Source organism: Panthera leo, chromosome A3, assembly GCF_018350215.1.
Source record: "Panthera leo isolate Ple1 chromosome A3, P.leo_Ple1_pat1.1, whole genome shotgun sequence".
Classification (NCBI taxonomy): domain Eukaryota; kingdom Metazoa; phylum Chordata; class Mammalia; order Carnivora; family Felidae; genus Panthera; species Panthera leo.
Window position 1 is genome coordinate 4935548 of NC_056681.1, and position 284160 is coordinate 5219707.

A 284160-nucleotide genomic window follows, 5' to 3' on the forward strand; every position below is an offset into this window, starting at 1 on the left:
CTGCGGAGCCCTACAAGAATCATCTATTTCTAGTAGCATCAGGTGTTTTACCTTGTTGAAAATCACACCCGAACGTTAATTAGGCAGGTTGCAGAATTACAACCGAAATGGAATTCTCAGATTTGCCAAAATCTCAAGCAGTACCTTTTGGATGTCTACTTTGGCTGAGAGATGACCAGAGAGCACAGATGTACACTGAGCGGCAGCTGGGGCCAGGGACACGCACGGCGGAGCTGGATACGAGGAGAAGCAGGTGTGGAAAGCAGGGATGTGGATGGTTCTCGGGACGGGAACAGTGAGAAGATACCGGCGTCCCATGCGAGTGCCCACCTGAGGGCATCCACCAAAGCGGTGACTCTCCAGTCATCAAATGGACAAGGTGACACGTTTTGCGGATGACAGTCTCTTTTCCCCGCTGTGCCATTGGGTTTATTTACAAAATGGTCATGGCACAGATGAGGAAGCTCTGTGTGGACCCAAGAACATGAGCGTCCCTCATCAAGTTGACCTGGCCACCGCTGAGTGCCTGCAGTGACCCCCGTGAAGATGAACCCTAAAACCAATATGGCACCCTTCCCTGAGTAGGGGTGCAGGCTAAACCCGACGTTAGAAACCTGCCAAGTGACCACTTAGATATGTCAAAAAACAAAGCAGGACTTACAGACTCAAAAAGTAAGTAAATAAATAAATAAACCCTGAAATGAAAAACTCCCGAAACAGGGACGCCTGGGTGGTTCAGTCGCTTGAGCATCAGACTTCAGCTCAGGTCATGATCTCACGGTGTGTGAGTTCGAGGCCCGTGTCGGGATCTGTGCTGACAGCTCGGAGCCTGGAGCCTGCTTCCGATTCTGTGTCTCCGTCTCTCTCTCTCTCTCTCTGCCCCTCCCCTGTTCATGCTCTCTCTCTCTCTCTCTCTCTCTCTCTCTCAAAAATAAATAAACGTTTAAAAAATTTTTAAAAACTCCTGAAACAGGTTTATCAGCAGCCTAAGGGAAAATTAGTGACTGCAAGGGAGGTCTGAAGAAATATCCATGATGTGGGACATAAAAATGAGAGATTAAGCTATGATAAGCTATGATAAGTAAAGAGATATGGAGAATGATATGTTTTACAGACCTCTCTTTCTCGGCCTCTCTCTTTAGCACAGCCCACAGTAATAAATGCATTTTATTTGTGACTCGCTACATAGATATATGTATAAGTATGTTAACCAATACAACCGAAACAGAAGCTCCGTGAAAGAATACAATACACTCTTATATTTGCTATTTATTTTCTTTCTCGGCGCTGGTAACAACCTACTAAATTGATTTTATAAGTCACTCTTGGGAAACAACCTACACTTTGAATAACACTGGTTGAATAAACCACTAGCCCAACATCCAGAAGAGAACAGTGGGAGACTTGGGCCGAGGCAATATTTAAAGGAGATGTTTTCGCACCTGCTCCAATACGGATGAACCTGGAGGACATTACGCCAGGTGCCATATGCCAGGCACAAGGGGACAAACACTGTGTGATTGCACTTGGAGGAGGTCTCTGGAGTGGTCCGATTCCCAAAGACGGACAGTAGAGCCGTGGTTACTAGGAGTTGTTATGGGGAGTCGTTGTTTACTGGGTGTGCAGGTCCAGTTTTGCAGGAGGAAGAATTCTGGAGATGGATGGTGGTGCGGCCTCACAACAATGTGAACGTATTCCATATCACCGAACGGCACACCTAAAATGGCCAAGCTGGTCAATTCTATGTTACGTGTCTCTTACAACAACGGAATGGGGGCTCCTGGGGGGCTCAGTCGGTTAAGCGTCCGACTTCGGCTCAGGTCACGATCTCGCGGTCTGTGAGTTCGAGCACCGCATCTGGCTCTGTGCTGACAGCTCGGAGCCTGGAGCCTGCTTCGGATTCTGTGTCTCCCTCTCTCTGCCCCTCCCCCATTCACGCTCTGTCTCTCTATCAAAAAAAATGAATAAACGTTAAAGAAATTTTTAAAAATTCCTCGTGTCTTTTTTATTTTGTTTGTTTAGTTTGTATTTTTTTGTTTTTAAAAAATGTTTTTAAATAAAGTTTTTTGTGCAGTAATTTTATTTTTTAAAGTTTATTTATTTTGAGAGAGAGAGAGAGGGAGCGAGAGAGAGTGCACATATGTGGGAGGGAGAGGGGCAGAGAGAGCGGGAGACAGAGAATCCCAGGCAGGCTCTACACTGTCCACGCAAAGCCCGACAGGAGGCTCAAACTCACGAACCGTGAGATCATGACCTGAGCCGAGATGGAGAGTCGGACGCTTAACTGACTGAGCCACCCAGGCCTCCCCCAGCGTTGTCATTTTCACATCATTTTTACCGTTCATGGTAGCAATATTGGACCATTATTATTAACTAAACTCCAGACTATTTTTGGATGTCACCGGTTTTTCCACTTGTGTCCTTCCCCCGCCCCAAAGTTCCCACGTTGTGTTCGGCAAGTCTGTTTTTCACAGACGTCCTCCAGAAGCCAACTGGAGGATGGACTGATATGAAAAAAACAAGGACAGCTGCTGTTGACCAAGTGCCCCGAGCAGGAAACTGTGCCAAGAGCTTCCTGTGCCTCACACATTCTCACAACAATGACGTCGTAACATTATCTTCTCTGGTTTACAGGTGAGGACACCAAGGCACGGAGGTTTAGAAACTTACCCAGGAGGAGAGAGACGCTGGAGATGGAGGGGAAGACTTAGATGAAGGAGACCACCGGGGCGAGCGAGGGGCACACTCGTCAGAACCAGGGGCCCTGGTGCGGGAGCGGGGTCAAGCCCAGGAGTTCCACTGGCCCTGCCACAGGCCCTTTGCACGTGCTGTCCTCGCCTGCACTGGCCTTCCCGAGGCTGTCTCTACACCATCACTGTCATTACACAGCTTCTCGAATACCTGCCGCGTGTTGGGCATCTTGCCAGGTGCCGGGGACGTGTGGAGCCTGTTTTCAGGGCACAGGAGACACACGCACGCAAGTGAAAACGAGCCACGGGAAGGGAGTCCTCCGAAGAAAACACACAGCGGGGCCGGGGATGGAGTGTGAAAAGGCGACTGTGCGTGGGTGTGAGCTGTCCTGGTTTCTCCAATGGCCGGTCCTAGAATGCCGTTCTGGAAAGCTTCCTTGAGTCTGCTCTCCCTCCCTTCCCAGCTCTTCCATTGTCTGTCTCCCACTGGGAAGCCAGCTCGGTCAGGGCCCCATCCCCGATTTGACGCCCTACCCCCCAACCCTTGGCGGAGGCGGGAAGCCCAGCGATCAACTGAGGAACCAGTGAAGAAAGGAAGGATGGAATGAATGAATGACGAGCCGGGATCACCAGGCATCGACGGTTCAGGACCAGCTGGTGCACAGGATGCGTTGAAACCCACGCGCACTGGGCAGCTCGGCACCGGCCTGGGTGGGGGCTGGGGAGGTCCCAGAGTCAGAGCCACACCCACGGGTCTGCAAACGGGTGCAGTCACGTGGCCTAACCCTTGCCCAAACGGGGGGCCCCTCCAGCCTCTGGCGGGAGAGCTCGGGAGCAGCTGCCCGCTCGGTTGAGGGTCTCAGTGAACAAGGTGGACGCTGGGAGGTTTGGGGGGCAGGGGGAGGCCGTTGCTTTTACCGTTCTCACCCCCAGAGACCAGCGCTCCCAGCGCCCACGACTCCCTTGGTTCTTCGTTCCCGACTGTGAACGAATCCCCCACCAGGGACGGATTCTTGGTCCCCATCTCTGTGCCTGGCACGTAAAAGGTGCTCAATAAATGTTTGATGAATGAACGAAATAATGTAATTAAGAATTTGGGGAGGGGGGAGTTGGGGGGAGAGTCTTTTCAATCCTTAGGACTTGTCCCCGAGCACCCAGAAGGCCACATTTGCATACAAATAATTGATATTCTAATTACAAATCATTTGTATTGATTTATTAAGCAGATCCCCAAAGGATCTCTAGAAGATAATTAGATTCCTTGCTCCTCAGGGGTAAGGAAGGTATATTTACCTCATTGTTCCCCAAGGCAGCATGAGGCAGAGCTACATGATAAATGTTTGATGAGGCAGGGAGCGAGCATGGTCTTATTGTGGGGAGACTTTGCAGGGTCCCCACAGATTATTTCCAGCGTGTTAGGGGTTGAGGGAATAGGAAACGCATCCGTGTGTGTGTGTGTGTGTGTGTGTGTGTGTGTACAATTTGCATAGCTCTCTTTTTCCCTAAGCCCTAGTGATCGCCCACTGTGTGGCCTTCATTCTTGGAGGGGCGCATCGGTTGGGTGCTGGGGACCCCTCTTGCTCTCTCCAGCCAGGAGTCAAAGCAAAGCAAGACAGTTTCCAGTGGCCCCTCCAGAGAGTGACTGGGGGCTGGGAGTGTTACACTCCTCCCCCTGATCTCTGTCTGCCTCTCCCCGGCCACCCCGAATAAATGATAATAGCATGTAAAAAAAAATCTGTAGGTCTAGGTCTAGACGGATATCGTTACCCACATCCACCGTCCTGCTGACCCAGCGGCCGCCCCCATGGCCCTCGGGGAACAGAACCTGTGCGGCAGCCTGGCTGGCAGTGTCACAGGGGAAGGAAGGTGGCCCGGCCTGCCTTGACCCCAGCAGGTGGCGGGGTGGGAGCGCTGGGGGCTGAGGTCAGGAGGAAGAGGGGTGGAGAGAGAAGAAGGAAAGAGAGTGGGAAGGAGTGAGGGATAGAGTGAGAGGGAGGAGAATGGAGGGGGGAACGGAGAGGGAAGGGGGAGAGAGAAAGGGCTCCACTCCCAGGGATGCTTGGGACCACAGATTCCCCGGTGACCCTTCCGACTTTGCGTTTCTATCCGGAGGACACACGAAGCCAGGGGACCCCTGTGTGTCAAACAATGGAAGCATCCCCCGGAATCCGAATCGAATCCAGTCGGATGTTGCTGAAGCCCCAGCATCTCCCGCCCCGTCGTGGGTGCCAGAGCCCTGCAGCCTGGTGCCCACCCAGTCCCAGCAGCTTGGGGGGGGGTTGGTTAAAGGAAGTGGGGTTTGGCCCTGGGTCGGGTGCTCCAAGGGGTAGGTCTATGGCCGGGTGGGTACATGGGAATGGCGGACTAGAGCCTACAGCCAACCGGCAAAGCCACAGCCACGATGATCATCGCTCAGATTAGCCAGGAGAGGGGAGGTCTGGCCAGTTCGGGGGTTTTGATCTTGCTTTCTCTGGCCCGGAATGATTACGGAGCGGTCTCGGTTTTGCCTTGACCCACGGTGGTCACGGGAGCGGGGGCGGGGGGGGGGGGTGCGGGGCGGGCCTGGTGCGGGGGTCCGGGCCGCGCCTGTCTCCCGTGCGGAGGGTGCAGGGTGACGGTTCCCGCCTCCTAGATCTGGGGACGGTTCAGTGAACGAGCGCAAGAGAGGTTCTCAGTGCCGCGTGGCCGGCATGGGGGCAAAAGCCCGGATGAAGTATTCGCTATTATCATCGGGGTGCATTTCGAAGAGTCCCCCAGGCCTCGGGCGTGACATCTGGGAGGCTGGTGGATGGGGGAGCTGTCATGCTCCTGGGGATTATCGGAATCCCGGGGAAGGTTTGCAGGGCTTTGGATACTTTGTGAGGAAATGAGCTCAGCACGTAGGACAACCACCCCCCCACATCCAGGAAACAAGGCATTAACAACTCGTTCTTCGGTCCCCGGCTGGCTCAGTGGGTACAGCCAGCCACTCTTGGACTCTTGCTCTCAGGGCTGTGGGTTTGAGCACCACGTTGGGGGTGAAGGTGACCTAAAGACAAGAACAAAGACAAAACTGGTGCGTTGTCACCAATGTGTAACTCTGTGAAGATATCCCCTCTCCCGCGGTCTTTAAATAAACGTTAATTTTTTAAATGTTTATTTATTTTTGAGAGACGCAGAGCGTGAGCGGGGATGGGCAGAGAGAGAGGGAGACACAGAATCCGAAGCGGGCTCTGAGCTGTCAGCACAGAGCCCGACGCGGGGCTCGAACTCACGGACCATGAGATCGTGACCCGAGCCGAAGCTGGACGCTTAACTGACTGGGCCGCCCAGCTGCCCCCTAAATAAACGTCACTAAACAAAAGTAAACACTTCCTAACTTGAGCGATGACAAAAGGGGCCGCGTGGTAGAGACCTTCCGTTATGTCCCCCCCATCACAAAAGCACACGCTCAGCAGATAAATGGCCTCCTGGGGTCCTCATGTGTTTGTGCCGTGATAACACACGGGGTGCGACAGGAGTCATAAAACCCTGTCCCGATTTTTCATTTATTTATTCTTCTGCGCTGAGACGTGGGGGCTTCTAGTGGCCTGAGTTTTAACGTTCGACAATTTGAATAATAAATGATGATGTGCCAGCCTCTGAAAGCTGGCATCTGGGAGGGGAGGGGGTGACAAGTGTCCCTTGTCGTTGCCAAGGCACTGTTTACAGATGCTTGTCCCTTCAGCTGCACTTGTCCCTCTCCACCTTCTCTCTGCTGCCTGGGCTTCCTCCGAGCTTCTTCGAGCTGTGTTGTTCTCATGCAGCTGGAGCTCTAAGCAATCTTTTGTTTTTTGCTCACTTTACTTTGCAATTTAAATCATTTGTATTTTCTCCATTTCGTGTTTGTGTGTGTACTCGTGGGTATGTGTGGGCGTGTGTATTTCTTTAAATCACAGCATTATGAAAAGTCAAGGCAATTTTTTTTTTTTTTTATATTTTCTTAGGCTGTATTATAGAAACAATAAAGAAGTCCCTGATGGATTCATGGTGAAAAAAAAAAAAAAAAAACAAAAACAAAACAAAAAAACAACAAGCAAGCAGGCACTAAATGCGTTGTGGTTTTGTAACAGACGGAGGCCAGGGCTGGTAATGGAATTTATAGGTTTATCATTGGTGCGATTAATACTATTGATTTACATGGCTTGACTGCTTGCCATCATTAGCTCTTCAGTCACCCCATAAAGTTGCATCATTATCATTTTGCAAATAAAATCACACTCGGACTCACAGAGGAAGCAGCCAAAGTCTCAGCACAGTGACTGAGTCAGCAAAAAAAGCGTCTTCTTGCTGGCCTCGGAGCCCTCTTTGAAACAGGAGCCCCGGGCCATTCATCTCAGAGGCGATTTCCCAAGTAAACGCAATTTTATTTTCCTTCTTGAAATGTTCTCTTCAAGATTTCCGGATCACTTAAACCTGCACATCATTTTAAACTAGCTCATGCCAAAGGGCCTTTCCAGCTTGGTGAGATTCTTCTTCTGGTCAAGGGGGCTGTGTATCTAGGGAGGGGAGGGAGGGGGGAGGGCCAGGGGGTAATTGGATATACTCAACAATCATCTCCATATACGGACTATAAGAGGCTTTGAAACTTCAGGACCCACAAGGTTGTTGACGGGCCGTTTACAAAAACTGCCTCTTGGCCACCCATGTTCCCATCTCTTATTACATTCAGAAGATTTGTTTTGAGAGAAGTAATTTAAGAACAGGGTGAGAAAACCCACAGGGATCCTACTTCTTTAACATGAAGCTATCACACTGGAGATAGGAAATAGAAGAATAAATTCAAGCAAAACGTTCTTGGTGGGATATTTCACGATCTGGAGGCCCAGACGGGAATGACTGACTGAGCCGGACTACAGATCACCTGTTGATACAGAACCCCCGTGTCATTGCCGTAGTATCGGCTCACTTTATTAGTTTTCTTAATTAAAAAACCCAAAACTGTGATGTGTTCTCCTTTATATGCAAAGAAGACATGACTTCACCCCACTGCTGGGGCAGCGGATTGAAATTTGAACGTCGATGATAGTATACCACGGGCCCGGCTCCTGTGCCCTAAGATCGTGTGTTACCTCTGCTCTCCATTCACGACCCTGCAGTTGTCTTCTTAAAATGGTCTCGAATGGAATGGAGACTTCATAGCTTTCTCATTATGTTTTCCGTCTCTTTTGTTTTAGCAGAGGCCTGGAGGTAACACTCTAGGCCGAGCATTAACGGAGAGGATTCTGGTCCTCCTTCCTTCTTCCCGCTGCTTTAACAGCAAGAGCTGTGGTTGTATCAACCTTAAAAAGGTGATCCCCGCATTCTTACATTGTTTCCTGGAAGGTGCTGAAAGGTTGTGCTGAAGGTAAAAAATGCAAGTGACCAGAGGTCAGGTTAAAAATCATAATTAACGAACCGATTCATTCTGACAAGGTGTTAGAAGTCTTTTTTCCCTTCCTCTCTTTTTCTTTAATTTTTTTTTTTAACGTTTATTTATTTTTGAGACAGAGACAGAGCATGAACAGGGGAGGGGCAGAGAGAGAGGGAGACACAGAATCTGAAACAGGCTCCAGGCTCTGAGCGGTCAGCACAGAGCCCGACGTGGGGCTCGAACTCACGGACCGTGAGATCATGACCTGAGCCGAAGTCGGATGCTTAACCGGCCGAGCCACCCAGGCGCCCCTAAACATTTTTTTAAAAGAGAGGAAAGGAGGGGCGCCTGGGTGGCTTGGTCGGTTAAGCGTCTGACTTCGGCTCAGGTCATGATCTCACGGTCGGTGAGTTCGAGCCCCGCGTCGGGCTCTGTGCTCAGAGCCTGGAGCCTGTTTCGGATTCTGTGTCTCCCTCTCTCTCTGCCCCTCCCCTTTTCATGCTCTGTCTCTCTCTGTCTCAAAAATAAATGTTAAAAAAAATTAAAAAATAAATAAAAAAATGTTTATTTATTTTGAAAGAGAGAGAGCATGCACTGGGGGTGGGGTAAGAGGCAGAGAGAGAGGGAGGGAGAAGAAAGAGAGAGAGAGAGAGAGAGAGAGAGAATCCTAAGCGGGCTCCGTGCTGTCGTGAAGAGCCTGATGTGGGACTCTGTCCCACGAACCATGAAATCACGACCTGAGCCGAAACCAAGAGTCAGCCGCTCAACTGAATGAGCCACCCTGGCGCCCCTCCTTTCCTCTCTCTTATAAACTCCAGCAGTGGTCCCTTGGAAAGGGTATAGAAGTGATCCTTTGATTCTCCCGAGGGGTAAATTCGAGAGAGCGGAGATTCTTGACTTCCTAACCGACGCTGACATTTTTAGTAGAAAAATCATGTTTTTGGCTACTATTATTATAAGCCAAACAACCGGAAATTTTAAAAGGTTTTGCATTTTATTTTATAATTTACCATCGTAATGGCAATCTAGTTCTTAACTTTTGATGGAAAAAAAAAATCTGCAATAAACATTAAGGTTGCTTGGAAACCCAGGTCCGTGATTTGGTTCTTATATGCTCTAAGGCAAGCAGCCAATTGCTTGTGGAAAAATAAAGCTAATTTGTTTAGTGTATGCGTTTAAAACATCCCTGTTTGTTTCGGGTGGGTGCTAATTTGTTTCTTCCTTTTTGGCATAGAGTCATTCTCTTTTTCTTGGCATCCATACATGAGACTGGTTTCCCAACAGTACTATTTTGACAGGCTATAGATTAATATTCTTCTTCTTAACATATATTTATTTATATCCCCTCCAAGAGGATTTAGGGCAGCTTGAAGATTTACATCAAATATCACAAAGCGTGTAAAGTTCTACATACTTGCAGATGTGCCGCTAAGCTTTTCACTGACCACCTTGAAGGGGAGGGGTGTGGTTTATTCTTTAAGTTTAGTTTTTAAGTTCTTATTTAAATTCCAGTTAGTTAACACGCAGTGTAATGATAGTTTCAGGTGTACAATATAGCGATTCAGAGTTCCATATATCACCCTGTGCTCATCGTGATAAGTGTATTTCCCACCCCCATCACCTATTTCCGTCTCCCCGCCCAACTCCCCTCTGGTGACCATCAGCTAGTTAAGAGTCTGTTGGGGGACCTGGGTGGCTCCTTAGGTTGAGCATCTGACTCTTGTTTTTTTTGTTTGTTTGTTTTTTCTATATATACAGCTTTCCCCACATGGGATTCTTTTTTTTTTTTTTTTTTTTAACATTTATTCATTTTTTTTTTTGAGAGACAGAGACAGTATGAGTGGGGGAAGGACAGAGAGAGAGGCAGACACAGAATCCGAAGCAGGCTCCAGGCTCCGAGCTGTCAGCACCGAGCCTGACGCGGGGCTCGAACCCATGAATGGTGAGATCATGACCCGAGCGGAAGTCGGATGCTCAACTGACTGAGCCACCCAGGAGCCCCTGTCTCTTGGTTTTGGCTCAGGTCATGATCCCAGGATCGTGGGATCGAGCCCAGTATTGGTTCCATGCTAAGTGTGGACCCTGCTTGAGATTCTCTCGCTCTCCCTCCACCCCTCTCCCCTGCTCGTGCTTGCTCTAAAATAAGTAAATAAGTAAATAAATAAATAAGTAAATAAATAAATAAACAAACGATCTTTTTAAAAAAAAGTCTGTTTCTTGGTTTGTCGGTTTTCCCCTGTGTTCGTTTCTTAAATTCCATGTGAGGGAAATCATATATTTGTCTTTCTCTGACCGGCATTTTGCTCGGAATAATATTCTCCAGCTCCATCCATGTGGTTGCAAATGGCAAGATTTCATTCTTATTGATGGCTGAGTAATGTTCCCTTGTACATATACACCACATCTTCTTTATCCATTCATCAGTCGAAAGATACCTGGGCTGTTTCCATAATTTGGCTATTGCCAACAATGCTGCAATAAACACGGGGAGGGGGCATGTATCCCTTTGAATTAGTGCTTTTGTTATTTTTGGGGTAAATACCCAGGAGTGCAATTACTGGATCACAGGGTAGTTCTCTTTGTAACTTTTTGAGGAACCTCCACCCTGCTTTCCGGAGCGGCAGCACCTGATTGCAGTCTCACCTACTGGGCACGAGGGTTCGAAGGGGAGAGGTGTGTTTTAAAAAGGAAGCATAGGGCGCAGGTCACTTCCATCTATCTATTCAGCCCGTTTTCATTCGGGATCAGAGACAGCCATAGGGTGCAGGAATTCCTGAAGTTTTGCTTGGTTTTAATAAGAAAAAACCCACACACGCACACCCAGCAAAGAAATGTAAAAAGCACGCGAGCGTATATAAAGCACAGAGAGAATAAAAGGTGGCTTTGTCATCCAAGCCTCTTTCCTCAGAGACAGTGCCTGCTAACAGCTTGGAGGACGCATCTGTGCATTTTAAAAGCATGCACGTATCGTGAAGGCATGTGCAAGGGTGTAAGTTGTTTTATATAAACAGAGTCGGACTCCACACGCATAGCTGTTTTCACTCAACTGTGTACTGGGCAACTTCCCACTAATTCGTATGTGACAGTTTGTTTACGTTCTTCTCCAAAAGTAATAAACGAGGTTGCAGCACGACCCTCGTTGACTTAGGAATTCTTCTATGGAACCTGTCTGGGGTTTTCAAATGTGGATCATTTCCTTTTTTGAGGGGCGTTCTTTTTGCTTTATAGACACTCTTAGAAAACTAAAGATAGTAATCCATTCTTCTGTATATGTAGCCAATATTTCCTCCCATTTTTTGGTTCACTTTTTAAAAATTTTCTTCTTCTTTTTTTAAGAAGACGCCAAAGACATGTGTAAGGACGTTTGCTGTGCAACGCTCAGAACGGCAAACATCTGAAACGATCCAGCACCCGCGAGCGCAGAATGGATCGATCGGCAGTTTACTCACACGACGGAAGAGTATGCAGCTGTGAGAACAAACGTGAGCGGTACACGCCGTGTTGAATGAAAGCCAGACCGGAACCGCAGGTGTGCGCATGAAGTTCAAAACCAGGCCAAAGTGACCTGCGATGTTAGAAAACAGGATAGCGACTGGAAGGAGGCACACGCGGGGCCTTCTGGGTTATGGATGATGTGCTTTTCGATCTGAGCAGTGGTTACGAGGGTGTCTCCTTTGTGAAAATGTAACGAGGCTTCCCCAGTATTTATGGCATTTTCTGTACATGTTCTACTTCAGAACAAAACGCAAAAAAACCAACAAGCTAATGACAAATAGTTTTTTAAAGTGAATCAGATAAAGATGGCCAGGGAGACAGCTTTTAAAAACAAATTAGGGGGGCCCGGGTGGCTCAGTCGGTCGAGCGTCTGCCTTTGGCTGAGGTCGTGATCTGGTGGTTCGTGAGTTTGAGCCCCGCGTCGGGCTCTCTGCTGTCAGTGCGGAGCCTACTTCGGATCCTCTGTCCCCCTTTCTCCCTGTCCCTCCCCCACGCTCTCTTTCTTAAAAATAAACAATTTAAAAAAAAGTTGTAGGGTCAAATATATTTAAAAAAAAACACAACAGATTATACGAAGAGTGCTTACTCTCTGTTAATGCTGCGCTGAACGCCAGCCCCGTAGGTATCGTCCCCAAGTATCAGCTTCCCGTTTTACAGATGAAGGGAACGGAACTCAGAGAGGTTGAGAACTTTCTCCAGGGCCCCACAGCCTAGAAAGGGGCTGGCTGAGACTCAAACCCAGGTCTGTCCGTCTAGAGTCCTCTCTGGTGCCCGCACTGAACCCGTCAGTGCGGTCTACACAATCGTAGCGGGTGGACAAAGGTACTTCTGTGCAAGGGACGTGGAAAAGAGAACGAGCAGGTGGGGCTGCACTCGTGTAGGCAAAGAAGGGCACCGAGGGACTCCAGGGTTCCAGCCGAGGCCAGAACGGACGGCACCTTGGATGAGACCCCGCGGAGGACGGGGGATGGTGCGAAGCGCTTCCTCACTTAGCAGATGCGAGTGTGGCCCCAGCAGCCCTGCCCCGGCCTCACGTCCACCTTCAGTGAGGAAGGTCAAGGAGCAAGGGCACGGAGAGGGCGCCGCAGGGGGCCGGGAGGCAGGAGCAGTGACACAACCGCCTTGCTGCTCACCAGCTGGGGGGGGGGGGGCGGCGGCTGGCAAAGCCTGGGCACTTTTCCAAAAGAGTTTTCAAACCGTTTCAGGGTATGTGGCTAAGAAAGGCACGTGCTCAGTACTGCCACAAAGAGAGACCAAACCATTTGAAAGGCAAATACACGTATTTGTAAACACAGCATTTTATTAACAAAATGTTTACACCCTTCTTACAATGCAACAAACTTTGGAGTGATTTAGCATGTTACGCGCTATAAAAGTTGATTACAGAATACTCAAGCTAAAGCAATACAGTTCAATAAAAGTATGCCAAACCTACCACTGCTCGCAAACTACCTTCTACCAGCGTTACGAAGAGAAAGAAAAATCTTACAACAACAAGAAAAAAATCAAAAGATCTGGTTTTCTTTTGTCAGCGTCTACAAACGATACAGACATCATACGGTTCACATGTAGACTTAGGTCCAGCCCAAGGTATACACTGCAAAAATAAAGTCTTCGACGTCCGTACGAGCTTGGCCATCCCCCCGACAGTATTCCATCACGGGCAATCAAGCAATGTGTCATGCGGTGAAGCCACGGCTATAAATGCAGGCTGTTTATAGTGCTACAAAGCAGTCTAAGCTGTAAGCAACTTAATTGTGTGTGTGTGTGTGTGTGTGTGTGTGTGTTTTCATAATAGATGCTAGTATAGAAAGGCACAAATATCTTACTCCTTGCATCGGGTCTTGAAAAGGCATGACATTCTTAGGAGAAATGAGAGTTGCTGGTACGACAGCATAGCTTCTATTTGTTTATTTTTTTGTTCGTTTTTAAAAGTCGAGGCTCATCTCCACAGCTGTTTCTCTTCAAGACTTTAGACGTGTGTTTCCACACGCTTTCCCAAACGCCCTGTCACAAATTACGCAGCGTTCTGACCAACTATCTCATCACCGACTCTAAACCCCATCCTGCCACTCAGTCGTGTTGCCACCGTCCGCCGGTGCTGCCCGTCCCCTCTCTGGAAGCATGGGAGCCCCTCACCTAGAATTATCCAGCCTTCGCGATTTCCACCAGCGCTCGCTGGACGTGGCGGGCGCAGCCCACTGCCAGGCAGCCCCGGGAAGGGCGCCACATGCACTAAGGAGGCGGCCGGTGCCCTGCGTCCTTAAGGGAGAGCCCACCGTCAAGTGAGAAGAAGAGAAGTAAGGCAAGAAGTCTGTTTCGATCACAGAGAAGGCAAGACATCAATTCTTAAGAAGGTCAGAGGCATGATTGACAATTATGCGAATGACTCATCAAGCGAAATGATGGAAAGACTGAGCTGGAGGAGAGTAAAAAAAGAAAAATCTTTTCCGGGGCAATACAGCTCTGTCTACACAAGACAACAAATGGTTTAAACGTGGAGCCACCCGTCAGTTGCTCTGACTGGCCACCTGCCGATAACTCCACCGCCCGCGCCCAATCGACCAGGCACCCCGACATCACGTGCGTGGCCCGCACGAACACAAAGTTCCATCAACTGCGTAATAACCTCATATGCGAAGTCAGCAGGGGCACACAAACTTCAGCCTTGTTTTCAAAATGTTTCAGGGGCTAAAACGGACCGTTCAAGCACAAATTCGATGAGAAACGTGATCAAGCCCAAATGGTACTAGAACGAGGCCCCAGAGCGAAATGCCCGCCCAACAGTGTTCCAGAGTGGGGGTGGGTGTGCCGCCTGCCACGCGGCCAGCCTGGGGAGCCGGTGGGCTCGGACTCGCCCTGGCGAAGGAGGCGGGCTCCGCTTTTCCACAACCCGACACAGGATGCGCGAGTTTCCTGGACAATTTCGGTTCCGCGTGAAGATGATCGGCCTTGTGCACAGTATGCTGTTTGGACAGAGCTCCTTCAAACTGCTGCCTTAAACAATTCGCTTCCAGAAACAAGGACAAGTTCCTGAATCAAGAAGTGGCATGAAGACCAGCGTGTTTTGTTTCCGCTGCGTGATTAAGGGGAACACGAAGACCTGCAGTTCAAGACTGCCAGTTAAAGAGGGCTTTTTCAAAAAAATCATTACTACCTTTCCCGTTCATTAGCTGAATTCTGGGCCCTTGGGTTCCCGTGCATGGAAAGCCACCCCGAATTTTGTCTGTTTCATTTATGAAGCATGTGGATGAGGTACGGGGCACCATACACATTTGAAAACGAACTAGCAATAGACGCTGTTGCTGTTGTTAAGTGTGTTCAGACTCCATGGTTTTAATTCCAGTGTCCGCTGATGACACGTCCTCATCTCACCATCTAAAATATTCAATGCAATAAAAGGAGAAGATGGAAGGGTTAAGATTTTGCTTTTTATTAAACTTCAGAGCCCTTTCGTTTTGAAGCCAAAAATATTCTAGCATCTGTAATTGATTACACTCTAAAAGGGAAGAACACAGATATTAGTTATTTCTGATGGCGCAGACCATCAAATTAAAGTTGATCTATGCTGACTGGAAGTCCTTCTAGATTTGGAAAGTAAATCATTTTCCTATATACTCAGAGAATTCTGAAGGACAGACGGAGAAATATGGGGATTCTGTTTTATTTATTTACTTTCTTCATTACGTCTAATGAAACTTCATCGCACGAGGTCTCTCTTATCATTCTCTTAGATTGAAAAAGTAGAGGCTCCTGAAAAATGTAACACCCTTCTAATATTTTAGAGACCTTCATTTGCACACAAAACAGGACGAATGCCCCCAGAATGCCGTTCATGTTTTTTTGCAAATCAGATCATCAAATTGCCTGGATTTCTATTCCTGGAAGTCAAGACAAGTAACTCTGCTGTCCAGGAGAACTGGCAGAGGTCGTTTCTTCCACTCCTCAGCTGAATTTCCACCCCACGCCCCTTTTCTAAAACTACGCAGTATAATGCGTAGCTCTCGGATAAATCTGTTGCTTGGACTGTTTTTTATAATAGCACCACAGGGGTTAAAATAAGTCTCCTAAACATTACCTTGCGTCGCTATTGAACTTTTGGTGTACCAAGCTAACTGAAGGCAGGTACACAGTAATAGCTGGCTCCTTAAAGGTCCCTTCCATTGCTTCCTTTAAAACACACTGGAACCGTTAAGAGGTAGAGGGACTCCTGAAGTCAAAGAGCAAACACAAGTCGTGCTCCTAGTCCCCTTGAAACACATTTAAAGGAGGGAGATTTCCCACAAGCTCACACCATCTAGCTTATGGCTGCCTTTAACTTGTATCATTATGGAGGTGGGAGGAACATTTACAGACTACAGGGTTTAGAGCCGAGAGCCAGGGGCGCCTGGGTGGCTCAATCGGTTGAGCGTCCGACTTGGGCTCAGGTCATGATCTCATGGTTCGTGGGTTCGAGCCCCGCGTCGCGCGGGCTCTTTGATGACAGCTCGGAGCCTGGAACGTGCTTTGGATTCTGTGTCTCCCTCTCTTCTGCTCACGCTCTGTCTCTCTCTCTCAAAAATAAATAAACATTAAAAAAAAAAAAAAAAAAGAGGAGTGAGCCAGCCTGAGTTTGTGGGCTGTCTCTCCACCCCCCCCCCCCCCCCCCCCCACCACAACCTTCTAAAGCAGGTGCCTAGTAGATATCCGAGGGCTTTCAGTAACTTTTCCCCAGAAGGAGAGGCTTCTCTCAGTACTCATACCGGTTCTTGCAAAGACGTGAATGTGTGAGGGCCCATACCGGGCTCCTATATCTTATATGACCAAGGGGCCATGAAGCATGTTCTCAGTGTGCTCTGGAAAAAAAAGAAAAAAAAAGGAAAGAAGAAAAAAAACCAAACCCAACCAGAAACAAACGAGGGGAAAAAAACGCTTACAAGAGTTTACAGATCTTTAGCATCTCACCCGCAGAAGGTAACAGGTGCCTACGACCATGAACAAATGGCTTTCCGAGCTCTGAGGCTAACTTGCCAATTAGTGCCGTGTAACCTGAATCCGACCTGGCCGTTTGAACACAGTGCCGTGAAAGTACAGATATTTCGGTCTGACATCTCCAGGAAAGCCATGCAAGCTACCTAAAGGACATTTGCGTTACTTTATCTCCCAGAGTTTAATTTAGAAGGTCTCCTAGACCTGTTTTCCTTCTTGAGAACAGAAAAAAAGAAAATACAAGACTTAGAAGTTCTCAGATTAAATGTGGTCTTCTTTGCCTTTTTAATATATTGAAAAATAATGAGAATCGATCACCTCGAGAAGGGCACCAGCCCACGCAAAGGGGGGGCCGGGGGGAGGTCAAGCCTCTAATACAAACGGCTCGATCCTCCAGATACGGGAGGCGTCCGCTTCAAACAAAATCATAGATGGGCAACAAGGAGGTGTGTTGTTTTAAAAGAACTAAATCTTTCAGTTGCTGTGCGTGGCACTCGGGCTGCCTGCGGCTGAAAAGCAGGTGATGGAGGTTTCATTTGGAACCAGAAGGGCTTCCAATAGGTACTTCTCCCTAATCACTTCTTACAGAGAGTTTAAAATGAAGGACACTTAATCATACTCTTACTTTATGTTCTTTTAATCACCAAATGATGGCTAATTAGTTATCATAGAATCAGAAAAACACTTGTGTGAAAGGAGAGTTCTGGAGACCGATGGTTCCTGGGACTGGACACCTGCAAAAGAGCTCATTTCAATTTCTCTGAGAGGAATCGATATACACTTGCAGCTAATTAGTGCTTTTTCTCCTTCCAGTCCCCAAAGTTTTTTCAAACGGCCCTTTGTCAGAAGGGAACCAAAAAGAAGATTTTTAGAGATGGGCTGTGTCTCAATTCCTTTGAAATCTAGTTTTTTTCCTCCTAAGACAGAACAACAGAGAACGTACCAAATGTGTATCAGATCATTGCTTGGTCAGGTCGTTAATCCAAAGTGTGTTCAAAACAAAACACCGCTTCTGCCCCTAACATTCCTCTTTTGTATCACACAAGCAAACAAAACAAATGGAAACATTTCCCCCGTTTTCATGGGGTATAGACCACACGGATCTCAGATAAGAATCTGCTGCTGAGCAGGAAGGTGACAACCACGGGAGGAGCAGGGTCTCGTCCCTTCCCGAGACGGTCTGATGGAAACGAGGAGGAAGGAAGGAGGCACTGTCAGCATGAAGCCCGACGCGGGGCTCGAACCCACGAACTGTGAGATCGTGACGCGAGCCGAAATCAAGAGTCAGGAGCCTAACTGACTGAGCCACTTGGGCACCCCACATCATCCATTCTCTGGATAAAACGCGTGGCTGCAACCCGACAGAAATGCCCTCGACAACGGGGAGGCGCATGAGAAGTCATGAAGAGAAAGCAGCTGTGGGGGGCTGAGAAGCTGGCCCTCTTTGGGCCGCATGCAGCCAAGGGCACAACAGGGAGGGGCGCCTCCCAGCGCCTCGCCGGTAAGAGGCACGGGACCGCCTTCCCCTGCGCACCCAGGCACCGTGAAATCACCGACAGGTCTGGAGGAAAAAAATGTGCAGGTCACAGACTTGCAGCATCCTTTGGCGGAACAAGCCAAAAAAGGGCCACGCGTGCATCGCCTCAAAGTTAGGAGTCAAGCAACCTTTGTTTCTATTTTGTTGGCCTTCGCGGAGAGAGAGGCCCAGCAGCGGGGATGTCAGGGACATACCAGGGCGTGGGCCAGATGTCCTGCCCCATCTGGATATATGGGAAATAAAGTTCACCGTCCCCTGCCCGCCCACTTCAGGTGTTAGGAGCCCACGCTTAGAACCGTGTGTTTTTCTCTCAGAGCTAACTGCACGGTGGGAAGGCAGCAAGAGACTGGGAAGGCAGAGTCCACACGTATTTTAAACACAACGTTAGAATTTTCCCTAGCCACATTCCTTCCATATGATTTCAGGAAGAGAATAAATAATTTCAAATGCTTAAGATATTCACCAGGGAAGAGGGAATCGTTTTTTACTTAATCTGTGTTATAATTTTCCCATTAAGATCTACCCCTATCAAGTGGGGGGGAGCACAGGGAAATAACAATTATTTTTAAAAGTTTCAACTGTTCAGTTTAAGGATAGCTCTGAAAACACAATTTAGTTTGAAATTCAAGCTGTTTCATTTCCTATTTAATCTTGTAAATTTCCTTCCCTTACAATACTCAGGTTGGAAGGGTGCCAAATTAGACCAGGAGCAAATTGTCACCAACTTCACTTCAGTGCTTTATTTTTAGATTATATTAAAAACCTCATTAGGCTCCCTGAGGGAAAGAGTGTTAACCACTAACAGAGGCAGGGGAATAAAGGAAACAGAAAGATAAGCTGGATTGTTAACAAGGAAAGCTCCCTTAAAACACTTGTCTGGGGTCGCTGTAAATGCTACGAGAAACTGATCGCCCAGACCAGGTGAAATGACGGGATCGTGGAGCTTAATCTTTTACCCCCAGGCTAGGAAGGGCTAGTCAGGCTTGTCAGAGTGGCATATGTCTTTATTGTGATTTCCGGATGGGGTGTGGAAGGGAGGGGTGCGTGGAAGGTGAGGCAGAGACATCTTTAAAGGCTGAGAGCCAAGCGCTCTGTGCCCTCGCACGACACGAACGTGCTTCAGAGTCTCCTGTGGACGGGCTGAAAAGTGGGCGGGCACACGAAGACACGGGGTGCAAGATTAAATGGAGTGCTGGAGGAAACATAGAGTTTATTCATGTATTTACATAATTTATAATCTTTAAGCAACGGTCTCATAAATATAGACTACAACTTTACATATGCTGAGCAACAGAGAACTGGCTTCCCCACCGTTTACACCGCTTTGCGCTCTCTCTTCTTCCTCTTTTTAAAACCACCGCTAGTCAGTTCCAACGTACGCAGTTTGGTTCATTCCAGGCACCTTCTCCTCCGCCACCGCCACCTTGATCGCGAGAGCGTATTTAAAAAGGTGCCAGTAATGTATTTTGTGACACATACGGGACAAGGCCGGAATGCCAGCCTCGGGTGAGCCGTGCACCTGTTGGGACTGTATTGATTTGCTGGATGCGTCATGGGCTAAAGTCTTCAAGGAAAAGTGCTTTTGAGATGGGGGGGGGGGGGGGGATGGAGTCATTTCCATCGGGCCTATAAATAACCCACTCTATCTAGCTTCATATGATAATTGCCATCCCTCCGCTTACCGTCACCTACCACATCTTAAACGCTACGACTCCCCGTAGCGGCGGTAACGGGACGCCAAGGAAATTACAATCTCCACAAGGTCTTTTTTCCCTCGAGAACCACAAAAGTGCTAATTTTCCCTTTACAAATGTTACATAAAACCTTGATTACAAAACTACTCAACAGTTCGATCCTGCCATCCATACAATTACATGTTCCTTTTCCGCAAGGTCAAGTGATACAGTCCCTTCCTTTGCACAGCAGACTCTACGGGATGGAGGTCCGCAGACTGAAATGGTACTGCTGCAGTCTCCAAAGAGGAAGCGGAACTGGCCAATTTCTCTGAATCCTTTTTGCACGAAGAAGACCCTAAACCGGCGAGGCGAAACCTGCCAGCAGGGCCCCCAGCCCTCCTGTTAACTCTCTGGACCACCTACTTCATCATCACCCAGTCCGGAGGCCGAGGTTCGGTCAGCAGCAGCTTCGCTGCGGCTCGGAAGGCTGTCTCCGGAGCTTGAAGCCCTTCCCGCCAGATGGTGGGCTGGCGTCGGCGGACGGAATTCTTCGACCTAGACAGAGAGGAGAGGAGGGAAGGGAACAAGCTTTAATTTTCCAATCGGTTGGTTCCCAGACGCAACGATTGTGCACATGCAGCTTGACAGGTTTCACTAGAGTAAAAAGGATTTCACAGATTTTCAATTTTCGATTTATAGAAAAGCTGCAAAGATAATCGTAGACAGCTGTCGCACGTCCTTCACCCGGGGTGTGCTAACATCTCCCATTCCCACGGACCACTTGTGACGATGAAGAATCCCATGCTGGCACATCTAACTAACTAACTAAGGTTCAGACTTTTATCAGATGACCGCGGTTCTTCCACTCATGTCCTGTTTCTGTGCAGGGGTCCACACGAGGATATCAACGTTGCATTTAGCAAAACCGTTTTTAATCAGAAAGAAATTACATGTTGACAAACGTTTTAATAAGCAGGGAACGTACGCACCCCGGTACACAAAATTCCACCATCAGAACATGCTGTCCCTCTGCCTCGGGGCAGAGCCACCCGTCCACAGACAGGTATGCACCCACACCTCTGGCTGTCCCCCTCCTTCGGCCCCGAGAGGGGCAGCCACGTGCGCGGTCGTCCACGTTGCTGCTTCCGCTGAACGTATTCTGGGGGCTGTTCTAGCACACCACGGTTTTTCATGGCTCCAAGCTACTGCACTGCATGGAGGCACCGGAATTTATTTAACCGCTCCCCTGTCGATGGATATTTAGTTTGTTTCCAACACTGTGATGGTATTAACAACAGTGTAAAGAATATCTCTGTGAACCGACGCGGAAGATAAATTAACAGGAGGGGAAGAACCGGGTCACGCTATTCTGCCCCTGGGTATTCATCTGACACCTACACCACATTCCCAGTGTCTATCTAGCACAAATGCAAGAAGGACGTGCACTTTAAATTTGGACAGATGCCACCAAATTGCTCTCTGAAGAGGCTGTGCCACTTTATCCTCCTACCAACAACGCATGAGAATGAACAGGTTTCACTTTACTGCTCCGTGAAGCATAATGTCAATTTCAGGAGCAACGTTAAATCGCCATCCACCCACCCAGACGGGAACGCAAGAGTTGCGTCCGTGCACGGAGGCCTTCCTGAGGCCCTCCCGCTTCCCAGCTCTCTCCAACACCTCCGACCCTAAAGTCAGTCAGGAGCCAGAAGCACGTTACTTATTTGCTTACGGAACTATGTTCCTTGAATCAGACCCTACGCTGTGCGAGGTAAAAGGTCCTGTCTCTCCATCTTTGTTTCTGGGGTCTATTGAGCACACTACCGGGAACGGAGGTATTTTGAAAGCATGGAATGAATGGATACGTGCATCTTTCTGCACGAACGAGGCTGAGGTGGAACCCGCCGCTCTCAGGGCCTTGGTCGCCAAGCCTGGAGCCTCCAGCAGGCCGAGCGGCCCGCAAATTCAGGTGGATAATACATGACATGGTGTCTACGCTGGAAAGTGTCCCCCAGAGCGTCCTACAGCGACTATTCAGATGCCTGTAGACACGGCTGTGAATAAACTGCAAATTTATTTACAAGCTTTACTGAAGCTTCTTGTTACACGTTTCCAATAAACGGATCGTGGAAATGCAGCTGGTGCTGCCACCTCTGAAACAGTCTTAGAAGAAAGTGGAGGAGAACATCTTCATGACCTCGGAACAGACCACGATCTCTTAAGTAGGAGCCAGAAAGTGCTAACCGTAAAGGGAAATAAGGATAAACCGGATTATGTGAAGGTTTATAATATAATATATTATATTAGGTATAATCACATATAACAATATAAGGTATTACTAATATATTACATATTAACATATTATATTAAAAACCCCAGCTCACCAAAACATTCGCTTCACAAATGAAAGTCAAGCCACCAGTACACGTGATCAACGACAGCCTCGTATCCAAAATAAGTGATAAACATAGTTAAGAAAAAGGCAGGTAGCCCAACAGGAAAACGGGCAAAGGTTCACAAAAGAGGATATCCAGATCTGTTCACATACATGTAAATAAATATGGAGAAAGGGGCTCAACGTCATCAACTGCAGGTCGTAACTGCAGATCAAGACCCACAGAGCGGATGCGGCCACCAGCCCGAGTGTCCGCTGGTGTAACCGCTTCGGAGACCGTCTGGCAGCAAATTCCTATGGGCACCTGCACACCCCGCGACTCAGCGATCGTTCTTCTGGGTCTAAACAGACCCGACAAACAAGCGTGCACAGAGGGTGCACCCTGGACACGGAGCGGAACGCTCACACTACCACCGGCAATAGCTCTGAGCTGCAAACATCTCCTCAAACCCCCATCAACAGAACGGGTGACTACACCGTGGATGTCACCCCCTTCTCCACACGCACACGCACACATTCTACGGTAACGAGAGCGAGTCCGGCGATGATTCGGGTGGATCTGACAAATGCAACGTAGAACTCAAGAAGCCAGACGCAAAAGAGTAAATACGGTAGGTTTTAAAAAAAAAAAAAAAAGTACAAAAGTAGGCAAAACCAATCTGAAGAGCTAGCGGTCAGGACAGCGGTTCCCTGGGTGGGGACAGGAAGGACAGGAAGGGCACGCGGGAGCTCCTGGGGTGCTGGCGGGTCTTGATCTCAGTCCTGATTACAGGAGAATACTCACTCTGTGAAAATTCCTTGAGCTCCGTAATTCTAAGCGCCCTCCTGGACGCGTGTTCTGCTTCAATAAAAAGTCCGCACGCCAGGCACTGCGCTGATGCGTTTTACTACACCCGGTAAACAATAAACTCAATTTACGTCTCTCTAAATTTTTCTGATCTTTGGGAACATAGATTTTTTTATTTTTCACAGTGAAAACGAGCACGTACGTGCCAGTTTTTATTTAAGAGTTGTCACTGTTGGCATCATTCACTACCTTTGTTTTTAATACTGCTGAAGAACACGCCAAAAAAATGGCAACGATTCTGGCACGCTCACTCCAGCACACTCTTGGATGTTTCCGCTTGAACTGAAAAATTCCTGACTGGCCTCATGTTGCCTTTCAAGTGTGTATTTGGGTAACTGCTATTTACAGTCCAGGAAGGCACTACACGTCGTGACTTCAAACGCTGAAGTGAAGGGACTGGATGTGGGGCTGGAGATCGGCGGGCCAGTGGCCCTCTGTGGTGGCAGATGGCCTCGGCAATACTCACATAAAATCCAGACCCTGAACCAACTAAAACCATCGAAGAATAAAGATAAAAACCACCCCAGCAACTGGGCAACCAGGGGCCTACATGCCAGTGTGACCCCACCTGCTGGTGCGGGGCCCCACACGCCAGCTGTCGGGGTCGCGGGGGCTGTCTGCGGCTTCCGCGTCCCAGGGCTGGGGGCCCGTCCCTGCCTGGCCGTGCTGGGTGCTGCACTCCCCGCTCCCTCCTCTACACGACGGCCAAGTGCCCTTCCGGCCTCAGTGACCTCTGACCTCACACCGTCGACGGATCTGGACAAGTTCACCGTGCCCTGTCAGCCTTCTCCTGGTCACCTGCAAGTCTGACGCGTCCGGCTAACGCGAACCCCAGGTCCCTGCAGAGCTTGACCCGTCCAGTCTCACCTCCTCGGGGAGGCCCTCCCTGACCACCAGCGGACACGCCTTCCCTTCATCCCACACTACCGTTTCCCATCACTGCAGATCACCGGGAGGGATCTTACTCATATCTGTGCTCGCTGCCTGCCTGTCGAAGCAGAAAGTGCGCTTCAGGAGAGCAGGGCCACGCCTGTCTTGTTCACCGCCGTCTCCCCTGAGCCAGGAACGGTTCTCAATAAATATTTTGATGAATTTGAATGAAATGAATAAACATAGATACAATCTGTAGAGGGTCCCCAAGGTATGCGGCAGCCTCCTTCCATCTAGCAGCATCATATTAACACTTCTGGAAAGGGAAGGGGGAGGGATGGGAAGGGGAGGTCTTACTTTTTACTCTCCTGGTATTAATTTTTGAGGGTTTTCTTACAGTGGAATCACACTTGAATTTCACTTCCCTTTATTGTTTTGTTCATCGTCGATGACTCTGGATGGCTAATTGAAACACATTTAGAGAGACAGAGCGCAGGACGACAGCTTCCAGGACCTCAAGGCCCTGAGCATTATTTATTCGGCAGCAACATTCTTTTGAGAGGGGTCGCAGTCATCAGGCAGGGGCTCTCCAGCAATGAGAACACGAGCTGAAACCCAGCCGCCACTTACATTCTCCAATCTCGTGCCACTGAGAACAATGTCAGAGACCAGACTATTCTATGTACGGAGGGAATTCTCCCCAGCCATGTAATTCTGTATTAGGTTGCTCTGCACAGAGGAAACCCATAAGGCACAGAGATACTCACTAATTTCTATAAAGAGTTCATTTATGTTTATTGCGTTTTTCGCGCTGGTCTCCACAAAAATCGCGTGGATGGAGTCGGCGTAGTCCTTAGCGTCTCTCTCCATGACTTCTCTGGAAGGCAACAATTACCCGGTAATTAACCAGATTTGTGATGACAAAGGATGTCATGAGCGGCTAGCGACTGAGCCCTGAAAACATGGTCCTCCCGATTACACCACTTACATGGTTCCACAGAACAAAACAAAACAGAACCCAGCAGTACGAGCAATCCAGCTATCTGATAGAACGGTCACAGAATGGCAAGGGGGGGTTTCCCTCCCCCCACCCCCCAAAGGAAAGTCCTCGCTTTGGGAATCGCGGAAGTGGTCCAGAGAAATTGCCAATAAATGCGCCTTCCTTAAGGTATACATGTTTTCCCCTATTCAAGTACCCTATGTCATGGGAACGGGGTGGGGGCTAGACTAACCTCAGACAACGTCAAGTATGATGTCACCAGTGCTTAAATAAAGCACACACCCGTCTCTCTCTCTGTAATCTAATCACCCCCAAATGTCTGAACTCTTAATTTTTGTTGGAAACTTCAGGACTTCAACTGAACCAAAAGGAATTTTTCAATGTCAGAGATAAAATAAAAGCAAGATTCTTATATTGGATATTGCTCAGGAAGAAAAGGAACACATAATCAGCACCGTAATCTCCCGTTCTAATAACTTACCTGACGTCGATAAGATCACACTTATTTCCTGCTATGGCAACCACAATATTGGGCGGGCCATGCTGCCGGAGCTCCCTCACCCAGTTCTTTAATGTTGAAAATGTCTCCTGGAACACAAGAAAGGAAAGCGGCTGGAGGGCTAAGCAGCCAAAACAGGGGTTTCGGAACAGTCTAAGGAAAATGGAAAGTCTTACTTCTTTTGTGATATCATAAACAATTATAGCTGCAGCCGACCCTCGGTAGTACATGGGTGCTAAGGCACGAAACTGCGGAGAAGGGGGGGAAGAAACAACAAAATTGGGAAAGCGGGTTAAAGATGTTTTTTATTTGACTTTTAGGCCCATTATCCCTGCACAAAAGGTAATCTTTCTCTCAAGCCAAAGAAGATGACGTGATGCGTTAGAGCAGATGAACCGGTAATTACCAAAGGCAAAAAACCTTTAACGTAACGCTGAATGTCTCTCAGAAGATGGTTTAGAATACAGTTTTATAGGAATTAAATATGGTGCTATAAACAACTGTTTCAGCTAAAAAGGCTTCTTAATTGAACTCCGTGTTATAATCCCCGAATTCATTTGTTCAATAGTCCTTTACACTTTGGCTTGCAAAACTATCACGGAGATAAAAATAATGCCGTGAATCGTTCTCCAGAGAAGGGGCTGCGTTTGGGTGTCGTAAAGATAACCCTGTAATCTAAATGCTGATCGTACTACAGAAACGCGTCCGCGTTTGCATTCGCTACTCGGGGGACTCTGTAGCTTGCTTGTCTGATCTCTCTGCGCACGTGGCAGTTCCCAAACGCGGGCGCAAATCTCATTCCGTTTACGTGGATCTCACTGTCCCGCGCGGCCCCTCCCCACCCCTCGCACCCCCGGCCCCCGGCCCGGACAACCGCAGGGCCCCCTCAGCAGCCACCTCTCCCGAGGAGCGCGAGAGACGGAAAGTGGAACACGGGACGCTGCTTGCTGGGCATCTTGCTCAGCGGACGTGACGTTTACCTACAGCCGATCTTCGCTGTAGACCCCGACTTTGAAAGCTGAGCCCACCTACGGCTGACGCGATACCACTGTTCTCTGTTCTGGTGGCTCACCCCCAAATACAGGTGGGAGCCGTCGTCACAGCTGAGTATCTGGCACACGGTACAACTCACGTGCAGAATTACAGATTTTGCAACTTCTTTTCCAATGAGCTTAACCCTTGGCTTCTAAACTTTTTTTTCAACGTTTTTTTTTTTTTTTTTTTTTTATTTATTTTTGGGACAGAGAGAGACAGAGCATGAACGGGGGAGGGTCAGAGAGAGAGGGAGACACAGAATCGGAAACAGGCTCCAGGCTCCGAGCCATCAACCCAGAGCCTGACGCGGGGCTCGAACTCACGGACCGCGAGATCGTGACCTGGCTGAAGTCGGACGCTTAACCGACTGCGCCACCCAGGCGCCCCCTTGGCTTCTAAACTTTTAAGTTAATTCGAGTTTCGTACGAGAAAGTGAAACTCTGACTGCAAGCTCTGTGAGGGAAGAGCATGTCTGCTCAGTGTGCCATCTCATCTCTGGAGCCTGTGCCTGGCAGGCTGTCGGTGAGCACGAATCGGGGAGCGAGTGAATCGGGAACGGTTTCAGGATGAGGTGACGCGACCAGCTGAGCGCCAGACGGCACAGCCGTACGTATGAAGTGTTACTACGCTTTGGGAGAAAGATCTCTGCCTCCGGGGTGAAACCCTGACGACTTCTAAACAAACAGGTTCCGTTTGCGCGAGAAAATAACAAAAGCTGGTAAGGAAGAAAGCACTACGGAGCAGGAAGCTACGTTACCGGACGGAAAAGACCGTGGACTGGCTTCCACGGGGTGAGGCAGCACAGCGGGTGACGTGTTAGCTTCCCTTTCCAGTCCCTTCTTCCCTTTGTGCATTCGGTCATCCGTCCGCTGCTGTCACACACAGCGGACGCACAACGTTCTGCTAGTTCCAGGTGTGCGGCAGGGGACCTGACAAGTTTATGCGTCGTGCTGTGCCCCTGGTCAGGACGGCTGCCAGTCTGTCACTGCAATTACAGCACCACTGACCGACTTTTCCTGCCGCTCCTGCCCTCCTCGTGACTTCTTCATTCCGCTCCCCTTCACCCATTTTGCCCACCTCCCCACCCTGCTTCTCTCCCGCAATCACCAGTTTGTTCTCTGTATTTATGGATCTGTTTCTGCTTTTTTTTTTTAGATTCCACATATAAGTGAAATCATATGGTATTTGTCTTTCTCTGACTTATTTCCTTAGCATCATACTCTCTAGCTCCGTCCATATTGTTGCAGACGGCAAGATCTCATTTTTTTTAATGGCTGAGAAATATTCTATTGTTATGTGTGTGTACACACACACACATCTCTGTATCTGTTTGTCTATCAACGGACACATAGGTTGCTTCCATATCTTGGCTACTGTAAATAACGCTGCCATAAACAAGGGGTACATATAGCTCTTTGAATTAATGCTTTCACTTTCTTTGGTTAAACACTCAGTAGTGGAACTACCGGATCATACGGTGGTTCTAGTTTTACTGTTTGACGAAGCCCCACCCTGTTTTCCACAGTGGCTGCACCAGTTTGCATTCCCACCAACAGGGCACGAGGGCTCCTTTTTCTCCACATCCTCACCAGCACTTGTTGTTTCTTGTGTTTTTAGAGACTAGCCATTCTGACAGCTGTGAGATGATATCTCTTCGTGGTTTTGTGTTTCCCTGGTGACTGGTGATGTCGAGCATCTTTCTGTCTGTTGAGCACCTGTGTGTCTTCTTTGGAAAAATGTCTATTCAGTTCCTCTGCCCATTTTAAAATCAGATTATCTGTTGCTGTTTTCTGGATGCTGAACTGTGTTAAGCTCTTTAAATATTTTGGGTATTAACCCCTTATCGGATATATAATTTTAGCTTTCGTTTTTAAGAGAAAAAACATTTTTTTAATGTTCATTTATTTTTGAGAGACACAGACAAAGCGAGCCAGGGAGGGGCAGAGAGACAGGAAGACACAGAGTCCGAAGCAGGCTCCAAGCTCTGAGCCATCAGCACAAGAGCCCAACTCAGGGCTCGAACCCACGAACTGTGGGATCATGACCTGAACCGAAGTTGGACGCTCAACTGACTGAGCCACCCAGGTGTCCCTTAGCTTTCACTTTTGATGTATGATACTGGCAACAACCTTTATAAAGTTGTTGGGTTTTTGGTTTTCTTTTTAAATTTGTAAGGGTAAAATTCATGTAGAGAAATGCAAAGATCTTAACTTAGATAAAAGATCTTAAGTTTTGATAAAACGACCAATGTGTATGTATACATCTATGCAAACACCAAGCAAGATATAAAATATTTCTATCAATACGGAAAGTTCTTTAACATCCCTCTTATCACACCCCTTCTTTATTCCTGATAATCGCTCTTGTCTCCAAGTCTATTTCATTGGTATTTGTTGATGGCGATGTAACCACAATAATTTCCTTTTGCTTATGATTTACACAGAATAGGCTTTTCCATTCTCTTATTTTCAAGCTATGTTTTAACAGTGAAGGTAATCTTCTTACATCAGTAAGTACATTAAAGGTAAAGGAACTGAATATTCTGTTTAAAAGGCAGACGTTATCAGATTGCATCAAAAACCAGGCTTGAACTATGTGCTGGTTAGAAGGTCTCCCATTTTGCTATTTGTTTTAGATTTATTTCATTAAAAACACAATCCTGTTTTTCCTTTCATCCCCTCTTTTTTTCACTATTTTTAGCACTCAATTTTAACATCTTAATTTGCCCACTAGCCTTTTAGCTACACCTTCTTGTATTTAAAAAAAAAAAAAAAATTTTTTTTTTTTACATTTATTTCTTTTTGAGAGACAGAGCACAAGTGGGGAGGGGCAGAGAGAGAAGGAGACAGAATCCCAAGCAGGCTCCGGGCTCCGAGCTGTCAGCACAGAGCCCGATGCAGGGCTCGAACCCACGAACTGTGGGATCGTGACCTGAGCCGAAGTCGGATGCTCGACCGACCGAGCCACCCGGGCGCCCCACACACCTTCTTGTATTTTTAAGTGGTTGCTCTTGTGACTACAATACACGCTTTTTTCTCACTGTCTATTTAAGAGTTTAAAATGCGCCACCTCGCATAAAATATCAGGACCTTGCAAGAGTCTAATTTTTTAAATCCCATTGGTCTCTGTGCTGTCAAATATTCAAAGTCTACATGTACTAGAAGCCATACGATCCAACGTTAGGATGTTTACATTCATAGCCAGTAAATAAGAAAACAAAAGACAGGCTTTCCTCTTTACCCTTTCCGGCAGCCATTCTCACGGGGACGAGTTGCCACCCGGCGGTGCGTCCGTCTGGCCAGACAGACTCTCTGGGGCTGCGGCTGAGTCTTCTCTGCTCTTGTTCGTCTACAAAGGTCATTCCTTTGACTTCATATTTGACAGAGAATTCTGGCAGACGGACATCTTTCTGCTCTCAGCCCTTTCAAGATACCTTGTCCCACTGTCTTCCAGCCGCCGCTGTCTTGGTGACAAGCCGGGGCCCCCCGCGCACTGCTGTTCCTTGCGCACAGTGTGTCTACTGTCCTGATGCTTTCGAGGTGACCCTCTTTGACTCCGGTTTTCAGCAGTCTCTGTGGTTTCTTCCTACTGACAGGTCTGCCGGAACTTCCTGGATCTGTGAGTTGATGATGTGTTTCGCCAAATCTGGGAAATTTTCTTGGGAGGATCTTCTCCTTGTTTCCCCTGTCTCTTCACCACTGCTGGGTCTCTAGTTGCACAAATCAGGTTGTCTGGATCTGTCCCAGCAGTATGGAGACAGTGTTCGGACTTCCTGCTCTTTCTCTGTTCTGACTGGCTAACCTGTTTGCCACCTGTGCAGGGGAGTTTCTATCGTAGGCACTGCAGCTTTTCAGCTTCAGCATATCTGTCGGTCTGATCCTCAGTTTCCTTTCTGTGCGAGGGTCCCCATGTGTAGTTAAGTCAGTAAGACTACTTTTCCTTGAAGTCTCTGAACATATTTAAACTATCTGGCTTCTATTAGCCCGTCTGAAGAGTGTTAAAATACCGGACACTCGCCCTGATGTTGGTTTTACACGTGGCGAGGGAGGGCCTACTTGGGCCTACTTGTGGTCTGGGACGTGGTCTCACCTGCAATGCCCGGCCCTTCCGAGGTTCCAGCGGAAGCCCAGGGTGTCGTGCTGGCACTCCTCTCCAATAAGGCAGGACTGGACTCCACCTCCGGACTCTGCTTCTCCTGTGACGAGCAGGGGCCGAATCTCTGCTCAGCCTCGTCACCACTCTAGCTGTCGTTTTTCTGTCCAGTTCCTTAGCGTCTCCCCTGTGCATTTGCAACTGGGGGTCAAATGGAGGCTTGAGGGGAATTCATGAGCGGATTTTAGAGGTCGCTTCCTTGTTGGGTCCATCTTTTCTGGGATTTGCGCCCCCTTTTCCCCAGCGTCTCTAGCAGCATCAAACTCTGTCCTCAAATACCACAAGCTAAAAACCAGGGCTTTCTGTGTGAGTCCTGGCTACCTTGTGCTGCATGGTCTGGAGAGTGGCCTCTGGGGAAAAGCTACAAAAAACATGAGCCTCACCGTGGCCATCCCTTCTGTAGTCCCTGACTACTTTCGGCAGTGCCTTCAGAATCGTTTTTTAATGTTTTGTCCAGAGTTTGTATATAGTTGTTGTCTCTGGGAGGGTTAGTCCCTTATAAGCCACTCTGCCGTTATTGACACTGAAACTCTTTCCACGACCTTTTGATGTAAAGAAAGAAAGTGGTGGTTTAAAAAGACACTCAGAGGACATCTGCACATCTCTGCTCCAAATCTGTCTCTGGATCAAGGTTGGCAAAACTTTTTCTGGAAAAGACCACGTAGTCAAGATTTTGGGCTTTGTGGGTCATTTGATCTCTGTCACAGCTACTCAACTCTACTACTACAGAAATCTACTGAAAGCAGCTATGGACTACATCAACAAAAAAGTACGGTTGTATATCAATAAAACTTTACTTCTAGAAACAGGCAGCAGGCTGCATTGGTTGACAAGCCAGTGTCAACCCCAGCTCTAGCATGATACTCAGCTACTACACGTTTTCCGGATTTTAAAACAGGACAGTAACAGACTTTGTGCCTTCTTGGCACTCTGACCTCTGGGAACGGTCATCAGGAGAATCCACATTAAGATTCCGAGTCATAAATCTAAGGACTGGACACAGCATCTATTAGATTGTGGTTCAGAAGCTTTCTTGGCAAAAGTATCTGAAATGTTTCTCCATTTCCGGGGTATTTATGGGATCTGTGGAGCTTGCGTGCGTGCTGCTGGCTCTGCCTCCATGCCACCGCTGACGTCCTTGTTAGTGAAGGATGACTGGTGGAGGGAGGTCACTTCAAATGAATTCACTTAGGATAGCAAATAGCGACACAAAGATCTGACAAAGGCACTCTCTTGAGAAAATAAATTTAAATTATGAAAACAAGTTTCACTTCATGTGATGTTAGGGAAAACATTGGGTTTATCATCGCAAGCACGAGCTAGTTTCCTGAATGAAAATCAACTGCATCGAAGTTGATTGAGGACCTGTGATTCTCCTGATGAAACAATATGCTAGCACAATACGATGTCTGTCTTTCATTTCATGCTCGACTCTCCTATCCTGTCATAAAAAGGAAATTTTCACAAAAATATCTGAGGACTCCATCAGCTTTTCCTAGGCTGCTCAACTCTTTGGTCCACAAATCATTATCTTCTGAAACACTTATATCATCATCCTTATCGGTATTTTCCTCATCATTTAACAAGATCCCTACTGTCCATGGTTTTGCATGACATTTGTGAAGTTCTCCAAAATCACTTTCGTTGATGTAATGAAATCAATTTGCAAATCAATTGCCACCGGACCATCAGAAAGACAATCCACCTGCCAAAACCATAGACAGCAACAGATGCGAGGGTCCAATGGGGAGGATGTCTGAACGGTCGGTTCATCAGAAAGGATTCTCATTTCATGACGCCTTTTGGTTCCATGATGTACGTTACTACTGTAGAGAACTGAACAACACGTATGCAAATACCAGAACTTTATAATTTGAGGCATGCAATACTCACATGGTAACAGTAGGCAGAGGATCTGTCCTTCTCATCTGTGCAGATAGGGCTGGCAGTCAAATGACATAAGTCCACTGACATCAATACTGTGTGCCAGGGGCTGAGAGCACAGACGTGACACAGTCTCTGCCCACTAGGAGCTCACAGTCTAACAGAAGACACAAGTGAGGAAATCGACAATCCCGTGGACGGGGGCAATCAAAGACCGTGTGGGACACAAGGAAATACTCTGAAGAGTTCCTTCACTGATCGGTTCAACCAACGATCATCAGTGCTTTGTCAGGCACTATGCTAGGCCACGGGAACAGGGCAGTGAACAGGACACTGGTTCCGGCTCTTGTCAATCAAGTTCAGTAGACAGGTCATCTAACTGCAACCTGTAATGAGGGTCCTCAGGAAAATGAACAGGGGCAGTGATGGAGCACGCACTGGGGTCCTGCTTCGGTACAGGGGCTTAGGGAAAACTCTAGGGTGTGTCACTGAACCTGAGCCTAACAGGCTGGGCTGGCGGGCCATGTTCTGAGCAGAGGAAGAGAGTAGAAGGAGGGATGTACCTCAGGCCTGAGAGGCAAGGGCCCTGGGGCATTTGAGGAACTGAGTGGAGGCTAGTGGGCTGGAACTCGGCGGGTGAGAGGGTGGATGAGCCAGGAGGGGCACCGGGGCTAGAAGGCAGGGCAGGCAGGGCAGGCCGTGCAGGACTTTGCAGGCCGCCATTTAGGCCTTGGCTATTGTGAGAGAAGCAGTGGGAAGCCACTGAAGGAAGAGAGTAGCGTCTGATTCCTGTTTTCAGAAGATCCCTCCAGGTCCTGTGAGGAGAAGTGACACAGGGTGGCAGGCTGGGAAGGGGGAAGCAGGGGACCAGTTAAAAGGCTACAGGGACCTTCTGTGAGTCACAGGTGGCTGAGAGCGGAGCGCTGGCAGGAGAGGTGGAGGGAGGTGACCGTATGTGACGTACACTCAGAAGACACAGCCGCCCGGCACGCGGAATGAGCAAAATGTGAGGGCAGCTGAGGAAGGACGCGTCCAAGGCGACTTCCAGACTCGGGTGTGAGCAACGGGGGCAGGCGGCAACGCGGTCACTTCTCTGAGAAGAGCAGGGATGCTAGGAAAGCCCCCCTTGAGGAGACATCAGAGGTGAGTTTGGAAGGCTGGATATGAGCTTTCTAGGCTCAAGTGGGAGGGAGGGTATTCCGAGCCGAGGGAACAACAGTGCACAGGGACGAGGGGAGGGGACCACATGGCGTGGTGGAGGACCATAAGCAGTCTGGTCCCAAAGTTAAACTGGGGGGAAGTGACGAAAATGGAGTCTGGCCGAGTGTGGCACACTCAGGTCTTATAGGCCTCGCCCAGGACAAGCTGGCAGTCAGAGCGAGCCCACGGACGGGTCTCGTAGGAGGCTCACAGCACTTCAACCGTCTGTGGTCGGCTGTCAGATGTTTTGCTTTTCTTAAACCCCGTGCGGCCTGGCTGGCTTGGATGTCACTCCTGCCCCGTAGCTGGCGTTCCTCTCCCGACGGTCTCCCCGGCACGGGGTTCCACGGGGCGGCTCTCCCCAGCCCTGCCCGTCCGCCTGCCCGCCCGCCGCCCATCCCCTAAGCCAGCCCCCAGCTTCGGGTCAGGGGGAGGTAGACGTGCATCCCGGAGCAACCACCCCCACCACAGAATCAATCACAAGTGGGGCAACAAGAGGCAGGCGAGCCAGCTAATTACAAAACTTCCAAGAACCTGCTATTATGGTAGCGGTAAGGGAGAGGCAGAAAGCGCTGTTATTCTTTTTTTATGTTCTAGAAAAAGGAGATGTTATCCATCATGGTGTATCCTAGGACAGGCTCTGATTCAAAGTATAATGGAATCTATATTCTAGCATGATTCTTTATGATGAGGGTTTTGCTGGATCATCAAATATATGGGAGGGGGTAATTGGAACTTGGGGATTCGGTGAAAGGTACATATATTATTGGTACGAAGAGCCACAGGCGTTCTCGGCTAACAGGACAGACGCCAGGGCCGTGTCTACAGATACATTCACAAAGGCTACGGGAAGCCACGCTCGTGAAGGCTGGGAGAGTGATGGTTAGCAAAGGTCTAGCTGTCCTCACTGCTCCATTCTAGATGCACAACACAAACAGAGTAGGAGTGGGGAGTGGGAGATTAGGCAGACATAGCTCAGATGAGTGATTGGCCGCAGGGCACGACATCCAGCGTTAAAAAACAAACAAGAGAACGACAGAAGAAACCAAACAGAGCCAACTCAAGACGTGAAATCTGTACAAATGTATGGTGTCTACGTCTAGGACAACAGTAATGGCTTGTTTTGTCTTCCTCCATTTGTCTGTGACGACTCTTGTCAGATCTGTTAGCACACGCGGTATCTATGGCGTCTTAGATAAGACCGTGACGACAGACTATTTCTCCTGGTTACTTCTGCTACCCTTTTAAGAGCTTACGATAGCGCCGTGCATCCATCAGATGTTCTGTTTTGATAGTACTGCTTGAAAACAAAATTAAACAGCAGCTGAATAATGGGGTGGCTGCCAGAGGCCCGACAGGGAAATCAGACACGGAGCCCAGAGGGAAAACGAGGCAGCAGGGAAGTGTCTGTCCCCTTCCCTGCCTTCCCACCCCTGTCTGCCACGGGTGGGCCTCAGGAAATCCCATTCTGCACAGGATGCCCTGGCCCGGGCCCCACCCCCGGTTCAGGCTCTTCCTTACGCGGAGAACCATCTCGGACAATTTTATCGTCAGGCGTTTATTAACTGCCTATTGCTCAGCTCCGTGTTAGCTCATCCGTTTCACTTAAACCTCAAAGTTTATATGCTGTAAAGTTCCCTCTTTAGCTTTTAAAAGGCAGCTATAAATGAGATGTGCTTAACTCTCCCTTTCTACCGCTAATTCTTTTATATCTTTGCTAGAGGACGGAGCCCCAAATTACACACGATGCTCTGAGTGGGATTTTATCAGGCCTGTTAGTCAGCATTGACTCCGAGACACTAAAAAGTATAAAAATGCCCTCAGTGCCCATTATCACTTTCTCCATCAGTGGACTTTGTGGCTCTAATTGAAAAGAAAAAGGCTGGCCCACGCAAATGGAAATAAATGCGTCTCTGGTGCGCAGGAGAGAAGTGAGTGACGTGGAACGATGGGGACAACGACACTTTGGTCGGAGCTTTACTGTGGGCCTCAGAAGAACACATAGTAAATTAAAGGGCAACTTACTCGTTCTTGTCCAGCTGTATCCCAGATTAGGAATTTGTGTAGCTCATTTTGGTACTGGACAGTCTTGGTCATAAAAGATGCCCTATAAAGAGAGACCTAAATGATCAGAATACTTTTATTTAGAAATAAAATACTTTTATTTAAAGCACGACGCCAGCCCCAGTTGGAAACATCACTTAGACTTAAGCTCACACTCCCGCTCCACCCCATCCCCTAATCGTGGTCCTCTCTGGAGTATTTATGGGAGGCTCGGGCGCTAGCTGCATATGCTGGGTCAAAAGAAAGCATTCGGCACATCTGCCCCAAAGAGTTCCTTGGTTTGGGATCGCCTAAGCTCCTTATCCAAAGAACCCAGAGACGGTCTGGTCATCTAGATATGGACCTCCCTTGCAAACTACACAGAAGCTGTTATGAACAAACATGGTATCGTGGGAAAACTTTCTAGAAAAACCCGTGTGTCCAGGAAGCGAGCGCACTAATACAAACTAACAGGCCGCTGAGGTTTGTGCTCCCCATTCCCCAACCACACGACTATACAAGTAGCTGAGTGAGAGGTAGTGCAACGCTAGAGTTAATAAAATTAAGGTGCCAAACAAGGAGCAAGAGGATGGCCGAAGAAATGATGACCCTGGGGGCCACTTCCGAGTTCCAGCTGACCGGCGGGCCACACCAGCCCTCTGGGCCTGACCCCGCCCTCGATGGGGAAGGAGGGACGGTGGGTAGGCCGCTCCCTCTGAGAGACCACTCTGCCCCAAGGCCTTGGAAGGTCCCTAGCGTTTGGGGGTCTTCCCCTCTTTGGAGATCCTGTGAGGAGCCACGGTGGCCCAGAGCGTATGCCTGGACACTCCGGGGGCTCCTGGACACAGGCTCAAAGTCCTGGGGCTGGGCTCAGCTTCAATGTTATCTTCTACCCGCGTCTCAGGCAGACAGCTCCCTCCTGGGAAGTCCTTTGTCCCCCAGGCTCCTCCACGTGGCCTATCAGGCTGCTGGCAGAACCCAGAAATGATTATGCCTTCTTTTGTACTGGATAACAAGCCTTCTGGGGCCGAGGGCCAAGTCGTACTCTTAGAATCCTACCCTAATCATCTTAATCAGGACATGAATGCGATGGCTAGGCATTTTCAAATACACAGGATGTCTGAAATACTTTTTGAGATTCAAGTTAATTGTGCAAGTTCTTTAAGAAAGTGCAAGCTGAAATCCATAGAATGACTTTCTGAAGAATCACTGAGTTTAGAGAAGTATCAGAATCCTTAGTTTTAAAAACTTAAACTCTAATACAATGAATGCCTGGCAATATTTGTATCAGTTTATGGTTTAGCAAGCAGCCTCTGGAATAGTGACTGTGATGAGGAAGCAAGATCACATTTATTGGACAGGTACTATTTACTGGATATTTATTTACTGGAAATTTACCCCTTGGTATCCTTAGTAAAGTGCTTTATGCATAGACGGTGCTCGATAAATGGTTATCGTATCAAAAACTTCTGACGACCCACCATGATTAAATCAGGATGTGCGACGTGATCTCTCACTTAGGAAAGATCTGAGCATTCAAAAAGCAGTGTTTCTTGTGAAGATTAAATGCTATGAGGCATGGGGAAGTGCTTTGTAAATTGTAAAGCACTACACCCATACAAGGTATTATCATTATTATTTAAAGGCAGCTCCAGGAAATGTTTTAGTTTAGACTCTGCAATTAGTCCTAAAAGCTTACAGCTCAACTCTCCATCAATTACGGCTGTGGTGTTACATTTAAGAGTGACAACAGGCATCCAAGAGGCCTGTGAACAGAACCAATGCACCCAACACATCCATTTTGGCCGCTCAAAGAGCAAGAGAAGAAATATGCTTCAAGGAGACAAAAAAGACGAGAAAGGTATACGCAACAATTAAAAGGGAATGTTTCATTCCAGAATCAGAATTCCCCAAAGTTCAACCCATCCGCCAACGATTTCTCCTTTAACGAATACACGGGTTCACTACTCAGACAGGTGAAAGACACGTAAAATGGCAGCTGCGATGCAACATAAGAATCTGACAGATTAAATCCAACTTCCTGTCTGACCCGAGACCACTCTCCCAGCTCCCCACGGTCGTCACTCTTGACACACCTCCTTCTTGTCTACACGGAGCTCTGGCGAGTCAACTGAGCTCTGCAAGCTCAACTTAGGTCTTCTTGCAGCCACATCTGCTGGCTTCTTGTTCTTCGTGTCTGTAGGAATCTCATCTGTCCTTCTGTCTCGACCACCCAGAAAAGTCTCCGGGCTTTTTCTTATGAGAAGCGAGCATATTGGCAAGGGCTCGACAGCGCGAATGCAGCGTCTCATTCATCGCGAACACCCACTGATGGCGCACCAGAAGGTCGAGTTTCCTCACTGGCCCCCAGCACCCCAGGCCCACCAGATGCTGGGCACTCAAGGAGCGGACATCTCAAAGCACATATGACTTCCTAGCCCACAGCAGCTCCAGAGCCTGCCCTTGAGGCCTGGATCACATCTGCAACAAACACGTTAACGCTTAGTTCATCACACCCCTTTGGTCTACTGTCTTTGTTATCACTGAACATACTTACAATCCCCAGTGTGCTGGGGGGTGCAGGCGGCGCTGAGTTACAACCCCTGCCCCTTACAGTCTGAAGACAAGAGAGAAGCAAAGAAACGAACTCTGACATAGCGACAGTGTCTGAGCAAGCACCCTTTGGGAAGACCCTCTTAGGGCATCCTTTGACGTCTGTCTTAGGAGAGACAGTGGGTGGGGGCGGGGGGGAGTTATACCAGGGGGCCAGAGGCAGGAGATGGAGGGAGGGGGCTGATGTGGATGAGATTCAAGGAACTAAAGGAGTGGATGGATGGGACGGGCCTCAGAAGTCAACCGGAAGTGGAGGGCCCCAGAGAAGAGAGGGTGGCTGGGGAGGTGACCCGGCCTTCCACTCTGAATGAGTCTCGTGTGACTATCATCTCCGGGCCCAGAGCTGCTCCCTCCCCTCCAGCCGAGGCGACCCGGGATTCCCTAACCAGTGCAAGCAAGGTCTGGGGTCTGCCTTCACAGTCCCCGGCTTTCTCACTGCTCTGGCTCTGCTGCTGTCCTTCGAACCAGCACACAGGAATGACATCGGCCTATCAGAGTTCGACTGTGGCTTCGTGTGACTTACAAATCAGGGAGTGGTTTTTCCTGTCTCCCGATCCATCTCTAGCTAGTGTGGGGCGCGCACCATTCTCGAATGGACCGGACAGACGCGCAGCTGCATCCCCGGCCACGGGCACCAAGTTGAATGTGCCAAATCCCAGAGGAGAGGGAGGGGGTGAACCGGGGCCAGAGACCCAGCCCCCTGGTCACAAAGGTAATTGCGTTTGGTTCTAATGTCCGTGAGTGCAGGCACACGTCCACAAGCACACGCGCCCGCTCACCCACACGGACGCCCACGGAGAGGTACCGAACTCCCCGCCTGGCTAGCACCAGAAAAGCTGAAGCCAGTCACCGGAAGGAGGGGCTCCCTTTCCCCGGGAGGCCAGTAAGTGCCGTGACAGTCTGGCCAGCCAAGTCAAGTCACGCTGCCCGGTGCCTTTCCAGGCCTGCGTGCTCCCAGTCAGGTCCCCTAAGGCTCCCATATGCTGACACCAATCCACGAGGAGCACTCAAATCCGCTCCCAACTTAACCTTGTATCTCCGTGGGTGAAACAAAGGTTGTGGTACAGGCGGAAGCAGGGAAGGGCCGAGGGCCCCAAGCGGCCCCCGCACCTGGTCCCCTCTGGCGGGGGGCAGGGGGTTGGGGGGGGGACTGCCTTGCTGGAGGAGAGCCTCAGAGCTGCGTGGACCAGTGTGGAGACTGTCCTTTTAGAGCTGCGCCACCTCTGTGGCCTCTCGTTCCACATGGCAATTACTCCTAATTACTCCCCATGATTTGCTGTGACTACTTTCCAGTCCCCTCCACCCCCGCTCCACCCCCTTTCGGGCAGCAGCTTGGTTCGGCCTTCTCAGAGACAACAAAGGGCATAAGCCCTCAGTCCCCCAAAGTGTTCCCCAGTCAACCCTCCCAGCTTGAGAATAAACACAATGCCATTCACACTGGCTGTGACTTCCGTCTTTCTCACCTCGGCGGCGTCAGAGAGGTCTTTTCTGTCGCCCGGTCTGGCACATCCTGTCCGGGCCGCTGCAGCCACGTGGTCTTCTGCTCCCCGTCTCAGATCCTTCCAACCGTTCCTGCTTCTGCCTTCACACTGGCGGCCCCTTTTCCTGCAGTACTCTTCCCCCAGCTGACCCATGGCTAGAGTCCTTCTTCTTCCCACCTCAGCTCAATTGCCAATGATCCCAGAAGCCCGCGCAGTGCCCCGAAACCAGGCAGCTTCCGCCCTGCAAACTGCACCCCACCCCGCTTGTCTCCAGGACGCCTACTACCTATCTGTGCTCCACGTCCGACTGGCTTGTTTGCGGGTTGTTTTTTGTTTTAATTTGCCTGTGCAATGTCTGAGTCCCCTGAGGAAAATGTAAACCCAGTTCAGGGGCCTCGTTGTAGCTCCTTCTCTGTAACGGGGGTATCTTCCTCGCCTCCCCCCTAGATTTCGGACAAAACATTTACCGCGTTGCCATAAACCACCCTGCCATCCATCACTTCACCAGGACCAGGGCATCTTGGCCCAGCACTTCGGAAGTGCGGGGAGAGCTGAAATTACAGGGGACCCCGGCCCTTCAACCGCAGCCAGGTGAGCGCCCTCGCGGACGGGGGGCATGAGGCTCGACAGCACAGGGCTGACTCTGCCCGGGAAGTCCTCCCTGCCCACTCGTGCTCAGCCACAGGCACTCAGCTCTGTGCCAGCAAACAGGCAATCCTGGGGGGGGGGGGTCGTCGCGAAGAATTACGGTGCCCTCCTCCACTGGGACCTCTGGGGTCCTGCCGAGGAGAAAGCGGTGGCTCTCTACGGGCTCTTTCTGCTGCTGCTTCATGTGTGGAGTCGGGAGCTCTCCCCCACCTCTCCTCTCTTCCCCGGAGCCCCCCAAGGGCCTCTTCATTACAACGGGCATCTCTGTTGATTTGTGACCGTATCACACCTGTGAGAGCTAGTTCTTCCTCTTCAGCCTTTGGGTTTGATGAGTCTACGCAGCGGTAACACCCGGACTTAGGGCCAGACCCGGGGTGGGGGGGGGTGTCGCCCGTGTCTCCCCCAAGTGACCCCGGCGGAGCCCCGGGCTGGCCCTGGGGCAGAAGGTCTCCTGCATGACTCACCCCAACGAACCCCTCCCCGAGATTCACATTTTTCTCTGTTGACGACAGCACTTTTGTACACGTGATCAAGCCTCGCCGAACCGTGAACGACCCAGATACTTCACCACCGTGTCACACGTACAGGGAACACAGGGCTTACTCCACACGCCGCGCAACAGCACCAAACTCGGCGTGCTCCATCGGAACGCCGTGTCTGCCTTCCACAGGACACGGACTGGTCGGCAACTGCTCTTTGTCCTTTGTTACTTGCATCCGGTTTTGCAGAACTGTCTGGTTCTTCATTTTATATTTGATCTATACTTGAACCTTAACCCCCGAGATAAATTCCCAAATTGGACCCTAATCTTGGAGCAGGACTACGACAATTTGTCCCTCCCATCGCCACTCACGCTGCAGGATCGCTCCTCTCGCCTTCAAGTGAAATGATGCGGACGGTCTGATAACTTCAGTATCTTGCTTTTTGAAAAACAGGCAATGGCTTCCTGCCATCCAAATGATACATTTTTATTTTCCAGCCTGCCATTTACTTGTCTGATAACCTTATTTTTCACTACTAAACCATCTCTCTTCACTCTGCTAGGCAGATCTTATTACCTCTTTAATCTAAAATCCCCACCAGCATTATTTCCTAAAGCTAGAATGCCTTTCATATACTTCTCCATTTTTCATGACATTCTAAAAATACGACTTCTCTGCACACCAAGTAGTCGTGATCTTTGGTCGGAGTACGTGTTCCCAATGAGAATACTTGCCACGAGGTATCTCAAAAGTGCCTTTAACTGGAGTAGACTCGGTTAGCGCTCTCGGCACACGGGCGTGCCCGCCACCACATTCCCATAGCTCTTTTGACTGCCAGCCCCTTTCTTGGAATGGCACGCGGGAGGCTCATCCCTATGATGCTATGTGGTGCCTCTGAAGGATGAGCAACTCAATGTGTCTCAGCCGACTCTAGATTTCACGCAAACAATGCTCGGATCTCCGGGTATAGTCATAGAAAGGCCACTGATGCGCCAAGATTGAGACATGAGAAACCCGAAGTACATGCAACTTAGCAGTTCCTCTAGCGGACACACCGGGGGTCTCGGAAAGAGCTGCGGAAGGCGCAAGGCACTCGATGGGTGCTCGGTGGGGATTGAGTGGATGGAAGGGCACGTGCGTCTCCTGTTAGCGTGGCTTCCAAGAGCCAGAAGTCTCTGAGTATCCTTGAGTTCAGTGACTTAAGTGGGCTCTGCGGTCAGGACTATCTCTAACCGCTCCTTCAAACGCTAGTGTCTCTTAGGCTGACGAGGTCTAAGGGTTACGACCCCCCCGCGTGGTTCTTCCTTCTTGGCAGTCACTGCACAGCGTGGATGGTTTGCTCCACAGGTCCGCCGTCACCCTAAGCAAATCCCTTAGGGCTTTCTATACTTTTGTCATTTTAACAACTTTTGAAAAAATATTTAAAACCAAGGAAAACACTACTTTATTATTTTTTTCTAAATTTCTAATGTTTTTATTTATTTTGGAGAGATGGAGAGAGAGAGAGAGACAGAGCGTGTGCTGACAGGGTAGGGGCAGAGACAGCAGGAGAGAGAGAATCCCAAGCAGGTTCCACACTATCAGCACAGAGCCCGATGGGGGGCTTGACTCCACAAACTGTGAGATCATGACCTGAGCTGAAATCGAACCGAACACTTAACCGACTGAGCCACCCAGGCACCCAGGAAAACATTACTTTAAACATAAAGCTAACTAAATTTAGTAACAATTTAGCCTCCTCTTTCCTAAGTTTGTCAAGAAGAACTTACAGTAATATAAAAGCTTCCATATCATAAACAATAAAATCAACAATAACAGTGATGAAGCTAGCTATCCTGACAGGGTTCAGTGTTCTTTACTATCAAGGATTTTCATGCCCTTTTTTTGTTTTTTTTAAAGATTACTTATTTTGAGAGAGAGAGAGAGAGACAGAGAGAGAGACAGAGAGAGAGACAGAGAGAGAGAGAGAGAGAGAGAGACAGAGAGAGAGAGAGAACGCATGCATGCACGCACGAGCAGGGGAGGGGCAGAGAGAGGGGGAGAATCCCAAGCAGATTCTGTGAGGGGCCCGATCCTGTGAACTGTGAGATCATGACCTGAGCCGAAATCAAGAGTCAGATACTCAACTGACTGAGCCACCCAGGCACTCCAGGGGATTCTCATACTTTTACACATGTGACCCATTCAGTCCTTACTGTGCGTCTCTGAGTTGGGTCTGACTCTTCCTCAGCAATTTGCAGACAAGACATGGGGGGACACAGCCAGTGAGTGGCACGGCTAGGATCCTTGGCCAGGTGGCCAGGCCCCTGACCCTGTCCTCGGAAGCACGGCCCTGCGGTGCTGTCTTGCACTGGGTCGTCTACTCCCTCAGACACGTGGCCTTCTACCGCACGGCAGGAATACTGGGCAGGCCACGTGAGTGTACCTCCGTCCCTGCCCCCAGGAGGCTCACGGCGGGAGGACCGGTCAGGTGAACAGATAATTACAAGGCAGATATTCTGGGAGATCCTGAAGGGCAGAGTTGTGGGGGTACAAAGGGAAAGCCAAATCTACCCAGGAAAGCGGTGATGCCAGGTGTGGGAGGCTGAATAATGCTTCTACCCCCGCAGAATGTCCACACCCCAATCCCAGAACCTGTGATTATGTTACCTTCCGTGGCAGAAGGGATCTTGCAGATGTGGTTAAGAATCTCGCGATGGGGCGAAGATCCTGGATGATCCTGATGGGCCCGACGAAATCACAAGGCTCCTTCTAAGGGCCAGAGGAGGCGGGGCCAGGGGAGAAGGCGATGTGAAGATGGAGGCGGAGACCAGGACAATGTGTCCTGAAGGCGGATGGGCAAACGAACCCCAAACTAAGGCAGCCACCAGAAACTGACAAAGGCAAGGGAACAGAGTCTTCCCTCAGAGGCTCTGGAAGGAACCAGTTCTGCCAACAGCCTGAGTTTCGGCCAGTGAATCAGGTGTCAGACTTCCGACTTTCAGAACCATAAAATGACAAACCTGTGTTCCCGTGAGCCAGTTAAGGTTGCCGTAACTCGTCAGAGAAGCAACAAGAAACTAATACGCTAACGAGGACTTCAGAGAAGAGGTGAAGTCTGGGCTAAACCCACAAGTTAAGGAGGGAGTCTGCCCAGCTGATAGGGACACAGGACCCAAGGGAGAAGGGGGTCACATTCTATAAAGATAAACAGCAGGAACAAAAGCACAAAGTTGTGAACGTACGGGAAGAATCCCAGGGGTTCTGCATGGTTAGACTGGGCGGGGGGGGGGGGGGTACGTGCCGATGGGGAACCACAGAAGAGGCTCTAGGTAGGCTGGGGACAGAAGCCACTGTACTCTCCATAGTGATAAGCATCTACCCCGTGGGAGGCCCCCCCGTTTCCCGTAAGCGAGCAGCTCCCCAAAGGCCAGATCTCCACCACCATCACTTCTGCCCCTTGATCCATCTGTGTTACTCACTACTCGATACGGTAAAAAAGAAAACTCACTCTCCTATTTCTTAACTTTGCCTTGTCTGTCTAAGCAGTAATGTTGGTAAAATTAAAAGCCCGCCGGTTTCACGGACTGAGAGACCGTAAGACACCTGATAGAAACTTAAAATGTTCCTCTGCACACCATCACAAGTCATTTACAGATGGAGTTTGGGAAAGACAGCTAGAGGTCAAGAGGGGGCCCCTGAAGGGGAAGGGATGTTGTTATCAGACCTGTTTTAGAGGTGAATTCTGGAAGCAGGCAACAGAGCTCTGGGGTCCCTCTGTCAGATACCAGGCCTTTAATAAGCCATGCATGAGCGAGACGGACTTCTGCTTTTAAGGAGCTCGCAGGGCAGAAGCAGGCGTGGGTATGCAGGCAAAACCTGGGGGACACCAGAGAGCGAGGGCACGGATAAGACGGAGAGAAAAAGGGCAGGAATGGCAAAGGGGCAGGGGAGTAAATAAGGAAGCAAGGAAGGAAGGGGGGGAGAGAAATGATCCAGGAGAAAGACACGGTAGGCTCGATGGAAAGGGAGGGACACGTTGAGGCTGACACACACAAGCCACAGGGCATTGACTGTCGTGAGGGAGAGGGACGGTTCTGAGGAGTCTGAGGCCGGCTTCTGTCAGCTCAGGCAAATAGGTGGTGATGAGCCATTTCAGTCATTTCCAAATTGGAATTGTATTCATTCATTTTTTTGAATAGGTAATATAGACTCATATGCTTCATTACCCAAGATGTACGGAACAGGTGCCTGCCGGAACGTCTCCCTCCCACCCCTTCTGCCCAGATCTTCAATTCCTCTCCCTGGAAGCTCATGTCACAGCTTCTTAAGTCTCCTTTCAGAAATGCTTCGGGATTCCACAAGCACAGGTATATACAGTGTCCCTTGTACTTTCATTTATTTTTAATACAGGTGGTAGCATGTAGTCCGTATCTTTGATTTGTCTCCACTCTACCCTATACCTAGGAGATCATCCAATATAAACACATAAGGTTTTCCAGGGGCGCCTGGGTGGCTCAGTCGGTTAAGCGTCCGACTTTGGCTCAGGTCATGATCTCACCATTTGTGAGTTCGAGCCCCATGTCGGGCTCTGTGCTGACAGCTCAGAGCCTGGAGCCTGCTTCGGATTCTGTGTCTCCCTCTCTCTGTCCCTCCCCTGCTCGTGCTCTCTCTCTCAAAAATAAATAAATATTAAAAACATTTTTAATTAAAAAAAATATGTAAGCTTTTCTCAAGCTGGCTCTTGCCCTCTATCATATTCTATTGAATGACTGCACTATAAATCATATAACCAGACCCCTACTGATCAGCAATTCTGCAATGACTAACCTTGCACAATTATTAACTTTGTTGTGTGGAACTAATGTGAGTTTATCTGAAGGATAAAGTCCATGACAGGGAACTGCCGGGCCAGGGTACGAGATGAGGGCGCCGGGCAAGGGTGTGGACCGTTAAGCCAGACCACCCAGCTTTTGCCACGAACTGTGTATCACTGAGCAAGTCAACAGACCTCTCTCTGCCCAATTCTCTCGTTTGAAAACTGGGAAGAACTTCAGTACCGATAACACAGGGCTTTGAAAATATACAGAAACATATATATTTTGTTGAAGTATAATTAAGTAATAATAATTAAGTAATAATAAAGTAATAAGTAAAATAAAAAGCAGGGCACAGGTTTTAGGTTCAATGAGTTTTGACAGTTCATATACCCTTATCACTATTGCCCCAAACCAGAGAACACCTCCATCACCCCAGAAAGTTCCCTCCTGCCCATTTTTAGTTCGTTCTTGTACCCATGCCACACAAACCACTGTGACTTCAACTTCACAGATTAGTTTTGATTGTTTTTGGATCTATCAGTGAAATCATAAAATACACTCTGTTCTGTCTAGTTTCTTTCATTTAACGGTGATTTTGAAATCCATCTGTATTATGTGGTAGTTAATTCTTTATTGCTGTATGGTATTCCGCTGATGGATACACCACTCTCTCCATTCTCCTGTTGAGGGATATTTGGGATATTCTCCAAATATCAAGTTTTTGGCTTCTATGAATAAGACCTCTTGCACAGGTCTTTCTGGAGGGATGTACGTCAACTTCTCTTGGGTAACTACCTAAGAGGGGATCTGTGGAGTCATGGGGTAGATGCATGTTTAACTGCTATGAAAAGAGAGTCCCTCAAAGCAGGAGCATCGCATGCACTCCCACCAGCAACGCATCAAGCTCTGGCTGGTCCACATCCATTCCAACCGTGGCCACGCTCTACGGACGAGGCGTGGATGCCCGCCCTCACCGCTACTACCCAACATCCGGCCGGAGCGTCTAGCCAACACAAAGAGAAAAAAGAAGGCCCAAAGACGGTCAAAACTGCCAAACTGTCACAGAGGTCATACTTACAAACACGACAGTGTACGCAGAAATGTAGAACGCTCTGTGGCATCTAGAAAATATATAAATGCGAGGAACAAGAAAACTGACATTTAATGCAATCATTTAGACGGCTGGCGGTATTTCCCATTTTGGCATTTGTCTCTTCGCTCCTTTTCTGCCTTCTTTTGGATAAATCACTTTTTTTTTCATTCTCGTTTTTTTCTCTTGTATGGAATTTCTAGCTTTCTTTTTGTGTGACCATTTATTCAACGGTCTCTCGAGAGATTATAATGTGACTGCAAATTTTGGCGCATTTCCACATAATCTGCTATTTGACGAACAGCTCATGATCTAGGGTGGTGTAATTCAACGAATCCCCCTCCCACCTACTGTATTCCTGCTGCCTTACACTTCTTCATATGTTATAAATAAATATAGTCATTGTTATTTTTAAAGCCAGTAGTCTTTTTAGAATTTCTTTCAGCATTTCTTCTGGCCCGGGTCTGGGCTGAAAATGTCTTTATTTCACCTTCAGTTTTGAGGAAAAGTTTTGCCGGATGTACAATTTTTGCTTGGCAGGTCCCCCTCTGGACCCCCCAACCTGAAGATGCCACACTACTGTCTTCCGTCCTCTTGTGTTTCTGTTGAGAAGTCGGTGATAACTCTTATCGCCGTTCTCCCACATAGATTGTGTTTTTTCAATACCCCCTCTGATCGCTTTTAAGATCTGCTCTTTGGTTTTGAGCAGTTTGAGCAGCCTACAGCGTATCTAGGCTACGGTTTGTTTTGTATTTATCCTGGTTAGAGTTTAGAGATATTTTTGTATTTACATATTGGTCACTTTCATCAATCTTGGAAAGTTCTTGCCCTTTATCTTTTGAATTACTTCTTTTGTTCCATTCTTTTCCCCCTTTCTGGGATGCCAATGAGGCGCAGGCGAATGAGGTATAATGAGAAACATACATCTGGTCTTTGTCATCAGGTTCTGATACAAATACCCTAAATCTCTTGGAATTTCTGAAGTGACAGGAGTGTCTTTAGTTCTCAGGAGGTGACTCCTGGCGGCTCCGACGCTGTCCCGGGACCGGGGAGGGAGGCGCCGGCTGCCACGAAGACCAAATACTGACTAGAGTGCTGGAACTTTCAGTCTCATCCCGCAACCTTGGGGAGCTGTGAGGGGCTGCAGGTGGAGCTAATCACCGGTGCCCAGCGAGTCAATGAATCACATCTAGTAATCAGACCCCTGTAAAAACGCCTTAACGACTGGGTTCGAAGAGCCGCTGGGTTAGTGGCGTATCCCAACGTTATGGGACAAGAAGCTCCTATGCTTGAGGCCCTTCCAGCCCTATGCACCTCTTCATCTGGCCGTTCGTTTGTGTCCTTTATACTAAACCAGTAGACGTAAGTAAAGCGTGTTCCTGAGTTCTGTGAACAGTCCTGGCAAATTATCCAACCTGAAGCGGGGGCGGTCGTGGGAACTCTCGAGGTGATGGCCACGTCGGGCAGAAGTGTGGGCGCTCACAACTTGCAGCTGGCGTGGGAAGTGCCCGCGGCCTGGTGGGACTGAGCCCTTACGCCCGCGGCGCCCGACAGAATCCGGACACTGAGGCTGAGAAACGAAACGGAAGACTACCCCAAGAGGTGGGGAGGAGGAGAATCAGAGCTGTGTCCTGGGACGCCAGAGGCTTTGCAGGAAAAAGAAAAGGGTATCAAGACAATGCCAGATACTTCTAGAGAGAACGAATACAATAAAAAGCAACCTGTAGCTCCTATCTGGCTACTCACAAGCTGACGTTCAACTCTCCAACAGGGGTTCCAGTGGAACAATGGGGCAGAAGCCAGTAAGAGTACACAATTACAGAAATCCTGTAATTAAAGAACAACTTTCTACTCAGCAAGTACTATGGGCTAGGCACTGGAGATACATTTGTGATCTTTTCAGATGAGGTTTCTCCTCTCACAGAACTTCTACTGGTGTGGTAGGAGCTGACAATAAATAGGTAGATAAATAGATGAACGATTAAAGATTTTTACTTACTATGAAGATATCAAACCATCGTGTGGTGATAGTGATTGAAGTGGTAATTTGGGATCGGACGGTAGGAAAAACCTCTCGGATAAACCCTAACACGTGAGAAGATCTAGCCATGTGAAAATTGGGAAAGAAGAAAACATTTCAAAAAGGGGAAAACAGGAAGTGCAAGGGCCCTGAGGCGGGAGAGAACAGGTGTTTGGAAAGGGCCGTGGCCACAGTGCAGTGACAGAGGAAAAAGTGATAAAAATCACAGTGAAGTTTCTAGTTATTATTCTCAGGGTAATAGGAAGCCACTAAAGATTTTTAAAGAAAAATAAGACCATCCAATTGATACTATCAAATTAAGACGATATGAAGGGCAGTGTAAAGATATGAATGTATTTTAAGACCAAGAACAAACAAGACTTACAGATGGATTGAATATAAAGTGTAAAAATGAAGGAGGACTCAAGGATGTCTCCTGGATTTGAGGTCTGACGGGACGGACAGTGAGAGGGAAGAAGACAGGCGCCATTTCCTAAAAGGCTAACAAATGAACACAGATCCAACGACAGAATGCTTTTCAGTTGGAAGTCGTGTGTCTGGGGTGAATAGGAGTGGATGAAGACCGTGGAGACAGAGGAAAAGAAGGGCTCAATTCAGAGAGCCAGGTGCCCCTCTAAAGAGGAAGCAATGAGCCTCGGAGTGCAAGACGAGAGGAGCAGGACACCTTTCCTGTCATGCCCTCAAAAACACACCCAGAGGGCCAATCCGCGTTAGGCCCGAGAAATAAAGCCTTCGAGGACTCAGGCTAGGGCAAGGCGCAGGTAAACCGTCGTAAAATCTGGCAGAACGGAGGACAGAGCACTGCAGCCAGTGGCAAGTTGGCAAAACAGAGACCAAGTGACCGTGTTCAGGGAGAGCTCCCACAACGAGAAAACAGTGTGACTGACACGTTACGAGATAAGCGGAACATGTACAGGCGTGTTCTACAGTACGTGTGCTCAGGGAGCTGGAATCATACGCGCAAAGATAAGACGAGGTGACACTGCAGGGAGGCTGTGAAACTGTAAGCCGTCACCCAGGTCCAGAGTCCTAGGTTTGGGGTGAAGGCAGCAGAAGGCGGAAGCAGGGACTGGATTTGTGAGTCTGGCGGAAAACACGTAGCGCAGGAGCCGGTGAACTTCTTCTGTCAAAGGCCGATGTTTGCGGTTCTGCTGGTCACGGTCTCGTCACCTTTCCCGCTGTAGCGCAGGAGCGGCCATGAACAGTATGTACACGAACTGGTGTGACTGGATTTGGCTCCTGGGTCGTAAGTTTGCTGACCCTGAACTAGAGCCTCTAATTATTTATAAAACTGTAATAAACAATGTCTGGAATGCAATTTAAAAAATGCTGTGCATAAGAGGGGATAAGTCACTGTGATCGACAATCAAGACAATGAAGAGAAGGTCATCTGGAGAATGGATTGGTTATCAGACATGCTTATTTTTAACTTTTATTATGAAAAGTCTCACTCACAAAAGTAGAATCCATTACCCAACTCCAATAATCCATAACACTTTGCACTGCGTTATGTTATTAAAAATGGACTTGAAAATAACCATGTCTAGCCCATTTAAGAAAACAAAAACCCAGGGGCCCCTGGCTGGCTCTGCCGGGAGGGCACGCAACTCCTGACGTCGGGGTCGTGAGTTGGAGCCTCATGCCGGGTGTGGAGATTAAAGGAAATAAGTAAAATTTAAAAACCAAAAACCCAAACCCAGACTAACAATCTCAGCAGAGAAAAGGGAAACTAAAACAAACCTTAAGGGATATACTAGAACTTTAACTGAAGTCAAGAACTTCATGGTTCTTTAAGCAGGCTTCAAATCAGATTAGTTAGATGAAAAAGTGATTAACGAACTAGATGAAAGGCTAGGAAAAATACGTAGACGGAAGCATGAGGAAAAGAATGATGGAAAATGCAGAGAAGTACGGGACACCGACATGGAAACTTCTAGACTACAGTAACAGCCGCGTGACAGTGAGAGACGAGGAGAGAAAATGGAACAAAAGCAGTATTGAAGAGGTAACGGCTGACAACCGTCCAACTTGAAAGGCATCACACCACAGGTGCCCAAAGTGCCACGAACCCGGGCAGGATAAATACAAGGAGAGCCTCTCCTGGAACACCAAAGGGGGGCAGCGGAAGGCCAGAGGAGAAAGGGAAACGTGGGAGGCACCCGGAGGAAGAACACGAAGTCAAGAGAGAAGCAAGCCTGACTCCTGACCTCAGGGGAGGCGGAGGGAGCTGGGAGCGAACGGGGCACGTGTTTCCGGAGGCATCCAAGAGACAGTAAGGAAAAACCGGGAATTCTACGCTCAGCGAAAGCGAACCTCCGAAGCGATCCTGACCTACGATTCAAAGCAGGTGTCGGGAGGCCGAGCGGCCTGCGGGGCGCTCGCACACTGCCGGCGGGGAGGGGGGGAGCGTGGGGGCCCACGCAGGAAAACACCATTTTCTTCAAAAGTTACACACGCCTTTCAACCCGCCGCGGCAGCCAGCATCCAGGCGGCCCTCGGGGTCCTCACTCCTGGCGCCGATGTCCTTGCACGGGCCGCTCCCACGGGGCACGGGGCTCCGTGCGGCCAAGAGGACGTCACGGAAATGACAGGTGGTCATAAAGACACGGCAGCTTCCATCCCGGGCTCTCACGGACTCCTCATCCTGAGGATGACGGCTCTTGTGCGGTGAGGACGCTCAAGCGGTCGGAGGCAGGGGTCTACACGGCCAAGAGCCAGGATCACCCTGCTAAGCTGCTCCCGAATTCCTGACCCACAACAACTGTGAGAGATGCTGCATGTTCGTGTTTTCTTTTTCTTTTTTAAGCTGCTAAGTGTAAGGGTAATTAACGTGTTACACGAAGACAGGTAACGAACATGCCTATGTTCTTCAGAAATTTGACCCTCAGGTATGTGCCCAAGAGTCACACACGGAGATGCCCACAAAAAGAACTGTATGCAGATATTCACAGCCGCTTTATTCATAGTAGCTCAAAACTGGACTCTATTTAAATGTCCGTCACTAGGAGACTGGATAAACAAATTGTGGGACGTTCACACAATAGGATAGTAGCCAGCAATAAAAAGGAACATGGATAAACCTCAATAACAGCGTATTGAGCACAAGAAGGCAGCATGAATGAGTATAAGTAATAGGACTCCGTTTACATGAAGTTCACAAAACACCCGCGTACTCTACGGTGACAGAAGGCAGAACGTGGTTATGCCGGTGAGGCGGGGTAGGTATACGAGGAAGGCCGCTGTCTGAGGGAACGGAAATATTCTGTATCTCGATGGTACGTGAACAGACACAAGGTAAAAATTCACAGAACTACACATTTTATTGCATGTAAATAAAAGCTCAGTTAAAAAAAAAAGATAAATTAAAATTAAGACATTTTCAGGTAGACAACCCTGTACCAGAAGGGATACTAAAGCAAATACAAAACAGTGTTCTTCACAATGAAGTAAATGATCCCAGATGGAAGGTCAGAAATGCAGCAGGAACGCAGAGCAATGGAGGGAGTAGACATATGGAAGAAATCAACAGGAATGTGCACTGTATAACAATAACAAATGTCCTGTGAGATCTAGAATTAAAATACACTATAGGAGCATGCAAGGCAGGAAGCAGAGAAATTAGATTTGAGACCCCTGTATTGTCGGGAAATGTGGTGAAAGTAATTTATGTTAAGACTCAAATAAGTCCAGGATGCATAAAGTAATTTCTAGAGTAAACACTTAAAGAATAATAAAGGAATGTATAATTACCAAGATAACAGAAGGGAGAAACATAGCACTAAAAACAAAACAAAACAAAATTCAATCCGAAAGAATAGAGGGCAGGGTAAATAAAAAGCAAAGTGTAAAACCATAAGTTTAAACAGAAAGACATCGGTAACTATACGAAAGGTAAAATATACACTGAAATTAAAAGTCTAGTTGGGGAGTCCCGAGTCCAGCAGTGGTGCCGGTAACTTGCACCGGAATAACCGCCATCAACTGGTCAAGTGGAAAACCAGTGCTCCTGGCTAGAGGACCTCATTGGAGGCCACTGCCGTGGCTGGAAATAGAGTGGGAATGTCCTAGAAAGGAAGGAGCTGCAGAGGGGAGAGCCTTGAATCTATAGATACACTCATCTCAAATCCACGGCTGACTCCAAACCGCGCACACACACGGGGGAGATTCCAAGGACAGCAACTCTCGGAAGGCTGGGAAAAAGCCGGGAGTCTGAATCCTGCCAACTCACAGGCGCCCAGAGAACACCCTGAATGAAAACCCACAAACAGTACCTGAGAGGTAAAGACGATATCCTGGGAAGAAGGGTTTGCCATGAGGCTAACGGCGACACTCCGAGACGACCATCGTAACCAAGTGGAAGAGCTCCCTAACTTCACTGTCTGCTCCAGCAGAACTTAGCACTCCTCAACAGAAGATAAGAGAATCTAAGATCTCTGCAACCTATCTTCTGCAGTATCCAGGATATAATAAAAAAACACTAGCTATGCAAAGCAGCGTGACCCAAGGTCAAGAGAAAAGAGTAAACAGCAATAGATCCTGAGCTGATCCAGATGTTGGCATTAGCAGACAGGCGCTCTAAAAGAGGCTATTATAAATATAGTCAGGACTTAAAGAAAAAGAATCAGATTGAGTGAACAGATGGGGAATCGAAGCATATAAAATATAAAAAAGAATCCTATGAAACTCTAGAATTAAGGATAGTATTTGAGTAAAAATATACACTAGATGTACTTCAGAGACAGAAGAAAGGATCACTTGAACTTAAAGACAGATCAGATATAACAGGATCCTAAGAACACAAAGGAAAAGATGGAAAAAAACCAAAACAAACTCAGAAGCCCCAGGGCTCAGTCATCTGTTAGAGCGTATCTAACAGGTTAATATACTTATAACTGGAATCCCATAGGCAGAGCAAAAGAATGGGGTAGACAAAACATTTAAAGAAATAATGGCTGGGGGCGGGGGGGCCTGGGTGGCTCAGTCGGTTAAGCATTCAGTTCTTGATTTCAGTACAGGGCACGATCTCACGGTTGGTGGGTTTGAGCCCTGCATAGGGCTCTACACTGACAGCACAGAACCTGCTTGGGATTCTGTCCCCCCACCCCCCCAACCCTGCCCCTTCACTTGCTCTCTCTCTCTCAAATAAAATAAAATAAAAATAATGGCTGAAAATGTCCCAAATAATCAAATTTCTATTCTAAGAAACTCTGATCCAATGAATCCAGAGTATTTTATGCACCCAGCATATTATAGTGAACTGCTGAAAAAAAGAGAAAAAAAAGATAGCAGATCTTAAAAGCAGCCCAAAAATAAAAAGATTCATCACATATAGAGTAACAAAGTTAAGGATGATTATAGGCCCCTCAACAGAAACCATGAGACCAGAATATAATAGAATAACATATTTAAAATCATGAAAGAAAAATCTGTACACTAAATCCCCAGGACTTACTTTCCAACGGGGAGTTTGTACCTTTTGACCACCTTCACCCATTTCGACTATGTAACGTACGGCGTGGTGCTATAGTTAATAATACCGTCTTGTGTATTTAGAGTTGCTAAGAGAGTGACTTAAAAGTTCTCATCTCAAGAAAAAAAGCTTTTGTGACTATGTGTGGCGATGGGTGTTAACTAAACTTATTGTACACAATAGGTACAAGTATCGAATCATTATGGTACACGACGGTAACAACAAAAATCGACCCGGAAATCTCTTAGCTAGCAAAAATATCCTTCAGAAGTGAGAATGCAGTACAGGCACGACGTCTTCCGATAAACAAAAACTCAGGGAACCTGTCGCCAGTTGCCCGGAATACATGAAACACTAAGAAAGTTCTTAGGCCAAAAGGAAATGACGTCGGATGAAAACTCACTTCTCCAGGAAGGAATGAGCAGCAGTGGATATGGCAGTATGTGTGTAAAATAACAAGAAATTAAAAAAAAATTTTTTTAAACATTTATTTATTTTTGAGAGACAGAGCATGAGCAGGGGAGAGGTGAAGAGAGAGGGAGACACAGAATCCGAAGCAGGTTCCAGGCTCCAAGCCGTCAGCACAGAGCCCGATGCAGGGCTCGAACTCACGAACTGCGAGACCATGACCTGAGCCGAAGTCGGATGCTCAACCGACTGAGCCCCCCAGGTGCCCCAATAACAAGAAATTTTTTTGCTCCTCTTCGTCTTCCTGCCCTGAGTGACTGCTTAATGTCACAGTTGCTAGTTAGGTGGGCCATTCAGGTGGAGGGGTGGAGTGGCCCAGAGTGAGGTATGGCGGCTGGCCAAAGTCAGGAGTCCCCATCTGGGGAGAGGAAGGGGCCCTGGGCTCTGAGGGCCTGTGGAAGGCGAAGAAGCACCGAGAGCACAATGTTAATCATGCTTTCTTTACACCAAACAGCCAGTTGTCTTTCAATGACATTAGTAAAAAAAAAAAAGCCACTTGTTTTTTAACACCTTTCTTTGCAGTAAGTTAACCATCACTAAAAAAAAAAAAAAAAAAAAAAAAAAAAAAAAATTAAAACAGTCCTCAATTTAGAGAAAACTTAGGAGCACAGAATTTATTTATCCTGAACCATGTGACAATAAGCTGCCTCATTACCTCTGAAGGTCAGCAGGCATTTCCTAACAGCACGAATATTCTCCTCCATGAGCACAACGAGCCTAAAAATCATGAAATTCACGATACACCATCACCACGCATTTCTCAGAACCCATCTGAGTTTTGCCAACTGTCCCAGTGATCGAGTTTTGGGTAAAAAACCCAGTTCAAAGTCACATGTTGTAACTAGTGGTCATGACTCTTTAGCCTCCTTCAATCTGGATCGGTTTTTCAGTCTTTCTTGACTTTTCTGGACTTTTGAAGATTACAAGCCTGTTGTTTAGTAAAATGTTTTTCTCAGTTTGAATTCTCAGATGTTGGCTCACAATCAGACCCATCAGGGATGATCACAGTTGTAAAGTTCACTTAATGTAATTGTGGCAGCTATAGAATATGTTCCCGTTTTTGTGTTTCAAACCCCCTCCCCCCCCCCCCCCACTTCAAGAGCAGAGCGCCATTCTGTGTGGTGCACACGTGGGGTGGGTAATGTGGTCACCCCTCTAAAGAACAGAAGCCATGGCAGGGGACTCCTAAATGCGTCATAAAGTATACTGCGACCCCCCCTCGCTCTCCTGTGGCTCGCCTGTCCTGGGGAAAGTCAGCGGCCTTGTTCTGAGGACACATAAGAGGCCCTATGGAGAGGCTCACGTGGCAGAGTTCTGAGCTGAGGCCTCCGGCCACCGGCTGTGTGAGGGCACCATCTTAGAAGCAGATCCTTCGGTCCCAGCCAAGCCTTCATTTGACTGTGGCCCCGACTGACTGCAACACCACGAAAGACTCTGAGCTAGAACCATCACCAGCTAAGCCTCTCAGATCCCTGATCCACAGGAAGGGTGAGAAATCAATTTGAGATAGACCAAAGAACTCAACGTAAAGCTAAAACTATGAAGGAAATATAGAAGAATATTGTGGAGACTCTGGGACAGGCAGAATTTTCTTAGAGAGGACCAAATAAGCATGAATCAAATAAGACAAAATTGAGGGGCGCGTGGGTGGCTCAGTCGGTTGAGCTGACTTCGGCTCAGGTCATGATCTCCTGGTCTGTGAGTTCGAGCCCTGCGTCGGGCTCTGTGCTGACCGCTTGGAGCCTGGAGCCTGCTTGGGATTCTGTGTCTCCCTCTCTCTCTGCCCCTCCCCCGCCCATGTTCTGTCTCTGTCAAAAATAAACATTAAAAAAATTTTTTTTAAATAAACAAACAAAAAAAAAAAGACAAAATTGATAGCGTGGACTTTATCAAAATTAAAACTCCTCTTTATCAGAAGAACTCATTAAGGAAATTAAAACAAACTCCAGGGGCGCCCGGGTGGCTCAGTTAGTTAAGTGTCTGACCTCGGCTCAGGTCATGATTTTGCAGTTTGTGGGTTTGAGCCCCACGTCAGGCTCCATGCTATGAGCTCAGAGTCTGGAGCCTGAAGCCTGCTTCAGATTCTGTGTCTCCCTCTCCTTCTCTCTCTGCCCCTCCCTCGCTCATGCTCTGTCTCTCTCTCAAAAATAAATAAACATTAAAACAAATTAAAAAATAAAAAAGAAAACAAACCCTAAATGAAAATGGGCGACAGACCTGAATATTGAATACCACTTCATAAAAGACAGGCGAGTGACAAAAAAGCACGCGCAAAGATACGTAACATTATCCGTCATCTCGGAAATGCAGATTAAGGGTGCAATGAGATACCATTTTGTATCCACTAGGACAACTAATGTGAAAAAGACAGACAAATACAGGTGAGAACGTAGAACAGCTGGAATTCTACACATTGATTGATAGTGGGAGGGTAAAATGATACAACTACGCTAGACAACTGTCTGCAAACCTCTTATGAAATTATATATCCACCTACTCTGTGAACTAGAAATTCCAAACCTGGTTATTTACCCAAGGGAAATGAAAACCTATGTGTACAAGAAGACTTGTAAAAGAAGGTTCACGGTATCTATGGTCACAAGAGCCAAAACCTGGAAACGATCTGGAGGTCCAAAACCCGAAGAGATAAATTGTGACCCATTCATATGAGAACATCACTCACCAATTAAAAAACTGGCAGTACTATAATACATGTAGCAACACAGCTGAATCTCCAAAACATTTGTTTTATGAAGAATAAACTAGACACCATTTATTTCATTTAGGTGAAATTCAAGAACAGGCAAATCCATCCATAGTGACTGAGATCACCACAGCTGCTGCTTAGGGGAATGAGACTCACAGAAGGAACTTTCTGAGGTGATGTAAATTTCTGGAGTTTAATTAGGGTGTTGGTTATATACACCCTCCCAGATACATTACCAGAATCAAATCATAAGCTGCTTACAAGAGACCCACCTTAAATATAAAGACACGGAAGGGTTAAAAAACAAAAGAATGAGAAAATATGCAGCACACAATTCCCAACCAAAAGAAATTATACTTCAAGGCAAAATGCACCCTAGAACTTAAAACAGTACATTTCAGAATGTGAGAAGGCTTGCATTACCAGGAAGATATAAAATTCTAAATTTATAGGTACTTAATGTTTTGATAAAATGAAACAGAATGAACAGGGTAAACAGATAAACACATAACCATGGTGAGAGTTTCTAATCCACTTCTCTCAGGAACTGTTGGATTTAGACAGACCAAAAAACTAGCAAGGATAACAGAAAGAATAAACAACATGATTAATGAACTTGACCTAATTCCATTCATAGAATACAGCACCTAACAGGTGCACAGTATGCAAACTTTTCAAACACATATGGAATACGTGTTCCTAAAATTGACATATGCTGTGTCACATAGTAAACTGTATCATATTTTAAAGGACTTAAATCATAAAATTACGTTGTCACCTCAGTACAATTATGTCAGTGATCATTAACAAAAAGTTAACTAGAGAACTTCCTTGTATTTGAAAATTGAGAAACACATCTAAATGACACTTAAATCAAGGATGTAATCTTTTTTTTTTTTTTAAATTTTTTTTAACGTTTATTTATTTTTGAGACAGAGAGACAGAGCATGAACGGGGGAGGGGCAGAGAGAGAGGGAGATGCAGAATCAGAAGCAGGCTCCAGGCTCTGAGCCATCAGCCCAGAGCCTGACGCGGGGCTCGAACTCACGGACCGTGAGATCGTGACCCGAGCCGAAGTCGGATGCTCAACCGACTGAGCCACCCAGGCGCCCCGGTAATCTTTTTTTAAAAAAATGTTTATTTTTGAGAGAAAGCAAGCATGTACACATAAGGAGGGGAGGGGCAGAGAGAGGGGGTGTGGACAGAGAATCCAAAGTGGGTTCCATGCTGACAGCAGAGAGCCTGATGCGGGGCTCAAACCCATCAACCGTGAGATCATGACCGGAGCCGATGTCAGAAGCTTAACCGACTGAACCACCCAGCCGCCCCAAGGATGTAATCTTTTTGTTTTTGTTTTTTTATTTTTTTACATTTATTTATTTTTGAGAGAGACAAAGTGTGAGTTGGGGAGGGACAGAGAGAAAGAGAGAGAGGAGACACAGAATCTGAAGCAGGCTCCAAGCTCTGAGCTGTCAGCATAGAGCCTGATGTGGGGCTCAATCTCAAGAACTGTGAGATCATGACCTGAGCCGAAGTCGGAAGCTCAACCGACTGAGCCTCCCAGGCGCTGCACCCAACCCCCCCACAAGGATGTAATCTTACCAGAAAGTGAAAAACATTCTGAAATGAACGATAAGGAAATTATGATATACAAAAACTTGTTGGAATCAGCAAGAGCTATGGTTAAGGTTTCAAAATGTAATCACTACAACTGGGGTGCCTGGGTGGCTCAGTCGGTTGAGTGTCCAGCTCCTGATTTTGGCTCCGGTGGTGATCTCACAGTTCGTGAGACTGAGGTCCATATCGGAATCCCTGCTGGGGATGCTCTCTCTCTGCCCCTCCCCGTCTTGCGGGCGTGAAAAAAATAGGGACTGAGAATCAATGATATAATCATCTACCTCAAGAAGTTAGAAAAGAGCAGCACATTGAATAGGACAGAAACAATCAAGATACGAGCAGAAATTAATGAATTACTAAGTGGACATAGTGTAGAGCCGATCAAGGGCAAAACTCATGTTAGAAATGTAAAAGGGGTTATCAGTTTAGAATCTTAACATCTTTATGCGAATTGGAAAAAGTTTATGGAAGAGCCAAAATCCTTAAAAAACCCACAAGACTCCAATATCAAAACCAATACAAGAAGAAATAGATAATGTGTAAATGAATAACCTTACAACTCTGAAAAGAAATTGGCTCCTTAAACTCCACTCTACAAGGATGCCTAGAAGCCCAGATGGCATCACTGATGAATTTTACTAATCACTTAAAAACTAAGAGCAATTTTATACAAACTCTTCGGTAGAAGAGTATCCCAGCTCATTTTGTAAGAGAAGCAAAACCCTGACACCAAACTTGACATGCACATTACAAAGTTATTACATGACAATCTTACTGAAACATACACAAAAAGCCCAAAAAATAGCGAACTAAAGCCAGTGATATATATAAAAAGAATAATACATCATGATCTAAGTGGATCTATTCCAAGAAAATTCAGCAGTGTAATTTACCACATTAACAGCATAAAAGAGAATAATTACATGACTGATCCAGTAGATGTACAAAAATCTTTTGATAAACCCCACACTTGTTCACGTAAAAAAAGAAAAAAAAATCCCAGCAAATGATGTAAAGAAGGACACTCTGTAATGAGATGAGGCACATGGACAAAAAAAAAAACACTCAAAAAACAAAAAACCTCCAGCAAATATATTTAATAGTATGACAGTGAAAGCTTTCCCCCTAAGATTAGAATAAGGATACCCAGGACCACATTTCTATTCAATATTGTACTGGAGATCCTACTCAATTCAATAAAAAAAGAAATAAAAAGTTTAAGATTAGAAATGAGTACATTTCAAAACAGTACCATATAGTATATTAACAGCATAAAATTGCTTTGGAACATCAAACCCTTAGGATAAATATAATGAAAAATGTGCAAGTCCACTATATAGAGAAGTAGAAAAAACACTGAGAGAAAATAAAGAAGCTTGTCTAATAAATGGAATAATCAATGTTCATACATTAGAAAATTCAATATCATAAAAAGGTCATTTCTTTCCAAACTGATCTATAAATTCCGTGGAATGCCAATCAGAAACAGTGGAGATTAACATGTTGGTATGTGTGAGAATGGACAAGACGATTTTTTAATGTTTATATGGAAATGCAAGGCAAGACATTCTTGAAGAATAACACAAGGCCACATCATTGGACATTAAGACTCATCACAAAGATACAGAAGTGAAAAAACTGTGATATTGGCACAAGGACCCGGGAAAAAAAGACCAACAGTCTCTTTAAAGGATCGCTGATCCATTCTGACTGAGGCCAAAAAAAAAAAAAAAAAAAAAAGTATATTATGAATCTTGTAAGATGCAGGAGTGAAGAGTGAAACACATCCCGGTAATAGCACAAAGCACAAGAGGGAAAACGAAAGTATATTCTTGTAAGGTTCTTCTACCATACGTGAAAATTGTGTATTATTTGAAGGTAGACCGAAAACGAAGTACGTTGTAAATCCTAGCGCAACCACCAAAGTGATAAAGCAAAGAAACAGAGCTACCAAGCAGACAGTGGAGCTGAAATGGAATCATCAACATGGGCCAAATAGGAAGGTAGATTTAAGCCAAACCATATTGATGGTTACAAGCAATAAAAATGGTCTTTTTCAAAGAAGTAAAAATGGTTTGTCTGTTTTAACATTTATTTTATTTTTGAGAGACTGCACGCGTGCAAGCGGGGGAGGGGCAGAGAGAGAAGGGAACAGAGGATCTGAAGCGGGCTCTGTGCTGGCTGAGAGCAGAGAGCCCCACGTGGGGCTCAAACCCACGAACGGTGAGATCAGGACCTGAGCCGAAGTCAGACGCCTAACTGGTTGAGCCACCCAGGTGCCCCCAAAATGGTTCAAATCAGTATTATGCAACACAGCTTCTTTTCATGAGAACTGAAAGATAGCTCGGATGACTGAGGAACTAAATTTTTAATATTAACTTAAGTTCAAATAGCCACATGGGGCTTTGGCAACCGTGCTGAACAGTAAAGGTCTAAACACTCCAATTTAAAAGTAGAGACTGTCAGATTAAGCTTAAAAGCTGGACCCATAATGCTGTCTACAAGAAACCTCCTTCAAATAGATGACATAAACGGGTTAAATGTAAATGGGTGGGAAAAGATACGCAAACACTAATCAACAGAGAGCTGAAGAGCCTGTATTAATTTCTAAAGTAAAATTCAGAATCAGGGCTATTACCAGGGAAAAAGATGTTTTATGATGGCGAGGGGGTCAAGTTATCAAGAAAAATAATGCGACACGTGGAAACACTCAATCTAAGAGCTTCAAAATACATGAACAAAAACTGATTAAATTGAACAAAAGAGAAATAGACAAATTCTCAATTCGGGTTGGATTTCAAACACTCCTGTCACTGCAAATGAGGGGGAGGGGGAAAAACAGTAAAGATAAAGACATAAACAGTGCTGTTAACCAAGCTAACATTTATAGAACACATTTTTTTCTCGTGCACATGAACATTCGCGAAGACCATATTCTAGACCATAAAACAAATGTCAGATGTAAAAGGTCTGAAATAATAGTGAATACATTTTCTGACCACAATAGATTTAAACTAGAAATCAATAATCGAAAAATTTCGGGAAAATCCCTAATAATTAGAGGTTAGGGACTACTTCTCAACAACCAACAGATCAAGCAAATCACAAGGGAAATAAATACTCTGAACTAAATGAAAATGAAAATACAGTGTATCAAAATCTGTAGGATTCGCTTAAACCAGTTCTTACAGGGAAATTTACAGTTTTTTTTTTTAAATTTTTTTAATTGTTTTTTTTTTTTAATTGTTTTTTAATTGTTATTTTATTTTTGAGACAGAGACAGAGCATGAGCCGGGGAGGGGCAGAGAGAGAGGGAGACACAGAATCCAAAGCAGTCTCCAGGCTCTGAGCTGTCAGCACAGAGCCTGATGTGGGGCTCGAACTCACGGAGTGTGAGATCATGACCCGAGCTGAAGTCGGATGCTTAACCGAGCCACCCAGGTGCCCCAATTTACAGTTTTGAATGCTCATATAATGGAAAAAAAAAAAAAAAAAGGCCCTAAAAATCAATATTGTAAACTTCCAGGTTAAAAAACTTAAAAAAAAAAGAATTAGCCAAAATAAGCAAATGAGGAAAAAAAAAGAAACCAAAAAGCAAAAATCAATGAAATAGAAAATATAGAAATATTAATGAAATAAGCTGGTTCTTTGAAAAGATCATTAAAATTAGTAAACTGGACAGATCCTAAAGATATTAAAATGATAATAAAATGTTTTAAATGAATTTTATGTCAATAAATTAAAAAATAGATACAACAGACAAATTCACTGTAAAACACAAACTACCAAAGCTTACTTGGGAAGAAATGAATACACCTGTATCTACTAAAGAAATTTAATCTGTTGTTAAAATTTTGTTTTTAATAATTAAAAAAAAATGTTTGAGAGAGAGAGAGAGAGAGGTGAGGAGGGGCAGAGAGAGAGAGGGAGGGAGGGAGAGAGAATCTTAAGCAGGCTTCGAGCTGACAGCACAGAGCCCAACGCAGGGCTCCAACTCACAAACCGTGAGATCAGGACCTGAGTGGAGATTAAGAGTTAGATGCTTAACTGAGCCAGCCAGGCGCCCCTGTAGTTAATTTCTCTGACAAAGAAAACTCCTTACTCAGATGGCTTCATCTGTGAATCACGCGAAACCTTTAAGGAAGAAATAACACCAATTCTACATAAACCCTTGCAAAAAAGTAGAAAAGGAGAAAACATTTCCTAACTTCTTTTATGAGGCCCTGATACCGAAACAAGAAAAAGACATTATAGAAAACTACAGAGAATTCTTCACCTCATAGAGGCAAAAACCCTTAGCAAAATTTTAATAAATCAAACCCAATAATGTATTTTGGAGGGGGGGGTGAGAGATGGAGAGAGAATGAGTGGGGGATGGGCAGCCAGCAGTGAGGCCCATGTGGGGCTCGAACTCATGAACCATGAGATCATGACCTGAGCTGAAGTTGGACGCCTAACCGGCGGAGCCATCCAGGTGCCCCCAAACCCAATAATGTATTAAATAACGCGCAATAACCAAGTGAAATTTTTCCTAGGAACACGTTTAATCTTTTAGTATAGATTGTTGTTATCCACTATTTTAAGACTCGAAAAGAAAATAAGAACAGTTCAAAACATGTAAAAACAAAACACAAAACAAAACCCCCTGACAGAATTCAACATAATTCCTGATGAAAGATCTCACTGATTTAGGGATAGAGGAGAACATTTTCTTTTCAACCTGACAGTGGGCACCTATAAAAAAACCTAGGGCCTAACCATCTAACTTAATGGTAAAAGATCTAATGTTTCCTACCCCAAGATCGGGAATAAGGTAAAGACATCTGCTCTTACGACTTCTCAACAAAGTACTGGAGGTCTCAGCTAATGTAATATGGCAAGCAAAAAAAAAAAAAAAAAAAAAAAAGAATAAAAGACATACCGATTGGAAAGGAAGAGGTAAAACAGTCTATTACCTAGGACATGATTTTACACCTAAGAAAATCCCAAGGCATCTACGAAAAAAGTGCCTGAACTAAGTAAATTTAGGAAGTCACAAGATACAAGGCCAACACATATAAATAAAATTTATTCTATATTTCAGCAACAAACAATTAAAAATTGAATTTAGGGGGGTGCCCGCGTGGCTCAGTCGGTTAAGCGGCTGACTTTGGCTCAAGTCATAATCTCGCGGTTCATGAGTCCAAGCCCCACAGTGGGCCCTGCAGTGACAGTGTGGAGCCTGCTTCAGATCCTCTGTCTCCCTCTCTCTCTGCCCCTCCCCCACTCATGCTCCCACCCTCCCTCTCAAAAATAAAAACATTTAAAAAAATTGAGATTACAGGAAACTACCCCAAAAACCAAGAGCACACTTTACACACTGTATGTTAGCCAGATTGACAAATTACATTAAAAATAAATTGAAATTAGGGGCAGCTGGGTGGCTCAGTTGGTTAAGCGCTGACTCTTTTTTTTTTTTTAATCTTTATTTTGAGAGACAGAGAGACAAAGTATGGGGGGGGGGGGCGGGGGAAGGGAGGAACAGAGGGAGAGGGAGACACAGAATCCAAAGCAGGCTCCAGGCTCTGAGCTGTCAGCAGAGCCCGACATGGGGCTCAAACTCACGAATCACAAGTTCATGACCTGAGGTGAGTTGGAGGCTCAACGGATTGAGCTACCCAGGCGTCCCGCGGCTGACTCTTGAGCTCAGCTCAGGTCATGATCTCAGTCATGAGATTGAGCCTCACGTTTGGCTCCATGCTGAGCATGAGTTTGCTTGGGATTCTCTCTCTTCCCCCCCCATCTCTCCTTCTCTCTCTGCCCCACCCCTGCTCGTGTGCTTGCTCTCACGTGCTCGCTCTCTCTCTCTCTCTCTCTCTCTCAAAATAAATAAATAAAAACTGAAATAAAAAAATTCCATCTGCTAATCATAAAAACACACAAACTACTTGGGAAAAATTTAACAAAATATGTGCAAAGCCTGCACACTGACAACTAAAAAACTTTGTGGACAGAAATCAGAAATAAATTAGTGCAGAAGTATGCCATGTTTACGGATAAGAGGACACAATATTGTTAAGATGTCGACTGTCTCCAAATTATTCAGTAGATTAGCTATATTCCCGATGAAAATTTCAGGGTTTTTTTGTTTTTCTTTTCTTCACAAATTGGGCATTCCGATTCTAAAGTTCAAACAGAAATATAAAGGACTGAGGGGAGTCAAACAGATTTTTAAAAGTATGAATACAATGGCCGTACACTGCCTGATTTCAACATTTGCAGATTTCAAGATGTCTACAAATCTACAGCAACCAGGGCCACATATCGTACTACCACTACGATACACAAATGGATCCATGCAACAGAAATGGACCCGCACATACAACTAATTTTTGACAGAAGTGCCAAGGTAATTTAATTAAATAAATGCAGAATTCATCATTAACAAATGTTGCTATAATGACTAGACCGACACATGGGAAAAAATGATCCTTGACTTCCTTTGCACAGTAAACTACAGCTAGTAGAATTAAGTCATAAACTAAGATTTAAAACATAAAGGCGTAAGAATTCTAAATAAAAGCATAGGAGAAAATCTTGATGATTTTGGATGGATGCGTAAGACAAAAAACATGAACTATAAAAATAATTGATACACTGGACTTGATCAAAAAACACCTTTGCTCTTTAAAAGAAACTGTAATCGAAAGTTTAAGAAGAAAGTTTTTGAAGTGTGGAAGTTAACTAGTTGTTGGCGTTGAGGGAAGTGAGCAGCAGGGGGGACGGCAGCAACATGAGGCTGGAGAACAGGGCATAGCGGGGGGTGGCCAGGTCCTGGAGTTCAGGGGAGGCTCCAACACCCCTTACCAGGTGTTGGTGTGCTGGAGGGCAACCCTTGTCTTCCCTAGTTCTCTTCCTCCGTGATCATGCTCCCTTGTTGTCTTCTCCTCTCCCGTCCCCCCAACGCCTGTTTTGCAAATGTAGGTCTTCCCCAGCTGTGTCCTGCTCCCCACGTTTCCCATGAGTGCTCTCATCCCTCCCACAACTCAACTTCACCTGTGCACTGTAGTCTCAAGTCAACTTCTCCAGGCTTCCCCTTAGGGCCAGGCCCATATTTCCAACCCGTGATTTGGACCTCGTCCCCTGTAGAACTTGGTAGCCATCCCTGTTCCTGTCCTAAGACCCTCACTCCTCCCATACTCATGGGCCTTCCCTAATGGCCAAATATGTCACACAGGGTGGGGTGAGGGGAAGCATGGGCCCTAGGAGCCATCAGGCCTGGACTTAAATTGGAGCTTTCTGTGGAAGATGGGAATTTAGACATTCTGCCCCTCCTACCTCCCTCTGCACCTATGCCCTCCGTCCATCTTTGGGAAATGGAAATTAAAACCAGAATGAGGTACTACCATGCACCCTCCAACACAGCTAAAATTAAAGACTGCATCATCCACTCATCTTCCAATTTTTAGACAGGGCTTCCAAATGCTTTACACCTCCACTGTTTCCCTCGAGAATCAGCCGTTCCTTTATGTTTGGCCAAGCCCCTGTTACCTATTATGCTCTCAGCACACTCCCATGTTTCTCTTTTGTAGCACAGATAAAGGTCCAATAAATCATTTCCTGCACGTTAGTTTTAGGATGGATCTCTTTCCTCCTTGTAGGGAAGGTCCACCAGGGCAGGAACCGATTCTAGCTACATTAGGGGTTGGCCAACTTTCTGAGAAGGGCCAAACAGCACATATATTCAACTTTCTGGGCTACAGGACCTTAGTCACAACTATTCAACTCTACCACTGTAGCCAGAGAGCAGTGGAGACAGTGTGTGCGTAAGTACGACTGTGATTCGGTAAAGTTTTATCTATAAAAACAGCAGGGAGGCCAAAGGTCCAGTCTGCTGACCCCTGGCTTAAATTACCAGCACCCAGTCCAGCATGTGGCATATAGAAAGCGCTCAATGAATAAAGAAAAAAAAAAAAAAAAGCCCTTGTTTCTTGTTTTTGTCAACTCGATGGAAACCAGTACGGAGGGAAGGTGGTTTTAGTGGGATGCTGGGGGTGGAATGGAGACAACAGTAGGTCCAAGAGTGAACAGCAGTTGAGGGAGCAGCAACCTCTCTTCCAGGAGTTCCCGCCACCGGCACGGCAGGCTTGGGAAATGGTATGGTCTTAGGACAGCAGGTGAGTCGGGGACACGTTTGCAGGCCATGACAGGGAGGCGGGGCGCGGGAAGAAGAAAGGGACAAGTGGTGATGAGGGGAGCTGGTCACAAAAGGAGGAAGATACCTGCGGAGGCCGAGAGAAAAGAAACCAAGTGGAAGGAAATGAAGGGAAACCTCATCTTCCTCTTGCCTGTGAAATGTGAGCCAAGACCCCCTGGTGAAGAGAGCGGGAGTCAAGGTGGGGGAACCCACCCAGGCTGGGGAAGTGGACGCCCAGGACGGGGCTGCTGGCCTCATCACCACCACCGGAACCGTACCCCTCCTGTTCTGTCTCCTTGTCTGAGAGAGCACTTTTCACCAAGGTGGTGTCTGCGTATTCCAGAGCCGTGTTTCCAGCTCTGACCTGGTGTGAAATGTGTCACGCACTGAGTCACCAGCACGACTTGCTATCACTTCCTGTCACTTCGCTTTCCCAGGCAGGTAGCAACAGGCAGGCCCGAAGGCGGATGAGGTCACGTTTTACACAAGTGCACATACGCGGTTCTTTCTTGAAGGATACAGAAAGGCATTTTAATTTCAGAACGATAGTGGTGGTTTCACCTCCATGCCTGCAAACGGGATTGTGTACGTTGTAAAGTGTTTCTGCAGGAGCACTGAATGTTTCTTTAAATGGAAGATACCATTTGATTGGGGGTTTGCAATAAAAATAGCATAGCAGCTATTTAATTTTATAAGCCTCGCACAGTAGTAAAACCTGTAAGACACAACTTCTCACAGCAAAAGTCTTAGTATTACAATACTTAGTTACCCTGAAAGGTTTTCTCACAAAAACCTATATAGCCAGTCAGTTTCACTTACCCAAAGAACCAGACACCAGGAAAAAGCTGCCATTTCAACATTAATGTATTAATTCATTATTCCTACTTGCGCAGGAATGTATGAGAAGGAGACAGGAGCAGTGGTGACGCGGCCAGAAGCGCTGTCCTGGGCGTCCGCTTACCCACGTGCCAGCCCTCCCAGTCTGACAGATGCCTCCCACTTTTCAGGAAAAGAACTAAAACCATCTAAGTATCTTCCAGTTGATGTCCCTGAAAGAGGATTACCAGGACCTCTTTTCTTCTGCTTTATTTCAAGACGTAATTGTCGTTCATATTTACATACTGAAGCACGCTCTACGTAAAACTTTAACTTGGATTTTTAGTGTGAAGTGTTCACCTCACAAATCAAAAGACAACTTTCCCCAAACACACCGGTCCTCATGGTACTTTCTTTTTTTTTTTTTTTTTCTTTTTTTAATTAAAAAAAAATTTTTTTTTTAACATTTATTTTTGAGACGGAGAGAGACAGAGCATGAACGGGGGAGGGTCAGAGAGAGGGAGACACAGAATCCGAAACAGGCTCCAGGCTCTGAGCTGTCAGCACAGAGCCCGACGCGGGGCTCGAACTCACGGACCTCGAGATCGTGACCTGAGCCGAAGTCGGCCGCTTAACCGACTGAGCCACCCAGGCGCCCCTCACGGTACTTTCAAGTCCTTCCAGAGATGATGGAAACTGCCACCGGTGAACGCACACCCACTCCCTCTCCCGTAACACACTTTTTAATTTGGAAGGACTTCCGCTACGCCTTTAGCTACACAGTCAACGGATTTAATCTCTTACCCTATTGTCGGGTTGATGTTCGGATCAAAACTGTCTTCCACGAACCGCCATACGATGCTCGATTTACCTACACCTGTATCCTGAAAGAGAAGGAGACACACAAATAAATCTCCTTGCTTGCAGACAGCGAAAACTACGTTGGGCCATGGGTGCAGGATTTCAGAAAAATCGCTGTACATGCTAAATTTCAGAAGTTAAGAGACACAAAGAAGGTTCTCATAAACATCCAGCGGGAGTAATTAGATTTCAAAATGCACTGCAGGAGAGGGGTTTTGCAGTTTCTAGGAGCCATTAGAACCTTCTGAAAAACCCAAAGTCGCGGCTTAGTGTGAAAAGTGACAAACTCTCTTGTTAACGTGTATAAGTAAACTATGAACTCTTGAATTCCTTCTGAGTAATCCCTGATAAATCACAGCCCCACCCTATTTGGGAAGGGGGCAGGCTAGTTATTGGAATCCCTTCCACTCTCTACAGCAGCAACTCAGGCAGGAGAGCATTCTCTGTGCAAAGCGGGATCTCAAGAGGCAACGTTGCCCTGACAAGGCAGGAAGCTGAAGCTTCCAACTAGTTCTTGGAGTTTCGTGATCTGAACTTTCCCCCAAGAAAGTAACTCTGCGAGAAGGGGGGAGGGGGGGTTACCCCACAAGTTCAAAAACTCCAAACGAACGAGAAAGGAGAGGACGCTGCTTGTAAAACCTGAAGACCTGCTATTGGTTTCACTCTGGAAGACTTGGCCAACTTCTAACTAGTACCTTAGTAGGAAACTATTTGGGAGCTGCTCTCAACCTAGACGCAACGGAGAGGCAGGGAAGGCTCCTCACCCTCTGGGGGCGGGAGGAGTCCCGGGGCTCCAGGGAGGAACAGGGGAGAGGGTCCCTCCGGCCAGTAGGACCCTCAGGGGCGGGTGGCAAGGGGGGCAAGGATGACCCGGGGGCCGGAGGGAGGGTCCCGGGGCAAGTCCCGCACGGGGGCTGGGGGAAGGGGCGGAGGGGACTCGGGCACGCTGGGGTCCTCGGCCTGCCCGGCCTCCCGCGGCCCTCCCGGCCGGCCAGCCGCCACTCACCCCCAGCAGACACACTTTGAGCTCCCTCAGCGCCATGGCCCGGGAGCCAGGGGCGCGGGCCCGCCGCCGCCCTAAGTTGAAGAGGGAGAGGCCGGGCCCAGCACGAGCATCCCCCGGCGCCGCCGCCGCACGGCTCAGCCCCGGCCGCGGGGCGCGCAGAGGCGGCGGCCGTCCGCTCGCCAGCCCTCGGCCCGTCCCGTCCGCCGCCAGCCGCGCGGGGCCCGCCTCAGCAGCCCGGACGGTGCTCCGGCCTCCCGGGCGCCGCCGCCGCCGCCATCTTGGGACGCCTTGCCGGGTCACCTGACCTCCCCGCCCACCTCGGCAGCCACCTTCGCCGGGAGGGCGGGGTCGGCCGGCGCCGCGAGGCTCGCGGGGAGGTGCCGGCCCTGGGGGGCGGGGCCCGGAGCCCTAGGCCCCGCCCCCCGCCCCCCCTCCCGCGCGGACCCCGCCTCCTGGCCCATCCCAAGATGGCGGGTGAGTGGGGTTGGCTCCCTGGGCGCAGGGGCGGCCCCCTCCCCCCCAAGCCGGACCACCCCAGGAGGGCCCGGGGACCCCCGCCCGCCCCTGAGCCCGCCTGCCGCGGTCCCCCTCCTTATGTGTAACTCCTGTGTGTTTCTTGGTTTTCAGAGATCCCTCTGTACTTTGTGGACTTGCACGATGACTTAGACGATTGTAAGTATCAGTTGGGGCGCCCCCGCCCCTCCCGGGGAACCTCTCACGGAATTCGGGGTGCACGGAACGCCGCGGGAGAGCTACAGGCCAGGCCCTCCCTGTTGGGACAGAAGAACAGGACCCCCAACTTCCTGGATGCACTGGTGGCGGTCCCTCCTCACTGGGCGGAGCCGGGCGAGGATGGGGAGCCCTCCCCTCCTGAGGGAGGATTTTGGTCGTTGTTGGGAAACTTCTGACTTCCGGTCACTTTCTTTCTCTTCCTCCTCCTCGCCCGCGGCGGCCGGGGAGGGTGCGGGGGCTTGCCCCAAGTCCTGGTGACTGGGGGCGACCCAGGGCCTCCACTTTTTCCCTGGGACTTTTCCCAGTGCCGCGGAGTTTCAGAGTTTGGTTGGTCCCGCCCTCCTTGTGGCCGGCCACAGACTTGCACGGACTTCTCACGTGGACTGGCCACAAGCCCAGCTCCATCACTTATCCCAAGGAGCCCCTTTGGCGCCTTCCTTCCTGGGGTGGGTCTCCTAAACTTGGCCCTTCCTGCGCTCTCCTTCTCTTTGGAATCGCCTTAAGGACTGAGGGCGGGGGGAGGTGTCATCCTGTAAATGCAAATCCCCATTTGTGGTAGATGAAGCATTTCCTTTCCGTTCAACAAACATTTCTTGAGCACCTACTTATTCTGGGCCAGGCCACGTGCAGCTCCCTAGACCTACAAAGAAGAGCCAGAAACAGGGGCAGCGCCCAGGGGTTCACAGTCCAGGAGGAGAGCTGACTTGTAAACAAAACGACCCAACCCTGGGATGCTTGGCTGGTAAAGGAGTCCTGAACACGCATGAAAATAGCTACTGTTAATTTCCTTCCCCGTCCACAGGTTCCTAATAGCAAGAGTTGGTGTTTGCTGGAAACTTACCACGGGTCAGGCACGGTTTTAAACGCTTTGCTTTACAGACATTTATCTCTTTTAGAAGGAAGCAACATTATTAAAGTAGGATGGCACTTGAAGGGGTAATAAAGCCAATGGTTAGGAGCACAGGTTCTGGCGTCAAATGGCCAAAGGATGAAGGAGGTCCTGTGTCATCTTTACTGGCTATGTGATCTTGGCCTCAGTGGCCTCATCTGTAAAAGGGGCGTAATAGTGTTCCATGTCAAAGGCTTTTGTGAAGTAAAGTGAGTAAAAGGTTTTGCGTCAAGCCCTGTATATAAACACTCAGTAAACAATAGCTGCTATCATTATTGTTATCAACGTGGTCATTATTCATACTTGCTTAACACTGGTGAGCCAGATGCAGTATAGACCCTGGGTTCACAGAGATGAGTGTTTTCAGCCAGGGGGCATCTGTGAATGGAAGGAATGTAGCATTTCCATTGGTGAACATCAGTGAGCTTCTGTTAAGTCCCCTTTTATTGATGGATTTGCCATTTGGCCTGGCTGGAAAGGCTGATTGCTGACGGTTTTCCTTACCTAATGAATCACCCCAAAACTTAATGACTTAAACCAACAGCATTTTATTATTGCTAACAGTTCTGTGGGTTGACTGGGTGATTCAGAAGCTTCATGTGTTCTCCGTTGAACTCTGGGAAGGTGAGAAGGTCCGAGATGGCTTCACGCGCAGGAGATCTCACAGGACTGCCAGACAGGACCTCTGTTCTCCAGGTGTCTTTTCCACTTGGTTTGGTTGGGATTCTCAAAGCATGGTGGCTGCAGGCAGTTGGACCTCTTTTCTGGCGGCTCACGTCCTTGTCTTTTTTGTATATATGTACCAAAAGGAAGTAAGACTCTAGGAAAAAATAATTGTGATTTTACTTTGGCCTTGTTTGAGCAAGTACTGGGTATTTGGACCTAATACTAGAGGAGGCCTTAAATATTCTGTAGCAGACTGCTGAAGACTTGCCCCAACAGAGAAGGAAACTACCATTATGGCTCTGAATCTGCTACAGCTCATAAATGATCGAACCAGCAGTCACGCTCTGTCCCTTTTGACCCTTGTCCTTTTTTTTCCTGCCACCCAGATCTACCTCAAATATTCTTAACCTAATGCTAGGGGCACGGCTGTCAGTTTGAGTGGTTTTGTGTCGTCTTCCTTGGGTGTTTTGTCCAAGTGATGCGGTAACTGCTTCATTTAGGCGGTCAGTCGCGGTGGGCAGGGACACAGGTCACCCTTTTTATAACCCAATGTCCTGTGTGAACTAGGCGTTTAATTAATTAATTACAGTTGTGACACTAATGGATTGCAAGGCTTGTCTGATTTACTTGGGGATTCTTGATTAAATTTGACTAACTTAAAAAAAAAAAAAGCCTTAATGAATGGATGCCTTGTTTTTTAAAAATCATTCAGAGTCTTCAGGCCATCGCAGCACAGAAAAAATTTAATTTTAGAGAGTTAGCTTGCTAAATTCCTTCTCTCGAGAGCAGAAAGTGTGTGCGGTGGCCTGGCATATTGGTCCCGGTGGAGGATTGCACTGGAAAGTGGAGCTTTGTGAGTTTGTGCCTAAGGGGCCTATGAATTTGCTTACAGCGTGTGCAGCCTGAAGAGGTATTACTCTCAGTAAGGTCTGTCGGCCAGTTAGAATGTAAGCCTGTGTCGGTGGTAGGTGGGAAAAAAAACACACCAAAAAACACCCCGAGCGCAATCCATTGTGGATGAAAAGACACCTAAGTGACCTATACTTGGGCTCTTAGTTGAACAAACCAGCTTTAACAAGACATTATTGAGACAGTTGGGGAAAATTGAACTTGGACTGGGTGGTAGCTGATGGTAAGGATTATTATGAATTCTGTCAGATGTGATAGTCACATCAGTTTCGTTCAGAGGAGAAAAGGCCTTATCTAACAGAAACAAGCAAGTTTTTATGGGCGAAATGATTTGATGCGGGAGGTCTGCTTTCAGATACCGCAGCAAACAATAAACAGGCACAAAGTTGGGAGGAAGGATAAGGGGGAGAAGAAGGGCAGAATATCGATACTTGTTGAGGCTGGTTGCCGGGGACGGAGGGTTTATTATACTGTTCTCTCTGTTTTTGCATGTGTGTGAAAATGTCCACAGTACAGGTTTTAAAAAATGGAAGTTTCATCTGTGACCAAACATCTGCGCAAAGAGTTGGAAAGCTGGATTCCCAGTTCTGAAGGCACTACAGAGTTACAGTAAGATGCATTTTTAGCTTCAAAAGACAGACTGATAGACTGTATTAGCATTTAGGGAACAGTGTGTTTGTTTTTCAGAGGTTTAGTTTTTAAGAGGTATCTATCTATGAAAGAAGTTGGAGAGGGCATGCTTCTATTGAACGGAAAACCTAGGTGTCCGCAAAGGATATCTGAACTTTTGTAGAAAATAGGATTGTTAAGTCAGAGGAATATAGACAGCCTACTTGGATCTTATTGCTGGAAGGAGCAGTGTATGTTTAAGCTTGAATAAGAGACATCCTCCAGAGCAAAAAGCATTCCATTTCACCTGCTTTGTTCCAAGTTTGTAAAAATGTTCTGTTCAAGGACCACGGGCAAACTGTGTGCCCCCAAAGTGGACACGCTATATTAATTTGAGCCCAGAACCAAACCACTGAACTCTTTCTCTGAACTATAAGATACACTTGAATCAAAGATTGTCAATTAAACAACCCCCCAAACCCTCCCTGTTAAGTGAACTAGTTTGAACAGGAACAGGAACTTGAGTATGCTGATACTTGTGAAATAGAGCACAATCCAGACACATGGCACTATTCTCTAAATCAGAGATGGGCAATTTTTGTTCTATACAGGCTCTGATAGTAAATATTTTAGGCTTTGTGGGCTGGAAGGTCTGATGCATCCAGTCAAGTCTGCTGTTGTAACCTGGAAGGACTCACAGACATGCCTAAACGAATGGGCACGGCTATTTTCTAATAAAACTTTATTTACGCATACACCCAGGGGGCTGGATTCGGTCCGCAGGCCAAATCATTCTGATCTCACTCTTTCAGAGCCTCTGAGCGTATTAGCTAAGCCAACCTTAACGGGCTGTCTTTCCCACCAGGTTCGGTTTGAAGAGCTGACCTCTGCTAGTACAGCCTCTGTTTTGTTAAGTAACCCCTGACATAATGCTCAGGGTTCACATCTCATTTTTCCTGTTGGTGTACTGGGGATAAAAACATGTACCTCTTTCCTCCCAGCAGGATGAGGTGGCAAGGAACAAAAGAGTCAGAGTGGTGGACTCAGTATCAACTTTGCTTCCCCTCTGATCATCATAACGCATTTTACTTTTGTTGCTCTGTATTTTCCATTTCCTGTGAGACAAACAGATGAACATCACAGATTCCCTGAAATTGTCTCTGTTTAAAAAGAGAGGGTTTTTTTGTTGTTGCTGTTGTTGTTGTTGTTGTTGTTGTTGTTTGTTTTGTTCTTCTTTTTAGAAAGTGTTTTTCTAATGTTGGTTTATTTTTAAGAGACAGAGAAACGGAGCGTGAGCGGGGGAGGGGCAGAGAGAGAGGGAGACACCGAATCCGAAGCAGGCTCCAGGCTCTGAGCTGTCAGCACAGAGCCCGACGCGGGGCTCGAACTCACAGACCTCTAGAGATCATGACCTGAGCCACCCAGCCGCCCTCAGGCAGAGTATTTTTAACTTTATTTTGTTACCAAGCAAAGCTCCCAAGGGGCACAAAAAGACTACGTCTCTGGCCCCAGGCTACACAGCTAGTGATTGGCAGAGGTGGGATTCAGAACAGGGAGTCTGGGCTACAGAATTTGTACAAAACTGCCATGCTTTGGCTTTAGCGCATGACTAATATTTATTAAGGACCTATTAAGTCCCAGGCACTACACTAGGCCTTATGAACGCAGGGGAGAATAGATCAAACCGCATTTCTGCTCTCACGGAGCTTTCAGTCCATCGGCAGAGATAGCCTTGAAAAAGCCAACATAAATGAGTGAGCTAAGTTCGGGAGTGGTGGTGTAGGACGTGTGACAGGTGAGTGTGATCAGAAGTGCCAGGCAGGGCTGTTGGAGCGACGGAGTTGCTGCTTTACCTCGAGCGGCCGGAGAAGGCTTGTCAGGAGCTCTGACAGGTGCTCTAGGATTTGAATAACAAGACGGAGATGTTTCCTCGTGGAGCTGGAGAAGGGGTCCGGGCATGGCAGACGGCAAGGGCGCAGGCTCGGAGGCTGGACGGGCTTGTTGTTGGCCGGGACTTGTGCATCTGGAGGACGCTGAGCACTGGACACAGGAATGGGAGGAGGGGGGACACTCCCACGTGTGCCCTTTGGCCCCTCACGGGATAAGGGGTTTGCCTTTTGCTCAAGGGGCCAGGGGGTGCCACTGGAGAGTTCTAGTCAGAGTAGTGTCCAAAGCTGAGTTACATTGTAAAGGACAGACTGTGGAGAAACAAGCCAGGCCTGGAAAAAGCGCTGTGGTCCAGGGATCCAGGCAAGGGCAATGGGGTCTCGATGGCGGGGGTGGGTGTGAGAGCAGCGAGTGGGGTCGATAGATAGTTCTGACAGGGGAGAGTCAGCTCAGAGACAGACCCTGTGCCTCCCTCCACCCAGGCTGGGCTGGGCACCTCTCCTCGTCCTCCCTGAGCCCTGTGGTGGCATCTAAGCCCAGCATGGCCAGATGTCCGTTCTTGTCCATCAGGGCCGCTCTTCCCCGTCTTGGATCCCCAGGGTCTAGCATGCTGAATGGCAGCACAACAGACCTGCAGAAGTTCACGCTGAATAAGTACACCAGGCATTATGCGAGGGTGGAGTTCGTATTTTCCACCTGACACGCTTTTGAGGCGTGGACAGGAGGTCCCGGGGACACAGTCTGGGAGGCCACCGGAAAGCCCCCTTGTAGGGTTCCGGAGCAGAGTTAGGACTGAAGAGGGTCATTACTGGTGGGTGGAAGCCTGAGCCGAGGAACGGAGCCCCGGGCAGCAGAAGCTTCCAGTAGCGGAGCCCTGGAGAACACATATCCCAGCGGTAAGAAACGAGGGGACCCTTGAAGCCAAGGGTTTGGTTTCTTTGGGTTGTTCCGTTTGGGTCGATCATCTCTGCCACTTGCCACAGAAGGGTCAGGTGAGATGGGGACTGAAGGGCAGCCACGGGCTCTGGTAGTTCGGAGGGTCTACGGTGACCTCAGTGCGAGCTTTTCCAAGGCAGCCAAGGAGCAGAAGCCAGACCAGAATCAGTTGGGAAGGCACGAGGAGTTAAGGCAATGTCATGTTTAGTTCACTAGCTGAGTGGTCACTTATTGGCTAGCCCTTGTCTTCCAGGCACTGGCTAGCAGTTGGGCACTTTTGGGAATGGTCGCCGTTCTTGTGAGCTCACAGCCCGGCAGGGGAAAACAGACCCTTTGAAGGAGAAGCAGCTGGAAGGATGGAGGTCAGTTGCTTTTCTTGGATAGAAGAGCCCAGAACACATTTGCATTGTTTATATCTACTCTGAAACCCTTTATATATATATATATATACGTAGTATATATCATATGTATATCGTATGATGTATATTATATACGTATAATTTGAATGGCCCAACAATTCTACTTTAAGATGTGAACATATTCTTCTCAAAAAGACATGGTCATAGTATCACTATTCTTTCTTTTGTCTTAAATCTTAAGCACTCATTGTGGTTTCAGAGCCTTGTTAACTTCATCCATAGATTAACACTTTAGATACATTGAATAGGTTAGGGGAAAAAAAGTCATGTAATAATTTATTGCCTATGTACTGTTACCTGACATTGTATTATTTACTCTGGATAAATTTTCTTAGTGATTCTAGAACTGATAATTTTTTCTCTCACACTGCATATATATTATATATATATAATTTATTGGTTTTATTTTTTATTTTTAAATTTTTTATGGAAGTGTAATTAACATAGTGTTATGTTAGTTGTGCACTGTAGCGATCAACAATTCTATACATTACTCACTGCTCATCATGATAAGTGTGCTCTTACTAAATTTTTTTTATGTTCATTTTTGAGAGAGAGAGAGAGAGAGAGAGCGAGCATGAGCGGGGGAGGGGCAGAGAGAGGGAGACACAGATTCCGAAGCAGGCTCTAGGCTCTGAGCTGTCAGCACAGAGCCCGACGTGGGGCTCGAACTCACAAGCCTTGAGACCATGACCTGAGCCGAAGTCAGATGCTTTATCGACTGAGCCCCCCAGGTGCCCCACAATAAGTGTGCTCTTAGTCTCCTTTATCTGTTTCACCCATCAAATAGTAGCACTATTCTCAATAGTCAGAAACGGGAACCCACCCACACATCCATCATGAATACAATCCATCATGGATTATGAATTGTGGTTCCATTCATACAAGGAAAACTATGTAGCTATAATAGTGAATGATCTAGGAGTCTACCTAATAATGTGGATGAACTTCGCAAACATAATAATGAGTGATCGAAGCCAGACACAAAAGGGTACATACTGCACGATGGCATTTATATGAACTACAGGAACAAGCAAAGCTAATGGCATCTGGGCTGCTTGAAGGCAGGAGAGTGGTCATCCTTGGGGTAGGAGAGGAAGTGGAAGGGGGCCGAGGGGCTTTTGGAGGTGCTGGTAAAATTGTTGAGCCGAGTGCTGGTCACCCCAGTGTGTTCAGTTTGTGAAAATCCTTCAAGTGGAACGCTTGCTATTTGTACACTTTTCCATATAGTGTTATGCTTGGATTTTTTAGAAGGCACTGATTTTTAGAATCAAGGTGCAAGGGAGAGTATAACCATGGACTGAGGAGAAGGAGTCCATGAAAAGGGAAAGATGACATACTGACTTTTTTTTTTTAATTTTTTTTTTTTAACGTTTTTATTTATTTTTGAGACAGAGAGAGACAGAGCATGAACGGGGGAGGGTCAGAGAGAGGGAGACACAGAATCTGAAACAGGCTCCAGGCTCTGAGCTGTCAGCACAGAGCCCGACACGGGGCTCGAACTCATGGACTGCGAGATCATGACCTGAGCCGAAGTCGGCCGCCCAACCGACTGAGCCACCCAGGCGCCCCCTGACTTTTTTTAAAACGGCTTTTTATTTATTTATTTTAAGTCATCTCTACACCCATCCTGGGGCTTGAATTCACCACCCCAAGATCAAGAGTCCCATGTTCTGCTGACTGAGCGAGCCAGGCGCTCCCTAAAGCGAAAGACGACAGAGCAGAAAGAGTGGAAGACTGTGGGGGTTGGATTGTATGAAACCAGACTAGAGCTTGGTGCACCCATAGAAGAGTGTGCTTCTTTCCTAGAAGAAGGAGGGCGGCCTTCCTGGCAGCTTGGCCAAGGTGGTCAGTAGAGAAGTGACTTCATGTTGGTCAGCATTGCTTGACGATTTCAAATATTTTGAACAGTAGGAATGCTGAGACCCACGTGCACATACACAAACCCCAAAGGTTGTTGGTTTTGTCTTACAACCTGTTTTCCTTTTCAAATCTGCCTCACATCTGACTGGAGAAGTCACTGCATATTTAAGTAATATCTTTCCATTCAGTAATATTATGTCACGCCTGGCACTCTCCCACCTCCTCTAACTCCATCCCCAACCTGGTGAGTCGGCAGGAAAATGGAGATGTGTAATGTCAGAATGGAGCACATGCTCTGCTTTGAGCTGCAGAGTTCTTTCCTATCAGGTAGCCCGAGTAAATGTTTCCCGTTAACCGTCAGTGTAAAAGTCAGAGTCATAAATAATGACAGGTTTTGGAAGCCGTGATTAAAGCCACAAATCAAAGGGGAATTTCCACGTATGCATGGTGTGGAAAGGACGGCTGCTCATGAATTAAGTTGGTCTTTTCGGCCAGCCCATTGCGTAGCGCTAGTAATAACCATCGGTAGCCCTCAAAGATTTGCAATAGAAAACATTATGCATTGGTCGGATCTGCTCATACAAGAACTAATCAATCAGCGTGGGTCTTGTTAGAGAATGGCATTTATATAGAGAAAGTTTGCTCGTGCAACTTGCTGTTGAAATTTAGTTAAGTCAACAAGGACCTGCAGTGTTTGGGGGTCAGTTTCCCCCTAAAAGCCAGTGAAGAATCAAGAGTGTTCTTTCGCTTTTAGATGGGCCAGGTTTGTCTAGTCTAGCTATTAGAAATAGTCCCAATAGAGGAATCGGCGTTGATGAATGAAACCACTTTAAATACCACATTAATGGATGGTTTACTGTGGTTCCTCCCAAAATTGTTTAAGGCCTTACAAAGACTTAGTAATTGTTCATCGAAGAGTGGCTAATGAGACGCTCTATAAAGTTATCAATTATGTAAGTTCTGCATTACTGCATTCTTCCTTTTTTTTTTAAGTACAAATTTTGCAAATAAGGCTAAAGTCCTTCTTCACCATCAACCAATATTCTAACATTCTGAGATGGACATAGACAGAGTGGGCCACATCCATCGTGTTCTCCCCACCGATGTCCCCTAGTGCTGTGTCAGAGACAGAATATTGGATTGTATGGAAAATTGGGCTGGCCCAGGGTGGCATAGCTCACATAGACTTATAGTGACAGGATGGCATGTTGAATGGGGAATCGTAAATGTTGGGAATGCCTGGAGAATGGGTTCTTAATGAAAATGCTTGCCAGGATAGACATTCTTTAATGTTCTGCCTCCGTCTCTACCTCTGTTCACGTCTGGGCCGATGAAGGGATCTTGTTGGGTATGTTTTATTGTGTTTATTTTTTCTCACCTTCCCACTTAAACCCAATTCTAGCGTGTCTGTTCAGTCAGGGCCTGGTGGCTTCCTGTGACATCTCTGGCTTCCCCAAACTGGTCAAAGGCAGCAGGCACTCAGCGTACTTTCCTCTCTTACGCTCTTCCCTTCATCTGGAATGTTCTTTTTCCCTTTCCCAGATCCTCTCTCTCTTCCCTTATGGTGAATTCCTACTTGCCCTTCAAGGCCCAGCTCGAATAGCACCCTGGCGTAGGGAAGCATCTGCCAGCTCACCTTCCGCTTCCAGGCAGAGCTGGCTTCTTTCCTGGCTTGTTTCCATTGCTATCCTATGGCTCTTGGCCACCAGAGTGGGTTATTATGGGTGCGATGCTCTTTGTTCCCTTGGGAGCTTTTCGGGCCCCGGTACCATGTCTTTCTCATCTCTGAATCACCAGTACCCAGCTGAATATTGAATTATGGTTTACCGTCGTCACCTGAAGCTAACCGCCGTGGGGGGGAAAACATGTTTGAGGTGGGTTCGCCATTAACATGCTTTCGGTTTTGGTACTAGATCATTTCATCTTCTTAGTGCAAGATGGCCAGTGACATTTCTTTTCTTTCTTTCTATTCGAGTATACGTTCTGTGCTTTGAACCTGTAAAAGCACGTTCACCTAACGTTATACTTAAAACGTTCATTTGTGCTTAGCCTTTTTCAAGACAGATCGGTGTCTTGTGAAGAACGTTGACACACAGGCGAGTGTTCAAGGATCCATTGTGTTTCCACTAGAGCGTGCTCATCTCATTTATTCCATGCCCCAGACTGTTTTAAATGATGAATATACTGGCTGTGTTCATTATTTTTGGTAGATGACCCTTGAGTTAGCATAAAAGAGGATGAATCCTTTTTTCCTCAGAGTTGTAGGTTCCAGAAATCTGTTTTTCTGGTGGAACTTTAAATCAAGGAAGAGATTTTTTTTTTTTTCTTCGATTTCGCTACCTAGCATCCGGTTAAAGGATTAGGGATGACGTTATTCTTTGCAAATTGATCGGAACCTCATCAAAGAGAAGCCCATCTCATCTTGGGTTGTGTGGGCTCAGGGCTACTGCTTCAGAACCACTCTGGTTTGGGTTGGATGGTGGAGGTGAGCTGCATATCTTTTAGCTAGTTAGCTGGGTTTTAAAACCGGGACTGTCCCTGCGGAGGACAGGTAGCAGCCACAGCCGCTGACCGGATGGCCGCTGGGATGTTGGCCATACGGTTCAGGGAAGCATGGCGGCACGTGGGTGTGCAGGGCGGGTCAGGGTGCTGAGCATTTCATACAGCCCACCCCACCGTATCAAACTGCAATCATTCCAAGCCCTTCCCCTAGTGGTCTTTGTTAGCTTTAAATTATCAGTCGTTTTTGGTAGAGGGTCAGTGATGAACTTGCGGATAGACTTGGTGCGTGGCAGAAACTCAGAGGGTGAGCAGGGGTGGGGCAGAGAGGGAGGAAGAGAGGGAATCCCAAGCAGGTTCCACACTGTCAGCATGGAGCCCTGTGGACGGCTCGAACTCACAACAGTGAGATCATGACCTGAGCCGAAACCGAGAGTAGGACACTTGACTGACTGACCGCACCCCCCCCACCCAGGTGCCCCTGTACCTCATATTTCTAACTTGAAAGCTTGAGATTCCTGGTGTTTGTGGGTGACCTAGACTTGCTGGGTCCGAGAGTCATTGACTACTCAGGATATCACCATTTAGACCTCAGCTCTTGGGTTCCTGTGAACAGTTCACCAGACAATAGGCCCTCTTAGCAGGGCTAGAGATGTAAGCTCTAGAAAATTCTTTGTGAGAGCAGGAGTCATCTTATGAGCTACGGACCTGTCAGGAGGCACAGCAAGCTGGCTTGGCAGATCTTTACCATTCATTCATTCAGCAACTTAAAAAAATTTTTTTTAATATTTATTTATTTTTGAGAGAGAGAGCGCGAGCAGGGGAGGGACAGAGAGAGGGAGACACAGAATCCGAAGCAGGCTCCAGGCTCCGAGCTGTCAGCACAGAGCCCGACGCGGGGCTCGAACTCACGAGCTGTGAGATCACGACCTGAGCCGAAGTCAGACGCTCAACTGACTGGGCCACCCAGGGAACCCTCATTCAGCAACTTTGATTGAGTGCCTACTGTGTACCAGGCATATCAGTGAATCAAAGATTTTTCAGGGGTGTGGGGAGAGGAGTGGACCAGCTGATAAACAGTAGACCTAGGATGTAAACATTTTGTGTGTTATAAGGTGATGATTTCTCTAGAAAAATAGGATGCTAGATCATGGTAAGGTGGGGAATAGGTGGGAGGCTTGCAATTTCAAAATAAAGGTCAGGGAGGACCTCACTGAGTGGATGAAAGGGCAGATTTTGAAGAGAAAAAGAAGGGGCGCCTGGGTGGCTCAGTTGGTTAAACGTCTGACTCTTGATCTTGGCTCAGGGCATGATCTCACAGTTGGTGAGTTCAAGCCCCACGTGGGCTCTGCACTGAGAAGGCGGAGCCTCCTAGGGATTCTCTCTCTCTCTCTCTCTCTCTCTCTCTCTCTCCCTCTCTCTCTGCCCCTCCCCCACTCTTGCTTGCTCTGTCTCTCAAAAATAAATAAATAAACATTAAAAAAAAGTGTTAAAAAAAAAAAAGAGGAGGTTATCAGAAAGGACATCTGAAGGTTATCGGAAAGTTCCAGGTGGAGGGAACCACCCTGCAGTGCAATGGGCCTGGAGTGTTTGGGAAGTAGCTGGGAGCCACGTGGCTGGAGGAGGGGACGGTGAAGGGGAGATGGAGGAGTGGGAGTGCCCAGAGGGGCAAAGGTGGATCTTTCCTACTGACCCCAGACCCTGCCCTTCGTGGGACCAACCTCTCACCAGGGGCTGTTCAGGTAAGGACACCTGATCCTCTCTTTCACAGTGGTTCTCAAATGGGGGCTTGTGGCAGCGACTAGAGATGTTTGTGATTGTCACAACTCGGGGAGAAGGTGCTCCTGGCATCTAGGGAGTTGAAGCCAGGAATGTTGCAGGGCATCCTGCAGTGCACGCCCCCCCCCCCCCCCTCCCCGCCACAGAGAGTGAGCGGGTCAGTAGTGCTGAGTGGAGAAATCCTAGGCTAGTGTTATATAGTTTATCAGCTGTTGATTGATTCAGTCTGTCTTGGAAAACTTAATAAAACAAAGAAACACATCAAGACACCACGGAAAGAGGTGATTAATCACAGCCCCTGGTCAGGTGCCTTCACAAGTGACATCGAAGATAATGCTGGCCATTTTCATTCGCTTTGGGGAAAGGGGATCCGAACCTTGCTTGCATGGACGTTTTGGTAAACTCCGGTGCTTTCATGAGATAGGTAAAGAAAAAATCTAATCTGTCATTTATAGGTAAATAGTAATAATCTCACTGATAATCTCATTAATTCAGACTCCAGTAGGATTTTCTAATTTTGAAAAGGGCCAAGGATGTTGATCCACAGGAGGGAAAATGTTTACCTAAAAAATGTTCTTTCGGTACTTGGAATAAAAGGCATTATTATTTGCACACGAATGTGACATTATCAATGGGAATATTTTCCTTGGATTACACTAATCCAGTATTTTTCAGAAGTCAGTCTTTTTTTTTTTTTTTAATGATTATTTGTTTTGAGAGAGAGAGAGAGTGGGAGCGAGTGGGGGAGGGGCAGAGAGAGAGGGAGAGAAGGACTCCCAAGCAGGCTCTGTACCATCAGCGCAGAGCCTGACTCGGAGGCTGCTCCCAAGAGCCAGGAGATCATGACCTGAGCCGAAATCAGAGTCAGATGCTCAACCAACTGAGCCGCCCAGGAGCCCCCAGAAGTCAGTCATTTCTGTACTGCTTTTCTTATTTTTGCTTTCTCTCTATGCCATTTGTATTTTTCTTTATGTCAAATGGCTTATTTTTAAGCAAATTTGGAAAACTTGTAGCAGTTGCTCAACATGAAACTTAACCAAAATATCACGAGATAAAAAGAAAATGGCGTTAAATTCTAGACAGTTGCCAGCGCAAGACCTGTGCTGTATTAAAAAGGAAGGCTCACCAGTTTTAGGGAAGAGTTCAAGGCGTCCGAGCACCAAAAGGAGACTTTGTTGATTTAATTAGAGGATTGAATGGGAATAACTTTCCCACTGTGTGAGTTAGCGATGCTCCGTGTACCTTCCCTGTGCCGCACTGGGGGACGCAACGTCCCAAGCTGTCCCTACTCTGTGGCCAGGTGGCCGGCTGGCTTGGGTCAGAGCAGCAGTCGGAGAGTGTGGGACCAACTCGAGGCGCACTGGAGTCCGGTTCTCTGGCTCGGACTGGCTGCCAGCAGCATATTGATGCAGGGCTCCCCAGACCAGCGACTCTCAGATCGCTGGGGTCTTTGTTCTGTAGAAGACGGAATCTGGTTCTTAAAAATCCCTGTAACTCAGATCTCTTACTATTTCAGATGTGCTTGACACATCTTGACTCCCTCTGCCCTTCCTTACATGTTTCCTGTGAATCCCCAATACCTTCCTTCTACTATATCCATTGTTAGGATGATTGGATATTTTTGATTAACTCGTGTACTTTATATTGAATGTTCGAGTGCCTTCACCTTATTTTAGCAATTGTACGGCGGTTTGTGACCTGCTTTCTCTCCTTTTGAGACTAAGATCTCTCACTTTTGCAAGCAGAAGCGAATTCATGTCCTGGTTGCTTTGTAACTCGGGTTGTGGGGGTGGCTCGCTGCCACGTCTCACATTTGTCGTTGTGGAAACTAGATTTTCTCCGCTTTCTCAGGGGCTGCTGGACTCCTGAATTGAATCCCGGTAATCAAAGTCTCGGGAGACTGACTTCTACAGAAGCCAATATTTATTAAGTGTCTGCCGTGTGCCAGGCATTATGTGACACGGTCCAGGGTTTTAAAGGGTCCCCAAGTCCCAACGGTGGAGCCAGAAACTGTCTACTTAGAGTTCATAATGCAGCACCTTTATGTAAAACGGTGAAACCTGACCACTGTCTGGTTCCATTCACTACCCTCCTACTTCACATTATAGTTTTTATTATATAGTGTATCTGCAGATGCTATAAATTCCACAAAAACAGGATTATCGTGTGTGCTTTGTATTGCTCTAGATTATCGTACATATTTTTGAAGAAATTAAGAAGAAATCTAGTTTTTAAAAAAAACTTACCAACATATTTACCATTTCCAACGTTCTGGATTCCTTTTGAAGACAAAGTTTCCAGATGATACCATGTCTCTTCAGTCTGCAGAACACTTTTACCATTTCTTATGGTCTGTGTTGGCTGGCTCTGTTTAAAAGGATGTGTTAAAAACAATTTTCCCCCCTTTTGTTGTCGTCTGACAGTGGCCCTACCTCATCATCATTCCCAAAGGGTGTGTCACCAGATATCTCGTTCTGGATTGATAGGTTTTCCTGTGAGTCCTTCACGGATGTGATCTGAACGTTCTCCTGCCCCCACTGCTTCTGGCAGGCGCTAGAGAGCATTCCAGCCCTCCTTCTTTCCGCAGACGTAGTGTTCGCTCTTCTCTGCTGTTTTCAAGGTCAGCAGCAGTCTGACTAGGATGTGTCTAGGTGTGGTTTCTGTGTATTTATCTTCTTGGGCTTTGCTGAGATCCTTGATTCTGTACAGTTACTTCTTTCACCAAATTTGGGGGATTTGCCATTATTTTATCATTCCGTTAAGTCCACTCAGTGAATTTCTCAATTTCAGACAGTACTTCAACTTGAGAATTTTTATTTAATATCTTGTAATAGTCACCACGTCTTTGCTGAGATTCAGGATCTTTGTAGTCATTACAGGTGTATTTCTATTATAGCCATAAGCACTTTATAATAGTTACTTTAAAATCCTTGTGTATTTCTAGGGATACCTGGGTGGCTCAGTCAGTTAAGCGTCCCAACTCTTGGTTTTGGCTGAAGTCACGATCTCATGGTTTGTGGGTTTGAGCCCTGCGTGAGGCTCTGTGCTACAGCACGGAGACGGCTTGGTTCTCTGCCCTTCCCCTGCTCTCTCTCTCCCCTCTCAAAATAAATAAATAAACTTAAAAAAAAAGTATTTAATAAAGTAAAATAAAATCCTTGTCTATTTCCAACATCTGGGTCCCTTCAGAGTCACTCTGTGATTTTTTTTCTCTTTTAAAAAGGCTAGCTCATGTTTTTCTGTTTCTTTGTTTATTGAGTAATTTTGGGTTGTAACCTGGATATAGTGAATATTACATGCTATACGGTCTCTGGATTCTGTTATATGCCTCCAAAGAGTGTAGATTTCTTTGTTTTGTTTCAGGAGGTACTTAACACGAATGAGATCCCACTGTTAACGGTCTCTCCTGTGGTGGGTAGTATCCCAGATCTCAGTTCAGTTCTCTTAGCTTTAGCTGTGCTGTAGAATTTGCCACAAACATGCATGGTCTAGGGGTCAAGATAGAGTTTAGGCCAAGTTTTGTTTTTGTTTTTTTTTTTTTTTAACGTTTATTTATTTTTCAGACAGAGAGAGACACAGCATGAACAGGGGAGGGGCAGAGAGAGAGGGAAACACAGAATCGGAAGCAGGCTCCAGGCTCTGAGCCATCAGCCCAGAGCCCGACGCGGGGCTCGAACCCGCGGACCGCGAGATCGTGACCTGAGCCGAAGTCGGACGCTTAACCGACTGAGCCACCCAGGCGCCCCTAGGCCAAGTTTAATACAGAGGCTTCCCCCTCTGATGTTTCCCTTTCTGAGAATTCCCCCCACTTCCTGCCGCACTTTCTAGTGGCTATGGTTGCCCTGAAGCCTGGAGATAGAAACATAAGCAATATTGGTAATATGACGTGCTCGGTGATTTAATAATAATAATAGCAGCTGATCTTTTCGAAGTGCTTATGTGTTTCAGGTTCTAACTGTATCTGACTGTCTAATGTCATTTAATCTCCACTACAGCAGTCATCTGAGGCAGGCATCCATTTTAGGGTAAGGAAACAGAATCAGAGAGGGGAGCTTTCTATCCCGAGTTACATACCTTCTAAGAGGCAGCGTGGATTTCATAACCAGGTATTTTAACTCAAGGACTCACACTCTTATTGATGATAAGTAATAAGCAATAGGCCTGTAACATCTTTTCAGTGAGAGATCTGGGGTTTAATTTTTAATCTTTTTTTTTTTTTTTTTTTGATGCTTTTCTTTGCCATGGGTGTTCTACAGTATGCATCTACATACGGATTTGTGGGTTTTTGCTTGTTTGTTTTTGAGAGAGCGAGTGAGAGATTGGGAGATTGGGAGTGAGGGGAGGGGAATAGGGAGAAGGAGAGAGAGAATCTTAAGCAGGCTCCATGCTCAGTGCTGATGTGGGGCTTGATCTCATGACGATGAGATCATGACCTGAGCCCAAATTAAGAGTTAGATGCTCAACCAACTGATCCACCCAGGTGCCCCAGTATGGATCTGTTATTAATCATTCAGTTCAGGATTTGTACTTCTTCAAATTGAATATTCATTTTTTTTTTTCCATTCTGGAAAATTGTTTGCCATTATCTCTTTGAATATTGCCTCTTCCTATTTTCATTAATCCCTCTTTCTGGAATTCTTATTGGACTTATCTTAGATGTTAGCTTTCCATTCTTCATGTGCCTTAATTGCCGTCCCAGATTTTCCAATTCCCTTTTTCTCTGTGCAGTGTTCTGGGTGATTTGTCAGATCAATCTTCCAGCTCACTAACTCTCTCTTGAGCTGTGTCTAAACTGCTATTTAAGCCAGCTATTGAATTTTTAATTAAATTGTCTCTATTTTTCATTTCTACATGGTTCTTTTTCAAATGTGCCTTTTCTCCCCACCCTTGCGCATCTTTTTTTTCCATTATGATGTGTATATTTTAAATCCTATAGTCTATTTTACATTTTTCTAATATTTCGAATCTTGGGGGTGCAAATTCCCATTTGTTGTATCTGCTAAGTCTTTGTCTTGAAGGCTTGTAGCCATATACAGTTTGAAATTTTTTCTCGCCTATTTATCTTCAGCAGGGATTGTTTTGTGAAATTGCATGCTTATTGGATTGTGAACGGCTCTTTAGAGCAGCTTCTTGTTCGCTTTTGCCGGGATGCCTAGAACTGGAGTTCTCTGGACAGCGATCCTCTCGTAGCTCAGGGCAGGGCTCCTTCCCTCTGCAGGGGTGTCAGTTGACTCTGCGCTCATAGGCCACGTAGGCCTGTGGTTTGATTTCTCACGAGTGACTACGCCTCTCTCCACTCCCACCCTAACTGTAGTCCCTTTCCTCAACTGTCTTATATGGGGGCTTGGTTTCGAATTCACTACCCATATCTTTTGTCCCCATGTGGGCTTCAGAAGTCTTAGTGCCTGGTACCCCTGGGGGTCTCAGTCGGTTGAGCCTCCGACTTCGGCTCAGGTCATGATCTCACGGTTCGTGGGTTTGAGCCCCACGTTGGGTTCTGTGCTGACAGCTCAGAGCCTGGACCCTGCTTCAGATTCTGTCTCCCTCTCTCTACCCCTCCCCCATTCATGCTCTGTCTCTCTCTGTCTCAAAAATAAACAAACATTAAAAAATAATAATAATAATAAAAAAAAAAGTCTTAGTGCCTAAGACCTGTGTCTAGGTCTTAAATGTTGATCCTGGGGCGTCAACGTAGGCTAACTGCTCTCACTTTTCTATCTTCCTTTCTAGCATTGAGGATGTCCTTTCTGCCTTCTTTCCTGCCTTCCTGCATTTTAAAATGTCTACATTTCTGTATTTTCTACTTTTTATTTTTATTTTTTTGTGGTGGGAAGGGGTTCCTTTCTCTTCAGCCCACCGTAAGTTGTCGGAAATCCCAGTAACTGGGGTTTGAATGGAGTTGTCAGAGCCTCTGCTCCTATGGTAATCTGTACTGGGTTAAGTTGGTAATAATGGGGATGGAGAAAGGGGACTGGGGTCAGAATAGAAATCAAAATGTCAGGGGGCGCTTGGGTGGCTCAGTCGGTTAAGTGTCTGACTTCAGCTGCCGTCATGGTCTCCCAGTTTGTGGGTTTGAGCCCTGTGTCGGGCTGTCTGCTGTGTGAGTAGCCCACTTCGGATCCTCTGTCTTCCTCTCTGTGCGCCTCCCCTGTGGTCTCTCTCTCTTTCTCTCAAAAATAAGTAAACATTAAAAAAAAAAAAAAAGAAATCAAAATATCAGTTTATTACTTGCTAGAAGGAGGTGAATATTTGCCCAGAAGGCTAAGGTATTGTGGTGGGTAGATCAGTACCTCCCCACTGGACAAAGTCTAGAATAGGAACCGGACAGTGCTTTTTTCTTTTTTTTTTTCCACACCATTCAGGGGCAGATGGCACCCTACTGACAAATATGAACACCCTGGCAATTTCGAGATGCGTTCCTGCATGCCTTTAATACGAATTGAAGTTTTACCTGAAGACCACACAACTCCCTGTGGTCTCATAAGTACTGTGCGTTCTCTGGATTTGAATCGGAGTTCTCAAGGAGATTAAGATCTCAAGCTCACTTCATAAATATAGAATCAGAGCAAAGGAAGTTAGATACTCTTAAGAATTCTTTTAATCACTGTGCTGCCAGCAACCTGCCAGGTAGTTTCATGCTAGCCTTCGTAAGGTGGGCTTGGGAAGAGTAGAAGAATGGCCAGTCTCTGCTCCCCTTCCCTCCCTTCCTCCCTCTCTCCTTCCCTTTCTTCCTTCCTCCCTTTTCTCTTTTGCTTTTTTCCACCTCTACTGAAGTATAATTTATATATAATAATATTCACTGAAGGTTAATTTGTTAAAATGAATCTTACCAAGTATGTACTGTTGTGTGACCACAACCACAACCAGGAAATAAAACATTTCCTGCACCTGCCGGAAGTCATGTCATAGCCATTCGCCATCACACCTTTCCCCACCCCTGACCCCAGACGACCACTGATCTGCTATATAATACTATGGTTTTGTCCTTCCTAGAATTTCACATTAGCAGAATCCTGCAAAATGAAGTTGTATGTGTCTGGCTTCTTTCAGTTGATATGATGCTCTTGAGATGCATCTATATTGTTGCATATAAGCGGCTCATTCCTTTTTGTTATTGAGGAGTATTCCTTTGTATGGGTATACTACAATTTGTTTATCCACTTTGCGGATAGATATTTTGGTTATTTCCAGTTTTTGGCTGTTTTGAATAAAGCTGCTGTGAACGCACAAATACAGGTCTTAGTATAAATATACATGTGTTTTCATTTCTGCTCTGCAGGCACTGAGGAGTGGGATTGTGGTTAAGTGTATATTTCTTTTTTGAAGCAACTGCCAAACCATTTTGCATTTTCACCAGCAATGAATGAGATCCACTTGCTGCTTGCAACACGTTTAATACAGTTTGAAAAATTTTCTTAGCCTTCCTAGTGGGTGGGTAGTATTTCACTGTGCTTTTAATTGACATTTCCATGATTACTAATGATTACTAATGATGTTGAACATCTTTTCCCGTGCTTAGCTGTCATTTGGGTATCTTCTGTGGTGACGTGTCTGTTCAGTTTTTGGTTCCCCCCCGCCCCCATTTTAAAGATTGAGCTCCAAGTGTTCTTTATGTCTTCCGGGTACAGATTCTTTATCAGATGTGTGTTTTACACGTATTTTCTTCCCAGTCTGTGGCTCAGTATTCCATTTTCTTTCCTTTTTTTTTTTTTTTTTTAATGTTTTTATTTATTTTTGAGACAGAGAGAGACAGAACATGAGCAGGGGAGGGGCAGAGAGAGAGGGAGACACAGAATCTGAAGCAGGCTCTAGGGCCTGAGCCATCAGCACAGAGCCCAATGCGGGGGCTCGAAGTCACGGACCGTGAGATCGTGACCTGAGCCGAAGTCAGATGCCCAACAGACTGAGCCACCCAGGCGCCCCTCTTTCTTTTCTTTTTTTTTTAAGGTACTATTTTTAAGTAATCTTTACACCCAGAGTGGCTCTTGAGCCCACAACCCTGAGCTCAAAAGCCACATGTTCCACCAATGAGCCAGCCGGGTGTTCCAACTGGTGTTCCATTTTGTTACCAATGTCGGTTGAAGAGCAAAAGTTCTCCATTTGATCAAGTTGAATTCATCCGTATCTCTTTTCATGGCACATGCTTTTTGCACCACTCTAGGAAATGTTTGCGTAACTAAAGAGCACAAAGGTTTTTCTGTGTCTTCTTCTAGAAGTTTTATCATTTTACGTTTTTTACGTCCGTGATCTGTTTTGAGTCAATTATTTTTTGTGGTGTAAGAACAAAGGACGTTTTCCCTCACGTGTTTATTCAGTTATTCTAGCTCTGTTTGCTGAATTAAATTACCTCGACACCTTTGTGAAAAATGCATTGGACTTAGATTTGCAGATCTATTTGTAGGTTCTCTCTTATGTTCTGTTAACCTGTATGTTACCCTGAAGCCAATATCACAGTTTCGTGATACTAAATCTTGAGGTTTGGAAATGTGAGTTAAAAATTTTTTAAAATTATTTTTGAGAGAGAGAGAGAGAGAGAGACAGCGTGAGAGGGGAAGGGACAGAGAGAGAGAGAGGGAGACACAGAATCCGAGGCAGGCTCCAGGCTCTGAGCTCTCAGCATGACCTCAGCCGAAGTTGGACGCTCAACTGACTGAGCCACTCAGGCACCCGGTGTTTTGTTTTCTTTTTCAAAATTGCTTTGACTATTCTCAGTCCTTTGCATTTCCGTATAAATTTAGAATCAGCTTATTGATTTCTGCAAATTGATTGGCATAACATGGAATTTATAGGTAAATTTGGCAAGATTGACATCTTAACCATATTGAATCCATAAAATGGATTCAGTCCAATACAGATCCATGAAAATGGTATAACTCTATTTTTAAAAAAGACGATTTTTGAGAGCTATTTTAGGGTCGCAGCAAAATTGAAGGAAGGTACAGAGATTTTCCTTACACCCCTGCCCCCATACATGCGCAGCCTCCTGCAGTCTTGCAAAACTCACCTATTAGTTCTGGTGGTTTTTTTGTAATCTCATTAGGCTCTTTTGCTTGGACAATCATGCTTGTGAACAAAGACAGTTTTACTTTTCCTTTCACTTTCCAATCTGTATGTTCTATTTGATTTTCTTGCCTTATTGCTATTTCACTTCTACATATGCTATGAACTCAGTAATACGTTGTTATTATTTTTGTTTTAAGGCGTTTTTAAGAGACTTTGTAGAATGAGAAGACAGTGGTTGTTTGTATTGACCCACACACACACCATCCTTGAGCCCCTTCTATTTGAGTAGCTTCGGATTTCCATCTTGGTATCATTTTCTCCTGTTTGAAGAACTGCCTTTCACGTTTCTCATAGCACATGTGTGCTGGTGATGAATTTGTTCCACTTTTGTTTGTTTGAAAAAGTCTGTTTCCCCTTAAAATTTGAAAAAGATTTCTTCAAGAGTTCTGACTAGTGTTTTTTCTTTCAGCCTTCTAAAGACACCTTTCATCTTCTTTTTCCTTAATGATATTTGACATGAAGTCTGTAATCTCTTTCCTTTTTAACATGTTTTTAGTTTTGAGAGAGAACAGGGGAGAGGCAGAGAGAAAGGGAAACAGAAGTGGGTTCCATGCTGACAGCAGTGAGCCCCATGCATAAACCCACGAACTGTGAGATCATGACCTGAGCCAAAATTGGATGCTCAATCGACTGAGCCACCCAGGTGCCCTTATAATCTCTTTTTTAATGTAATCTGTATTTTTTTTTTTTCTGACTGCTTTTTTAGATTTTTTTCTTGATCACTAAGTTTTAGCGATTGATTATGTTGTGTCTCAGTGTGTGATATTTCATTATGTGTAATTTTGGGGGGTTCAGTTTTTTGAATCTTTAAGCTTACAGTTTTTATCAAATTTAAAATTTTTCAGCCATTCTTCTAAAATTTTTAATGTTTTCTCCATCTCTGTCTTTTTTTTTTTTTCCCTCTCTTTTTCTGGGACTCCAGTTATACATATGTTATGGTGCTTGATAACGTCTCCTAGTAACTGATGCTTTGTGTGTTGTTGTTTTTTTTTTTTTCTATTTTTTTCTTTTTGTGCTGCAGTTTGGATAGTTTCTTTTGTTTTAATTTTTTTTTTCTGATGTTTATTTTTGAGAGAGAGAGACAGAGTGTGAGTAGGGGAGGGGCAGAGAGAGAGGGAGACACGGAATCTGGAGCAGGCTCCAGGCTCTGAGCTGTCAACACAGAGCCTGACATGGGGCTTGAACTCACGAACTGTGAGATCATGACCTGAGCTGAAGCTGGACGCTTAACCAACTGAGCCGCCCAGGCGCCCCAGTTTGGATAGTTTCTATTGCTGTATCTTCAAATTCTCTGAATTTTTTTTTTTTTTTTTTTTTTTTTTTTTTTTTTTTAGTTCTCTAATCTGTTCATTTCTTTCAGTTTATGTTTTGATTCATTTATTGTGTTTTTCATCTCTTGAATTTACACTGGGGTCTTTTTTTAATTTCTATTTTTCTCATCAACATTTTTTTCATGGAATATATGGCACATTCTTGTTTTTTTTTTAATGTTTATTTATTTTGGGAGAGAAAGAGAGAGAGAGAAAATGCGTGAGTGGGGGAGGGGCAAAGAGAGACAATCCCAAGCAGGCTCTGCACTGATAGCACAGAGCCTGATGCGGGGCTCCATTCCAGGAAGCGTGAGATCATGGCCTGAGCTGAAATCAAGAGTCGGATGCTCAATCAGCTGAACCACCCTGGAGCCCCTATGGCACATTCTTTTAATTGCTGTTTAAAGATAATTTTCTATTCTATCATCTCTGACATTTGGGGGGATTTTTTTCTTCATTATTCCTGATCGTGGTCATATTATTTGACTTCTTTTCATGTGTGGTAATATTTGACTGGATGCCAGACATTAAGAATTTGGGGTTGTTAGCTATTAGATTTCACAGTACAAATTGTATGAATCCAGTAATGCTGGATTTTGTTATGGTGTGCAGTGAACTTTCTTGGATTGTGCTTGATTCTGTTGAGGCTTGGTGTAAGATCTCTTGGGGTGGGTCTAGAGCAGGCGTTAGTCTAGAGCAATTTGGCCCTACTGCTAAGACAACGCCGTGTTACGGGTCTTTCTCCTCTGGCTGGTGGGAACAGACTGCTATTCCCTACAGGTCAGTGCCGGGAAGGACCCGCCGGCTCCTTTCTGATGTTTCCTCCCGAGTCTCGGTAGTTCTCCATCACGTGTGCATGGCTCAGTACACGGTGGAAGCTTCCAGAGGCTACTGGGCTGGCCGCTGCCACTCCCTCCTTTGCAGACTCCATCCTCTTTGGCCCCCTCACATTTCCTTCTCCACAGCTGGGACTCTGGGCGATCGGAGGCTGCTGTCTCAGGGCTTCCTTATTTGCGTCCCTTGTCTGAGGGCCCTGGTCCTGCGCTACCTGTTGTCTAGCGCCTGAAGACTGGTTTCATGGACAGTTTTCTGGCTTTCTAGACGTGTAAAACGTGAGGCCTTTTTACCGTCTTGGCTGGAAACGGAAGTCTTTGACTTTCCTTCAGTTCCCTCGGAGACCATAACCCTTCCCTCCGGCCTTGGTGTTCTTTGATTCCTTTAGCCTCACCTGAGTAGACTTTCTGCTCATCTCCTGAAAGAGCACTGGCCTGGAACACGGAACATTTAGGCTCTAGGAATCCTAGCTCTGCCGTTGGCTTTGGGGGTGCGCCTCTTTAGTGGTCTATAAAGTGAGGGAGTTTATCGAGGCATGCTGTAAGGTTCCTTCTTCTTTACGAGTCTGTATGAGACCACCCATTTGTTTCAGCGTTTGTTTTTCTTTATTTAAGTTTCTTTTGGTGGTATCATTCCTCATTTCGCTGCTTTTCATTGAGCACCTATTACTTGTCAGGTACTATACTGGCCACTGGGGTCACAGCGCCTCCACGGAGCTCGGAGACGAACTCAAGACAGTCACAAAGCCCGATGCTGCCACTTTCATGGGGAGTGTTAGGACAGGCGAGTCCCCAGCTCCGTGAGAGGCTATACGCAGAGGCAGGGCCTTCTCTCTGGCGTCCCCGGAGGGGGACCTCAGCTGGGGTGGGGCTACGGGGTAAGAAGTGACAGCGTCCCGGGCAGTGGAAACAACACGTAGAAAATCACTGAGGTGAAGGACTTTGGTGCATTTGAAGAACTAAGGGAAGGTCACTGTGTCTGAAGCCCAGAGAGGGACGTGGGAGGAATTTCTTCGAAAATTAAAATGTCGGTTTCCTCTCTGGCAGTACAGCATAGTGCTGTGTCTAGAGTCTGACTGTGTTTTGTGTGTGTGTGTGCGTGTGTGTGTTTAATTTTAGAGAGAGCACGTGAGTGTGATTGGGGGAGGGGCAGAGAGAAAGGGGGAGAATGAGAAAGAATTCCAAGCAGTGCGGAGCCTGACGGGCCTCAATCCCACGACCCTGGGATCATGACCTGAGCTGAAATCAAGAATGGGACACTGGAGGGGCAGCTGGGGGGCTCAGTCGGTTGAGCTCCCGACTTCGGCTCAGGTCACGCTCTCACAGTTGGTGGGTTTGAGCCCCGCGTCGGGCTCTGTGCTGACAGCTCAGAGCCTGGAGCCTGAGTCTCCCTCTCTCTCTGCCCCTCTCCTCCCCTGCTCATGCTCTGTCTCTCTCTGTCTCAAAAAGAAATAAACGTTAAAAAAAATTTTAAAAAATGGGACGCTGGACTCACGGAGCCCCCCAGGCGCCCCGTAGAGTCCGACTGTTTGGTTCTCATTCTGACTCTGCTCCTCCCTGGCTGTGTGGCCTTTCCAGCTGTCTCGGATCCTCTCAGCCTCAGCTCCCTTAACAGAAACGTGGGGATAGTGCAGTTGTCAGGATTTGATGAACCACCGCCATCCGCGAAGCTCTTGGCAGGGTTCCTGGCCTATAGGAAGATCAATGAAGATTAGTTATCACCCAGTAGTTTATGGTTTATGGCTTTTATTTCCACGTATATAGTTAGTATAATGTTATATAGTTCATATAATAGAATCATTAATATTCCCTGATAACAGTTATTCTTTGTGGAACTAATTGCTAAGTTCTTTAGTTCGCGGATAGAGTTTTTTTGAAGAGTGCCTCTTAACCCACCAAGTACGTAGGTGGGTCTCAGGGGATCTTTTGAAACCCTTGATTCTTTAGGAAAAGTTCTGAGTATGTACGTCTGTGGGCGTCATCCAGTTCCAAAGCTCTCTGTGACCCCAAACATTTTAGACACCTCAGCTTTATTTATTTTTTTTTTTAATGTTTATTTTTGAGAGACAGAGAGAGAGACAGAGCGCGAGCGGGGAAGGGGCAGAGAGAGGGAGAGAAAGAATCCGAAGCAGGCTCTGGGCTCTGAGGCGTCGGCACAGGGCCCGACGCGGGGCTTGAACTCACGAACTGCAAGATCGTGACCTGAGCTGAAGTCAGACGCTCAACCGACTGAGCCACCCAGGCGCCCCAAGACACCTCGGCTTTTTAAACTTCATGTTTTTAAAGTCCCCTGCAGGCTAGGTTCACGCTGCTTTGTAAATGTCTGTGGGTTGGAGGCTGTGTGTTCCTCATGGGCCCTGAAACGCACTGAAAATAGCTCCTACAAAGTGACTGTGGTCGGGGGTGAGGTGGGGGCTTGGCTGTGACTCAGTGGGGACCCACTCCTCCCTGGCAGGGGTCCTGCAAGAAATGATGTATTTGAGTGCGTCACACGTAGTTTTTCTACAGACGTATACTTCTTTATTAAAATTCTCTGGGTAACTGTTACACAATGTAAATTTTTAATAAGCTCTAATTACTAGCCTAAAAGAATTTGTGGAGGGAAAATGTGGTTAGTGTTTCAAAGTAAACACCTAGGCACAAACGTGTCATTTCTTATTTTAGACTCTTATCAGTTACTGCCTAAATCAGCTGGTTTTCCTCTCTGCCAGGTAGGAAGCCTCTGCTTTTTTGCGTGAGTAGCATTTCCTGTTCAGCTATTTCCGTGCAGGGGACAGTAGGGAAGCGTTCATGCTCCTGATGCGTGGGTGGGGAAAGGGTGGTGGCCACCATCGAGGTTGGCCAGACCGTGAGGGGCCAGATCTGCGGGGCTTGACATGCCCAGTCTCCCTTGTTTTAGCATCCTGAGAGCGCATTTTTACATCGTCCCTAACGTAAGAGCACGGAGGTGGGGACAGGTTAAATCACTTAACGTGGGCACGCAGCTAGTGAGTTGCGGTCGGGGGATTCATTTCATTTCAGGGACGTTCGGTTCCAGTGCCCGTGAGCTCGGCCGCGCTTCCCCACTGCCCTGGAGGGAGGGTTGCCTGCCGTCCGCTGGGGAGGCAGGGAAGAGCTGGCTTAGTGGGGAAGAGTCGGTGTGGCAGCGGGCTCGTGTTTGGCCAGGCTGAGTTGGAGGAAGCCGTTAGACATCCACGTGGAGGGCTCCGCTTGGGTGTCGCCACGTGCTTTGATGGGAATCAGTGTCACGGAGTGTGCGAAGCTGCGCGACAAGTACGTTAAGGGCAAGACAAGATACGGGGCGGACTTTCTTTCCGATTCTTGGTTACGAGGTCAAACTCACCTGTTTTCTTTTCTTTCTTTTTTTTTTTTTTTTTTAATATTTTTTAAAATGTTTATTTATTTTTAAGAGAGAGAGAGACACACACACACAGAGCGCAAGCAGGGGAGGGGCAGAGAGAGGGAGACACAGAATCCGAAGCAGGCTCCAGGCTCCCAGGTATCGGCCCACAGAGCCCGACGCGAGGTTCGAACTCGCAAACTGCGAGATCATGACCCGAGCCGAAGTCGGCCCCTTAACCGACTGAGCCACCCAGGTGCCCCCCCCTCCAACCCCCCCATATGTTTTTCTTTTGACAATTTGACACTTGTTTGCATAGCAGTCCACGGACATTTCTGCCAGGGCTCGGCCCGCTGCTTCATTCCCTCGCTTCTGAGTTCCCCAGTAGAGGAGAGGTTCCCATCGTGTTGATGAGAAGTGACTCCCAAGTCAGGTCGACAGCACTGAAAGAAAGACACTTAGCTTTTCTTTATGACTCTGGTCCGGTCACCCTTCTCTTGCGTTATAGCCTACTCACTTCATTTTAGAGGAGTCGGTCAAGTTCTCAAGACTCCCACGGGAAAGGGTGTGAAGGTAGAAGGTTTGCTGCGAGGACCTGCTTTTGCTCAGGTGTGACCTGATGAGTGTGGCTTTGTCCCCTCTTCCCCTTTAGATGGATTTGAAGACTACGGCCCGGATCGTGACAGCATGAGGCTAACGGCCTTTCTGGACGTTCCAGGCCAGGGTAACCTGCCTCCCCTCGCTCGCCTGGAAAAGTATGCTTTCAGTGAGAACGTCTTCAACCGGTGAGCTCGCCAGTCCTTCCCACGCTCGCAGCCCTCTGTTGGGTCTGGTTTGAGCTGACAACAGTGGCCGTTTCTCTGTGACAGCTCTGAGGACTGTCGTGGATGAGGTGGAACGCGGGCTGTTCCCAGGGTGCCGGATCCTGTCTGAGTGGCGCCATTTGATTAGATTTTTCTGTTACTCTTGTGACCGTTTTGCTGATCACCTGGTACAAGCCAGGAATAAAATGGTGACGCAGTTTAATGGTGTTTAGATAGGATTGCTGACCGGCTTTCTTTCCACCTGTGCAATTCGCAGAAAAGTAAAATGCGTCCCCATAATTGAAGAGCATCCGTTGGGAGCATGGCTCTCTTGTTTTGATTTTTGACCGGAACTTTCCTGCAGATTGTCCCAATGTGATGTCACTCCTTGGGGTGCTGGCGGGACTCTTCTCCAGCCTCAGACCGTGCCTCTTTGACAGATGACCTTGACTGTTATTTCCTAAAGAAGTAAGAAACTAAGGCACCTCTTTTCACCTTACAGTTTGCCCAAACCTGAGTCTGAGGGCATTCTTCCCTCCTGTCTTGGGGGCGAGTGGGCAGGAGGAGGCATCTCTCTTCTTGTCTCCCTTCCTACATCACATACACCTGCTGTCTTCAGCATCCTCCTTCTCGCCTGTGACACACACCCTTCCCTTCCACTCACAAGCCGTTGTGTGTTTCTCATTCCGAACAGTCCTCTGGCCTTGTCTACCTGTGGCCTTGCCTCATACCTGTCTTTAAGTACACCGTTCTGGGAAGGCTAGATGATACTCGTTGAGTCTCCCTACCTTCCGTTGCCTCTTTAAAAACATTACATTCTGTGCCTCTCTGTCTATTAAATCGTGGAAGGTTCACAGCAATTGCTGCTGAGTGAGTCCGATTATTATCCCAATTTTACAGATAGAGAAATGATGGTACTCTGAATGATGTCTTTTGATGAGCACTTCTTAATTTAAATGTAGTTCACGATTTTGAAACTTTTTCTTTTATGCTCGGGGCTTTCTTGTCACGTATAAGAAACGTTCTCCTCCCCCAAGGCCATCAAGATATTTCCTTATATTGTCTTCTTGACGTTTTATTGTTTTACCTTTCACGTTTGGAACTGCAGTCCACCTGGAATTGCTTTCTTTGTGTTTGATGTGAGGTGGGCGTCAAGGTTCATTTCCTTCCATACGGTATCCAATTGACCCAATGCCGTTTATTGAAAATACTGCCTTTTATCTGCGCTTCGCTTTGCCACCTTTGTCTTAAATCAAGTGTTCACGTCTGGACTTTCTGGTCTGCTCCCTTTGGTCTGTTTGTCTGTCATTGCGCTGGGACCGCGCTGTCTTCATTTCTGCAATTTTTATCATCACAATCTTGGTATAAAGCAAAGAAAGTCCTCCCACTTTGTTCTTCAAATGGTCTTGGCTGTTCTGGACTTTCTGCATTTCCAAATGCATTTTAGCACCAGTTCATCAATTTCTAGAAAAAAACCCGCTGGGATTTTCATTGGAATTGCGTTGCATCTATAAATCAATTTGTAAAGAATTGACACCTTTGCACTATATTTAGTTTTCTGATACTTCCATTTTTTTGAAGATTTTCTTAAATTTCTGTGTGTACATACACATAAATAACTAAAACTATGATACATGGTTTTCCGTTGTTGTAGAGATCTGTATCGTTTCCATTTAGTTTTATGTATTTGATCTTTTAGGTGAATGTAAATTGTATCATTTCTTAAAATTTTTATATTCTAATGGTTGTTGATGATATGAAAATGGAATTCATTTTTATACTTTGATTTTGTCTCCATTGATTATGCTAAGTTTACTTATTAATTTTAATAACTTCCCTGGGGGTTCTTTGGGTTTTCTACATACTACAATGATGTCTGTGAAAAATGATAGTTTTATTTCTTCCTTTCCTATCTTGTTTTATATTTTTAGTAGCTACATCTTATCAGCTTAAGAAAATGTATATTTCTGGGGCGCCTAGGTGGCTCAGTCAGTTAAGCATCTGACTTCAGCTCAGGGCACGATCTCACAGTTCGTGAGTTTGAGCCCCGCGTCGGGCTCTGTGCTGACAGCTTGGAGCCTGGAGCCTACTTTGGATGCTGTGTCTCCCTGTCTCTGCCCCTTTCCCGCTCGCACCCTGTCTCTCTCTCTCTCTCTCTCTCTCTCTCAAAAATAAATAAACATTAAAAGAAAAAAAGAAAATGTGTATTTCTTATTTGCTAAGAGATTATGTTTCAACTTTTTTCTTAAATGAAAACCAATTTTTTAAAAGTTTTATAAGAATCTCTGCACTTAACGTGGGGCTCGAACTGACAACCCTGAGATGAAGAGTCTCATGCTCTACTGACCGAGCCCATCTGGTGCTCCTGTTTTTAAACTTCTAAAAATAATTTCAGGGGCACCTTGGTGGCTCGGTTGGTTAAGCGTCCGACTTCAGCTCAGGTCATGATCTCACGGTTTGTGGGTTCAAGACCCATCTTGGGCTCTGTGCTGACAGCTCAGAGCCTGGAACCTGCTTCGGATTCTGTGTCTCCTTCTCTCTCTGCCCTTCCCCTCGTCACGTTCACTCTCTCTCTCAAGAATAAATATTAAAAAAATGTTAAAAAATATAAAAATAAAAATAATTTCAGACTTACAGAAAAGTTTTAAGAGTAATATAAAGAATTCCTGTCTGTTTTTTACTCAGATTCATCAAGTTTGTTTCAACATTCAGTCTGTCTTTATTTTCCCGGTTTTTCAAAGCCATTTGAGAGTAAATGTGCCCATCATGTTGCTTTCTCTTTAATGACTTCCGTGTGCTTTTTTTCTAACAAGGACATTCACTGTTCACGTATATAATCACAGAATAGTGATCCAACTCAGGAAATTCAATTTTGATACAATACTGTTACCTAATATCTAGATTTTAATCAAATTTTCTAGTGGTCCTAAGAGTGTCCTTTAAATCAGGGCTTTTGTCTGTTTGGTTGGTTTTCAGGTCTAGAATCCAACCCAGCATTGTGTATTGTATTTGATTGTCATGTTTCTTCAGGCTCATTCAATCTCTAACAGTTTCTCAGCCTTTCTTCGCCTCGTGATACTCTTGACAGTTTTGAAGAGTACAGGTGATTTATTATATAGAATAAACTTACTAAGAGTTTTTCAAAAAATCCTCAATGAGGTCTGCATTTTATATAATGCTTCTTTTATATCTGTTGAAGATGGCTTTTCTCCTTTAATCTTTTTCCAACTTTCTTGAAAACTTCTTTTGTTATGAAATATAGCACTTGCAGATAATTGGATAAAACGTGTATGAAAAACCCAAGAAGTGTTTATGAAGTAAATGCCCGTGTGGCCATGACTGAGGTCATCCCAGATGCGTGTCCTCCCTACCCTCCTGACCACCACTCCCTCCCTGCCATGCGGTGGCCACCTTCCGATGTTTATGTTCATTACATCCTTCATTTTGTTTCCGGTCTTAGCACCTAAGTATCTGCTTCCAAATAGAACAAGTTAATTTTGTTGTTTCTGAACTTGAAATGTGGGAAATCATATAGGATATGTCACTTTGTGGTTTTGCATGTCGTTTTGAGTTTGTTGATTTTATAACAGTGTGCTGTTTGAATATACTGTACTGATATCTTATCCATCCACTGTTAGAGTACTTCAAGTTTTCTTCCTTTTTATTTTTGAGAGAGAGACAGAGACAGAGCACAAATGGAGGAGAGGGGGGAGGGAGGGAGACAATCCAAAGCAGGCTCCAGGTTCTGAGCTGTCGGCACGGAGCCCGACGCGGGGCTCGAACCCACGAACCGCGGGATCATGACCTGAGCCGAAGTCGGACGCTCAACCGACTCAGCCACCCAGGTGCCCCAGGTTTTCTCACTCTTATGAACAATTTTGCCGTAAACAATCTAATATATGTAGACGGGTGCAAATTAGTACACATCTCTGTAAGACGTACAGCCAGGCAAGAACTCCTAAGTGATGAGACATGCTTGTCTTCTGCTTTAGGAGATAGTGCCAGTTTTCCAAAGTGGTTGCATCAGTGTGTATTTCCACCTTTGCCCCACATTTTATCTGCCAGTTGGTATTGTCAGATTTTAAGATATTAGCCAGTCTGGTAGTGTGCTGGTAGATATGACAGTATTGCTTTGTGATTTTAATTTACATCTTATTTATTTATGAGTTTGAATACCTTTTAATATGTGTGTTGGACATCTGTATTTCTTTTTTGTGAAGTGCCTGCTGAAATCTTTCTTTGGTGAGGAAGATAGATTGTCTCTCTTTTTATTACTATTATTATTATTTTTTTAAATTTTAATTTAATTTATTTTTTAAATTTACATCCAAGTTAGTTAGCACCTAGTGCAACAATGATTTCAGTAGATTCCTTAGTGCCCCTTACCCATTTAGCCCATCCCCCCCCTCCCACAACCCCTCCAGCAACCCTCAGTTTGTTCTCCATAAGTCCTCATATGAGTGAAGTGCTAGGATATTTGTCTTTCTCTGACTGACTAATTTTGCTTAGCATAATACCCTCCGGTTCCATCCACGTAGTTGCAAATGGCAAGATTTCATTCTTTCTGATTGCCGAGTAATACTCCATTGTATATATACCACATCTTCTCTATCCGTTCATCCATCAATGGACATTTGGGCTCTTTCCATACTTTGGCTATTGTTGGTAGTGCTGCTGTAAACATGGGGCTGCATGTGCCCCTTCGAAACAGCACCCCTGTATCCCTTGGATAAATACCTAGTAGTGCAATTGCTGGGTCGTAGGGTAGTTCTATTTTTAATTTTTTGAGGAACCTCCATACTGTTTTCCAGAGTGGCTGCACCTGTTTGCATTCCCAGTCTCTCTTTTTATTATTGACTTGTAGGACCCCTTTGTATATTCTGGATTTCAAACCTTGGTCAGTTATGTACGGCAAACATCTTTCCTCATCTTGTGGCTTGTGTTTTGGCTGTATTTATGGTGTTCTTTTGGTGACCAGAAGCTATTCATTTTGATGTAAACTTATCAACATTTTCCTTTAGCCTTAGTGCATTTTGAAGCTTCCTTAAAATGTCTTCCTTTACCCCAAGATCATAACATAATGTTTTATATTGCTTTAAAGATTTTTTTTTTCTTTCACATTTGGGTCTGCGATCCGCTGAAAGTAATTTTTGTTCCTTGTATGAACAAGGGGTCCAGTTTCATTTTCCTAATTATGACAATCCCACTTTGCAAAAATAGGTTTGTCCCCGTTGCGCTGGGGTGCCACCTCCGTTATAATCCAGTCTGTGATTGGGCTGTCTCTTCTTCCAGCAGTCTGTTCGTCTCCCCCTCAGCCAGTACCACACTGTCTTGATTACTGTAGATTAGTAGTGGGTCTTGATACTTGATTGAGCAAGACTTGCCACCTTGTTTTTCTTCTCTGACATGATTTGGTCCTTCGCATTTTCATATAAATTTCAAAATCAGCTCATCAGATTCTAATAAAACAAAACACTTCTTGGGATTTTGCTTGGGTTTGCATTGAATGGATGTATCAGTTTGGGGAGTATTGTCCTCTTTACAATATTTAGACTTCCAATCCATAAACATGGTATATCTTTCTCTTTATGTAGGTTTTCTTGAATGTCCCGATAAAAATCTGGTCATTTTCTCTGTGGAAGTTTTGTGCTTTTTTTTTTTGCTGGTGTATTTTTAAAGAAATTCAAGACCTTTCATTTTATCCAGTTAAAGACTTAAATCTAACTGCAGTACCATTATCGCACTCAACCCAATTAACAAGAATGCCTTCAGCCTACCAATCTATGTTAAATTTTTCCTGTCTCAGAAATGCCTTTTTATGGTTGATTTGTTTGAATCATGATCCAAATAAAGTCCACACATTTCATTAGGTAGATGTGTCTCTTAAGTCTTTTTTGGTTTGCAGTTTTTTTTTTTTTTTTCCTTTTGATCTTGAATCCCTTTTAATCTCTAATTGATTCTCCCTCTCATCTTTTCCCTACATCATCTATTTGTTGGAAGGGGTCATTAGTCTTGTAGAATTTTCCACATCCTGGGTTTGGTGGTCATTATTCTCATGGTGTAATTTAACATATTCCTTTGTTCTTTGTGTTTTCTGTGAACCAAAAATTACACTTGGAGACTTGATTAGATTTTGCTTCAATTTTTTTTTTTTTAAACAATACTTCTTGTGTTGTTTTGTACATTTCTCATTACAAAACATCCCGAAACAATGTCCGGGTGTTCCACTTTTGGAGATGTTCATGTCGAGCAGTGGGTGTAGGTGTTGGATTCTTTCATTATAAAATTCCCCACCAGCCTTTTTTCTCATGACTTTAGTGGTCACAAATAATCATTGCTTAGATCTGTTATCTCATTCTGTGTTAGAAAATGGTAATTTTCTTTTTATTGTCTGTGAAATCTGTAGTATGGCCCCATTTTCCATTCTGTTTTTTGTTATTATTGCCTTTTCTTTCTTTTCCCCCTGGATAATTCTTACCAGGGATTATCAAGTATATTAGTTATGTTGAAGAATCAAGTTTTGGCTTTGATATTCCCTATGTTGTGTTTATTTTCTAGTTCAATAATTTCTCCTCGAATTCATATTATTTTCTTTTTTGAGGGGAGTTTTGTTGCTGTTCTTTTTCTTGTGAGGTATGTTTAGCTATTTTTTTGGCCTTTTTTTTTTTTTTTGAGTTTATTTACTTATTTTGAGGTAGGGGAAGGAGCAGAGAAGGAGGGAGGGAGAGAGGATCCTAAGCAGGTTCCTCACTGTCATCACGGAGCCCAACGTGGGACTTGAACTCATGAACCTGAGATCATGACCTGAGCGGGAATCAGGAGTTGGACGCTTAACCCACTGAGCAACCCAGACACCCCCTGGCCTTTTTTAAAATAACATTGTCAGGTTGCTGTTAAGTACTGGAAATACTTAAGTGTTAGATTAGCTGCATCCTCAAATTCTGATAGTAATATTTATATTGCTTTTTGCTATCAAGTATTTTTGATGTCTACAATGATTTCTCCTTTGACCGATGAGTTATTTAGAAGTACATTGTTTAATTTCCAAGTATTTGAAGATTTTCCAGGTATCTTTCTGTTAATTGTATTCTTAGTTTAAGTCTTCTGTGGTCAGAGAACTTACTCTGTATTATTTCTCTTCCTTTAACGTTTCTGAAACTGCTTTAGGTGGTGGAAGTTCCACGGACACTTGAAGGGAATGTGCATCCCAGTATTTTGGGGTACAGTATCTTATAAACGTCAGTTAGGGCAAGTTGGCTGAAAACACTGTCCAGGTCTTCTGTGTTCTTACTTATTTTCCGTCTGCTTGTTCTGTCAGTTACTGAGAGAGGGATGTTGGAATCTGCTGCTGTGATTATGGATTTGTCTATTTTTCAATTCTAACAGCATCTTTGGTGTATTTTGAACCTCTGTGCTTGGGTGCATACACATTTAGTAGTGTTCTGTTTTCTTGAATAAATTGATCTATCTGTCTCTGTGTAATGCCTCTCTTTGTCCCTAGTAAATACTCCTTTCTCTGAACCTTACTCCCTGAATTTAACATATGCACTTTCCTTTGATTACTGATTGTATGATATATTTCTGTTCGTATGTTCGTATGTTTTTAACCTATTCATGTCTTATATTTGGAGTGTAGTTATTATAGAAGGCATAGAGTTGGGTCTTGCCTTTTTACCCAATTTAATAATCTCTGCCTTTTAATATGAATGTTTAGGTCATACACATTTGAAGTGACGATTGATATGGTTGGTTGGTTTAAGTCAACCATCGTTCTTTTCGTTTTCTTTTTTAAAAAATTTTTTTAACGTTTGTTTATTTTTTGAGAGACAGAGACGAGCATGAGCTGGGGAGGGGACGGGGCGGGGGGGGGGGGGGAGTCACAGATTCCGAAGCAGGCTCCAGGCTCCGCGAGCTGTCGGCACAGAGCCCGACGCGGGGCTCGAACCCATGAACCATGAGATCATGACCTGAGCCAAAGTCGCTTAACTGACTGAGCCACCCAGATGCCCCCTTTTCGTTTTCTATCGACTCCACTCGTCTTGCTGTTTTTCTCCTTTGCTGCTGCTTTCAGAGAGGGGGTGTGTGAACATAAACAATTTGTATTTCATATTTGAAATAGAAGAATCATTTTTTTTTGGACTTTTTTTGGTTCCATTTTTACGATTCCAGTTTATCTTTGCTATTGGCTTATTAGTTACGCTTCCTTTAATAAATTTGTATTGGTTGTTCTAGGGAGTATAGTGTACTTCGCTAACTTATTACAACATGTATTCCAATGAAATGATGCCACTCTGCATACGGTGCGAGGTCCTGCGTGAGCACGTCCTGAGAGTACAGACTACGCTCGCGGGGGCTTCCGTTTCCTCTTCCCACCTTTGGTCCTCTTGTTTTTCTGTAGTGCACGCCATCATGCCTCCCACCCACCGTACCTTGCTACTTTATCTCCTGGAGATAGCCAACTATCTTCTAAAGCAATGAAAATGAGGAACATACTTTTTTGATATTTGCCATCATTTAGGCCGTTTTCGTGCTTTTCATTTCTTTTTGTGACATGCCCATTCTCACTCGGCATCCTTTGGCCGCAAGAACCTCCTTTTCGATTCTTGTTAGTCTAAGACTGCTGTCCATGAATTCTCACAAGCTTTTATCTGAAACAGTCTTTATTTCGCTCCCATTTAGTTAATAAACTTTAATTTTGAGCGTAGTTTTGGATTTCAAGAAAAATCAAGCAGAGCATGCAGAGTTCCTGTATCCTTCACTGTCTGAGCACGTCCAGCCTTCCCAGTAGCCCTTCCGCGTGTTTTGTTTTTTTTTTTTTAATTTTTGTTTAATGTTTGCTTATTTTTGAGAGAGAAAGACAGAAAGAGACAGAGCATGAGCAGGGGAGGGGCAGAGAGGGAGACACAGAATCCGAAGCAGGCTCCATCCAGGCTCTGAGCCGTCAGCACAGAGCCCGACGTGGGGCTCAAACCCACGAACCGTGAGATCATGACCTGAGCCGAAGTCTGGCGTTTAACCGATGGAGCCCCCCCCCCCCCCCCCCCCCCCCCCGCCCCAGGCACCCCAGCCCTTCCGCATGATAATCATGCTTATTTTAAAGTCCTTGTGTGATCGGTCTGTGTCTGGGTCCCATGTCCTCCCCCTCCGTGTCCTCCTGCCTTCCTCCTGCACATCTTCACCCTGGGCTCCCTGGCTCACTCCCCTGTGTTCTCCTCCCCTCTCTTGAGGGTCTTGTCACTGTCCATCCTCGTTCATTTGCTTGCCTACATCCCGGTGGGAGCTGTGCCCCTCAGGGCAGGCCCTGGAACACGGGCATCTCTTGGCCCTGCGTCTGGGGCTGGGTAATTGGGCTAACTCACAGACTCATGACAGTGACCGCACCAGTGGGTGGGAGAAGGAAGGGACGAAGACACAAGAGGTTACTTCCATGCTAAGAGTTCCGGGGAACATTGCTGAGTAAAATTGAGTCATCCACTTTATATTTCAAAAAATTCACAAAAATAACACATTCTTGAAACATTTAGCAATTTCAGGAGTTCTCTGAAACAAGGAGTCTCGCTCCCCCACCACTACAGTCTAAGGTAATATATGCTTCCAGACTTTTCCCTAAATGAGTGTATGCATAGACAAGTAACGTGTATTGCACATACATACGTAAACATAGTTTGTATTAAGAAATGGGCTCGTACTGTATATAAAATTCTTCACGTCATCCTTTCATTTACGGTATCACAGGCGTCTTTCTAAGTCAGTGCATATCTATCGGTAACTTTGAAACTGCTTATACAGCATGCCCATGGATAGATCTAGCATAACTTCTTTAAGCTTCCCTCTTTTGCTAGACATTTTAATTGCAGTTCTTTGCTTGTATTGTGATACTGATGGCTGATGCGCTTGAGGGCTTACCACGGGCCAGGGACCATGCCCTGAGCTTCCGGTGGCTGAGCTCACCGAACTTTCTAATGCTTTCTGAATCACGCACAGTTGTTCTCTCTCCTTTCTCCTCATTAGCATAGCTGGCACTGAGAAGGACTGAGCCTGATGCTTCTGGACTGTGCTCATCCACTATGACCTCTCCAGGTCATTCCAGCCCAAAGCAGCCAAGTTTTCCAAAGTGTTGGTGCCAGAGCACTGGCGTGTGGGAGTCTTTAGCTTTCCCGTCCTGTATTCACTGCAGCGGATACACTGTCGCTCCCTGCGTCAGGGGCCCTCTCTTGCCCCTCTCCTCACTTCCCTTAAGAGGGCAGGTCCCTTGCGACCACTCGAAGCTGGATTCAGGTCTGTCTATCCATTCTATGGCCCTGGAAGCAGATTGGGGATCTTAGTTGCTTGATTTCCCAGGGGAGGCCAACCTGAATGTGGTCCAGTGAAATGTAATCAGGGACTTTATAGTGTCTGTTTTCGACTTTCCCAAACCTCCTGGCTGCCAGATCTCGACCTTTCATCCCAGGGGTGGTATAAGTCTCTCCGAGGACAGGCTTGAGTTGGATTTTTTTCCTGTCGTGTGCTGGGCCAAACGACTACCTCTTTGAATTCCACATTTCCAGTCTTTTCCTGCAAATCAAGGTGGGTTTGCAACTTCAGCTAATTCTGATGTACGGCCAGAAATGATGCGTGCTGTTCCTGGGTTGTGAGGGGCTCAGAGGAACAGGCAGAGGCGGGCAGGGGCTCCTTTCCATTGGCTCCAAGAAGCCTTTCCAGAGTGCCTGTCCCTCATCTTGGGCAGAGGCCTCCAGGCCACAGCTGATCACACTGACTTTCCCCTGTATTAATGTCTTTGTTTAAAACTGCTTTCCTGGGGCGCCTGGGTGGCTCAGCTGGTTAAGCGTCCGACTTCGACTCATATCGTGATCTCATGGTTTGTGGATTCAAGCCCCACGTCGGGCTCTGTGCTGACAGCTCAGAGCCTGCAGCCTGCTTCAGTTTCTCTCTCTCTCTCTCTCTCTCTCTCTGCCCCTACCCCACTCGTGTTCGTGCTTGTCTCTCCCTGTGTCTCAACAATAAATACACATTGAGAAACAAAACAAAACAAAACGCTGCTTTACTGAGGCATATATGTCATGCAATAAAATTTACCCACCTAAAGCACCCAGGTGGATACGTGTCAACAGTCACGCAACCCTCAACCAGAGGCACATTTGAACATTGCCATCACCGCCTTGTGTCCTTGTTCTTGCTTTTGCCCTCTGTCCCTCGCTTCCTCCCCACTGCGGACCAGGCAACCAGCGATTTGTGTCTGGAGGCGAAGATTTTGCCTTTTCTAGAATTCCTTATAAACGGAATGGTGTGTCGTGTTGTCTTTTCTCTCTGGCTTCTTTTCCTTAGTAAAATACGTTGGGAAGTTATCCCCGTTATTACCACTAGGCTGTTCCCTTTTTAGTGCTGCGTCCTAGTCCATTGTATGGACAGTTGGTGCCTTGTGTGTATATTCCCTCGGCGAGGAACCTGGAAATTCTTCCACTTTGTGGCTATTGTGAATCGCGCCAGTATGAACATTTGTGTACCAGTCTGTGTGTGGACATAAGTTTTCATTTCATCTGGCCAAATACCTAAGAATGAATTGCTGGATTGAATGATAAATGCATATTTAGCTTTTTAAGAACCTACCGTTTTCTAAATTTCTGTACTATTTTGCATTCCTACCAACAGTATCTGTGGGTTCCTGTTGCCCCATATCTGTGCCAGCAAAGGTGTTGGCTTTTAATAAAAAGCCAGCAAAGGTGTTGGCTTTTAATAAAAGTATTAATTTTAGTTATTTTTTTTAATTTTTAAATTTTATTTTAAGTAGGCTCCACGCCCATTGTGGGGCTTGAACTCACGACCCTGAGATCAAGACCTGAGCTGAGATCAAGAGTCGGATGCTTAACTGACTGTGGCCCCCAGGTGCCCCTCAGCAGTTTCAGATTTACAGAAGAGTTGCAAAGCTAGTACAGAGGGTTCCTTATACCTTTAATCTCCTAATGAGATGGTTCTCAACCAGGGCTGATTTTTGCCCCCATAGACCTGTCGCAATGTCCGGAGACATAGTTTAGTTGTCACATCATGGGGTGGGGGGCAGCCAGGGGGATTCTACAGACACCTAGTGGGTAGAGGCCATTTGAGATTGAGGTGGCCGTTGGATGCCTCTTGGGACCTTTTCCTTCTGCATTTACTGGTCACTGAATTCCCGCCTACTGTCATGGAGCCTCTCTCCCGAGTCTATCTAGGCCTGAAGAATCAATCCAAAAAGGAGAAAGTCGTTTTTCTCCAGTTCCAAGTGGACGGTTTCAACCTCCAGTGACCAGCAGACCAGAGGACACAGGTCTGGTTCCTATAGGACAGTGACCCACATGGGAATGACTATCTTTGGACGTTCCTTGACCGTCTCTCCTCCCTCTGGACAGAGGTCACTGACTGTGCTTTGTTCCTTGGTTTTACTACCTGCCCTTCACACAGTGCCTGTAATTAGCATACCGCCACTCAGTGTTGCCCAAGTAACTGTGTAGATCATTTCTCATCTCCACAGTCAGATTATTGCCAGAGGGCTGAATGACATCCTCCGGGACTTCGGTAACAACGAGGAGGACTTCTTAACGGTCATGGAGATTGTGGTCAGATTGTCAGAAGACGCAGGTGTGTACAAGGATTGTGTACGTTTATTTTTTCACTTGTGTGTTTCCAAGAAATTGCGTATAACCACCGATAGTGAATTAAAAAGAAAACCTGGGTATTGATTGAAAATTTTAAGCAATGTCTAAGCATGAATGGATATTGTCATCAACAATGGGTGTCTTATTTGGCATCAAATTATCCTTATTTTTAGAAAATTAGAATGACTAATGGCCATGAATGCCATTTGCCCTGGCAGTTAAGGCCTTTTGTATTTCATGCATTTTGCCCGACTGTTGGTTGCTAAGAAAGACCACATCAAAACAAGTCTTTTGGATTAGAACAATCCCAGTCATTAGTTTCCGTCACCTGTAATCTTTGTAGGCTGATCTTGATTTCTCTGTCTCTCTCTCTCTCTGTCTACTTCTCCATGATTGCACTCCGGGGAGGAAAGCACGCTGCTGGGTGGTAGACACTGAGATGTCCCTCCTCGCCCCTCCTCCCCCGTGCACGCAGGAGTGAGTGGTGGGGTTACCAGTACTGAGAGCTGCCCTGCGCCCCCCCCGACCCCCCATTTGTAACGATCAGTGAACAGCTTCAGAAAGTTTCTGAAATCTTACACTGCTTTAGATTTTGATCATTTTCACTGAAAATAGAAAAATAAGCATTCCATATAGCTCCTGTATTAGTTTAAAATATTCAGATGAATATGACACAATGCTTTCAAAAAGGCCCAAGTGGATGTTTTGAATCCTTAAATGGGTTCTCTTTGTAAATGAGTCACCATTTACAGTACTGAAGCAATTATATATTTGTGTTAAATTTAATGTGGTATATTGGAGCTAGAGCCGCTCTTTTGTTTAATGCTCTGCCTTAGAAATAATTGGGATGCGTGGATTGTGGGGGAGTGCATTTATGAAAGAATTATTTATAATGTATACATTCCGGCTGGAATTTAAATAAGCACAACCCATAGGTCTGGCATATGTGCCATTAGTTGTAATGGCTTTTGGACGCTGGCCCAGCGTTGCAGACTGCCTGCTCCCTCCTCGATTTATATATGGCTTGTTATAATAGAGTTGTCATTCTCCCTTCCTTTTATGTTTTTATATTGCTGGATAGCTTATTAGCTTTTTAAGCCTGTCTGTAGCATAAATACTCTAAACGGGAAATGATTTTTAAACTGCGTTTGTCTAATTTCCTCGATGAAGTATTTTAGTAAGAAAAGCTAGAAACTATCGCCATACACTCTGTAAGATGCCTGGCTTATTCTTACACGATTCTTTTCTGATTTTTTATTGCTGCAGAGCCCACGGTGCGGACCGACCTGATGGAACAGATTCCTCCCATTGCCGTCTTTTTACAAGAAAACAGATCGAATTTTCCAGGGGTGCTCACTGACTGTCTTACACCGATCGTAGTGAGGTACCTCACGGATCCGAACAACCAGGTGTGAAAAATTGTAACCTTACGATCTGTGCAGCGAGTTCTCCTTCGTCATATTTGTAGCTGATATCCATAATTCAGAAAGCAGCTTTGTGGAGTTAAGTGATTCAAGAACAAAAGATCTATTTGTGCTCGGTTCCTCCAATTGTTCAGGCACATAGCGCTCATTCTCATTATCATGAGATACCTCTTTTTTTTTTTTAACTTTTTATTATGGAAATTTTCAAACACACAGCAGTAGAGGGAATATTAAAATGAATGTCCGTGTACTCTCTGCCCAGCTTCGACTGTCATTAACATTTGACCAGTGTTTTCTCATTTATCTTAAGATAATCCAACGCGGATGAAAGCATTTCCCAGAGACCGTATCATTTCTACTGCAGATGCTTTAGTATTACTCTCTGAGAAATACAGATACTTTTTAAAACACATAATAGCAATCCCATTATCACATGGATAGAATCTATGAATAGATCTTTGCTACTTCACTAATCTCTAGTCATTGTTCAGATTTTTCACTTTTCTCAGAAATCTGGTTTGACGCGGGCAGTCTCTTTAAATCAAATCCACGTAAGGCCCATATGTTACATTTGACTGATGTACCTTTTACAGTTTCTTTTAATTTGTCATAATTCATCCTCCCTTTTATTCCTCTGCTCTAAGGAAACTAAGTCATTAGACTATAGGATTCCCCACATTTGGGATCTGGCTGATCACATCCCCATAGTGTGGTTTGAGATGTTCCTCTGTTGCCAGTACTTCCTACGAACTGCTAGTTAAGCCTACAGCCTTGGGCAGACTCAGAGTTTTGGGTTGTTGGATAAGAATCCTTTTTAGGCCCTGCTGCTGTATCAGATCAGGAAGCACAAAAGCAGTGTGGCCACTGCGTTTGGGTTTTGTCAGCCTTATCTGTTCTTTACAAAATTCCCCACCATGAGTTTGTACTGATATTTCCAAGTTAAACTGAGGATTATAGGGCTTTTACTTATTTGATTTTATGTTTGTAACTCTTGTGGTTTTTTGCTGTTTTGTTTTTGTCTTTTTACACGGTACACATCTTGCTTTTTAATGGCATTAGTGTGTGTGTGTGTGTGTGTGTGTGTGTGTGTGTCCAAAATAAAAATGCCAGTATGATTACTAACAGTTTGGTGGGATAACCGAATATAGTTTAAGGTTTCTTTGCCGTTCTCTTTGTTTTTGGACTGTCTCCCACTAGAGACGCACAGTCGCACAGTCGTATTAACATTAGTAGTAATGAGACTGTGTTTCAAAGTTACTTGTATTAACCCTTTTTGTGCCTAAGCTCTCAACTTGATCTGCCATTAGGCTCATTTACCTTCATTTATTTTTGAGTTTTAGGAATTGCTTTAGCTTTTACATTTGGATTTAATTTAGACTTATAATAATTATTTAAGATGTTTGTCCATGATTCCAAGTCAAAACTGTAAAACAAAGCACATTCAGAAACATCTGACTTCTATCCCTACCTCCTCCATCTGTTCCCTCCTCCTTCTGTAGATAGCCATTTTTTCTACGTTTTGATTTATCCTTTTTTTCTTTAAAAAAAAAAAAAAGTTTATTTTTTTATTTTGAGAGAGAGCAAAAGAGACAGAGGTGGATCATGAGCAGGGGAGGGGCAGAGAAAGAGAATCCCAAGCAGGCTCCGTGCTATCAGCACAGAGCCCGAGGCAGAGCTTGAACTCACGAACCATGAGATCGTGACCTCAGCCAAAATCGAGTGGGATGCTCAACAGACTGAGCCACCCAGGCGCCCCTTAGGTTTTAATTTATTCTTACCTTTAAAAAATACACAGAGGGGGGGCCCCTGGTTGGCTCAGTCAGTTAAGCGTCCAACTTCACCTGAGGTCATGATCTCGCAGTCCGTGAGTTCGAGCCCCGCGTCGGGGTCTCTGCCGACAGCTCAGCTCAGAGCCTGGAGCCTGCTTCGGATTCTGTGTCTCCCTCTCTCTGCTTCTCCCCTGCGTGCAGTCTGCCTCCCTCTCTCTCTGTCTCTCAAAAATAAATAAACATTAAAAAAAATTTTTTTTTTTTAGTGCACACAAGTGGGTAACTCTGAGCAGATACGTGTATGTCCTTGGGTTCCTTGTTCCTTTCTCAGATGCAAAGTGGCGGGCCATGCCTGATGCTCTGTCCCTTGCTTTCCCCACCATCCAGGGTATTCTGCAGATCACTCCTTTGCAGTCTAGGCAAAGCTCCCTCCTCCCTTTTTCCAGTAGCAAGCTCCTCCACTATGAGGATGGAGCGTAGTTTATTGATAGACATTTGGGTTCTTTCTACTTTTCTGTCACTTCAGAATTGTTGCCACAGGTAGCCTCGCAGCCTTTCTATTTGTCAGTTACTCTGGGATTTGCACAAAGGCTAAATGTATTTTTTTCTTTAAGTTTATTTATTTATTGTGAGAGAGAGAATGGGAGCAGGGGAGGGAGAAGCGAGAGGGAGAGACAGAATCCCGGGCAGGGTCCGTGCTGTCAGTGCAGAGCCCGACGCGGGCCATGACCTGAGCTGAAATCAGGAGTTGGATGCTTCATGAACTGAGCCAGCCAGGCACCCCAGAGGCTAAATGTATTTATGATTTTTAATGATCTGCCAAGTTTTCATTATTACTGTTTTCAGGAAGTTCTGCCATTTTGGCTTGCTATTTCTCCCTTGCTCTGAGTATTTTTATAAATTTTTTTTTTTTTTAACGTTTATTTATTTTTGGGACAGAGAGAGACAGAGCATGAACGGGGAGGGGCAGAGAGAGAGGGAGACACAGAATCGGAAGCAGGCTCCAGGCTCTGAGCCGTCAGCCCAGAGCCCGACGTGGGGCTCGAACTCACGGACCGCGAGATCGTGACCCGAGCTGAAGTCGGACGCTCAACCGACTGAGCCACCCAGGCACCCCCTTTTTTTTTTTTTATTTTTAAATTTTTTTTTTTTGCTCTGAGTATTTCCAATAAGGAAGAAAGTGCTTCTGTTTCCACTCTCCTGATGTCAGTGTTTTGATTACTTTTACGTGTTCTTGTCTAGGTGCTTCCATCTTCCCCCACATAGGTCTGAGCTTAACGTGATGCAGTTTTCCCCATCCATTCATTTATTCCGGCGGTTTCTGAGTGCCCGATATGAGCCAAGCGTGGTGCTTTGTGCTGGGGATAAAGACCTGAGTGGGACCGATTTCCTGCCCCAGAAAGCGAATCTGCACGTAGTGGACATTGTACATCTTCATATTCTTCCTGTTTTTACTTTGGTTGAATGCTTAGCTTTCTTCCAGCTTTTTTGATACGGTAGATGCAGTGAGCGTCTGTTCTTTTTGAAAATGAGATTGCACTGGGTCAGAGAACTTGACATTTCCTTGACCTTTGTCATAGATCACTGCCATCTGTTTGGTTCCAGAAGGGGAGAGGCTAGAACGGTGGTTTGGACCCCAGGCTCTCGGCTGTGTGTGCCGAAGAGTCATATCAGTGGCTCAGGCCCTGCGACAGCCAGACCCACTGCCCTCGCACGGTGACCACTCCTTTTGCCTTGGCGTCTCCGGAGCTCAAGTCCCCAAGAGGGCCTTCCACCCCCTCACCGCAGCCTGCCCTCCCTGCTCGGCCACCGCGCTGAGCCTTCACGGGTCCCTGAGGTCCTCCTCGGCTGTCCCCTCCCTCATGTCCCCCCTTTCTGGTCTCTCCACTGGCACCCTCCCCCGCGCCCCCCCCCCGCCCCCAGTTGTGTCCTTCTGACAGTGCCTCTGCCGCTCTGGTCCTGCCTGCCCGTCACAGCCCTCCTGCATCACGGAGGCTGAGTCTGCGGGGCGGGGGGTGCACTGATTGGTGCCATCGCACATTTATGGATTCGATCGCAGCCGACTGCAGCACTGTCCGCCTACCCTTTCACTTGTCCCTGCTCAGCTGCTCCCACGTCGCCCAAGGCAGCTCTTTCAGGCCTCTGCCACTGTCATCAAGCCTCTTCACCTTGCCCTGCCTGGCACCAAACAGGTGACCTGGCCTTTGCCTCCACAGAGGAAATAGAGACCTTCGGTCTTCATCCCCTCCCTCGATGAGTGGAAGCCGCGTCTGCTTCTTCCAGTCCCCCGGAGCCGCAGCCTGGGGCCATCGAAATCCTCCCTTCTCCCGCCTCCCTCGCCCAGCTGGACCTTGCCGTGTGTCCTTTCTGTCCACGATAAACATACAACTCTTGAGTGCGCCCCCTCTTCTCCGTTCTTATCACCTTCAAACATAGAAAGGCAGCAGAGTCCGATCTCCCCGAAGGGTTTTCCTTCAGACTCTGCAATGCCTTCGGGCACAGCCGACCCCATGGGCCGCCAGCCCCCCACCCGCCGTGGCACCTCCAATTGGTGCCTCCCCCTCACTCTGCCCAGGCTGGTAGCCTTGCTCCTTCCAGAGGCCCCTCTTCTCCTCCTCCTGTCTAGCTCTGCCTCACTGTGACTGAGGCCAGCCCTTTCAGAAATCCCCCCTCCCACCCTGTGGGAGTGCCTCACGGTCCCCAGGGGGTAGTAAGATCTGAATTAGGCCAAGATCCAGATTCTTTTGCATATGAGAAGGGGGTGTGTGTCCCTCCCCGGTCCCGGTTCGGGAGTGTCTGCAGCTCAACCCAGGCCTTGTCCGTCATCGTCATGTCATCATCATCGGGTACTCTTTCTGGCCTTTGCACTTGCAGTGGGAGGTGTGAAATCACAGAATCATGCCGGGTGTCCGTATCCTTACTGTGGTCGCTGGTACTGTGAACAGCTTCTGTTTCTTGATCTCCCACCATGTGATGCGCCATGCTCCAGGATTAGCGAGGATTATCTTGTTTACCCTTCCTAACCACCCTGCAAAGTAGGGGCTCATTAGTTCCTCTTTGTTTTAGAGGTGAGGGAGCTGAGGTGCAGAGAAACGTGGTTGTGTGTGCTGGGGCGCGGCTGAGCTGGAGAAGGACCCCGGGATGCGGGGCTTGGTTTCCTGAGGCTCATCTGGTAGGTGTTTGGGGATTGCCCGGGCTCTTCTGGATCCTGGAACTAGTATTTTCTCCGCCATTTCAGGCTCTGAGCACTGACTGTAGGAACCGCGTCTTCATGCGATACATCTCTGAGACGGAGCCCAGGGCCTGGGACCCGGTAGAGTTGGAGTGGAGGGCTGTAGAACTGAATGAGCCGACGCCATTCGCTAGTGTAGCCACATTTCTTCAGCTGTCCTGAGCTACTTGGCTTCTGTCTCCGGGGGAATGGGCGTCCCGACCCCTCTTCACATTTGATGGCTTCATTTCCCTCTTTGTTCCCGCTTCTTGTCTCCTAGCTGCCTTACTTTTCCAGTCTCCCGCACTGGCTTTTCTGTTTTGAGTATCATCATGCCTACATCTCCTTCAGCCTCCTGTTCCCTGGCCTTGACCCTGAGCGGACCACTGCCGAGCTTCTTGAAAGAGGAGCGTCCGTAGCCTCTTCCCTGCAAGGGCTCCCAGCCAGGCGGCAACCCAACCCACTGCAGCCGATGGAGACGTGTCCTGCTGGGGACTCAGCTGTCTTACTGTGAAATCCAGTGTTTCTGTTTCTTGAAAAATAGTTTTGATCTTTAAAATACCGTGGAATATTTTAATGACACGAGAGGACTGTGTAATAAATAGCCATATACCTACACACTCACTCAACGAATGTTAGCCTTTCGTAGTTTTGCCTTAGACCTATGTAATTTCTTTCTTTATAGGTTACAGATACGGTTAAAACTGTGCTGTGCCCCTTCTCATGCCATTCCTCTCCCTCTCTCCCCTTTTGTAGGAAACTACCACCCTGAGCCTGGGGTGTCCCTTCCCATCCAGAGTTTTAGACTCCCACCGGTCATGCAGGTGGCCCCGAGTAAGAGAGTGCCTTGTTTCAGGTGCTCTAGAACCTTAAATCAATGGCATCAGACCGTACTTTGCCTTCTGCCCCTTGCTTTCATTCCTCCGTTTTAAGATCTAGCCACACTGATCCAGAGAGCTCTTGGTCATTCATCTTAACTATTTGAAACTATTGCATTCATACTTTTTCCACAATTTATTTATCTTTTGAGTGACTTCTTTTTTGCCTTTACGTGATCTTTTTGTGCCCTTTGTCACCATTAACTACTTTTGGGTTTTTGAAGAACCTTTCTTGGATGTCCCCTGGCCACTTAACGTTGCTCTCCCCCATGATGGGGCACAGGGCCGACCAGGCCACGTTCTCCGTTCCTCCCGGAGCTCGTCGTCAAGCAGATGTGCACCAGGGTCACCTTACTGCCTATGTCTCTGTCTTGGTGACTAGCCATATGATTTCAGTGACAGTGAAGCGGCATTCATTTGGGGGCCACTGGGCCCCTCACACCGTTCTGAGCCCTTGGTCGTGCCCCCCGTGGCTGCCCTGGGAGGCGGGTGAGGCCATCGTGCCCTTCTGTGGACGAGCAGCCGAGGCTCCAGGAGGCTCAGCCCCTTGCCCGAGGGGGCCCAGCTACTGATTGTGGGATGCAGATGAGGCGCAGCCTTGAAACCACTGCGGTGTCTCCTATGGGCGACCCAAGTGTCCCCCCAACCCCTTGCCTTGCTGCCGGTCTGGTCCTCCCCAGGCCCTGGCCCTGGCCCTGGCCCGCCCTCCACGGTATCGTTTTCTTGGTGTCGGATTCCCTGGGTGATCCCCTCTGCCTCTGCGGGCACGTGGCTGCCTCTCACCCAGGCCTCCAGAGCCAGCGCGTCCCCACAGCGCCCTGATGGTTCTCCCGGGGCATCTGTTGCGTCGCGTCGGGCCCTCAGACTCCAGCACCCACTCTTGTTCTGTTTACCTTCGGTCTTGCCCCTCTTTCCATGTCTTCCATGGTGATCGGCGGTAGCCCGAGGCATAGCTGATTTCCAGGATCATCTGCAGTGACCAGCTGAGCTCTCTTCGGCAGCGTCTCTCAAACCTCCCCTCTCCTCTCTGTGCTCCACCCCCCGAAACCACGCCTCGCCCAAAGCCAGAGCAGCTGTGCCCCGGGACCCCTCGCCCGCCCTTGCAGCTTTCAGGGCCGCTTGAGGCTTCTCACGGGTCACCCTCCCCGAAGCCGTGTCTGGTCTTGTCACTCCTCTGCTTTCCCACGCGTGGGGCTCCCAGTGTCCGGGAGTCATCGCCAGAGGCCCCAGCCCTGCCCGACCCCAGCCGGCCCTTCAGCCTCCCTCCCCTGGGCCGCCCGTGTCCCTGTCTCGTGTCTCGGCTCATGTGCTGTGCTGTCCTGTCCCCATCCCTTGCTTGCTCTAGCAGTGCCCGGGAGCGGCCGAAACAGCGCCACAAGCCAGGGGGCTTAAAACGGCGCACGTTTATTCTGTCACAGATGCGGAGGCTGGAAGTCCCAGACCCAGGTGTCGTCAGGGTCACGCTCGCTCTCCAGGCTCCAGGGGAGAATCTGTTCGTTGCCTCTTCCGGCTCCCAGAGGTGCCGACTCCCTTGGCTGCTGGCCGCATCCCCAGCCTCTGCCTGTGTCTGCATGTGCTGCCCCCTCCTCAGTCCGTCCTCCCCCCTCGCCTCTCTCTTGTGAGGAGACTTGTGATTTCACTTAGGGTCATCCTGGCAATCTTGGATGGCCTTCCGGTCCTTACCGTGACCCCCAATCCCATCTGCGGAGACCCTGTTTTCCAAAGGAGGTCGCGTTCAAAGGCTCCAGAGATCGGATGCACACATAGCTTCGCCCACCGCCCCCGGCGTCTAACCTTGGCTTCTCACCGCCTTTGACGTTCTCCTCCGCGTCCGCCCAGGCCCTGCCCTTCCTGCCTGCTGCGCCTCAGCTGCCACCTGGGACTGGGGCCGGCCCTCCTGGTCTGCGCTGCTCTCCCGGTCTCTGCTCCAGGCATGCGCCAGAAGCTCAATAAGCGTTTGACACCTCAGTTATTGGGGGCTTTTGCTGCCTCTAGTCGGACACCAGCTCCTGTCACCTCAGCCTGGCAATATTGCCGGGGCATCATCTTTTCTCTCCCCGCCCCTCCCACGGGGACTGTGGCAGTAGCCGCCTTGCCGACCTTTCTGCCCTCGGTCTTTCATCGCCTCCAATTTACTTGGAACACCACTGCCGGAATGATCTTTCCAGAAGACTGTTTTCATCTTGTCACTTGCTGGGAGGCTTCCGCGTCAGAGTGCCTGCGTGGCGTCTTTTGTAACTGTCGTCTGCCAAGCTGCCACTCTGTCTTCACACCCTCGGCCCCGCTCCTCTTTTCCTGCCTCAGCCTCACCGTGCTGGGCTGCGTCTGCCGTTACCTGGGCTGTAAATTGGAATTTCCTGCGCTTTCATTTCCCCAAGCGTGTTCTCTGGGCAGCTTCCCGGGATCCCCCCGAGTTGCAGTGTTCGCTCGCCCCCCCCACACTCTGAAGAACAAAGAGCTCGTCGGCCTGGCTCCTCTCTGGTCTGGACTGAGGCGTCCTCTGGGTCCTGTCTTGCAGGGTCTTCTCTGGGCCCCTGCCCCCCGGCCCCCTATGTGTGCGTAGGCGAGTGTCCGTGTAGAAAGCTGGGGTACAGGTCGTGAGGGAAAAGGGGGGGCATGTCACAGACCGATGGGGGACATGCCTTGAGAGGGGTTCTGGGGAAAGGGATGTTTGGCCTGAGAGGAGAGGAACGGAGGGAACCAGCCCGGCAGGGGGAGCGGCGTATTCTGGGGAGGGCCTCCGGGAAGAAGCACGGGTGGAGGGCGGGAGGCCTTGTGTGGCCCATGCATGCGGCAGGGGACAGGGCCAGCTTGGCACCCTGCGTCGGGAGTTTGGGTCCCGAGAGCACCTCCGCTCGTTCCGTGTTTCACCTTTGGCCTTTTGTCCTCTTCTAGGTTAGAAAGTCAAGTCAGGAAGTGCTCTTGATTCTTCTGGAACAAGATCTAATTTCCCAGCACGACATTGAAAACAAAGTGTGTCCGATCCTGCTGGCACTCTCTGCCCCAGACAGCGACGACGAATATAAAGCAGAAGCCGTGAACGTGAGTCTGTCTAGGGAACGACAGCCCCACACCCTGGTGGACGGTCCCGAGCTCGGAGTGAGCCCGACTGGCAGTATGACAGGTGTTTGGTGTTGGCCAGCACTTGCCCGAACGTGGCGCCGGGCGATTCGGCCTTGGCCGGAGAAGGTCCACAGTTCGGACGCGTGCGCGTTTCGAAAGCAATCATCCTCGGGTCGACGGTTGTTTCAAGACAGCAGAGCTGTCGAAATCAAAGTTTAGGCAGAGTTGAGGCAAGATACAGACTTCTGCCGGGCGAGATGCAGAGATTTATAGGTCGGTCAGTCCTTGAACCCACTGGGATCATGGGCCTTGTTTCCCAAAGTAAGGGGCCCAGTGTAGTACGGGAGATGCTTTTGGGTAGTCCTTGGGCGATCAGGAAAGATCCAGTCGGCCTGTGTGTCTGTTGATAGGTGAGGACAGGCCGGACGTAGGTGTGTCAGTGGGTATGAGAGTCCACTCTGGAGAGTGCAGCAGTCTGAGACATGCCCCACTCAAGAATCGGTGCTCACACCAGTGAAAGGTGTATAGTGAGAGGACTAGGGCAAATACTCCATTTTCTTCTTTGAATTCTAGGGGCGCCTGGGTGGCTCAGCGGGCTAAGCGTCAGACTCTTGATTCCAGCTTGGGTCATATCCCACGGCTCGTGAGTTCGAGCCCCGTGTCGGGCTCTGGGCTGACAGTGCGGAGCCTGCTTGGGACTCTCCGTTGCCCACTCTCTCTGTTCCTTCCCCACTCACGCGCGCTTCCTCTTTCTCTCTCAAAAATAAATAAATAAACTTAAAAAAATAGTTAATTTCGTGGCATCCCTGGGTTTGTATGATTCTGTACCCATTGTGAAGTGACTGTATAGTCGTGGGCTTTCTCCTGGCTTCTGGAACCTTCACTCACGAAGTAGCTGCTAATGAGCCAGTACCAGCTTTCACGTATCGCCTTACACAGACTCCCGGGCTTAGACGAAGACTCTCGAAGACTCTCGTGCCTTCTCCTCTGTGGCCCGAGGGAAGCGTACCCGCGGCCATCTTGTTTTGTGTGGCTGCTCCCCTGTCCACTGACCCAAGCAGACGGCGCTGCACGGCACGCCCCCTCCCCCGCCCCGTGTTTCTCTTACAAGAGTAAATACCCCAGAATTATCCTAGCAGTTTAGAAAAACCACACGTAAGGATTTAAAAAATCCTGGGCCTTATTTCTGAATACAATAAGATCCAGGAGACGGCTGTTTTCTTGGCTGAAGAAGAATGAGGTGAGAGAAAAGGATTCTTTCTCGAAGTGAGGAAACAAGCAGCACGGAGCTAGAAAATTCTATTGTAGCATGAGAGCGTTTGGTAATTCTTCTTCATTTATGTAGAAGTTTTCCTCAACTGTGAGTTACAGGGCTGGCTTTTTAAACTAATTTACGTTTTTGCATATTCCATATGTTTGTAAGATGAATCAGGCTGAAGAATAATTGATTATTAAAATTCAAATTCTCCAGGGTTCTTTTATAAATTTCAAGTTTCCCTATAAGAAATTAAATTTATTTTGCAAAATGAACTCGGATAATAGCATTTAGTTGGACTATTTGGCAGTTGAGCAGTGAACTTTGCCAGCTAGATCTTTTTTGTTGGGAAGTTGGTTAGGCAAGTACCCAAGGTTACGACCGACAACCAAGTATCTTATCCCTCCAGCCTGATAATACCGTGAAAAATAATGCTGGAGGCATTTTTGCATGATTTTTATTTGGTTTTGTTTCAACCACTACATTCTTGCCAGCGATATTCTTTTTCCCCTCCTCCTCTTCCTCCTCCTCCTTTTTTCTTCTGGCGAAAATATTTGGAAAATACAACAAGCCTTCAAAAAGCTATCTCCACAAATCACTTACAGAACAAATTAGTTTACATAAATTGTGTTTTTCATTCTAAGTGAGTGACTGATATCATTACTTGAATGTGAAAGCTTCCAGACGTGGCTGCAAAGAACGTTTAGTCTTGAACCCTTTGCAGGCCAGGATGCACCCACGTTTCAGGGTATTTCTGGAGGAGCCCCCCTTCCCTTCCCATGGAGCCCTGTTGGAAGCAGGATTCAGGCTGTCTTGTCCAACCCATGCATGCTTTGGTCAGATTCAGAAGCTGTTCTGTGTCCCTTTCCTGGAGCCCGGAGGCCAAGAGGGGGTCGTTCCTGGAGAGGACCCACCCCTCGGACACGCTGTGTCAAGGTGCACAGAGGGCACCGTTCTCTTTAGCTCAGAAGTGACAGGATGGGCAGAGAGCAGATTTCCTTCCCCAAGGAGAAGCCCACACGTGTGGTTTTCAGAGCTCCCCGAGGAGGGCAGGGCTCTCAGCTGGTCCGTGAGTGACCCCCGAACACTGTGAGCACCCACTTGTGCTTGTGAGGTGACAGGTGAGGAGAGCAGTCAGTTGTGCTGCTCCGACACCCTCGTGCTTTGGACTCTCTTTCCAGCCACGCGGCCGACCACACGGAAACACACACACACACACACACACACACACACACACACACACACGTGCGCGCGAGCTCCTAGAACAGTGCGGTTCTCCGCGTCTTGCCCAGAGGAACCCGGGTGCCTCTGGAGGCAAAATGTGCATCTGCACTTTTTTCCCTTCGCTCCCATTCGAGGCGACAGTCAGCTCATGCTGGTGCCGGCGACCCTGGTGCGCACTTGATTAGGGAAATCAGAGGTAGCCAACGAGACGTGGCCTGGGCATTTGTAAATTGAGTTATGCGATGGAAATTACAGGCTGGTTTCTTCCACCCTGCTCTCTCACGGGCACACGCATCCCGGTTCGTGAAATCTCTATCTGGCAGACGGCGCCCGTGACCCCCTCCTCCGTGCAGTCAGAAGGCTGGCTTCATCATCTGTCTTCTGTCATTTGGCAACTGCGCCGTGTGTTGATTTCTCCTTCAGAAGTGTGAGCTTCTGAACACAGGTGGCTTTCTCCCATCGGCACCCAGCACAGTGCCAGGCCCAGAGTCAGTACTAAATAAATGTTAGTTGTGGAATGAATGAATCGGTAGAGACCGGCAGCGCCACATTCTGTAATTATATCTAGACAGCATAAACAGGCCACCGGAGACCAATTAGAATTCCTCTTGCTCGCAGGAAGGCCATTAGCATTCTGAGATTATAACTAATTGTCAGAAGCCTATTTTTCTCTCTCAACACGTTTTCACATTCAGGCTTCCTCGCTTTTTGTCGTCATTCCTATTCTTAAGCTCATCTTTATTTGCGCATTTCCTTAAAAAGGAGGCTGTGGTGGTGTCTTCTAAAGAACAGTTGGCTCCGAGTAACTTTGTGAAGATGGTCATTCCACGCGACTCGTTCCCGGGGCCACCAGAATATCGCTTCCTGTCGCTCGGCGCGCTGGCCGGCTTTTAATGATTCTGGAAGTGTTTTCTGCGGGTCGTACTAAGGTCACGTGGGTGTGGCGGAGGAGAGGGGTGGCTGGAGATACTGGGCACTCTTCAGTTGCCCGTTGCCCTGGATACGGGAGCCCTGCGTGCTCAGTTATTGCGGCCACCACTCTGTGCAAGTCTGCCTCGAGCCGGGTCAGAGAGCCGTGTCCTCCGAGCTCGGCGCGCAAGCCTTTTCGTGTTGTGAGGATAACTTCCCCCCCTCCGCAGCCCTCCCCCCTGCCCCCCGCCCCCGCCGCCTTCCCGCCAGTCAGTGTTCTGCCCCCTCATGTCTGCTGTGTGCAGATTCCACGTAGACTAGCGGGTGAGCTGCTGACCCAGGCGGTGTGTGCCGTGAGGAAAGCAGGTTCAGAGTCAGGAAGCCCTTCCTCCCTCCCTCCTTTTGTCTTTTCCTTCCGACCCCCCACTTTTTTCTTTTTTGGGGGGGAGTGGGAGAGTTCTTTAAAAATTTGGGGGGGGTGGATAATTTCTCATTTTGTTTTGATTTTCAACTTGTAGAAAATTCTCAGGAATGAACTCTTGAACTCTTGCATACCCTCTATCCAGCTTCTCCAGGAGAATTTATTTGAGTCTCCCTCCTTATGCGTGCGTGTACACGCACACACACACACACACACACACACACACAGATACACATGTATGTATATGTATGTATTTATCAGAGCCATTTGGGAATGAGAGACATTGTGCCCCTTCAGTCCTAAATATTTCAGTGTGTATTTCCCAAAGACAAGGAAATACTCTCTTAAACAACCATAGCACATTGATCAAAATCAGGAAATCTAGCACTGGTACAATGCTGCTATCTCCTCCACAGTTCAAGTTCAGATGTTGTCATTCGTCCAGGATCTAGTCCTGGATCACTAGGTGCATGGAATTGTCCCATCTCTTCGGTCTCCTTTTATCTGGAGCAGGTCCCGAGCCTCTGAGTTTTGTAACGTTTCCATGTGAAGACACAGGCCAGTTCTTTGGTAGGATGTCTCCCAATCTGGGTTCGTCTGATGTTTCCTCATGATTGGATTCAGGCTCTGTTTGGCAAGAAACATGAAGTAACATGTTCTCATGTGTCCTGGCGGGAGGCCCAAGACTCCAGTTTGTTCTGAAGTTGGCCTTTGTGGACTCTGGTGATTGGGGAGATAGAGGCGGTGTCTGCCCAGCTTTTAGGGACTTCTTTCCCCTCTGGACGTACGAAGGGGAGTTACTTTGAGGCTTTGTAAGTGTGCTCGTCATCAAATTTCCACCTAGTAGTATACGTCCATTGACTGTTCGAGTCCATCTACCATGAAGAGTGCTCCCTTCTCTGTTATTTGCTTACGGTTTGCTGAGGATTTTCGCATCTATATTCAAGAGGACTATTGTAGGCAATTTTCTTTTCCTGTTATATTTTTTGTCAGGTTTTAGACTCTGGGTTATTTGGGCCTCAAGAAATGAGTTGGGAAGCCTTCCTTGCTCTTTTGTTTTCTGAAAGGTCTTATTCAAAATTGGTGGTTTTTTCCCTTTAAATATTTGCTAGAATTTAAATATTTGTTAGAATTTACCAGTAAAACCTCTGGTCCAAGGGTTTTCTTTGTGAGATGGCTTTTGATAGCAGATCCAATTCAGATAGGGGGTTATAATCAGATTTGTTATTTCATTTGTGTCATTGGGTAAGTTGTGTATTTTAGGGAATTCATTAATTTCATCTAAGTTGTTAAATTTATTGGGCTAAAGTTGTTTATACTATTTCTTTATCCCTTCTTTAATGCCTGTAAGATCTGTAGTATTTTCCCCTTTCATTATGACAGTGATAGTTTGTCTTTTCTTTCTTTCTTTCTTTCTTTCTTTCTTTCTTTCTTTCTTTCTTTCTTTCTTTCTTTCTTTCTTTCCCCTTCCTTCCTTCCTTCTTTCTTTCACGTTTATTTATTTATTTTGAAAGAGAGAGACAGAGAGAGAGTGAGTGGGGGAGGGACAGAGAGACGATGAGAGAGAATCCCAAGCAGGCTCTGCACTGGCAGTGTGGAGCCTGACTTGGGGCTCAAACTCACAAAGTGTGAGATCATGACCTGAATCAGACACTTAACCCACTGAGGCATCCAGCCGCACCTCCCCCCCCCCCCCCGCCCCTTTTTTCTTTCATGATCAGTCTTGCTAGGGCTTTATCAATTTTATTGATGTTTTCAAAGAACCTACTTTTGTCTTTGTTGATTTCTTTATTGCTTGTTTTCTTTTTCATTGGTTTCTACTATTATTTCCTTCCTTCTACTTACTTCAGTTTGCTTATATTTTTCTAGCTTATTAGGGAGGAAAAACTACTTTTAAGCCCATCTTTTCCCTTTTAAGCATGTAAAGCTTTTACGTTTATATCTTTGTGCTCTTTTGACCCCTTTATTAAGGAACGATGCTGCTTCTGATCGCAATCTGCGTCTTGTGGTCTACTTCGATGTTCGTAGAACTCCTCCAGGACTCTTACACTTACGGTTTGTCACAGTGTACTCGCGTGTGTCCTTTTACTCGCCTCATTAGGTGTCTTTACATTTAAAGTATTCCCGCTTTCGTGAGCATGGAGGTGGCCTTGCTTGTATACCTAGTCTGACCGTTTCTGCTCTTTAATGGGAGCACTCAGTCTGTTTATGTTTAATGTAATTATTGATTATATTGGGATTGAATTCTGCCATTTTGTTATTTTTTTCCATTTGTCTCGTCTGTTTTTGTTGCTCTGTTCATTCTTTCCTGCCTTCTTTTGGGCCAATTGAGTATTTTTGTAGTGCTATATTTTAATTCCTCTGTGAGTATTTTCAAAACCTATAACACCTTGCAATGAAGTCATTCCACACCCTCCTTCTCCTATTTCGTGTGCTGTTGTTTTCACACACATTGGGACATATACCTTCCTTATGAACCTGATAATACAGTATTACAATTTTTGATTTAAACAATCATATATTTTGAAGAAATTAAGAAAAGAAAAAAATAGCCTCACATTTTTACCAGTTTGGGTAGTCTTCCTTTCTTTCCTGGATCTAAAGTTCCATCTGGTATCATACCTTCAGCCTAAAGAACTTCAGTATTTTTTTTAGCTTGACTGAGGATGAAATCTCTCCATTTTTTATTTAAAAATATCTTTATTTTGCCTTCATTTTTTCTTTTTTCTTAGAGAGAGAGAGAGAGAGAGGACACACATGAGTGGGGGAGAGGGGTGGAGGGAGAGAGAGAGAATTTTAAGCAGGCTGTATGCTCAGCACGGAGTCCCATGTGGGGCTCGACCCCACAACCCTGGGATCATGACCTGAGCTAAAATCAAGAGTCGGATGCTCCACCAACTGAGGCACCGAGGCGCCCCGCCTTCATTTTTGACTGATGGTTTCACTAGATACAGACTTGTGGCTTTATAGGTTTGTTTTTGTTTTTTCTGGCATTGCTTTAAAGATCTCACCCTGTAGTCTTCTGGAGAAGCGAGCTGTCATTCATACGGTCCTGTATTTATAGTAACCTTTCTTCCTCTGGCTGCTCTTAAAATTTTTCTCTTTATCTTTGCAGAGTGAATGCTTATGCTGATTTGTGTTTATTGAACTGTTTGGATTTGTGTGTTGGTGCACTGCACCTGACTCGGGAAATTTTGGCTGGTGTTCCTTCGAGTGCTTTTCTTCTGTGTATCATTCTTGTTTTCTCCTTTCGTCCTGGGACTTAGATCACACAGAGTCGGGGTGCTTCACACTGCCCCACATGTCTTTGAGGTTCTGTTTGGTTTTTTAGTCATTTTCTCTCTGATGTTCAGATTTGATCATTTTTATTGATCTGTCTTTAAGTTCAGTGACTCTTTTTGTCATCTTTAATCTGCTGTTTGGCCTACCCATTAGGTTTTTAATTTCAGTTGCTGTATTTTTCAGCTCTAGTGTTTCTGCTCTGACCTTTTTTATAGTTTCTGTAATCTCTGTGATACAGAGATTCTTTATGTGTCCTTTTTTTAAATTTTTTTTTTTTCAACGTTTTTTTTATTTATTTTTGGGACAGAGAGAGACAGAGCATGAACGGGAGAGGGGCAGAGAGAGAGGGAGACACAGAATCGGAAACAGGCTCCAGGCTCCGAGCCATCAGCCCAGAGCCTGACGCGGGGCTCGAACTCACGGACCGCGAGATCGTGACCTGGCTGAAGTCGGACGCTTAACCGACTGCGCCACCCAGGCGCCCCTATGTGTCCTTTTTTTAAAAAAACTTTTTAATGTTTATTTTTGAGAGAGAGAGAGAGAGAGAACATGAGTGGGGAGGGGCAGCGAGAGAGGGGACACAGAATCTGAAGCAGGCTCCAGGTTCTGAGCTGTCGGCACAGAGCCCGACACGAGGCTTGAACCCATGAACTGCAAGATCATGACCTGAGCTGAAGTCTGATACTTAACCGAAGGAGCCACCAAGGCACCCCAATGTGTCCTTCGTAATGCTTACATTTTCCTCTTAATCCTTGAATATATTTATAAGAGCTTTTTAAAAGTCCTTGTCTGATAGTTGTGACATGGGATCTCACCTTGGTGTCGATTTCTGTTGACCACTTTTTTTTCTTTATTATGGATCACCTTTTCCTGTCAACACATAGGTAGTTTTTTCTTTTTTAAATTTTTAATGTTTATTTATTTTTAAGAGAGAGAGAGAGAATGAGAATGAGTGGGGGAAGGGCAGAGAGAGAGGAATACAGAATCTGAAACAGGCTTCAGTCTCTGAGCTGTCAGCACAGAGCCCAACTCAGGGCTCGAACTCACCAACCGTGAGATCATGACGTGGGACGCTTAACCGACTGAGCCACCCAGGCGCCCCCATAGGTAGTTATTTTTAATTGAACACCAGACATTATAAATGATACACTGTTGAGAGTCTGGATTCTGTTTTATTTCTCTGACGTGATTTTTTTTTTTTCCTTTTTTGGTCATAAGATGGCTATTTTGTTTTATAAGGTGCTCTAAAAGTGATTTTTCATGTAGCGGGCATTTGTTTTGTCTGATCTCCACCTCCCTGCTCTCTCCTTTGTGATGTGTAGCTGCTGAAACCTCTGGTCACTACTCGTTTGCTGGGTCTCCCAGGATCTCCCCCATGCACGTATAATTTAGCAGTCCATCACAGATTTTAGCAAATTGAATCAAGCACGCACTTTGGAGCTGCCCTGCAAATCTTTCCTATTGCAGCTGGTCTTTTAACGATAACGTCCCCTCTAGTTTCCGCCTTTGGTTGCTCTCCAGTGCTCTCAAATGGTTGTTTTTAATTTTTTTTCTTCAAGATTCTGTAGTTGCCATGTGCAGGAGGGTAAGTCAGATCAAGCTGACTGTGTTATTACCAGAAGGCTTGGTTCTTTTCTATAGTTTCCATTTCTTTGATGAGATTTCCTCTCTGTTCATTCATTAGGACTCTATTTCCTTTTAGCCTTTGAGCTGCTTCAGAGGCTTTTTAATGTCTGGTAATGCTAACATCTGGCTCTTCTGTGGGTTTGTTTCTGCTGACTATTTTTCTTGACTGTGGGCCACATTTTCCTATTTCCTGTCATGTGTATGAATTTTTTTCCAGATCTGTGTTTTTGTTTTTATTTTTTTGCAACATTAAGTTTTTAATTTTAATTCCAATATAGTTAACCTCTAGTGTTATGTTACCTTCAGGGGTACATTCTAGTGATTGAGCAATTCTATACATCACCCCGTGTTCCGTGTTCCTCGTTCCTCGTGGTAAGTGTACTGTGAGCTTTTTATTGTCTGTTGTTAGCAACCGATGAAACATTGTAGACACTCTGGATTCTGTTATTTTCTTCTGAAGAGTGTTGCCTTTGTTCTAGCAAATAGTTCAGATTCTCTTCCCTCTGCGGTAGTCAGCAGCCGAGACTATTCAGTTCCTTCTGCCTTTGAGCAATTGCTTTTCCCTGTGAACCTCCCCATCTCCTCTGGGTATGCACGGTTTTGAGTTCAGCCAAGAATTAAAGGAGTATTTAATCACAGACCTGGGGGAGCGGGGCTTGCCCTTTTTGTCCTTTCTCCTTTCCTTCCTTCCTTCCTTCCTTCCTTCCTTCCTTCCTTCCTTCCTTCCTTCCTAGGATTTCTGCCCTCATTTTTCAGCTGCTCTGGCAACCTCCCTCTCTGTTCTCGGACTTTTCAAGCCAGGAATGCTGTACTTTTTGCTTGAGGTCCAGTTACACTGTGTAGCAATGCAGAACGGGGCGGGTCAGGCCTGGGCAGAAAAGCAAGGTGCATTTTTATGGAGCATGGCTCCTTCTCTCAAGGATCTGCTCTCCTGTAGTTTCTACTAGCCCTTGATCTTTTCCCAGTGGCAGCCAGTCATTTTCGGTTCACTTTAATTGCGGTACAGGTAACATACAGTGTAATGTGAGTTTCGGGTGTACAATACAGTGATCCAGCACTTGCATACATCACTCCGTGCTCATCGTGGTAAATGTCCTCTTCATCCTCATCACCGATTTCACCTATCCCCCCTCCCACCTCGCCTCTGGTGACCACCGGTGCCCTGTGCAGTTAAGAGTCTGTTTCTTGGTTTGCCTCCCTCCCTCTCTCTGTCTCTCTCTCTCTCTTTTTTTTTTTTTTTTTTGCCTTTGTTCATTTGTTTTATTTCTTAAATTCCACATAGGAGTGAAATCATATGGTAATTTTCTTTCTCCGATTGGTTTATTTCATTTACCATTATACTCTCTAGCTCCATCCATGCTGTTGCCAATGGCGAGATTTCATTCTTTTTTATGGCTGAGTAATAGTCCATTGTGTGTGTGCTGCCTTCCATAATTTGGCAGTTGTGAATAACGCTGCCATAAACATAGTGTTTATAGTGTTTGAATGAGTGTTTTTGTATTTTGGGGGTAAATACCCAGTAGTGTCAATACTGGATCGCCAACAACTGTTTTTCTACTCTGACCAGCTGTTATGTATTTCCTGCCTCAGCACTGCTGGGGTTGGGTCACATTAATTAATCTCTCCGAGTGTTAGTTTCTCTATCTGCAGAAATGACGATAAATGATGCCCAGGTCATAGGGTTTGGGGAAAGGAAAGTGAGTTAACACACACAAGTTGTTCATTTATGTTTCGGACACATGCTAGGTACCTGGCAAATGGCAATGCTTGAGCTTCAGACAGACTCTTATCTGAGGAAACCTTGAGGAATATTTGGCCTTCTACCGATCACATTACTAGACAGAACTCAAAAGAAAGTGTTCTCCACGTTTACTTCCTGGGTATCTGGGCCGTGTTTTGAATATCAGCTTCTGGAATTTACTGGGAGGTGTGTGCAGTATGTGGGCTGTGGTGTGTCAAGTGACTCTGCTTTTTCTCTTGCTTCTAGATCATCTGCAAACTGGCTTCGGTGCTGAACAAGAGCACAGTTGAACGCCTGCTGCTCCCTCGATTCTGTGAACTGTGTGGGGACGGGAAGCTCTTTCAAGTTCGGAAGGTTGGGACACGGAGTTTCGAAACTCAAAAAATTCCAACAGTTGGAGAATTCAAAATCGATTCCTTGGCAGTTTCTTGGCTGCTTTAGTAGACGCAGGCTGGAAGAAAAATGTGGCCACTGGGAACCACGTGAGGGGAGCCTGTGCACAGCGTTGCCCATGTCGGCTGCAGCTAGGGGTGTGCGCAGGGACCTGGAGACGGGGTCCTGCGTGAGGCAGCCCCCTACTCTTAGTCGCAGGAACACGGGCAACGGGACCTCACTGACTTGCAGTTAGGTGCTGTGCCCTAACGTGCACAGTCCTTCAGGAGCTGCGCCCCTTTGTTCCAGAACCCTCTTAACCTTTGCCGTACCTTCCAACTCCAACCCCTGCCCTCCCCCTTCCCTTTCGGTGGCTTGTTCACTTGGTTACCAGATTCTTCCTCTCCGAGGCCACTGCCACGCCTCCCCAGACAGCCTCCTCCTCCTCCTCCTTGCTGCGTCACTGGCCACCTTCCCTCTGGTCTCTCCTTGTGACGCATCGGCAAGAAGAGAGGTCTCATCGATCACGCAGAGAATATTCGGGGTCTCTTTTGCTTTATTGCTCACCAAATGCATTATGTATTGAGATCAGTTGGGAGCCAGAAAGTCCTAGGATTTGGTACTCTGTTTTAAGTCTTCTGTTTCCAACGCACCAGAGGCACTGGGCTGTGCCGTGTGGGCGGCCGGCTCAGTAAATGCTTGTTAGGTGCCTGACTAGAGGAGTCATTGCCCTCGAGGCTTCTGCTTGTTAGTTGTCATGATTTGGAAAGACAAAAAGAAAGCTGAGGATAACGGGTATGCCTTTTGCCTTTTTAAGGTGTGTGCTACAAATTTTGGTGATATTTGTCATGCCGTTGGACAAGAAGCCACTGAGAAATTTCTGGTATGTGAAGTTTTGCCAGTTGTAATCGCTGATGCACTTCTTAGGGCACTTTTAAAATCAAGTGTGAAGTTTTGTACTTATGAATCTGTTACTTCGGAATGACAGCTCAATTTTGCATTCATCCGTTCCAAATTTCTTGACTTCTGAAGCCTTTTCCCATAAGTGTTAGGCAGCTGGCCCATGGAACAGAGTGGAAGCAACCCCAGCCCACTTTACTGTGGCCTTTTGCTGTCACCTCCTCACTGATCACTACCTCCCCTCCCCCCCCCCAGTCTCTTCTTACTGTCTAAGCCACTCTGTCCCTTCTCCTCTGCTCTTTCTAGAATACCTAGACCCTACCCCCTCACTCCTGGGCTCCCAGACCAGTGGGAGTTTTCTAGGTCACAGGTTAAAATTCAGACCTTTCTTGGCCTTTGGGGGCCCTTCATAAGTACCTTTCCTGCCTCATCTCTTGCCACCTCCCCTAGTCTGGGTGGGTCTCACCTTTGGCCTTGTGTCCTACTCATGGGGGGCGGGGGGTGGGTAAAGCCCAGGGGTCTGCATTTCCCGTCAGTCCCCTCGAGATCCTGATGTACGGCAGGACAGAGAACCACTTCCCTAGCCAGCAGGTGGCCTTTCGGCTCCCGTGGCGCTTCCTGCCTTTCCCCCTGCCACACCTCTGCTCCTCACCGTCCCTCTCTTTCCAGTGTCTTCCCCACCTGGTGGGACCCAACTCGCGCTTCAAACCCGGCTCGAATGTGCACCCGCCTCTGCAAAGTCCTCTCCTTGTCGAGGCTCACCTACCCACTGTGCCAGAGAGAATGAATCCCTCCCTTTTCAGCACCCCCGTAACATTTTGCTCAGAGTACGTGCATGTCTCATCACACCTCATTATGGTTCCGCTGATGTGGGGTCTTCACCCTCTCCTGTTCTTCTCTGTTTCCCTGGTGCCTACGCAGAACTATGCTAAATAGGGGCTGGCCGCTTTTATTTGACAGGATGCCCAGCCTGCGTTTTTATTTGACTTTTACTGGACGGGATTTTTACCGGACAGGATGTGTCACCTGTATGGTTAGAATGCAAGCTCAAAAAGTATACTCTCTAAGTTTGATTTTTAAATTCAAGTTCAGAAGCTCGTTTTGTTTTATTTCAAGTGGGCACCAGATCACCATTCTTCTTCTGACCCCCCAAATAATTCTTCGTGGGCCGTCGCTCTGAATCGACAGTCTTCTGTATAATGAGTCTGAATGAAGGACAGCAGTGCCCGACATGCTAACCTTTCTGTCGGTGGATATTTCCACAGTCGGGTATTCACGTTTGTGGAGCATTTTGGCTGGTTATTTTACGTTGGGATGTCAAAAACAAAGCCTCGTTTTTGAAGGATACATTTTAAAAGAGGATGTGGTCATGACCCTCCTACAGATAGCAAGTGAAGAAAGAGGTCAAAGATTTTATTGAAGTCCTTTACTCGTGAGGGAACCGGTAAGGTCCAACACCTGGCTTACTGGGGAACTCGAAGGGCCACGCGTTCATGGTCAGACCAAGGGATACCGACGCGAACTTGCATGCGGATTCAGAACTGCTCAGCGCCCAGGGTGATCATCGAGCACATTCCACCGGACACGTTTGCATTTCTGTGGATAGGAATTATTTTGCATTACTGTCAGTTTTTAACAATTTACCTTCTATCACTTCCATCTCTAAAGGAAATGTTTCCTCATGTCCTTCCATAGTTTCTTTCCTTTTCAAATGATTCCTTTTAGACTAGGATGTATCTCCCTCTTCTTTGTCGTTAATTTATGGATATGGCGTAATGAAAAAAGGCACCAAAAAAGCTTTCTGCCCTTCTCAGGGTGATCAGGTTTGAGTAGCACGGTTTTGTTTGCTTTGGTAGATCCCAAAGTTTTTGGAGCTCTGCTCAGATAATGTGTGGGGGATGCGAAAAGCCTGTGCGGAGTGCTTCATGGCTGTGTCCTACAGCGCGTCCCCGGAGGTCCGCAGAGCGCAGCTGTCACCCCTCTTCATCAGACTCATCAGCGACCCCTGCCGATGGGTAAGTGCGGGCCGCTGGGCAGCGCTGGCCGCCAGCCACCGCGGGCCGACTGGCCTCGTCTCGGCCCCTGGACTTGTGTCTCTTCGGCTACTGATTGGCGTATTTAGACCTTGCGAGGGTGAGGGCGCTTAAAGTCGCAGAAGCTCTGGTGCGTGGTCAGCAGGCGGCACACACCCTGATGCCTGTCGTGAACGAGTATCAGAGAAACGAGAAACGAGAAGGAAAACACTCTGACCGAAGAGTTAACCTTTTCCGTTCCTCTCACAAACATGCCCGTTGTGGTCCATACAGTCTGGTCAGGCACTTTGTGAAGTGTGCAGTCACTCGATGTGGGATTGCAATTCTGGGAGAATAGAAACCACAGGATGGGACTGAGTTTTCCCTTATTTTCCGTTGAAAAATGGTCTGTTTGGAATTTGGAGAAAAGCCTTAGAAAACCTGCCTCGCTAGACCCGATTCGGCGGACAGTGACGAGTCTGGTGGTCAGCCAGCTGCCCGGCCTGGGGCCTGACTCGTGTGGCCGACGCCACATCTGCTGCTCTGTTCTCTCCGTTCGCAGGTGCGCCAGGCGGCCTTCCAGTCCCTGGGCCCCTTCATTTCCACCTTCGCGAACCCCCCCAGGGCTGGCCTTTATATTGGAGAAGACGGCCCCCTCAGCATCCGACCACCGGCTCGGGGCCTGGACTCTGACTTCACCCCGGGGTCGCCCGGCACAGGCAGTTGTGGAAGCACGTCCTCGGCCTGGTGAGCTCCGAGCGGGATGATTACCAGGGCCCGCGCTTCACCTCAAGCGTCCACCTAAAATTTTAGCAATTATCTTGTCTGGAGCTTTAGTAACAGTGACCTCCTGGGCAAGATGGAATATTAGAGCTTTAATTATGTAAAGAAGCAAAAAGTAATTGCAATAATGATTTTGAAGCATGACTACTGGGTTATAAATAATGAAGCTACTGTGTCTCCTAAATTTAGATAAAATATTCATTGAGAGTAGTGATTAAATAACCTGTAAAGAAAATTTTCTCTTACTTTTTGATTAATGAAGTTCTTTGGGTGACTTACGCAAGCGAAGATGTGAAATCCCTCAAATGTACGCTTATGCCGTGGGATGACGTTACGGGCGCGTAAACGTGGGATATCGCGTGCACGTAAAGGGGCCATTCCTGACCCACCGTTGGCGGACGCTGTGCTGCTTCTCTAGTCAGTTCTAGCGATCGATCTCGGAGTTTTTTCATCTTTTGTCTGAGGATCACGGGTACAACGCTAACCAGACCGCTCGAGGTCGTTTGCAAGCGTCTCTCCCTTGTCAACATCACACCAGAGCACGGGAGTAGTGATTTACACGTCACACTTGATCTTAGCCAAAAGGCCGAGAAGCGATAGTGATTTACACGTCAGATAGCACACCTCCTTTTTGAGACCGGTGCGTCCTTCCCCCCCCATCGTTGTCCCTCCACATTCACTGAGCTCCTGCCGAATGTTAGGCCCGAGTGCACACGTCCCTCAAGCCTCTCCAAGTGGTGAGCAAATAGCGCTCACCAGTGTCGCTCAGTACCTTTTGTTTTCCGGTGCCTGCCCCCCGGTGGGGTACTAATGAGCGGTAGGCACACGCAGTCTGGCTTTGGGCGTGTGGCGGCAGAAGCCAGGGTGACTCCCCACTTGCATATAATGGAGGGATTGGCTGAACTTTTGCCTGGCATTTTCACTGCACGCGATACGCCCAGTGGGGCAGAGGGGGCTGGGTAGACCTCTCATGCTCTCGTGAGGCTATGATCTGCTCGCCCCCGGGAGGCCCGGGAGGGTCGGGTGGCCAGGGAAAGAGGAGGACCGGGCCTGGGAGGATGTGGATTTCACATTTACCCATCTTACTTCCAGTCTGTTACATGGTGCTGAAAGTGCCCCCCTCAATCTTAACCTAGTTCCGCAAGGCCGGCGCGCACAGAGCCAGACCTGCCCACGGAAGGCACGTCCGCGGGAACCAGCAATTTCCCGTGCCGTAGCTCCTCTCGTGGCATGATGGGAAACTCAGTGGAAGACTCTGCCTTGGCTGGAGCTGAGCTGACCGGGCTCTCCCCAGAGGCCAGTGCCACCCTCAAGCTCCCTGAGAGGAACGACCTCCCCGTCAACAGCCACCCTGGACCCGGCTCTTGGACCTGCCCAGAGAGTCCTGAGGACGTATTCAATAATTTCCTCTATTGGCGAACTCCTCTCCCTGACATAAGCAAGGACCTAGAAGAGCTGCTTCTGAGCGAGGCTGGGCCACGCGAAAAAGGCTGCAGCAGACCCGAGGCTGTGCAAAACAGCTGCGTGGCCAGGAGCGAGATTCAGAAAGTCCTTGATAGTTTACAGGAGCATGTGATGGATGATCCAGATGTTCAAGGTAAACGTCATCCATCGTGATTAAAGAGAAAACGGGGCCTTTCTGGGCTGTGCGCCACAGCGCCTGTGTGTGCTTACCTCGACGCACACAGTGCCCACGTGGGCAGGAGAGACTCTCTCTTGGTCTCCCCACGCTGGAGCTCTGGGGATCTCTGTGCAGGTACCTGTCCGGTTTTGCCTCCTGGTTTTGCAGCTGTGCGAGGCCGAAGTCAGCTTTAATAGAAAGGCAGATAGTTTGCGGGGCCCGTCTGTAGCAGTGGAAATTTTATGAGCTCCTTGGATGCTGTTACATCATTTCCCACATTATAATGCTTTTTCTAGTTACAAACCGCTGAGAATGGTGCTCCTTTTGGAGCCTATTAACTCAGCCCTTAGCCAAACTTTAAGGTTTTTGTCTTTGTACAGCAAGGAAAAGTACAACTTCTTCTCTGGGGTATTTTTCGTTTTATGACTAGTGCTCCCACTGAGCATCTGATCTGGGAGCCGGGCCTTGCAATCCATATCCATTATCACGCCTCTCCTTGCTCTAAACAGTGCTATATTTGTATTCTTCCTTGGGTTGGGGAAATTGGAAAAAACAACACTGGCTGCTGTTGCCGGGCAAAGATTTGTGAAGCTTTCGGGAAAGGAAATGTGAAAATCCAGTTAGCCCTCTGATTATTCTGTTTCTTTAAATTTATAAAGGAAATCAAGTCAATGTTTGCTGAAGGATTGAGCACATGTAACATATCACTTCTAATAGCTACAGACAAAGGTCTGTTTTTGGAAAACACATTTCGAAAGCTGCGTTGATCTCAGTGCTGGGACCCGGGCCGGGTGTTGGGGCAGCAGTGACCGACACGGGAGGAACCTTACGGTCAGGTGGAGGGGTAAACGAGCCACGGGTACAGGGTGCGGCAGGGGCTGGGACGGGAGGAGGCATGGCGCGCCATGGAAGCACGGGGCAGGACCCCTGAGGACAGGGGAAGTGTCTGAGGGAAGGCCTTGCAGAGCGGGCAACGTTTGATGTGGCCCCCGAAAGACGACGGCTAGGAGCCCGCTGTCCAGAGGAGTTGAGAGGGATGAGTTTCAGAGGGTTCCTTCAGCTCCTGGAAATCGTCGTTTGTAAAAGCTCACGTGTATGCGTGTGCCTGATTTCTTTTTTGAGGAAGGACCCGTGGCTTTTCATCAGAGCTCATAGGGATCGGTGACCCCCAAAGTTTCAGAAATAAACGACACGCTGGCTATTTGTGAACTGGCTGCTGTTGGAAATGTGACTCAGGCCATTGGGAAGGGCCTGGTGTGCTGCGTTAAGGAGGTGGGACCTTGCCCTGGGCCCAGCGGGGAAGCCAGCTCCAAGCTGTAAACATTTCAATGAATCTTGAGGTCTGTTGAATGTAACTAGTAGAAAGCAGGATGTAGGAACTAGTGTGTGTGTGTGTGTGTGTGTGTGTGTGTGTGTGTGTGTGTATGTGGTAGAGAAGGCAGCCATCTTGCTTTATAAATGGGGAGCAGGACCCCTCACCGAGTAGGTGGACCTTACAGACACTGGCATTCAGGCACCGTGGAAGATGATGGAGGCAAACCCTGATTGTCCTAATTGAGGCGTTTCGAGTTCAGATTTGATGCTCTGTGCATGGCTGGTGTTTAGTTGGAACAGTTAAAGTTAATGGCCGTAAATATCACCACCTCCCCGAGAGCTCGTTCTGGGACCCCGGAGCACGGCTACTGCCTGGACAGATGTGCAGAAGGCGCGTGCTCACGTGGCACACCCACAGCCAGGCTGCCTTGTTGTGAACACCCCTCTGAAGTGAGTCCCTGCAAATCAAATAAAGTTATTAAAATTCTTGAAACTTCTCTTCCTGCAGCTCAGGTTCAGGTATTATCAGCTGCACTGAGAGCCGCACAGCTTGACTCTGTGAATGAGCCCGCGCACAAGCCGACAGAAGGTCTAAATGAAGTGTCCGTTTCAGATCCCAGCCCTGCCTCTGACAATCAGATGGCTCTGTCGGCTTCATCATCGCAGAAGGAGCTCTCCGTGGCCAGGATATTACAAAGCACAGTAAGCGTTTGCCCTCTCCCTCTGCCCCCGAGGATGTGACAGAAATCACAAAGCTGCATTTTCTTTTATTAATATATCTTGGCAGAGATGATAAATGCCAAATTTAATTTTGTTCTTAAGGTCATGTTTTGGATAACTAGACAACCAATCAATCAGGTGATTGATAACCCTGACTCTTCTCCACAAAAACAGGAGTGGGGGGACCAACGAGTATCTTCCCTCTTCTCCGAAGAGGACGAATCTTGGTTCTTTGGGGGAGGATTAACCATACACATGCCCCGCTTCACCGCTGTTTTACAGCTTTTGGTAATAGCACAGGGTGGGTTCAGGCGGCTCCTAGAGCTGGAGGTTGGCCCAGGCCTCAGCAGGTGGCCCACCATGTCCGGTCCTCGCCCTGTAGATGCTCTCTTGGCACATGGTCGCTCCAGTGGTGGCCCCGGCATGCTGTTTCTTGGAGGAGAGACTTTGAAAGGCCAACGGCTCAGCAGTTTTTATCCTGCAGCCTGGAACCGGCCCCCGTGAGACTGGGAGTCTGCATTCAGGGAGAGGAGGGAGCCCGCAGTCTGCTCTCACTTCGGGTCCCTTAAGCTTTCCAGCTCGCCAGTGGCGAGAGGCTCCGACGCCTTCCTAACTCCTAGTAACTTGCTCTGGGGCCACTTTGAGCTGGGGTCCTTCAGGGGGTGAGACTAGAGCTTCAAAGTCTGGGAGGAGTCCAGGACCATGAAATCATGGGCGTGTTGGCCTCTCCTCCGCCCCTGTGCCATGGTGGATCGTCTCATCAGGCCCTCGGGGGGCCGGAGCCCCAGCGGCTGCACCACCCACACCGTCCCGGATGAGATCTTAGGGACTGAGAGAACTCCGCACCTCCCTTCCCCTCTGGGCCTGTTCCAATAAAACAAAACAAAAGACCCGCTTGAAAAGCCTGAATATAAGATGTTTAGGGGTTTGTCCAGGTTGTCTTTGATCAGTAAGAAATGAGGTGATGTCCTCTGTTTTGCTGGTTTGTTTTCAAAAACAGGCAAGAAAACTCTCGTTGGTAGCGTGTTGCCTAGAGGGCGGAGATCACAGGTTAGGGAGAAAGGCATGGCCGTGTCTGCTGTGGTGGAGACGTGATCGGAATCTGGCTTCTTAGTCACGTACGGAAGTGAGAGAAAAGAAAACGAACAGATTCCTCCGAGTTGGCTCTGTGGCGTGAGGGATTGGAAAGGGCTCGTGTGAAGCAGGCCTTTGGCTTCTGGGGTGGGTGCCAGGGCTTTTGGATCTGTAGCTGGACTCTTAGGTTCCACTGGGATCAGTCAGGATGCTTCCCATTGCAAAAGAAGGCAAAGGGAACAGAAAACTCCCAGAGCTTAAGTGATCAGGACAGTGTTCTGTCCCAGAGACGACAGAAGGGCAGCCGAGGCCGGGCGGCTGGCTAGTGCAGTGCCTCGGTGTTGACCCCGCCCCTTGCGTCTACTCTGCCTTCTTCTCGCACCGTCCGTGTGGCGAGATGCCCAGTGCGGGGGGTTGCGGGGGGGGGGGGGGGGGGGGGATGGTGCCCTGGAGCTTCTCACCTGTGTCTTGACTGCCAGGTGGTTTTCTGGGGAAATGACCTCCCAGTGCCTCTTGAGGTTTGCTGTCACTGGTGGTGGTACGTTGCACCCGGGGCGAGTGCTGTGCATAACAACCGGACCAGAGACTTCGGAGTCAGATTAACTCCTGCGAGAAGACGAATGCCTTGTTGCATATTAACATATACGCATTTATTAACTTGGGGAAATTGAGGTCTTGGGTTACCATACCAAAACCTTTCTGTTTGGGGCTGGCCTCTGTTGAAACAAGCAGTACGTTTCAGTGGAAACCTGGGGGGTTGAAGATTGTGGTAGCATATGCCTCGGAGCAAACGAAGCATCTATCGGTGTATTAATCGACTTTCCTGGATCATATATTGAGCTGATTTGTCAGGATCCATTAAGCTGGCAGACAGCATGACATTTCAAGTGCACGTAGGAACCCATGTGACGGTTGGAGGAGAAGGTCAGGTTCATCTCTGCTAATGTAATCAATGATCAGAGACCAATATGTCACCGCTGAGTGTTCCTGCTCATTTTAATTGTTAACCTAATGTAAAGGTCCATCAGCAAACGTTAGAAGTGTTTGTACACGTGAAAATCGAGAACGGTTTTCCAGGTAAATACTCCTTTATCAGCTGTGTCTTTTCGCTCAGACGGAACAGGTCTTCCCCTTACTCCACTCCATCCGTCCCGGCAGGTGTCTCCAGTTCCCGAGAAATGCCGGACGAGTTGGCTCCGCGCTGCCTTCTGGGATGGCTTTTGTCTTAAACTTGTGACATTACTTGCCGGGCATTGATTAGCCACCCCGGGACCCTGGGGCTTAAAGGATGGTCAGTGCAGGTTGTCGGTTCTCCCCAACATCAGCCTGTCCTCTCTAAGGGCCTCAAGCAGTCTTGAGATGAAAATGTACGACATCTGTTTGCCTTGGCACTTAAGGTGACCGACCTCTACCATGTCGTCTGTAACCGTGCAAATGTATTTTTTCACATCTGGAGAGATACCAGTGACTGGAAGGGAAGCACCAGTATTGGTCCGTGGAGGTCATTTCCGGCACCGAAAGAGGACTCCTTGAGGGGGGAACAATAGGACAGCTTCCTGTTTGGGGTAAGTTCGTAACGTGTGCCATCAACTCTGCAGGACCCTGGCGAACCCTGCGGTGGAGTCAGGGACCCTCTGGAGACCGAGCAGAGGCATCTCCCCGCCCCACTCGAGGAGAATAAATCTAAATTACAGGTTTGTTCCTTGAAAAGAAAAGCAGTTGAAAACTTCACATTTTCTGGAAGTTAAATTTAAGAACGGCCAGGGGAACCAGAGAGTTCCCATCGATATTAATGACTTCTCTTCGTTCATCATCTGTGTTGCTGATATTTCCTCTGTAACTTACATAAAAAAAAAAACACAAGTTCTGAAGGAGTGTTTAGAGTCTTTTGAACAATCTAGAACGGTATTTTAGTAAAGCAAATCAAGTATGAGAAAAAAATGTGACACCTGTCCTTTAATAGTATCTATACAAGTCATTTCGGTTTTGGGGGTTTTTTTGGTCTGAAAAATTTTTGACAGATTCTTTGGTTGAACTATGTTTGACTTGGTTCTATCTTGTGGATTGGCTTCTTGTGTTATGTAGGGTCTCTTAAATGCTTTAAATGATTGTATTCCATTATCCTTATAGACCTAAAGGTAAGTGGGTGATGTCTGAGGAAGGCGGTGACCCATCCCATCAGTTGGGAGAAGCTAGTGAAAATCTGCGTGTATGGGCTTGAGGTGCCAGGCAGTCACAAGACAAGGTGGTTTCCGTTCTCAAGAGCGTGTGCATCGGACTAACCAGATGTTGGTGTCTAGAATGTTCTCTGGAATATCCCATGTTAGACAAATTTGGAAGAGATGGGTCTAGACATTGCTTTAGCCTCATTCGGTCCAAGTCGAAAATTCACCTCCTGCAGAGCAGTTCACCAATCCAGAGCCCTGAGCTTTGACGAAGGCCTCTGGTTCCTCTGACGTCTCTGCTTTGCTGTTTTCACCTCCAAATTCCAGACTCCTTGTTTTTCTCAGCATTTTCCTTCTCTCCTGCGAGCATGATGGTCTCCTTTCTCTGCTCTTTCCCAGGATGTAATACCTCAGCCCCTGCTAGATCAGTACGTGTCGATGACTGACCCAGCTCGAGCCCAGACTGTCGATACCGACATCGCCAAGCACTGCGCCTACAGCCTCCCGGGGGTGGCGCTTACCTTGGGCAGGCAAAACTGGCATTGCCTCAAAGATACGTACGAAACGCTGGCTTCTGACGTGCAGGTAAAACGAGCCCGTTCAGCGGCACACGCGGAACTGGGGGGGGCGGGGTGGGGGGCGCGGTGGTCGTCTGCTTGGGAGTAAAGGGAAGGGCCACAGGGCGTGCTGGCCTGTTTCTCATGTGGGTGCCAGCTGGCACGCCTACCAGGCCTTCACGAGATGAACGCTTTGGTGGCCGACCCCTGGAGGTGTCAGTTCTGCCCTAAAAATGCCATCTGTGCTCTTGGGGACAGTGACTCGCGCTTGCTTCCCGTGATCTGTGTTCTGTGCACCCGCAGTGGAAGGTGCGGCGGACCCTGGCCTTCTCTATTCACGAGCTGGCTGCGATTCTTGGGGACCAGCTAACAGCAGCTGACCTGGTGCCCATCTTCAACGGATTTTTAAAGGACCTGGATGAAGTACGAATAGGAATTCTCAAACACCTGTATGACTTTCTAAAGGTAGGAAGAAGGATTAAAAATAAAGAGCAGACCTTCCCACTTCAAAGCAATGTCTTAAAAAAAAAACAGAAACAAACCCCTGGCTGCGTGAAGGAGCAGTGAGAAACAAAAAGCAACTAGTCTGGGTTTCTTCGGTTGAAGTCTACCATCCAGAGTCTTACAGAGGGTGTTCTCGGTGATGGGTGGCTGTTGTTATTTGTTGCCTTTCAATCTTCCTGTCCCTCGGAGGCCTCATCCCACGGAGGATGCTAGACGCGTAGCCTAGCGCGCCCCGTGAGGACGAAGGAACCCCGGCCCCCCGGGTGGTGCGCACCGTGCCCGGGGTCACCCGGGGGAAGAAGCCGGCTGCGCTCCAATCTCAGTTCTGCGGGAGGGCTCTCTCTGCAAGACCTTGCTGCTTCCCTTCCGGCCTCTCCAATTTTTGTCTTAAAGGAATGATGAGTGTAAAAATAAGGCTTTAAAAATGACCTAGAGAAACTAATTACTCGCATCCACACGACCACGAGCTGCCCTTGACGGACTGGGGCTCATGACGCACCGGCTCTGCTTTGCTCTCCTGCTGACGGCAGAGAGCTGACTCCCTGGGAAACAGCAGTGGCGTTGTTTTCTGAACACGCACGTGTTGTTTTCAGGCAGGAAACCGTGAGAGGGGGAAGAGCTCGGGGGCATCCAGGAACACACAGGCACACACACCCACCGGGGCGGAGGTCGGAGGCATTCGGGGGTACACGTGAGGTCCCTTAGCAGCAGCCTTAATTTACAACCACACCGGGTGATAGACGGGGCTCGAGGCATCGGGGGAATGCACAGATCTTGCCAGGGACGATCGTACGAGTTCAAGTGTAATAAAACAATACATTCGGGGTCGTTCGGAGGGGTTCTGCCCTTTCATTTATGTATACATTTTTCAAAAATAGTTGCTTCATGAAGACAAGAGGAGAGAATATCTTTATCAGCTTCAAGAATTTGTAGTGACCGATAACAGCAGGAATTGGAGGTTTCGATATGAACTAGCAGAGTAAGTAAAACCTGTTTGGGGACATGAGAAGGCAAATTAGATGGAATAATTCTTAATTTTCCTACCTTATAATTGATTTCTAAGCTCGCAGTAATAGCGTTCTTTTGGATAAAGAGATTATGTTTTTATTAAGGGATAAAGTGAATTCCGCAGCACTAAGTTACAAATACCACGGTCTCCGGGGAGATATTCATTTTCTGATGAAGACAGGGCTCGAGTCACTTTGGAATTAGAGTGTTCTGCTGTTCTCTAAGGCAATTTATTCGAACCAAATAAAAGATGAATCACCCCCTCTTCAGTATTCTCCTATTAATCGGAAGAGTTTTTGCCAAAGCCTTCCCGAACATTCTGAGTGTAGCCCTCTCTGCAGGGCACAGCGTGCTTATGCACTTCAGCTCCTAAAGAAAATTACGCTACAGAGAGAGACACGAAAGGGGCTCAGTGAGACGAGACGATTGTTACATAAAAACGTCCCCCAAGGTGCCTCCTCTGTGCACATCATCTCGTGTGTGAAGGACTTCCTTAATCCCAGCCTGTGCCGGCACAGGGAATGTTAAAGGTGTCCCTGATTCCCAAAGAGTTAAAGCTGTTAATAGGGCTCTTTCCCGAGGCAGGTCATTGTGCATCGCACAGTATTGGGTGGACTTGGTGGCGATGGTGGGCGTGTGGGTGTTAGTTTTCACCTTGTCGGGATTTATCTCGGTAGCTTTACTTTTCATTTTTCTTGCCCTCAACTAGAAATCTTTCAAATAATTGTCTTCCCTGTAGAAATCCATCAGGCTTTTGCAGCTATTCAGGCTATGATTTGGCCGATGCCAGGGGCAAACTAAAAGATTTTCTCTTCGCTGTGATCTTTAATCATTATGCTTAATTTGAGAGATTGAGGTTTTAGTCATTATGCCATGTTCCTAGTTTATATTCTCAGAGAACCGAGAAAAACAGGCCCACGTTTTCCATGAAAGCATTGCGCCCTCTAGCGGCAGCGCGCGGGAACTCGGCCAGGTCCGTCTCCGGGCGGGCCGACCCGCTTCCCGCTTCCCCGGCGGCCGGGGGCGGTGGCTGGGGACCGGGGATGGGGGCCAGGGATGGGGCCGGGGACCCGGCACCGATGGGGTGGGGGCGGGGGGGCCGGGGCCGGGCTGACCTGCCTCCCGGGAACGGGGTTGGGACCGAGGGACCGGGGCCGGACTGACCCGCCTCCCGGGGCCCCGGGCATGGGGACCCGGCAGGGGACCGAGTGGGGGACGGAGCTGGGGCCTGGCCACGAGGAACGGCTTCCGCGGGCCCGGGCCGGCGGGGCTCGCACCGCCGACAGCGTTATCTCGGAGCCCTGGCTATCTCCCATCTCTGCCGTGGTTATTGAAGCCAGAGCCACTGATATGAATTCTGTGCTCCCCGCGCCCACGGTACTGGAATCATTTTTCTGAAAACAGTGCTTTTTGATATGAAAGTATTCCCCGGCACTCCTGGTTTCTGGTTCTAACTTCCTTCCAATCTCTTTTTCATTTCCTTTCGTTGCCAGCGTGGAAACAATGCCATTTATTTTCATACCCCTTCTCTCCATCCCCATTTAGAAGAGAGTGAGAGCTTTGGTGGTAGGTTTTCCCGTCCAGCCATCTTATGAATTTTTCCCTTGGAGTAGAGAGCCGAGGCTCCCAGTTCTCTCCAAGCGGACCTTGCTGATTGGGGAAAAAAAAAAAGGGCTCGAGCTGCCTGCCGGCCGCTTGGGGAACAAAGCCGAGGCTCCTCGGAGGTTCCCCTGATCTGTTGATCTCTGGGAACTTCAGCGTTCTGGCTATTTTTATGTTATCTGATTTTTCAGAGTTTTATGTGCTTTCCAACTGATAACCCAGAATTGAAATATTATCCCTGTTCATAAATTTCTCAGCCTCTGTTTTACAAAGTTTAATTTATTTCCTTTTTGTTGGATTTGTTTGGGTGAGATGAAGACAGACGATTTTCTTTTTCCACTTTATTTTGCGTGGTATTTCCCTCGGCTTTCTGCTTTTGGCATTTTACTGACGGAAAGCCTCGCTAGGTCCACATGTGCCCTTAATTTCCCAGCCCGGCTCTTTTTATCTATAAAATGAAATGAGAGTAAGGAGACATTAGTAAGGTATTTTTTTTGCCCTAAAAACCAATTTCCTTTTTTTTTTTCTTTCTTCAGACAGCTGATACTCATTTTGGAACTCTATAATCCCCATGATGTTTATGATTATTTAATGCATATTGCCTTGAAGTTGTGTGCAGATAAAGTTTCTGAAGTTCGATGGATCTCCTTCAAGCTTGTAAGGAATCGTGGCTTTTTTGTTTGTCTGTTTGTTTGTGATTTTTGGAAATAGGAACATTTCTGTTTCTTCCATTTTAACCCCTTTACTTTCTGGGGCTGATTTTTCAGTATACCTATGAAGCCAGCTTTTAAATTTGAAATTAGGAACTGCATTATGGTTTTATCAGCACGTAAGATAGCCTTTTTCTTAAGCTGTATGCTTCAGTGATAGAAATTGTGGATAAATCATTTTCTATATGAGACCCTGTAAATGATGGCTTAGTGTTTCCTTAAACACAGGCTGGGCTTAACCCTACGGCATGGTTTTGTAGAAAAGTAGTTAGTAAGCAAAAGCTCTGTCATGGAAAAAAAGGCTTATCCTGTTTCTTACCTGGGCTTGTAACCAGCTGAATACTGGGTGGGGGGATGGAATCTCATTTGGAAATATTGTCTTACTAAGGTACTCTGATGGTATTAAAATTTTACAAACGTGGCATGTTCCGAAAGGTAATGATTTAGTTATTATGCAAGAGGACATTTCCTAAAATTTGGAAATCTTAAGATTAAGAATGTATTTTCCTAATGCTAGTCCTTTTTTGAATTTCATTTTCTGAAGGGTTCTACATGTGCGAGTGTACGTGTATTGCACAAGTCTTTTCTCCTCTGTGTTCTAATGATGACCGTGACAAAAAGTACCCTCTCCCACGCTTATAAATTCATTTTAAGAGCCATACAAATGTCTAGTCTCCACGTAGAGTAGGATTCATAATTCAAATAGATGGCAGCATTTTAAATGTGCTCTTCTGATATTTGTTACAGGTTGTGGCCATTCTGCAGAAGTTCTATTCACACAGTGAAAGTGCGTTGGGGTTAGCTTTCGTCCATGAGCTCATCGTAAGGTTCCGGCACTGTGCTAAGTGGGTTGGAAGGCAAGCTTTCGCTTTCATTTGTCAGGTTAGCATGGCCAGGGGCGGCCGGGTGGGGCAGGGTTCTCCGCTGGGATTTTCTTACGTTGCCACGGACTGATATCAGATGCGTCAGACATAGGTCACCAGCCAGGCATCTGGAGATCGGTGCACCGAACGAACCCCTTGATCTCACGGGAGATTGCGGCCGACCCGCTCAGGCAGAATGATTTGCCCAGGCTTCCCCAGCCCGTCTGTGCATTCGTCCTGAAGGTGTTGACTGAACGCCTGCCGTGTGCCAGGCACATTCTAGACGGTGCGGAGCCAACTCGCTCCTGCTCTCCCAGCACTTCCCCTCCGGTGAGGTGAGGGTTGGGCCCGCAGCCCTGCTCCCCCCTGCCCTGTCCAGGGCAGTGGCCATCGTGGCACCTCCCCTCAGCCAACTGCCTTGGAGGGAGGCTGCGGTGAAGAATAGAGCAGTAGGGTTGGGGCTGAGACCATTTCATCTCTGCAGGGAAGTTCATGTCAGCCGGTCCGGCTCCTGGGCACCCTCCCTACTTAGTGTCCTGGAAATGGTGGGGTCGAGGTTTGCCTGGGGCTGATGGCTGCCACTTCTGGAATGCTGCTGCGTGCCAGGTACCTGCTCATCTGATCCTCAGTGGCAAGAGCTGCCGTGTGTCAGGCACCTCACACCTGTGTACTTTCAGACCAGGTTTTTTTTTTTCTTGAAGGGGAAGCAGTTGAAGCCCAGAGAGGTTAAGTGACTCAGTCAAAATCACACAGGAAACATAAAGCCGTGATTTTTTTTCTTTTCCCGCTAACGTGTTATTTAAGAAGTTTTAATGTTTCCCCATGCACATGTTCAAGCATGTACAAAGGTGGAGGGAACAGCATGACTCTCCATGAACCCCTCGCCCAGCTCTGTCAACATTACAGTCAAGCTGTAATGGGACTCTAGCTCACCCAAGCCCCAAAGCCCCCTTTCTCTCCCTCACACCCCCTTCCCCCACTGAGGGACTCACCAGGGCCCCCTGTTGGGCCGGAGGGGCATCACACGGTACTTTGGGGGTCAGCTTTGCAGAGTGCAGCGACTGACAGATTTAAGTGCCAAACTCAACAGACCGCAGGCCTGACGCCACAGATTTCTGCAAAGAAGAAGTCAGTGCCCCAGGTCATTTTGTGGAGAAAGGGCGAATGAGATACCTTCGCTTTTATTTTTTAGTTCTCCATCTGAGATTTAGAAAATCCATGATGAGATAAAAGGAAGAAACACCCAACTAATTTTGTTCAAGAAAAATCAACGTGTATATGCTTTCACGAATTAATTATTAAAGATTTAGAAAACCCACAGACAGACAGACAAAAGGAAAGGGTCGTTGATGGCAATTTCAGTGCCGCTCCAGGGACGGATCCTAACCTGGGGTTTAGTGAGGGCCCACGTGGCAGGTGGGGATGAACTGATGCATTTGACGTACCTTGCACGCTGCCTGGCACTTAATAAATGTCAGCTGTTACCCTGTAGTGGGAAGATGTATAGGACTTAAAAGCCACACGCTCAGCTTGGAATCAGGAGACCTTTGGGCGTCGCCACTTTGGACCAGAATTGCCTCACCCGTAAAACTAGGCTTGTGCCGATTCCCGTGGCTGGCTATGAGACGGGACTCTGTAAGCAGAGTGGCGGTGGGCAGGCGCTGGCCATCATCCCGGAGGCGGTGTTGGTTGGGTGTTCGCAGAGGGCCCGGCCTGGATTGGAGATGGGGGTTGGGCTGTCGATAAGACAGGTGCGGTCCCTGCCCTCAGAACCTGAGGTCTGGTGAGTAACAAAGGTGAGGGTTCTTAACCTTAACAGGTGGGCGCTTTGCTAGATTCTTTGCGGAAGCGATCTGCCCTGCCCATCACTTCCCCACTGCACAGATGAGAAAACTGAGACCCAGACAGGCGAAGCCATATACTCAAAGCTGTGAAGCTAGTGAGTGACCAAGTTAGGCTTGGAATTACAGAAGTGTACGTATTTAGAAAAAAACATGCTGATCACTCTTGAGTATCAATTTTTGGCTGTGGTTTTCTTCCATCACAGGCGGTGGTGAGCGAGGAGTGTATCCCCGCAGACCAGTTTGTCGAACACTTACTCCCCAGTCTTTTAAGCCTCGTGTCAGATCCTGTGCCCAACGTGAGAGTTTTACTAGCCAGAGCTCTGCGGCAGACGCTGTTGGAAAAGGGTATGTGGACCGCTTTTCTGAACTTACACGTTTTAAAAACTTCATCGGGCAGCAGCTAGATTTCCTCTAGGAGATTGTGGCAGATTGCATGATAGCAAACTCCAGACTTATTATATAACTTGATGTATTCACTTTTATGCAGAATCGTTCGTTGTTCAGAAAATGACTAAGGAAATGAATGTGGTCCAGTTTTCACATTTAATGAACGTAATGCTAGAATGCAAAACATCGCCGTGTTCTAGAAATGCGGGAAACTTTTGTAAACGTTGACTTAGGACATAGACATTATGAAAGGCAGCAAATGTAAGCCTTAATTACACTGAGGTTTTGATGGTATTAATTTTGTAGTCAGAAAAATGTCGAGCTCAGCCTGAACAGGACTTAACTTTAGATTGTGTCCCTCGGATGACACGATCACATCTAAGCCACGGGTGGGGCGGGGCATTCTGTCCCCGAACGTACCTCCCTTGCCCCTTCCCTCCCACACCTCCCCCTGCCAGCAAACCTGCGCCCCCCCCCCCCCCCCCCCACCGTACTCCACATGCTGTCAGTTATTTTGTAGCGGAGGGGAGAAGACATGACATTGAACATTTCTGAACTACAGTTTTAAAAATGTGCATACCTACCCATTCTTTCATCTTTGAAATTTAAGAAATACCCTTTGATGGAGGCAATCATTTTATCTTTGTGAGGCCCTGTGTGTGTGATTATTCTGGGAAGAACGATTTATTGTCCTGAGGTGTGGTTTCAGAAAAACCCAAAACTGGGGTCTGTGTTGGAGCACAGTTCATGGCACACGCGAGCCCAACTACTGTTTTCTGTCTTTAGCGTATTTGAGAAATGCCGGTAACCCTCATCTTGAAGTCATTGAAGAGACCGTCCTGGCCCTGCAGTCCGACCCGGACCCAGACGTGTCCTTTTTTGCCACTCTCCAACCCAAGCGGCGGAGTACTGCAGACAGCCGTGTGCTAGAAGAGCGGAACTAACCCCTCTGTGGTCGCGCACGCTCTGGGCACTTCGCACGCGGCACGGACTGCTCACCCCAGCTTGTCGGGGGGTCTGATTGTGTCACACCTTCCGAGGGAGGAAAGATTCCTGAAACTTTGAGGGTGGGCACTCAGATGGCCCCTTCCCCTCCCGCAGTCACAGGGACTGCACCTGGGCCGGGCGCCACGCTTCTGCGCCCCTCCCTGCCTGATCAGGAGGTCCGGGCCAAGGTGGTGGAACCAGGCGGGTGGCTGGGGGTGGGGCCTCCAGAACATCAGACTGCCCTCTCTCCCGCAGACCAAATTATTTAAGCCCCCCCCCCCCGCCCCCCCCACACATCAAGTAGTTTATTAGAAGATTTTAAGTCTTTAATAGACTTGCACATTTGGCTTCCCTTATGCTTTCCTATAAAATACAGTTTATGGTATCACATTTTATTTTTAACTGAAATAATGTACATATGTAAATAGCTCTTGACAGGAAGAGCTAATATATTAACGTAACATTAGCCTCCTATCAGTGAGCAGAACAAATACATCATTTAAATTTATGCTGCACTTTGAGTTACTGCAAATATAGCCCAATTTGTTTACTTTTGAAAAATGTGATAGTTAAGGAAATCTACTAAAGAATGATTTATGGAAGTCTTTCTAATATTGTACTTTTGTATAAACTGTACTTGGAACTTTTCCTCAGGCACTTACCCCTCCCCTTCTCGTAGGAACTGTATCCATAAAGACACGTACTGGCCTTTGACAGAGCATAAAGTAGAAAGATTTTTCGCTCTTACATGGATTCATTATCATACATTTGAGAGAGGGAAATTGATCATTGAGATGCATGGATATCGACTTTGTATCTAATGCTCTAGGATCTTAACAGAAAGTAACAGAAAAATAGGACCCCGCAGATCTGATCAGTTCATATACTTGCCAGTCGTTTGGGGGGTTAGATTATGACACCCTTCAACTTGACCTGAGTACACAGAACTTAACATTTCACGCTTTTAAAATTTAGAGTGAGAGAAAGATGCTCTGGAAACTTAAACGAGTTTTCCATTAATCATTTAAGATTCTACAGACGTTTGCGTAAATTCTGTAGAATGTGTAAGCTCGTGTTCTTTTTATTTCTATCTTTGTCTTCTCGAAAGTAGGCATCAAAGGAAGGAAGGAGAGGCCCATTTGGGGTTCAAGAGCTGCCTGCAAAGGTCATGTTGCTGTGGCCATTCTCCCCTTGGATCTTTTTCTTGTCCGTCTTTTCTTTCTCCCTTTTTTTAAAAAATAAAATCTCTGCAGCTATATATTGAATTTCCGGGAATACAGGATGTTCTCCCCTCCCCCAAATTCCACTGAGTTGATTCTTTAAAAAGAAAGGAAGGAATCTATACCGTGCCAAAGAAAATAAGGTACATGTGTGAGAATTTCAAATTGTAACCCAGGGTAGCATTTTGGCAACTTCAGCAAAGAGTGAGCCAATAAATTGGAGGCTACGTATTAGAGAGAGAGGGGGGGGAAAAAAATCAGTCCATCTTGTGTTCTTCAAGGAAATAGATGGAGCTAATTGTTTTGCTTCAGTAACAAACCATTTTTGATCCTTTTCATGTTAGAAATTGAGATTGGCCTATTGTTAAAATCTGTTGACCTAGCAGCACGTAGAATTATTCAACTGGAATCTTGGGTTGTGTGCAGAGGTTAATTTTCCACTAAGGAAAAAAAAATTCCCCTCGGTTTGTGTCCTGATGTGTAATGTGGCATCTGGGTGCCGAATCCGGTGTGCTTGTAGGGGCTCTCCCGTAAATAATCCAACCTTTAAACATTGCCGGTTATACACTGAAGATCGTCCATAACTTGATACGAATGCCTTTCCGGTGCAAAGATTTTTTTTTTTTTTCATGACTAATCTCTCTGCCAAAAAATATGTGCAAGGCTCCTATGTTCTTCTTTTGTAACAACGGAGGTTTTTTTCTAAGATGGTTCTGTGTCTCCTTCCTTTCTCTCCGGCTGCTTACGCCGTCACTTCAGCTCTTGATGAGCTTACTCGTTCATAGGTGCGGGGTGTTAAGTGTGTGTGATCCGAGCATCTCACGTAAGCTTCCTGTTTACTTGAACACTCTGCCTCCTCTTGGGCGAATTAATGGAAAAGCACAAGATGGGTTTCTCGCAGACGGCGCTCCTCTGAAAGGTCTCTTCGCGATGGAACCGTCTCCGCTTCTCGTCCAGCAGGCGTCACCCCCTTGTTAAGTGTCTTCATGAGCACCCGTCTCCCGGAATTGGGGGGCGTTCGGGGGCATCTGCGGGGCTGACGGCGCGTCTCCGCTCGCTCGGGGAGCAGGAAGGGCGCCTGTTAACGCCGTGCTGGGTTTTTCATTCGTGCCCGGCATAGGATTTTGAAGCATGACTGGAGACTGCCCTTGACAGCTCTCGGTAGTCGATGCCCGCGGTGAGGATTTGGGGCTCTATTCACCCCGCGTGGCGGGCCCCGACTTCGGCAAGGACTGTTCTTTAACCGGACGTGGACACCAGGGGCCCGCGTCCTGGCGGTGGACCCAGGAACTGACCCGAAGGGCAGGGCCTGGGGGGCGTGGCCCCCGCGGGGCGTCTCCGCGGTCGGTCTGCGCTGCGGGGCTGGGCCAGCCGGGGGCGCCGGTGACGCGGGCCGGGGGACAGGGAACCATGCGGCGGCGGCGGCGGCGGCGGCGGCGGCGGCGGCGGCGGGCAGCCGGCGGCGGTGGGGCGCCGCTGGGGGGCGCCCCGGACCCCAACCCCGCCGTGGGCCGGCCCGCCGGGCGGGGGGCGGGCTCGGCGGGCCCGGGGCCCCTCCCCGCGCCGTCCCCGGCCCTCGGGAGCCCCGCGCTGGCACTGGACCAGGCCCCGGACGTCTTCGTCCTGCGGGTGCTGCTGGAGGAGACCGGGGAGATGTTCCAGGTGGCGCACTGCCACAGCGACATGACCGTGCGCGAGCTCAAGGAGGAGCTGGAACTCGTCGTCGGCATCCCCCTCGACCTGCAGAGGCTCCAGTACCTGGACCAAGGTGGCCCCCGCCCGCCCCCTTCCCTCGCCAAGTGCCTGGCCTCCGCCCTTCCCAGCGTGGGGTCCTACGTGCTGCCCCCAGGTGTCCGGACAGACCCCCCCCCCCCCCCCCCCCCCGCCAGGAGACCCCAGATGGAAAAGCCAGCCCAGGCCCCCGCGAGGACTTCCCAGTCCCTGACAAACCAGGTTCACATTAGACCTCAAATCTCAAGGCAGACCCAGTCCACACAGCAAGACCCCAACCCACAAATCCCGCCCGCGTCAGGACTCCAATCCTGAAGCAAGCTGTCTGGTCAGACCTGTCCACGTCAGGACCCCCGAATCTCAACACAGGCGCTGCCACAGCCGGACCCCTCAGACCCTCGGGCTGCTGTGTCTCCATCAGGGGCCCAAATCCCAAAGCCAACAGCGTCCACACCAAACCAGAAGCCTGAAACACAGCCTGTCCTGAGTGGGACCCCACAATCCAGGGCAAACCTTCCCATATCGGGACCCCAAACTCACCGCAAACTTCCAAGTCCCCATGTTGGACTCGTAAATCCTCTCAGCCCTCCAGCCAGCCGTTGAGCTCAGAACAAACTCTGCCCGCTCCCGGACCCCCAAACCAAGAACAAACTTGGCCAAGACTGAACCCCAGATCCCCAGGCTAACCCTGTGACCCTCAAAACCCTGAGTCCTCTAGCAACCGTGTCCGCTGAAGGATACTAATGCCTGAGACGAACTGCCCACCTCAGGACCCCATACCTCTATGCAAACCATGCCCAAGTTTGAACCCCAAATAAAATTCCCCAAGCTACCCCTGCTTACAACAGAACCCTAAGTCCCAAAGCAGATTCTTCCCAGATCATGACCCCAAAGCTCAGAGTGGACAAGCCCAATTCTGAGCCCCCAGTCTCTAACCGCTTGTGCCTTTGAACCCCGATCCATCAGCCATCTCTGTCTGTGTGAGGATGCCAGAACCCAAAATGAGCTCTTCCCACATCTGGGAGCTAGTTCCCAAGCTCACCGTGACGACACCAGAACACCAATCCTAAGCAAAATGTCCTCCTAAGGGCTCCAAAGCATGGGGCAAACTCTGCCCACAAGAGGACCCCAAAACTCAAACATACCCATCTCTGAAACCCAAGTCTCAAGGAAACCATGTTTAAGCCAACTATATCCATGTAAGGAAGCCGAAGTTCAAAGCGAGCCTTGCCTACGTGAGGACCCCAAAACTCGAAGCAAGCTCTGTTTGTATTTGAAACCCCAAATCCCTCAGGCAACCTTACCAATACCAGAACCCCAAGTTCTAGGCCAAACCTTGACCATCTCGGGACCCCAAATCACAGAGCAGAGCCTGTCGCCTTCAAGACCCCCAAAGCCCAGGGCTGACCTGTCCGATTCCTTACCCTGCGTTGCTACAGTACGCAGGGCTCTGTTAGAACCCCAAATCCCCAAACAAGTCTTGCCCACACAAGGACTCCACATCCCAGAATAGACCCTTCCCACACCAGGACCCCCAAACAGAAAGCAAACATTGCCTTCGTCAGAATCCCCGAATCCAGAGCAAACACTGCCCTCGTCAGGACCCCAAATCTCCAAACAAACTCTAGCCACGTTTGAACCCCAAATACTGGCACTAACTCAGTTCGTACCAGAGCCCCGAATCTCAAGGTGTGTCCTTCCCTGTCCACATCAGGAGCTCAAAACTAGCCCCGTCGGAATCAGAACCCAGCACCCAAAGCTCACTGTGGCTAGATCAGGACCCCAAGGCCCCCTATCCAGACAGATCCCATGTGGGGTAAGGACTCGGAGCCCAGTCTCTCCCTCCATCGATCTCCTTCCCTCAGCCTGAGGACCTGGCTGTCCCCGTCCCGGTGTCTACAATGTTTAGGATATGAGAACAGGACAGGATCAGGGCCCCTGGGCTCCATCATCTCCCCACCCGGTTGAAATCAGTGCAAAAAGACTTCAAGGAAACGGAGATATAAAAAACTCTCTGGGCTGCTGCACAGAGAACGTGAGGAGCCCGTAATGCAGACATACGGTAGCACCCCTGCAGGGGCCAGGAGCGATGGAGACAGAGAGCTGAGCGCAGCCTGTCTCCACAGTCTCCGCTCCCCCAGACGCTGCCCTTCCGGGGCTCAGTTTCCTAATGTGTAACACAGAGCCTCTTAGCTCTCCAATCCTTAGGGCCGTATCCCGCTCTGGGCAGAGAGGACTCGGGAAACTCAAAATGCACATTGAAGGCCAAAAATACCTTCCTTCCGCTCTCTTTGAAATAGGTGAAGCATCTCCCGCGACGTATTTAATTTGCTATCGGAGTGTTTGGGAGATGCTCTGGGGGCCTGGCGGAGGCTTTATTTGGAGAGAAGTAGATCTCGAACCCAGAGTGTATTTAACACGTTAACGAGGAGGTGAGCGGCCGAGGGACAGTAAATGTCTGGCACCCGTTCTGTTAATTCATTTTCACTGATGAGCTATGCTGAGCAGTAAATCCGAGAAAGCCAAGAGGCAGTGAAAGAGACCGAGTGACTTAGCACTGATGTCACAATCCTACCAGTCAGCAAGCACTTAGCAACCATTGGAAGCTTGACCTCTCTCGCGGCTGCAGTCCTTACTGTTGATAGCAAACAAGACGGGAAGAAGGTGTCACTACGTTGACAAAAGAAATTTGGGTTTCTGCCTATAAATGATCCGCTGATGCCTCTCTACCCACCGCAAGTTTGCCAGGGAGGATTACGTGAGATCACGTGTGTGTGAAAACCTTGAGGGACACAATTCTAAAAGGGGTGAGCAAATTCATGGATGAGGGTCGACCTTACACGTCTGTTGTCAACTCTAATAATTTATTTAGCTGGTGATAATTAGTCTTTGTCTAAGCCGAAGGCAGTTGCTGCCTGTAAACAGAGAATTGCCGAGCTGTTCGGCATGTGTGAATTGCGCTCTTTCTTGGGGAAACACAGCTTGATTCAATTTTTTCAAAGTCGTTAGGAAGTCAAGTTGTCTTGCTGAAGACTGATGACTGATTATCCTCTGTGCGAGAACCACAGACAGGACCCTAATTAACAAATGTGCTAATCGCTACTCCTGTTTACATCCACCGTCTGAAGTTTCTCGTCACCAAAGCGGGGGCCAGCGGACCCTTGAGAGACGAGCTCGTGGCACTGGAGGGAAGGCAGGTCTGTTCGGAGCCCTGGCTCTACTCTTTCCTAGCCATGGGAGCCTCCGTGTGCTCACCGACACTCAGAGATGACAAACTTAGCTTGTCACGAGGGTTAAAGAACGTAGGCGCTCGGTACAAGGCGCTTAGTAATCACTCAGTCGCGAATCCCCCAAACTCATGAATTCCACTCGGAATAAATGGTAAATCCAGCCTGGCAGAGTTGAGACTTTGCGCTTGTGGGGTTGCTCGCGGAGAAAAGAAATTATGCGACCCCTAAGCAAGATTATAGGTGGCCACGTAAGGAAGTGTGTATTTAAAAAGGTAGGCTGAAGATAACGTTGCTGAAAATGTTCTAGAGTCTTCTACAGCCCTGACATTCTTTCCCAAAGAGTCTGAATTTATGAAGTGTGAGTCGATCCACTCACCCCATCCCTTTCTGTGCGTGGAGGGCTGCTCTGGGCGATAACACAAAGGAGTTGTAACGTCTCAAGGCCAAATCACGGTGAACGTCAACATTACAATTCTTCCCTTACCATACATGCTCAGCTGGGGCGAGTTGCCCCCTAGGGGTCGTTTTGGCAACACCGGGAGACGCTTTGGATGGTCACAACTAGGTGAGCAGGTTATTGGCCTCTGGTGGGTAGGGGCCAGGGATGCTGCTAACACCTGGCGATGCCTGGGGTGACCCCCCCCACAACAGAGAATGATCCAGTCTGACATGTCAGTAGCATCAAGATTGAGAAACCCTGCGGTAGAGACGCAACCAAGTTCCGTCATTGTTACATCTTTAGCCAACTGTGAACAACACCAACCAGAGTTAGTATTTTATTTTAAGGTATGACTGACGCACATACGTTGTACTGTTTACTGTCAGGTAGTTCTATTTCTAGAGTTTGCCTCATAAAATGACTCTCCCGGCTCGTGTATTTTTTTTTTTTTTTTTTCCCCAACAGAACAAGTTATAATTACAGAATTTTATAAATTGTTGCCATTTTGGGGGGTGGTTTCGCTTCTGTTTGAGCTGAGCCAAATTAATTTTCCAAAAAGCATTGACGACCACAAACAGACTCATGCGGAGTCATCAGATGAGATTGGCGCTCAAGGTTTGAAAATTATCTTTGTGACGCCCAAGGTCAGATAATCTCTTAAGTTAACCAATGTAACTGTTTATCTTTAATACCCGATTTTTTTTTTAAAGAAAAACTTATTCCCTGTAGGAGTTTTGATGGATGATACCACACTGAAGTTCCACGATGTTGTTCCTGGTGGAATTATTTCATTATGTATCTGGCATTATGATGGATGGACGGAACTGGTTTTGGCGGCTGTGGAAGGGGATCCCAGTAAGGTGTTTTCACGCTTCTCTAAATGGATATTATACTTCATGAAGCAACCGTAAACTGTGGATGTGTGTGGGGGAGGGTGGCGTGGGAATCGTGGGCTCCTAATGATCAAATCCTACACTGCGTGGTTCCAGTCACTCTCGGGTTTGCTGTCTCACGGTGTTCACCTGTAACCCACTCATGCCCCACGCTACCCCACAAACGACACAGGGCAGTGCGTTTTCTATCCGTATGTATATTTTGTAAAGTTGAAAACCTGACTGAACAGTGAGCGAAGAGCTCCCCGTAGCTGGGAACGCGTAGTCCAAAGAAAGTCCTAATGCGGGTCTGCCCCTCCCCTAAGGCAACACTACTCGATACACAGCAGGTGCCTGGTCTTTGCCAGGCCTTGTGCGTAGCTGTAGCTCTCGGCTGGGCTCTGGGTGGGCAGTGGGGAGGAGGGAGGAGGGAGGAGGGAACCCGACGGTCTGCCCCACAGTGAAGACGGGAGGCTGGGGGGACAGGGGCGGGCAAGTGTATGTTCCTTCTAGAAGGCACATTTGGATGGAAGGCCGTGAGTGTGCGGGGAAGGGGTCGAGGAAGGTGGGCTGCAGGAGGGTTGCTGGGAATTAGATCTGGGAAGGGTGGGTGGTCTCCGGGGAGGCGGGGCCAGGGCTGACTGGAACCCCCTCCCCCCACCTGTGTGCAGCAGCCTTAGACGGAGGGGCTCCCCTCCCGGGTCCTTCCCCGGTCTCCTCCTGCTCCTGGCCTTCCCCTGCCTCCCCTCTGCCACCGAGGCCTGGGCCCTGCCTGGGTTTTCTGGCTCTTGCCCTGAACCCCGGGATTCCCTCCTGTCTCCCACACTTTCGGGTTCTGCTTTCCCCCCACGGCCGCTCCCACGCCGGATGCCCCAGATCTAGGACAGAGTTCCTCTCTGTCGGGGCCCGCAGCCTTCCTCTCGTGCTCAGAGCCTTAGTTCAGCATGAGATGATTATATTATGGGGCTATTTTTCATCCGCGAGTGGAGTTCAGAGCGTTCCAAAAGTTAGCAGAGACAATGGGCCCGAAAATAGATCGGAAGGCCAGACTTCATCAAGTCTCCAGAGAAGTGCACTCCCCTCTGGGGAGGCCACTTCGTGTTGGCTGGTGTCTTCCTTAACGGCCACAGCCACCTTCCTCTGGACACCCAGAAAAGTTATTTTCTCTTCAAAACACCGACAGGAAGAATTTCCTGCCTCCCGAGCCTGCCTGATGGTAAATGCGTATTTCCTGGACATGCATAGCGTGGTCAACAATGTCCTCCCCCGGGGGGTGTCCCGGCTTCTTAGTTAGGGTTTGCCCCCCTCTGTGTCCATCACAAGCCTCAACTTGCCACTTGAGCAAACCTCCCCCTGGGGAGGGTCCCGGCCCCCACCAGGCAGGTTGTGCCCTTTTGAAGTAACTCTGACTCACTGTGCGGAACCCCGTTCTGTTGCCCAGCTGTCTTGTCTTGCTGTTGACGAGGACTCCGTCTACCAAACCGCAAATTCAAAGCATCTTGGAGGCGAGCGGAGGAAGGAATGGATATGTCAGAGGGCGTTCGTGGCCTTGTACATTACCTCCCACAGAGGTCACCCAGATGCTGTGCAGTACCTTCTAGAGCACGGTAATTCGGAGAGACAGCTGAGTGTGTCCGCGAGCTGGGGTCTTGTGCGGGTAGGGGGACCCAGTGGCTTGGCTTTCTGCCCCTTTGGCAATGGCATCCTGGATTCAAGTTGTCTCCACCACCAGTCACGGTCCCGGTGGACCACTCGCCGTCTGTCCGAGGCGTCCTAGGACCTGCCTACTAAAGGCTGTGTCCCCCCCCTCTTGGCCAGGACTCCAGAAGAGTCTTTCTGTTGCGAGAGATGCAGCTTTCAGGACACGAATTCACAGGAGCAGCCGCGAGGGCTTCCCGGCCTGTTACGTCCAAAGCGGACACACTGCCGGAGATGTCCCCAAACTGTCTGTGCTATTTCTGCCCCACCTGAACTTGGGTTTCAGCAACGGTCCGAGGCACCCAGCCCCAAGCCGGCATCGGTCTCTGGCCAGTCTCCTTTCTCCGAGGCTTTGGATTTATTTCGCTCAGAAGACACTTACCCCAAACCCTGTTTTCATTTCTGCCCCCCACCCCCACCCAGAGGGCAAGTTGCTCCTTCTCTCTCTGTCCATAGAAATAGAAACCTTCAGGGCACCTGGGGGGGCTCGGGCAGTCAAGCGTCTGACTGCGGCTCAGGTCATGATCTCGTGGCTCGTGGGTTTGAGCCCTGCGTCGGGCTCTGTGCTGGTGGTGCAGAGCCTGCTTGGGATTCTCTGTCTCCCTCTGTCTCTCGGCCCCTCTCCTGCTCATTCTCTCTCTCCCTCAAAATAAATAAAGAAACTTAAAAAAAACAAAAAACAAAGAAAGAAAGACATAGAAGCCTTTGTCTGCATTGTCTCTGGATTAAAGGCTTCTGTGTATAGTCCTACCACGGTATACTTTCTCTTCCCTGGACGTAGGATATTTTTGGGCAAAGAGGCCCACGGACCGATCGAGGTGCCGACCATCCAAGAACAATAGACAATAGTTGCAGACGGCCCAGGCCGCCGGCTTCCTGGGGAAGAGGAAGAACGTGACGTGCCGTTTGGTCAGTGGTTTGAGGCTCAGAAGGGAGCCTCATCCCAGGCTCTCCCATATCAGCCTGCCCTCAAGTCAGAACCCTTTCTTTCCTGCCCGCGGCCTTGACCCCAGCCTCTCTGCGCCCCCTGCTTCCAGCGAGCAGGGCGGGAGTATCCCCGCGGCCTGGGCAGAATGGTGCTTGCGCCTGTCTGGCGGGTGGTGGTTTTCCTGAGCGGCCTCCTCCTTGGCTGTTCGCAGCCCAGCAGTCCGTTAAGCCCATAAAAAGTCATTTTCACTCTGATGGAACTGTGATGTATTCGCAAGCACCAGTTAAAACATTACAGCCAGCTCTGCAAGGTTTTCTGGGCTTTGCAGACAGCCGCTGCAAAAAGCCATGCTGTGGCTGAGGCTGGGCGTTAGGAGAACCTATTTAAAACTTTACCTCGCCGACCGGCCATAGCTCATAAAAACTGGCTACAGAAATGTCAGCTGCATGTAATTGAATCGCCTTGTTTTCTGTGTCATGATATTTGTTACCCAGAATTTGATTCAATTCAACAAGTCCATATTGGACACCTGTCATTAGCCCATCCATCTGCGGGAGGCAGTGAGGAATTCAATCGAAGTGAAATCTGTCCCTGAGTCAGGGTGCCCATCGTCTGTCATTTCCCGAGTGCCTGTCTTCTCCAGGCATCGCGCTACGTGCTGGGGATGAAAACAGCGGTGATCAAAACAAGTGTGTTTTCTGCCTCCGTGGAGTTTGTGAAGGGAAGTCAGCAAATTATTACAAATAATTAATTCCATGGTCAATCGTGCATGGCATGTTCTGAAGATACGGTGTGTCTACTGAGCGTATGGGGGTGGGGGGGATACACGGGAAGAGGGGCTCAGGAAGGGTTTCCTGAGGAAATAAATGAAGGATAGCCAAGAGAGCCCGGGGCGGGGAGGGGGGGGGCGCGGAAAAAGGTGACGGGGTTTTTAGCAAAGGAGACAGCATATGCAAAAGGCCTGGGGCAGGATGAGGGAGCAGGGTGTGTTTAAGCGATAAAGATAGAAGCCTGGTATAATTGGAGCATGGAGGGAGTGGGCAAAGAGCATGGGTGGGTGGGGGTAATGCTGGAAGTGATAGGGGGAGGTAGAGGTGAGACAGAGCACTGACAACCTAGAAAATCACCGCAAGGGTAGCGGACGTCACAAATGGGGTTGGAGCAAGTGTGTGTTCTGGGCAGACCGGAGGCAAGACGGTGCCGGGTTCTGGGGCCAGTGAAGCAACGCCTCCCCTCTCACACTCGCTGCTGGGGTCGGGGGCAGTTTGGATTCTCCCGAGCTTTCTTTCCGTGGCCTCGCCCCTCCCGCGCTTCTCCTCTCGAACGTGACTCCGAAGGGGAGGCTCGCGGCCGGGAGGGCGACCCTCCCTCAGCCAGCTGTCTTATTTTACAGGAGCCAACTGTCTCCAAAAAACCCCCATGGGCAGGACCGCCCTGCACGCGGCTGGGGCCATGGGCCGTTTGGACTGTATAAACCTGCTGCTCAACTACGGGGCCTCGGTCACCGACAAAGATGCCAGGGGGGAGACCCCCATGTCCATCGCCCGGCGCATGAACCGCAGACACAGCGAGAGGCGGATGTTCCTTTTCTACTGGATGACAAAGTCAGGGACGACGGACCCGAAGAAACTGCTCGCGAACCAGGTTTCTCACAGGGTGAAGGGTGGGTTTGGCTCCAAGAAGGGCCAAATGTAGCTCCCACGGGCCACGTGTGCACGTCGAAGCTGACTTGGATCACTTTTCGGAGTTCAAGTCCACAGTGGCCCTCGGTGAGCAGGAAGCCAAGAAAACATGGCAGTTCCTCTGAATCAGGTACTAAATCATCTGTCCTGTTTGCGCACGGTGTTGGGGAGGGGGTAGGTGAGTTTGTGCTCTTTCTGGAATCCATTACGGACTGAGCGGCCTCTGACGCCAGCCTTTAATTTTCTGCTATTTGTACATTGCCTCCACTAACGCTGCTCGGGGTGATGGGCACCAATTACCTTCCCTCCCGTCTGGAGACCATCTAATGCGTCAGCATAAGAGAAGTGATAGCAATAATGAGAATAGCACTGTTCCATCATATAAAACCAGCGCCAGGGAATGTCGCGAAGTTGCGGGCCGTGTGGGCTGTGAATTTCGGCTTGTAAAACCCCAGGAGCTACGTGCCGCCCAAGCTAGCGAGGTTCCGGAAGTTTTCCTGGCCCGCCTCTGAGGGGTCTGCTGCTTGAGGGGTGGAGAAGTGAGGGGGGGGGGCGGCAAGAGCAGAGAGAGCTTGGTTCTCCAGACACGTCCTCCACGGTGTCTGGGTGCCTTAGTAGTCTTGCTGAAGGCGATGTGTCGCCACTGGATTTGGAGGAGACAGCGTAAAGGCTGCTGATGAGCTCGTGGAGGAGAGACTCCGAGCTGGCACCTTCTTTCCCTTTGTCCTGCCCCCGGTGGTCCGCTCTCCTTTCCCTGCTAGAACCGCGAAAGCACCACCAACCTTCCTACGCTTAGTTCCAGGCTCCGTACCTCGCAAGGGCTGTGCACCTGCAGGGGACCCAGCCTGCCACGTGTCTGAGCCCCGAGTAGGAGCAAGAGGGGAAGGTGGGGACCAGGGCGAGCGGACGTTCACACCCCTGTCTGAAGGGGGCGCCGCGACTCAGCTCCAGAGGAAACGTGAGCCAAAGGCTGCTAGATCTTTCCAGAGCGTTTTGATACGATAAGTCCCGATTTAAAAAAAAAAAAAAATTAACGTTTATTTATTTTTGAGAGACAGAGCGTGAGCTGGGGAGGGGCCGAGGGAGAGGGAGACACAAAATCCGAAGCGGGCTCCAGGCTCCGAGCTGTCAGCACAGGGCCCCACGTGGGGCCTCGAACTCACCCACTGCCAAGATCATGACCTGAGCTGGAGTGGGATGCTTAACTGACCGAGCCCCCCCAGGCGCCCCAGATAAGTCCCGATCTTGAAGGGCTGGCCTGAATTTTTTAAAAATGGTGGCGTGGTACAGAAGGATTAGCAGATTTGAGGCACGCCTATGGAACTGCCTCCCGTCGCCAAACTTCGTTTCACTGAGGAAAACGGCAGAAGCCACCAATGGCTCCTGGAACACGCAGGGCTCAGAAGCCACAGGCCGGACGGCCGTGGGTCTTGCTGGGCGATGGGTACCCTCCACTCTCCCACTGCGCGGTTATGCGTGTTTCTCTAAAGCCCTATAGTCTGACACCTCTGGGGCCTGTGTGACGCTGGCCTCCCGACCGTGGAAGTTCTGCTTGTAAAGTGATGGAAAACGGCCCCGTATCCCGGCTGCCCTTCTTTCCTCCGCACACCCCGATAACCGGATTCGGCTTTTAAATTAATTGGCTGCATTTCCCGCTGTCATAACAAGGAAGATCTGTGTTGACGATGTGGCTTTCCACTCAGGAGACGTGGCTGTACCCGGCTCAGCAATCTGTTTGACAAATAATCGTCAGGAAAAAAAAAAAAATACAGCTCAGCATCAACTATGTCAAAACTGAGATCTTGTTTCTGGCAGACGTTCTCCAAAGCCAGTAGACAGATATTAAATAACCCCATCCAACGGGTCAATTCATTTAGCTAATGAGGTGTTGGCGGGGCGACTTGGGGACCCTTTTAACGTAACAAGTGGCATTACTCAAAGTGATGTGTTTGCCAGCGGCTTTGTTTTGCTGTCTTTGTTGTTAGCAGAGCCAACTGCCCGACACTTGTCCCCAAAACTTTGGAGGCAGGCCCTGTATCTTCATATGCCCCCAATTCAATTAAACACGTGGCCAGAAAAGGGGCAAGTTCCAAACTCCGTGGTTAAAGTTCTGCTCCGTCTGTGGCAGGGGTCATCTGTGTGCTCCCACATGTCCCAGGGGCCTTCATTTTAGGCAATCTTTAAAAAAAGTTTTTTAATGTTTATTTATTTTTGAGAAAGAGAGAGAGAGAGAGAGCGAGCAGGAGAGGGGCAGAGAGAGAGGGAGACACAGAATCCGAAGCAGGCTCCAGGCTCCGAGCTGGCAACACGGAGCCCGACGTGGGGATTGAACTCACGAACTGTGAGACCATGACCCGAGCCAAAGTCGGACGGTCAACCAACTGAGCCACCCAGGCGCCCCTTAGACGTTCTTAGTGTATGGCCTCTTATATCCAAACAAGCCTGTATCACCCATTGAATAAAATATGTTCATGGCCATAGAAGAGATTGGTCACAATTGTGTTATATTTTGTAGGTATTTCATTAAGCCTTTGATTTTTTTTTTTTTTTGGTCATACTTAGTAACTAACAGAAAAAAATTGTTTTGTGGGGTAGATTTCAAGCGTTTTTGTGGGACCCTGAAATCCTCTTTGGCCCAGGGGACCGGGGGATGGTCTTCAGCGGTGAAGGAACTGTGGTCTGTGATCGCCCAGGTGGACCTCCCTTGAGTGTCGAAGGATGGGGTCCTCTTGGAAAGGAGCTCTGGTTAGTCTCGTGGGTATAATATCCAGTTATACTCCCCTTGTCATTCTGCCTCGCGTCAGCCTGGAAACCAGTCCAGGCTGGGGAGCCCTCTGGAGAAATGCACGACTCATTAGAAGTAGAAAATGCCAGCAGGGCCAGCCCTACGTTTCCAGTCTCTTCGCCTGCCAGGATGCTTAGCGGGAGCAAATACCCCTCCTCCTACCTTCTCCCCTGCCCTGAACGAGTGATAATGAATTGCCCTTTCTTGGACACACGTTTACTTGTAAATTGCCTCAAATCTTTTCTGGAAGTCAATGCAGTACAACCCAGAAAGAGATCCCACACACCATGGGGGTTCAGAGGATAACGTGAACATCCTGCCCAGGCCTGGCCGGGATGACCCAGCCTCCTAGCCATCCAGCCTCTGGTTCACCCTGCTGTGCTCCCGTTGTCTCAGAAGCAGCTGAACAGAGGTGCTGAACTTTACTCTACATCTGCTCTAATGGCCTGGTCTCCAGCATCCTCCAGAACCCGGATATGGGCGCCTTGATCGGCCACTGCCTGGGTCTCTCCCTTGCCATTGAATCTTCCGTGCATCTCAGCCCTGGATGCCTCCTCGCCTGAGGAGTATTCAGCAACTACAGCTCCCCGGAAAGGCGGAAGGACATTCCCCCTGGTGGCAACGTGGGGGACTTTCTCGATGGCCCTGACACTGCATTGAGCGACAGTGAGACACAGGCTGAAAACGTGATTCCCAGTGCAAATTACTCCGAGTCCTGATTCCAACAAGGAGAAAGTGTGTTTGGTGTTAGTGAGCTTTTGATTCCTTTCCGAGCCTTGCTAATCCCCCCTTTTTATGTTTGTTTATTTCAGAGAGAGAGAGAGAAAGAGAGAGAGAGCATGAGTAGGGGTGGGGAAACAGAGAGAGGGGGACACAGAATCCAGAGCAGGTTCCAGGTTCCGAGCTGTCAGCACAGAGCCCGACGTGGGGCTCGAACTCACTAACTGCGAGATCATGACCTGAGCTGAAGTCAGATGCTCAACTGAGTGAGCCACCCAGGTGCCCCAAATGACTTTTTAAAAAAAAATTTTCAATGTTTATTTATTTTTGAGAGAGAGAGAGAGAGAGACAGAGCATGAGCAGGGAGGGACAGGGAAAGAGAGGGAGACACAGAATCTGAAGAAGGTTCCAGGCTCCGAGCCGTCAGCACAGAGCCCCACACGGGGCTCAAACTCATGAACCACGAGATCATGACCTGAGCCGAAGTCAGGTGCTCAACCGACTGAGCCACCCAGGCGCCCCACTCATCTCCCCTTTAAAAATGCACACAAAGGGCAGGCTTCTGCAGGCAAGAAGATTTTGCTAGGATTGAAAGCCATGGGCTTGTCTTCAGGATATTTGTGAGTCGGCATTCTATTCCTCTCTCCGCTCCTAACTACTGTGTGACCTCGGTGCAAACTGTCACCTCCCAAAGGCCTCCGCTTTCTTTGTCCGTCACAGGCCCCTACTGTCTCCATCCTAACCCGGCCGTGTTTTTCAGGTGAGGGGACCGATGTGAGCCGTGCGCTCAGGGCCCGGAGCCTTGTCGGTGTGGCCGGCTGGGCTCACAGCCTGGCGGGTCCGGTCTAGAACTTTCCCCCGCCACTGGCTGCGTGTCCCGGGGCCAAGCAGTTGCCCCTCTCCGAGCCTCAGCGTCTTCGTCGGTAACATTTGGGTAATAAAATCTGCCCCTGTCACCACTGGAGGGATTAAATGCCTGGCACAGAGCAGACACTTGAAAAATAGTGGCAGTTAGTATTATTATTACCACCAGCACTTAATTTGCTTAAAATGTTTACTCACCGGGAATCAATACGCTCCCGGTTTCCAGATAGCCTCATAAATTTTCCGCAAACCTGATACAGTAAGAGTCTCCATCCAGAGCTAATAATTCCCAAAGTGGGAGATTATAATTGCCCTGAAACTTGCTGATTTTGTTATTAAGTACAGGGCTTCCTCAGCAACTTCTAGAAAGTCGTTCTGAATTGAAAACTGCGTGGCCAGTTCCGCAGGAGAGAGAGAGAGAGGCAAAAAAAAAAAAAAAAAAAAAAAAAAAAAAAGGGCTCTGAGATGAGAGGAAAATTCCAGCCGCTCAGCTCGGCCTCCGCAGGGCCGCCCTGACGACGCGAGCATCCAGCAGAGGGCACAGAAACCCATTAACATTTAGAAAAACGCCGGTGTTTGTGTTCGCTGGAAATGTCAGAGATGCTACAGATCCTGCACCGCACTGGAAACTCAAGAGCAGGGCTCGGTGACGGGGGCGCGCAGACGGGCTTTTCTGCCCCAAGCCCCGCGGCTGTCTGCGAACGTGCGTGTCCGCGCACACGCGTGCTCTGAGCGGGGGGGTGCGGGGAGTGACAGCCCCCCTCACATCCTCGAAGGATCGGTGGACCCCTGCCCGACAGGCTCCAAAACCTGGGCCACGTCACGAGGCCCACCATGCCAGCTGTCCGATCACATCCACGTCTCAGTCTGGAGTCACCCGCTACCCTGCGGTTGGGCCCGGCCACGTGCAATTGGGAAGACGAGAAATACCGACCACGTCTGGCGCCGTGATGGGCGCGGGCCTGTGCGTGCGCGCGCAGGTGGCCGGGGCGGGGGGGACCTGGGAAGTGGCTTCTCTTCCCGTGGACGGGGAGGCCGTTCGGTTCCGGTGGCCCTGCAGCATGACGATCCCACCATAGGGGCTCTCAATGCCCACGACTCAGCCCCGCTACCCCACTTTCGCACCTCCACTCTGCAGAGGCGGAGCCCCAGAACGTAATGAGACGGGTGTGCGAATGTTCGAGAGGGCCTTCACGGTGGCGAGCGCCGGAGACGCTCCAAATGCCCACCAGTGAGGGTGACAGTGACACGCTGTGCAGCAGTTAAGAAATGATTTGTGTGGACGGGCCAAGGCACGGCCGGGAGGAGTGTGATGTGTCAGTAAGTGAAAAACAGCAGGTTGCCCGGGAGACGTGCATGAGATCATTGAGTTACAATTTTAAAAAGGAGGCACCTCCAATAAATGTGCATATACGTTTACTTGAGCAAAAATAATGATGTCAAAGATCTAGCTCCTACGATTGCCTACTTCAGGGCAGTGAGGTTGCTTTTTACATCTCGAAATTGCTACAGCCAGTGTTTCTCCTTCTTCTTCTTCTTTTTTTTTTATTATGGTGAAATACACATGATGTACAATTTGTCTTTAATGACGTTTTGCACGTTTGCAGTGGGGCGCAGCCATCACCATTATCTAGTTCTAGAACGTTCCATCACCCTAAAAAGGAACACAGGACCCATTCACATGAACAGTCTTTCCCCCATCTCCCCATTCCCTCCAGCCCCGAACAATCACCAATTTATTTCCAGTCTCTCTGGATTTGCCCATTCTGGATATTTCATATAAATCGAGTCGATATGGGGCGCCCGGGTGGCACAGTCAGTAAAGCGTCCGACTTCGGCTCAGGTCATGAACTCAAGGTTTGTGAGTTCAAGCCCCGCGTCGGGCTCTGTGCTGACGGCTCAGAGCCAGGAGCCTGCTTCGGATTCCGTTACCTCTCGCTCGGTCCCTGCCCTGCTCGGGCTCCCTCTGTCTCTCTCAAAAACAAACATTAAAAAAATTTTTTTAAAAAATCTAGTCAATACATATCCGGCTTTTTAGCCTGATGCTTTTGGGGTTCATCCACATCATAGCATGTGTCAGTACTTGGTTCCTGTCTCTGGCTGAATAATACCTGATTGCTGTCCCTTCATTAGTTGATGGGCGTCTGGGTGGTTTGCGCCTTCGACTCTTGTGGATGTTGCTGCTGGTGTAAGCATGAGCGTATAAGGGTTTTTGAGGATCTGTTTTTAATTCTTTGGCGTATACACCTAAAAGGGGAACCGCTGGGTCATGAGGTAATTCTGTGTTTAACGGCACATGTTACATTTGTAATTAAAAACATATAAAAAAAAAAAAATGAAGGGAAGAGAAATCGCCATAGGAGCTCTCCGAAGTTTGAGAGACTAATCATTTATTGAGCACCTATCCCAGGCCAGACATTTTGCATGCATGATCTCATTGAGTCTTTTCAGCCATCCTGAGAGTCAGAGGTCTTCAACCTTAAGCCTGCATCAGTCACACGGCAGGCTTATAAAGGCACAGATTGATGGGTTCCACCTCCCAGAAGCCCTGCATGCAGTGGGTCGGGGGCAGAGCCCGAGATTTCTAACACGCACCCAGAGATGCTGGCTTTGAGTGGCCCTGAGCCTGGTCTAGTCCGTGCTCCTTTTGCATTGCGGAAACCGAGGCGCAGAGAAGTCAGCAACCTGCCCAGGGTCACACAGCGCGTAAACGGCAGCGTGAAGGTACCTGACCTGGGTCATGGTGGTAACAAGCACCTGACGGTGTTAACCTCTCTGATCCCAGGCCACGCTTCTTCTCCAGCGGCGAACCAGCCTGCCTGGTGGCTGTGACCTTGGTTACCCCCCCCCCCCCCCAGACCCCCTTTCCCTGTTTGTAAAACGCAGAAAATACTGGCCCTCATTTTCAAAGCATTACAGGACTGTTCACCCAGAGCCCTGCTGGGCCCCACCAGGCAGCGCAGAGCTCCGGATGGAGGAGCAGGTAATCAAACCTCGGGGCGACCTCGGGGACAGGCCCCTGGGGGTTCCCGAACCCTCCCCAGGCCTCCCAGCGTCGGCCGGGCGCTCCCGCCAGGTGGCGCTGCTGCGCGCTGCCGTCTCAGGGGGGCGGGCGCGGCGGCCAGCAGGTGTCGCAGCGAGACCGCGGATCAACTCTGGGCGCCGGCAACGTCCTTTGATCCAGACTGAGCGTCTCAGGGGCCCCACAGAAACTGTAGACCGGGTTGCATTCCTTCATTTTCTCCTCTCTCTCTCTCTCTCTCTCTCTCTCTCTCTCTCTCTCTCTCGACCATTATGCCCCAAGGGCTTTCCATTCTTGATTCTTTCATGCTGCTTTGATCTGTGTATAGTATAGAATATGTTTTAAAAACCTAACTTTACGTAATTAGTACTTTCACGGAAAGTTAACATAAGAATTCAGAAAGAAACACGGTGCTCCCGCCCAAAGATTCTTCCTCCAGGGCCTCACGGATTATGGGTGAGGGGTCAGGGATAAGAGCCAGCCAGCTTTAGAGATAAATTCCATTTTTCTTTTAACCCCCCAAAAGGAGGAAAAGTCCAGGACCCTCCCTGCAGTTCTAATGAACGTTTTAAATAATGTCTCTATCATCAAGGAGGGGCTGCAAACAAGAAAAGCAAGAAGGGGTGTTGCAAATTTAGGTAGGTTGCAACCCAGGATCCTCAATGTTATCTCTCCCCACCCCCCACCCCCCATCAAAATATATGCCCCAGCCTGCAGAGAAGGGCTGAGCCTGAAATGAACCCACATTGGCATAATTTTTACCAAATTACATCTTCAAAGAACTTTATGATTTACTTCCCCCGGTAGCAAACTGCCGTATATTTCCTACCTGTTTCACCTCACACATGGTTTAGGAATTATACTGAAATAATGAAATAAATGTATCAGATTTGCTATTGCCGGACCTACAAAGGATCTTACTTGCTTCTCTTTTTAAAAAAAAGTGGTTTTTTTACATTTATTTATTTTTGAGAGATAGAGCACAAGCAGGGGAGGGGCGGAGAGAGAGGGAGACACAGAATTGGAAGCGGGCTCCAGGCTCCGAGCTGTCAGCACAGAGCCCGATGCGGGGCTAGAACTCACGAACCGTGACATCATGACCCGAGCTGAAGTCGGACGCTCAACCCACTGAGCCACCCAGGCGCCCCATAATCTTACTTGCTTCTTGTAAGGACGCTGGGAGGTGTTAGTATCTCCACCCCAGGGAGACAGAGGCTTGGATAGACAAAGCTACTTCCTTTGAAAAGAAATGAATTGGTACCCAGCAGCTTGAGCGTTCGACTTCAGACAGCGATAGGGGAGGTGTCTGATGTGCATTCAACACATTTGGTGGTGGAACTTCAGGTGCTAGAAAGTTCCTCTAGGCTCTAGGCCCCTCTGGTTGGGGGTCATGGGCAATGGTTTCGTCGCTGCCCCACTATTGCCCTGCACACCCGCCCGCTCGACTTCCCCTGCCTGCCTGGAGCAGTCACCAGACCCTTTGTCCATTTTCTGCTTTTAGTCAACAGCCATCTTTTGCAAATCTTTAAAAGCCCAGCCTGGTGCAAATAGAGACTGCAATCAGTCCTCTCCGGAAGCCCCCTCTGCCGGCTCAGGGCTGACCCACGCTTGCCAGGGGCTCTGCTGGTGGCCGTGGGCTGTGTGCCTTCATTCTCCGTCCCCCACTCCTGCCCACTTGCCCAGCCGTTTCTGATGTCTGCGGGGTGGGCACGGGGTTGCAGGGCGAAGGCAGAAGGCGGCATGTGACTCTCCCCTGGCTGCCAAAAGTCCTCTGTTGGGGTTTCCAGGCACTGAATGGGTGTTTGGAGACCCCTCGAGCTCACAGTGGTGGTCCCCTGCTGACCTCATAAAACCCGCCCTCCTCCCTCTGACTGTCCACCGCCTGGCCTCTGTGGGTCCCACGGGCAGGCAAGACTCTTGGGTAGGGGGAGGCTTTCAAGATGGGACCTGCCCCTTTGCCTGCCTCCTATGTGTTCGCTTGGCCCCTGGGAAAACATCCTTGTCCTTTTCCTCCCAGATTCTTGAAGTATGGTACGGTCTGCTCCCATGAGCCAGGTCTCTAACCGGCCTGGTAAATATTCCCCGGGGCGGGTGAGATGTCAGTCTCCCTTGGGACGGCCCAGTCCCTGTCAAGCTGTCTCTAGATGCTTTTCACTTGGCTTTCGGTGGTGGGGAGAGTGGGGGAGATGCCTAGAGCCCCCTACAGGAGGACAACTGCCTCCAAAGAGATCCTCACTCCCCGTGCTGAGTTTCTAACCTTCTGGAAAATAGCGGCTAGCTATTTTCTTTGGAACGGGGTGTGGGTCTCTGAAGTGGCTTTGGCCGTCGCTTAGCAAGTACGGATGTTACCTGACTGATAAGTGCCTCTCTTTGGAAGATGGGGACACCTCACTTCCCGTCTGCAGCCGTGTTCCTCGGCTGAAATTCCAAGAAAGCAGGAGACATCCTATTCGACGTTCTGAGAAACCGTGGCAAAGCCAGTCCGTCCCTGCCTCAGGAACCTGCCGTTCTGGGGGCCGTGGTCCAACAAACACAGCAGAGGAGACAGGGCCAGTTGACTGGTGCCTCAGAGGCTGTCCCAGTCAGCCGTTGGCACGGCCATGCTGGGGAGCCACTTAGGACTCCGGGTGACAGAGTCCCGTTCACATGTCAGTGAGGCAGCTGGGGTCTGACCGCTCCGGGCTGGGCTTGGCTGGAGCTCTGCCCCACAGGCCTCTCACCCTCCTTGGCCGAGCAGGTTGGCTGGGCGTGGTCTTGCCACGTCACCAAGCTGGTGAAGCCCCCTGGAGGTACCAGCTCAGAGCCACCAAATGATGACCCCTGACAATAGATCATAGAACAGGCAAGTCGAGCGGTCAAGTTTAAAGTCAAGGGGCGAGAAATTAGCCCCACCCCTGATGAGGCCGTGGCAGGGGCTGGATGCTGAGAGGGGTGAAGACTTGGGGCCGATGTCTTACTCCCTCACAGACGCCCTCGTCTCGATTTTGTTCCGGGAGCAAGGGGGAGTGACTGAAGGCTCAGGAGGGGGGATGATGTGAGCTACCTGCCGGTTTTAAGAGACTAGTTTGTGGGAGGCAAGAGTGGAAGCCAATAGGTTGCTGATGTCCAGGTGAGAGAAGGCGGTGGCTGGACCGGGCTGTGATGGCAGAGTCCGGAGATAGGAGCTTGGGAATGGGGGGGACGCGAGGGTCAGAGACAGAGCACCGAGCCGTCCAGTGTGTGGTGAGGCTGTTTTCCAAGGAGGGGAAAGCCGAGGAAAGGGAAGGGCTGTCGCGACCGTCACGGGCGCTTCTGTGTCTGCCGGGGCGTTCGTTTCCGTTGGCCGCTGTGGACTCGGCGGTTCTCCCGGTTCTGGAGGCCAGAAGCCTCAAGTCAAGGCACCAGCACGGCCGACCTCCTCTGGTGGCTCCAGACATCCGCCGGCTCGTCGCTGCCCCGACTCCGGTCTCTGCGCGGCCTCATTCTGTGTGTCTGTCTGTGCCCGCTTCTCTTATAAGGACTTGTCATGGGGTTTAGGGCCACTCGACTCCACGATCTCGTTTCAAGACCCTTCGCATCTGCAAAGACCCTTTTTCCGAAGAAGGTCACACTCACAGGTTCCAGGTGGACTTATCCTCCACCCCCCCCCCCACCCCTGCGGCTCTGTGGGGGGGTATCTACCACTGGTCCACGGGGACGTCGGGCACAGATGGCTGGGGGGGGGGTGGGGGGGTCGCAGGTGGCTGTCAGCCAGCAGGTGGAGTCAAGAGGAAACTACAGAGAGAGGAGGCTTTGGATGGAACAGAGCAGCAGTTCGGACAGAGCTGAGGGGCTCCTAGAGAGTTCAGGGAAGGGGGGGGAGGCTGCAAAGAAGGAGGAGAGCGGGTGCAAGGGGAGGGGGGCGCGGAGGGGGGAGACTCTGAGGGCGGAGGGCGTGGTCTTTGGAGCCGAAAGCTGCCGAGAAGCCCAGCCAGCTGGCGGTGGAGAGAGAAGGTGGCATCATGAGTGTCCCTGACAAGGCCACCTTCAGTGGCACGCGGGGGACTGGACTCCTTGCCAGCGCGGTTGCAGAGCCGGCAGCCAACCTGGAGGAGAGGGGCCTGCGGGTGAGGACAGCTCCTTCTGGAAGTTTGGCCCCACGGTGCCCCAGGAGGTGCTGTTTTAGAGCCGGGAGCCAGGGGGCCCGGTTCACGTGTCGAAGGGAAGGGTCTGGCGGACCGTGGGGCAGGGAGGGGAGCGGGCCCCAGGGGAAGTTCTCGGGGGAGCCGGGCCCTCCGAGAGGCCCAGGGACGGAGGGGCTGCTGCTTCCTGCAGGCCCAGGGGTCCGCGGAGGCCCCTCCCCCTCCCCGCCCAGGCCCGGATCCCCGGATACGGCGGAGCCTGTCCCGCAGCCACGCTTTTAACGCCTCGTTATTGCAGAAAAGTCTAAGCGTGAAGCAAACAGGGGCGCCTGGTGGCTCACTTGGGTTGAGCGTCCGACTCCTGGTTTCGGCTCGGGTCACGAGCCCAGGGTGGTGAGTTTGAGCCCCGGGTCAGGCTCCATGCTGACCGCGTGGAGCCTGCTTGAGACTCTCTCTCTTTCTCTCTCTCTCTCTCTCTGCCCCTCTTCCCTATGCTCTCTCTCTTTCTCAAACGCAACAAATAAGCAAGCGCGAAGACAATAGAACCCGCAGATCAGACCGCAGCTGCTCACTGTGGCCGCATCCGCTTCCTCCGTAGAGCCGTCTGGCCAGGGTCACGGGCACGCTCCCGAACCGCGTGGTCTGCGTCTTCTGAGGACACGGGCAGTGCCACTGCGACGCCCTAACAGACCAACAAAGCTTCCCCGTGGCCTCTGTGGTCCCTTCCTGCGGCTGCCGTGGCCGCCGTAAGCGACCACAGTGACGCAGGGGCTTAAAACAGCACCGACTCCTTACTTTTCCACTCCGGAGTTCAGAAGCCTGAAACGGGTCCACTGGGCTGAACCTCCAGGTGTCGGCAGAGCTGGCTCCCCCGGGAAGCTCTAGCGGGGAGTCCGCCCCCTCGCCTTTTCCAGCTTCCGGAGGCGCCTGCACGCTTTGGCTCGTGGCCGCCTCGCCCGTGGCATCTCCCTGCCCGCCTCTCGTGGCCACATGTGCTCTCTCGCGGGCACACCCTCCTCCTTGTCCCCATGAGAAGCGTCACGCTTCGACGGGGTCGGGGTAACTCCCCCTCTCAGGGTTCACAGCCGCAGAGGCACGTTGCAGGTAAGAACCCGTCCCAGGTCCCAGGGCATCTCCAGGGGCCGTCTGCCAGCTGAGCAAAGTGCCTACCGGCCAGTCCGTGTGCGGATCGCCCCAGTTGCCCCCAAATGTCTGTTAGAGCCGTTCCACACTGGGCTGTCTTCATTTGGTCATTGCGTGTGCTTGCTCTGTCTGGAGTCCTTTTATTTTATTTTATTTTATTTTATTTTATTTTATTTATTCATTTTTTTAGGCAGGCTTCATGCCTGGCGTGGAGCCCAACACAGGGCTTGAACTCAAGACCCAGAGATCAAAACCTGAGCTGAAGTCAAGAGTCAGACACTTAAATAATAAAAAAAAAAAAGTCGGCTGCTTAACTGACAGAGCTACTCGGGTACTTCCCGAGTCCTTTTATTTTGTTATTTTTTAAACTTAAAAAAAAATTTTTTTTAAATGCTTATTTTTGAGAGAGAGAGAGAGAGAGAGAGCACGAGCAGGGGAGGGATAGAGAAAGGGGGAGACACAGAAGCCGAAGCAGGCGCCAGGCTCTGAGCCGTCAGCACAGAGCCCGATGCGGGGCTGGAACCCACAGACTGTGAGATCGTGAGCTGAGCCGAAGTCGGACGCTCAACCGACTGTGCCCCCAGGCACCCCTATCAGCTAACTTTAATTCCCAGGTAGAGAATGTACCAGAAGCCCCCAGTGAGGCAGCGTTTGAGCTTTGGCCGGGCTTCCAGTGCATTCCAGGACGTGGGTCTTCCCTCCACACCTTCTAGAACTCCGTTACTCCAAGTATACTCCCTGGACACGCAGCATGCCTTCACGCAGGAGTGTGTTGGGCACACAAAACTCCGTTCCTGCTGAGTCAGTGTGCGTTTCAACAAACCCCAGGACATTTGCATGTGCATTACCAGTTGAGCACCTCTCCCAGAAGTTTCCCATCCCCTTTTGCACAAACATAGCACTGCCTCAGGGAAACCTCAGCACCAGGCTTGGTGAGTGTCTGATCCAAGCCCTCCAACCGGAAGACACGGGAAAGCAACTTAAAAAAAAAAAAATTCTGTTCTGTGCCATTTGTGGCACACGTAGGCATCAGGGCTGGGCAGCTGGCCTCCATGGACATGTGTGGTCCAGCCTGACCTTCAGACTCTGCTCCATGCAGATGATCGCTAAACCCTCCCTTGGATGTTTGCGGGGTCCTGCCTGCTCCCGCTGTCTCTGGGCCACTTCCCTTCTATTCTCTGGGACAGTGGGATCATTGAGCTGCTCCCCTACCATCTGGAGCAACCTGGGGGCCCGGGAGGCCACACGACCCTAGCCAGTTACTCCCATGACATCCTGGGGCTAACCCCTCGTGGGGAGCCAGCACCCTTCTGCTGCCCCTCCTCCTTGCCACAGCAGCTCGTGTCCTCTGTGCCTTAGAAACCCTGGGCAAGCCGCATCCTTGTGAGGGCCTTGTCCTTTTCCCAGGGGCTTCTTCCTGAAAAGAGGACCCCCTCCCCCTAGCAATCCCCTCCTGGAGAAACTTCACCCACGTCAGGGATGGATGAGGTGGAGTAAGTTTTCTACGAAGCCTATTTTTCTCCCCAGAACTGCTCCCAGTTCCACAATCCCCGATAGCTCCCCGCTTCTCTGAGGATGAGACTTTTGACATCCCAAAGCCGAGAACCGATTCTGGTTTTCCTCCTCTTTGCAGATCACAGCCCAACCCCCCCCCCCCCCCCGCCCCCCGACCCCTTCTCAGAGACAATGGCACCAAATGCTTGCTCCCCACCCTAGGAGAAGGTTCACGATGGGGGGAGGAAGCAGAAGGGAAAATATTCCTCGGATGTAGATTGAAGTTTTGACTCGGGGCGGGGGGGGGCCTCATCTTTTTGGACTGCTGAGCTTAGGTCATCGATCAGCGGTTCCAGGACACTCGGTCCTCACATGGCCTGATGGCACAGGACGCGTGCACCTATTTTGGGGGCCGGGGTGTCCCCAGAGGCTTTGGCAAGGCCAAGGACCCCAGTATCTGAGCTCCTTTCTAAGGTTACCCCAGTCCTTACGACTTTCCCCTAGTCCTGCCACACAGTTTGCACAACTTGTGGGCGCCTGAAGGCATGTAGTACCAGATAACTGGTTCGAGCTTTTGATAAGTTTTCTCCCTGCCTAAAGGCATTTCCAAGTCTGCTTAAAGAGAGGGCCGGGGGGAAAAACACGGAGACAGCAAATAATATTTGAATAACTGTTGCTGCCACGACCTGCTGGTGATTTATGTTGAGAAAGGCTATAGATTGGGCAAGGCGTCCTGCCGTCCGCCGCCTCCAGGAAGTTTAGAATTAGAATCAGCGGATATGATTCTATTGAGCCTTTGCCAGAGAAAGTTCAAGAGGGAAGGCCTTGACCTCTTATATTTGGTTTCAGACCCCATGACCCTGCTTCTGGAAGGAAAAACTTTTGGAATCTTTTTCTTTTTCTTTCCTTTTTTTTTTTTTTTTTTTTTAAGCAAAAGTTTTGCTAAATCCTTGGGAACAAGAAACCCCGACATCCTGTTTTCATATGTCCGGAGACCAAAAGATAAGGATCTGGTTTAGACCCTGATCCTAGAGTAGTAAGACACAATTCATACAGGGCACCTATGTCCTTCGGCCCCCCCCCCCCCCCCCCCCTTCCCAGGGCCCGTTTCTGCTCGGGTTTACGCAGAGCCTTCGTAGTTTGTGAAAGTTTTCTTTCCCAGGGGGTCCTGAGGTCAGGGCCAGCCGGGGCGCTCCGGGAGCAAGGATGGGGGCCCCTTTGGGAAGGGAGAGCGTGCCTAGGGCGTCCAGAGGGTCCGGCACATCTCGGCTCGGCTTGGTCATTTGGATGCTGACTCTGGCTTGCCCTGCAGCGAGGCCGGCCCGGGAACTTGGGAGGTGGGGGGCACTGCCGTGCAGAAGCGGGATCTCAAATCACCCCCGGAGTGTCGGCGTTCACCAATCAGACGCCTCTTCCGGCTGAACCGCAGCCAGTATTGATTGCGTGGAGGCCTGATAATAGATCGGGTCGATAAATCAGTTGGGGAGTAAAGCGGGCACGAGGGGCGCTGGTTACAGCAAACGTTTAAGGTTCAGGCATCGACTGGGAGCGGAGCGTCATTTTACGACGGTGCCAGTTTGCTGCTGATGTGAAATAGCGAGGTGGCAGCCGCTTGGAGGAGCGGGCCAGGTGCCCTTTAAATTACCCGACAACGCGCACGGGCTGATGGGCCGCGTATGCAAGTTCATTGCCGAGCCGCCTTTCGGTAGGGAGGTTGAGGCCCGGAAGCCACCAGCTGCACTGTCCCCAGATCGTGCGGAATACTGTTCGGACGGTGCCCAGCCCAGGGCCCCGGCCGTCTCCAAGGCCTGTGGCACAGCTGTCCCAGGCCCCACCGCCAAGTCTCATCCCGCTGGGCAGTGTCTCGTGTCTCCCTGCTGCCCTCCCTTCTCCTCCCGGCCTTCAGAATAGTCTCTGAAAGCAAAATTGTGCTGATATTTGCAGACTTTCCATGACCCCTCCCCCGCCCTCGCTCTTCAAAGGAAGTCAAGACTCCCGACGAAGGCCTCAAGACTCTTCCTGCCCCACCAAGTTCGTGTGGGTCTTGCTCTGGGCCACATTCCTCTCCTCCGCGACCTCTTTTATTCGCTCCCTTCCTCAGGCCCTTTGCACATGCTGTTCCCTCTGCCTGGACGCTCTTTCTGGCTCTCCTCGTCAGGTTGACCCCACCTACTCTCCCCTTCTGCGGCCGCGTGGCTGCTCTCCCAGCAGGCCCCTCGCCGTTGGCCTGGCACGGTCCTTAGAGCACCCCTTACTTGTCACAACGAACTATGTACGCCGCCATCATTGTTCCGTTTCCATCTCAGTGCAGGGAGCTGCACGAAGGAAAGGCCAGCATGTCAGCTGTTTTGACACCGCATGGGTGTCTTTGTGGGGGGGATGGTGGCATCTAGAAGGCAAACCTCAGAAACAGGACGGGCAGTGGAAGGAGCGCGTCACAAAAGGCCACATATTGTAGGATTTCATTGGTATAAAATGTCCGGTGCAGGCAAACCCGGAGACAGAAAACACATCAGTGGTTGCTTGGGAAGGAGGCGTGGCGGAGGGGGGCGTGGCAGAGGGGGCGTGGCGGAGGGGGCTGCTGGTGACCGCTCATGGCAATGGAGCTGCCTTTTTGGGGTGACAAAAACACTCCACGATGAAATTATGGCAATGGGTGCGTGAGTCCGTAAAAATACCCCAAACCGTTGAATTGTATAAACACATTGAAATCGTAGACTTGAAATAGGTGCTCTTTGCGGTACGTGGATTATATCTCCGTGAAACCGTGTTTCCTTAAGGCAGCCGGCAGAGAGTTAACGCCTGAAAGTTTGTGGACTTAAAGACAGAGAAATTCTCTGTCGGGTGTTGGGAGAAGCAGACGGGCTGCACGACCCTCAGGCGGGAAGGAGCAAGGCCAAGGCCTTCCCCCCGCCTTCCCAGGGGCTGCTGTCTTCGTCCCCCATGGAGGAGGCGCGCTCTCCTCCGGCTGGCGGCTGGGTGGCACCCAGTGCTGATCTCCACGGGGTCTGTGCTGTCTGTTTTTGGATCCTTCCCAGCCCAACGCCTCTCTAGTCCTGTTCCTTCTGCAAACAGGACGAACGAGTCCTGCTCGTGGGCCTGACCTTTCCGTCTCTCACTGGCCAGTGGGGGGGGGGGGGGTCCGGGGGGGGGCCACTTTCATTGCCTAGTATCAGCGAGATGTGCCCTTGCCACCCGGGTCCCCAGGAAAGCCCAGACATTTCTGGGGGATTCCGGGTTGTCACATATGGCCTCCCGAACGGGTCTATCTGCTGGCCGTCACTGCCCTCTGCTGGTGTCCCTGGGCGCTGCCACGACGGCCACCGTCTCTGGGCTGCGGGGGAGGGGAGGAGGAGACCCTGAGCGCTCCTGTCATGCTGTCGGGGTCCCCAGCAGTGCTGACTGGGCCCAGCGTCTTACAGAGTTTCTAGGGAGGCTGCTACTTCCGACGTGACGGTGCAGCTCACCTGTTCTCCTTCCCTCTCTGATTCAGACTCTGGGCCAGCGGAACTTTCTTTCTCACTGTTAAAATCACGAGGGCTGTTCTGGCTGCAATGCGTACTTGCTCTGCGCCAGGCGCCGTGCTAAGACCCTGGGGTCCACACCCCCCGAGGCTGCTGCTGTCACCTCCACCCTCTACAGGAAGACCCCCCCGAGGCTCAGGCAGCTGGGGGAGGAGATGGGATTCCAATCCAGTCTGTCCCACAGAGGCGGCTGAATCCTGGGCTAGTCCAAGCTGGGGCCCCGATCCCCCGACCCACCGCAGGGAGACACGGTGACCCCAAGTGTCTGTGGCCATCCTGTCCCTTCTTCTTCCTTCTCCCTTCTGCTTCCCTCTCACACTCAGCTCCACACCCTCTGCTCCCCCCCCACCCCCGCCGTGTGTCTGTGTGTCTGTGTATTTGTGTATCTGTGTGTGCCCACGTGCATGTCTGTGATTGCACACGTGTCCGTAGGGGTGTGTGTGTGTGTGTGTGTCTGTGTCTCTATGTGCATGCATGTCTGTGTGTTGCATGGGTGTGTCTGTGTTTGTGACCCCTGGTGAGACATCAGTGTGGCCAGAACGGGGGGGGCGAGGGTGTGGCCAGGGTGGGGGACCCAGATGATGGGGCCAACTCTGCACAGCGACCCACAGGCCTTGGAGGAGGGGCTCCCCTAGAGAGGCAGTCCCCCCAGATGCAAGGTAGCCACTCTGGAGGGGGGCAGGCAGTCCGGTGCCCTTGGCCGAGAACAGGGGTGCTGGGCGGGGCCTGCCACCCTCAGAGGACGGCGTCTGTGCCCCAACACGCAGGCACTTTTTCAAGCCTAGTGACTACCGGCCGCTGGCTCCTTTGGAAGCAGAGCTTCTCTGGGGAGTTTCCTGCATGTGACCCTGAATGGCATGTGGGGACCTCGGAGCCACGGTGGGATGCTGTCCGCGTGCCTGCAGGCCAGCGGGCCCCCCGTGTCCTCCTGGGAGATGCTCAGTGGTCCGTTCCGGGGGTAGCGAGGAGATCACACATCCCCCCGGACTTTGTTTCAGGCGGCTCATTTGTCCCCAAGGGCTGTCTGTGACAGCGAGGAGTATTTATCTCTATACGGGAGGAGGCGGAGGTGTCTCTCTCGAGAGTGGGATGACAGTGTTTGTTTTACTTAAAGAAGAAAATCCCACAGGACCAAAACGGGGAGTTTGGGAGCTGTTGTCAATCATCTGGGTCAGTTCTGGGGAAGATGCCCCGAGTCCCCCGTTTGGAGGTGGCTTCCCTTGGCACATGCCCCAGAGGGCCCCGCCTGGCGACCAACTCCCTGGGCCACCTGTGTCCAACAGTTGCCGCCTCTGCTCCCCTGTCCTCCCCATGGAACAGGATTGCGTCTCTCTCGTCTGAGTGCGTGAATGAATGAATGACAGAAGTTCTCTGCCTCAATCCGACATCTTGGGTGTAACTGACAGAAAATCCACTCAAACAGGCTTTGGCCCCCATTGGACACTGTTGGCTCGCGAAACAGAGAAGTTCAGGGGTACCACCGGGTCTAGAGGCTTCAAGGAATCTAGTGGCATCACCAGATTGTTCTCTCTGTTCCTCTCACAGCTCCGTTAATCTCTGCTTTCACGTTTGCGTCCCTCTTTTCCTGAGGTTGGGTCCCTCCCTGTGTTGGGGACAATGGTGGCAGGAAGCTCCAGCTTACCTGCCCTTCACAGCTCAAGAAAGAGAAATTCTCTTAGCATAAAGTCCCAGGGAAGTCTCTGATTGGCCCACTTGAGTCACATGCCCAGCAGGATAACTCCATTATGGTTGGCCAGCCTGGTTCACGGTCCGTCCCCTACACGTGTTGGTTGGGAATGGGGTACCAGTCACACCTGGGACCTCTCCTGAAGGAGAGGGTGTGGGGTAGGAAGAATAAATTTTTCTATTCATTAAATTCTTTTACGGTTAAAAAAAAGGGGGGGGGCAACATCTCTTTTCCTAAGTTGGCCTAGTTTGGGAACCAAACTTGATGTGTGGCTTTTTATCAAAGTTTGAGACCTTTTCACAACTCTTGTGATATATGGAACTTAAAACAAAAAAAACCAAAAAAACAAAATTAAAGTAAAAAAGTAGAACTTGACAGTAATTTGCTGTCTGCGCATTTTAGCTTTTAGCTGTCCATACGCTAAGTGAGTATATATCATTAACTCAAAATGTGGCCCCCAAATGGGCTCTCTCTGCCATTATGGTCGAGAATTAGGTTCCTGGGACACATTACCCCAAATATCAGTGGGGACAGTAAATGGACAAGATCCATATCCCTATGGGCTGGGGAATGAGAAATGTATGGCTGGTCATTAAAACCCTTAGTTCAGGGATATTTTTTTTTCCATTAACACAACTGAAATTGTGTTGAAAGCCAAGTTGTTATCTCTGGGAGTTTCAGGGACGAGCCGGGGAAGATGTGTGGGTTTTTGCACCCGAACCAAGAGGTTTAGGGGAGTCTGGAGGGGCCTTGGCCTTGCTGCCTGTGGACACTTGTGATTCCAGCGGAAGGGCCCAGGGCCACCTCCACGTCCCCGCCGTCTGCGGATTCCTGCGGTCCTGGAAACTTCCTCCAGGTGTGTCTAGAGTAGTCTGAACAGGATGGTCTTCAGGCCAAATGTGGTTGCTTTGCGTCCTGGCACCCCTCCTTCCAACCTATTTGGGAAACAGACACCCATGAATTCACTGACAACAATCACCATATATGCCTGACTACATGGGGACCTGAACCAGAAGGCGACTCTCCCCATTTTCCCGCTAAGATCTGAGCACAGAGAGCATATTGGCTGAGACGTGGATGAGATGGTCAAATGCCTACTCACGACGTTTCTTCGTCTAGTGCTGCGTGCGTGTTTAAAATCACACAACACGCGAGGTGTTACTCTGGCAACAAGGAGAATCCCTTTTTTCACGTTCCATCCATCAGTTTTAGGCCAGCTCTTCACGTGGGTCTCCTCCAGTGTCCTTGTCATCGCCCGGCCTTTTGAGGGGCCCCCGTTTTCCAGAGCTCAGCATTTTCCTTCCCAGCCGGGTGGCGAGAAACACAGCACTTCCCACATCCCCTCTACGAGGCTGTCGCTCAACGTGGGATTATAAGGCACGTGTGCCTGACTTTGGGCCACGTGCCCCATTTATCCCCGACGGGTGGTGGTGATCTTCTCAGCGCGATCGCTGACTTTATTGCAGCTTCAAGCGAATCTTAATTGGCTCGTCATGTTAGTTTTCTGTTCCCGTGTAACAAACTAGCACAAAATTAGTGGCTCAGAACAACACCCACGTATCATCCCACAGCCCTTAGGTCAGAAGTCTGGCACCGCTTGGCCGGCTTCTCCTTTTGGATCTTACGAGCCTGAGATAAAGTGCTGGTCAGCCCGCGATCTCATCTGGAGACCTGACTAGGGTAGGAGCCCCCCAGCTCCGTCAGGCTGTTGGCAGAATGCAGTTCCTTGTGGTTGTAGAATTTTCTTAAGTTTCTATGAGGTCAGGAGAGGAGAGAGAGAGAGAGAGACACAGAGAGAGATTCTCACCTCTAAACCTTCTTTTAGTTTTAAAAATTAATTTTTTTAATGTTCATTTATTTTGAGAGAAAGAGAGAGAGAGAGAGAGAGTATGAGCAGGGAGGCAGAGGGGGAGACACAGAAGCTGAAGCAGGCCCCAGGCTCCGAGCTGTCAGCACAGAGCCTGACATGGGGCTCGAACCCGTGAACTGTGAGATCATGACCTGAGCTGAGATCAAGAGTCGGACGCTCAACCGACTGATCCACCCAGACGCCCCCAAACCTTCTGTTAAAGAGCTCCCTGGACTGTGTCAGGCCCACCCACAGAGGATCATCTGCCTTTTGAGTAATTCAAAGCAACTGATTAGGGATGTTAATTATGCCTGCAAAGTCCCTTCACCTTTGCCATATAACGTAATCACGGGGGTGATTTTCCCTCACCTTTGCCTTATTCTGTCAGGTAGAAGCGAGTCACAGGTCCTGCCCACTTCCCAAAGAAGGGACAACACAAGGGTGTGGACAGTGGGGGCTGGATCATGGTCATCTTAGAATTCTGCCTTTACTGCACTCATTTATGACGGGAACCAATAATGGCCCCTGCGAGGACAGTTTCCTGATAATGACCAACTCAACGGCGTCTATTTTTTTCTCCTCTCCTGTTGATGGCCTCCAGGTGAGTTTCCCTTTCCCTAAGTAAAATAGCGTTGATCGAAACCCCACTTTCTCCTTTTTAAGACAAGGTCTTTCTCAAACACAGCTATACTGTTACAAACAAAATATTAGTGAGGGCACCTGATCCTATGAGAAATGTAGCCAAGACTTCGGACGACGCCTGGTCCCTCGTTTCTGAAGGACTCGATCGCGGCAGGTTGGCAAACGAGGGAGGCTCAGGGGAAGCACGGCAACGGGGGTGGGGGGGGGGCGTCCGCGACGTGGGAGGCGGACTTCTCTCCCCGGCTGGGTGTCCCCTCGGCCCTGGTCCGTGCGGAGGGCCGAGTGCCCGGCAGAGACACGGTGGCGTGGGCAGCGTCCCCTCCACGCTCCGTGTTCCCGAGGGCAGGGGGACGGGGCCCCGGAGCCGGCTCAGGGCAAGCCCACCACGTTGGAGATTTCCCCTAGAAGGATCCCTGAAGTGTGGGGCACGGAGGTGTGTGTTGGGGACGCGGCAAGATGCCAGCAGCTGGAAGCAGGCACGGATGAGGAGCCGACCACTCGGGAGAGACCTGTCAGGTGCTCGGTTTGCTCCCTTCCCGATCCTGCCGTTTTAGGGGTTACCTTGGAAGCGGGGTTTTGCTGTTCCCACCCCCGTGCTTGCACCCACCCTACCCCTCTTCGAGTTAGAGATCAACAGTCAGCGTGTCCGATATAAACGTGGCTCGGCCACATGGGAAACGATGACAGTTTTTACTTTTCTGTCCGACTTTGTTTTTCCCGGGGTTACGAGCCGCCGTTTTCCTTGTTGGTTTACTTTTCCTGTGTGTGTGTGTGTGTGTGTGTGTGTGTGTGTGTGTGTGCGTGTTTCTTTTAAACGTACTGACTCACCCCCAGCTTTTCGCCCGTCGCCCGAAGTTCCTTTCTATCCAGATGTATCTATCCATTGTCCAATAGATTGTTTCTTCCTGAAGACCTTCTAGGGCTTTCTGAACGGGCTGCCTTCGGTGTTTGCTGCTCCCCTCACCTGCCTCCTGGGATCAGCCCTGGGCTCAGACAGAAGGACCTCCCTCAGGGGAGGGCGGGGGAGACGAGGAACGTGTCCTGCGGTCATGCCGGCTGCCCATCCTCTCCCTCCCCCATCAGATACTCTGGACCCCGCCTCCCTTTGGCTGGCACTTTTTTGCCCAGGAGGGCGACCCAGACCTTCATCCTGGAGGGGTCTGAGCTCCTGGTATCACGTCCTTAGGGGGCCAGGGCTGCTGTCCCTGGCGTCAGAGCTCCGACGGTGGCCCCCGGAGCACCAGACATATTCTTCCCGCCTTATGGACCAGCCCCCCCACCTCCTTCAAGAAGGCACAGTGGTGGTGGGTGATGTGGTCAGGACATGCGCTCACGCAGGCTCCGTGTGCCCTCTTCCTGTGTGCTGCTGTACCCCTCTGGCCTTGTGGTCTGGCCACGTGGTCCCTTCACGTCCCGTGGCCAGATGCCCAGGTCCCACCAGCAGCTGGCAGCAGGCCAGGAGCTTCCTGTGGCTTTTTCTGCCACAACCGGGATCTGGCAGCCCGAGGCCTTCACGGTGACTTTCCTGTTGGCGCTTCCCAGAGATGTCCCACGGCATCTTTCTTGGTTTCTAGTGACCACAGAATCTTCTGGGTCCCGTGGCCCAAGCAGGTGAGCTGCCTGAGCTGCAGCTTGGACCCCCACGGAGTCCTCTCCGGCTCTGGGCCCCTTCCGTGCTGCCCGATAAGTGGGTCACAGCAGCAGGTGTGGCATGTGGGGTCCCCAGGACCAGAGACACCTTTCCCTTAGAGGGAGAAAGTGGGGTGTGATGACAATGTCCACACCCACGTCGTGAGGCCTCTGAACCTTCACCTGTACGGAGGCCACTGACCCTGGCTCTGCTTCTCTGACGCCCCCTCCCCCTGCTGTAGGCTCCACCCTCCCCAGAGTGGGGGGCCAGGGCCCCCTCTTTTCTCAGCAGCCGGTGTCACCGTGTTGGGATTTGGTCTCAGTTAAGGCGGTGGTGTTGGGGGCAGATGTAAGGAAGGCGGGCATTGGCTTATGGGGCACCCGTCTCCTTTGGGGCCTCTGCCTGTCCTTTAAGCAACAGTGAGGTAGAATCTTCCAATAAGGGGGGGGGATCATCTGCAGGCCCAGGGGGGCCCAGGGGAATGTGGGGGTCATGGCTCTCAAGTGCATTGACTGACCTTGTGATGGAAAGAGAAAATAGTTGAGACGGGGCACTGGGGTGGCTCTGTGGGTTGAGCGTCCGACTTCAGCTCAGGTCATGATCTCATGGTCCTTGAGTTCGAACCCCACGTCAGGCTCTGTGCTGATCGCTAGCGCCTGGAGCCTGCTTTGGATTCTGTGTCTCCCTCTCTCTGCCCCTCCCCCACTCGTTCTCTCTCTCTCTCTCTCTCTCTCTCTCAAATATAAACATTAAAAAATTTTTAAAAAAATGAAAAAAAGAAAATAGTTGAGGGACCACAGAGACAGAGAAACAGAACAGAGGCCCGGCCAGCCCCAGGTCCCAATTCCCCGGCCATGGCACCCCCTCCGTGCAGAGAGGTGAGCCATCCGGCCCAGCCCTGCCCTGCCCAGAGCCCTGGCACAAGAAGCTTGGGTCATCATGTCACTAGATCTTAAAGTGACTTGTTATCTAGCACTAAAAATCTGGAAATCTCTCCCTTCAGGGAGTACAGGGACTTGGTGGGGGAAGGAGGGATTTGTGCTCCAAACCAAGTAACTCAGAAAAGTCCAGACTGTGGTCAGGGCAATGACAGAAACAGGGCGGTGTGACAGAGCGGCGGGTGTGGGGGCCGCAGTGGAAGCCGCTTAGCTACGGCTGGGCCGGGGGCTTCCTGGAGGAGGGGACTTTCATGCTGCCAGTGGAGGCTAACATTCACAGTGACCTTACCGCAAACCGTCCCTGACCCACCGAATCCTCAGGACAACCTGTGAAGAAGGGGTTAATGTTACCCTTCTTTAAGGAAGGGGGAACTCAGACAGCCAAGGGACCCGCCCCAGCTCACACAGCACCCGAGGGGCGGGGCTGGGATTCCTACCCGGGGGGGCCTGGGACAATCTGGTGGTGGGGACAGGATGGGCTTAGAGAGGGCAGCAGATGACAGGGCCAGGACCACGGGAGAGGTGCCATCGGCCCGCATGTGGGGTGGGTGGGACACCTGGAGAGAAAGGTTTGTTTTACCAAGAGGTGCACAGGGCCTCCCAGGGCACACGGGGAGAGAAGGAGGCGTCGATGCCTCCAGGAGGCTTGTCTAGACTCACAGATGAGCTAGACCGGCCGGACCCCCGAAGCCCAGGCCCTCAGCCCTGAGATCTCTGTCCAGTGATGGAGGGACAGATCCACCCCTGCTCACCCAGCCAGTTGACGGCTTTTCGATCAGCTCAGTCAGTAAACGTGCCTTGAACATTCCCTGACTGGGCACCAGGGGCACTATGGTGAGCACACTTGGGGAGGGGGGTGCCCACAGGGGACCCTGCAGATAACTGTATAATCACCAGCTGCAGGGAGACTGTATGGAGAGCGAGAAACAGGGCACCTGGCAGGAGAGTCAGGGAAGCCCTCGCTGAAGAGCTGTGCTCGGCTGGTGTTTGGGGGGACGGGAAGGCGCCCTGATGATTCCGAGAAAATGGGGGAGGCTGGGCCTCCCTGGGTGGTCTCAATGTGGTCCACACCCTCCCTGAGGCTCAGTTTCCCCACTGAAAGGATGGGCTAATGGGTCTTGAAGATATTGGAATATGCTGCTGGCCTTTTAGAATTAGAGTTTTAAAATGATTCTCCCAAACTCAGAGGGCCTAAGTGACTCACAGGACTTCAATGATTTCACTTAAATTGTTTGTACCAGATCTCAGCTCATGAGCCCCCAGCCTGTTTTGTGGGTCCTTGTCTCAACCAGCTGGAGGTACACAGTAGGGGAAGGAGTTGCCGTAGGCCATTGTGGAAGCTAGCCGGGCAGGTCCAGAATCCGTGGGCCAGGCCATCCGGAAGGACTCGAACTTTCTGGCACCAGCCAAAGCTGCAGCCCACAGGTGGAATTTCTTCTTCACCAGACAGCCTGAGCCCAGCTCTCAAGGCCTTTCAACTGATTGGATCAGGCCCACCCAGAGCATCGAGGACACCTGATCATGGACTGCAATCCCGTCTGCAAATCATTAGTATCTGCTTGCCTACCTGGAGACTGCAGCCTGGCTAAGTTGACCCATCAAACGGTCTGTTTTGTACGGGGCTTCCTTTGAAAATAAACTCCCAGATCCTGGGAGGTTGGAGGAGGTGGGAAAGAAATGGAAGTACATGTATCCATCTATACGTGTGTATATGTATATAAAAATATATGGAATATACGTGTATGTGTGGGGACGCATGTACGTATGATACATGAGCATAAAATCTTTCTTGAGACAGATGGGCCTGTTGACTCTCCTTCCTTTGGAAAGCAGTTCTGCACAAATGAGTGAGATATAATTTATATGCTTCCCTACATGACAAGGGGTTGCCCGTATAACTAGCAATAATGATACATAAAAATAAAACGTGGGCTTATACGTGGCCAATTACACATAGTAAGGCTATAATTCCATCTGTAGGGATCATAAACCACGGAGTGTGCGTGGGCTCCTGTCACCAGAGACCGCGTGAAATGACAGCTGACCGTATGAAAACGGGACACGTCTCATATCTGAATGATGTACCCCCTGGGGTGCAGGGGGCTGGGGGCCAGGTGTCCGAGGAGGAAAGAGGCCTGCACACCAGTTCTCCCAGCCCTTCCCCTGGGGGTGTCTCCCCCTCCGGGGTGGTGGGGCAGGGAGCTAAATGTTCAACGTTGAATGTAGAATGTTCTCAATCTCTTGATGTGGACCAGGAGACTGAGGCTTGAAGACGTGCGGTCATGTTCCCGAGGTCATGTGCACAGAGCTGGCAAGGCCTAGCACAAAGACGTGGCCTGTGCTCTCAGCCAGTGGTGTCGATTATGCTCCTAATAAAGGTCACGTTAGCTGCCATTTACTGCGTGCCGTCCCGGTGTTTTGCTCGTAGGACCTTATGAGACACAGCCAGCATTCCCACTGTTGAGAGGAGGAAGCTGCCGGGCAGAGAGCCAAAGTCACTTGTCCCAAGGGTCCTAGAGAGGGACGATGGAGCAAGGAGTGGCACTCAGGTCCGCAGGGACCCCACTCTCTTGTGCCACGTAGATGAAGATCGAGAAGGGACTGGATGTTTCGCTCCGGGCTTTGGGTTCCCCACGAGCGTTCTCAGCAATTGGAATTTTTTTTTTTTTTTTCCTCTCCTGCTAAAGGGCTGCATGTACACATCCTTCCGAACCATCACTAGGCTCTGAATTGTGTACTAGGGAAACAAATGCTGTCACTAGGCTTTTCAAAAGCAGTTGGCTTAAGGCTAATTGCTTCCCACGCATCATTAGCTCACTTAATCCGTTCAACAACCTGTGTGGTAGAAACAACTGTGTCAGAAGAAGGAAGAAACAGAGGGTCAGAGAGGCTGAGTAATTTACCCCAGGCAGCAGAGATGGTTAAGAAGCCACCCCGGGGCGACAGCAGGGCTGGCTGCCTGCAGAGCCCAAGGGGAGGCACAGCCAGAGGGGACAAGCGGTGAGGCCAGCAAGGCACTCGCCTGGGGCAGAAACGTAAGGGGATGGCAGAAACAGTAATCAAGATAAATGATATTTTAATGCAATTTTTAAAAGATCAAAATTAGAAAAAAATCCCTGAAGAACCAAACAGCAAAGCTTTAAATAAAGATGGATAACTAACAGTGCTGCTCTGAGTCATATTGGAGCCCCGGGCAAAGGGAAAAATCAGTAATACGGATCCCGTCTTCATTTAAAATTTTCATGTTTTGTTCGTCATGGCTATGCCTGCAGTGATTTTGAATTTTATTGTATTTACCTAAAAACTTTTGTTAAAGTTTATTTTAAGGGAGAGAGAGGGAGAGAGAGAGAGAGAGAGAGAGATCGAACGAACAGGGTGGGGGACAGAGGAGGGGGGAGAGAGAGAATCCCAAGCAGGCTCCACACTGTCAAGTGGGGCTTGAACTCAGGAACCACGACATCAGGACCCGAGCAGAAACCAAGAGTCCAAGGCTTAACCGACTGAGCCACCCAGAGGCCCCTGATTTTGAATTTGAAAATGTGGTTTATCTTGAACCCTGTTTTCTGCTTGTTGGCTTTTTGGTGCCTCTTTCAATCTTACTCTCCATTTCACCCCACTCCGTGTCTTGGGGGGCGCGCACCGGGGGAGTGGATATGGGCGTTTCCAGGGACCACCTGGCAGCGGGCGCCACCGCCACCGTCTCTCCGGGCCTGTCCTTGCAGGTTTGGGACGCTCGTTTGCCCCGATCCCCTCCTGAGGCGCTCCCCAGCCTGTGTCAGCTCCGGTCCCCCTTCTCTAAGGCGCGAGACGGCAAGGGAGGCGTTTCACGCCCGCGGCTGCGCCTTCAGGGGAGACCCCAGGCCCCGCGCCTCCCTCCACCCCTCCACGGGGGACCCCACCTTGGCGCCCAAGTCCCCGCGCGCCGCCCCCTCTGTTCCTGCAACTCCGCGTCTGTCCAGCAGGGGGCGGCGTGGGCACGCGCATTCCCAGCCTGCAGCCCCGGGGCCTTTTCCTCCCTAGTGCCCGAGTGCCCGTCTTCCCACGTCTTGCAGAGGGCCTGATCAAGTGACAGCTGACGAGCCTGCTCTTTAACCCCTTGCTGACAGTTCCTACTCCCGGGGGAAGGGAGGACGAGAGGGAGGAGCCTCGGAGTTCTGTGTTGGTGAGACGCACTTTTTTTCTTGCCTCGGAACGGAAAAGAGTTCACGCGTTCACACGTGCAAAATATGCACGAATATTTGCTACGTGCCAGGCTCTTTGCAGCGGTCCCCCCCCCCCCCCGCCCCCCCGACCCCGCTCAGCGGCGCACAGAGGTGCTCACTACTCTGAGCCCCGCTTGGTAGATGTGCGCCCCGTGGCTGAGGGGAGCGGGACTCCCAGGACAGGGGAGGGGGGTATCTGGGCTGGATGTGTCTCCCCCGTTGCCCTGTCTTCTGAACGGTGGCCCACGGGGACCTGCTTCTGTGCGGTCTCCACCGAACTCTGAGGGGCTCGCAGAGCCGAGAGCTGTTACCCCCAACACCTGCCGGGTTCGCTGCGCAAAATTCTGCCTTTTGCAATGACGGGGTTCCGCGGGGGGCCTGGAACTGGCGGCGCCCCTCCCCCCGCCCGCACGGATCGGCCCTTACGACCCCCGCAGCTGTCCCGGGCAGCTCTTCCCCGAGCCCCACCTTCGGGTCCGGGCCCAAGTGCCAGCGAGTTACCGTCCCCTTGGGGCAGCCCCCACCCCCCTCCCCGGGAGTGTCCAGCGGGAGTGGCAGTCAATGCCCCGCAGGTGAGATGACCAGAGGAAGTATGGTGCCTCACCCCACTTCCCACGTGGGCTTGAGCCTCAGGGGCCCAGGTGGTGTCGGCCTTGAGAACACCTCCCCTTGCCCCCCCCCCCCCCATTGCCCCCCCCCCCAGCAATAGCATTTATTGAGCGCTTATTGTATGCCAGGCACTTCGGAAAGGGCCTTGTGGTATTTACCCTATGGAATCCTTAGGGTGGCCCCATTTTACAGATGAGGAAGGGGGGGCCCAGGTCACAGGCCTGCTAGGATTCAGACCCGGGGCTGCTGGCCTTAGCTCATCAAATGAGTGACCGAGTGAAGAAATGACAGGGCCCGAGGGAGTGAATAATGGTGGGGGCCTGGGTTCCTCCCTGTACGGTCGCTGTGGGTGGCTCTAGGCACTGTGATGTCATGGATGAGGGGCCTGTGCCAGGAGGCTGGGGGCACATCACAGCTCTGAGTGGCACCTGGGGAGGGGGGAGGGGGGACCCCCTCCCCCCCCCCCCCCCCCCCCCCCCCCGCCCCCGGGGCCAGAGCTGGTGGGAGGGGTCTTCTGTTCATCTCTGTGCATTTTATATTTTACTCATTTTCTACAAAGGCAAGTGTGCCTTGCCTTTCATAATGTGAAAAGAAAACCACAAAAAATTAAGACTCTTAGATAAAAGCACATTTAGACATTAATTAACGGAGAAAATGTAGCTAAAGTGAGCTCTTAGCGGGATGCTTAGTCAAAAGTGGTCTCCCGCATGAGGGGAAGCAGGTGGCTGGGTTGCCGATGAGTGTCTGTCCACTGTCCCCTCCAGAAGGACGGGGTGTGCCGCTGCGTCCACCCCCAAGCTGTGAGAATCACTGACCTTTATGTCGTGGTGACCAAATGCTATCTCCACAGTAACCTCGTGAGGTGGGTACCACCTTTTATCATTGTTCCTGTTTCCCAGGAAAACTGGGGCCCGGAGAGGTTAAGCAAACTGCTAAAGGTCACACAGCACCGAAGAGGTGGACCGGGACTCTAGACCCCTAAAGGGTGCCGTCCCTCCTGACTCCCTGCCCCTGCCCCCCTCGGATGGGACTCCAGCATGGTCTGTGTAAAACGCAGACGTTTCTAGAGCTGGTGAAGTTTCCCTTTAGACAAGTCAGAACCTTTGGGGTCCGCAGGGAGCGTGGCGTCCCGCAAAGGGCGTGTCCAGGGCCAACAGACCTGGATGTGCGAGGCCCTGCGGCCCCACTCACTGCGTCTGCGAGCTCAGAGGGGGAAACTGAGGCACAGAGCTGCCCAGCCCCTCCGGACTGTGGGGCTGTGGACCGTGCCCGCTACTGGTCCCACAGGTGAGTGGACCGCCTACCTTTGAGATGCTCCGGGTGCAGTGAAGGATGTGCGAAGGCTGGCAGGGGTCGGGGGGCACACGGGGGGGGGGGGGGGCCGAGGCTTGCAACCTGTGGGCGTGAGCTGCTCCGTTGGCGGGAACGGCGCCTGGCGGGGAGGGGTCTGCACTTGCTGTGGGTTCACGAAGGACCTCCCTTCCCAGGGTGTGGGGCTGTCACCTGGCCACGGGGCTTTGTCTCCTCCCGGTGCAGGGAAGGACCTCAGGCGGCAGGAGAAGGTTCTGGGCCCAGGAGCCTCCTGCTCCTCCCACGGTGAGACAGGTGCGTGAGCATTCCTGCTGGGCCCTCCCCAGGCGGGAAGCAGGGGATGCCAGGAGCCGGGAGGGTGACAGTCTGGCGGGTGCCCTTGGGCCTGTGCCGGCTCCACAGGACGGCGAGAGGGAGGGGGAGGGGTGAGAAGGATGACGGATGGCCGGCGCCTGCCGCGTTTTCCGTGGGTGTCCGGCTGGTGACCTTTGGGAGGAATGGATTCAGAAGTGAGTGCTATTTGTCTAGGCCCCGGTTCAGAGACGTCCTCTGCGTTAAATGTCAGGCCCCCACTGTCACCCAGGAAGCGGGAAGTGCATCCCGGCAGGGTTCAGGCTGGCTGAGACCCGACAGGCCCGTGAGCGCCTCACAAAGCAAGCGTGGGGCCTCCTGGTTTATGAGGATATTAATTTGCGATGCGTTCTTGCTGTTTGCCTTTCTTTCTATCCATCCCAGAAGATAGCAGGACTCTGTGTTCCTGTCTTCCTTCAGGATCCTGCCATGAGTGGCAGAGAACAGAATTTGCTGAACGACAACCCCACTCTGGTGTTTTATTTTTGAAAGGGGGGTGCCTCGGGCTGGGCCATGGCTGGGGTAATGAGAGCCGGGGAGGGCTTTTCAGGGCCGGGGGACCCGAGGCCCAGCCCTTGTGGCCCCCGGGGAAGGTGGTAAAAACCTCTGTTGGCTTGAGCTGGACTCTGGTGCTGAGCCCTCGGGTCTGCAGACCCCTGGACCCCATTCTTGGCCGCTGCCCTCAAGGGACCGCTAAGGTCTGTGGGAATCAACGGCCAGAATCCAGAGCCAGATCATCAGGGTTTGAAGTAGGCTCACCCCCTTTGCTGGGGCCTGTTGGCAGCCCCTTCCCCACCTTCGTGCCTCAAGATACTCATCTTCAAACGGACCGTCCCGGCCCGTCTCTCTCCCTCACTTTCTCTTCCCTGATCACCAGCTCCCAAGTGCTCATCAAGGGCTCTGCTTTTGGGGGACCCTGCTTAAGATGGGTTCTTGGGGCACCTGCGTGGCTCGGTCGGTCAGGCGTCCGACTTTGACTCAGGTCGTGATCTCACAGCTCGTGAGGGTGAGCCCCGCGTTGGGCGTGCTGTTGTCAGCACGGAGCCCGCTTCAGATCCTCTGTCCTTCTCTCTCTCTGTCCCTCCCCTGCTCGTGCTCTCTCTCTCTAAAAAATAAACATTAAAAAAAAAAAAAAAAAGATGGGTTCTTGAAGTGCCCAGTCAGGAACAAGGTCCGTGACGCTTGGCCTGTAAGGGCATCCTTGGTCCCAGTGTTGGGACAGTTCTGAGCTCTGCCAGCCTCACTGCCAACTTGAAGGAAGGATCTCGAGCCGGCAGGTGCACTGTGTCATTGACCCACACGACAGCCGCAGGCCACGTGCCCCGTGGGGGTCCACGTTGCCCAGGTTGGTGGTGCAGGTGGGGCTTGAAGCCAGGCCAGCCCCCGCCGGTGACCAAGGGGGACAGTGCAAGTGGCAGAAGCCGGACAGCTCTGCCTGGGACAGATGCTAAATCGGGCAATCGTGTCACCGGGATCCTCCTTAGCGAGGGGGCCGCTGGTGTCGGAGGAACTCGCCCACCACCTGGTGCCGTGTGTACAGACACCCTTTGCCTCCCCCACGCTCTCCCGGGGGGAGGGCATGAGCACCTGGTCACCCAGAAGGCAGCTCATCCCTGGGGTCATGCAGCCCAGCGGGACGGAGCCAGGATTTGAACTCATGCAATCTGGTTTCAGGCTGGTTGCTCAGTGCACATCACTGGCCACCTCTAGGGAGCTGTCCCTTTCCTGGGAAAGCACAGGGGACGTTCAGAGGAAGAAAAGGAAAGAAAGAAAGAAAACAAATCAATGCCTCTCCACCCTTTCCCTCACTTTCTTCCCTCCCTCCTCTCATAGAATCCCCGGCCTGGCCTGCCGTTTGCCACAGATGTTGACAAACTGGAAACTCCTGAGCTGATGGTATCGGACCCAAAGGGCCAGGGACGCTGGGCCAGGATTGGGGGCTGGGGGCTCTGAAGGCCGTTCTGGGCATGGTCCTGGGCCTTCACAGCCTTCCTAGGTGTCTGTGAGCCCCTGGAGGGGAGGTGGGGGCCAGAAGCTTCTCCAAGGACCCAGTAACAGGCCAGAGCATTCGGATTCTTTCTAAAAAGATCAGAGAAGCGTCTGCCCTCTGCAAGCCCGTGTCTCTTTCCCCCGCTTTCAAGCCTGAGAACAGTTTGGTCTGGGTTGGTAGCATCCTGGCACCCCGGGTTCTTTCCTGAGCTCTGGATGTCCACAGGAGCACGCGTAGACCCTCTGCTCCCCGAGCTGGGTACGCCCCGTCCAGAGGGGATCCTGAGCGGGGAAAGGCTCTGTGTGCAGAGGACAGAGCTGTGATGAGCCATTGCAATCCACCTCCCCTGTGTTCGACTTCCTTCAGGGGCGTCTTAGCATCCTAGGGGATGGAGGTTTGGAGCCACAGACTCACCCATCTGGCGGCTTGCAACCTGAAGCCAAGGCCTGGGTCTGCATTTCAAAGATTTGGCAGGAAGTTAGATGTATCTGATGGATTATACGCAATTACGACTTATTTTGGAACTTCTCTAACACGGAAGTGCTCGTGACACAGGGAGGGCATACGTCCTAACTGTCTGGCTTAGTGCAGTTTCACAACTGAACACGCCCGTGTCACCGTCCTCTAGATTAAGCCACACGTTGTGATGACCACCCCTCCCCCCGGCCCCTGCTCCTCTGCCCCCCCCCCCCGCCCCGGAGCCCCCTGCTCCCACAAAGACCCCGCCACCCTGACTTCTCTCTGGCTCCCTCAGTCTTGCCAACTCTTGCACTTGATGTAAATGGAATCACAAGGCACGTTCTCTTTTGTGTCTGGCTTCCTTGGACCAGCATGCTGGGGATTTATTTTTATCTCTGATCCCACCAGAGCAGTTTTCCAAAGGCGGGGAAAGATTCCGCGAAGCAGGTCCACTGGGTGGTTGTGGCTTATAGGAGCGATGCCCAGATGGCCATCACAGATGCTCGAGATCCAGGGTGGCAGGCCGGTGGCTCAGGGGCCTGTCTCGTCCTCCATCAGGTTTAATCTGACCTATGCAGTGCTTAATGGATACTTTAATATATATACCAAAGTGGAGGAAATACAAAAGAACATTTTCACACACATTGTCCAGAATTGACAACTTAAAACACTTCTGGTCATTTGTTGTTGTTGTTATTGAGGTGAGATTCACATCACATAAAAAGAACCATTTAAAAATGCACAGTTCAGGGGCGTCTGGGTGGCTCAGTCAGTTGAGCATCCGACATCGGCTCGGGTCACGATCTCAGAGTTCGTAGGTTCGAGCCCCGCATCAGGCTCTGTGCTGACTGCTTGCTCAGAGCCTGGAGGCTGCTTCGGATTCTGTGTCTCCTTCTCTCTCTGCCCCTCCCCTGCTCGCGCTTTGTCTCACTCTGTTTCTCAAAAATAAATAAGTGTAATAAAAAAATTAAAAATGCACAGTTCAGGGGTGCCTGGGTGGCTCAGTTGGTTAAGCATCTGATTCTCAATTTCGGCTCAGGTCATGAGCTCACGGTTCGTGAGTCTGAGCCCCGCATCAGGCTCTGCACTGACAGCTGCAGAGCCTGTTTGGGATTCTCTGTCTCCCTCTCTCTCTGCCCCTCCCCTGCTCACGTGTGCTCTCTCCCTCTCTCAAAAATAAATAAAACGTTAAAAAAAAATAAAATAAAATGCAGGGGCGCCTGGGTGGCTCAGTCGGTTGAGCATCCGACTTCGGCCAGGGTCATGATCTCATGGCTCATGAGTTCGAGCTCGGGGACGGGCTCTGTGCGGACGGCTCGGAGCCTGGAGCCTGCTTCGGATTCTGTGTCTCCCTCTCTCTCTGCCCTTAACCCCCTCGCGTTCTGTCTCTGTGTCTCTCAAAAATAAAAGCAAACATTAAAAAAATAAATAAATAAAATAAAATGCACAATTCAGTCTGGCTTATTACATTCATGATGTGGTGCGGCCATCACCTCTGCTTCTAAACCATCTTCATCCTCCAAAGGGAAATGCGGTCCCCATCGGCAGTCTCTGCCGTCCCCCACCCCCTCCAGCCTCTGCTAACCACCAACCCGCTTTCTGGCTCCCTGGGTTTATCTCTCTGGGAGAGTTCACGTCCGTGGGACCGGACACAATGCCCTCTAGCACCATGTACGTTGTTGCAAATGGCAAGACGTCATGCTTTTTCACAGCTCAGTAATATTCCATCGTGTACGTATACCACAGCTTTATCCATTCATCTACCGATGGACGTGGAGGTTGCTTCCCTATCTTGGCTGTTGCAAACAATGCTGCTGTAAACATAGGGGTGCATATATCTTCCCAGATTAGTGTTTTCGTTTTCTTCGGATAAATACCTAGCAGTAGAATTACTGGATCGTATGATATTTCTATGTTTCCCCCCAGAGCCCTACAGACTGTTTTCCGTCCAACAGGTGGCCTTTTGTGTCTGATTTCTCTCACTCGCGTTACGTCTCTGAGGCTCATCCGTGTTGTAGCGAGTAGCGCATGTCAGTGCTTTCCTGTACTGCATTTCCTTTTTTATGACTTCTGCTCATTTGTGGTTCATTTTTTTCGAACAATGAAACATTACCGAGAAGGTGGAAGAGTCCCCTTTTGCCACAGAGCTTCTGTTCCCTGTTCCTGGATTCCAGGCATGCGATCAGTCCCGGGCAGTTTTCTCTTTAAGCTGGGAATTGACGGGGGCGCCTGGGTGGCTCGGTGCGTTAAGCATCCGACTTCAGCTCAGGTCCTGGTCTCCCGGTTCCTGAGTTCGAGCCCCGCGTGGGGCTCTGAGGTGTCAGCACGGAGCCCGCTTCAGGTCCTGTGTCTCCCTCTGTGTCTGCTCCTCCCCCACGCCCCCCCCCCCCCGCCGTCAAAAATAAATAAACATTAAAAATTTAAACTAGGAATTGACAGGCAACCTGAGCTCTGTAGCTTTGGCCTCTTCGAGCGGATCAGGAGCCCCTGCGCTGAGCACGGTGACCATCAGGGACTTCAGCTGCGTGGCGCCCCCACCAGGAGAGCTTGAGCTCTGCAGGTGGCTCTAGGTCCATTGGACCCACTTCACTTTCCGGCCGCTCCCCGCCCCCGCCAGCCTCCGACTACGTAGCCCCTGAAGGACACCTGTCTGTGCCCCATGCAGGTCTCTGCTGAGCCACTGTCTTTGCAGATCAATGAAGAAAATGAAGACATCACATCTCTTCCATCAAGGTCTGATTTAAGAACTGGCCCCTATTCCAAGAGACTGTGTGCTTTACTTCGTTGGTGTTAAATTGTTCTTTGATGAGATACTTGCGTTGTAAACGGTGCTTGTCCGGGGGTAGCAGACCTTTTCTGTAAAGGGCCAGAGAGCAGGTATTTTCAGCTTTGCAGTATGTCTGTTGCAAACCACCCCCCACGGCCACGTAGCAGGAAAGCAGTCACATCAGCAGGCAAACAAATGAGCGTGGCTGTGTCCCCATAAGACTTAACTGACAAAAAGAGGTGGCAGGCCAGATTTGGCCAGCCCTCCTCTCAGAAACGGTGCTGATGGTTATGTCTTTTAAATATTCTTTACTGGGGCGCCCGGGTGGCTCCGTCGGTTGGGCGTCCGACTTCGGCTCAGGTCACGATCTCACGGTCGGTGAGTTCGAGCCCCGCGTTGGGCTCTGTGCTGACAGCTCGGAGCCTGCTTCGGATTCTGTGTCTCCCTCTCTCTCTGCCCCTGCCCTTCTCGCACTCTATCTCCCTCTGTCTCAAAAATAAACATTAAAAAAAATTAAAAAAATATCTTTACTTACCGAAACAAAAACTTACTACTGATACAAGTAGTTAGTCCCTGCAGTGGACACTGTTGATGCTCATGAAGATTTCTTCCCCCCTTACATTGAGGGGTGGTTGGGAGACTTACGTTGGGTAATGAGCCGTAAACAGAAGTGACACGTGTCACCTCCAGGCCAGCGTGCAGTGACATCTGTCGTGGACCGTGCCGTCTATCACCACCATCACCCCCCCAAACGGTGTGATCACGCACCCCATGACCGTTCTGTCGCGGGGACAGTGGTGGCAGAAGGATCGTTGTCTGGGGCCAGGGGAGGCCAAGACGTGTGGCTGCAGCAGGGGCCGCAGAACTGCTGGAATCGAGAATTTCTCTTTTGACACGTCAACTTGGAGATGCCTCTGCGGCGTCCAAAAGCAGGTGTCAGAAAGGCACTTGGAAACACGAATTTATTTTAGAAATTGTAAACTGGGCTGCTGGCGTATTTGGTTTAACTGGCATTGTACTCAACTGTGATTTAAACACAAGAGATTAAAAACAAAAGATGTTGGGGCGCCTAGTGGCTCAGTCGGTTAAGCGTCCGACTTCGGCTCAGGTCATGATCTCGCGGTCCGTGGGTTCGAGCCCCGCGTCGGGCTCTGTGCTGACAGCTCAGAGCCTGGAGCCGGCTTCGGATTCTGTGCCTCCCTCTCTCTCTGCCCCTCCCCTGCTCCTCTCTCTCTTTCTCTCTCTCTCTCTGTCTCTCAAAAATAAATAAACGTTAAAAAAATTTAAAAAATACAAAGAAAGAAAAAGATTTTAAAACCTGTAAAACTTTGGGAGATTTTACATTTATAAAATCCAAAGTGTCCTGCCTCCTTTGAATAATGGGCAGATCTGGCCACGCTGGGCCCCAATTTCCCGCAGCGGCGACCTGCCAGCGCTAAGAAGCAGGGTCGCTATACAATCTGCCGCCTCGACTGCCATTCCCAGAGGCCCCGGGGCCCTGACTCTGCACGTCAGTTGCCATTCATTGCTTCACTCAGGATGCTGCGGTGGAGAGGGCCCTCCGCACCCACGTCTCCACTGAAACTAGCTCAACAAAAGACAGTGCAAGAGAGTCACGTTCCAGAGGAATTCGGACGCCATGTGCTTTTTCTTACACTTGGTGCGTTTTCTTGTGTGTCAGAGGGTCACCCTTGCTGTCTCAGCCAGCGGAGGAATTTCAGCGGCCGCCTGGTGCGCAACCTGCACACCCAAGATCGGGACGGCCCCGGGCACCCTTGGCTTTTGTCGGTGCAAGCCTGTGACTGTGCTCCTATATTTCAGTGTCATCCTTTCACGAAGACGAGTGGGAAAACAGGAATTGCCGAGACCAGGGATGAGAGGCAAAGGTCTCCCACGTGAATGTCATTGCAACAGAGATGGGCGTGGTATTTTTTTAGGGTTCTCCAGAACTATCTGTATGTACATATATAAAACAGGTATGCATATACATATTTGTTATACGTATAACTTATGTAGAATATATATATGTATAATATATACTATAGATCCCTTATATATAATATGCATAATATAATAAAATATAATATACATTCATTAGATATAATATAGAAAATATATGTATAGTATATAATATATTCATTATATGATATAAAATATAATGATAATGTAATATATGTTCATGTTATATATATTATATATATCCAGTAAGCATATATTTGTTTTCCATAAGGAATTGGCTCACGCAATTATGGAGGCTAAGAAGTCCCGTGATCTGCCATCGGCAAGTTGGAGACCCAGGGAGGTCCGAGCCTGGAGGCCCAGGGAGGGCCAGGAAACCCGGGGTGAGACATTCCAGCTCAAGCAGGCAGACGGGACGAAAATGTGGGGGAATTTCTCCTTCCTCCACCTTCTGCTCTATTCTGGCCCTCAGCGGATTGGGTGAGCCCAGCCCCCATCGGGGAGGGCCATCTCCGGTCATGCTAATCTCACCGGGAAACCCCCTCACTGACACACCCAGAATGAATGCTTGATCCGGGCACCCCCGCGGCCTGCTCAATTTACGCAGGAAGTCCACCACGGCAGGTGACAGGAGGCAACGTGGTGTGCCGTGGCCCACGTGGGTGCTCACAGGAGGTAAGTTGGATGGTTTTCTGTTTAGTCTCGAAAGCCACGATGACGTCACATAGGTGTGGCACTAAATAGCGCAGCCTCTGGTGCCGTGGCCAGCCCCCCCCCCCCCCCCCCCCCCCAGCCTACAGAGACACAACGGGCTCCACTCCAACTTTGGCCGGCCGTCGAGGCTGGTGGCCTTGCACACACCCGGAAGGCAGGGACAAATTTATTACTCACGTGGTGAGGATTCTTGGAAAGAGCAAGGGGGTGAACGGCTGGGGTTACGGTGGTGGCTGGGGGCGGGGCGGGGCTGAACTTGCCACGGGTGCCAAAGCATCGGGCGCCCTGCCTTCTTCCCCGTGTGCCCAGATGCGGGCGGAGTGGGAGACCGATGGGTGAGCAGTTTGATATAAAAACATGGGGTCAGACTATCACACTGACGCTTCGTAGAGACCCAGGAATGCTTCCCTCCACCCCCAGTGGCTGTCCCTATAAGGAGCACCACCAGCAGGCTCAGCCCTGGCAACGCACCCCTTCTGCGGGGCACCCGGGGTCCCAGCCTCTGGTTCCGGGGCTGGCTCTGCTCTATTGCTCTGTGCCCACCATATGGCACAGGTGGCTTTCTCTTTGCCCGGTGTCCCCCGGCTCAAAATTCCATGTGTGTCCTCGTGGGAATGTTATAGTCAGACATCGAGAGGCAAGATTTATTTCCTAATTAAATGAGAGCATCCTGCACCGCAGATCGATCAATCATACCCACACACCAGCACACAGACAACAGTGGCTCAACTCCTGTCTGAATGTCTCCGGGGGAACCGACGGCTCCCTCCGGGTGCCGGGATTCCAAGGCTGCGGCTTATCCAGGAGTTATCGTTTGCATCTCGTGGAATCAGAATCGTCACCCGCCCGTGCAGAACGCGGCTTATTAGCCACACAACCATCTCCCCAAACCGAAGCCCAGTCAGGTTGCCTCCCGGAGATGCGATTACACATGGCGAGTGTAAAATCCACAATTATTCCGGCCTCCCTCTTGAAAGTTTGAGTGAATGGCCCAGAAGGATGTGAAGATTTCTCTTTTTCACGGGGATACGGGCGGAGTTGCATTTACTTGTGGGTTTCGGAAGGAGCGCCCAGCTTTCTCTTGAGCCTTAGCAACAGCCAGGTCTTAAATGTAGTGCGTGCTGAATACATGTGTATGAACTAAAGTGCCCGGGGACAGCCCTATTCTACCTCTTGAAGAGAGAGCATCATTCTATCGTTCTAACCAGCAACAAGAACAGCAATAACAGTAGCAACACTCACCCTTGGCTGAATCCCTTGGCCAGGCTAGACGTCTTAACAGATACTTTATCGCCAGCTTCTCATTTTATCCTTACGCTGTTTCTAAAGAATCTATTCCTTTGCTTCAAGGGATGCAACCAACGCCTTTTGTGGTGTATGCTCGGCCAAGCCCTTTCTAACCTCATCCCTGTTGATCCCTACACCACCCCCAGGGGATAGTTTTGTGTCCTCGTTTCTCAGCTGAGGAAGCAGGGGTGGGAGGTCTGGCCACCTGCCCAGAGCCACGCGGTCTGAAAGCGGAGGGCCTGGGTTTGAGCCCCACTCTCCACGCAGCACACTGCCTGTGTCCTCACCTTTCCACTGACTCAAGAGAAGATATAGCCAGCCCGCGTGGACCGCTAAGGACACATTTCATTTCATTTCATTTCATTTTTTATTTTGTTTTATTTTGTTTTATTTTGTTTTATTTTATTTTATTTCGCTTTATCTTTTCCCTGCTAAGAACAGTTTTTTAAAAGAAATTTTCACCTTTATTTATTTTGAGAGAGAGACAGAGTGCGAGTGGGTTAGGGGCAGAGAGAGAGGGAGACACAGAATCGGAAGCAGGCTCCGGGCTCTGAGCTGTCAGCACAGAGCCCCACGCGGGGCTCGAACCCGTGAATGGTGAGATCATGATCTGAGCTGAAGACTGACACTGAGCCGACTGAGCCACCCGGGCGTGCCAGTGCTGATAACCTTTTAAGTCCAAAATCTCTTTATCAATCCCCAATGCCAAAATACTCCCAAATTAAGAAACGTTACTATTATAGTTTGACAGCAATGCTCATATGGTGGCAAAAACCTGACCTTAACTGATTCCTGGTGCCTTAGAGTCTTGACTCCACGTGAATAGTCTTAAGTTTTGCTACAGAAAGATTAATGGGTTTAATTGTGTGGGGCTGCCCCAGACCTTGTCAGAGGGGTAACGTGATACACAGAAATTGACGAAGTCCTAAATTCTCGAACACACGTGGCCTCAGGCTTTGGCCACTGGACATCAGTGCCCGCTGGGGCCTTTCTACACAGGTGTATTTGAACATGTAGCAGCGAGAGCTGCGTTTTCTAGTGGTTCTATTTTCTTGCACCTTGCAGTTCTCCTGTAACTCAGACGTAGGAGTTTCTAATTTATCTCGGACTGAGATGTGCTTGTGACAGAATCCATTCTGAGTCCCCAACCCAATTATGTTTTGCATCATTTCAGAGGCCGCTCATTTAGACCAAGGCCCATCTGGAGGTTCATTGCTGTGATGTATTTCGGCATCATGTACACAGGTTCACCAGCCTCGTCTCGACCTTGGAAATGTTGTGGTATTTTACAGTGTGTGGTGACATTTATGAGCCCATTTGGACACCCACAAAGAGGTTGATTTCCATAGATTAAATGTCAAGTTTGAAACTGTCCAGGGTAATTGAATCCTGGAGCGCTGTCCACTTAGATTCTCAACCAAGACTGTTGACTGTTGAGATTCTCAACCGTGCTGTTATGAGCCCACAAGAGCAGCCCCAATTACTTAGGTCTGACCGAGGCCAGGGGACACAGTGGGAGTGGGGGGCTCAGGGCAGTGGAATTTGATACCCGAAGAAATATTGCCTCATTTACACTTTTTAAAATGAAATACACATGTGGTTAGTTGGTAAGTAAATTATCGGAGGCAGAAAGACCCTACCAACTGAGGTTTTCAACGTGTTGGTTAGTTGATGAAACCTAACCATCTGCGTATGAACAAGTACAGAAGGGTGAAAAGGAATTCATCCTTCAATCACTGTCCAAAGGGGGTATGCATCTTCAGACTTTAATCTGAGTCTCTCTCTTTTTGAAAACAAATTTTAGAACTTCTGGTCACCATGCTGTACACGGCATCCCCATAATTTATTTATTTTATAACTGGAAGTTTGTACTTTTTTAAATTTAAATTTAAATTTTTAAATTGACAGCCAAGTTAGTTAGCCTCGAGTGCAACAATGATTTCAGGAGTAGATTCCTTAGTGCCCCTTCCCCATTTAGCCCATCCCCCCTCCCACAGCCCCTCCAGCAACCCTCTGTTTGTTCTCCATATTTAAGAGTCTCTTCTGTTTTGTCCCCCGCCCTGTTTTTATATTCTTTTTGCTTCCCTTCCCTTGAGTTCATCTGTTCTGTGTCTTAAAGTCCTCATATGAGTGAAGTCATATGACATTTGTCTTTCTCTGACTAATTTTGCTTAGCATGATACCCTCCAGTTCCATCCACGTAGTTGCCAATGGCAAGATTTCATTCTTCTTGATTGCCGAGTAATACTCCATTGTATATATATACTACATCTTCTTTATTCGTTCATCCATCGATGGACATTTGGGCTCTTTCCATACTTTGGCTATTGTCGATAGTGCTGCTATAAACATGGGGGTGCCTGTGTCCCTTCGAAACAGCACACCCGTATCCCATGGATAAATGCCTAGTAGTGCAATTGCTGGGTTGTAGGGTAGTTCTATTTTTAGTTTTTTGAGGAACCTCCAGAGTGGCTGCACCAGTTTGCATTCCCACCAGCGATGCAAGAGAGATGCTCTCTCTCCGCATCCTCACCAACATCTGTTGCTGTCTGAGTTGTTAATGTGAGCCATTCTGACGGGTAAGGTGGTATCTCATTGTGGTTTTGATTTGTATTTTCCTGATGAGGAGCGATGTGGAGCATCTTTTCATGTGTCGGCTGGCCATCTGGATGTCTTCTTTGGAGAAGTGTCTATTCGTGTTTTTTGCCCATTTCTTCACTGGGTTATTTGTTTTTTGGCTGTTGAGTTTGATAAGTTCTTTATAGATTTTGGATAGTAACCCTTTATCTGATATGTCATTTGCAAATATCTTCTCTCATTCTGTCGGTTGCCTTTTAGTTTTGCTGATTGTCTCCTTCGCTGTGCAGAAGCTTTTTATCTTGATGAGGTCCCAGTGGTTCATTTTTGCTTTTGTTTCTCTTGCCTCCAGAGACGTGTTGAGTAAGAAGTTGCTGTGGCCAAGATCAAAGAGGTCTTTGCCTGCTTTCTCCTCGAGGATTTTGATGGCTTCCTGTCTTATGTTTAGGTCTTTCATCCATTGTGAGTTTATTTTTGTGTCTGGTGTAAGAAAGCGGTCCAGGTTCATTCTTCTGCATGTCGCTGTCCAGTTTTCCCAGCACCACTTGCCGAAGAGACTGTCTTTATTCCATTGGATATTCTTTCCTGCTTTGTCAGAGATGAGTTGGCCATACGTTTGTGGGTCCATTTCTGGGTTCTCTATTCTGCTCCATTGATCTGAGTGTCATTTTTGTGCCAGGAAGTTTGTACATTTTGACTCCCTGCACACATTCTCTTCTTGCCTCTGACAACCACCAGTCTGTTCTCTGTTTGTATGAGTTTGGTTCCTCTGGATCCCACATATGGGTGAGATCCTACGGTATTTGTCTTTCTCTCTCTGACTTATTTCACTTGGCATGATGCCCTCAAGGCCCATCCACATTGTTGCCAATGGCGTATATAAGTACACCCCACATTTTCTTTATCCAGTCATCAGCTGATGGGACACTTAGGATGTTTCCATATCTTTGACATTGTAACGAATGCTACAATCAACATAGGGGTGCAGACATCTCTTTGGGACAGAGATTTTGTTTCCTTTGGCTATGCACCCAGGAGTGGGATTGCTGCATCGTATGGTGGTTCAATTTTTAATTTTTTCAGGAACCCCCATACTCTTTCCCAAAGTGGCCGCACCAGTTTGCATTCCCACCAATAGGGCACTAGGTTGATCTGGGTCTTTGAAATGTTTCTTGCTCGGGAGCAACTACAGTTGGGAAGATCTAACAAGGGTGTGGGCCCCCTTCCTCCACTGGTACACAGTGACCACGAGGGGCAGCACAGCCTCACAAACCTTTACAGCCCTGACTTGTTGTCGTCCTAGAGGCTCAGTGGAGTGCTTTCTCAGCTCCACCGTGGTCGTTTCTGTCAACGGTATCTGCTGACCTGTCTCCCTAAAGTGAGGTTGCCAGGCCACACAGACCAGTCCGTTAAAACCAGAATACAAGTGGGGCACCTGGGAGGCTCAATCGGCTGAGCGTCCGACTTCGGCTCAGGTCACGATCTCACCGTTCATGGGTTCGAGCCCCGCGTCGGGCTCTGTGCTGTCAGTTCAGAGCCTGAAGTCTGCGTCGGATTCTGTGTCTCCCCCTCTCTCTGTCCCTTCCCCGCTCGTGCTCTCTCTCTCTCTCAAAAATAAATAAACATTAAAAAAAAAAAAAACAAACAGAATCAAAGTCACACCATCAAGTTTCAGAGGAGTTGAACTGGGCTTGTTGAATCCCTGTCCAGGCTTGGTCAGGATGCCGGTAGGAGTCAAGACAGGTCAAGGGACCCCATCTTTTTTTGCGGCCAAAGCATGACAAGTGTGCACACGGTGCGAGATGGCTCTCAGATTCATTTTATGATCAGGAATTAGAACAAAAAGTGGGGCGCCTGGGTAGCTCAGTCGGTTGAGCATCTGACTCTTGATCCCAGCCCAGGTCTTGATCTCAGGGTCGTGAATTCAAGCTCCATGTTGGGCTCCATGCTAGATGTGAAGCCTACTGAAAAAAAAAAGGTTAGAACAAAAAGCAACACCTGCCCTTGGCGGCTCTCCCCGGACCACAGGTGTTCGCTGCCTCACACCTGACGGTCAGACAGAATTACGATCCTGCTGGGTTTGGATGATCGGCCCCGCACGGCCGTCCTTCCTGGCTGCTCCGCTCAACCGTGGTGGTGGCCTCCGATCACAAGAAGTGACGTGGGTTTCTTCAAGGGCAGACGCCTTGCCTGCAGTGACGACCAAGATGCCAAAACGTTAGGTTTGGAAAGGGACGGCCTTGGCCAAGCATCGTGTTGTTTAGTCTACATCAGGCGAAACATCTGGATGATTGGAGACATCTTGGGAGTTGAATGGGCCACGTGACCGGTTCTCCTGGAGACGCAGCTGGGTCAAGACCAGTGAGAGACACGTGCTCTCAGGAGGGTGTTTTCTGGGCAGGGGAGGAGAGAGGAGACCCGGTGTGCTCAGTCCTGGCCTGAGGGAAGGACCAACCCCAGGGGCTTAGAGAAACAGAAGTTTGGGGCGCCTGGGTGGCTCATTTGGTTAAGCATCCGAATCTTGGTTTCGGCTCTGGTCACGGTGTCACGGTTTGTGAGTTCAAGTCCCTTGTCGGGCTCCGTGCTGACAGTGAAGATCCTGCTTGAGATTCTCTCTCTCCTTCTCTGTCCCTCCCCTGCTCTCTCTCTCTCTTTTTCTCAAAATAAATAAATAAACTTAAAAAAAAAGGAGAGAGAGGGGCTCCTGGGTGGCTTTGTCTGTTAAACGTCGGACTTTGGCTCAGGTCACCATCATGGCTTGTGAGTTTGAGCCCCACGTCGGGCTCTGTGCTGACAGCTCGGAGCCTGGAACCTGCTTTAGATTCTGTGTCTCCCTCTCTCTCTGCCCCTCCCCTACTTGTGCTCTGTGTCTCTGTCTCTCTCTCTCAAAAATCAATGAACATTTAAAAAAAATTATTTAAAAAAATGAGAGAGAGAGAGAGAGAGAGAAACAGAAGCTGATTCTCTCATGGGTCTGGAGCCTGGAAGTCCCCAGGCAAGGTGACAGCCGGGCCATGTTCCTTCTGCCCACCTACAGGGTAGAATCCTTCCTTACCTCCTCCTGGCTTCTGTTAGCTTGTCGGCAATGCTCAGCCTTCCTTGGTTTGTAGACACATCACCCCGCTTTCTGCCCCCGTCACCACGCGGCCTCCTCCCCTGCGCGTCTGTTCCTCACACGGCGGTCTGTCTCCTCCCTGCGGGTGTCTCTCTCCTTTTCTCATAAGGACACCCATCATACTGAATGAAGGGCCTGCCCTCTTCCAGTATGACCTCCTCTCACTTTAGCTCATCACATCGGCAATATTTCAGGTCACGTTCACAGCCCCTGGAGACTCCAACATACCTTCTAGGAGGAGACACAGTTCAACCCACGTAATACCTGGCTTCTCTTTTCCTCAGAACCTAAGGAGCTGTGACATTTCTCCTTTCTTTGTGTGATCTGTGGGTGGCAGGGGGGACGTGAGCCAAGATGCCTGTGGGCTTTCCTGGCGGCTGCGGCCGGGGTGGCAGGTGATTAGTGGGGGTGCCCCTGCTCAGGGAGGCCGGAAAGGCTTCCCGGAGGCTGCTTCTGTTCTGGCTCTTCCAGGTGAAGCCATGAGCACCTGAGTCGCCCAGTCTGGGCTGGAGGAGGGCTGTGGGGTGGGGGGAGTACCAACGGGTGGCTGCGGGTGAGCTTGGCCATGCGGCTCTGTTCTCAGTACCCGAGCAGCTGGCTTTAAAGGTGTCTGCAGTCAACGCCCTGGAGTAGGCAGGCTGGTCAATCAGGTCACGTTCCGCAGACCTTCCAGAGAACTACGTCTCCGGACAACACGAGAAGCTCTTCTTCCGGAGGCTTCTAGGATTTAGAGGCTCCGAGCCCCCCCTTGCAGGGCATGGCCCAGATTCAGTAGGAATTCTGTCCGCCTGGTATCTGGTGCCCTCAAAGTCAGAGTCCGTTTAGGAGCCTGCTGGAGAGGCCAGTGTTGAGGCTTGGGGGAAGGTTCTAGATGAGGGATTCTTGGATTGGTAAAGCACGCCCAATGCCTGGACGGGAAGGTGAGCAGGAAAGGAGTGGGTGGATGGGCTTTGTAAGTGGATCGAACCATATAGAAGTCCCCGCACCCCGGCCCCAGTCAAGCAAACACAGGGAGGACTGTGACCAGTGACGCATGGGAGCTGAAGGGGGAAGGACCGTGTCTCCCTGGAGGACAGATGACTGAGCATGGCCCCTCCCGTCCTGCCCCCTCCAGGTCTGCCCCTCAGAAACACACACCAGCTTCCACAAGCCTCTTACAAACTCTCCTTGGGGCCCGGATGGAGGGGCCTGTGAGCATGCTGGCTTTTCCTTCTGGCACTCTCTGACCACCTGGATGCCCCCACTTTCTACACCTACCTCTATCCCTCATTCGTAGGCCCTGGAACAAAGCCTCAGGGCCCGTCAGGGACCAGAAGCAAAATGTTAACCAAAGGGTCAATATCACATGTCCACGGCGGAAGGAAAACGGCCTGGTTTGGCCAGCTCGGCTGCTGTAGGTGCTGTGACAGGGTGGCTGGGGCAGGTAAGTGGGGGAGGTTTTATTTTATTATTTTATTTTATTAAAATTTTATTTAAATCCGTGTTAACAGTTAGTGGAATAATGGTTTCAGGAATAGAATTTAGTGACTCATCACTTACATGTAACACCCAGTGCTCATCCCAACAAGTGCCCTCCTTAATGCCCATCCCCCATCTAGCCCATCCCCCACCTACCTCCCCTCCCAAAACCCTCACTTTGTTCTCTGTATTCTGTTTTTATCTTATTTTCCTTTCCCTTCCCCTATGTTCATGTTTTGTTTCTTAAATTCCACATGAGTGAAATCATATATTTGTCTTTTTCTGACTGACTTATTTCGCTTAGCATAATACCCTCTAGTTCCGTGCACGTTGTTGCAAATGGCAAGATTTCATTCTTTTTGATCACCGAGTAATACTCTGTTGTACGTATGTATATATACAAATACATATCCACACGCGACATTGAACGGACGGTGACAGGTAGGATCAAAAGTGACAATAAAGGGCCCAGACAAAATTTGATTCTTAAAATTCAGTCACGTTGTTTTTTAAAAGCCATACTTAGAAATTCCCAAGGTATCAAAACAGAATTCAGAGACTCTATTTTGCCTTATTCATTACATTAGCCAGGAATGAGTGTGTCAGGAGAACGTTCTGGAGGGGAGGTGTTGATGCATTGAAAATGTCAAGGGGCTGTTTTGTGTTCTTTGCAACATCCCCTGAGCAAACGTGGAGGGGAGCTGTATCTGCAGAGGGGGGGCTGGGGAGCTCCTCCCTGCGCTGGCTTCGACATCAGCGGCCTGGGGCGTGGCCGGCAGGTGCCCAGCGGCTGGCCTCTGGACTCAGTGGATGCCTTGCTCCGGCCAGCCTAGCTCTTTGGCACACGCCCCTTTGCAGATCCTGATCTCAAAAGCGTGCGCCAGACCCTTGTTCAGGCCTGGCACCCCGGCTCTCCAGCCGATGAAGCCCTGGGTCGTCTTCGGGACTGGCGGGGACGGAAGGATCTGGAATGGAGACGTAGGGGGTTTAGCCACTTGGGCCACAGTGACACGGGGCATGTCCACCGAGGCACCAGGATCGGCACGTGAGGCCCGATGGGGAAAGGACAGGAAGGTCTCCCTAAGTGAGATGCGCCCAGGGTACACACGCTCCGGTCAGCTGGACCCCGAGACTCGCTTCTCGCCACAAAACCATGAAGCCAGGGGTGATTCTTTATCTGGTCATGCCCAACACACTGACTCATGACCTCCAGGAAAGTAATTGTTTTTTTAATAAATGCTTTTATTTATTTTTTGAGAGAGCGAGAACAAGCGGGGGACAGGGAGACAGAGGATCTGAGATGGGCTCTGTGCTGACAGGCTGACAGGTTCACAGCAGCGAGCCCGATGCGGGGCTCGGACTTATGAACCGCAAGAGCATGACCTGAGCTGAAGTCGGATGCTCAACCGACTGGGCCACCCAGGCGCCCCTGGGAAGATAATTTTTATCTGATAAAAGAGCAAAAAGGAAAAAAAAAAGTAAGGTTCAGAAATATCAGGGCACCTGGGTGGCTCAGTTGGTTAAGTGCCCGACTCTTGGTCTCAGCTCAGGTCATGATCTCCCGGTTTGTGAGTTCGAGCCCCACACCGGGCTCTGCGCTGACAGCACAGAGCCCCTGCTTGGGATTCTTTGTCTCCCCCTCTCTCTCTTTCTCTGCTCCTCCCCTGCTCTGTCTCTCTCTCAAAAATAAGTGAACATTTAAAAAAAAGACATATTAAGTAAGTTCACATCCCCCTTTATAAAATATATAACAATACTGTCGGATGGTATCCCGGCGGTTACAAATACTCCCGTTTTCCTCAGGAGGCTTTATGAAACGTGTGTGCATGCATCCACACTCCCCCCCCCCCCCAAACTGTAGAGGCCACAGGAATGAAAAGTGATAGAATATAATTAAAGACCGAAGGAAAATGAGGCTCTGTCTGAAATGAAAAACCACCGTTTTGTTCGTCAATTCCCTGGACAGACTTGAAATATTTGGAAAACGAGGGCAAATGTTTACATTAGTTTCTCCCCTTCCATTTGAAATAAGGCCCTGTTCTGCCTCAGGGCTTTTGTACACGCTGTTCCCTTTGCCTGGAAAGCTTGTCCAGGGCTGGCTCTTTGTCATCCTTCAGTCCTCAGCTCAAGGGGCATCACCCTGTCCTCTGTTATGCTCTAAAACCTCACCTGTCTCTTTCCTCCATGGCATTCAGCACAGCATCTAACAATTGTGTTGATTTTCTTGTTTCATGTGGGCCCCCCCTCCCCACCCCCTTGTCTTTTCTTCCTGTTTACCACTGTTTACCCAAGCAAGCCCCTGGCACCCACCAATAGCTAACCGTCATCGGAACTCTCTAAAACCCACCGGGTAACGTTCCAAATCCTTCGCAGGCGTTCTCCCACGGAACCCCGACACTATTCCCTGAAATAGGTGCTTTCGTTAACCCCCATCGTACAGGGGGGAAAGGAGACACAGGGCAATCGGACGCTCCCAAGACCACGCAGAGGGTGAGCAGCCGAGCAGGATTTGGATCCCGGTGGTCTGGGCCCGGTCCTTCCCCCGCCCCGGTTTCGGGCCCAGCCCCCAGAAGTGTTTGCTGAATGACGGGACCAACCCCATCCTTTTCTCGGCCGCCCTCTGCTTCTGCAGCGCTGGACGCAGTGGTCCTCGCGAGTGTCGTGTGGGGACGGGTAGCCTGATGTGTTCCCCGCACGGGGGCTCCGACAGGGCCTGGAAACTGGCCTCCCACCTGCTGGGCGCCACCGCCTTCTTACCTACCGCGGAGTGGGGCGAACACAGTTCCCTGCAGGGCTCATTTCTTACTTAGGAAAATAAGTATTCAAAATGACTTGGCGAACCTTGATGTATTTTTCCACTGGGGTCACGGGCCGGACGCGGAATCGCTCGGGAAGCTCGATTTTGGGCTTCGGGGTGAGGGGTTCTTCGTCACCCTTGAGCAACTGAAACACAGTCCCCAGAGACAGGAAGCCTCAGACTGAGGTTAGTGGGAGCCGTCTCGTCCCTGTCCCCCCGGAGAGCCGCCGTTTGCAGGTGACCGAAGCAGGGCTCAGAAACGTTGGGGAGCTTGAGAGAAAGGGGCAGACTGGGGACCGTCAGCTCGGCCTCGGGACTTGGCGCTTGGCTGCTGTGCCTTATACCAGCTTTTGCACCTGCCAATTTATACTCCCGCGTCGTAATTTGGGAAAACCTCACAGGTTGCGGACTCAAAAACTTGCCAACAAGCTTCCAGGACCAATCTTGAAAATATTAGAGGAGAGTCCCCATCCCCCCTTTTAATTTGTAAAGCGATTTTGAACTCCGAAATCCCAACTTAATTACATGTGAGGAATATTAATACAGACTCTTTTTATGCATTTTGTATTAATAAGGACTCATTTTATGCATAAAATCTCAAGTTGTAGAATTCTGTAAGTATTAAAAAAACTCATTAAGAGTGGCATAATTTGAAAGCTAGCGGGTGGGGTCAATTACAAATGGGGTTTGGAATTATGCGATTATTGTGCCGTTCTGCGGTCCCTCCCGAGAAATGTGGTCTCCAGGTTGTTGTGTCCTGGGGGTAGTTTGAAAGGCTGTGGTCATGGGGCGCCTGGGTGGCTCAGTCGGTTGAGTGTCCGACTCTCGGTTTTGGCTCAGGTCATGATCTTGCAGTCTGTGAGGTCAAGCCTGGCGTCAGACTCTAGGCCACCAGTGCAGAGCCTGCTTGGGATTCTCTCCCTCCCTCTCTCTCTTCCCCTCCCCCACTCGCTCTCTCTCTCAAAATAAATAAATAAACATAAAGAAAGAAAGGTTGTAGTCTGGTGGCCACCGTCCCACTGAAGCCCATGCAAGCATTTTACATCTGTAAGGTGATTTACAGACCCGAGCCACTACTCAAGAGTCAGATTTCATTTCTTTACTTAAAATTTTTTTAAAGAAATATTTTTTTATTTTTGAGAGAGCGAGCGAGCCAGAGAGAGAAAGTGAGTGGGGAGGGCAGAGAGAGAGAGGGAGACACAGAATCCGAAGCGGGCTCCAGGCTCTGAGCTGTCAGCACGGAGCCCGACACGGGGCTTGAACCCGTGAACTGGGAGATCGTGACCTGAGCTGAAGTCGGACGGTCAACCGACCGAGCCGCCCAGGCGCCCCTGGCCAGATTTCATTTAAACGGGTGGGTTTCTGGAGTCTCTTGAGCCACGGGGCATCTGCACTTCTCCTGTCTATCAGGTAGCACTCAGCTGAGCTGATGAGCTCTGCATGGGCCCAGGGGTTTCTACAGTCACATCTCCCACTCCCTAGTAATTACGCCTGGCGCTTCTGCCTGTTTCTGTTCCCTGGCTGGTTTAGGAAATACCTAGAATATTTCCCCGGTAATCCCTGTATATTCACCTGGCTTCTATTCTCGTCCCATCTGAACTACACACTCACCCAATGAGGCCGCTTGAGGACTGGCAACCCATTTTACAGATGGGTAGTCTGAGGCCAAGTGGTCCTGCAACCAGGCAGACCAGTTTCTCCCCTTGGTGCTTCCCTGTATTAACTGTATGACTTTGCAAGTCTTGGAGCTCAATTTCTTAATTCAGAAAATGGGCATAAAACAGCACTCCCTTCTGTGCAAGAGTTGTTGTGTGGATTAAACGAGCTGGTTCGGATGAAGCACCCAGAACATGGCTGGCTCGTAGTAAGTGCTCAATAAATTCGCCTATAGGTTTCAGAGTTACCGGTTTTCGTATACAGCACTCCGTTTAACTTTATTCTTACAAATTATGCACTTCCTAACCATTTATTCTTTGAAATAATCAATTCTGTAACCTCTGGGCTCATAAAATCTCTATTTACCTCCTCGAGAGGGGTTGCTAAAAATCCCCAGTTCTGGGCCCAGTTTTGCCGCGCTTCGGTTTCAGCTTTCAGGCGGTATTTCCTGAAAAACAAAACAAAACAAAACAAAACAAAGGTCCTAAGTGCTGGGCGGCATTGGAAAAAGGTTAAAGTAGCAAGCTCTAAAAGGTCCACTGGGGAAAATTTTACTTTTTTCCATGCGTGTTATCGACTGAACTATGCCTCTGTGCCAGAAAGGGAGCTGGGTGCCAGAGGGAGCAGGAGTCCCGGTCTCTGGGGACCACGAGGGGTGACAGGCGTCTAAAGACCCAGAGGTACGGGTTGGATGGCACGCTGGGGACAAGACTTGGGGCTGGCTCTGCCCGAGGGGCCATGTAGGTATTAGAGTCCTTATTTTGGTGAAGTGAGTGAGGTGGGGTGAGGCGTCTGGAGTGCAGAATTTAAGGGGTGCTCACTTCCAGGTTCTGGCAAGTGCACAGCCAGCATGGCCTGACCTTGAGAATGAGCCTCCTTAAATACTGCCCCCCAGATCCCCCACCGGCCCCGCCCTAATCCTGGTCCTGCTTGTGCTCCACAGTAAATATGATTTATATACAGTGACCTACTAGTTGAGGGCTGGCGTGTCACATTTTGCACACATCTAATTAAACATTTACTCATTTTGACTTTCAAGCTTCTTTTCCTCTTTTGGAATCAGTGTCTGCACCCCCACCCCACCCCCACCCCCCACCCCTCCAGAGCCTAGTGTCTCCACCGCTCTGGAGGTCCCGAACAAGCTTTCTGCCCTGGGCACTGAGCATCTAAAGCAGAGTCTAGTCTAATGGAGATATAACGTGAGCCTCAGGTATGAGCCACGTACATAATAACAATTTTCTAGAAGCCACGCTAACGGAAAAGTGAAAATAAACGGCTGAAGTTAATTTTAATATTAGTGTCTTTGGGGGGTATGAAATCTTCGAAATCTGTTGTTTCTATTATATTTACAGTTCGTTCCAATTTGGGCCAGCCACTGGCTCAGTAGCCACTTTGGATGTTGGACAGAACCGTCTAAGGGTTGAACCGGCTCTCTTCACACAGGAGGGGGCATCTGATTTGGGTCCTGAAGGATGAGTATGAGTTTGTCTGGTGGAGAAGGGACGGAGGGGCATTTTAAACGGACGGAACATACCTGTCACGGCAGTCTTACAGGTGTCTGAGACAAAGATAAAAAACAATGAATAGCTGTGTATTTTGTGCCAAAGGATTCTGGCTTCCCATTGACAAGAGAGGGGTAAAGTTTCCTATAAAAATAAATTTGAGCGAAAAAGAAAGCCAGTTTAAAGAAAAATATGAAGTGATTAACGCAGGTTTTACAAGGAAATGATAAAAATCAGAGAGACGGCCAGCAGGATAACTGAAGTTTAAGAGGTAAGCAATTATGCTTCATTGTTACTCAACTTCACTTACTTGCATCTAAATTAGTAACCTCCCATGTTGGTGGAAACTTCAGAGATGGTGTATTTAGCGATTCAATAGAATGCCGAATAAAAACACCCATGACAAATGTCTGCTGAACATAAACCTTTTAGAAAATGGATCGGTTTTTTAAATTGAAATGTCTTACTACTTAAAAAGGCAGGAAAATCAAGAATGTAAAGAGCCTATGCATACCTCATTCAAATTAAGTATTAAGATATTTGTTTTATTTTTTTTGTAATTTGGTAAATCTTAAAAATAACATGTTGGTCGGCTCAACAAGCAAAGATTTGCAGATGATTGCAAAACCAGATGTAGTATCTTTTATCTTTCGTCGTGGGCCTAAGCGGAGAAAGGCTTTCTGGTGGCCCTCATGTCCCTGACGTCGCCCAGACCACCTCCAGCGCACGGTCCTGGCGCCCGGAGGTCGACCGCCTCCAGGAGCTGGAGGGGAAACTGAGGCCGCCAGGTGTGCACGCTCGAGGTGGGGACGGCCCCGCCCACCGGGTACGGGATCCCGGGCGTTACCAGATCTCGTCTTGGGCGACGAGGTTCATGCGCTCGGCCGCAGCGGTGCTGAGAGGTTTCTGCGTCATGTGGGCTCTTGGTCTCTGGGCTCCCGGCGCGCACCAGCCCTGGGCTCGCCGGCGTCTCGCGTCGCCAGGGAGACCGGTTGCCCAGCAACGCGGGACGCGGAGGCGGAGGCTGTGCTGCACCTGGCGCGGGGTGCGGGCGCGAGGCTCCAGCCGAGGCCGTGCGCCCGCTGCCCTCCTCCGCCCGCCTCCGAGCCCTCCGCCCACCTCCCTGCCCACCTGCCTGGCCCTGGCGGCGGCGGCAGCCCTTCTCCTGTGCGGGAAGCCCTAGGGAAGCCTCACCGCCTCACCACCCTCCCCCCTTTAAAATTTAGGCCTGCGAGGCAAGTACGCACACCCACGAGTGTACCCATCCTAAATGTACCAAGCTTGATGAATTCTGTCACAGAGGAACGCACCCCCCCGGAGCCACGGTCTGGATTATCAACTAGGACCTTCCAGCCCACCCGCCTTGTCCACTTCTCTGGGGGGGTGATTAGTTTCCCTGGCATTTGAACTTTGCAGAAGTGACTCGTCCAGGGCCCAAGGTTGTGTTTGAGAGGTTCATCCACCTTGCTGTGCGTGCCTCGGCGTGTTCTTTGTTCGTTTCCACTCCCGAAGTCTATCCTGCTGCCGCTGGGGTGGGGATTGGGGTTTTGGCCACCCCAGTGCTGCCCCGAGTATTCCTGCACGTGGCTTGGGGAGAGCGTCGCGTATGTATGCATTTCTGCTGGTATTGACCATTTATAACAATCCCCTGCATGAAATGCACAGATAATACGGCCTGCACACCCCACACCCACACCCTCCTTCATGCCCATCAACACCAACCCTTCGTGACTGGGGTTCTCAATCGGTTCGTTGACTGACTTGGCGATCTCCCAAGGTTTCCACCAGCCCACGTTGTCAGAGGCCTGGAATTGGACAACGGGTCTAAGAGACAACAGTTAATGGACAGACTTGGAGGGCAGGGCGCCATGTTTTTTTGCCCAAGCAGCCAAGAGGTACACAGGTGCCCAGAGACTCATGGGACTGAGCGAAGGGGGTCATCATGCTTTTGCTGAACTACAGGCCGTCTCCGGGATAATTACCAAGGTCACCTGAGGGGGCGTGGGTGTTTTACCTTCCAGTTGGGTACCTGTGATTCTCCCTGGAATGTCTGCCTCCCTCCCTTTCCCTGACCTCCTTGCTCCCTTATCAACAGATTAGTGCTTTTATGGGGCTGTTGGGGGAAGTATTTACATATAACAATGTTCTCCGCACCCAAGGCGTGTATATTTTTCTTGGCTCTTGGGAGGTGCTGGGTAGAGGCCCCAAATCGGGGTGGTCCCATTTGCCCACTCAGCCAAAACAGTGAGGGGGCCGGGCGGGGGCTGGAATTAGAGAGGATAGGTTAATTCATGAATGTGGTACACATTATGCCCTTGGCTGAGCAAGCTGGTGGGCCTGGTCGGATTGCCACAGGCTGGACAAGTGTCCGGGTGGGCTCAGGGTTTTCTTTCGGGCCTTTTTTTGTGAAGCCACCATTCTTACAACAGGGGGTAAGTAATCTGGAAAGCTGTGTGAGCAGTGGACGGCGGGGAGAGGAGGATCCATCATGTAGGAGGGCAAAGTCAGCTTTCCCTTCGGGAAGCTTCCAAGATGATTCTGTTAAAATGATTAAGAGTAAGTTCACTTACTGAATGTCTCTGTATGCCGGGCTCATTCATTCTACAAATGTCTGCCGAGCACCTCCGATGTGCGCGGTGATGCAGGAAGGGACCAGACGGACTAAGTCTTTGCCCCTGCCCCAGGGGGAGGGGTGGACACGTCTGGAGGAAAGACAATGAGGCAATAAACAAATGCACACACCGGCTCATGCCAGGGAGACACGTCTGGCCCGAGGAGGCTAAATCAGGAAGGAGGTTCAAGGTGATGGGGAGTCAGGGGAGAGGTATGGGAAGAACTATTGTGAGTGGGTAGGGAAGCCCAGGTCCTGAGCTGAGCCGGCCCCGAGGGTCTGGAGAACACTAAGGAGGCCAGTGCAGCTGGAGGCATCCCTGGAAGGTGTGGTGGGTACAGATATGGACAAGCAAGGACAGTGCCTTCCAGGAGGTCAGTCGAGTGGGGGCACAGATGTGAACGCCCCCAGATGATAACGCATCGTTTCATCATTCTGGATGGGGTAACAGTAGGATGATGTGATTTAGAGCGTGTCCCTGATGAGGCAGGGAAGTACAGAGGCGGCGAGGAGTGAGTTGGGTTTTGAAGGATGAGTAGGAGTTTGCCAGTTCTGCCCATTCTCCTCAGAAATAGCTGCATGGGCCACCCTGGGGGATGGGTCTAGGATGAGAAGTGGTTGAGGTTCAACGTCCAAGCTTTGGGACTGGATGTGGCCTCACGCCCTGCCTCTGCTGTGTTCCATCTCAGTGGCCTCAGGAAAGTTGGTTGACCTCTCTGAGCCCATGTCCTCATCTGCCAAATGAACTTGTAGGGGTCTGAGGAGGTGGCGTAGGGGGAGCAAATGTGAATGGCTCTGCATGCTGCCAGAGCGGTTGGTGCTCACGAAGAGCGGAGAACGTTGCCCAACGACCAGCCTGCGGGTTGCCTCGACACAGGAGGCGTCTTTGGCCAAAGGCACGAAGGTTTGGGAGACAGTGTGGGGAGATGGAAATGAGGCCTTGACTGGAGCTGGGCTTTGCTTCTTGAAGATGTCAGTTTTGAAGAAGAGGCTGTGGGCGGCTGGTGGACTGGCCCGGAGGGCGGGATTCCTTCTTTCCTGAGAGGGGAGAGAGCTACACTCACCTGGGGCAGCCCCGTGGGCCTTCCTGAGGCGCCATAGTAACCATCATGGCGCCAGCATTCCCTGGGCCCCAGCTGGATCCTTCTTTACATTCTCTAATTTCACGAAGGAGGGATTCCTTCGGTGACATTTTGTAGAATGGAAAACCGGCTCGAACAATTGGTGGGAGAGAAAGGATTTGAAGCAAACTTCAAAGGCCCTCGTCTGACCGTGAACTCTGGGTTTGGGGGTGACTCTTCCTCCCTAGGAGCAGGGCCTGCAGGAAGATGGGGCGTCCACATATCCTATCCTCCTCCTCTCTCTTGATAATCAGGAGGCCCTTCTCTCTCCGGATGATTTTTAAGCAGCTGAGCTTGGCCGTGGGTGTCCAACCCAAGCAGCAAAGGACAGTGGGAAAGAAGCCCAGCTCTGGTTTTTCTGAGGTGTTGCCGGAACTTTCGGTGGGTCTTGCGAGGTTCTGGGCCTCTCCCTGAAACTGCTGTCAGGCAGCCGAAGTTGGTGGAGGACCCAGATGAGGCGGAGGCCCTGCGCTGCCACCTGCAGGCGCTCCCTGAAGACACCTTCCTGACTGACGGGCACGGATTTGCTTCAACCAACTATGAACAGAGCCCCCACTCACCGTCCTGTCAGCATGAACGACCAATCTTCAATCAGCTTGACCACCGAGGGCTCTAGGGTTGCCAGATTCAGTAAATACAGGATGTCCAGTTAAATTTGAGTTTCACGGAGCAGATTTATGCCACACTATGTTTATACCAAGAAATTGTGTATTGTTCACCCAAAACACAAATGATCCAGTGAAGAAATGGGCAGAAGACATGAATAGACACTTCTCCAAAGAAGATACCCAGATGGCCAACAGACACATGAAAAGATGCTCAACATCACTCATCATCAGGGAAATGCAAATCAAAACCATGATGAGATATCACCTCACACCTGTCAGAATGGCTAAAATTAACAACTCAGGCAACAGCAGATGTTGGCGAGGATGCAGAGAAAGACGAACCCTTTTGCGTTGCTGGTAGAAATTCAAACGAGTGCCGCTATTGTGGAAAACAGTATGGCGGTTCAAACAGAACTGCCCTACAACCTAGCAAATGCACTAGTAGGTGTTTATCCAAAGGATACAGGAGTGCTGATTTGAAGGGGTACATGCACCCCAATGTTTATAGCAGCACTATCAACAATAGCCAAAGTATGGAAAGAGCCCAAATGTCCATCGACTGATGAATGGATAAAGTTATGGTATATGTATACAATAGAGTATTACTCGGCAATCCAAAAGACTGAAATCTCGCCATTGGCAACAAGGTGGATAGAACTAAAGTGTATTATGCTAAGTGAAATTAGAGAAAGACAAATATCATATGATTTCACTCATGTGGATGAAAGAAACAAAACAGATGAACATAAGGGAAGGGAAGGAAAAATTAGATAAAAACAGAAAGAGAGGCCAACCATAAGAGATTCTCAAATAGGGAGAACAAATTGAGGGTTGCTGGAGGGCAGTCGCGGGGGGGGGGGGGAATGGGTTAAATGAGGGATGGTCATAAAAAAGGGTGCTTGTTGGAATGAGCACTGGATGTTATATACAAGTGAGAAATCACTGAATTCTATTCCTGAAACCAATATTACACTATATATTAACCAACTTGGATTTAAATTAAAAAGAAAAAAGAAATCTCGTGCGGTTTCGCTGGGTCCCTTGTCATCTCTGAACATCCTAGTCTCGGTGAACTTCTGCATTGGTATGTGTGCCTTCTCCTCTCCTCGTTCTAGGAGTGGAAACCTCCTCCCTACGATATTTGAAACAAGACATTCGCGGACCTCTGACGGACACTGTTCACCATTTCTTCACTTTAATTCCGTTCTTTTGGAAAGAGTGTTATTCAGGAAGAGCTGGGAGGGGAAGGGATGGCCACACTTGCTGATTCCCATCATACGTGGGAAAAGGAGGAAATATTTACAGCTTGGGAAGGTTTGCCGTATTCCTGCATATTAATATTTTTGGCCATCTCTCAGCATTCTGGGACAGTTTTTAGGTTTTATTTTTTTCCCCCATCTTGCTGTTGCTCTAGAAAACCTTTCAACAACTGGAGCCAACTGTTTCTTTTTAGTTTTTAAGCTTAAACAGTTTTCTTTTTTATTTTGTGATTTTTTTTTTTGAAACCAAAGAATGTTTTGTGCAGCCAACGTCCCCGCCAGCCAGCCAGCCAGCCAGCGTGCCTTTTTCCGCAGCGCGGGTGATTATCACCTCGACTGCATAACAAAGACATGAAGGCTTGAGATAAAGGTGCCAATTTGCAGGGCAGGTTTTTGATGGCTTCACCGAGCTTAAGGAACTCCAAGGGTCTCTAGTCCTTGCGCCCCCATTATGTTAGCTCGGGTCACAGCAAAGGGACTCTTGTCTTACCTTACAAAGTGTCCACACTCCACACACGTAAAGTAACAATTAACATCACTCTCTGGGGTTTATTGAAGAAGAACAAAGCCGAATCCCTCCCACCGCGCCCCGGAAGCCTCCCTCTCAGCTTTGTTCTCCGCTGGGCGCAATTATCAATGGCTCCACGTCGGGCCCCTCCGGGTCAGGGTGCATTTTGTTCCTCTCTTTCCCTCTCACCTGCCCCTTCCTTTCCAGCCTCTCTTGTGCCAGCTCTTAGGATGTGAGAAAAGCCCAGCCCCTGTGTGAAAAGTAAGCCTGAATGCTAGGGGAGAAGAGCCAGCTTTGATTTCCAAGCGAGACTAACACTCAGCGATCTTTGCAGGGGAAGGTGGTAAGTGCCCAGGAGAGGTCCTCGGGTGGCTGTCAGAATGGAAGGCAGAGGGTGTCCGTGGGCTGTCACAAGGCGCGTCTGCAATGAAGCCTCTGTGCTCGAGGAGGAGTCCGCTTAGAAGTGCATGTGCTCTGAGAATGCAGGTGTCGCCCAAGAAGGGCTTGGAGTAGCCTGAAGTCGCAGGTACCGTCCTTGAATGGAACTCGAGTGGCGTATTACCTGTGATTCCAGAGAGACCTCATCGAGCTGGCCTGGCCAGGCGCAGGGCTTTGCTGTCCAGGGTGGACCAGCTACCCTGGGTTCTGCCAGCAGAGGGTCCGACAGAAGGTTTGGAAGGAAAACTGGACCCCTGCGCAGGAAGGGGAGACGGGAGGTGGTTTCCATGTTCTGTTCCGTAAGATTAGGGGTTTACGTACCTGGCACACCTGTCCCCTTCCCCTTCCGCTGAGGCTTAAGGCAGGCTACGGTTTCCAGTGGTCATTCATTCGTTCATTCACTCAACTGACGCATGTACCTAATCTCCTCTACGTGCTGGGCTTTGTGCCAGGCACTGGGGACCCATCAGGGGCAAGACAGGACTGATTCCAACCTCAGGAAGCTCCCAGTTTAGTAAACCAATAAACCAGGAGACTTTCAGATGGGGACAAGCGTTAAAAAAAACAAAACAGAACATGTAAGGGGTGTCGTGGGGTGAGGGAGTTGTGGCAGTAGGATGCCAGGGGAGGTGGCATTTGAGCAGGGACGCGAGCAGTGCAAGCAAGCCATCTCTGGGGACAGAGGAGGACACCCATGGGGGCTGGGCGGCCCACCAGGCCTCGGCACCAGGTGGGTCTGGGGAATTTGGACTTTTTATTCCAAGTTCAGTGGGAGGTGCTTAGCGCACCTGGGTAGGGCTGTCCAGTCCAACACACAGGCTTTGCGGCCTCGGGCACAGCGTAGGACCCCCTGGGTCCCCACAGCCCCCCGGAGGATGTCCTCTCATGTTCTCATTGCTGCTTTTCGGGGTTCAAGGGCATCAAGGGGTTCAGGGCTGGGACCTCATGAAAGAGAGTAGGAAGATCGCGCTCCTGAAATCTTTTGCAGACTATCCCCTTCCGTGCTTGAAGTGGTTCTGGGATAGCAGCTAACTATACTTCCCTCCAGCCTGGCTGGGGCCTGGTTGATCACCAGGTGACATTTCACCGGGCTGCCGTGATTGGCCAGATAGGAGGACATGTGACCGAAGCAGGGCCAATCAGAGTCTTTCCCTGGGTTTTTATGCACAGACACCAAGCTGGGATGACCCTTTTTGTCCCTAGGCTGGGATATGGAAAGCTTAGAGCTGTCTGTGGCCAAACCCCTCTCTTCCTGCCCCTGTGCATGCTGCTTCCCTGCCGGTAGGGGAGAAGCCTGAATGCTCCAGGAAACAAGGAGGCCAGTGTGCAGAGAGCGGAGAGGGGGAGGGGAGGGTCGAAGTGATGGCGCAAGAGAAAAATCTAGTGATGGTTTGGATGTGTGCAGGTTCCTGAGGCCAGCTCTGCCCCTGGGTTTCCCAGTTACTCGAACCAGTTAAAGCCCACTCCAGTTTTGGTCGTGATGGGGGTCTACCCGTCGCAACAAAACGGATTTCAGACCATTTCGCTCTGGAAAGTCGCCTAACCCTCCCGCCTCGGGAAAGTCACGTGGCTAGTCAAACGTCCTTGGTCTTAATTTGCTTAGTCCCCCCCTCCCCCACCCAGTGGCCCCACTGCTTCCGGGCTGGGTCCGGTGTGGCAAGGGTTTGCCGTTTGCCTAGTGCACCGGCCCTGCCTGTGTCCGGTCCTAGGGACGCCCTGCGGGTCACGCACATTCCCCAGCCCTCCCCCTCCCCCCCCCCTCGCGGCTGGGAAAGGAAGCCCCTTCTAGGGAGAGGAGGAAGCCACACAGGGGGCTGCGCGGGGAGGGGGCGGTGGCTCAGGGGCCAGAATGTTCATCTTGGAGCTCTGGGGACACCCTCACGTCTCCCCACCGCTCCACTTAGCACCCGGAGCCGCTTTGCGGCCGCTCCTTTTTGGAGGTTCGCCTTCTCGGCTGCGCGGGGAGTAGGGCGTCCTGACGTGGGTACCGCCTGGCTGTCACCCCACGGTGATGACGACCACGGATAAGCTGGAACTTACTTAGCACTTGCCGGGCTGAGTGCCTGCGAAGCCCCTCTGCCTTGCGACCTCACGGTAGCCCCATGACGCGGGAGTGATGAACGTTCCTCTTTTGCAGAGGCAGACACAGCATCAGAGAAGCTCAGGCGCTGGTCCACGGTCGCACAGCTTTATCGCCGGAAAGCCGAGATCCAGGTGTGCGTAGGCAGCAGTGTGGCAAACTGCAAGGCGAGAGCTCACCCGGGGTGTCCTGGGGCCTCCTGGATGGACAGTGGTCCGCAGTACCTTTCCCGCGACAATCTGGGCCGTCCCACGTGACCGTAAATGACTGCAAAGGAAGGAGAGAACAGCGTTTCTCCTCTCCGTCCCCACCGCACCCCTCCCCCAGGCTCCGTGGGCGTCTGTTGGGCATTTCTTAAGGACCTGCTGCGGGCCGGGCTCCTGGCGTGGGCGGTCGGGGGTCTAAGCGTCCTCCCACGCTCTAGGCCCAGCCGCCGGTCAGTGCCTGGCACACAGCGGGCCCTCTGGGGACACTTGTCTGGTGGAAGGAAGGCTGTCCTAGCCTTCCGGAGCGGGAGGCCTCACCCGGGACATGAAAGGGCATCTCGCGTGGCTGAGAAACGTGGTCCCCCTCCGTCTGTCATGGACGTGGGGACAGGACCCACGGGGACTCCGCATGTTTGATCTGAGAGGCGAATGGCTTCTGTGCAGTCACCTCTCTCGGGGGCCTCAGGCCTATTGTTTGCTTTCAGACAACTTCGTCTCGAGTGGATTTTATTATTTTTTTATTTTTATTTTTTTACAATATTTTATTTTATTTTTTATTTTTTTTCAATAAATGAAATTTATTGTCCGATCGGTTTCCGTACAACACCCAGTGCTCATCGCAAAAGGTGCCCTCCTCAATGCCCCTCACCCACCCCCCATCAACCCTCAGTCCAGTGGATTTTAAAGGAAAGCTCGGGGGCTCTACGAGATGCAAAAGGCTAAGGTGGGAATGCGGGTTGTTTCAGAGACCTGGCTGCGGTTACTGGGGGACCGCGTGTGGGCCAGGTCTTTTAAAGCTAGTGAACGAGGAGAGCAGTGGCTCCCAGCCCGCGACTGTCTGCCCCGTCGTCGGACGTCGTTGAAAGGGAGCATTCAGGGGCAAGTGGGGACCCTCCTGGGGGCGTGTCCGTGGCCCCCTGACCTCGTCCCCCTCCCATCTCACCCGATGAGCCCCCATCCGGCCCCCTCATCACTCCCGTGGGCAGCCAGGGGGGCTCGGCGGTCGCAAACTGGAGCGTGGACCCTCCCTGTGTTAGGCCCCCCCCAGCGGCCCTCCCGTGTTCTCAGGAATGACGTCGTGCGGTGCGAGCTGGGCTGTGGAACTGGCCTCTCCAGGTTCGAATCCTTCCCTATTTACCAGCTGTGCTCACTTGAGAAGATTCCTTCCTCATCTGTAAAATGGAGATCACAATAATATCCCCCTCGACAGCTGTCATGAGGAAGAAATGAATTAGCACCATGTATGAAAGGCATTTGCACACGGCCTAGCACAAGTTATAGACAACGAAAGTGTTTGCTCTTGGGGTCAGGTGGAGACTGCTGGTGGTGGACATGGGCCCTGCCTAGGCTGATGCATTCACCTTGATCTCACCTCCAACCTGTCACAGGCTGTGCTCCTGCCTCACCCCCCTGGTTTCCATCTAGGAAACACTTCAGGCCAATTCCTGCCTCCGGGCCTTTGCACTGGCCTTCTCTGTGCCTGGAATGCATGTCGCTTTTCTTCCTCCTCCCTTACAAAGTAACTCTGCTGTCACTTTCTCCAGGAAGGCTTCCCAGACCAGGCCAGATGCCCTCCCCACACTTTGGTAGCAGTTGTAGGGAGGGTTTTAAAGTTTTTTAAAAAATTTTTTATGCTTATTTATTTTTGAGAGAGAGAGCGAAAGTTTTTTTTTTTTTTTGAAGTTTATTTATTTTGAGAGAAAGAGTGCAGGCAAGTGGGGGAGGGGCAGAGAGACAGGGAGAGAGAGAATCCCAAGCAGGCTCTGTACTGTCAGCCTGGGGCCTGATGCGGGGCCGGATCCCCACAACCTGTGAGATCATGACCTGAGCCGAAATCAAGAGTCAGGCGCTTAACCCGCTGAGCCACCCAGCCCCCCTCCCCGCCTCACAGCACGTTTTCATAATGAATTTTCACCAGTGAGTTTTGCTCAACAGGGACCTCTCGGAGTCCAGAACAACGATGGCTCTTGGTTGGCACTCAGGATTCGGTTGGTGAAGGTGTGGATGAGGCAGCCTGCTGTTCTTACCACACATTCACGCCAACGGGCTGCAGAGACCAACAGACCGACTGGTGTGCTGGACGTCCGTGCAGGTGTTTGCAGAACTCCGGACGAGGCAAGGGCAGGACGAGACTGTCTTTCCACCCCTGTCTTCCTCCCTCCTTTGGGGTTTCCCGCTCCCAGCGGTGGCTGCTGCAGACCTAGGGACCATGCACGCACCCCCGCTGGGCCCTCCCAGACCCGCTGAGCGTTGCTGGCTGGGCCGTGCACATCAAGGCAGAAATAAAAAGATGCAACTTTGAGTTCTTTGGCTCCTCTGGGTTTAAATCAAACTCTTAGTGTAATTTCAAACTACTTTCTTTTTTTATTTTTTTTTCTTTTGGTGGGTCTATTTTATACAGAGCATGTTTCAAATCAAAGCAAGGGAACATTTTCCCCCCTTCTTCCCATGAAAGGCAGGGGGTCTAAGACATTTTAATAGCTTTCATATTCCTTGCTCCAAATATATTATTTTAGCACAATAGTTCCTTTGCGGGAGAATTGCTTAAATGATTCAAAATGGATTTAAAAATATATTTCAAGTTTTAATTTTATGCACAGCACATTAATGAGCAGAGTGCCTTAGAGACTGCCTGTCAGTTTAACATATTCACAATATTCTCAACACAGATGTTATTCCATCTAAACCCTTTTAGAGGGAAGAAACCAGTCATTTTTTTCTTGGGGGATGTCAGAAAATATATTATTTTTGAAATTGTATTTTGATCCCAGAATTCTGTGCAAAAATATGATCATTAGGGTCTGGGTTTGCAGAGTCAGTCCCGTGGACACCAAACTTTTAAAAAGTCCCGAAAAGAGGAGCTGTCAGAACCCTTCACTCAGTTCCCGTTCTCTCGCGGGGACTCTGAGCTTCGACAAGTGGAAGTGGAAACAATGGAAACTTCACCGCGCTGTGCGTCAGATGGGTCAGGGTCAGGGTCAGGGTCAGTGGTACAGTTAGGGTCGGGGCCAGGTCATGGTTACAGGTTAGGGTTAGGGTCAGGGTGAGGGTTAGGGTTTAGGGTGAGGGTTAGGAGTTAGGGTCAGGGCCAGGGTTATGGTTTAGGCTAAGGTTATGGGCTAGGGTGAGGTTTAAGGTAAGGGTTAGGGTCAGGGTTAGGAGTTAGGGTTAGGGTTTAGGTTAGGTTCAGGGTAAGGGTCAGGGTTAGGGGTTTGCATTAGGGTCAAGGTCAGGGCTAGGGGTTAGGTTTAGGGTTAGGGTCAAGGTCAGGACTAGGGATTAGGGTTACAGTTAGGGTTTGGGTTGAGCCTCTTTTAAAGACCAGATGGAATGATAGTGGGTTTGATGTGGAAATCTTTAGAAGGTATGACTCTCATTTTCTTGTTTTTCCCATTAAGGTGCCTGATATTGGCATCAATGGGTCTCTGTCTCCTTGGCTTATCAGATATGATCCAGGCTTAGCCAGTATTGAGTATATACAGGCTGGCATTAATCACATCTGTTCCTAAATGTCCCAATCGTTAAGCAGCTGCATAGGTACAGGTGAATTCTTTCTTCCAGGTCAGTGCCAGCTGTGATGGCCTTGATCCTGCCCAGAGTATTTCTGGGTTGGAGTTGCCCTCTGCCCAAGCGCACCTGATTCCTGTGGATGTCGAGGAGAGGTGAGCTTTCTGGAGCCTTCTCTGTGAAACTGGGGAGTGGTGGTCGGGTCAAGTATGTGGCCTAGAAGTGTGTGGCCCACAATGAGAGCCCCTATTTTATCTGTGTAGTGCATGTTTTCCTTGCTGTCCCGGAAGGCTGTTGGCCGTGGGCCTTCCTGAGCTCTCCAGGACCGATCCAGGGCTTTCTGTAGTCAGAGCAGATTTTTATTTAAGCCAGTGCTATGTTCACAGCCTTCTAGCAAAGGCACCAGTTCCCAGCCAGGGCAGTTTTTGTGATGTGCTGGTTTCACACCCCCCACTCCCCTCAACGTGCTGGCTTATCTGAAGGGGCCTTTGCAGGAGGGGACTGGGCACCAGATGTGGGGCTTCTAGAGTCTGGGGCTCTATTCTCCTGTCCCCTGCCTTCCCGGTGCAGCAAGTTCAGGGAGATAAACCCGCAGCTGCTTTCTTAAACAGAAAATGCTAGTATATCTTTTTTTAAAAATTATTTTTATTTTGAGAGGGTGAGGAGGGACACAAAGACAGAGAGAGAGAGAGAGAGAGAGAGAGAGAATCTTAAGTAAGCTTTGTGCTGAGTGCTGAAGTGCCGATGCGGGGCTCTATCTCACATCCCTGGGATCATGGCCTAAGCCGAAATCAAGAGTCGGATGCTCAACCGACTGAGCCACCCAAGTGCCCCTAAAATGCTGGTATATCTTCATTCTTGGTGTATAAGAAAGATTCATGAAAAGACCCCTTTCCCTGTTTTAATAATGAAAGAAATTTTATTTTGAAAATATTAAAGTGATGCATAAAAATATGACCTTGGAGTTCCCACGGAATAAATGGACCCCAGAATAGGTGGGAAAATGTGAGAAATGAGGACAGTGGGGGGGATTTACCGTTCCAGATATTAGCATATGCTCCAAAGACCCAGTCAACGCGTCTGTATTGGTGTTCGAGCAGGCACCTTGATGCGTGAAGCAGTAAGGGCCGGTATCACTCAGGAGGTGTCTATACGGACAGCCGTGTTGCATGTACAATCTAGGGGCTGAGAACTTCCTAATCGAGATCGCAAACCCAAAAGCCGTAAAGAAAAAAGTGATTGTTTTTGACTCTGTGAAATTAAAAAGTTTTCCATGCCAAAGGTATCACAAAGGCAGTACGCACACGACTAATCTGGAAAAAGTATTTCTAACTTTTCTTTTTTATACGTCAGTCAGAGGGTTAATTTCTATTGCAACAGAAAAATTCAAATAATCCAGATGGGTTTAAAGTAAAACGTGGATGTTTTCTCCCTGCCCTCAAGCCCCTTCTCTGGGGGAATCGCTTTTAACGGTTTAGTGAATTTCCTTTGGGGGCCTGGGGGCGGGGGCTCTTTCTTCTTCCTCATCCAGCAAAAGGAATTAATTTTAGTTTTCTTTTGAGCTGCAGCAGTGGGAAAGCGGGAGAACCCACTTGGGTTTTATTTTTGTTGGTTGTTCGCTTTCCCAAACCTGTCATTCCCCCTCCCCCACATCTCTGCTATTATTTACTTAATCTTTTCTTTTACACTTAACACACTTTTAAAAGCATACACTGATTTTAAAAAGGAAACTTTAAATCATTACCATAAATGGAAAACCAGCGCCATTTGCCATATGCAGAAGGTGGTCGTAAAAGTCGCGGGCGCAGAGGTGGTGAAATTCCAGTTCGATGTCGTAGCGGCTTGCTGTCTTTATTAAACACGAGGCTGGCAGCCTCAGGGGTTTGTGAAAAGCGGGCTAGCCTCCAGTGGAGACACTCTTTGGCTGAGGCAGGGGCATGGATTGTAGAGGAATGACTTTGTCGCCATGTTTCCATGCTTTGTGATGCCACCGGCACCTCCAGAGGCAGCGGGGACCTCCCTGTTGGGACGGGTCCCCCTCCAAGAGCCTCTGGTGTGATGGCCCTGGATGGACAGAGAGGACGGCGTTCCTCAAACCCAGCACAGCTTACGATTAGGACTTCAGGTTTCCAAATCCCACAGTTGATCTGCATTCATTTCTTTTTTTAAAGTTTTGTTTTATTTATTTACTTATTTTTGAGAGACAGATCGTGAATAAGGGAGGGGCAGAGAGAGAAGGAGACACAGAATCCCAAGCAGGCTCCAGGCTCCGAGCCATCAGCACAGAGCCCGACACGGGGCTCGAACCCGTGAACTGGGGGATCGTGACCTGAGCTGAAGTCAGATGCTTAACCGACTGAGCCCCCCAGGCGCCCCCTTTAACCCGACATTTTTCAAAACTCCTGAAGCCCTCCTTTTTTAAAAAAATTACTTGAACTTGCCAACGTAGTTTTTTGAGAAGCACTGGGATATTTAGAGAACTTTGGTTGTAACTAATGACAACTAAATACTCTTGCTTTTTTTTTTTTTTTTTTTAAATAAAGGAAAAAGTGATAATTTGGTGAAGTTTTCAGAGCACTTGCCAGTCACCGCCGGGAGAGATACTGTTTCTCGCAAGTTGCGAAACAATGAGGACTCTGATCTTGTGATTACTTTTTTTCTTCTTTTTCTCCTCTCGGTACTTTTTTTGTTCCCCTGACACTGAAAGGTTTGTCTTTTTTGACAAGTTGAGGTCGAGCACAGCACATCCGCGACTCGAGCAGAAACACGAAAATGGGTCTAATCACACGGAGCTCAGGTACTGTCGTTCCAGTGTGAATTTTAGCAGCGATCCCGCTGACATAAGCCGCCTCCGAGAGTGTCCCCTGACCAGCTCAGGGCTGGACGTCGGGAAACACAGGGTCCGGCTGCGAACGAAAGGACACATCGAGCCCGCCATCAACTGTGGGGTGGGAAACGGGTCTGATTGCCAACGGACTATTTCAAAACGTGTCGCTTTTGGTTTCAAAGGTGTGTGTCCCAGTTCCCCGTGTTCTAAAGAACTCCAGAGAGCAGGCAATATTGCACAGCGTTGTTTCTTGGCGGCTTCTGCCACCCGGTGATTACGTGTTACTATTTGTTAACGTCTGTGTTCCCAACTGCTCCATAATAAACGGGCTCATCTCGTGCCCCTGGTAACTAGCTCGCTGCCTGATACACATGGAAATGTGGTTTGTGTCCCAAGGTATAAACAGATACCAGTGAGTGAGCGTGTTCTGAGTGATTAGCTCCGTAATCGCAGGCAGAGAGCGTCAGACTTTGTGCTGGTCTCCTGAGGAGTGTTCAGGATCTAAAAATCTCCCAGCATTGTCGAAAGCGAGTGCCCTCATTGAGTTAATTCAACTAAGGCAAAGAAGGGGGGAAAAAATAAGACGCTTGCAGTTGGCGGCTAAGGAACCGGAGAGGATGAAAATAAGAATTCAGCAGAGAAACAATGCCGCAAATCCATCTGAGCGAGGCTCTCATTTTCCCACACTAGCTGCCCACCCCCTCCCAGAGGCCAAGTTCAAAGTCATCAGCCAAATGATTGCTCAGCATCCGCTAGACAGGCTGGTGGGGCCCTGGGGGTGAGGGGGGGGGGGGAAGAAAGAAAGGGAGGGAACCGGCAGACTCTAGGGTCCCCTCCTCACTCTCTATTTGACAAGCCCAACGAAGCCGCAGAGGGAGAACGTTTGGAAAGCCTTCCAAAACGCTCAGCGGCTTCCCTAAGCCTCAATTTTTAAAATTATTTTTTATTCTCATAAACTGTGGTACTTTGTGGTCTCTACCTGTGCCCCACATCCTTCCTGCTTCCGGTGGGCTTCCCACAGACCCCAGCTCCAACTCCGTTTCGCCTGTAACTTAGCAGCGGCACGATCCCGGGTGCGCTGTCCCATTATTCTGGGCCTCAGTGTGCTCGGCTGTAAAATGGGCGTGAGGAGAGCCTCAGCTCTGAGGCTGGGCCGTGCTTTTCCGCAGCCGGGACTGTCGCAGCCTGGAACGTCTGGTGACTGATGACCAAACTGACCTCCTTAAGGAAGTTGTTGAGGAGTGGGGGGGGGGGGGGGGGGGATCCAGCAGAGACACAAACCAGAACAGAAATGTGAAAATGCTTGTTTTGGGTAATTAATAGGACTAATAGGCCATCTGTGCACTCTGCCTCGGATTCCAAAGTGCTGCACCCCGGTCTCTTGGGCATGAGTGCGAGCACGTGTGTGCACTCGTTTCCAGTTGATATGCCAGGACACCCAGGCTCGGAGAGGTTAAGTTACTTGCCTGAGGCCCCACAGCTAGTGAACCAAAGTGCACCCAGGGCCAGCTGTCCTGGCTCTTACTCCTGCAGACCCCAGGCCATGCATCAGGAGGGTGGTGGCCCCATTTCCTGAAGATGGGAACGCCGAGGGAGTTTGCTTTAAAGGAAAACAGAAGGAACCTGACCGTTTGTGTTTATAGACTTACACCCGGTGTACAAGTCTTAGGCAACTGGCTCACAAATCCAGGGAGCACTTGTGGATGACCCACGGAGAGACGGGAGCATAAGATCTCAGTCCCCGCCTTCCGGAGCTCTGTGTGGACTCGGGTCGGGAAGGGTGAGGTCACGGAGGCCACAGGGGAGCCAGGTGAGGGACCCACACATGAGCCATTCTGAGCGTGCGGCCAGGTGGTAAATGCTGGCGTAAACCCACAAGAGGCACCACCCCCAGCCCCCAGCAGGTGGCAGCAGTGGGGGGAGGGGAGAGAGGGGCAGGGCTGGGGGAGGGCGAGGGGAGGGGTGGGGCGTCTCTGCGTGGGTTGCGGTCTCTCCGCTGAGCTTGATTGGCTGAGAAGTTCCATGGCAACCATCTCAGTGGGCGCACCAAGCCCTGCGAGCGTGGCAGACAAGCTTAAGGAACCGTTGGCTCCATGAGATCTTTATCAACAGCTCAAAGTCAAACCTGGAGTTTGAGAGGGGCTGTAGGGAAGAGCTGCATTTTTAAAAATTTTTAGTTTTAAATTTTTTATTTATTTTTGAGAGAGAGAGAGAGAGAACAGGGGAGGGGCAGAGAGAGGGAGGCACAGAATCCGAAGCAGGCTCCAGGCTCCGAGCCATCAGCACAGAGCCCGATGCGGGGCTTGAACTTGTGAACCCCGAGATCATGACCTGAGCTGAAGTCGGACACTCAACCCACCCAGCCACCCAGGCGCCCCAAGATGTCCCAGTTTTTAAAAACAAGAATGGATGCCACTTCAGCTGGTCTGGCCTGGCTTTTCTAGAGGTTACTGTTCCCCTTCCGGGTGGCCTGGAATGGAGTCTGGTTTGGGCATTTCTAACCCCTGACCACACCTGGAGGGACATGTGTTGGCCCAGGAGGTGGGCAGGTGTGGAGGGGGGGCTCGCTGAAAGAGAGGACGCACACGTGAGAGGGTGAAGGTGCTGCAGTGCGGTGTGCGGAGGCAGAAGGCGTCCGTGCGCAGCCAAGAGGGGTGCCGAGGCGGCCATGGGGTGACCAGGATGAGCTAGATGTCCAGAGTGGGTCCACTTCCTGCAAACACCCTGAAGCAGGGGGACACTGTGAAGGACCCAGGTCTGGCTGCACCTCGGGTAAATCCACTGATGCCAGTTTCCACTCCAGTGGCCCTGTGGTCACCCCCCCAAAGGATGCTTCTGGATGACCATTTCTGTGGGGGCAGGGCATGGGCGCCGCTCCTCTTCCGGGCTTGAGGTAGCTGAGAGGGCTCTGGCCAAATGCTCTGCCTGAAATACCCCAGCTGTGTGTAACCCCTCTGTGCCTCACTCCCTCGCTTCCTACATGCCTTCTTCCCCCCGCCCCCCTGCACACGTGTAACAGAGTGTAGAGCGACCTAAGCAAAGTCTTATTGGAGTGAACCCCTTTGAGGTGGCAGCTGTGTCTTATTTGTCAGCCTGCACCCCTCTGTGCAGGGCCTGCTCCACTCGTCTACTTACCTACTCATTCATCCATCCCTGGGCACACCTACCCATCCACCCACCCATCCACCCACCATCCATCCTCATCTGCCCATCTGTCCATCTGTCCCTTCACCCATTCATCCAGCAGACATGAATGGAACACCTGCCACATGCCAGACCCTGGGCTTGGCACTGGGAGTAAAACAACAGAAATGGTTCCTGCTGGAACCCCAGGGCTTGGTTTACAGTAGTTGCTCATGTAACGTTTGTCGAATACACACACGATAAAACAAATGATGTCATGCTCGGAAAGCATCTGCACCCCCACGTGCTATGGCTTACGCAGAATTGGTCAAGGCGGGCTTTAGAATCCTGGGGATAGTTAGGTGGCCAGCTCCCTGGACAGGAGAGGCCTCCCCCTGTTGGCTGCAACAGGAAGTGGGAGGACACACCTTTGAGGCTGCGATCAAATTCTGTGAAACAACAGAGCCAGCGGTGAAGCATTTCCTTACCTGCCCACCCAGCTGTCAGTGCGAGGCTGAGACTCTAGGGCTTAGAATAACGAGCTCCATTCTGACTGCTGGTGACAGCACAGACGTAGAAATTTCAGGAAAGCACATGTGAGGGCTGAGGGCGGAAGTGGGCAGATTGCCAGGCGTGGGTGAGACAAAGGAGAGGTCTGGGCGAGCAGGTGTCTTTTGGGGGAAATGAATAACATCCTTGGAAGTGACCAGCTAACCACAATGAGTGGGGAGGAAGAGGAGCGGGCAGGTCTTCTGCCTGGGTGCAGAGTAGCCCTCCTTTTCTACCTGTGGTGAGCCCAATTATATTGTCTTCAGGGCCAGGAAATAGCTGGAACGGTTCCCTAATGAGTATATTTCTGCTGCATGCACCTATGGCTTGAGTGTGTGCATGCACATGTCCTTGATTCTGTGTCTGTGTGTATGTGTGTGTGCACATGCATGTGTGGGGCAGTGTGGCAGCACACGTAGAGTTACATGTCTGTGTGTAGGAACACTACGTCTTTGGATATGTGTGCGGAGGTCTGAGCATGGGATACGTAGCTGTGCCTCAGTGACTGTGTGCAGTGCATCTCGAGAAGTAATGTGGGGTAGTGGCTGAAAGCTTGAATGCCAGACAGACCTGGGTTCAAGCTCGACTCTAACACTTACCAGCTCTGGGATCTTGGCATATGACCAAACTCCTGTTTGCCTTTGTTTCCACCTCTTTAAAGAATGGCTAGTACCAGCTCCCCTGAGTTGCTGTCAGGTTATGTCAGGTGCTTAGAACAGTGCCTGGCACATAGAATGGCAGGTGTCTTTGCCCCCTGACTTATAACCTCTTGTTTCCCCTGTAATTTCAGCTGTGTCTGCTGTGGGTTCCATGAGAGCTTTGGACCACTGGGGCAGCCAGCCTCCAGGTGTGCCCCTGTAATTCATGTAATTCAGCTGGAATTCATGCCCCTGCCCTGAAGATTCCTTGATGATGCACCCAGTTCTGGGTACCTACCCATCCATCACACTCATTCAGCCTGAAAGTGCAGAGAAGTTAACACCCCAGGGGAAACCGTCAAGCAATGGGGGAGGGGAGCTTCTGATTAAATAATTCTTTAGGTAAATCCCTGTGTAGACAATCCTGAGAAAGGATTTCAGCACTTTCAAGATGTCAGCACTTTCAAGATGTCATTCCATCGTCTTCCAGCTGCCATTGTTTTAAGATGAAATGTCATCATAATTCTTATCCTCATGCCCCTACGTATAAAGCATTTTTTTTTCCCTTTAGTTGCTTTCAGAATTTTTTTCTTGGTCCTTGGTTTTCAGCAGTTTAACTACGACGTGCCAAAGTGGATTTTTCTTTGAATTCATCTTGTTTGGGCTTTTCAGAGCTTCTTGGATATGTCAGTCTATGTTTTCCATCAAATTTGGGGAATTTTTAGCTATTATTTATTCAAATACATTTTCTGCTCCATTCTCATTTCCTTCTTCTTTAGGGACACTCAATTTGCATACATTAGACATGTGACATTGTGCCACAGATTCCCAAGCTGCCAATCATATTCTTCAATCCCATTTGTCTCTGTTCTTCAGGTTAGATAATTTCTATTCATCTGTCTTCAAGTTCACCAATTCTTTTGCCATGTTGTAGTATTAAGTACCCTAGAAAAATTTAAATTTCAGTTGTTGCAATTTTCAGTTTTAGAATTTTTATTTGGTTCCTTTTTTATGTTTCCAGTTTTTATTTAACATTTTTTTTTTTTAATTTATTTTTGAGACAGAGAGAGACAGAGCATGAACGGGGGAGGGGCAGAGAGAGAGGGAGACACAGAATCGGAAACAGGCTCCAGGCTCCGAGCCATCAGCCCAGAGCCTGACGCGGGGCTCGAACTCACGGACCGCGAGATCGTGACCTGGCTGAAGTCAGACGCTTAACCGACTGCGCCACCCAGGCGCCCCTCCAGTTTTTATTTAAATTCTAGTTAGTTAACCTGTAGTGTAATATCATTTTCAGGAGTAGAATTTAGTGATTTACCTACAATACCCAGTGCTCATCACAATGCGTGCCCTCCTTAATGCCCATCCCCCATTTAGCCCATCCCCCCTCGCACCTCCCCTCCAGCAACCCTCAGCTTATTCTCTATAGTTAAGAGTCTCTTATGGTTTGTTAATTTCTTTCTCTCTCTCTCTTCCCCTTCACCTATATTCATCTGTTTTGTTTCTTAAATTCTACATATGAGTGAAATCTATGGGATTTGTCTTCCTCTGACAGACTTATTTCGCTCACCATAGTGCTTAGCATAATGCCCTCTAGCTCCTCCATGATGTTGCAAATGGCAAGATTTCATTCTTTTTTTATGGCTGAGTAATATTCCATTATATATATGTATATATATGTATATACATATATGTATCACATCTTCTTTATCCATTCATCAGTCGATAGACATTTGGGCACTTTCCATAAGTTAGCTGTTATAGATAATGCTGCTATAAACATCACGGTGCTCATGCCCCTTCAAATCAGTATTTTTGTATCCTTTGGATAAACACCTATTAGTGAAGTTGCTGGGTTGCAGGGTAGTTCTAGTTTTAACTTTTTGAGGAACCTCCATACTGTTTTCCAGAGTGGCTGCACCAGTTTGCATTCCCACCAACAATGCAAAAGAGATCCTCTTTCTCCACATCCTCACAAACATCTGTTGTTGCCTGAGTTGTTAACGTTAGCCATTCTGACAGGTGTAAGGTGATATCTCATCATGGTTTTGATTTGCATTTCCCTGATGATGAGTGATGTCGAGCATCTTTTCATGTGTCTGTTAGCCATCTGTAGGTCCTCTTTAGAAAAATGTCTATTCAGGTCTTCTCCCCATATCTCAACTGGATTATTTGCTTTTTGGGTGTTGAGTTTGGTAAGTTCTTTATAGATTTTTGAATACTAACCCTTTATCAGATATGTCATTTGCAAATATCTTTTCTCATTCTGTTGGTTGCCTTTTAGTTTTGTTGATTGTTTCCTTTGCTGCGCAGAAGATTTTTATCTTAATGAAGTCCCAATAGTTCATTTTTGCTTTTGTTTCTCTTGCCTTCAGAGACGTGTCTAGTAACAAGTTGCTACAACTGATGTCAAAAAGGTAGCTGCCTGTGTTCTCCTCTAGGATTTTGATGGTTTCCTGTCTCACATTTAGGTCTTTCATCCATTTTGAATTTATTTTTGTGGATGGTGTCAGAGAGTGACCCAGTTTCATTCTTCTGCATGTTGCTGTCCAGTTTTCCCAACACCATTTATTGAAGAGACTGTCTTTTTTCCATTGGAAATTCTTTCCTACTTTGTTGAGGATTAGTTGACCGCATAGTTATGGCTCCATATCTGGGATTTCTATTCTGTTCCATTGATCTATGTATCTGTTTTTGTGCCAGTACCATACTGTCTTGATGACTACAGTTTTGTAATATAGGTTGAAGTCTGGAATTGTGATGCCTCCAACTTTGCTTTTCTTTTTCAAGATTGCTTTGGTTATTTGGGGGTCTTTTGTGGTTCCATACACATTTTAGGATTGCTTGTTCTAGCTCTGTGAAAAATTCTGGTGGTATTTTGATAAGGACTGCATTGAATGTGTAGATTGCTTTGGCTAGTATAGACATTTTAACAATATTTGTTCTTCTAATTCATGAGCATGAAATGTTTTTTATCTCCTTGTGTTCTCTTCAATTTCTTCCTTCCTTCCTTCCTTCCTTCCTTCCTTCCTTCCTTCCTTTCTTTAAAATAGTATGTTCTTTTTAAAAAAAATATTTATTTATTTTTGAGAGTGGGGGGCAGAGAGGGAGACACAGAATCCAAAGCAGACTCCAGGCTCTGAGGTATCAGCACAGAGCCTGATGTGGGGTTTGAACTCATAAACTGTGAGATCATGACTTGAGCCGAAATTGGATGCTTAACTGACTGAGCCACCCAGGTGCCCCTCTTCAATTTCTTTCGTAAGTGTTATTTAGTTTTCAGAGTACAGATCTTTTACCTCTTTGGTTAGGTTTATTCCTAGGTATCTTATGAGTTTTGGTGTAATTATAAATGGGATCGATTCCTTAATTTCCCTTTCTGCTGCTTCATTATTGGTGTATAGAAATGCAGCAGATTTCTATACATTGATTTTGTATCCTGTGACTTTACTGAATTCATGTATCAGTGCTAGCAATTTTTTTGGTGTCGTCTTTTGGGTTTTCTACATAGAGTATCATGTCTTCTGTGAATAGTGAAAGTTTGACTTCTTCCTTGGTTTGGATGCCTTTTATTTCTTTTTGTTGTCTGATTGCAGAGACTAGGATTTCCAGTACTATGTTAAATAACAGGAGTGAGAGTGGACATCCCTGTTTTGTTTCTGACTATAGAGGAAAAGCTCTCATTTGTTCCCCATTAGGATTATATTAGCTGTGGGTCTTTTGTATATGGCCTTAATTCTTTTTTATAATTTTCATTTTGCTGTTGAAATTCCTTACTTGAGCAATCATTAAGACCATACTTTCCTTGAATTATTTTAACATATTTACAAAATCCGCTTTGCTAAGCGCAGTGTTTTGCTTTTGTTTTGAATTACATTTTCCTCTTTCTTTGTAGGTCTATGCTCTTTTTAAAAATTTCTTTAAATATTTATTTATTTTTGAGAGACAGAGAGAGACAGCATTAGCAGGGGAGGCGCAGAGAGAGAGGGAGACCCAGAATTCCAAGCAGGTTCCAGGCTCTGAGCTGTCAGCACAGAGCCCGACGTTGGGCTCGAACTCACAAGCCATGAGATCATGAACTGAGCTGGTCAGATGCTCAACCAACTGAGCCACCCGGGTGCCCCTATGTTCTTTTTTTTTAAATTGAATCTCAGAAATATGGAAACTATGTTGTAGAGCCTTTGGATTCTGTTATCTTCCTCTGAAGACTGTTCCTCTTTGTTTTATCAGGCTATTCAATTGCTGGCTGTTTTTCTTGAAATTTTTTTGTAATTTTGATTTTATGCTTTCCTCTTGTGAGTCTGTGCAAAGCATAGGGCACTTCCCAAGCTCTCTAACCTAGTGAGACTTAACCCCTAAGCACTGCGGTCCTCTGTAGATCATATGAGAACTTGATTAGACTTTGTTAGAGAAGTTCTCAAGTAGGCTCTACTCTCTGATGTAGTTCTTACTCCTAAAAATAATGTGGTGTCTCAGCTGGATGTCAGGCATGTTAGCGGGCTGTTAACAAGCTCTCTCCACTCTGGTGAGGGCCAGAACCACAACATCTCTAGTACTGTTCAACCTCTAATATGCCTATACTTTCAATCAATAACACCCACTACCTGGTAGCGCTCAGATGGTCTTGAGTCTCTCCTTAATTGAGGAGGGGGGTCCCCACATGGAACCCTGGGGCCCTTTGCACAAGCTTCTATATTTCGGATGCCCCAACCCATAGATTGCAGTTGTTTTAGTTGCCTTGAACTCTGCTTTGTGCCTCCTCGATTCAGTAGGCCTATCAAATCCTACACGGGTTCCTCTAGCACCATGGCTAAGAATTGTCACAAGTTATACACTGACATTGGTTGGGCTCACTTCATGGGTTTCTTTTATTAGGAGCTGTAATCTTGTACTGCCTATTGTCCATTGCCTGGAAAATGTTGCTTCATATATCTTGTCCAAGTATATATTGTTTATGGTGGGAAGGCCAGCACAATACTGGTTCATCTGTCATGGTCAGAAACAGAAGCCTAAGAGGCATTGTATATATTCCTTGGAAGGCTTGGTGCAGGACTGAACCCAATTACCCTCTGGGAGACCTTGACAATGTGTCCCCACGGTGGCATTTCCTCCTTCTCTTGTTTCCTGTTCCTGCACTCCTGCTCGCTGGGATTGCCCCCCAAATGAATTATTTGTACACAGATCCTTCTCTTAGGCTCTGTTTTTTGGGGGAAAGAAACTAAGATATAGAGTAAGTGTGTAGATCTTGGCTATCATTACAAGAGCAGCATATTCGTATAGGTGTGCAGAATGGGTGTCTGCAATCTCTCTGCGTTTGTGTGCTTTGTGTCTGAATGTGTGCCCGATCAGCACGTGTGCATTGAGTCCACTCTGCATGTCTTTGTGCAGGTCTGTGTCTCTCTGTGTGAACACACAATGCGCACTTGCACATCCAGCATGGGAAGGCTGCAGGAGACAAACATCCTGAGAGGCCATGTTGTTTTTTCGTGATGTCTAACTTGTCTATTTTTCTTTTATTATTTTTGTCTTGGGCGTCATATCCAAGAAATCATTGCCAAATCTAACGTCATGATGCTTTTGTTGTTTTCTTCTAAGAGACGAAATTGTATTGGGTCTTACATTTAGGTCTTTGATCCATTTTGAGTTAATTTTTGTATAGAGGGCTAGTTAAGGGTTCAAATTCATCCTCCTGCATGTGGATATCCAGTTTCCCAGCACCATTTGTTGGGTGCAGATGAATACCTGCTGTTATGATAAGAGCTGAAATTGACTGAAATTAACCAAAATTTACTGTCCAAGTCTTCCTTTGGAAGTTGCAAGCTTTCAAGACATCCCAGAGTTTCAAAATAGTTATATTAGACACATTCAGCCAGAGCAATTGTTGTCTAGGTGGGGAGAAGATTCCTGGTGCTTCCTGTTCCACCAGCTTCCCAGGATGCCCTCTACTACCCCTTCACTTTTAATTCACTGGAGTCTTTTTTTAAATGTTTATTTATTTATTTTGAGAGAGAACTAGAGAGTGAGAGCAGGGGAGGGGCAGAGACGGGGGGGGGGGAGAGAGAGAGAGAGAGAGAGAGAGAGAGAGAGAGAGAGAGAGAATCTTAAGCAGGCTCCACACTCAGTGCAGAGAGCCTGATGCCAGGCTCCATCCCATGACCCTAGGACCATGACCTGAGCTGAAATCAAGAGTCAGATGCTCAACTGACTGAGCCATGCAGGCGCCCCTCACAGGATACACTTTTAACTAATACAAGTCTATCTTCAAATACTCCTGCAAAGCTTCCTGTGTAGCACAGATATTTCATAACACAGTAGTCTCAATTCCTCTCTCTTAGTCCGTATGGCACCACTGTCATTTATTTCACTTACCCATATGCTCTAATCACCCAATACAGTGTTACTATTTTCTCTGTATAGAATTATGGCTCCCTCTCCCCTGCAATCCACATGTTGAAGGCCTAACAGCCTATAGGATTGTATTTGAAGACAGGGCTCAGAAGGAGGTGTTTGAGTTACATGAGGTCATAAGGGTGGGGCCCTGATCCCACAGGATTAGTGTTGTGGTTGGAAGAGACTTTGAAGAGCTTGCTCATACTCTGTCTCCCGGGGAATGCACCAAGGAAAGGCCAGGCCACGTGAAAACAAAATGACCGTCTGAGCGCAAGGAAGAGGACCCTTACCTGAGAACAAATCAGTTGAAGCCTTGATCTTGAACTCTCCAGCTTCCAGAACTATGAGAAAGCAAATGTTTATTAGTGAAGCTCCCCCACCACCCATAGTCTGTGGTATTTTGTTATGGCAGCTGGAGCTGACTAAGAAACCATTACTACTTTCCACGGTTCTCTTTTAGATGAAACACAAATAAAAATAAAGGATTTTATTTTCATTTTTGCCTTCTCTGATGCCTTTTCTTTTTCTTTTCTTTCTTTTTTTTTTTTTTTAAATATAGATCCAGATTTCTGATCTCTATCATTTTCTTTTTGCCTGAAGAAAATCCTTTAACCTTTCTCGGTGAGCATGTCCACTGGTAACACAGTCCTTTAGTGCGTGTTTGTTTCAGATATATTATTTCTCTTTCAGTTTTGAAGGATAATTTATCCGAATATAAAATTCTAAGTTGGGGCTCCTGGGTGGCTCCATCAGTTAAGCGTCTGACTTCGGCTCCGGTCATGATCTCACAGCTCGTGAGTTCGAGCCCCACGTCGGGCTCTGGGCTGACAGCTCAGAGCCTGGAGCCTGCTTCTGATTCTGTGTCTCCCTCTCTTTCTGCCCCTCTGTCTCTCTCTCCTTCAAAGATAAATAAGCATTAAAAAAAAGAATATAAAATTCTAAGTTGATTTTTTTTCATTCAACATTTTAAATATTCTGCTCTACTCTGTGCTTGCACAGTTTCTGATGTAATTCTTATCTTTGTTCCTTCAGAGGTGAGGTTTTTCTGCCCTTTCCTGGCTTCATTCAAAATTGTCTTTTTATCTTTGGTTTTCTGCAGTTTGAATATGATATACTCAGGTCTGTAGCTTTTTGGTATTCTCTGAGCTTCTTGGACCTGGACTTTGGGATCTGTCCTTCACTTCTTCACATAGCGTTCTTTCTTCTTTTTCTGGCATTCTGATTATATATATATCTTTTGAAAATTTCCCACACTTTTCAGGTGTATTCTGTTCCATGTTTATCCTTCTTTCTCTTTGTGTTTCAGTTTTGGGAGTTTCTATTGGCGTAGCTTCAAAATCGCTAACTCCTTCCTCAGCTATGTCCAGCCTGCTGAACCCATCAAGAGGTTTTCTTCATTTCAATTAGTGTGTATGTGTGTGTTTAATGTTTATTTATTTTGAGAGAGAGAATGTGTGTGTGTGCATGCGTGCATGAGCAGGGAAGAGGCAGAGAGAGGGGCAGAGAGAGAATCCCAAGCAGGCTGCACACTGTCAGCACAGAACCCAACAAGAGGTTCAAACCCGTGAACCGTGATATCATGACCTGAGCCCAAAACGAGAGGCGAATGCTTAACCGACTGAGCCGCTCAGGTGCCCCTGGGTTAGAGTGGTTTTGATCTTGAGCCCTTCCTTTTGATTATTTCCTAGAATTTTTGTTCCTCCAGCTATATTATCCATTTGTATTGCATATTGTCTGTTTTTTCTGTTAGGGTTCTTAGTATACTAATCATAATTTTTAGAATGCCCTGTCTGATGATTTCAACATCTGTATCACATCTGAGTCTCGTTCTGATGCTTGATTTACCTCTTCAAGCGGTTGCTCTTTTCTCTTTTGGTGTGTCTTGTAATTTTGTGTTGCAAGCCAGACATGTTGTACCGAGTAATGGATATTGAGGCAACTAGGCCTGTAGTGTGAGGACTTATTTTCATGTGGCTACGAGTTCGCTGTGTTTCATGTTTGCTGTGGATGCGGGTGCCAGAGATGTCACATTCCTCTGGCGTCCTTGTCTTCTCCTTCCCTCTTGACTCTGAGCTTCCCTAACTGCTCCTCCCCCAGAGAGAGCCTGTGTCTTAGAGCTTCGGTTGTGATCACTGCTGTTCTATTTACTGGAGCCCTGTTGGTGTGCTAAGGGGTGTGGGGTGGGGTGTTCTATAATTCTCAGGTAAATCTGGCTTTTCATGGGCCAGTGTGTTTGACCTGTGACCTTCCCAAGTGTTTCTCACTCATATGCCCATCCTTGGGCGAGACAGGAAGACTGGAAGGGGTCGAAGGGTGAGGGATGCCCTTCCCCCACTGGGATAAGGCTCTGGCAAAGCCCTTTCCCTGTAGAGTAGGCTTTCCTCGTGGAGAAAGCTCTGGAGTGTATTTAATGGGAATTGGTCATTCCTTCCTCTGTCAGAGCCAGGAAGGGACCTTTCTGGGATCTTCACAGTAAGAACCTGATGGAGTTTCTGGTGCTAAAGCACATAAAATCGTGGGCTCCTCCCCAAGCCTGCAACCCCCAGGAGTTCCTCACTCTCCCTAGTTTATATTCAGCCTTTCACAGTCCCTATGAGAATTAGCATTCGACTGTTCTACTAGTTAGGCTCCAGGGTTTCTGCTTCAGGTAAGCACACTTCACCTGTGACTTTGGATTCATCCATCTTTCCAGAGTTCAGGGTCAGTTCTCTGATGGGTCTGGGAAAAGTCATTGATTTTCCAGTTCAGTCAACTTCTTTTTATCTATTTGTTGTTGTTGTTTTAAGTCAGGGGAGGGAATGACTTCCAGACTCTTTACATGTTGGAGCTGGAACGGGAAGCCTGTGGCATTTTCCATGTCCTAGAACACATCCTTCCCTTTTGGTATGGTTTCTTTTTTGACAGACCCTGAAGACAAACTTTGGAAGGTGGGCGCCAACAAATTTCACCCGCCAGCAGAGCATCCGGTCTTTGCAGAGGGGATGCACCTTACTTCCCTTGTCCTGACAATCCTGTGCCAAAGGGACTGATGCCCCAATTTCCAGCAGAGAACGTAGTGAGGTTGGGTCGCCAGTTCAAAGTCACATGGCCTGCTGGTGACAAAGCTGGGTTTCAAACCCAGCTTTGATGCCAGGGTCCTTCCCAGGAGTCCAAACCACCAGCCCCTTTCATGTTGTCATTGGTTGAGACGCAAATGAACTGCTGAGCATGTCTCTCTAGTTCCTTCCTGCATCCACGCTAGTCAGTCAGGTCTTGGGGTTTTCCAACATCAGCTGTGAAACTGAGCAAGACTCCCCAAGATAATGGTTTTATTCCCTCGGACGAATGTCAGCAGGCTTCCTCTAAGGGATAGGTAGTAAATATTTTCTGACCTACAGGTCACATGTCTCTGTTGCCCTTTGCTCAGTTCTGCCATTATTCCACAAAGTGTGGGCTCTACATAAATAAATGGGCATAGTGTTTCCGTAAAACTATTTGTGGAGACACTGAAATTTGAATTTCATTTAATTGCCACACATCACAAAATAACATTCTTCTTTTGATCTTTGTCCATTAACAAATGTTATTTAGCCCAACGGGTGCACTAAAACAGGTGGGGAGCAGGGTTTGGCCCACAAGCTGTGGTTTGCTCTAGTCCCATGGACAAGGGTCCCACATTTAGAACGAAGGCCGAGGCCGCTTTTGAACGGGTAACGCAAGCTTCGAAGGTATCGAACGTAATCGTCACAGAGGTCATGGTGATGATAACAGCCAACTATGAGAGAGGCGTTGTGCTAAGTCCTTTGTGTATATTCTCTTGCTCACTTCTCTCCACAGCCCTGAGGATGAGCTGTAATTGATACGCCCATTTAATAGACGAGAACCTTGAAACTGAGTCACACGCTAAGTGACAGAGTGGAAATTGGGTCTGAATGGCTCCAGTGGGCTCGCTTTGCAGGAGCGGTGGGGATGGGCTGGGAGGAGACTGAAATCTGCAATCGGGGACAGATTCTCTATCACACATTCCAAGGATGGGAACAAGGGCTTTTCTCTGGATTCAGAGGCGCGGACACCCCCATTTTTCAGTTTTCAGGGACTCATTCTTTTTCCCTGGTGAGTCCAGCACTGTGTGTGACTCACCGTCCCCAAGACCGCTTTCTCCGAGCGGCTGTCCCAGAGCCCACCCTGCTGGATGTCCCCCTAGGCCTGTGTCAGCACGGGAGGCAAAGTGCTGAGCCTCCGAACGTTGTCATGAGCTTTGCCATAATGTGTCTCATTGCCTTGAAATGATGGCTGAGCCACCAACACTAGCGGATGGATAATTTAACATATAATATAACTTAGTGAAAGCCTGCATCTTGGCCCCATAGCCCGTAGCCCATTCCTGCCTTTGTACAAGGCACTCTGCACATTAAAGTGATTGCAAAAACTTACGAGGACGACAGGAAAGTTGACTCTTCCTCTTTATGGAGAAAACAAATGTGTTTTTCTGCAGATGCTGCCAAGACTCCGTTTTAATGATTTAGCAGATGGAGCTGGCACATGTGAGCCTGCCGGGCACAGCTGTCTGCTTTTTCCAGTCTGAAGGCTTTGTGGCTGCGCCCGTAGCACACACGTGGGCGAAACAGCGTCCCTGGCTGCAGCCCACTCTGTGAGCCCACGATGTCACTTAAGGTGGGGCTGGGGCACCTGTTGGGGGACGGGGGTGAGAGCCAGGCCAGAGCTTCTGTAACTGGGGAAGCCGCCTAGTCTTTCATACTCTTACCCACATTTGGATCGAAGCCCCTTTGAAGCATCCTGCTCCCGAGGGAGCGTGTCCCGGATGGCCCGTGACCGAGGTGGGGCATCAAGGCAGAACCGCTGCTCTTCTCCTCCTGTTTTGTTCCTAAAATAAACCATTTGAGGGCAGGGGCCAGTGGGAGAAAGGAGGGGGCATTTGCTTTTGAAGATTCACAGGGCTGTGAGATCCATTAAGTGCTTTTTATTTTATTTTTTCAAAAAATTTAAAAATGTTTTCTTTGTTTTTGAGAGAGACAGAGAGAGAGAGAGAGAGAGAGAGCGCACAAGCAGGGGAGGGGTGGAGAGAGAGGGAGACACGGAATCCGAAGCAGGCTCCAGGCTCTGAGCTGTCAGCATGGAGCCCGATGCGGGGCTTGAACTCAAAGACCACGAGATCATGACCCGAGCCAAAGTCGGACGCTTAACGGACTAAGCCACCCAGGCGTCCCCAACATAGCATCTTCTAACCTTTCTATCTCTCCTCTCCCGCTTCTCTCTTTCCTTCATGAGACCTTTGTGATCACCCTGGGTTTACCTACATAACCAAAATAATTCCGAATAATCTGCCCGTCTCAAAACACTTAACTTACATCTCAAAGTCCCTTTTGCCATAGAAGATAGCATATCCGCAGGTTTTGTGGACTAGGATGTAGACTTCTTTATTCTGTCTACACAAAAGTGCTCGGCATCCAATTTCCTTTTTTTTGTTGGGCTAAGGACTCTCTTAGGAATAAGGTCCCCTGGTAACAGAATCACGGGACCAACTTACATGGCTAAGGTTTTTCTGGTTGCAAGTAACAGAAACCCAGTTGGGTAGCTTCAGAAAAAGAGGGGGTTTGTTATTTGTGAAGTCTGGAGACGAGGGAGTAGAGTCAGACCCCGTGAAGTCTCAGAACCAGGAGCTGGAAAACTTGTTCCCTCTCTGGAACACATGTCTCCCAACTTTGCCTCACCTTCAAGCCCCTCTTCCCCGCTGGCCAGTTTTAAGAGTCAGCTCAGGCTATCATAACGAAGGACCACAGGCCGGGGGAACGAACAAGAGAGATTAATTGTCTCTGAGCTCTGGAGGCCAGAAGTTCAAGGTCAAGGTGTCGGCAAGGTTGACTTCTTCCGAGGCTTCTCTCCTTGGCTTGCACGCGGCCATCCTCTCCGTGTCTTCACATGGTCTTCCCTCTGTGTGTCCTAATCTCCTCCTCTTATAAGGACAGCAGCCATATTGGATTAGGGCCCACCCTGGTGACCTCATTTCACTTAATCACCTCTGTGAACACCCTGTCTCCCAATACAGTTATATTCTTAGGTACCAGGGGTTAGAATGTCGACATATGAGTTTGTGACATATGAACTCAGCCCCTGACACCAGCTTCCTCCTGTCCTCTGAACGTCTGGCTACCCCAAGGCTCTTGCTTGTACTTATCTGCCAGTAGAAACCGCTTGGGCTCCTGAGTACTGAAGCCAAAGTCCTTGGGGAGGAAGTTCAGTGGGTCTAACTTGGGCAGGGCAGTCACTCACATGCCACCTGCTACTGGCCAGAAAAAGTAAGGGTCTCCTACCTAGACTGTCAGTCCAAGAAGGCCAGATGCTCAGCAAACAGCTCCTATGTCTCAGTGGTGGCTTCACATAATCAAAATTTGACCTCATTCATGGCACGGTCCCCATCGCTGACCTCAGTGATTCCCCCAAAGGGTTTTTTCCTCTTCAACTTAATGAGCTCCCAACGGGGCACCCAACTGGCTCACCAAGCGTCTCTTTGTTAGGGTGATGAACTGTTTTCCTGGGCCCCGGCCTGGGATTGGGGGGGACCCTTTGGATGCAGGACTTTGAGTTTTAAAATGGATAGTCCCAGAAAAAGCAGGATGAGTGGGTCCCTCTAATGTTTGTTCAAATACATTTTTCTAAATTTTTTAAATGTTTATTTGTTTTTGAGAGAGAGAGAGAGAGTCAGAGCACAAGCAGGGGAGGGGCAGAGAGAGAGGGAGACACAGAATCCGAAACAGGCTCCAGGCTCTGAGCTGTCAGCAGAGAGCCCCACGCGGGGCTCGAACTCATGGACCGTGAGATCGTGACCTGAGCCGAAGTCGGAGGCTCAACTGACTGAGCCACCTGGGTGGCCCTCAAATACATTTTTCAATAACTGAGAGAGCTCTGCTTTGCCACCCTGGAATTACTGAGAGACAGAGAGAAGCCAAGGTGCCACCATAGGAGCCACCCCGCAGGCAAAGGCCTTCTGCCCAAGTCTCATTGATCAAACTCTCGGTTTAACATCTGGCCTGAGGGCAGAATCTAGTTTGAGGCTCACTATGCCCAGCACCTGCAGAGTTTTAAAAAAATGTGACTAGGTCTCATCATTGGGAGATCTGAATTTCAATACAGATATCGAACTCCTACTGAAAATCCAAGAGCTCTGCCAGAGCTGGCTGGGCTGTGTGCCTGTGGAGGACGCCCTGGGATGGGGGCTGGGGGGCTTGGTGTCCTGTGGTTCACCACTGCCTCTCTCTCTCTCTCTCTCTCCTGTCCCGCTCACCGGCCTTGACATCCTGGCCTCCTGCTGAGGCAGTTCCACTGGCCATAGGAGGTGTTTGCTTCCGACTTGGACCCAGTGAATCTCGGAAGAAGAAATCTGTCTGGATTTCTTCTCGTGAAACACGAATCTTTTCGGGGCAGTTGTAAACCTCACCCGTCCCCCTCATCTCAGTTTTTAGGATCTCTTTTACCTTCACGGGGAGACAGAGGTCAGGGGAAAAGGCAGCTCGGTGGGTAGAAACCAGTTTCCCTAGGGATTTGGACTCACTCAAGCCCGCAGCCTGCCCTGCCAGTGTTGTGATACCCGGACAGGGATCCTGCCCGGGGCGGCGGGAGGGGGGGGAGCTCTGGATTCCGGGGGCTCAAAACAGAACCTGTCACCTTTCTTAGCAACGGGGCCTCCGCTGCCTTCTGGGCTTGTCTTGCAGAGTCAGGAACCAAAAAGGAGGCTGGAGGGTCTGATGCTTTGAAATCAGTACCTGAATCCAGTTTGAATGGTGTTCTCAGCCTCCTGGTGAGTCCGTGTTTTCTCTGAATCAAAAGCAAAAGGAAAAAGAGACAGACTGGGGGGGGGGGAGGGAAATATTGGAGAGACTCGAAGAAAACGCTGTCCTAGTTAATCTTTAGAGGATATTAACTCAGCCCTTCTGATAGTGCAGAAATTTGCTGTAACTGTTTCTGATTCCCACTCACCCTTAAAAATTAGGGGACAATGACAGTAAAGGGGGCTTTGGGACATGTTAATTTACAGAGTGTGGGTGGTGGGGTATGTAATGATGGGGGTCTCTTTCAGGGGGTCAAGGTGGCTTTCTGGAAATATTTATTTACCCATGAAACGTTTGAGGGTGCCTGTCATGTTTCGGGTGCCAAAGCGGGAGACCTAGGGTCACAACGGTGTCCCGGGGCAGGTGTCTCCCAAGAAGACTGTATTACGGTTCTCCTGAGAACAATAAGGAATTGTTATATAATAAGGAATATAATAAGGAATTGGCTCATGCTATTACGGAGGCCGAAAAGTCCTGTGATCTGCCCAGGGGAGCCGGATTCCAGCCTGAGTCTGAAGGCCAGGGAGCCAGGGACCCTGAGGGCGGGGGAAGATCTAAGTCCCCACTCAAACAGCCAGGCAGAGAGCCAACTCAACCTCCCTCTGCCTTTTTATTCTATCTGAGCTCTGAATAGATTGGATGAGACCCACCCACACTGGGGAGGGCAATCCAGGTACTTTGTCTACGATTCCAACGTTAGTCTCATCCAGAAACGTCCTCACAGACACGCCCAGAATAACGTTTGACCAAATGCCTGTGCACTCCATGGCCCAGTCAAGTTGACACATAAAATTACCCATCACAGACAGGGCAGGTGAGTCCCCATCTCAGCCCAACAAGACCAGGAATCTTTCACCAGGCGGGGGGAATGGGTGTGGGGCAAGCAAAAAAAAAAAAACAAAAAAAAACAAAAAAAAAAAACCACCCAGATGTCCCTCACATCACTAAAAGGTTTCCAGGATGGGAGGGACCATTTAATTTGCATTTCTTGCAGGCTAGATCTGTGGTCATGGCCTTTTTCAGATCACCGGGGGGTGAGGGGAGGGTTCGGTTGGCTGAGCGCCTTGAGGGCAGGTGCACCAGCTCGTTCCATTCTTTTTGGTGGCTCCGAATGAGTGGGTTGGTCCTGGCTCCCCTCTCTGTGACTCTGAGTAGTCCACTCACCCTCGTCCCAGCTCCCGCCTCGCAGCATCGGGTTAATGGCGCCATTCTTCTGGTGTCGCGACCACCACGGGGTACACACCGCGGTGATTTATCCGACGCTGTGGGCTCCCCGGACAGATTCACAGCTAGATCTCCGCTGCCCACGGAACATCATTTATTTCCACGTTGGTTACTTCTTTTCTTGCGGCCCGTGGGAAGGGTTTATCTAAAGCAGTTATAATGCGGTGGGGGGCGGGGAGATCCTTGGACCGGAGTTGGGAGGGCGTCGCCCGTGGTCCTGGGTGACGGCGTTAAGTGGGATCAGCTGGTCCAGGGATTCAACTACCGGAGGCATTTTGCTAGGTGATGACCGTGGGCGGAGATCCTGGAGCCAAAGAGCGTCTAGACTTGGCTTCCTCCCACCCTCGGTCACCCCACTCTGCACCCTCCCGCTTGGGTCTGAAACCTGCTGGGGGCCTTGGGGCTGGGAGCGTAGCACGGCCTTTGGACGTGTCCCAGAGGAGGATACCCTTCTTGCCGGGTTTAAAAAAAACAAGCAGGATTTGGGCAGGTGGAACAGGGAGGAAGGCCAGGTGACGGGGGTGACGAGGCAATGGGGGTGGGGAGCAACAGTCTCCGGCCTGGGGCCTAGTTTGGAGACAGAGGTAGGACCAGATCACAGAAGGTTCCAGAGGCCATGGTGTGGAAACTGAGCTCTTTGAAGGGTTGTCAGCGGGGTCAGCACGGTCATATGTTTCAGCAGGGGACACCCTGGCTCGGGGTGGCCCGTGGAGCGAGGCTGTCCCGTAGGTGCTGCCCTGGTCCAGGCGGGAGGTGACAGAGGCTGGAACTGGGGCAGATGCGGGGTGAGGACAATGCTGAGAAAAACCTTCTTCCTCCCTGGGTTCTAGACCCTGGGAGATGCGCCTTCCCTCTGCTTCAGCAGGGGTGCGTCCTTTCTTTGCTTACGGTAGCCCTCCCCAAATCTCACGGGCGCTTCCTTGCTGCAGCCGACTTGAGATGAGGTTTTCTTGATGGAACATTTGTGTGAAATAATTCCCATCCCTGCCTTGAACTCCTGCCTTCCTAGGGCGACTTCAGGTTCAAAACTGTCCATTGCTGGGAAGTTTGTATGAGGCAGGGTCTCAGGTTGATTTCCCAGCAGATGCAGGATCTCCGCACACGGTTTGTTAGGGAGGTGAGCCTGGGAAGGTCCATAGGGGTGTAAGCAGACAGGCGAGGGGAGGAAGGCAGGTGTTACCAAGCCACCTGTCGCCGTGGGTACCTGGGGAATTCTGGGAGCCAATGTGCGCGCGTGGCTGAGTCATCCCAGCTGATGGTGCTTTCACTTCCTACCAGCCCACGGGTGCCCATGTGCTCAGCTCTCCCCAACTCTGTGCCCCGTGACATCGCATTGGTCGCTTGAGCTCAGCCAATGCTACAAATCAGGGCTCTCCTTCCCCCAGATGTCCTGTCTTTCACCATCTACCAGCACACCGCTGCCCACACAGAGCGGGCCTGGCTGCCAGGGAAAAAGCTTGTGCACAAGAGCGGCGGGTGTGGACTGAAGAAGGATCTCGGGGGTGGGGAGGACACAGGCTTGAGAACCAGCACTCAGTCCTTCCCATTCCTCCTGCGCCTTGGGGGATGTGACGAGAAGCGAATGCACCGGGCAGATGGCCATGCTAATTACGATTTTTCAATCGAGTTGCAAAGGATCGCTGAGTCAAAGACCCCCCGGAGGGGAGGGCCGCCTAGCACATTTGGGAGGGCTGGGGATTAAGAAGAAACAGTAGGGGTTGGTTGGAAAGCCTCTGAACGCATCACCAGGAAACACCACGCAACCAACAATCTCAGTGGAAAATAAGCAAGTTAGAGAACGGTGTTTGCAACAGGACCCAATTTGGGGGCGAAAAGTCATCCGGGTGCGTATTGCACCGGATGCAGCATTGGTTTGGGAGGCTAGTTTTAGCTTTATTATTGTCATTATTTTTACAATGAAGTTGTGGAATTAAGCGGTGTGTGTGTTCTTCAGGGACCGGGGCTCAGCCCCCACCTCAGGGCTTTCCACACAGTTACCCAGACCTTACAGAAATCAGCTGCGAGCGTTGGTCTCCTCGTCCCCGAGGTAAAGATAGAGTTGGTCCCTGCCCCATAGGCCTAAGCAAGGGAAATGACGTAAAGGTGCTCTTAAACTATAAGACGCAGTAAAAATGCTTCATGTTATTAACTTAGCCGAGGGATGGGGATCCAGCTTCTGCCTTGTTGAAGGAAAACATGGAGACCCAAAGGGAAAGATCTATTGGAAGGACCCCCGGGCGCCCGTAGGACTGGAACCCGCCATGTGGCCCAAACCCATCCTCTTCCCCACCAGTTCGGGAGCAGCGGCCTCCGGACTTTGTAAAGGAAAGAATGATGGGCGAGTTCCTGAAACGAATGCTCCCCCTTCCTTCCCCCCCTCCCTTCTCCCCTCCCTCCTTCCTCCCTTCTCCCTTCCCTCCCTCCTCCCTTCCTTCTGTCCTCCCTCCTCCTCCCTCTCTGCCCCCTCTCCTTCCTTCCCTCCCTCCTTCCATCCCTACCCTCTCCACCCCTGAGTCTCTCCTCCCTCCCTTCACTTCCTCTGTCCCTTCAGGCCACAAACATTTGTCCAGCACCTCCTGGCCCCCACGCTCTGTGTTGGGCACCAGGGCAATTGCAAGGGGCACAAGACGTGATCCATTTCCTTGCCGGGGTCATGGGCTGTCCGGGAGACAGACCCGACCCCAGTAAGGACGCGCTCGCTCTGAGAGAGGTCGTGTGCACCGCCTGGCGCGTAGATGGGCACCTGCCTCCTGTTATTTGCTGACTGAGTGGCAGGTTCAGTGCCAAATGACACTGCGCATACTCGTCTCCCTTGAACATTCGATCCGTGCCAATAAAATCCTATTCGTCTGAATGCCGGTTGATGAAAATTCATAAACGAAGCAGATTCAGATGGAGCACCTCGCAGTTTTGGCCGCAGGTTGAGGCGTCCTCTGTCACCTTCTGGGGTGAGAGCTCGTTCTGTCCTCGCGATGTACCCCACCGCTAGCCAGCTGGGTGCGGGGCTTCAGAGGAACATGGTTCGGTCTCATGCTCAGAAACAGCCCCCGGATGGTCTGAAAAAAAAAAAGCCTCCATTGTCTGGGCAGCAGCAGGGGCTGCTCTCGGCTGCTCTGACCACCACCGGTGTGTCTGAGAACTTTCTTGCGTAGCTGGCGGGAAGGGCAGCTGCTGTTTCCTGGCCACGGCGGACGAAGGCAGCAACTGGGCGCGTGCACCTCTTGCCACTGTGCATGTGGACTTTCCAGGGGTGAGGGCTGCGGGGGCAAGGGACTGCCTTCACGGCTGGGGTGGTCGGTGGTCATTAGAACAGCGGCATTACCAAACAGCTCTGAATTTTTTCTTCTCAATGGATCCCAGTGAAAGATGATCTATCCCAAGGCTGGAGGTCGCACCTGTCCTGTTTGCCTGCCCCCAAACACGCCTGGATTCTCCTGGGAGTCCTCATGGTCTGCTGGGAGGTGGAACCACCCACCCTCAGGGTTGGTTTGAGACCCTGGTCTCAACCCACCAGCCGCCCCTGCCCACTGTGATTGGCTCAGGGGCGAGCACGGAACCAAGCTCTGGCCCGTGAGAGCTTAGAACGTGGGTTTCTGCTGGGACGACTTTTCTCCGGGGACCGGCCTCTGGAACATGCTCTTCTCTCCAAGCACCTTGGAATTCATATTTCAGACCCTCTGATGTGTCTATCAAGTATGCGTTCAAAAACCTCACTGGCATATCACGTTTTCAGTAATTTCTGGTCGTTCGATGGGTTTCCATCCTTGACTCATTCTTCCAACCTTTTCTCCTTGGCAGAAACGATGTCGCTCAACTCTTTTGGCCTCCATTTGCCAAACGCGTAGCGATCTGGGCCTCTGCAGTGTCCTCGCTTCTTGCCCTGGCACTGTTGGCTTCAGTCCAGCAGGGACAGCACGCTGGACTGGCAGGTGGTCTCCCACCTTCCTGGCTGGGGGGGTCTGTCGGGGTCACGGGCACACTGCCCGCGGACAGGATGCCCCCGGTAGTGATCGCTGTGCCCCGTAAGTCCGTTGATTTTGCAAGGCTCATTCTCTCTTTCCTTGCTTTGCGTCTCCCCCAACTTTCATGGTTTTCTTTCTTCTCTTTGGCCCCATAGCTACAGTGACAGCACCACACCTTGACTTAGAACTTAGACCTGCACTGAATTTTAAATCTTTGGCATAATTTCAAGAGGGGTGGGGTCAGGAAAAGGATGCCGGCCTCATCTGGTGAGAGGATGGGTGGTCAAAGCATTTTTGTGGGGTGACCACAAAATGGTGCTGGTCTGGCCAGGCTGTCTGGGAGGATATGGGGGGGGGACAGAGTGCAGGGTGCCCAGGACAAGGCCCCCTCGTCCTCCATCATCACTCTGTGCCACAGCCACGGAGGTCTCCCCACCAGCCCCCCCCCCCCCGCCCCGCATTTATTTCATCCAGCTTCCTTCATTTTGTTTTTCAAAGCTGTCTTTGTTTTGCTCGTGCCTTTGTCTTCCTAGAAAAATGAAATACCCACTCTTCAAAACCCGTCTCTCTGAGTCCTAAACCCCCTTGTGATTGGAATTACATTAAATTCACTTATTAATTCAGGAAACACTGGTACGTTTACAAATACTGAGTCTGTCTCCTCATCCAGATGCGTGGTTTGTTTCTCTGTGTATGGAGGTCTTCTAGAATGTTCTTTACTAAGATGTTGTGGGGTTTTTCCTATCGATTTCACAGTTATTTCTTAGTTTACTCCCAGATATTTTGTAATTAGAAAAAAGCCGCTGTGAAGAGACTGCCTGTATATGTTTTTATGTTGAACTTTCAATATGCATGTTTACTTCATGTGCCTTTCAAAGAGCTTTCTTGGATATGCTCTGTGTTTTGCTCTGTTTTCTAATTTCTTAATTTTTATTTTATCTTTATTAATTCCCCCTTGCTCTCCTTGGGTTCACTTTGTTCTTTTTTTAGCTCTTTGCTTTGACTGCTCTCTTCATTTAGTTTAGTTATTTCTTGTTCAAATATGAAAACATTTCAATCTCTCATATTTTCTTCCTCAGCATGGAAACTTGGCTACAACCCATACATTTTTATGTGGACTGTTGTTTCTATCTTATTATAAAAAAAAAAACAACACCACCTTCTATTTTCAGTTTTGATTTCTTCTTTGGCTGAAGCAATTTCACCAAGTGATTTTTAGTTTCTGGCAGGTTGGAATTTTGTATTTGTTTTTTAAATTTTGCTTTGACTTTTGCTAGAAGGTCAGAGAATGTCATCTGTATACTTTCTACATTTTGATATTTGTCAAAGTTTTTCCTTTGGCCTCATGTGTATGATGGAACTTTCTAAGCATCCACAAACGTTTGAAAATATGGTGTGTTCTCTGTCTCAGGGATACAGAATTGAGTATGTATCTATTTGTCATGCGTTTCACAAATATTTATTGAATGCTCGTGAGCTGGTGAGCATTATGCTGGGCACTGAAGACATGAAAACTCAGCAAGGCAGATATTGTCTGAGCTCCCCCACCCCCACCCCCACCCCGCCCCAGCCACTGCCCTGACTTAAATACTAGTGGGAGTGAAGGAGGGGCAGTTAAACAGGTAACTGTAAATACTGACCATAAATTTTGTAATAAGGCAGGGAGAGTGTCCCGTAGAAGCACGAGGCATCCTGGAAGGCTTTTTTGCAGGAAGAAATATCTAAGCTTGATGACATCTTGAATCCATTTTCTTCCTACATTTTAGCACCATGTTATTCAACGCATGGAGGTTCCTATCATCTCATCATTGTGGATGTTGGCTTATATATATATATGTGTGTGTGTGTATATATATATATATATATATATATATATACACACACAAAATAAACCCTATGTCATACTTCCTGCCTTGAGTTCCATTGCTTGATGTTTCCAATAACCGTTTTTGTGGTTGTTTCTTTGGGTTTGCTGCACACACACACACACACACACACAAACACTATACATTTCTGTGTGTGCCTCTCCATATACCTCTTCTGCATACCTCTTTCTATCTTGTCTGGGGGACGGTGTAATTTGATTTTAGGTGTGTCTGTTGTGAGTAGTGTATTAGCAGATGTTCTTTTGAACTCCACTGAAAGAACTTTAAATTAAAAAAAAATTTTTTTATATATTTTATTTATTTTTGATAGACAGAGACAGAGCACAAGTGGGGGAGGGGCAGAGACAGAGGGAGACACAGAATCCGAAGCAGGCTCCGGGCTCCGAGCTGTCAGCACAGAGCCCCACGACGCAGGGCTCGAACTCACAAACCGCGAGATCATGACCTGAGCCAAAGTTGGACGCTTGACCGGCTGAGCCACCCAGGCGCCCCTCCACTGAAATGACTTGAAATGCTCTTTATTTTCACTACTGGCAAAGTGAGGGCCTGGGCCCCTTAGGTGAATCGTTAAGTCAATAATCAATTGTATGACAGCCAATGAGTCACTTGCTACCTGCCAGCCACCATTTGAAGCTCTTCGCAAAAATTAAATCCGTCGATCCCAGAAGCAGCACTCTGAGGTGGGAATTATGCTCATTTGCAGGTGAAGAAACCAAGACCCAGAAGCCAGGCGGCTTGTCCTGGGTCTCAGCTTGGCTGTGGTGCATCTTGGATTTCATCCAGGCAGTCCGGCTCCGGAGAGCATGCGCGTAACTCGACCCCACCCTCCCTTTCAATTCCCACTTCCTGGCGGGAAACTGAGGCCAAAGCACTCGGGAAGCGGATGCAACCAGGTGCGGGGGGCTGGGTGGCGACGGTCTCTGTTTTCCCGGGATCAAAAAGGTTCTGGGCGTCAGGGGAAGGACTTTCAGTGCTAAGAGTTTGTCACCCCAGAGTACAGACCCTGCCTCCTGGCCGATGCTCTCGCCCCGCTGGCCTCCGGCCTCTGCCTCCTCCCGCTGTCGTCCCACAGAGTCCTATAAAGACCTAGCTACACGGAGGACAAGGTAATCTGGGGGAACTGTCTGGAATTTAGGGGACGTGCTTTGATCTATAGCAAATGGAGGGACTAGTCCGTTCATAGCTCCTTTTATGATTCCCGCCCGCCTTCTGGCCACACAAAGAAGTCCTGTGAGCAGCAGAGGACAATAGGGCCCTTCAGGGCGGGAGAAAGGGCCCTTTCACGCCTGCCCCGGACCTCTGTCCTCTGAGGGACCCTCCTTGTCCGGGGGGGGTTGGAGGCTGTGGGAGGATCAGAGCTGCAACGATGATGGCAGGGTTGGGCGGCTGTCAGGACAGCCTGTGGCCAAAACTAGGGTGTGGGGTCTCTGCAGAGAACGAGGGTAGGGGACCCATCACAGGCCTGGGGGCTGTTTGGAGGCTGCCTGAGGAGGCCCAGTGCCCAGTGTGAGCTGGCCAGGCAGCGCCCACCTGCAGGCAGGTTATGGGGGGCGGGAAGGGACATGACCTTGTCCCAAGTGACCTTGCCTATTTGCTCAGATGGTACCTTCTCTGTGGGTCTCATCGACTTCCTTCCAGACAGAACCTCCCTGCCTTCTGTAGCCCCCACATAGCCTGGGGGGGCCTGTCACCCCACCCGAAGGAGAGATACCAGAGCTCGTGTTTGTCTTCAGGCCCGGTGAGGAAAACGGCCCGTCCTCGCCCTCCCTCCCGGGACTAGATGGGTTTCTTCCGTGCCTACTCGTTACCCAAGGACTAGCCAGCTGTGATCGGGATATAGCCCACGACAGCTTGGCGGGGAGGTCTCTCTGTTACCCTTTGAGGAGGGGGAGGAGGGCGTGGGAAGGGGTGTGGGGGCTGCCCCCCGAGGCCCCCGCAGTCCCAGCCCAGGAGGAGGGTGTCTGATGTCCTGACGCAGAGGGGTAAGGGGCATCCTGTCTGTATCCGGCAGAACCACCGCAGGTACCTGATGAGTTAGGGTCTCCTTTTAATCTGGAATTCTGGCTGCTGGTGACCGAGGTGGTGTCTCACGAGAGGAGGTGAAGGTGAGGGGCAAGGTGGGGGGCCTCATCGTGAACACTGGGTTCAGCCTCAGTCTGGTGTTGACCCCGTTTGCCTCCGTCCTGACAAGGGCACCTCCCATAATGCTTCTCCTGCTTCTGAATTCCTGGGCTTCCTTTTCCTCCATTTGGGGGGTGGGCTGGGGAAGGAGGGGGAGTGACCTCAGGGACACAAGGTGGGGTGCTGAGCGGCTGTGTACGGGGATCCAAAGACTGCAGCCCAGCCTGGGGGCGGGGAGGCCTCCTCAAGGAGTGGCAGCAGCTAAACTCGAAGCTGTGACAGGGACAGGGGGACAGAGGTGTCCCAAGTTGGGAGGGCGTGTTGCAAACTGGGGGAAAAACAGGAGTGGAGCACGCCCCCTCGAGACTGTCCACTCCACAGCAAAGCGTGTCCCATGGCTGGGACTTCTCCCCACCTCCATGGGGCCATGGAGCAGGGGCCCCTGCTGCCCTTCCAATCCCTCCTGGCCTGTCCTACACTGACACCCGAGCGTTGGTGAAAAGAAAAATCAGATCGCATTATGTCACCGCCCAAAGCCTTCCGAGCCTCCCCACTGTGGGTGTTCACGCTCTCGGCCTCTCCTGCAAGGCCGGTGACCCCCTCACCCTGCTCCTGCTGCTGGCAAAGCACAGAGCTGGCTCCCACCTCAGGGCCTTTGCACATGCTGTTCTCGCTGCTTTGCCCAGATGCCCCCATGTTCCCACTCTCTCACCTCATTCAGGAGGGGGAGAGGACTCCCCAAACCAATGTCCATATACCCCCCCCCCCCCCATGTCCCACCCCTCCCTGCTTTATTCTTCCCTTGCTTTCTTCCTGGTTTCCAGCTTTGTCTTGCATTATATTATACATTTGCTTGTGACTTATTTAGCGTATCCATTCTGTACAGGACCATAAGCTCCTGCTCACCCCTCAGGACTTAGCATGTAGTAGGTGCTTAGTAAGCATCTGTCAAATGAATGAATGATGGAAGGCAAGTCATGGGATGCAGACGTTCGAGGCAGGGGCAGGTCGCACAGGGCAGTGACAGAGCAGTGGTCCTCAGCCCTGGCTGCACGTTGGCCACCTGGAATGCTCTCCAAAGACACGGCTGCCGGGAGGCCGGGTGCGCTAAGTAGATGGGCCGGGCTGGCCCCGCCCTTCGGGTGGTGCAGAGCCGCAGTCAGGGTCGAGAACGTCCGTGCGGGTCTCGGCCATGATGTTTAAATGTCTTTCCTTTTCGGCTGAGGGCAACAGGTAGGGTGACACAGTGGGATTTGGGGTTTTCAGAGGTCACCTTGGTTACAGCTCCAAGAGCACTTTGAGAGGAGGACGGAGGGGAAGCAGGGAGCCCGCTCGGGCTGAGGCTGTGGGGGCGGGGAGGTGTGTGGGGACGTCACGCTCAGCTGGACCTTCCCAGGGCTGAGCGTGGTTCCCGTACAGAGCAGGTGGCCAGCGTAGGTTTGCCGAGCGAATGATGCCTCGCTGAGGAAACAGAGTCTCGAGTTCTTCCTGTCCATTGGCTCGTGTAGAAATCTCTATACCCACTTCTCAAAGTGGGGTCCCCAGGCCAGCAGCACCAACATCACCCCGGGGGGGGGATGTTAGAGGTATGAATGCTCAGGCCTTATCCCTGAGCTGCTCAATGAGAAGCTTGAGGGGGCTGAGTCTGGTAAGACAAACCATGTTTTAACAAGCCCTCTGGGCGGTGCCTGGTCAAGTTCGAGAGCCCCTGCTGTCGAAGGATCATGTGGGCGCACATCACAGCGGGATACACATTTCGGGACCTCGTACAAATAACAGTTTCCAGCAAAGCCTGTTGTGGGCGAAGCCACCCAAAGACTACATTGCCTTTCCTTTATCCGATCCTGAGATCCTAGAGTGTTATGGAAAATGGCCATAAACTGGACACAGCTCACCTTTGGGTCTTTATTAAGCTTTTACTGCCTCCTTACTGCCAGGCGATTCGGGGGAGGGTTTATAAAAAGGACGCCGTTGGCACCCTCATTTGTCTCCTCATCTGGTGGAGGACCGCATGCCTCTCCGTGGACCTGCTCGAACAAAGTCCCACAAGCCGGTGGCTTCAGCGACAGAAATACATTCTCTTATATTTCTGGAGGCCAGAAGTCTCTGAGATCGGATGCTGGCAAAGTTGTTTCCTTCTGGAAGCTCCGAGGGAGGACCTGTTCCGTGCCTCTCTCCTGGCTGCTGGTGGCTGCCTGCCACCTCTGTCTCTGTCCTCACCCGGACTTCCTCTCTTTGTCCTTGTATCTTGGGTCTCCCTTGTCTCACGAGGTGCAGGTCGCCGGATTTAGGGCCACCTGAAGTCCGGGATGATTTCATCTCAAGATCCTTAACCTGATTGCGTCTCTAAAGCCCCTATTTCCAAATAAGTTTCCAGGGGTTATGGCTTGGACGTAGCCTTTGGAAATGACCCTTCTACTCACCGCTGGGGGGTAGGACCAGACCCTTGGAACAATGTTGGGACGGGCCAAGTGGTCCGGGGCTGGGGCTGCCTTCCCTCTGTCCAGAGAAGAGAGGACAATGGGGGTTTTTCCCAACAGCCAGGGCTCCCCACCGCTGACAGTGAGTTTCCCACCCTTCGCAGTGGGGGTGGCCACTTTCTTCACAGGTGCTGAGACATTCAACACCAGTGCGCCTCCAGCTTGGCCAGTGCTCGGAATCACGGAGCAGCTGGGCCCAAACCCACAGGTTGATCAGTCCGTCTCGGTGCAGCCCAGGGGTCGATATTTCTAGGAAGTTTCCCAGCCAGGATTGGAAACTAATGCGCGAGCATAAAAGGATGATTCTATTAGATGAGGGTTGCCAGAAAAAATAGAGGCTGCCCAGCTGATGTTTGCATCTCAGATAAACAACAGGTGGGTTTTTTTTGAAGCATAAATATGTCCCAATATTATATAGGACATACTTATACTAAACAAAGTATTCATCGTTTACATGGAATTCAGATTTAATTGGCATATTGTACTTAAAAATTTTTTTTTGATGTGTATTTATTATTGAGAGACAGAGTACGAGCGGGGGAGGTGCAGAGAGAGGAGACACAGAATCCAAAGCAGGCTCCAGGCTCCGAGCTGTCAGCACAGAGCCCGACGTGGGGCTCGAACACACAAACCCAGCGAGATCGTGACCTGAGCCGAAGTCAGACACTCAACCGACTGAGCCACCCAGGTGCCCCTGTACTTTTTTTTTTTTTAACCAAAGCTTGCCATCCTGTACCAGACACTTTTTTGGATTTCTTCCAGTTTGAAGAGTCACAGGAGTATCGAGGATTTATTGACCAGTTTCTGTGTTCTGGGCAATGCTCTAGGCACCAGGAAAGCAGGAGTGAAGAGCCCCTTGCCCTCAAAGACCCTACAGTCTAGTCGGGGGTAGGGAATGGGTGCGAAGCTACAAAATGGGATAAATACGCCAGACACCTGCAGGTGGCACAGGTCACCACGAAGAAGTAAGACGGTGACTCACGGCGGGGTGGGGGTGGCGAGTCAGAGTGGGCAGGGGAGGCGACTCTGGAGGCAGCTCTGGGCTGAGACCTGGAGGAGGTGGGACAGCCAGTCCTGAAAAGGAGGTCCAGGCAGAAGGAACAGCACATGCGGAGGCCAGGAGGCGGGAGTGAGCCTGGCGTGTCCTGAGAGGAGAAAGTTGGCCAGCAGAGCCTTGCTCTTGGCAAAGACGATGGGACGAAGGAGCCAGGTTACCCGGGGTCCTGGGTCTCGGGAAAGAGCAAACCCAGACAGGCAGCTGCATTTTCTGTGCAGTGGAAACCACTGGGGGGCTTTGGCCGGGGAGTGACAAGCTGGGATCTGGCTTGTACGAAGGTCAGTGTGGTGTCACCCGGGAGCCAGTGGGAGGTGAGCAGAGCAGGAGGCTTCTTCCGGGTGAGCATGGCTGGCGAGCTGAGCCAGGGCGGGAGTGGTAGAGGGAATGGAGAAGTGGGAAGTTTGGATGGATGCTTTTAGGATAGAGCGGGCAGGACGGGCCTGGCATTGGATGCTGGGGACAAAGGAAATCCTGGGTGGTGGGGGCTGGTGCCAGTTGCTGGGATGGAGGACTGGGAAGGAGCAGCTTTGGGATTGGGCGTGGGCTCAGGGAGTCTGTACCTCCTGCCAAGGACAGCCGAGTGGGGGAAGGGGGACCAGGCTGGGAGTTCACTCCGCATGCGTGCAGACCAGGGGGATGGGAGGGATCTGGCTGCTCTTTGGGGCATGCCAACCCTTTCAACCCTGAAGCATGACAGCAGTATAAGTGCTTCAACCTATCACTCCCCCACTGGCTCTAGGAATTTTGTAGTTCATGTGGTTGGCCAACCACCATGAAGTTTTAATAAGAATAATAAACACAAAGCCTGAGCAGAAGATGGTGAGCCCATCTGAAGGGGTGGACAGGAATTCAGGAACCCACAGTTTCCCAGAATCCTTTTCTGGGGTCAGTGAGTCTGCTGTGTGTTTTCAATCGTGAGTCTTGGTGAGGACAGACTTGAATTGCTCTGATGTCTTCCTTCAGGCTGGTCCAATGCAGGGCATGGGAAGGTAGAGAAATACCTAGGCTGGTGGGTTCCCTCTTGATAAGAAAAAAAAAAATCTCTTCTTAGTGGTCAATCTACTTCCTGGGCAAACAGAGGGGTCCAACCTTCCAATCTGGCTTGGGACCAGCCCCAGGAGGGACAAGCCATTCTCAGAAAAGTGTCTCAGATGAGACCTGTATGCCTTGAGGTTCATACAAAACAAATCCATGAAGAATGCATTCAGCTGTAGGTTATAGAAGACCCATCCACCCTGGGTTCCTTATAAGCAAGACCATGGGTAGGCAAGTTGTTGGTTCTGGGCTGAACTCTCAACTGTGTCCTTTCCTATCTCTCTGTTTCACCATTCGTGGTGTATCGCCTTATCTTTCTCATGCTTTTGCCTCATGGTCACAAGACGGTGGCCATAGCTCCAGGAGCTGTATCTGAGTTCAAGACCAGAAGAAAACGGGAAGAGTTGTGTTAGCTACATGACTCATTTAACAAAACAAGAAAAGTTTTCCTTGAAAGCCCACCATCAGAATTTTACTTGGAACCAAATCACAAGACCACTCTTACCTGCAAGGGACGCTGAAAAAGTGGGAAGCTGGATTTCTGAACTGGCTTGGGTGTTTCCTGCCCCACTGCTGGCCACTGAGGCCTGAATCCAGCCTGTGATCTGTTTACAAAGAAGAAAAGCAACGGATACTGGACGAGTATCTGGGAGTAGCTCTGACACAGTGCTGTCCTCAATGTCAAACCTGCTACTGTCAGGGCAAACAGAGGTGGCCGGTGTGAACCTTCTCTTGTAGAACGGAGCCTACCTGCACATAATTGCGGATAGTCAGTAGGAAGGATTCCGGCCCAGTTCCCACACCAATCCCTGTGGACACACATGAGTAAAATAGGAGTTATGCTTATTAATTGCTTACTGTATGCCTACAACTGGCCGGTAAAGTACGATTTTATTTTCTATCTCAAGAACCCCATGAGGTGGGTACTATTATTTTCTTTACTATGCAAATGGGGAAACAGGCATTTCAGAATAACTTGCCCGACGTCCAATGAGTTGCGAGAGGCAGAGGGAGGATGCAGAGGGTTGGTTTCTCGAATCCAGCCTCTGAACAAGTCAACGGTGGCCTCTCCTCCCGGAGAAATCTGGTCACACTCAGAGTTCTTGCAACTGAGGGGAGAGAGCACAGAGTGCAGGTCACGGACACCAGGACTTGGGGCCAGTAATGCGATCGCTGGCCTTCTGTGCCAGACAGTGGTCACGGATTCTGTGTCTGTCTCCCCCACTAACGAGTGCTCGTGGGCACAGGGAATACGCCTGCCCCGCTCGTTGTTTGTGTCTGCTGAAAACAAACAGAGCTGTGAAATATGGGCCCCAAAAGTGAGGTCACAGGAGCTGTTGCTGCAAAATATAGATGTTGGTTTTCAATCGAGTTGCATCATACACAGGCAACTCTAAGTAGTGAGCTCTGGGGTGAAAAAGAGTTGGGATTTTTAAAAAGTTTAACAAAGTGTAATGATTTTCCTGAGCAACATTGGGCCGGCCAGCTAGGATTAAAATCAGAGAGGAAGTAAATAATCGTGCTTTAGATCTGGTGGCCTGGTTGGAGTTCTGGGATCAGGCCACGAGGGGGCAGCACCTGAGAGATGATGTTCCCAGGTACGTGTTGCCTTCTCCCCTAGGGCCTTTGCAGTCAGTCAGCCTCTTTCATTTGGCTGGTTTCTCTCCTGTCCCAGAACAAGAAAGCACCAGAATTCTTAGAATTAACTCTCACAGCCCTTAAAGGCCAGAGAGAGCGAGAGAAGCGTTGGGGTGCAGCTCGAAGTAGTCCAGGAAGGCTGTCTGGTGGAGGCAGATCTCGGTCTGGATGGGCCAAGGTCTCTTGCGCCAACTTCAACGATTCAGTTCATCACTGTGGCGGGAGACTGTCCTAGATGCAGTGGGCCAGGCAGGGACATCAGATGGGGCCTCTTGGTGAGGGTGGGGGGAGCAGAGTTTGGTTGGGGACCCAAGGGATGTTCACACAGCTATAATGGGGGACAGAGGTTGACAAAGGCGACACAGAAAAGGTAAAACGTTCAGATTTATCTTGAATGATGGGACCTGGAGAAGTGTCCCAGGAAAGGAGGCACTGGGGCTGGACCCTGGCCGGTGGGGTCTCACCCTGAACTTTTTCCATCCGAGCTGAGAAGTGACCCAAAGAAAGCATTTACCACGTGGGGGGTGCGCGCGCACGCGTGTGCGTGCGTGCGTGAGAGTGTGCGTGTGCACATGCATGTGTGTGCACGCACGCGTGCCAGCAGTGTGGTTAAGAAGGCAGACTTTCACACTGTGCAAATCTGACTTCAAGTCTCGGCTTGGCGGTTACTAAGCCGTGTCTCCCTGAAATTACTTAACCTCGTTGTATTTACATTTTCTCACCGACGACGCGGACGTAATATTGGTATTTACCTCATGATGTGTTCTGCAGGTAAATCACATGAACAAGAAAAAAATTGTCAATATCTTGGGACTGAAATCCCAAGTCACTTCTAGCCTGGGAAGCGAGAGATATAAAGGCATGTATTCCTTCATGTAACAGATATTTATAGAGCACCTACTGTGTGCCAGGAACTATGCCAGGACCTTGGGATATAACAGACTGAAAAAAGAGAAATATTCCTGCTCTCACGGAGCTGGTGTGGAAGGACAGTAGATGACATCACCAATCTAGAGCAGGCCAGGTGGCCCTACAGTTTATGGAGGAGAGAGGTCACGGAGGAAGGGTAGGAGGTACCAGTTTGGAGGGGACGTAGCTTTTGTAAATCATTTGCTGAAGGAAGTTGCGTGGGGGCCCGCCTTGGGGGTGCAGTTGGTAAGAAATAAATATCTTAAAAACTCTGATACTGACAGAGAAATATAGGCTTAAATATGTTTGGTAAAACCTTTACAGAGAAACAGTAATCAAAGTGTAAGAGGAAAATAGGGAAAACAAGGAAGACCTAATTCAGTAAAATTCAAGAAAAGAAAACACGTGGTAAGCATACAACTAAATGAGATGGCAAATGTAGGTTACCAAACAGGTGGATTTATAAAGACTCTCAGATCTGATTAAAAACGCAAAAGCCAAACTGTTACCAAGAGAGTCCAAATGAAATGACCCGGAGAGGTGAACGATGAAGGCATGAACAAGTAGGTGTCGCAAGGGGAAAACCAAATTGGAAAGGAAATGCTTAAGATCGGATTGGGCAGAACTGAAAGCCAAAGGCAGCAAACAGGAAAAAGAGAAACGTTTTGTAGTGATAAAATCTACAATCCACCAGGAAGACATACAGGCATGGGTCTTAACCTACCAAACGTTTCTCCAAGTCCAGGCGCTAATACGAGATCTTGACAGAGTTGGGACCATGGTCATGACGGACTCCAGTACTTCCCTTTCAGAATTCCATCGATCATGTGGACCATAAGCAGATAAAGAATTTCAGCAACACAGTTAACAGGCTTGATTTATTAATTATGAATACAACTTTGTCCAAAGGAACAACCCCATTCTTCTCCTCTGCCCGTTGAGTATCCTCAACATGTAGTAATGGCCTTGGCTTCCTGGTGGGCACCTTAGCTGCGGTGAGTGGAAACCTTGACTCACGCAGGGTCAGAGCGGGAGGAAATGTGTGAACCCACATGCAGGAGGTCTGGGAAGTGTGGGTGCCAAGGAGACCAAGGTCTTCTGCCTGTCTTTACTCTGCTGTCCTTGACAATGCCTAAGGCTGTGGAGAGGATTAGGAACCGAGGCAGACACCTCTTTGCTCCCATCCACTGGGAAAGAGGGAGGAACTTCTCTTCCATCCATGGAATAAAAGTCCTTCTCTTTGGTCAGATTTGGGCTACCTGTTTTCACACACCCACCCTAGAATCTAAAAGATTTTGCCAAGAGAATGAACAGATTGGCTTATCCCTGGAACCTCTGGCAAGATGGATGGAATCATCATGATTGGCCAAGATCACTCATGACCCACATCTAGAGCTGCATGGAATCAGCTTCCTTATGGGCTGCCTGGGGAGAGGGATCCTGGAGCAAAATTAGGCTTGGGGTGGGAAGGAGGTAGGGGAGAAGGATACTGAAGAAGAATCAGTGGAGACCATGACTTTGGCCAAGAAGAAAATGCTAACAAATTCCAGAAAGGAGATAACTTACAGGCCACATTCTCTGCCAGTTATGTTTTATGATATTTGTAAGTAAACTAGATTCCACCTCCCCTTAGAAAATTAAAATATTGGGGCGCCTGGGTGGCTCAGTCAGTTGAGCATCTGACTCTTGACTTCAGCTCAGGTCATGATCCCAGGGTCTTGGGATTGAGCCCCGTGTTGGGCTCTGTGCTGAGCATGGATCCTGCTTGGGATTCTCTCTCTCCCTCTCTCTCTCTGCCCCTCTCCCCTCTCTCTCTGCTTGCGTGCTCTCTTTCTTTCTCTCAAAAAAAATTAAAGTGTATGTTATATACCTTAAAGGGCATGAACATTAAATATACACCTTGATGAATTTTCACACATGTAAAATCACCCAGGACCTCCTAAAGATTCCCCCGCACTGCTTCCTGGTCAATGTCCCCTCCCCACAGGCAACCACACTTCTGACTCTTACTATCGAGATGAGTTTGTCTGTCCTTGAATCTTACACAAATGGAATCATGTAGCAGCTAATCTGCTGCACCTGGCTTCTTTTGTTCCACATGACGTTGGTGGCATTGATACTTACTGTTGTGTATCTCAGGCTCGCTGTTGAATTCTACGCAGTATTTCTTTGTGTGAATTAGCCACCATTTAACGAGCTTTTCTCTAGTTGATAGGTAATTTCACAGGGAAATTTTAAAATGGACGCTTCTAAATAATGTTTAGATCAAAGAGGAAATAAAACCTTGAATATTAGTTTTTCTAACTATTCATATATTGTACCAACAACTTGGGTGTAGCCAAAGCTATATTCAGAGGAAAATCCATAGCCTAAAATACTTTTATTATTAAAAAAAAAAGAGTGGATGTGATTAAACTAGTAATTTAACAAATAATATAGAAAAGAAACAATATAAATAAGCCAGGAAACAGAAAGGTCTTAGGGATTAAAACAGAAATTAAGAAAAGGAAGAAAGCTGATGAATAGTTGCTTATTTCAAAAGATTAATAAAATAGACCACCATCTCATAAACTTGTGTTATAAAAACGGTAAAAAGAATATTTGCAAAAAAGAAAGGATATATGATTCCAGATATAAACAAGATTTTAAAAATTATAAATATTTTATTCATTAAAAAAAATTGTTTAATGTTTTATTTATTTTTGAACAGAGAGACAGAGTACAAGCGGGGGAGGGGCAGAGAGAGAGGGAGACACAGAATCCGAAGAGGCTCCAGGTTCTGAGCTGACAGCACAGAGCCTGATGCAGGGCTTGAACTCTTGAACCGCAAGATCATGACCTGAGCTGAAGTCAGATGCTTCACTGACTGAGCCACCCAGGCACCCCAAGAGGAATATTTTAAAATCCAGTGAAATAATAAATGCCTTTCTTAAGTAATATAAATATGTAAAATTGACACAAAAAGACTTGAAAGAAATCCCTACACAGAACAACCACAGAAAAATTTTAAAGTGTATCAAAAATTGAGATGCCTGGGTGGCTCAGTCGGTTAAGTCATGACCTTTGGCTCAGGTCCTGAGGTTCATGAGTTCGAGCCCCGAGTAGGGCTCTGTGCTGACAGCTCAGAGCCTGGAGCCCACTTCAGATTCTGTGTCTCCCTCTCTCTCTGCGCCCCCACCCCCTCATGCTCTGTCTCTCTGAAAAATGAGTAAACATTAAACAACTTTTTAAAAACAAGTATCAAAGATCTACCTTAAAAAATACTTTATTGTTTAAAAATGTTTATTTTTGAGGGAGAGAGCATGAGCAGGGGAGGGGCAGAGAAAGAGAGAGAGACAGACAGACAGACAGACAGAGGATCCAAAGCAGGCTCTGCCTTGACAGCAGTGAACCGGATGCAGGGCTTGAACTCATGAACCCTGAGATCATGACCTAAGCTGAAGTTGGACGCTCAACAGACTGAGCTGCCCCGATGCCCCGATCATGAAAAATACTTTAAATGAATTTGATTTTATACAGGCTCAAGCTAATCTTCAAAGAAGAGGTAATTCCATTTAAACTTTATCGACCATTGAAAAAGAGCAAAATCTTCTTAATTTATTTTATGAGGCTGGCAAACTCTGGACACCCCACTCCGGTAAACTGGCTCACAAACAGAACCACCTGGCACTGAGTTCTGGCCCAGGTATCACCAGTTGGAAATATGGGCCCCAATTGGCAGGATCTGGTTTTTCAAAGAAGTCCAACAATTGAATGTTTGTGTGTAAGTTTTCAATTTTTTTGCGTTGGCAACTATGCATTTTTTTTTTTTAACACCCAAGATGGACCAAATCAAATCTGCTGACTGGATTTGGCTACCATTTTGCAACCTTATTCAAATGGACTTGGACCCATGTTTTGAAACAGGGAGCCAGAGGCAGCTTACTCCTTAACCTTCAGCCTCTCTGGAAAGAAAGCCTAATTCTGCACCTTCGGTAGGAATATAATGTGAGCCCGATGCATAATTTTAGGTTTTCTAGTGAAAAATTAAAAACACGCTAAAAAAGTAGAAATAGATGAAATTAATTCTTAAAATACGTTCTACGTATATCCAAAATGTATCACTTCAGAGCGTAAAAAATACAGAAATTTTTGATGAGATATTCTGCATTCTTTTTGTTTTATTTTATTTATTTTAATTTTTTTTAATGTTTATTTATTTTTGAGACAGAGAGAGACAGAGCATGAACAGGGGAGGGTCAGAGAGAGGGAGACACAGAATCTGAAACAGGCTCCAGGCTCTGAGCCGTCAGCACAGAGCCCGACGCGGGGCTCAAACTCACGGACCGCGAGATCGTGACCTGAGCCGAAGTCGGCCGCTTAACCGACTGAGCCACACAGGCGCCCCATGTTTTGTTTTAAATCTTTGAAATCTAGTGTGTGTATTTTATACTTATATAGCACATTCCAAGTTAGCCACTATGTTTTTATCAAAAATAGTTGATCAGTATTGGGATTTTGTAAAGCTTACCCTTGAGAAAACTAGATTCCTATATCTAAATTATTCCAAACATGCTGAAAAGCTTTCCAATAACTAAATTGTGCATAACAAGTCATTTTCCTTTAATATTTGCATCTCCATTGACAAAACTGGACAACCTTTTTAAAAAGTGATTTAACTTTGGAGCAAAAGCGTATGAGTTTTAAAACTATTCAAGGTAAGTAAATTTACCAGCTCTTGTGCTAACTCAGGGTTATCAACACTGAATGCAGAAGCATTCCATAAATGGAAAAGCAGTTTTAAACATCATTTATCAACAAAGAGCTCTTCAAAGTTTTCTTATAGTTTTTGCAGCCAATTTACATTACGTTGTCAGTTGCAATTAAAATCTGCTTCGTGTTGATTGATTCATACTGGAGAAATATGAGAGTCATTATTATTGATTTGTATTATGAAAGGTTTGAATTTCAGCATAAATTCTTGTACCTGTCCAGCGAGGTCACTAATAAGCTTTGCTTTTTTTGGAGCTTAAAGTTTAGCTCTTTCTCATGTTGTGTGATAACAATGAGGAAATTTGAAATCGAGTCACCATTTTTTTTTTTTTTTTTGGTCTTCGATTATTGACTTTGGCAAGTATATCTTTTATTTCAAAGAAGTCTTGAATTGGAGTCAACACTCTAGCAAGTCTTTGCAAAACTCATGACTTGACAAATAAGCAAAGAACACAAGACCATTGAATTTATCGTCTTCCCCTTCTTTTCAAGCTCTAGAAGCTGACGAGGATTCGCAGAGTTTGCAAGCAAATACTAAATGTCCATAACTCTTAAATCCCTGATGCTTTAGAAGTCTTCTTCAGAAAAACAGAACACAAGTATTTTATGTGTATCACAGAGGGGAACAGAATGTTAAGGGAAACATCAGTCTCAGGTTTTAAAATTCCAGGAAATCTGAATTTTTGATCTAACAAAGCTGAAGCATCATCTGTCGTCATAGAAACAATTTTTTTTAATTTCTAGCTGAAATTCTTTTTTGACAGATGTAGAAAATGCAAAAGTATCTATGCCAAGAGTTCTATGTTTTTAAAACTAAGATAATTTTTTAGAGCAGTTTTAAATTCACAGAAAAATTGAGGCAAAGGTACAGAGATTTCCCATATATACCTCTTGCCCCCCACCTCCCCAGTTTTCTCCATTTTCAATATCTTCCACCAGAGTAGTACATTTGTTACAACTGATGTAACTTCTTTTTATTATTATTATTTTAATGTTTATTTATTTTTGAGAGAGAGACACACACACAGAGAGCAAGCAAGGGAGGGGCAGAGAGAGAGAAGGAGACACAGAATCTGAAACAGGCTCCAGGCTCTGCGATGTCAGCACAGAGCTAGATGTGGGGCTCAAACCCACGAACCATGAGATCATGACCTGAGCCGAAGTCGGACGCTTAACCGACTGAGTCACCCAGGCGTCCCCAATTAATGTAACGTCTTCTTTTTTTTAATGTGTATTTTTTTTTTTGAGAGAGAGAAAGAGAGACAGAGTGTGAGTCGGGGAGGGGCAGAGGGAGAGGGAGACACAGAACCCGAAGCGGGCTCCAGGCTCCGAGCTGTCAGCACAGAGCCGACGCAGGGCTCGAACTCACAAACTGTGAGGTCCTGACCTGAGCTGAAGTCAGACGCCTAACTGACTGAGCCACCCAGACACCCCTAATTGATGTAACTTCTTAATGAAGTCTAGCTGATTGGTTATTTCTGTCACGGAGAGTGCCTTTGGTATCGTATCTACAAAGTCATCGCCACACCCAAGGTCATCTAGGTGTTCTCTTGTGTTAGCTTCCTGTAGTTTCACAGTTTTGCACTTTGCACTTAGGTCAATGATTCATTTTGAGTTAATTTTTGTGATGGGTGTAAGGTCCATGCCTAGATTCTTTTTATTTTTATTTTTTGGCATGTGAATGTTCCAACACCATTTGTTGAGAAAGCTTGACTTTGCTCCATAGGACTGCTTTTGCTATTTTGTAAGAGATCGGTTGACTGGAGTTATGAGTACATTTCTGGGCTCTCTGTTTTGTTCCACTTATCTGTTTGTTTATTCACCTGTATCACACCGTCTTGATTATTGCAGCCTTATAGTAAGTCTTGGAATCAAGTTGAGAAGAACTCACATCTTTTTTTTTTTTTTAATTCTTTAAATGTTTATTTATCTTTGAGAGAGAGAGAGAGAGAGAGACAAAGACAGAGACAGAGCATGAGCATGAGCATGAGCAGGGAAGGGGCAGAGAGAGAGGGAGACAGAATCTGAAGTAGGCTCCGGGCTCTGAGCTGTCAGCACAGAGCCCAAAGTGGGGCTCGAACTCACAAACCGTGAGATCATGACCTGAGCTGAAGTCAGACGCTTAACTGACTGAGCCACCCAGGAGCCCCGGAGAAGAACTCACACCGTGACAATATCGAGTCTTCCTCCCCTCCATCCACATGGAGCATTTCTCTGTTTATTTAGTTCTTTGATGTTGTTTATCAGGGTTTTGCAGCTGTCCTCATTTTCTGTGGAATTTCTACCCAAGTATTTCATTTTGGGGGGTGCTAATGTAAATGGTATTGTGTTTTTAATTTCAAATTCCACTTGTTCATTGTTGGTGTATATGGTAAAGGGACTGAGCTTTGCATAGTAACCTGTATCCAACAACCTTGATATGATTCCTATGAGTTCCAGTTTTTTTTTTTTTTTTTTTAATCGACTCCTTCAGACTTTTCAGATAGACAATCACGGCATCTGTGAACAAAGACAGTTTTATTTTTTCCTTCCCAACCCCTATACCTTTTGTTTCCTTTTCTTGTCCTGGTTGCATTAACTGAGACTTCTAATCTTTGATATTTTTAGAAAGGTTTTGAATTCTATAGTCAACTGTTTGCTGGTTTAATTGAAGATCTTATCCTCTGCACAAAATATCTTTTCAAATGTTTTCCTCCTATTCTAACAAAAAATTTTTAACTGGCATAATAATTAAAAAAGAATTTCTCCACCTAAAAATGGTTTCCTTTTTTTGTGCCAGGATTTCATGTTCTTTTGTAGCGGGCCAAGGTTGCAGGCTCAGATCCTGTTCAGGTTCATTAAATTTTTTTTATTTAGAAATTTATTTCTTTTGGATTCTTGTTGACTTTTGTTGGTTTTTTTTTTTTTCTCACTGTTGGGAGGAAGTTTCTTTTCTTTTTCTTTCTTTTTTTTTTAAAAAAAAAAATTTAATGTTTATTCATCTCTGAGAGAGAGAGAGAGACAGAGCGTGAGCAGGGGAGGGGCACAGAGAGAGGGAGACATAGAATCCCAAGCAAGCTCCAGGCTCTGAGCCATCAGCACAGAGCCCAACGCGGGGCTCAAACCCACAAACTGGGAGATCACGACCTGAGCCGTAGTCAGACATTCAACTGACTGAGCCCCCCAGGTGCCCCGGGAGGAAGTTTCTTTTCAAATTCATTACATATTTGCTAAAAGTGCCTGTTATTATTGTTCATTTTATAATTTCAGCCAACAAATAAAAAGCTTTTTTCCCCTGCCAATTACCATTCATCATGAAATTTGTGACGTCTCAGATTTTCTTTATTTCTCTCCGCGTCTACTTGATTCTCCATGGGTGGGATTCCTCCATTTTAAACCTAAAAACCTATTCATACTTATCTTTTTTAACTAGAAAAATAACTTAATTATATTAAAATTTAAATAAGAATTTCAAGTGAAACGTTTACTTGTCATGGTAATTAGTGCTATCTGTATAAGATATTTAAATAAAGACGTTACAGGGTTACATATTAGTGTGTAGAAAACTAATCACCCCAACTGAATCATCCATTGACACCATCATGTGTTTATGTGGAATATTCGAAATAGGGCACTTGCCCAGCATCTGCACAGTATGACAATAGCATCTCATGGGATGGAAAGGTTAATGAGGACTGTACTGGGGTCGCCAGAATAATGGCCCCCAAAGACGTCCCTATCCTAGTCCCTGGAGCCTGTGAATATATCACCTCACACGGCAAGAGGGAATGAAGGTAACAGATGCACCAAAGGCTCTCGAAATGAGCAGATTGTCCCGGATTATCGGGGTGGGCCCAATGAAGTGAAAATGGTCCCTAAAAGGAGAAAATCATTTGTGGTTAGTGGTCAGAGGGAGTCAGGACATGGAGGAATTGTCAGAGAGATCCGTCACTGCCGCCTTTGAAGATGGAGATAGAACCAAGAATGTGGGTGGTCTCTAGAAGCTGGAAAGGCAAGGAAAGGGGTCCCTCCTCTAGAGCCTCCAGGGAGGAACACGGCCTGTGGACACCCTGGTGGTAGCCTGCTGAGACCCAGGCGGCCTTCTGATCTCCAGAACTGGGAGAGAAAACATCTGTATCATTTTTAAGCTATAAAATTTCTGGTAATTTCTCATGGCAGCGATAGGAAGCGAATATAGTAGTTCTGCAAAACAATAAAGTCTTACAGAAACCTGTTTCACTGTTCAGTGTTAACATTCAAGTTTATCAAAGTTAGATAAACTTGAAAAATTCAGCTCTCCAGTTGCGTCCACCCTGCAGGTGCTCGGGGACCGACATGGTCCTAGCGGCTGCTGCACTGGGTGGCCCAGGTCTTGGTGGTTGGCAGCTCTGAGAGGGGAGGCTGGGGCGTGGGTGGGACCAGTGCCGGTAACTTTCTGGGGGCAGTGGACTGTGTTTGGACTGCATAAGCTTTGAGAATGTGCTTTCAATCTCAAGATCTGTTTCAGAGTTGTGTTTGGAGGCCCCTGTATTTGGAGATGGTGTGCTGGCTGGGGAGAGGAGAGCATCTGAAGAGAAACTTACATCGTCCAAAGATACAAAAATGCTGTTTCGAAGGGGCACATGCACCCCCATGTTTATAGCAGCACGATCAGCAGTAGCCAAAGTATGGAAAGAGCCCAAATGTCCATCGATGGATGAATGGATAAAGAAGATGTGGTGTATATATACTATGGAATATTACTCGGCGATGAAAAAGAATGAAATCTTGCCATCTGCGACAATGTGGATGATGCTAGAGTATATTATGCTAAGTTATTTTAAGTCAGAGAAGGACAAATATCACATGCTTTCACTCATATGTGGAATTTAAGAAACACAACAGATGAACATAGGGGAAGGGAAGGAAAAGTAAGATAAAAACGAGAGGGAGACAAACCATAAGAGACTCAGATACAGAGAACGAACTGAGGGCTGTTGGAGGGGTGTTGGGTGGGGGATGGGCTAAATGGGTGATGGGCATTAGGGAGGGCACTTCTTGGGATGAGCACTGGGCATTATATGTAAGTGACGAATCACTAAATTCTATTCCTGAAATCATTATTACACTGTATGGTTTTTTTTTTAATGTTTATTTATTTTTGAGAGAGAGAGAGTGTGATTGGGGGAGAGGTAGAGAGGAAGACAGAATCCAAAGCAGGCTCCAGGCTTCCAGCTGTCAGTACACAGCCCGATGCGGGGCTCGAACCCACATCCTGTGACATCATGACCTGAGCTGAAGTCTGGCACATAACCAATTGAACCACCCAGGCTCCCCTACACTATACGTTATCTAACTGGGATTTAAATTTAAAAAAAAAGAAAAAGAAAAGAGAAAAATGTACATCTTTGTTTTGGGGATTCAGACCTAAGATACAGTTTGTGGTTGCTGAATAAGCGTTTGAGCGCCAGGATTTCCCATGAACTTTTCCAGGGCCCGACTCTGCTCCAGGCAGGATGTCTGAAAGGCCTGTGAACCACACTATTTATCCATGGGTTTTGTTTTCCATCTCCTCTTGGGGGTATGGCTGCCTAGAGAGGAAGCCCAACTCCAGCCCCTACCCAGTGCAAGCACAAGCCTGGGGTGGGTTTGGGGGGAGGGAGCTGAGTTGAAACAGCTGCAGGGCTCAGAGAAACCGGGGACGGCCACACATGAGCCAAGAGAGGCTTTGGACAGGGGACAAGCAAGGGAGAGGGAGTGAGTCAGGTCAGGGCTGGCTGGGGGTTTGCTGCTCGTTTTTGTGATCAAAGACAACCCCCAAGGACCCGCTTGGAGCTTGAGGGGATGGGGGTTCATGGCTAGGGAGGGGTGGGGGGCACGGGGTCTTGGGCGTTTGTGGGGGAAACACACTCCAGCGCTATTTCTGGAATTCATCCCAGGAAAGACTGCAGCGACCCAGGGATATTTTTTCTTCTCTCCGTTCCCCTCCTCCCCCCTACTTTCTCCCCTCCTTCTCTTCCCCTCCTGCCTTCCCTCCCTGCCTTCCTGAATGTTCCCTCCTCAAAGCCACTACCCCTCCCTTCTCCTCTCTCAGTTTCTCTCCCTTTCTCAAGTCCTTCCACATTTCTACTCCCTCTCTTTCTCTTCGTTGTGACCCCGGGCTTTGCCTCATGGCAAAATGGCTAGACCGGGAGACTAAAGCAGGAGTGAGGGTCCCAGTCACTCCTACTTTTTACTTAAAATCTTAATGACTTGGCCTTTTTCGCCGTCAAGCAGCAACTTTATTGAAAGCACATGAAAAAAAAGAAAGGAAAGCATACAAGGAAAATAGAAACCATCTGCAGTTGATCTAATTAGAGGAAAATACTCAAAATCGTGCTGTATTTCTTTGACATCTTTTCGTGTGTGCACGTGTGTATAGTTGGGAAGTGGGATTACAAATATGGAGGTCTTGGGTGGTTTGATATCTCTTTTTTTGCATATGATATTGTATCATAAACATCTTCTCGCATTGGTCAGGGTTTTATTTGTATTTTTTATTTTAAAATTCATGTATTTATTTTGAGAGTGAGAGAGAGAGCATGAGCATGTACACAAGTGGGGGGAGGCAGGGAGAGAGGGAAAGAAAGGGTAACAAGCCGGCTCTGCACTGGCGGCTGGGAGCCCGACCCGAGGAGGGGCTCAAACCCATGAACCTCGAGATCATGACCTGAGCCAAAACCATGAGCCGGTCACTAAACTGACTGAGCCACCCAGCTGCCCTCGTCAATATGAGTTTTAAAAAACATAGTTAATGGTTGAATAGTTTTTTATTGCATGGATATGCTATCATTGACTTGTTTATATGGCTTCTAGTTGTTGTTGTTGTTTTCCTCAGAGAGATGGCTACCTTCCTACCCAAGATCTATTTCCATCCTTTTAAAATTTTATTTTGGGTGGCCATGTGTCTGTATGAAAGACTACATTTTCCAAACCTTCTTGCAGCCAGAGGTGGCCAATGAGATAGGTGTTTGTTTGCTCTTCTAGGATTGCACATCGAGTATCTCCTTTTTTCCAACCTGGGATGCAGATGTTATGGCTGGAGCGCCATACGATGACCTTGAAAAATAAACTATGCACCGAGGACAGAGGAATCCAAGGGTTGAAAGCATGTGGGTCCCAGAGAACAATGTGTGGCTGCCTCAGCAGCCCTGGACCACCTACTTCCGGATTTCTTTCATGTGCAGGAGAAATAAACTTCCATACTACTTTCTTTCCATCTCCTTTTAATAGTTGAGTATAATTCCTACAACAATATTCAGTATGCGATATTGAAATGCAACAACTATTTACTGAATGTCTACTCTGTGCCAGTTCCCACTGATAGAAGGACATACCGGTGAACAAAACATAGAAAATTGCCTACATGCATGGAGCTGACAGTCTACTGGGGAAAGACAGATGATAAAAAAGTAAACAAGTGAAATATTTTGGGGGACTTGATCAGAAGTGCTAAGGAGAAAAAATAAAGGAGGGTAAAGGAATGTGTTATGTTTTGGGGGTGATGTCGAAATTCTGGGTAACTCAGGGAAAGCCTCGCCAAGATAATTATTCTCTTCCCTATGAATTCAAAATGGCATCTTGATAGCACTTTTCACATTTTTTAATGCTTAGAAATTAGTGGCTAATGGGGTTTTAGGAGAGTTGGTGACTAGACTCTTCTCATGAGCCTTGTCTCTGATATATAATTAGCCTAAGCTTCTCTCTGTTGCAGGTGCAAGACACTCGACTCAAATAGGACTAAGGAAACGGGGGAACATTCTGACTCACAAAATTAAAATATCCAAGGGGTGGTCCGGGCATGGCTGAACCCAGGTGCTCAGAAATGGTGCCAGGAATCTGTCCTCCCCATTTCCCTGTCTTGCTTCCCTGTGCGTTGGTGCCATGCACCCCCCCCCCCCCCTCAGGGGGGGCGGGCAGCTGCTCTCCCGCGAATGCGGAGTGAGGTCCAGCTGCCTGGAGTGGTGGGGGAGGCTCTTTCCCGGTAGTTGCCACAAATATCCCAGGACTCACTCTCATTGGCTTGGGTTGGGTCACGTGCCTATTTTAGAACCAATGCGTGGGCCCGACCAGTCAGACAAGCTGATGGGCGGGGCCTGCGCCCTCGACTCCCTCCGGCAGCTGGAAGGCTGGGCGCGCGCTCCGGGCTTAGAACCCAGGGGGCGCTGTGCCCAGGAGGCCCGCACCTCCGACCCGCAGCTTGCCGAGCGGGCTCTTCTGCAGCCCCTCAGGCCTTGGGCGAAGTCAGATCCGTGTTCTTCTTGCTTTCCTTTTGACTGGTGATTGTTTCCTCCCACGTTACAAATGAACAACCAGATGCCTAAAGACCATAAATTATAAACGAGCCGTTCAAATGAGGCGAGTGATGGCAATGAATGAAATCTAATTAAGCAGTGTGAGATCTAAGCGATATTGTTATCAAAGTGCCGCGTTAACAGAGCGTCTGATCAGCTTCTAATCTGTTATGTGAGTTAGTTGGAGGTGAGGCTCCGCTCTGCCTGACATGGAGATCAATCCCTCCTGTAACGGGAGATAAAGTGTGGCTGCACGAAGGGGAAGGGACGGGAATGCTTGAGCGGGGTTTGCCCTTGTGAACCGCCCTGTTCGGGCCCCAGGGCGAGTGCCCGCCCTTGAGCAAGACTGTGCGCTTCAACGTGCTCAAAGTCACAAAGGCCGCTGGCACCAAAAAGCAATTCCAGAAGTTATTCCAGAAGTTATCTTGTGCGTGCTCCCTCCGCAGCGCCGGTCACAGAAGGTGCTGGAGGGCTTGGCGGGGGTGGGGGTGGGGGTCCCACCTTTCAAAAGCACGATGGCGGGCTTTTGAACATCTCCCAGGGTGTCCGGGGCTTGGCTTTGACATCCACTTCTCCGTAAAGTCCAGATGATGTCTCAAGCGGATCCTGCGTGCCAGGCTGAGGGGCAACTGAGGGGCAGAGATGGGCAAGGTCCCGGCCTTTCTACAGCTCCCAGTCTGTGCCCGTTCCGGTGGTAACGATCTGTCTTCAGGGGAAAAAGAGGACGTGCTTGAGCTGTTCGGTACCCAGGTCTCTAGAGAAAGGTGCTTGGCAAGGAGGCACCGGGAGCCTCCAGGCTGGGGGTGGGGGAGCACCAGCAGGTGGTCGCAGAGTGTTTCCGGGGCGAAGCGCCAATCTCGCTGGGGAGGTCTCCTTTGAGGCCAGTTCTTGGTTTGACCACTTTTGCTTCTTGGGGTCGGGTGAATTCGGTTAATTACAGGTCAGCTGGGGCTGGGGGAGTTACTAACCTCCTTTCCCAGCTGAGGAGGCTGTGAACACAGCCCAGGGCAAGAGGTGATGGCCTGGGTTAGACCAGAGTCCAGGGTTTGGCCAATGCCTGGGCTGGCTCTCCACCAGGACGACAAGATGAGAGAACAATGTCACATTGGCTGGACTTACCCCCCATCCCTCCGGTGGGAGTTCAACATCCCCTCCAAAGCCTGCGGTGCCCGTGGCCTTGGTTGAGCTCCACGTGACCCCAACTGGGCCCCATACTTGCAGAGTGTGGGGCTTTTTTTTCCCCTCCCAGGACAGACTCAGGAGGGGGGAGGTGGCAGTTCCTGGAAAAGCTGGGAGGTTTCCCCATATTTCTCCGGGCTCCGTTTCGCTGTCATCCGTACCCCGCTTGCTCCCCACTCTATCGGCTCCGTCCTTTCCAGGGGGCAAAGACATCGCCTGCCTCCCAATCTCTGGATCACAAGGAAGAAGCCAGAGGGCTTCATTTGGTAACACAATTTGGCACTTCTTGGCAGGCCCACCCGGTTTTCTCTCCTCTGTCTGTTCTCTCAGGATCATCCAGGCAGGAAATGGTCCCTAGAAGCTGCCCGGCTCTCAACACGTGCGACATAGCGGAAAGAACCAGGGCTCTCGATTCTGCGCTGCACTTGTGGGCCGGGTGACCTTGGGCAAGTCACTTCCTCTCTCTGAAACGCTGTCTCCCTGTCTGGTAGATGGAGACGCGAGTACTCATCTCACAGAGTGCTCCTAGGTATTAAACCAGTCGATGGATGACAGCTCATAGAGCACAGCAAATGTGAATCCTTTTCTTTGGGGGAAATGAAGATTTTTCCCAGGCGCTCACCTCTGGATTAACCTCTAAGAGCCCTCGGGGGCATTGAGTACATACAACTTTATGCAGCTGTAACTTTACATGTCCCCTTCTTGCTGTTGGCGGGGGAGGGGGTGGGGGGGTGGGGAGAGGGGGGTGGGAAGCATTCGGCCCTCGCGTCTCCTTAGCGCTGTCCGTGCTGCGGCGCTCTCCTCTGCTGGAGAAGAAACCCATTTCCCCATCTGAACAACTCCAAGCAGAGCCAGCCCACACAGAGGGTGTCTGTCTGGGATACCTTTTGAGGTGTATTTATTCACTGTGGTTCTCGAAACATCTGGTCCCTTCCGGGCAGACCAGATAGGGATTAAAGAGCAGAGAGGCCTTTACAGAGCCTTTCCACCGAGTGCGGTCTCTGACCAGCAGCAGGAGCAGCATCACCCAGGAGCTGGTTAGAAATACAGAGTCCTGCAGGGACGCCCGGGTGGCTCAGTCGGTTAAGCGTCCGACTCCGGCTCAGGTCATGATCTCACGGTTCGTGAGTTCGAGCCCCACGTCGGGCTCCGTGCTGACAGCTCGGAGCCTGGAGCCTGCTTCAGGTTCTGTGTCTCCTCCTCTCTCTGTCCCTCCCCTGCTCATGCTCTGTCTGTCTCCGTCTCTCGATAATAAATAAACGTTAAAAAAATTAAAAAAAAATGCAGAGTCTGGGGCCCCGCCCCCCGCCTCATCAGCACCTGCGTTGGACGGGGTGCCCAGGGCGTTCTGGGCACATCACGGTGTGAGTAGCACGGCACTGACACCTGTCCCCTCTCCCTCAGCAGGTGTTCCAGCCATCAGTGCCTCTGGGCTGAGCTCCCTTGATGGGGGTGGGGTTACCTGAGGTTCATCTTGGGTGCGGTCTCCGGCCGTGGGGGTAGGGAGTGAGGAGGGGGAGCAGGGGGCTCTCTGGGAGCCCAGCAAGGGGTGCCAGGTGTCTGGGGCTGAGTGAGCTGAGGGTGCCCGCGGAGGGCTGGCCGGCAGGAGAGACTGGGGCAGCCTGGGCGCGGCCGCGGGGGCAGCCACCCATCGCTCAGAAACCACTGCGCATTTCCAGCCCCTGGCCCTGCTCAGGCCTCCGATGGAAAGGAGCCCCGCTGGGCCCTGGGGAACACGCCAAAGTGCCTGTGTGAGTGTCCTGGGGCTTCTAGGACAAAAGACCACGGACTGGGTGACTTGAAACCACAGGAATTTATTCTCTCACGGCTCTGGAGGCCAGAAGTCCAAAGTCAGGGTGGCCGGCTGCCCCTGCATCGCAGGCTCCCTGGGAGAGGCCGTTCCTGGTCGCTTCCGGTGGCTCCCGGTGGGCCCGGCTATGGCCATGTCACTCCATTCTCTGCCTGTGTTGTCACATGGCCTCCTCCCCTGCGTGTGTCTCTGTCTGCCTCCTTTCCTCCTCGTCGAGGGCCTCAGTCAGTGGATTCGGGTCCTATTCTAATCAAATGTGAACTTAATTAGCCACATCTGCAAGGACCTTACTTCTAAACAAAGTCACCTTCTATGGTTTGGGAGGGGCATGCATCTTGAGGGGACACCATTCAAGCCACCACAATATCCAACAGGACTTCTCTATCTGCTTTCTTTCTTCGTTGGCCATTAAGGGTAATCTCGCATGGATTTGAAATCTCCCTCCTCCCACGGAAGCCTCAGCCCCGTTTGAATTTTGGCTGCGAGATTGTATTTAATGACCGCGGACAAAGGAGGGAGATCTGGAGGACAAGCCTCATTAAATATTTATATTTAGTAATAATTTGGTTTGCAAAACTGCCTGGGCACTGGCAGAAGCTGAGGGTAGCCTTCCTCCAATACCGTTTGATACAAAGGACACAGTTAATTATCTCTTGCCAAATGTAATAAAGCTCTAGAAAGTCCTTCTCTGAGCAATGCCTTGAGGGGCCTGCATCCCGTGGGTACATTTCCCGGGTCTCAGCACCTGCCATGACGGCCACCGTCGTCTTGACTTGGTGAGAATCTGAGCCCAGCAGGTGGGGGGTGAGGTTGCCGTCTACGCGCGTCTTCCGGTGGCTTTTCTTCACCTGCTCCAGTCTCCCTCACTTCATCTCTAAACTGGGAATTAATTTAGCCCGCAGATATGTGTCACACGCCACGCTTTAGTGGTGAGCGAGGCAGACACGGTCTCTGTCCTCACAAAGCTCTCCTTTAAATAAGAGACACAGGGGCGCCTGGGTGGCGCAGTCGGTTAAGCGTCCAACTTCAGCCAGGTCACGATCTCGCGGTCCGTGAGTTCGAGCCCCGCGTCAGGCTCTGAGCTGATGGCTCGGAGCCTGGAGCCTGTTTCCGATTCTGTGTCTCCCTCTCTCTCTGCCCCTCCCCCATTCATGCTCTGTCTCTCTCTGTCCCAAAAATAAAATAAGAAAAAAACGTTGAAAAAAAAAAAATAAATAAGAGACACGATGACAAACAAGTCTATGCAGTGTGACACCAGGTGGGGGAGGTGCCGTAAAGGAAGGGATGACAAGGTGGGTGTATGCAGAGTCTGGCGGTCGTGCATTTGTTTTATCTGAGCAATCAGGGAAGACTGCTCAGAGGAAGGGGCATTTGAGCGAGGGAAAGAAGTGGGACTATTTTGGAGGAAGAGAAACCCAGGTGAGAATCCCACAGGTGCAAAGGCCCCGAGGAGGGTCCTTGCGGGGGGACCAGAGTGGGTGATGGGCAGGGCGGATGAGCCACGAGACCAACGGAGTTGGGGGCAGGTCACAGGGGCCCCGATGAAAGAGACTTCGGCGCTGTGGCGTTTTAGTTTCCCTGCCTCTGGTTGCTCTCCGGGAGACCCCGTATCCTAACGTATCCTAACGGAACGTGAATAAGGAAGCAGTTCGTCCCTGCCCTCCTGCATTCCTGCATTAGTTCTTCCAGAACTGCGCTCCTGCAGGGGTCAGTGGTGAGCAGGGGAGTGGTGATCCATGGTCCTGCCCGTGGATGCTCATGGCCCAGCACAGCCTGCAGGCTTCAGTCGACTGAGTAGAAAGGTCCCCATAAAAGAGTCGGTCCCTAGGGCCTTCCTGGGAAGA

The 284160-nt window shown here is 49.1% G+C and overlaps 4 protein-coding genes and 2 long non-coding RNA genes across 21 annotated transcripts; 4 read left to right on the forward strand and 2 right to left on the reverse strand.

Annotated features, from left to right (window-relative positions):
- Window positions 1-5700: 5700 nt before the first annotated feature.
- On the reverse strand, window positions 5701-70276 carry RAB22A (RAB22A, member RAS oncogene family). Of its 6 annotated transcripts, none has more exons than XM_042930559.1 (8): window positions 69938-70270; window positions 68875-68954; window positions 35645-35726; window positions 25525-25596; window positions 25331-25437; window positions 24617-24726; window positions 20161-20292; window positions 5701-5718 (listed from the first exon to the last, which is right to left on the reverse strand). In XM_042930559.1, exons 1-7 carry the CDS (start codon window positions 69971-69973, stop codon window positions 20195-20197), a joined length of 585 nt encoding a protein of 194 aa, XP_042786493.1. In that variant the 5' UTR covers window positions 69974-70270; the 3' UTR covers window positions 5701-5718; window positions 20161-20194. The 6 variants fall into 6 exon arrangements, with proteins under 6 accessions (XP_042786493.1, XP_042786497.1, XP_042786492.1 ...); XM_042930558.1 differs by lacking the exon at window positions 5701-5718 and adding an exon at window positions 12843-14934; XM_042930563.1 differs by lacking the exons at window positions 5701-5718; window positions 24617-24726 and adding an exon at window positions 12842-14934 and having other exon boundaries at window positions 69938-70275.
- A 104-nt stretch (window positions 70277-70380) lies between these two features.
- Window positions 70381-153255, forward strand: LOC122215365 (serine/threonine-protein phosphatase 4 regulatory subunit 1-like). Of its 10 annotated transcripts, XM_042930567.1 has the most exons (21): window positions 70515-70609; window positions 73645-73742; window positions 76819-76927; window positions 98324-98456; window positions 110980-111086; window positions 112370-112512; window positions 121281-121427; window positions 132153-132260; window positions 133096-133161; window positions 135035-135193; window positions 135753-135937; window positions 137110-137570; window positions 139417-139610; window positions 142301-142396; window positions 143267-143452; window positions 143728-143889; window positions 144807-144907; window positions 147075-147195; window positions 147996-148130; window positions 150159-150300; window positions 151129-153255. In XM_042930567.1, exons 4-21 carry the CDS (start codon window positions 98359-98361, stop codon window positions 151284-151286), a joined length of 2769 nt encoding a protein of 922 aa, XP_042786501.1. In that variant the 5' UTR covers window positions 70515-70609; window positions 73645-73742; window positions 76819-76927; window positions 98324-98358; the 3' UTR covers window positions 151287-153255. The 10 variants fall into 10 exon arrangements, 9 of the variants coding, with proteins under 9 accessions (XP_042786499.1, XP_042786506.1, XP_042786504.1 ...); XR_006200337.1 differs by lacking the exons at window positions 73645-73742; window positions 76819-76927; window positions 151129-153255 and adding exons at window positions 70381-70411; window positions 148224-148446 and having other exon boundaries at window positions 70565-70609; window positions 150159-150239; XM_042930565.1 differs by lacking the exons at window positions 73645-73742; window positions 76819-76927 and adding an exon at window positions 70381-70411 and having other exon boundaries at window positions 70565-70609.
- A 704-nt stretch (window positions 153256-153959) lies between these two features.
- On the forward strand, window positions 153960-163385 carry ANKRD60 (ankyrin repeat domain 60). The gene is made up of 4 exons (XM_042930060.1): window positions 153960-154317; window positions 158679-158809; window positions 160263-160428; window positions 162841-163385. The coding sequence occupies exons 1-4, from the start codon at window positions 153960-153962 to the stop codon at window positions 163140-163142; spliced, it is 957 nt and encodes a 318-aa protein (XP_042785994.1). The 3' UTR covers window positions 163143-163385.
- Window positions 163386-193786: 30401 nt separating this feature from the next.
- Window positions 193787-204485, forward strand: LOC122214855. The gene is made up of 4 exons (XR_006200104.1): window positions 193787-193943; window positions 201038-201192; window positions 201447-201850; window positions 204351-204485. It is a non-coding gene; the product is annotated as an uncharacterized LOC122214855 (long non-coding RNA).
- A 6319-nt stretch (window positions 204486-210804) lies between these two features.
- CA3H20orf85 (chromosome A3 C20orf85 homolog) lies at window positions 210805-217249 on the reverse strand. Of its 2 annotated transcripts, XM_042930099.1 has the most exons (5): window positions 217129-217249; window positions 215146-215227; window positions 213168-213269; window positions 212674-212730; window positions 210805-211291 (listed from the first exon to the last, which is right to left on the reverse strand). In XM_042930099.1, exons 1-5 carry the CDS (start codon window positions 217194-217196, stop codon window positions 211130-211132), a joined length of 471 nt encoding a protein of 156 aa, XP_042786033.1. In that variant the 5' UTR covers window positions 217197-217249; the 3' UTR covers window positions 210805-211129. The 2 variants fall into 2 exon arrangements, with proteins under 2 accessions (XP_042786033.1, XP_042786034.1); XM_042930100.1 differs by lacking the exon at window positions 212674-212730.
- Window positions 217250-217856: 607 nt separating this feature from the next.
- On the forward strand, window positions 217857-227414 carry LOC122214858. Its single transcript, XR_006200105.1, has 4 exons — window positions 217857-217885; window positions 222596-222731; window positions 224964-225040; window positions 227048-227414. It is a non-coding gene; the product is annotated as an uncharacterized LOC122214858 (long non-coding RNA).
- The last annotated feature ends 56746 nt before the right edge of the window (window positions 227415-284160 follow it).

What these genes read in the sequence shown, in the direction of transcription:
- ANKRD60 (XM_042930060.1), top strand. Translation starts at nt 153,960, where the DNA reads ATGCGGCGGCGGCGGCGGCGGCGGCGGCGGCGGCGGCGGCGGGCAGCC. An exon ending in TGGAAGGGGATCCCAGTAAG is followed by an intron (nt 158,810 to 160,262) that starts GTGTTTTCACGC and finishes TCTGTTGCCCAG; the next exon opens with CTGTCTTGTCTTGCTGTTGA. An exon ending in GCAGTACCTTCTAGAGCACG is followed by an intron (nt 160,429 to 162,840) that starts GTAATTCGGAGA and finishes CTTATTTTACAG; the next exon opens with GAGCCAACTGTCTCCAAAAA.
- RAB22A (XM_042930559.1), bottom strand. Translation starts at nt 69,973, where the DNA reads ATGGCGCTGAGGGAGCTCAAAGTGTGTCTGCTGGGG. An exon ending in TCAAAGTGTGTCTGCTGGGG is followed by an intron (nt 68,955 to 69,937) that starts GTGAGTGGCGGC and finishes CTTCTCTTTCAG; the next exon opens with GATACAGGTGTAGGTAAATC. An exon ending in TGAACTCTTTATAGAAATTA is followed by an intron (nt 20,293 to 24,616) that starts GTGAGTATCTCT and finishes CTCTCTGTCTAG; the next exon opens with GTCGAAGAATTCCGTCCGCC.
- LOC122215365 (XM_042930565.1), top strand. An exon ending in AGTGAGAACGTCTTCAACCG is followed by an intron (nt 98,457 to 110,979) that starts GTGAGCTCGCCA and finishes TCATCTCCACAG; the next exon opens with TCAGATTATTGCCAGAGGGC. An exon ending in TCAGCGACCCCTGCCGATGG is followed by an intron (nt 135,194 to 135,752) that starts GTAAGTGCGGGC and finishes CTCCGTTCGCAG; the next exon opens with GTGCGCCAGGCGGCCTTCCA.
- CA3H20orf85 (XM_042930099.1), bottom strand. Translation starts at nt 217,196, where the DNA reads ATGACGCAGAAACCTCTCAGCACCGCTGCGGCCGAGCGCATGAACCTC. An exon ending in GTCGCCCAAGACGAGATCTG is followed by an intron (nt 215,228 to 217,128) that starts GTAACGCCCGGG and finishes TTTGTTTTTCAG; the next exon opens with GAAATACCGCCTGAAAGCTG. An exon ending in TAGCAACCCCTCTCGAGGAG is followed by an intron (nt 213,270 to 215,145) that starts GTAAATAGAGAT and finishes ACTGTGTTTCAG; the next exon opens with TTGCTCAAGGGTGACGAAGA.